Source organism: Mus caroli, unplaced genomic scaffold (genome assembly GCF_978045245.1).
Source record: "Mus caroli unplaced genomic scaffold, Mus_caroli_1 scaffold_7, whole genome shotgun sequence".
Lineage (NCBI taxonomy): Eukaryota > Metazoa > Chordata > Mammalia > Rodentia > Muridae > Mus > Mus caroli.
Genome location: NW_028227262.1, coordinates 4242357 through 4510000, shown reverse-complemented (window position 1 = coordinate 4510000; position 267644 = coordinate 4242357). Strand labels below are relative to the sequence as shown.

Sequence of the window (267644 nt, the reverse complement as noted above, 5' to 3'; positions counted from 1 at the left end):
AGTCTAAAAATAAACACAGAGCATGGGAACCCGAATTTGTAATTCGTGTATTTTAGGAGGCAGAGGCAGGAGGATCAGGAGTTCAGAGTCACCATCAGCTACATAAGCTGTGCTCAAGAGATCTTGCTCAAAAAGTATATAAAGAAGGAAAGAAAGAAGAGGGAGGGAGGGGGAGAGGAGGAGGGAGAAGGGGGGAGGGAGGAAGAGCGGGAACTCAGGCCTAACAGCCGTGACACAAGGCTCAGAGCCACCTGCGACTCCAGCTTCAAGGGCTCTAACGGTTCTTCTGGCCATGGACCCTTGCACAGATGTGGCACAGACGTACATACAAAATTCTTCAAAAATAGAGAAGTCTACCCTGAGGCACATTGACGAGGGAATGATAACCTGCAGACTCTCCATTCTTCATTTCTGCTGGGATTTATGGTTAGCCACCATCCTCTGCTGTTCTGAGAAACCTTCGTGAATGCTCATTTGGAGCAAACAAGAAGTCTGTCTTAACTGTTAGTCAAGCGATATGGTCTAGTGGGTTTAAACTGTTGTGTTTGGTTCTGCCCTGTCTTCCTTTCTGCCTAGGGGTGGGGGGAGGGTGGGGATGGGGACCTCTGGGTGTTACTGGCTTTGGTCTCTGTGGACCAAAAGCAGGTGACAATACTGGATATATGTATGTGTGTGTGTGTATGTGTGTGTGTATATATATATATATATATATATATATATATATATATATTAGTGGCTCAAGTGCTTGCTTGGTGTACATGAAGCACTGGGTTGGATCCCCAGCACTACAAAAACTTGGTGTGGGGGTGCACATCTGTAACCCCAGCACTCAGGAGGATCAGGGGTTCATAAAGTCATTCTTGAGTAGTTTGAGGTCAGCATGGGCTACATGTAGCCCAGGCTACACCATGAGTTCAAAACCAGCCTAGGCTACAGGAGACCCTGCGAAAGACACACACTATGTATGGCCCTTTTCAGTGGGAGGCGCTGTGTGTAATAAAGAGAAACGTCAACCTTATAAGTAAGTCTGCAGATGACAGCAGAGCATCTGTGGGTTTCTTTAAAACTGCAAACTTGAGGCAGCTTCAGGTCCTGAGCTTAGGAGCCCCCACCCCACCCCCCATCCTGGCTTGCTTCCTTGTTGCCTTGGAGTTGGGTTTTGTCACTCACTAGTTTTGAATCTCTCAGCTGAATGTTCTTTTCTTTGAAGGACTGGCAATGGAGGAGCATGCATGCATTTCTTCACTCTGATCACCTACTCAAATCAGCGGCACCCACCCACCTGGCCCCTACTTCCATCAGAGTGTGTGTAGGATGCTGAATAGGGTTCATCACCCCCTCCACGGATGCAGCCTCATTCCTGTCCTAAGCACTTACTGCCTTAGCTGTTATATTTTGCACAATTTATATACCATGTCTTCAAACCAGAAAAGGAAGGGACAGCCTCCTGTATGTTTGTAAAACCACACAGCAGCTCGGATTTGTATTATCTTATAAAATTTCAAAATGGCTTCTACAGCTGTGCCTGTAGCTAGGAATGGTAGACTGCTTGCCCAGTGCACAGCCACGGGTTCAATTCCCAGCACTTCATAAACCATAGTGCATGCACATAATCCCAGCATTCTGCTGCATCATGAATGCGAGGCCAGCCTGGGCTACTACTGTGAGAAGAGAAGAGGAGAAGGGGATCTTTCACACTTCTGACTGAAGTGAGGATGTTCAGGTGAGGTTAACCTGGCAGACAGCATCCACATGGTCGGTCCACTCCCCACCTCCATCCCAACACACATAGAGGTGGACTCATCCATGTGGTCAGTTCACTCACACGCACACACATACACACACACACACAGGCAGACATATCTGCGAGGTTCCATCCCCAACCCATCCCCTCTCCATGCCCTTCCCCTGCCCCCATCCCCACCTGTCAGTGTCTTTCCTTGCCTTGAGCTGGATAAGAACCAAGACAGGTGTGCCTGATCCCACTTTGATTTCACACCACTCCCTGCCAGCAGGTACAACTTAGCATAAATGAGCTCCACTACCCGGTCCATCAGCAGACCTCCACCCTCCCTGGTGCAGATGCAAAAGACAAGACAATGCAAAAGACATGGTTCTTGTCAAGCTGGGAAATTCCAGTGAAAATACAGTGGTGAGACTTCCCCAAGTCAGTGGCTCCACTTCAGCGGGCCCCAGCTGGGAAAGTGCTTCCTCTGAGGGGAACCACCCAAGGTCACCCCCAAACATTATTCTTGCCTCACCCTCAAATTACCTGTGGAAAGGCATTGGCCAGAATCGTCATTGTACACAGTGGAGATGATGGGAAACGTGAGGAAAAGCCGACAAATGAGGAGAAGAGATAAGGAGCAGATGGACAGAAAGTTCTAGAACCATCTTCACTGAGGCACGTACTCAAACACCCTTCTTTTTCTCTCTCCTTCCCTCTCCCTCCCCACCCAATTTCCATCCTTTCTCCCCTTCTTCTTCTGACACAGGCTCTCTCTCTGTAACCCAGGCTAGCCTCCAATCACAGCAATCCTCCTGCCCCACTCCAAGTCCCAAGTGCTGAAATTACAGGCATGATACCACACCTGGCTCTAAAACTGTTTTCAACTTTGAGGTAGGCTTCTGAGGTCTCTTCAGGGGTTCCAAGCCTGGTCCTTTGGAAGGAATGCTCCTTGTCGGAAGCAGGGGTGTGGTTTTATAACCTAAGAAAACAGGGAAGCCCTGGGATTCTTGGAGTTGGGGGTTTATTGTACATTTTCTTCTGGGAGAGAAAATAGACTTGATAAAATAAGGAAAGCCAAGGAGACAGGTGACTCAGGAGCAAAACTGCTGTTTTAGAGATGCCAATGGGTTTGCTATGACACAAATAAAGCTTTAAGTCGACAAAGTTATGTAAGGTGTGTCGTGTGTGTGTGTGTGTGTGTGTGTAGTATAACCAGCAAGTTTGCAGACAACCAACTTCAGGAGTCCAGGACGTGGGGTTTTAAGTTATTTTCAGGACAACTGTTTTCCACCCCATCCTAAGAAAGAAAACAATGTGTTTAACACATGTAGAGCTCACAAGTTTAAAGGGAGCAGGCGGCCCACCCCTGTAACCTGAGCATGTAAACTGAGGCAGTAGGATCTTCAGGAGTTCAGAATGAGGCTCTGTCTCAAAACACCAGCAACAAAACCGTGGGCTAAGTAGAAAGTGCTCTCTGCCCTCCCACCAGACTGGCTCAGAATGGGTCTTCAGGGACTTCCCCAGTGGGCAGGAGTTTCTAGCTTTGTTTTGTTTTGTTTTGTTTGGGTTAGATTGGGTTTTGGTTTTTTAGAGACTGGGTTTCTCTGTAGCCCTGGTTAATTCTGGAACTCCATCTGTAGCTCAGGCTGGCCTCCAACTCAGAGATCCTCCTGTCTCTGTGCTGGGATTAAAAGTGTTCCACCACCCAGCTGCTTCTTGCCTCTTGTTGAAGGTTTTGGCTGTACCTGATCATTGCCTATTCAGAAAGCCCCTTGTTTACCATTTAGCAACACATACCCATTTTAAAGTTTACACGCATCCTGGGGCCTGGGGAGATGGCTCCCATGGTTAAGGGCACTGGCTGTTCTTGCACAGGGTTTGATTCCCAGCACCCACTTGGCATCTCAAAAAAAACCTAGAGCAGCAGTCCCTGGAGATCTTAAGTCCTCTTCCAAATGCCAGAGGCCCTTTCAAATACATGGCACACACACACACTCAGGCTCAGACACACACACACACACACACACACACACACACACACAGAGTTCTTGACACTGATAGTTGAACAAACCGTCTTTATACACACATATTAAGTGAAAAGTGAGATTTCTTATTTCTTTTTAAAGGTTTATTCATTTTTGTTTTATGTGCATGGAAGTTTGCCTGCATATTTCTGTGCGCCGCGTGTGGACCTGGTAGCTAGGGAGGTCACAAGAGGGTGTCAGATCCCCTGGAACTGGAATGACAGACGGCTGTGAGCCACCACATGGGTGCACGGAACTGATGAACTTGGGTCCTCTACAAGAGCAGCTAGTGCTCTGACCCATCCCGCCAGCCCATGGTTTCTTCTCAAGAATGGCTCCAACGGGGCGTAGGGGTGCCTGCCCTTAGTCCTGCACTCAAGCATCGGTTTGAAAGCAGGTGTAGTCTCCATACACAGCACCAGACCTAAATGCCAGGCCTAAATGCTCAGACCGTCTTAAACAGACAGACAAACACTACAACCAAGAAGCAGTTAGTTCTAGTAAAATTCATTCTTCGCACTTTACTTTCTATCAAAACTACAGTTACAGCCTAAAGCAAGTTCTTGAGTCGTTTGTGTTTTCTTTGTTTGGTTTGAACCAGTCTCCTGTGTGTCTTTTTGTTTGTTTGTTTTTTTTTTTTTTTTTTTTTTCGTTTTTCGAGACAGGGTTTTTCTGTGTAGCCCTGGCTGTCCTGGAACTCACTTTGTAGACCAGGCTGGCCTCGAACTCAGAAATCCGCCTGCCTCTGCCTCCCGAGTGCTGGGATTAAAGGCGTGCGCCACCACGCCTGACTTGTCTCCTGTGTTTCTTGCCTTGAGTTGGATACAAAGCCAAGCATAACCTTGAACCTCTGACCTCCCTGACTCCTCCTCCTGAGGGGTAGGACTATGGGCGTCTGTCACCACATCCAGCCTCAAGTTTGTGCTTCTCAGTGGTTTGGAGAATGAAATTAGAACTTTTCTACCTGGACCTAAAGCTAAGAAGACAATCAGGGCCTAAACCACAAAGACAGGACATGTTTCAGGCCATGAGAAGGCTGCTCACACTGTGCAATCTTTATCAATCCATCTCTGACTCCCACCTCGGTCCTGCTAATCCTAGGACTCTTTGTCAGTGTCGGGGAAAGCTGCTCTCTCTGTAAGGACTGGTACATCAGTGCCAGGCAGTAGCCAGCTGAGCCACAGAACTGCAGAAGATGAGGAAGATGGATGGCAAAAGCCAATGGAGTCTCGTCCAGTATTCTACAGACAGGATGTTTCAGATACCAGTGCCTATGGAGTAAGAGTTCTCACCATAGCTTGAACAGACCCCACATCAGTGTTGGGTAGAGCAACAGACAACCGGGGAGTCCAGGGTCTATTTAAGGGTCCCTGTTGGCCTCAGGTCATGTGTGACAGATAGCTGGGGAATCCAGGGTCTGTTCAAGGGTCCCTGTTAGCTTCATGCCAAAACTACCTCAGTTATTTGGCTCTAGAAGAAGGAAACAGCCAACTTAGTTGATGCCACAGCTGAATAGGTGAGCAGTCTCTGACAATACACTTGGAAGCACCTGGACGGTCTAATCCCTTCCTCCTAAGTCACCTTCCTCCCTGCTAAGTCACCCTCCTCCCTCCTAAGTCACCCTCATGGTCATGTGTTCTGTTCACAGGTGACTTCTCACTCCCACTTCACCTTTCTTTCCTCTCAGAATTTCAAGTAAAGATGTCACCTGAAAGTAGCTGGTAATGGGCAGTACCAACAGCTGAGAGAAAGCCTTCTTGGGGCCTGATGATTGCAGGTGTTGGGTGTGGATGTAGGTTACCAATGCTGTCTATAATGTATGGGCTGTTTGTTTGTTTGTTTGTTTTTGTTTTGTTTTGTTTTTTGAGACAGGGTTTCTTTGTATAGCTCTGGCTGTCCTGGAACTCACTTTGTAGACCAGGCTGGCCTCAAACTCAGAAATCTGCCTGCCTCTGGCTCCCGAGTACTGGGATCAAAGGCGTGCGCCACCATGCCTGGCTAGATGTATGGGCTTTTTATAAAAGATGTGTTTCATGGCTTTTGATCTCAAGGATTAAAAGTATCTCTAAGGAAACAGCACAGATGTATCAGAGAAGAAAGCAAAAGTAGTTCTGCTAAGAGATGGCTCAGTGGTCTAGACTGCTTGCTCAATTCCCAGCAGCCACGTTGGGCAGCTCACAACTATCTGTAACTCCAGCTCCAAGGGATCCAATGCTTTTATCTGGCCTCACTGGGCACCTGTGCACACCACAGGTGGATACACATACACACAAGCAAAAATAAATCTTTAAACTTAAGTCTATGACAAAATAGTTGGTAAAATTATAAGTCTCAGAAGAAATCAGAAAAATTGGGGCCCAGTGTCTTCACAATGGTTTTGAATGCAATGGTGTACCTCAGGCTTGGGATCAAAAGATCAGCCTTAGACATGCATGCTCAGAGCTGGCCACTCCCTCTGGTGGTGGCCGTTGTTGGACGCTTCACTGGCCATCAGATTGGGTGACGTTTGAGGTCCTACACTCTGACACCGTCTCCCAAGTCTGTCAGGCATTCTCTGGCTCAAAACCTAGCACAGGACCATTAAGAAGCTACTGACATCTTTGAGTCTCAGTTTCTTTGTAAAGGGGATTTTCCATGTATGCGACAGAACATATATAAAGTCCAGGATCAAACACATACATGTATATACAGAGAACATCTTGTTAAAGATTTCAGTTGATGAGAAGCAGGGCTGGTGTCAGTGTGCAGATGGGAGCTGATGGCACCATTACAGACTATGGCATCATATGATCTCATATATAAATTTAAAATTAGCCAGAGGGTAGTGGTGCACGCCTTTAATCCCAGCATTCAGGAAGCAGAGGCAGGTCATTCTCTGACTTTGAGGCCAGCCTGGTCTACAGAGCAAGTTCTAGGACAGCCAGAGCTACACAGGGAAACACTGTGTCTAAAAATAATAAATAAAAATAAATTAAAAGGTGATGTGGTTAAAAGTCCAGCTCTAGAATCTGCAAGGCCTGGGTTTAAGTGTGGACTCTAGATCTGCTCTTTTCTTTCTCTTTTTAATGCCCAGGCTGGCCTGGATCTTGTCCCTTGGATGTGTAGAACCCAGGGCTCTGGTCTCCAGCCTTCACTTACTGAGAGCTGGCTTTGCAGGTCTGTACACCACACCCAGACTATGCTGTTTGGGGAATCAAACCCAGGGCTTTGCGTATGCCAGGCAAGGACTGTACCAACAGATCCTCAACCTTAGTGCCTCTGGCACTTAAGAGGTGTTGGATGTGTGCTTGATTCTCTTCGTCAGACAATGGAGGCAATAGAAATGCTACTCCAGAATCCTGGTTATCACTGTTGCTGTTTTTTTTTTTTTTTTTTTTTTTTTTTTTTTTTTTTTTTTTGGTTTTTCGAGACAGGGTTTCTCTGTATAGCCCTGGCTGTCCTGGAACTCACTTTGTAGACCAGGCTGGCCTCGAACTCAGAAATCCGCCTGCCTCTGCCTCCCAAGTGCTGGAATTAAAGGCGTGCGCCACCACGCCCGGCTCTGTTGCTGTTTTTAAGGACTTATTTTTATTTATTTTTTAAGACTGTATTTATTTTGTGTATTAGTGTTTTGCTTGCAGGTGTGTCTGTGCACTGCATGTGTGCCTGGTGCCTGAGAGGCCAGAAGAGGGTATCAGATCCTCTTGAAAGTGGAATTTCAGATGGTTGTGAGCCACCTATGGGTGCTAGGAACAGAACCTAGGTTCTCTGTAAGAGCAGGAAGTGCTCTTAGCTGCTGAGACAGTTGGCCAGCCCCTCTCAGAGCACTGATTTAAGAATGAGCTGGTAGTAGCCGGGCGTGGTGGCGCACGCCTTTAATCCCAGCACTCAGGAGGCAGAGGCAGGCGGATTTCTGAGTTCGAGGCCAGCCTGGTCTACAAAGTGAGTGCCAGGACAGCCAGGGCTACACAGAGAAACCCTGTCTCGAAAAACCAAAAAAAAAAAAAAAAAAAAAAAAAAAGAATGAGCTGGTAGGCAGACAGTCCTCAGCTCAGTACCTGCTCAGGGTAAGACTTCATCTACACTGTTGGTAGTCCCTGAAAATTTGAGTTCCCCTGTGATGCACAGGAAATTGTTGAGAGCGGCTGAACACTTGGTGTCCAGTGCCTGCAAAATCAATGTGGGAATAAACAGCTGACAGCTAAGTTATTGTTAGGGCAATGCTGACTACAAGTATAATGTCTGCTCCTGCCTTCGGTTTAGCCACTTCTAACTCATGGGATGGAGTCAGGAAGGAAGGAAGGGAGCCAAGAAGTGTCAGTAGAGAGTGTCTGTGGAAAATCAGAGCCATCCATAATAGAGAGGCCATTTCTAAGATGCAAGTCTGGCAGCTCTGACAGTCCAGAGTCTAAAAACAGAGAAAGCCTTTGGGGAGTTGCTGAGCAAAGTGACTGGTTGCTGTGCTGGGCTCTTGCCTCTCAAGTTCTGAGAGCACACACTCCCTCACTTCCCATCCTGAAACTCTGGCCCCAAGCACCTCCACTACCTGGCAGCAGAGCTCTCCTCAGGAAAGCAGTCACCTAGCTGTTCTGACCAGTTCTGAGAACGACTCACAGTAGGGATCTTGGAGCAACCAGAGTCCTACATCTTTGAAGTCTCTGTGGGACCTCAGGGGATGCTTCCCCTGCAAGGATTTAGCTACAATGCAGACTCTCTCAGTTCCTCAGTTCTTGGCTTGGAGTGCAGCTCTGAGAGAAACACTCCACAGGATTGGGTGGAGAGAAAACTCTCTCTGAATGTCAATGGTAAATAGCCAAGCTTTAAAATACTTGCTCTAGCCAGGGGTGATGGCACAAGCCTTTAACCCAGCTCTCAGAAGACAAAGGCAGGTGGATCTTTTGAGGTTGAGGCTAGCCTGGTCTACACACCAAATTCCAAGGCAGCCAGAACTATAAAAGAGACCCAGTCTCAAAAAATAAAACATTTGCTTCCTATCTGCCTTTTAAAACACCTAAAATAAAGCAACAAGCTCCTAGAGAGCTTGGTCCCCATCCTGGCTTTTTTATGTTTGTTTGTTTGTTTGTTTTTAGTTGGCATACAAAGCAATGGGTTGTCAGAGCAACGCTATATTACACCTTCTTGTTTGTTCCATCCTCCATTTCTTTTTTTTTTTTTTTTTTTTTTTTTTTTTTGGTTTTTTGAGACAGGGTTTCTCTGTCTAGCCCTGGCTGTCCTGGAACTCACTTTGTAGACCAGGCTGGCCTTGAACTCAGAAATCCACCTGCCTCTGCCTCCCGAGTGCTGGGATCAAAGGCGTGCGCCACCATGCCCGGCACACCTCCATTTCATTTTTAAATGTTTTATTTTTTGTACATGGGTGTTTCTCTGGCATATGTATGTTTACCACGTATGTTTGGTGTCCTTGGATTCCAAAAGAGGGGACTGGATGCCCTGGAACTGGGGTTATAGATGTTGGCTACAGATTGTGAGCCATCATGTAGGTGCTGGGAATAAAACCCAAGTCCTCTGTGAGAGCCGCCAGCACTCTAACCACTGAGCAATCTCTCTATTCTGTTCACTTAAAGCGTGGCTTTCTCTCCGCTCCCCCACCCCACCCCTCCACTTTCCTGGAGGTCTTGGGTTCAAACCCAGCACCTGACAGATGAGTTTCATTGCAGGAGCCAAGGAGACATACCAGGAGGAGGTTAACTTGTCAGTCTTAGAAGCAAAAACTCACTGGGGGGGGGGGGGGGGAGCAGGGATAAGCTTTAAAGACTCCATCCTTGTGGTCAAAAGGTTAAAAGGTGCTCAGGGGCTGGAGAGATGGCTTAGCAGTTAAGATCATTGACTGTTCTTCCAGAGGTACTGAGTTCAATTCCCAGCAACCACATGGTGGCTCACAACCATCTGGAATGAGATCTGATGACCTCTTCTGGGGTGTCTGAAGATGGCAACAGTGCACTCATAAAATAAATAAACAAGTCTTTAAAAAAAAGAAAAAAAAAAAGGCGCTCAGAAGCAAAAACTGAGTGGCATGGCACATGGTCTGGCCTTGCAGAAGTGGAATCGTTTGTATGTGTCTGTCTGTCAGTGTCCCTCATGGAGGGCTGTAAAATAAAAGAATTATGCTTAGTATCATCTAGCTCCAATTGAAAATGATGATTTATTTATCAGGCTCTGCACACTTACTGGGGGATTACCCCTAATCTAATCCTCTAACCCTAGACTGGGTGCTTCCCCAGCTGTGGACCCCAAGCTGTTTGAATCTTTCTGAGTTATTTTCCTCCAGCAGGCTGCAGTTCTGGGGAGGCATTTCACTCCGTCCATCATGGCTAGTGGAGAGCTACTGTTCTCTCTGTCTTGTCTTTTCTTCCTCCTCAGCGCCCTTGCCCTTGCCCTTGCCCTCGCCCTCCCTCTCCCCCTCCCCCTCAGGTTCCTACCTTCAAACCCCTCCACCTGGAAACTCCACCTCTCTCTATTCTCCCCAGTAATCGGTTGTAGACATTTTTATTTAACCAACGGTTTTAAATTGGGGAGTAGGGTTTGCACAGTGAAGGCTGGGAATTTGCCCCTCTTGGGACAACCATATCTTGGGATACAGAATTTAGCATTTGAATATATAATAGCATCAGACCCACCCCCGACAGTGGGCACAACCTAATCTGAAAAGAAGTCTAGCTGGTTGGGTCATGGCTGTTTCTTTATTTTGGGACCTACTTAGCCACTGTGTGACTTTCACTCCCTAGGACTGGGCTCAGGAACAAACAGTTCAGGCGTACGAAACTGATTGCCGAATTTAGCTTAAAGACTTTTAATTTTACCTTTTCACTTCTGTCCTTTTTTTTGGGGGGGAGGTAGTTTTTTATAACTTTCCACAGGTTATTTTTAGCACCTAAACACTTCCTGTCCATTGTAAGAATGACACCGTCCTGGGGAGCCCAGGAAGCAAAACCAAGCGGTGGCCCTCACTGTTCTGGGTGGTTTGCTATACACATTTCCGTGGCTGCTTCTGTCAATGTGGCTTTGGGTTGTTTTTTGTTTTTTTTTTTTTTTAACTGCAGAGATGTTTGTTAAGACATACAAAAGTAAAGTGGGTAGCATACCGAACCTTTATACCATGGAGCCAGGGAGACACGTGGTTCAACACACACACACACAGAGGCCCAGTGTCCAAGACTTAACACTCTATTAGCTCCCACATGGTGGAAGAGAGAACCAGTTCCAAAAAGTCGTCTTCTGAGCTCCACCTACCTGATGAAGTGCGTACATGCTCTCTCAAACACACAACCAAATAAATACAATGTAATCTAATTTTTAAAACCTTATATTTGTATGTCTCATTTCTAACTCTTCCCTGTTTTTTTTTTTTTCCTTTGGGGCTAATTCTCAATAGGACATTTCACTCAGATACGTCAGTGCGCATGCCTACAAGTTAACTGATAATTATTTTAAAATTTTTATTACATTTAGTTATCCGTGCTGTATGTGTGTGCAAGCATGCACACATGGAGATCAGAGGACAGTTTGCAGGAGCCTGTGTGCTCCTTCTACTGAGTTGGTAGGACTTCAGCCAGCCCTGTGACAGCTTGACAGGATGGCAAAGGTTAAATGGATTATTTTTAGAATATGGTATATTGGTACCTCATTCATCATAAATGCATGTTTCAGGCCAGTGAGATGTCTCAGAGACCAGCCCTAATAGCCTGAGTTCATCTTGGAACCCAGATAGCTGAAGGAGAGAAACCAGCTCACAAGTTTTCCATTGACCTACACATGCACAGTGTAGCTCATGTGCACCTGCACACATGTGCACAAGCTTACACATGCAAAGTACATAGAATAGAATTTAAAAATGTTCCCCCAAACTCAGGATGGTGTTCTGTTGCCTAGGATACACAAAGCATCCAGGTTTACCCCCTAGCACTACGTAAGTCAGGCGTGGTTACACACACCTGTAGCCCATCTGTTGGTGGGTTGGCCTGATGCTGCTCATATTCTGATGCTAATTTGAGGCCCCCAAACTGGTTACCCAGTGGCAGAGAGTCCCCATGTAGATGCTAGCTGTACCCTTCCCCCAGTTAATTGTGATTGGTGAATAAATATGACAACAGACAATAGCTGGGCAGAAGAGACATGGGTCTTCACGGGCTTGGGTCCTTCCTGTTGACTTCGCAGCCCACATTATTAACCACACACTGTTCTTTGTTTGTGGAAGAACTTAACACAGATGGTCTTAGACGTTTAATTATTCTCCTCCATCTGGGTTAGAACTGCCTTCACTGGAACAGAAATTTGTGTAAGATAAATACTAAAATAAATACTTGCTCATAAAAACGTATCTCCATCATGGGCTTCCAGGATTGTCGGTAGCAAGTTCTGTCAAAATAAAGTTATGAAATTGATTGTAATTCTTTGGGAGATAGTATACATTGTACATAGAAATACAAAAAATAAGGGCTAGATTTCTGAGACAGGATTTTACGTGACCCAGGCTGGCATGAATCTCAGTGTAGACAACTGAGGATGGCTTGAATCTCCTTATCTTTCTCCTTGGTATTGGGAGCACAGACATGTGCCACCATGCCTGGCTTGGAGAATCTTTGAGGCTAGGATAATAAATATTGTGTACATTAACCACATTTATGGTATTGAGGAGGAAACCGGATAAAAAGTTAAGAGCATTTACTCCAGTTCAGATAAACTCCTTGCCTGGCTTTACTTAGAAGGGACAGAGACGCCCCAAGGCTGTCCTCAGCCTTTTCTCACCTCTAGGGAGATGTCTGACTTGATGACCTGTGCCGCAGACCTGCACTCCAACAAGCAGAACCCAGAAGAGGAGAACACTACTCAAATCCTTTGGCAATGCACAGTGCGTGAGTCCAGCCTTGGGGTGTCTAAGCCAAGGTCATGCCGTATCCACCATTATCTAGCTCCTCTCCATCCTGCCAAGCAGAAACTCAATACCCTTCACCAGCAACCCTGTAGTCCATCTCCCCTTCTCTCAGGCCCTGGCAACCACTAACACTCTGCATTTCTCACGTCAGTGGAGTTATAACAACACCTGGCTTCTACTTAGGATCAGGTTTTAAAGGCTTGTTCATATTGTAGAAGATATCACTACTTCCTTCCTTTTTATGGCTGAGTACTATTCCACTGAATGGATATACCACATTCTCTTTATCTATTCTCCAAGTAATGGACTTGTGGGTTATTTGTGCTTCTTGTTTAGTATCAAGAGTAGTGTAATGAACATCTGTGAAATGGTTTTTATGCGTACTTTTATACAGACAGCTTTAAATGTTTTCCGTTCTTCTGGGTATAGGTCTAGCAGTGACATTTCTGGATAACAGAGTAACCAGAGCGAGACAGCTTACATCCTTACCAGAAATACTTGTGAGCTCTTTTCTAATGCTTTCTGTCTCATACAAAACAGTATTGTCTAAGACTCGTGTGTCTATGGTCTTGAAAAAAAAAAAAAAAAAAAAAACAGGCCAAAGGTCAGGTAAATTCTTACTCTGTGCAAAGCCCCATGCTGAAAAATGCTGACTGTGGTTTAAGACCTGCTTCTAGGTAACTGTATCCTAGAGAAGCAATAAAGTACCAAAGAACCACAGAAACTCCAGACAGGGTGTCCCATAAAACACAGACCCCAGGGAAACAATCAGGAAGAGAGTAACAAACTTTATACATAGTTGCATCTCCAAACTAAGAGCTAGGATTACAACTAACAAAGTCCTGGGTTAGATTAGAATAGATTCTAGTTATGATGTGTGTGCGTGTGCACGTGCGTGTGTGCGTGCGTGTGTATGTGTGTGTGTGTGTGTGTGAGAGAGAGAGAGAGAGAGAGAGAGACAGAGAGACAGAGAGACAGACAGAGGTAGAGAGACAGAGAGAGAGCCAGAGAAAAAGAGAGAGGCAGAGACACATACAGACAGAGACATGCCTGCCACGTGCATGCAGTGCTCAAGGAGATGAGGTTAGTCCCCTGAAACTAGAGTTACAGATGGTTCTGAGCTGCCTACCTGGAGCCTGAACTCTAGCCTGGCTGAACAGCCTATGTTTTTGGCAGCCCAGCCATCACCAGCCTCACTTCCTCCATTTTAAATGATCAGTGCAACATTCCGTGCAGAGGTGGAGCTCTGCCATCCCTTGTCTAGGAAGCCTGTCTGGCCAACACTTAGCAAGGAAAAGAAAATGGGGCCCGTGGGACCATCTGAGGATGTGAAGTGCAACAGGATATGCCAAGATGTAGTTTCAGAACACACTGAGCCAGCTTCCTCTCCATGGCTGTTTAGACTGTTTCTCGTGCTTAGATATTCTCAAATACTATAATAGACCTTTTTACCAAATATGTCATTCAGAAACTAGTACCTTCCCTCAAGCACCGGTTTCTAAACTCTGAGGACAGATATGTGTGTCTCATCTTCCATTGCGGCCCCCATATGGGAAATTATTTAAATATCCAGATTGTCACACTGACTAAGTCACATTATTCGCTAACAGGAAAGGAATGTGCTGTCCAGGCAATGAGAGGCTTTCAGGAGACTCTAAATCTTACAGAAGAAGTTATATATCATTCTGTGTGTGCCTCCGCATGATGCATGTCTGTGCATGGATGTGCCCAGGCATGTGACTTTACCCTCTGGCCCAATTCATTGACCTGGGATTCTAATTCCTTTAAATTAAAAAAAAATGATTTAATATTTTTTTATTCTTTGAGATTTTATAATCCATACAGTGTACTTTGATCGTATCTACATTTTACTTCTCACCCCAACTCCCTCCTAAATACAGCCTCAAAGCTGCGTTCTCTGTCTCTTAAAAGAGCCTGCTCCCTGCTCTCTACCCTAGAGTCTGAGGTAGGACTTTGTCTCTATTTTATTTTTTCCTGTTTCCCTCCCACCACGTGTTCCCGCCAACCTCCTTTGCTTCCTAGCACCCTGAGTCGGGTGGATGTGGTATTTTTACTACCTTGGGCACCTGGGTTAGGCTTTTTGTGGTTTTCAGCTTGGGTCCAGAAATGCTCATGGTTTTCCTTCACTTCCCTGATGTTAACTTGGGGTTCACTGGCTGCAGTCCCTGTCCTCACCCTTGCAGTGCCTGGCAAGCTGTCAGGAGAGTCCGTCCGTTACAGGAAGAGCTGGAGGACCTATGGGTTCCCATGGCTGCCTCAGAGGTGCAGAGGACCATGGCCACGGGCTAGAACAAGCTGTTGGTAAGTCATCAGACCGCAAAAGCCTAGCACAAAGGTCACATGACTTAAATTCGAGCATCAAGGGCTTGCCTACCATGCAGAATCATGGGTCAATTCCCAGCACTTTTCATGCTTGCACATATACCTGCATACACACACACACACACACACACACACACACACACACACAGAGGCATAATGTATGTATATAATAAATATAAAAAATTTTTTTAATTGTTTTTCTCCCCAAGATTAAAATTCTTAGCCAGATGTTGACTCATGCCTGCAATCCCAGCACTTAGGAGGTAGAGACTGGTCAGTCAAGGTCACTGTCAGTGATATTGTGAGTTCAAAGCCAGCCTGGACTCCAGAAGACCCCACTGAATTTTTCATAGATGTCTCAGTAGTCATATATGCTGGTCTGTGAAAACCTACCAATTCCTGGGCTATTTCTCAAAGTTGGCAGGTGAATTCATAAATATACCCAAACTCAATTGAATTCTAAATTTCTCAATTGAACTCTAATCTTCTGAGGGCTGAGGCCACAGGAAGTAAGCCCAGGGAGTCGTTTCAGAGCAAAACATGATTTGGCCTATGCCTTTGCCCAAAGGCCAGAGAGGCAGTCATTGTCTTCAGGAAGTCGTAGCATTACACAGACTTTGAACTCCAGCCTACTCTAGCCTGGCTAACACTAAAGGTGGGGCTGGTGAGAGTCATGCTGACTTGTTTGTCACTCTCTGGAAGTCCTGGGGACCCTCACTTTGCAAGATCAGTCATTCATGACTGTCCTACACCAGCAGTTCCTGGGTTTGACACCTGCGGAGTAACAGATGTGGAGATGAACTGGTACCAAGTCCCCTGTGACCAGAAGACTTTGTGAGAGATTCCTGAGGAGGCCTGAGACCTCTGTGCAGTGCCTAACTGTGGGCGTGGCGGCAAGGGCACCTGGGAGATGAAAAAGGAGAGGGGACTACTGTGATAGCTGTGACTCATCCTAGCTAATGCTCCAGGTGGGCCAGCCACTGTCACACTCTGATAGCTTATACAGATCTTTTTTTTTTTTAACTTTTTTTTTTTTTTTTTTTTTGGTTTTTTGAGACAGGGTTTCTCTGTGTAGCCCTGGCTGTCCTGGAACTCACTCTGTAGACCAGGCTGGCCTCGAACTCAGAAATCCGCCTGCCTCTGCCTCCCAAGTGCTGGGATTAAAGGCGTGCGCCACCAATGCCCGGCTGCTTATACAGATCTTTAGTTGTGGCATTGTAATTTTGTTGTTGTTGTTTTGTTTGTTTGTTTTTCGAGACAGGGTTTCTCTGTGTAGTCCTGGCTGTCCTGGAACTCTGTAGACCAGGCTGGCCTCGAACTCAGAAATCTGCCTGCCTCTGCCTCCCAAGTGCTGGGATTAAAGACGTGTGCCACCACGCCCAGCTGTGGCATTGTAATCTTACACTTTAACCTGAAGGTGGCTTTGGCACCCCCACCCCAAGTTGTCTCCTGAAAGCGTGGTTTTAGTTATTTTCAAACAGCAGGGAGTTGCTCTCTGGGGAGCTGGCAACCAAGGCCATCTTTGAAAGGGCAGTTAGGCAAACACTTATTAAATCTGATAAGAGGTTATGTGGCCCCAAGGGTTGGCTTTTAAAGGTGCCATTTCAGCAAGGTTAAATTCTGATGACATCAGAAACCCTCTGTTTCTGTCTAAACTGTCCAGATGAAAGCTGTCAGTAAGCTACCTGTCTTCAGGTTAAGTTTGAGTAATGACTGGCATAGAGTCCTTTACCTTAATTCCTTATCTGTGAAACTGAATAGTTTCTGGGTGAGCTTGTTAGTGACCATGTCACAGCTTGTTATTTTACTTTTTTCTTTCACTGAGAGATGACAAGCCCTGGGGAGTCGCTGCCTGTGTGCTCACCCTGGCTTTGAGGGAACCACTCTAGCTTTCCTGGCTGAAATGCTGGTAGCAGCTTCCTGCATCCTCCAGACACACACACCCCACACACAAAGCTTAACATGGGCACAGTGTCCAATGTCCATTCCTCATATCTGATTCTGTGACATTCACTGTTCTACCAGAAATTTCAGTGTCCTAGACATAGAATTCTAAACCTCTATGTTTTCTAATTTCAAGAGAATTCCTCCACCCCTATCCCACCCCCACCTTACCTTCTCCTTCTTGTTGCGGCCCGCTCACTCCAGCCCATAGGTTTTTGTTTTTGTTTTTAATTGATTTATTTGTTTCTCATTACAGATGGTTGTGAGCCACCATGTGGTTGCTGGGATTTGAACTCATGACCTCCAGAAGAGCCGTCAGTGCTCTTAACTGCTGAGTCATCTTACCAGCCCTCAAGAGAATTTTTAAATATCACTAGTAATCACAGAATTACTAATTTTGTGAGATGTAACTAGAAGTCACTACAGCTGCCTCTACATATATTTTAAATTTTGCTAGAGTCTGGATGGCAAGGTCAAAGGAACTGTGGGTTATGCAGCAAGACCTTGGTTGAGTGGGTGGGTGGATGGGTGGAAAGAGAAGTAGATAGATGGTTGAGTGGGTGGATGCATGGATGAGTAATTGGGTGGGTGGATGGGTAGATGGGTATTGGGGGGTGGATGGTTGGGTAGGTGGGTGGGTAGATAGATGGATGGTTGGGTAGGTGGATTGGTGGATGGGTTGGTAGGTGGTTGGGTACCTTGGTGATCTCTGTGAACTGGCAATCAGCCTGGTCTACATCATGAGTTCCACTGTAACTGGGCCCTAGACCTTAGTAGGTCCCAGATCTTAGCACAAACAACCCCATGATGGAAGTGCCTTTCAGGCCATAAAACTCAGCACATAGACAGCCCCAGTTGCCAAAACCAAAACAAAGACCCAATCCATCAAAGTCTGGGAAAGTCTCTAACTGTACTGACTTTGCTTTCTGGCTTCTGGAGTCCTGCTTCTGGCTAACTATTCTTGATAACTGAAGCATGCCATCCCAGAACATGGTTTTGTGCTTAAAAGCTCACCCTGAGAAAGGTTCAGTGTTACACTGGGATCCCAAATCCCCAGTACAGTCACTGGCAGGCTTTCAATGGGTTTAACCCACGTCTGTGAGCAATCTTCTCTGGTGAATACCCATCCTACTTACTAGTCCAGCCAAGACTACATAGTGAGACCCAGTCTCAAAAGCTAAAAGAAGTCAAAGACTATACAGATCACGGTAATTATCATTTCTGTTTGGACAGTCAGTTTTAGGGCTTGATCCCCATGGCTTAGGTCAATACAGAATGTCAGGACCTTAGACACAGCTGCTTTGTGGTCCCTCCCTCCTCCTGTGGCTTCTGTTTGAATGTTTACTTAGGACAAGGCTGCTCTGCCCTGGTTTGCCTGGAGCTCACTACGTTGACCAGGCTTCCCCAGAACTCATGGGTTTCACCTGCCTCAGCCTCCTAAGTGCTGGGATTAGAGGCATGTGCCACCAGGCCCAAATTCCCCTGTGTTTTTAACCATGATTAAAAAAACATCGTTTGGCTGCCCCATAGTGATTGGTAAAAAAAAAAAAAAAATCCCCAATTTAGGAATCTGTAGTTCTTATAAATTAATTGAGTTATACCTATCCCTGTCTTGCTTCCAAATGAATGAGATTCAGACTGTGATTATTTAACTTTTGTGCAATTGCTGGGGGACTAATTTAATTCTCTAAGGGCTAGACTGGCCACTTCCTCAGAAGTGCTCTCCATACAAACACTTGTTGTTTGTGTCGCCCTGGGTTATCTCTGCTCCACCAGCCTGTCCTCGGGGTCCATTTTGCTTGGGCACATCCTCTTGGTCCATCATATCTAACGAACACCTCCTGTTCCCTCTGTCTTCCTTCACTTTCCTTTTTCCTCCTCGTGGTCCCTATCTGTGACCCATTCATCATGGAGCAACCAGATTTTGGGGTATAGAATTTAGCATTTGAATGCATAGCAGCACTAGACCCAACCCCCAACAAGTCCTACTGTGGTTCACACTCATGCTGTGTGATTTGCTGGCCCATTACTTTTATGCCATTAATCCACTCTTCCTTCCAGAAGAATTTATGCGTAGAAAAACCTAAGTCCAACCTTTATGATATACAGAAACATTATAGAGGTATGTTATACCCTCTCAGCTCACAATGTGGGGCTTGCGATCTGAGTTTTTCTCTAGTCCAGTTTATACAGATTCATGTGTGCATGTGGTTTCAGAATTTATGAGGAGATAAAAACAGCCTGGTCCAGGAGTTACAGCACTTGCAATACAAACTCATTGTGTGAGTAGAGAGACACCCTCCATGTCCCCTCTGAGCCTCCACTCTAGGTGACTGGTCCACTGGTTACGTGCAGGGCTTCCTGTGCCCGTACCTCTTCACTGCCTTGTGTGTGGTATCTCCTGTGCCTCTCTCTACTTCCTCTATGGACCCTTCTTCCTCAGTCAGGTGGGACTAATTCAACAAAATGCCATGGGCTGGGTATCGTCTTCCAATGCTACCAATACCTGGAAGTCTGAGGTCGGAGTGTCATCACTGTTGGTTCTAGTGGTGTGGAGGACAGCCAGTGAGGCGTCAGCTCTGTGGCCTCTTTCTAGAAAGGACGAGTCCTTTGCTCTGATGACCTCTGAGGTCTCTATCTGTACACAGGTCTGTGAACATGGTGCTCTATAGAATTCCATCAGAGCCATTGTGTCTGGCAGGAATTCTGGAGTGATGGTACCTAGGTTTTGAAGTATCCTTTTGTAAATAGTCCGTGATTGTTAACTGAGGTTTATGGAGTTGTACTTCCTGAAGGGTTCATAGAGCCTTTGCCCAACTTAGTCCTGGAGACATACCTGGCAAACCTGAAAGGTTCTTATGGCTCAGCACTGCTTAGGTAACGGTTCCTTCGGAGAACTCCTAGATCGGGTAAGAGGTTGTGGTGGAAACTGGCTTGCTAAAGGGAAAGAGCTTGCAAAAGGCTCCTTAGGAGTCTAGTCCTTCAGAGGCTGACCCTTGTGCTGCTGAGAAGCCAAAACTCATCCTGCAGTCTCTTTCTTTATCCCATGTAACCCAGAACACGGACAGTGCACCATCCTTCCCTTTTTCCAGGCTATGTAATCCTCTCTATAGAGTCACTGTGTGTGTGTGTGTGTGTGTGTGTGTGTGTGTGTGTGTGCGCGCGCGCGCACGCGTGTGTGCGTGCATGTGTATGTGTGTGTGTGTGTATGAAAAGCTAACTTACCAGTTCAGGACCTGCTAGTGAGGCAATGGAATGGAATGCTCACACCAGCATCGCTCATTCCTCAGCTATGGGAGACTGAGGCTCCTCTGCCAAGCTCTGCCTGGTTGTAATGTCATGACTGCACGCCATGTGCTCATAGCTCCTGATCTGAGAAGAAAAGCTGGAAGTCTAGGTTTTCAGTAGAATTTTGACTGAGAACAAATATCCTTAGGTTTCTGTTTCTTAAAACTGCTGTTCCTGACATGCTTGCTGGTGGCCATTTACAGTCACTAGCCTGCAGCTCATGCAGAATAGATTGTTTCTTGTCTCTGTACCATATGTGACAGTTTTGTTGCTGGGGGAAGGAGTTATTTTTGTCTTATAATTTAAAGGTTCGGTCCATGGTTCTTTGTTTGTTGATTCTGAGCCAGCCGTAGCAGAATGTCATGGTGACAGGACTGTGTGGTCGACATTGTGGTTGAGGTTACTCACCTCATGGTGGCCTGGAAGCAGAGGGGTGGGAAAGAAGAATGGGAGAGAGCAGGGGAGTAGGAGAAGGGGGGAATGGGAGGACAAGGGTAGGGAACATGGAGGGTGGGGCTGGAGGGAAGCATAACCTTTGAAGGCATGTCTGCAGTGAGCGGCTTCTCAAGGTTGGCTCTAGAGGTTTTGTAATGTGCCCCAGAATTGAGGGACAAAGCATTGGACACATGAGCTGTGGGGACATCACTGACAGTTAGTGACCTTATCCCTGTTGGAGTCACAGCTAATGGGACCTGACAACAGTGTTTGTTTCTCTCAAGGAACGGAATCTGCGCGCATGCTGAGGACACGGCCTCTGAGGGGGAGAATTCTCTATACCATGCGTTCACTCTCACCAGGACTGCAGAGGTGAAGACAAGAGCTGGAGGGAAAGCCCTACAGAGACCACCAGCTGCACCTCTGCCCGTGTAGACAGGGCTTACTTGTATAGAGGGAGGACCAGTGCTACAATGTATCTCCAGTGTAACCATCGCTTACTCTTGCCAAAGATCTGAACTTGCTGAAAACTAGCCACCGTATTTGGGAGATAGTTCTTGATAGTTTGGATTTTCTTTGGAATTCAAGTTTAAATTCACATAGCTTGGGTGGGTAAATCATTTCTAAACTATACCCAAAAGCCACAGCAAGTCTGAATTCCGTGTGTATGGAAGTGTGTTCTGTAAACTGGGGCTTTGGAAATCCTTAGACTGGTGACGGTAAGGCAGATGCTGTCATGCATTAGCTACACGTTGACGTCATTCATGCAGACACTGTCATGTGTGAACTGTGTTGCGATGCCCATGCAGACGGCACAAGCTGTACTTTACTTTAGTTTTCCTCGGTCTGTGTTTGTTTGTTTGTTTTTTCTGCAGGTTTTTATTTGTTTCGAGACAGGGTTTCAGGTATTTTAGGATAGCCTCACGCTTGTGTAGCTAAGGATGATCTTGAACTCTGACCTTTGTGCCTCTACCTGCAGGGTGCTGAGGTTACAGGTATACACCGCTGTACCCACCCTGGGGATCAAACCCAGGGCTTTGTGTGTGAGAGGCAAGCCCTCTATCAACTGAGCTGCAGTCTCAGTCCCTTGAGTGTTTTCTGTAGGTCTCAAAGTAAATGCATTTTCCTGAAGTGAAGACACCCGTACAACACGGATGTTTTTAACTCAGTGATAGGGATTACCAGAACCTGGACAGAAACTAGCATCTTTAATGTGCAGTACTCGATCTGAAAGTGGCTAGATAAATTCATTACTTCTTAAAGTCTGTGGTTTGTGTGATTTTGCTTTGTCTTTTGACAGACAAGAGTCTTTACAACAGGGGAAGAAACAAAACACTTCTTAGTGATGAAAATATTGTCAGCCTTGCATTTTTGTTTTTTGTGCTTCTTGGCTTTGTGTAGTGTTTTAGGGAACTTTTGGTTTTTGTTTTGTTTTGTTTTGTTTCTGCTTGTTTGTTTGTTTGTTTAACTTACTGATCTCTGATGGTTCCTTCAGTGGCTGGCACTGCATCAGAATGTCTCCAGTAGGCAGCTGTGATCTAACCTTGAATGAGAGCAAAGGCTCCTACCAGGCCTGTGAGAGTGTTTGGCCTAAAGTTTGGCCTAAAGCCTAGATGGCGAGGATCCTTTCACTCTGTTTTGGAAATGCAGCCAAACTGCCAGCTTGGAGGAAGCTGCGTGCAGTTGCCACAGTGTGTGCTTGGTTCTCAGTGCTCTGAGATCATAATGGTGTCAAGCAGCCAGCCTGGAAAGGTGCACACCTCTAAACCGGCTGACCAGCCTGTGGAATTCTGACCTTGAGGGTTTTTCCTGTGAGTTAGGCAGCTTGTCCTTCAACTCAGCATGGAAAAGCCCTTGACTCTTTACAAGCCAGCGTGTGTCTTGTCTCATCATGTATCTTCTGAAACACCTCTAGTGACAGTTGTGAATGGGAGACAAACACACCTGCTCCTAGTGGATGGAGCAAGCACCCATGCAAATACCTGTTTCTCCTGCAGATTTACCTCTCCCAATTTTTACATTGAAACCAGAGTCACAGTTCTGTTCCTAGCATCCACTTGCTAAAATGTTACTGTTTACAGTTGAGTTTTCTTTTTTTTTTTTAATTAGATATTTTCTTAATTTACATTTCAAATGCTATCCTGAAAGTCCCCTATACCCTTCCCCGCTCTGCTCCCCTACCCACCCACTCCCACTTCTTGGCCCTGGCATTCCCCTATACTGGGGCATATAAAGTTTGCTAGACCAAGGGGCCTCTCTTCCCAGTGATGGCCGACTAGGCCATCTTCTGCTACATATGCAGCTAGAGACACGAGCTCTGGGGGTACTGGTGAGTTCATATTGTTGTTCCACCTATAGGGTTGCAGACCCCTTCAGCTCCTTGGGTACTTTCTCTAGCTCCTCCATTGGGGGCCCTGTGTTCCATGCAATGTGTGTCCCAATGCAGCCGCTTTAGAGAGGGGATGTTGTCTTTCTAGGATCCTGTGAGCCTGCTCGGAACCATTTGATGTGGACAGCGGTATCAATCCCTGACTGTGGTTTTCAAAAATCAAAATGATGATCTTTATTAGGATGGCAATTATGTCAGAGCAATGGGCCAGCAGCATAGCACAGGCTGAGCAGCTTGTCATCTCTGGGTGCTGTGACACAGGGATATGGCTTTTCTCAATGGTGTCTGAAGAGAGAGCAGTGACAAAAGCCGGCACCTCACTCCTGTGCTGTAATGCCTCACATAGGAGCCAGTTTGGCTAAGAATCTGTAGATGGCTGCATAAGGGTTTACTGGATGGATCCAAATGTATCTGAGTGTTGTTGAGACTCATAAGAATCCTACTGTGAAGAGATTGATCTTCTAGTTCTGGGCCAATCTTGACTCATAGACAGGTCCTCAAACAGGACAGTGGAGTTGTTTTCTGTGGGCTGTTAATCTCAGTATCACAGGATTCCAGACATGATATTGACTGGACAGTTTCCTTCTCTTGTCTCTTTTCTTTGCCTTTTTCTTTTTCATAATGGCCAGTGTCCACCTCTTTCTTCTTCTCTCTCTTCTTCCCTCCCTCTCCCTCACATGCATGCATGCACACACATATATGCACATCTATATAGGCATGTGCATGCACATTCATACATACATACATACATACATGAACACACACATATATGCACACACACTTGATTTTCTTTTGCTGGACATTCTAGATGGTTAGAAAAGTCAAGCTAATGTCTTCGTGTTTGCATTTCTCGCATCAGAGCCAAGCCTGTGGTGGTTGCATATTATATCATTGGGTGGACAAGAATCCAATGAAGGACAGAAATTATGACTCAGTGAGTAATGTGCTTACTGAGGGCCTAAGAGGGCAGAGACAGGAGCATTGTGGGAACTTGCTGGCCACCAGCATACAGTGAGAGACATTGTCTTAAGAGATTTAGACAAAAGCAATAGAACAGGACACTAATGTCCTCCCCTGGCTTCTGTATGTATTATGCATGGGCTCATCCACTCTCCACCCCTGCACACTTATACATATATGGCATACATGCAACACACATACATGCACACATATATAACATACACAAATAAACAAATGAAATATTTAAATTATAAAAATTGGCTATGCTTGTTTTCTTAGATTTGAAAAGGGAGTTGGGAAGGAATCAGTAGGATTTGTTCTGGAAAATACCTTCACTTAGCATATGGAGAGTGACAGCATGTAAGCACTGCTACATCACAAGGAAACTCGAATTCATCAGAAGCATTGGATAAGGAATTCTACCTAAAGCTTCCTGAATCACCCACGGCACACACTTGCTAGGTTATTTTTAAAAGATATGTTTTTGATATTTTAAAACATTTTATAATGCATTATTTTTAAATAAAATATATATTTTAGACACATGCAAATTTGAGTGTAGTGTCCATAGAGACCAGAGGGAGTAACAGGAGGGAGGGAGGGAGGGAGGGAGGGAGGGAGGGAGGGAGGGAGGGAGGGAGAGAGAGAGAGAGAGAGAGAGAGAGAGAGAGAGAGAGAGAGAGAACAGAGTGACCATTGTGGAAAAGGACCCAGGGTATGGTGGCTTGAATGGAAATGGCCCCCATGGGCTCAAAGGGAGTGACACTATTGGGAGATATGGCCTTGTAGGAGGAAGTGTGTCACCGCTGGTTGGCTTTGAGGTTTCAGAAGCTTATGTCAGGCCCAGGGACTCTCGCTTCCTGTTGCCCGTTGATTCAGATGTAGAACTCTCAGCTACTTCTCCTGTGGGCTGCCGTGCTTCCCGCCAAGATGACAATGGACTAAACCTCTGAACTGTAAGCCAGCCCCATTTAAATGTTTTCCTTTATAAGAGCTGCCTTAGCCTAGGTGTCTCTTTACAGCAGACACAGGGTGTCCTAACTCAGACACAGGGTGGACAGTAACCATAGACAGTGATGTAGACAGACAAGAATAAAGGGAATGATTTATTTAAAACTATAACTTTTTATACACATGTGATCACAGGTGCCCTTGGAGGCCAGAAGAGGGTATCAGGTCCCCTGGAACTGAACACATAAAATAATAACATAATTTAAACAAATATTTTGGGACCCTAGCATTGGAGGGAATATTTCTTGACAATATTGGGATGTTTGCAGCTCCTGCACCTGGGACTAAGTTCAAAACAGAGAAAGCTACATGGAGGCCATACATCCAGTGATTTGACTGTGGGTTTTAACTGTGGATATGGAAAGAGTGAGATACATTTGGGGGTGGGAGGGATGGGTTGTCTATGCTTAGACAGGAAGGAGTGTTTACTGAGGAAGAGGACAAACATCCACTCTCCTGTGTGTGAAACAACCTCCAGTGAGGGAAGGAGGTCTGAGTGCCTTCTGCAGGGGCAGTCCAAGGAGTGATTTCTTTCAGAGGACCTGGTGAGAGAGGCAAGGGTGGCCTGTAAGGCATCCCACATGTGCTGCCTCCAGCTCAGCAGCCTCTATCCTCACAGCTGCTGGGGAACTGCAGGAATCAGGCACAAACAAGGAACAAAAGGCTTATAACTCTCTGGTGACAGAAAGGAAGAAAATTAAATAGGGTGACAGAAAATGGTAAGGAGGAGGCAGGGCACTTTAGTTTGGGAAGGGCAGCCACAGGGGTGCTGCCTGCAGGGGCCTGAGCTGAGGGAGGTGGGGCCATCTGGGGCCATTCTCAGCACAGGAAGTGAAGGCAACAAAGTCTGTAAGGACTTTGCATATTAGAGAAGCAGCTGGGCCACGGCAATTGCAGGGGCGGGTAAGGCTGGGCAGGGAGAGGAGAGGGAGGGAGCCCCTGGAAAGGGACAAGGGGTCAGGTCACCTGCAGCTCTGCAGCCCGCGTTTAGGTTGCGATTTATTCTCAGTGTTGTGGGAAGTTGTTTACGACCAGAGCGACCACTGTAAAGATTTTAAAGATTTTCGGGGTGAAGAGCTGTCCCTAGGGAGCAAGAGCGAAAGCGTCAGGACCAGAGGGAAGAATATTTCAGCAACAAATCGCTTTTTGGAGAGCCTCACGAGTCAATTTAATTGATTGTGACCCGTTTTGGATAAATAAAATGAAGTTTTTAGAGCGTGCAGCATAATAGCAGAAAGCAATACATTTTTTGTCACAGTTATCAGTGTATATATGTGTTGGTTTACAGGTTGAGTTGGAGAATGGTATAGGATTTGCTGCTGACTCACGGAATGTTTAGCAGAGGGCGGGGCATCTCGTTTTGTTTTTTTTTTTTTTTTGTTTTGTTTTGTTTTGTTTTTGGTTTTTCGAGACAGGGTTTCCCTGTGTAGCCCTGGCTGTCCTGGAACTCACTCTGTAGACCAGGCTGGCCTGGAACTCAGAAATCCACCTGCCTCTGCCTCCCAAGTGCTGGGATTAAAGGCGTGCGCCACCAAGCCCAGCGCGGGGCATCTCGTGAGTGGCGTGATAGCTGTAGGGAGAAAGCAGGCACCCTCAAATGAGAGGTTTTCCTCTGCAAGGTAGACAAGGCACTCAGAGAAGCAGATGTGGTTGGGTTAGACACCAGGGTTTAGCATTAAGTCAACCAGAAGAATTGCTGAGATTAGGAATGCAAATTCACAGCTGATATATGTCTACCTTACTTTAAATATATATATTTATTTTATGTATGTGACTACACTGTCACTGTCTTCAGGCACACCAGAAGAGGGCATCGGATCCCATTACAGTTGGTTGTAAACCACCATGTGATTGCTGGGAATTGAACTCAGGACCTCTGGAAGAACAGTTAGTGCTCTTAACCTCTGAGCCAACTCTCCAGCCCAATATATGTGTGCCTTAACATGCTAGTGAAATTTCCTGAGGGAGAAAAATCTTCAAAGATTTAACATCCGTTTCATATCTTTCATGGATGGTACCATGCAAGTCTTGAAGAGCTATTTCAAGGTCTTCTATAATTCATAAAACCCATGAATGTCATTATCTTCTAGATGAATGCACATCAGTCGTGGAGATTTTTATTATTAAATATGAACTTCTGATGGCTTTTAAAGTCCTATTACTTTCTTTCAGACTATGATGGGCACTCTTGAGGTTATTTCTTTTTTTTTTTTTTGATTTTTAATATTTTTATTACATATTTTCCTCAATTACATTTCCAATGCTATCCCAAAAGTCCCCCATAGCGCCCCCCACTTCCCTACCCACCCATTCCCATTCTTTTGGCCCTGGCATTCCCCTATATTGGGGCATATAAAGTTTGCAAGTCCAATGGGCCTCTCTTTCCATTGATGGCCGACTAGGCCATCTTTCGATACATATGCAGCTAGAGACAAGAGCTCCGGGGTTCTGGTTAGTACATCATGTTGTTCCAACAATAGGGTTGCAGATCCCTTTAGCTCCTTGGGTACTTTCTCTAGCTTCTCCATTGGGAGCCCTGTGATACATCCAATAGCTGACTGTGAACATCCACTCCTGTGTTTGCTAGGCCCCGGCATCGTCTCACAAGAGACAGCTATATTTGGGTCCTTTCAGCAAAATCTTGCTAGTGTATGCAATGGTGTCAGCGTCTTGAGGTTATTTCTAAAGCTAATGTCTTTGGGGGGAAAGTATTATGGAGCTTTTGGGGGATACGTGGGAAAGGTGACCTTTAAAGGTGACTTTTTATAGGCAGGTAAGGAAGTGACATTTATATATCCTGCTAGCCTGGTGCTCCTGGCTACAGTTAACAATTGAAGGCACAGTGTACTTACATATAAGAATAAATATAACAATAAATGGCTCTTTGGGCCAGAGCGAGCAGGGCCAGAGCTTGCAAAGGTCCTGAGTTGAATTCCTAGCAACCACGTGATGGCTCACAACCATCTGTACAGCTACAGTGTACTCATATACATAAAGTAAATAAATCTTTTTAAAAATGTCCATACTGATCAAGGTCATTCATGGATTCACTGCAATGCCATCTCAGTGGAGGTTTTATAGAGGTAGCATTTTTTAAAAATTCCTGTGGAACCACAAAACAAACAAACAAACAAACAACCCTGACTAGTTGAAAGCTTGAGAAAGAAAGATGGAGGAATTATCCTTCCTGATTTCAAAAACGGTTACAAAACTGTAGAAACCAAACACAGAACTGTGTAGCCCTGAGACATGCAGGCAGGTGAGCAGAGCAAAGAGTCTAGAAAATAAATAAATAGATAGATAAGTAAGTAAATAAATAAATCCCACACCTGTGTGCACAGCTCATCTCTGACATGACCATGAAGAATTCTCCATGACCATGAAGAAGGCGTCCACAGAGAAGGGAGGTACTAATGGCATCTTTCACTGTGTGCAGAGGTCAACCCTTTGAAAGTCTTAAACACTTACTATATATAAGATCTGCCTGGGCAGTGGTGGCACATGCCTTTAATCCCAGCACTTGGAAGGCAGAGGCAGGTGGATTTCTGAGTTCAAGGCCAGCCTGGTCTACAGAGTGAGTTCCAGGACAGCCAGAGATACACAGAGAAACCCTGTCTCAAACAAAGAAATAAACAAACAAACAACAACAACAACAAACCCAAAAAACAAAAAACAAAAAGATCTGGAACTCTAAGTCACCCAGAAGAAAGCAGAACTGTTTTGACAAGATTTCTTAGGTAAGGCACCAAAAGTCCAGGCACAGGTAAGTGAGACCAGATCAGACACGGAATCTCCTACAAGATTAAGTAAAGCACGGTGTTCAGAGTGGGAGAAATACTGGAGAATCCTATATCAGATATGGACTTAGCATTTTAATATATAAGGAACACTAAGGACTACATTAAAACACACACGCATACACGGGCGCACACACTGGCTTTAAAATGGTCGGGAGAGATGGCCCAGCAGTCAAGAGCAGCAACTGCTCTCACAGAGGACCCAGGTTCAGTTTTCAGCATCCATCCACACGGAGGCTCATAACAGTCCCCATCTCTGATTCCAGAGGATCTGACGCCCTCTCTGGCCTCTGTAGGCAGCAGACATGCATATAGTGTACATACCCACACATGTGGAAAACGGACACAAGTGTACTGTTGCATTTCATAAAAAGCAAGATGCAGAAACAGCCCGGATGTGTGTCTAGATGTGAATGGATGAAGGTAAGGAGGCGGCTAAGACATGGGAGCTTCACAGCAGTCCATTCACAGATGAGTGGATAAAATGTATCAATCTTGAGTAACGATCGTATTTAACCTTAAGGGAGTTCTAGCGCATATGGCAGCATGGGTGAACCCAGAGGATGCTAGGACTGCAGTCATGGAGGATGGGGACTCTGAGACAGCTTAAGCCTCCAAAGGCAGAGAGTAGGGTGGCTACTACTGAGGAGAAGAAGCCAGAGTTACTTTTCATCAGGTGTAAAGCTTAGGCCATTTGTGACAAGTGACTTCCTGACGTCTGCTGCATGACACAGTACCTGTAATTAACAATACCATATCCTACATTTAACCATACTGTACACACTGTACCTAACAGTACTGTATACACTCTGACATTGGCAACACCATACATGATGTAGTTAACAATACCATACACACAAACAGTATGAGCATAGAACTGGGCTGTAGACCCAGTTTGGCTGGCAGCAATGCCAGCTTAGCATGCTCAAAGCCCTTGGTTCAAGTCCAGTCCTTGTACTGAATAAATTAGACTTGGTGGTTGTCTCAGCAAATAGTTAAAATTCTGCTCTATACTCCTGGTGGGTGCGCATTAGCTTTTTGCTCACGTTGGTTTATTTTTAATATACCTTACCTAGATAAATGGCACTTAAACCTCCCTGAAGCTAGCATACACTCCCCTCTGATATTCCTGAGTTAACACTATATATTTTATCTTTGCTGTCCAAGACCCTTCTGGGCAGCCCTTCTGGGGCTGCTTTCCCCCTTGTACCTACATTTCAGCCGGCTCTCCCTCCTGCTCCTTCCCGGCATGGTCTGTCCTATGCCCTTGTCATGGTGGAATCCCTTCTTCCTCCTCCTCCTTACTCTGGAATTCTAAAAGTCCCGCCTCTGTCTCCTTGCCCAGTCATTGGCCACTGGCAACTTTATTTTCCAATCAGAGCCAGCTGGGGGTAGGCTTCCTTTAGCCTACATGCAGGAGGACACTGCAAACAGGTGTTTGGGTAACATAAATTAACATGAGAGCACAAGCTGCTCTAGGTGGTGGATGCATGTAATCCCAACTCTAAGGAGGTAGAGGAAGGAGGACCAGAAGTTCTCAGCTACATAGAAAATTAGAGACCAGCCTGGGGTATATGAGATCCTATCTCAAAAGAGCATTACCTCTTTTAGTAAGTACTATAAATATTTAAGAGCGTAGATTTCAATATACATTGTTCACATTGTTTTAGCGCCATTACAGAGCATAAGGGACTGTAGGTGGTCGTGCGAGCAGCTTTGGGGAATGCCTATGTATACAAAACGATGCTGAAAGGGCCCGTGGTCCTTCTTGCTTCTGATGTTATAAGCAGTGCTGGTTTATGCAGGCACACATTTAGGCTTTAACTGCAAGGAGCCTAGGACTGATGGCTGTTTTCCCTCCCCAGCGCCCCCTCCCCCCCCCCCCCCGCCCCCTTTGATCCTAATTCAAAATGGGTGGGCCCAGTGGGTTAAGGTTTGTACGTAAGCAGTTCCTGGTAACCACTGATTCATCAGTACAGATTAGGCTTGCTGGCTAGCGGAGAGTGGGTGCCAAGTGAGAAGTGCTAAAGGCTCAAGGACATTTGTGGTGGGAGATAAGAGGTAGAGAGTGACCTCTGAGTTCACAGTGGGAATATCCAGTGAGTTTCCAGCTGTGTTGGGGGAGATCCTTCCGGTACTAAAGCTCCGCCTGTTTCCTATGATTGACAGTCCAAAGGAGAAAGGTTAACGTCACGAAACAAAGACGCATTTCCCTTCGCACCCTTTAAATAGCTCGTGTTGGTGTGTAAAAACTAGTCACCCTGCTCCCAATGTAGAACATCCTATTTATGTGCCGCAGGTGTTACAGGGAGCCAGTCATGCCACGTGCTCATCCGAAACAGCCCGAGGAAGCTGTGGGGTTCATCCTGAGCTCTGGGGTTGCTTTACTCAAGAGCCTGTATTTCTAAATGCTTTCGTTTTTTCAGGTCCTCTCTAAAGAAGTTTGAGTTCCTCACAGTTTCTCAGAGTGACTTGTGATTGAAGTGTCACTGAAAGCTCAGGGTGTTTCTGTCCCTCCCTCACCCCCTCTGTTTCCTTTCTTTCTTAAAAATTCAACTTCAGCCAGAAACCATTAGACATTGCTAAGCGGCTGCAAGATGTGCCCACTAGGAAGAAGGTCCACAGCCAGAGAGCACATAGAGCCAGGGGTCCGGAGGCCTTGGCAATATGAAACTCAGGGATATCACCTCAGATGTCCTTAAAATGTGAAGCAAAAATGGAGGAGGGGGAAAAAAGGAACTATTCAATTGTCCCAGGAGGCTGGCCTTTAGCCTGCACAGAGGAAGTGCAGGGCGCAGGGGTGCAGGGGTGCAGGGGTGCAGAGGAGGCGGTGTTAACAGCTTTCTGGTGAAAGAGGGGAGTACAGAAAGCTTAAGTTGCTTCTAGGGACTCTCTGGGGTGGAAGGATCTGGGCCTGCTGCGCCCGCCCTGTGCAAACAGAATTGCAGAAGTTGAGCCTACGCTTATCACTTCCCTGAGAAGAAAAGCATATTTCCAGTTTCCTGTGCCTAAGAGCAAGCACCCAGCGCCCTTCCCGCTGCTCAAACCCAGGCTGACCTGTGCATATGGGTCAGGGGGATCAGGATGGGGCCTGTGCATGAGGCAAGCCTCTGCTACAAGAACTAGAGGAAGCAAGTCCAGAAGAAGATCACAGTCCCCAGCACTATTCAGACTCAGGAGCTGAAGACCAGGGCCGTTCAGTGTAAGTAGCACATTCTACTCCGGCTCATGTCGCCCAGGATGAGGAGGAAGAGCCTCTATCGTTTTCCTGGATCCCAGCTGCTGGGTTAGCCAGTGGAAGCGTTAGCTAGCAGCAATCCCTTGCTCGCTGTAGGACTCCCCGGGGATCTCAGCCTCTGGCCTCTGCACCCCAGGCTGTTGCTAGATTTGTCTATGGCTATCCTTCCGTTTAAAATGAAACAGAGCTGGGGCTTACTTAGCTCAGAGGCAACTTACCCTTGTGTGCAAGAGTGTGTATCAATATTAAACACATGTAAACTTGCTTTAAAATTTTTAATGTGTTCTTAACATAAATGTGTGTGTATATGTATGGATATATATGCACACTTTAGTTTTGTTTTTGAGACAGGGTCTCACTGTGTAGTTCTGACTGATCTAAAACGCTCTGTAGACCATGCTCGCCTCAAACTCACAGAGATCTACCTGCTTCTGCCTCCAGAGTGCTGGGGTTAAACGGTGTGCGTTCCTCTGCTCAAATATACTTTACCTTTGAAACGGGTATTTAGAATTTTGTGTGCCAGCCAAAGGCTTATTATGAGCATTTACCAAGAATAATGTGAGAAGACAAGTGTCAAATTACAAATGTCAGGCTATTTATAAACCTGCTTTATTCTACAAAGATGAAATGGAAATTGTAAAGCTTGTTTGCCTCACCGTTTACCGGACAGCTGCTTTTGTTCAGTGAACTTCTTAATTTAGTAGGACAGATTTTTTTTTCCCAGACATAAGAGTTCATTCATCTCGTGACCCAAGTGGTGCTTGGTCTGGGTTTATTGTGAATTTCTGTGCCTTTTCCACTGTTGGTCTGAGGAAGTGGCTGAGGCGTTTAAGGAATTGCTTCCTTTTAGAATAGCAACATTGTTTTATATTTTATTTTAATATTTTATTGTTACTGTCTTGGTTTGTACAGCTCACTGGTTTTCAATGTTTCAGAAAGCAATAAAAACTGTTCTTTAAATCAGGAAGGATACATGTTGTCATTGCTCAGGAGGCTTTGGAGAAGGGTCTCTTGTGAGAAGAGCTACCCTGTGGAGGCACGGATAAGCAGCTGCGCCCAGTTTGGTGCTTCAGTGCTCATGCTCGGAGCACTAACCCACCAGCCACTTACATCTGTCTTTTGATGAAATTGATATTACATCTCAGTGTTTTGTGAGCAAGTAAGAATTTGGGTCCCCATTCTCAAGGGTTCCCTGTGGCATCTGAGCAGGCGTGTCTACGGCGGTGACACAGCCCAAAGGCCACTGTTGGGTTCCTTGCTGGTTATGGTCCTCCAGCCCAGCCTCCAGAGACAATTGGTTGGAATGGTATTAGAAGCGCTTTTTTTTTTTTTTTTCTTTTCATGTGTGGACTTCCTTCCTCAATGCACCTGCTCTCAAGCTACCAGAATTCATGGAACACATGTCGATGGTTGTATTTTGCCTGCCCAGAGAAGGCACACCTATGGGGTTTTGCTCAAGACCATTTCTTTACATAAAGGTCTCTCTCAACACTTGTGAAAATCAACTTTTGGGCAAAGAGAGCAGTTCACATTTTCACAATGCTCTACATAGTAGGTCGCCTTGGGACAGCAATGAGGGAGGATAGTAGCCATACACATACACACGTCCCCCACCGCCACCCAGGCCTCTCGAGTTCTGAGTCAGCCACTTGAATTATGAGTCGGAAAGAAAGGCATTCAAATGTCCTCAGCTGTTCTGAAACTCTTGAGCTAGGTGAATAAATTAGCAACTGTTCTGACCCATCTCAAATTCGTGTGCCAGCTGTGGCAAGATGGGATTGGTTTTTCCAGATGAGCAGGCCAATGCCCACGACAGAGAATAAGGAAGTGGTAGTCACATTTGATTCGGCATCTGAACAGTATTGAAGAACCCAGTCAGGGTATTATTTGGCAGCAGGTCTGGCTGGCCTGTGAGGTGATTGAGTGCCCACTTGCCTCTAAGGTGGAGTGCACCTTCCTGCTGTTAGCTTGCCTGAGTGGCTACTTATATTTTTTCTTTTAGCATTGTATCTATCCTGAGGCCACCTGCACGTTTGCTTTCTTCCTGGATTGTGTACAAGTATCTTGTGTTGATAGGCAGTAGTGGGTATCTGTATCTGTTACTGTTATTCATTTTATATGTATTGTTATTTTCCCACATATATGTCTGAGCCTCATGTATGTATCTGATACCTGAGGAAGCCAGATGAGGATGTTGGCGCTCCTGGAACTGGGTATATATATGGTTGTAAACTGTTATGTTGTGCTGGAAATCTAACCCATGTCCTCTGGAAGAACAGGTGCTCTTAACTGCTGAGCCATCTCTCTATCCCCTTGTTTGATTTTTTTTTTTTTTTTTTGAGACAGGGTCTTACGTAGTCCAGACTGGCCTGGAAATGGTTATGTAGCCAATATGACCTTAAATTCTCCATCTTCTGTGTCATCCTCCCTGGGTGTAATTGCTAGGATTACAGGTTTGTGCTACCATGGCAATCCTGGGCTATCAGCAGATACTTTGAAAAGGAAATGTCAAAGCATTCTTAGATGGAGGTCAGGCATACAACATAGTCAAGGCTTCTTATCTATAGGAAACACAGATGAGAGCTAATCTGGGCTCTCAGGATGCCACTTGACAGACCACAAGAGGACTCCTTTGGGGGGAATCCTGAGAAGAGCCTGTCTTGTATTTTTTTTTTTTTAACAGTGTCTGCATGTGTATGCCACAGGTGGAGGGAGGCTCTCCCCTAAACTGTTTCCCAGAAACCTCTCTGTGGAGGACGTGAGCAAGTGAGAAGGGACCACCTGAAGACTCTGAGGACAGATGACGGGTGACAATCACATGCCCTGCATCAGCAGAAACTAGAGGGATGTCAAGGAAGGAATAGGCATCTAGGTGACTGAGACACACACAGATAAAAGGCCCTGGGGGCTGAAGGTGATAGTCCATGCCTATGTCCCAGTTCTGAAAGTCATGAAGGGATAACCTGAGCTACATAGAAAGGCATTGTCTCAAAAATAAACAAATAAAAAATGCAAAAGGATGGGTGAATGAGGAAACAAAGACAAGGAGAGTTTGCTCAGCAGTTCTGATGGGGCTGAGGGACAAGCTTTCCCAAATGCAGATACAGATATGGAGCTGATGTAATAGTTCAGGATGCAAAGGCTCTTGCCACCAGGTCCTACACCCTGAGTGTGATTCCTAGAACTAAGATAGCAAAAGAAAAAAAAAAATCCCCACAAGATGTCCTCTGACTTCTACACGCAAGCCGTGACATGTGTGCTCACACACAAATGCACACACATACCACAGGCATGTATGCATCTGCATGCAGAATGAATAAATATAAAGAAAAATGCAGGTGTAGATGAGATGTGCAGATGATGTAGTATGGTGGCTTAAGGACACCGAGCTTAATGTCAAACTAGCCTGTGTTAAGAATCCAAGTCTGCAAGAGCACCTGCCAAAACTAGGCAAGTCACCTGACTTCTCAGAGTCTGTCCTTCATGGAAGGCTGCTTCCGGGAACACGCACTACAGCGACGAGATGCATCCAGAGCTGGTGTGCGTGTTCTGCTGGAGCAGGCTTCCAGAATATGCTCTCCCTCCTTCACAACTGGTGTGTGGAATGACATGCTCTGACGTGGGGAACTCTGTTATCCCACCAGTCTGGCTAACTAGGATTAGGCTGCCAGGGTTTGCAGCAGAAAATCCCTGAAGCCTGTGGCTGCGAAGCAGTCAGCAGAAGCCTTTTCAACTGGCTTTGAGAAAGTCATACATAAATGTCTGTGCCTGGGTCCTCCTCCCAGCCTCTCAGCTCCCCACGGGTTGGGGCAGGGGGACAGATCTGTGTTTACCTCCACAGTCCAGTGCCTCAGAACTCCCCTGCCTCTGCCCTTCCTTGGCACCAGACCAGTGGCACTGACATTTCTGTAACTTTTGAGTGTGTCTGACATCCTTCCAGGCCTTCTGAACAGGCTCGTGTTATCCCCCTGGCTCCTAGCAATTGAGTAGTTTTCTTACTGTGCAGGTGACAGTTGCACACATTTTTAAGTGGTTTCTTCCTAACCCTGAGTAGCTCACAAACCTTGCATTTTCTTTTTGTTTATTATCTATTATATTTATTATTGTTATTTTATTATTTATTTTTTGCATGTGTGTGTATGTGCACATGAATGCAGGAGTCCTTAAAGGCATAGGGGGTGGGTCCTCCTGAAGCTGAAGTTACAGGGTTAAAAGCCTCCTGACTTGTGTGCTGGGAACCCAACTCAGGTCCTCTGAAAGAGCAGCAAGCATTCTCAAGTGATAGACATTATTATTATTATTATATTTTAAGTTCTGAAATAATATAATTACATCATTTCTTCCTTCCTTTCCTCCCTCAAAACCTTCCCATATACTTCCCCTTTCTTACTGTCAAATTCATGACCTCTTTTTTATTAATTGTTGCTACATGTACGTGCATGCATGTGTGCACACATGAATTCAGTTGCTTTCAGAGTCCAGAAGAAGGCTTTGGATCCCCTTGAGCTACAATTACTGGTGTTTGTGTACAACTTGACATGAGTGCTTAGAACTGAACTCATAGAGCAAATATGATCTTAACCACCATGCCTGAGTTATTTTCATTTATATGATTTTCTTTTCTCTCTGTGTCTTTCTCTCTGTTTTCGGTCTTTCTGTCTCTCTCTCTTTTCTGTCCCTGTCTCTGTCTCTCTTTCTGTTTTCTGTCTCTGTCTCCCTATCTTTTTGTCTATCTTTGTCTCTCTCTCTCTCTGTGTTTTGTTTTTTGAGACAGGGTCTTACTATTTGCTCTGACTGTTCTGGAACTCACTCACTCTGTAGTTCAGGTTGGCCTCAAACTCACAGAGATCGGCCTTCCTCTGCCTCCCGAGTGCTGGCATCAAAGGTAGGCACTGTGCCAAGCCCTCATCCATGTGATTTTTCAACTCTCTTCTTCATGCAAACTCATAAAACATTCAGGACTTAAGTGTACTGTTCAGCTAGCTTGAAAATGCACAAGAAACACAGAATTTCTGCCAGTGAGTGCCCGTCCCTGGCCTCACAGCACTCAGCCACCATGGAGTCACCAGGACACGTGGAGCTGGGCTGAGCTGGGCTGGAACCGAGGAAGGCCAGAGGTGTCCTCTGGCATCTGTCCGTCCCTCTCACATGTGTCTGACATTTACTGTGTTTACAAGTAACAAGCTTTGAGTTGTTGGGCTGCATTTTCTCTCTGAATGTCCCATACATTGGTTCTGTCTATTATTAGAAATCTAAAATATTTGCTGTTTTTAGTTATGGATAAAGACACTGTGAGCAATTGTGCACACAGCTCTGAGGGGACAAGTTCACCACAAATAAATACCTATGTGTAGAGCAATAAGCCATAGCTTAGTCTTAACTATAATTAAAAAAAAATTCTACCAAGAAACTGGAGCAATGGATCAGCAGTTAAGAGCACTTATTGATCTTCCCCAGGACCCCAATTTGGTTCCCAGCACCCACACAGTAGCCCACAACCATCTGTAACTTCAGCTTCAGGGGATCTGATGCCATCTTCTGGCCGCCTCAGGTACTGCACTTATAGGGTACACACAGAGACAAAACACTCATACGCATAAAATTAAAATGAGAGACAAATCTCTAATTTCCCACCCTATGGAGTGCTCCAAACTCCTCCAGTGCTGTGTGAGAGTCTGTGCTCCCCGACTTCAGTGTTTGCAGTTTGAACCCCACTGGCACATCGATCTTAACTCATATTTGTAGGTAACTTTCATGTTGAGCAGTTTTCTAACTGGCTACTGTTTTGTTGTTGTTGTTGTTGTTTTCCAAACTATTCATTTATTAATAGATACACAGATCACTAGATCAATAGCGTCTTTGTTAACTTTCATTTAAAATTGCATTTATTTACCTATTTACTTTGGTGTGTGTGTGTGTGTGTGTGTGTTTTGTTTTTGTTTTTGTTTTTTTTTATTACGTATTTTCCTCAATTACATTTCCAATGCTATCCCAAAAGTCCCCCATACCCCCCCACCCACCCTACCCACCCATTCCCATTCTTTTGGCTCTGGCATTCCCCTGTATTGGGGCATATAAAGATTGAAAGTTCAATGGGCCTCTCTTTCCAGTGATGGCCGACTAGGCCATCTTTCGATACATATGCAGCTAGAGACAAGAGCTCCGGGGTACTGGTTAGTTCATCATGTTGTTCCAACTATAGGGTTGTGTGTGTGTGTTTTAAGACAGCGTTTCTCTGTGTAGCCTTGGCTGTCCTGGAACTCACTTTGTAGACCAGGCTGGCCTCAAACCCAGAAATCCATCTGCCTCTTCCTCCCAAGTGCTGGGATTAAAAGTGTGCGCCATGCCCGGCATTTACCTATTTGCAGGATTGAATAGAAACCTAGAACCCCTGTTCAGTTTTGTTTACTTAGTGCTGTTGGTGCTATGGGGTCTCCCAGCTCTGGGCTACCTCCCAGTCTGCCAACCCAGAGCCTTGAGCCTTTGCCGCTGAGATGTACCCACTGCCAACTCCATTGTATAGATTCTTAGTTTATGGCTATGCTCACACTCATGCTGCTGCAAGCCTGTTGGGGTCAGGGGACAATGGGTCACCAAATTGCACAGCAAGTACCAATACTCCCTGAGACCTCACCAGCCCCTCCTCCCCCAACTCTGGTGTCTTTTATTTTATTTTATTTTTTTTGTTTTTTGTTTTTTTCGAGACAGGGTTTCTCTGTATAGTCCTGGCTGTCCTGGAACTCACTTTGTAGACCAGGCTGGCCTCGAACTCAGAAATCCGCCTGCCTCTGCCTCCCGAGTGCTGGGATTAAAGGCGTGCGCCACCACGCCCGGCTTGGTGTCTTTTAATACACAGAACAGGAAGGGCTCTTTTTTCCCTGCAACATGTACTGTGTTGTGACAGCAGGTGTGTGGCATTGTTGATGATGAACCCTGCAGTTCTGATAAGAGCAGCAGGCATTTGATTTTCAGCAGCCCATTGAGTATTAGAACTTTGTCAGTCTGTGCATTGTCATTCAGAAAGCTGCTTTGGTCAGCTTCCCCCATGGCAGGGCATCTGAGACCTCTGAGCTCACAGGCGGCCACAGGAGCTGCACCCACGGGAGGCAGCAGGGCCAGCGGCTCTTGTTTGCCCTGGTTCTTCATGAAGCCTGTACGCCCCGACTCGGCAGCCCCTGCTCTGCAGAAGAATCCAAAGTCCAAGTGCAAACAGGAGGCCATCATTCGGCCTGGCCTGTCATATGGAAAATATGGAAAGCGCTGCTGCTCACTGTGAAATTAAGCTTGCCGTAGCTGGTGTTCTTGCTAGTAGCATGTCTGCAGCATACACTGGGCTAGTAGGGGTGAGGGAATTCTACATTTGTGTTTTGGAGCTGTGTGGCACCCTTTAGAAGCCCCAGACTTCTACAAGTCTACAAGCACCAATCACTTCTACAAGCATCAACCACTGTTTGTAATCTGGGAGGAGCCACCCGTGTGCTTCCTACAATGAGCACAGTTTCACAAATCTAAGGGGTCCCCAGGGCATGGTGGCTCATACTGGTAACCCCAGGACTGGGAAGCTGACCTAAGAGTGTTTTTCATTAGAGGCCATGCTAGGCTACATGGTGTTCCAGGCCAGCCTAAGCTACATAGCATGACTTTGACCCCCAGAAACAAAACAAACACAAACAAGCAAGAGTTCTGGGCTAGAGGAGGCTCAGTAGGTGAAGTGCTTGCTTTGCAAGTAGGAGACCGGAGTTCAGTCCCTGGAACTTCCATGATAAATTCTGGGCATGGCTATGCACATTTGTAATCCAAGCAGATATGGGGAACAAGCCAAAAAGGAAGGATATGAGCTGGAAGAGAAACCTGATGGAGGGCACTGGCTGGGGGACGGAGTCAGAGGAAGGAGGGCACTGGGGGCGGAGTCAGAAGAAGGAGGGCACTGGGGACAGAGTCAGAGGAAGGAGGGCACTGGGGGCGGAGTCAGAGGAAGGAGGGCACTGGGGGCGGAGTCAGAGGAAGGAGGGCACTGGGGGCGAAGGAGGGCACTGGGGGCGGAGTCAGAGGAAGGAGGGCACTGGGGGCGAAGGAGGGCACTGGGGGCGGAGTCAGAGGAAGGAGGGCACTGGGGGCGGAGTCAGAGGAAGGAGGGCACTGGGGGCGGAGTCAGAGGAAGGAGGGCACTGGGGGCGGAGTCAGAGGAAGGAGGGCACTGGGGGCGGAGTCAGAGGAAGGAGGGCACTGGGGGCGGAGTCAGAGGAAGGTACAGAGGTAGAAGGGTTCCATCAGTTTGTATGCTACCTAATATAGCCAAACTGGTGAGCTCCAGGTTCAGTGAGAGGCTGTCTCAAATATTCGGGTAGATAGTGAATCAGGAAGCCTCATGTTGTTGTCCTCTGGTTTCTGGGTATGTGCCCATGTGTTAACTCATGTGGACCCATTTTCCTATTCTTGGCTATGGGCTATCAAATAGCATTTTCCTCCACATAGGCATTATTCCCAATCTCCAACATTTGAGGGATAAGGCTTTAGAAGTCATCGGGAAACAGATTTTAGTTATCTGATATGTAGAGTTTATGCACGAGAAAGATGGCTTTTGTTTTATATTGCTTTTTTAGTTGGGGGGGGTGTCTCCCTATGTAGCCCAGGATGGCCTAGAACTTGTCATCTACCTGCCTCAGGATCCCAAGTGTTGAGATGACAGATGTGCACACTGCTAGATCCAACTCAGAAGGACAATTTTTTATTTACTTATTTATTTGTGTTTTTAATATGTGTGAGTGTTTTGACTGCGTGTATATGTCTGTGTGCCACGTCTGTGCCTGGTCCCTGCAGAGGCAAAAGCGACCATCAGATCTCCTAAAACTGGAGTTACAGGCAGTTGTGAGCAGTCACATGGGTGCAGGAACCAAGCCTGGGTCCTCTGCAAGAGCAGCTAGCGAGTGCTCTTAACCACTACATCTCCAGCCCCGTACAAAGGCAAATGTTTCATTTCAGCGAGTAGCTGAGTTCTTCAGGACAGTGCTCACATCGACATATGTATCTCTGGAATTATATCTGTCTGTAAGGTAAAATTTACCTGTCTAAGTTGGATCACTGCCCAGCAAGCCCCACTGACCCTTCTGTGTCGTCCCCCCCCCCACATGCTCCCCCAGCAATAGGATTGCAGTGTGCACTACCACACACGCCTTTTCCTGTGACGCCAGGCATCTGAACTCAGGCTCTCGGGCTCTGGCTTCCTCCCTCTTTCTTTTCTTTTATTTAGGCTAGACTCTCAAAATGTTCTTTTCTTAAAATATTTATTAATTTTTAATTTTCTTTTCTTTCCTTTCTCTTCTTTCTTTCTTTCTCTCTCTCTTTCTTTCTTTCTTTCTTTCTTTCTTTCTTATTTGTTTGTTTGTTTTCGAGACAGGGTTTCTCTATGTAGCTCTGGCTGTCCTGGAACTCACTCTGTAGACCAGGCTGGCCTCGAACTCAGAAATCTGCCTTCCTCTGCCTCCCAAGTGCTGGCATTAAAGGCGTGCACCACCACACCCGGCTAATTTTCTTTTCTTAATTAAATATTATTCTGAGTGTATGAGTGTTTTGTTGACACGTATGTATGCATACATGTGTGCCTTGTACCTGAGAACCTCAGAAGAGGGTATTGGGTTCCTGAAGTTACAGTTGTACATTGTCATGTAGGTGTCAGGGACTAAAGCAGAGCAGTGGGTATGTCCGACCACTGGAGTTCAAGATTCACTCACTCACTCATTCATTCACTCACTCATTCATTCATTCATTCATTCATTCATATCTGTCTGACAGAGTGCATGTGCATGTGTAAGCACTTGGACGTCAGAAGAGGGTGTTGTATCCCAGAGCTGTCATTACAGGCATCTGTGGGATGTCCAGCTCGCTATGCAGATGCTGGGATCCGACCTCCAGTCCTCAGGCTTACACAGCGAGTTCTCTTAACTGTCCAGCCATCTCTCAGCTCTCCCTTCAACATGACCCTAAAGTAGACTGGATTTGAGTCTCCTCCTCAGTTCATAAATCTGGAGTCTAAAGGACAAGCTGAGCCAGCACAGGACAGAAGAAGGAAAAGGGGTGGCGTTTGCGCATATCTCTTTCCAGGGTCCATAATACAACTAATTATAAACACGATATAGGCCCATTTAATTAAAAAATGACATAAATTAGGTAAAGCACCTAAAACATGTGTACATCTGCGTGTGCGCGTCTGTAGTCCTGAGCTCTGCAGGTGGCACGAGGACCAGGAATTCAAGTCTAGTTCAAGCAGCCCAAGAAAAGCGACATTTTCAGCACTAGTGATGGTTGGTAGACACCATCCTCTTGAGCTAAAGCCATATTTATCTGGAGATATACAATTATATTACATTATACATATTATATACATATAAATATATAATTATATATAATATAATTATGCCATATTAATAAAGAAAATAGTTATATATTATACATAATTTATGTTTAAATTTTTTTCATTTTATTTTTATTTATTCACTTTATATCTCACTCACTGTCCCTCCTCTCGGTCACCCCCTCCAAAATTCCTTTGCCCCTCCCTCCTTGTCTTCTGAGATGGTGGACATCACCCTAGCTACATGTCCAGCCCTGGCACATCAAGTCTCTGTGAGGCTAGACTCATCCTCGCCCACTGAGGCCAGACAAGGCAGCCCAGCTAGAAGAACATATCCCATGAACAGGCAACAACTTGTAGGATAGGCCCCACTCCAGTTGTACAGGACCCACATGAACATCAAGCTCTGCACGTCTGCTATATCTGTGCAGGGCGAGGGGTGGGGTAGGTCCAGCCCATGTATGCTCGTTGGTTGGTGGTTCAGTGTATGTATATATATATATATATATATATATACTTTATAATATATAAATATATTATATAATTATATATATAATTTATTTTATGATTAATTTTTAACATTCTTCTCTCACATATTAATCCCGACTGTAGTTTTCCCTCCATCTTCTCCTCCCAGTGCCCCCCCCACTCCCCCTCTCCCCCAGATCTATTCCTCCTCCGTTTCCCTCAGAAAAGAGCAGCCCCCCAGGGATATTACCAAACGTGGCATATCAAGTTGCAGTAAGACGTGATACCGCCTCTCCTATTAGTGCTAGACAGGGCAACCCAGTAGGAGGGAAAGGGCCCCAAAGGCAGAGACAGCCCCATCCCACTGTTAGGAGTTCCACAAAAAGACCAAGCTACACACCTGTAACACATACGCAGGCCTGGTCAGTCCCATGCAGGCTCCCTAGTTGCTGGTTTGCTGACTATAAATTATTTTAACTTTTAGAAACTTACATTATATGTACGTGTATATGTATGTATATGTATGCATGTGTGTGGAGGGGACCACCTGGGATATTTGTATGTATGTATATATATGCATGTGTGTGGAGGGGACCACCTGGGAGAGTCATTTCTCTCCTCCCATCTGCTGGGTGTCAGGACTCCATACATCAGCTGGGCAGTAAGTTCTTTACCACTGATTTATCTCACCACTGTGGCCTCTGGGAGCTGCGTCTTTACAAACGTCTTTGTTCTCTGCCTCAGGATCTTAGTGCCGATCCACTCAGCTCCCTGTTCAAAGTCTGGCTCTTACTCGCGGGCTAACTAGGGAAATACAGTGAGAATTTTATAGTTGTGAATGTTTTCCCTTGAACAATAGTGATTAAAACTGGTCATTTTCAGCCTCCTCAGGCTGTGGGCTTTCTCTAGGGCCTGTTGTGTCTTGTGCTTTAGATTATTATAGTCTATCTTTCAATCTACGCTGTCACTCTCTCACAACAGGGCTTTTCTGAGTCTCCTCACTATGAGCCCCTGTCTTGCACAGAGAGACACCAACTTCTGCAGGAGAAATTGGTAGGCCTGAGGTTTTTGTTTTTTAAAAAATTACATAGGTAACAACTGTGATTTGGCTATTATAGGAAAACAAAATGGAATTTAAACCAGGCACAGTGGTTGCACCTCTTTAATCCTAGCATTCAGGAGGCAGAAGCAGGCTGATCTCTGTGAGTCTAAGGACAGCCTGATTTATGTAGTGCATTTTAGGCCAGCCAGGGCTACACAGTGAGATGCTGTGTCATTACAAAAACACCCTCAAACCACACAGAAAAGAAAGGATGGACAGGGACTGGAGAGATGATTCAGCGGTTAGAACACTGGCTGCTCTTCCAGAGGATCTGGGTTTGAGTCCCTGTACCCACGTAACCATTCACAACTATCTATACTTCCGTGGGGTCCATTACCCTCGTCTGGTCTCCTCAGGTGCTGTACTCCCATGGTGCATACATATAAAGGCAGGCAAAACACCCATATACAAAATAATAATAATAATAATTTAAAAATTATTCAGTATGTATGAAAAGTCTGAGGAATCTAAACATATTACTTTTCTACAAAAAGATTACCAGATAGGCAATGGATACCTCTTCTTCTTCTTCTTCTTCTTCTTCTTCTTCTTCTTCTTCTTCTTCTTCTTCTTCTTCTTCTTCTTCTTCTTCTTCTTCTTCTTCTTCTTCTTCTTTCCTCTTCCTCTTCCTCTTCCTTCTCCTCCTCTCCCTCCTCCCCCTCTTCTTCCTCTCCTTCTCCTCTTCTTCCTCATCTTCTCATTTCCTCCTACTACTCATTCATTATACCATTTGGTGTAAGAGGTAGAAATCTACCTTTTGATCACAATACCATGAAGAATGAGGTAACCGGCCCTGCCCTTCACTCCTACCCCTTTCCCTAAAGCCTTGTTTCTATCTAGGTGTGAATTGTGTGGACTTGGTGATGTGTGAGCATCCCGTTCACTGCTGCCCAGGGGTATTCTCCCTGGTTTTGTTTGTAGGTGCTTGGGACTGAACCTTGGAACCTCCCAGATGTTGATGAAGGCTGTCCCTGAATCATATCTCCAGCGTTTTAACTTTCTATTTGGAGACAGGGTTGTCCTAAGTTGCCCAGGCTGGCTCTGCACCCACTATGTGGCCCAGGCAAATCTTGAACCTGGATGCTCTTGCCTGATCCCTGGGTATCCTGGCTCTATGCCTCCACCGCCAGGGCAGGCTTGAATAAGAATTTGGATTTGTTCCTGTGCCATGGCCTTGGGAGCAGCTTTGCTCTGTAACAATCCTCACTTGGGACCTATCCCATCCTGGCTACTTTTTTCTTTGAACTTTTATGTGTTTATGTTTATTTTATGTGTGTGGATGTTTCGCCTGCACATATGTCTGTGCACTACATGTGTGCACTGCCCACAGAAGGCAGAAGAGAATGTTGGATCCTCAGGCACTAGAGTTATAGACGGTTGTGACGTGCTGGTGTTGAAAACCACAAACTGGGTCCTCTGTAACAGCACCCAGTGCTCTGTAAAACCTGTCTCCTTTTTAAGAACTATTTTATTAATTGAGAATGTCATACAACATATTTGGCCATATTCACACCCCTCTAAACTCCTGCAGACCCACCCCCACCTCACTGCTCATCTACCTTCATGTTTGTTTGCCCTGTTCCCTCCCCAGTGTGGTTTTTTTTTTTAAGCTGAAGGAATTATCTTGAGAACTTTGGGGTGGAATTTTCCTTTAGACAGCTAATGATGCTGGTTTTCTATTCAGAAGCAGCAAACCATAGCAGAAACAAGAAGGAAGCAGACATCAGGTACCCCTGACCTGGAAACACTCGTTCTAGTGTACACCCCTGCTGAGTGAGTGTGGACACGCCCCTCCCCACTCCTGCCCACACAGAGGTGGGGAGGACTTCCTGGAAAGAGACAATAATTAATAACAATTAATCTGTCCAGGGAGATCTATTGGATATTTGTCTATGGATTCAGTTCATTTAAACCGGAAGATCCACTCTATACCAAGCACCATTATGCATCATTAAGAACAAATCCTAAAATAACAAGACTCAAGTTCAGAAAACTTCCATAGAAGATGGAAGAAGTGAACCAGAAGGGAAAGGGAAATGGCTTTGGGAAGGACTCCAGAGGGTGGGGTGGGAACAGCCAAGCCAGCACTCAGAGAGCAGAGAAGGAAGAACATGTGAGCTTCCGCCTCTGTGGAGTGTGAGCTTACGTGGGATAAAAGGGGTTGCTAAGAACGAGGAGAAAGCAGTGAAGGATGGGACCTGGTGGCCGTTCTATAAAGCCAGGCCAAAGGTCAGAAAACTGCATCCTGTGAATGGCCCAGGGCCAGACACCATCAACCCTGCTTGTGTTTCTTTATCCACGAAAACTCTCAGCTGAGCACCACCCTCACGGTGGAATTATGGCTGCATCCTGTAGTCTCAACGCTCCGGTTAACTTAACTGCACAGTCTGATGGGGGGGGGGGTGTGCCAGTGTGATTCCCATTTACTGGATCTACAGTTGTGGGGCTGGTGACAGAGTATGCCCGATGATGCTCTACCACTTAGCTGCTGCCCTGGCTCCTGGACCATTTTATTTTTCATTGAGAAATATTTTTAGATTATTTTGTCTTATTTTATGTGTGTGATTGTTTTGCCTGAGTGTAAATGGACGCCATGTTTGCCTGGTGCTCACAGAGACCAGAAGAAAGCATCAGACCACCAGACCTGGAGTTATACAAGATTGTAAGCCATCAGGTGCTGAGAACCAAACCGAGGGACTCCGAAAGACCAACAAGTGGGCTTAAGCACCGTGTCCCCTGCCTGTGGTGATCACGTGAAAGATGGAAAAACAGAAGAACATCAAACATAATTTGCCTGAGATCATGTTTCCCTTTACATATAAGTGAATTAGGGCCCTGAGTGGAAACCTTATTTACCTACAATCTCACAACCTGCAAGAGGCCAAGCCAGGATATGAACCAAAATATTGTGATGGATAGAAAAGCTGCATTTCTGGTTTTTTTTTTTTTCAAGACAGGGTTTCTCTATGTAGCCCCGGCTGTCCTGGAACTCACTCTGTAGACCAGGCTGGCCTCGAACTCAGAAATCCGCCTGCCTTTGCCTCCCAAGTGCTGGAGGCTTGCATTTCTTTTTAAAATTAAACCTGGCATCTTCCTGTGCCCCAAAACGCAACAACCATGCTCCCCAAAAGGAGTGCTTTGTCGCTACAGCCCGTTCCCTGCCTGCATGCAACACCTGGTGGTTTCTGGTCACAGTGCCTATAGTTTCCTCCCAAGGAGTCTGCAAAATTGTTCTGGAAGGCTGGGTAGCACATACCTTAGGCTTTTCTAGTCCCATAGTCTCCATGGCAACTCTTGGGTAGCACTGCTGAAACAAACAAGCAGCCACAGCCTGTCCTCAGATGAACAGTCATGGCTATGTTCTAATTCAACTTAACTTATAAAAACAGGCCAGTGTTGTGTGTTGACTGCTGGCTGTGCATTGTGGAGCAGCTAGTGGCTCGGTAGACAAGGGTGGCTCGGTGAACAAGGGTTTCTGTCCTCCAGTAGCCACAGCTCAGTTTGTGGGGTTTTGTTTTGTTGTTCGTTTTTAATAGTTCTACCTCTATGTAGCTAAGCATCTAGGGGTTTTAGAATACAATGTTAATAGAATTGGTTTGCTTTTTATGTTTTCAGACATGGTGCAACCAATCTCTTGGGTGAGAAAAGTTTAATCTTTAAGACAATTTGAATCGGAAGTTCACATCTACTCTCATTCCTTCCTGCTGCAGATGCCTGTGTCTTGACGGCCTCACAGCAATTCCAAGGCTAGAACTGACACCCGTCTCGTGTGCCAGAAATTCAGCCCATGCTCTGTGTAAAAGGTCCCCCAGAGCAGGAAGCAGAAGATGGGGCTTTGGACGTGACAAGAGGGTGCCAGTAAGTGAGGTCACAGCCGCCCGCCTCCTCCAGGGTGTGCGTATCTGCTAATGAGCGCTATTTTATTGACATTATTACTTCTTTGCTATTTTTTGATGGCGCTTCTCCAGCTTTCTGAGGATTCACAGTATAGAATCCAGACATTGCTTTTGAACTTCTTTGAGACAGCTCTGAGGAACACATTACATTTTTACTGCGACATTAACTCCGATGAGTCATGGACGTGGTTCAGACTCCCTATGCCGTAGTCCTCACCTGCCCTTTAAAGCCAAAAGACTGATTTTTACAAACTGTTGATGATCGGTGGAGTTGGCAGGGCTAACCCCTCCCCCACCCCCATCCTCCCAGTGAGAGTCCTTTCTGCTCCTGAGTGGAGGAAACAAGACTTTGAATTGCAAATGTCATATTTTCATTTCTGGTTGGCTTTTCTGTCCTTAGTAACTAACTTCTCTCTGGAGGAAATAGGAACTCTCTTCCTGCTTGGTAAGAAATTGGCTGGTTTGGGGAGGGGTACTGGGAACTCTGGTAGTCCCCTGCTAAGTTTTGCAGAAAGCCACTCTTTCTACCTCTACCACCAGGTGCCCACTCCCCACAGCAGGCTCCATCTTGGGACAGGAGCTTCTAGACTGTACCAGAATGAACGAGGACCAGAGTACAGACGTGAGTACGGACAGAGATCTGTCTTGTTCTCAGGACCACCTTGTTCTGACCCCTTTGAGCGCTGTTCCTCCTTCCTCCCCTTCTTTATAAGAAATAGTATGGGGCATCCTAGGACTCGTGTGTACATAAGAAACATCTAACTTTGAAGCCAGGAAGTTAAATTCAGTAACTTAGGGGCTTTCTATCCCATGCAGAGTGTAAATCTGGGTTACAGGCTGGGAAGTTGGTTCAGTGGTGAAGAGCACAGAACACTTGCTCTCACAGAGGACCTGGCCTCAATTCCCAGCATCCATCTGAGGGCTTACGACCACTCCTAACTCCAGTTCCAAGGAAAATGAGACACTCTTCTGGCCTCTGTGGGCACTGTGTTATGTGGTTCACCTACAAACATGCAGGCAAAAGACCCACACATAAACAAATCTAAAATAAAAATAGAAACAAGTTTTGGGCTGAATGAGTTGGGTGGAGTGGGCTGAACTTGGTGCTGTGTCTTGTTTTCATATTTAAATTTACTAATGGCTGTAATAGATCTCAGATAGCCATGACTTTCTAGGACCTGAGATCAGGGCTAGATAACCTTAAAGGCGTTGGCTTCTTATTAAAGAGTACACATCACCAGAGGCAGGCACCAGTGGTACCCCTCTGCTAAAGAAGACAGTAACATTAACAGACTTCACAGGTCCTAGGGAACTTCTCCAGGCCAGACAGACATTCTGTATGTTCCTTCCTTGGTGTTCAGGATGACCATCGCAAACTGAACAAGTAGTCAACTCTTTTGATGTAGTGACAGATTTGAGAACTGCCATAACATTGGAACACCTCGATTACATCCTCCGCCCCTGGCCCTATACCCATTTAGACCTCTGTCTGTACAACCTATTCCTAGGTGACCAGCAATCTGCTTTCTCTAAAGACTTTCTCTCTTGGAAGTCTTCTACAAATGGAATGAGCCCTCTCTGGTCTCTTGGGCCTGGCTGCTTCTGGTTAGCATTAGGTTTTCAAATGTCATCCTTTCTGGGTCCTCGCTCTGCTGTGTGGTGATCCTTCCCTTCTTCACTGGCTCATGGGCATTGGAGAAGTTCCTGGCCTCCTGGGAACAATGCTTCTGTGAATATCAGTGCATAAGTTTTTGTATAAAATGCTTTAAAATGCTTTCGCATGTAGACCCGTGAGGAGACTCGTGTTTGCTGTGGTGATGAGCTTCAGAACAGATGCCACAGCCTGCTCTGTTTGACTTCGCCACTATCATCAGCCTAGGGCTTTAATTTCTCTACCTCCTCACCAATTCCACTTCACTGTGACCAGCTCAGAAAATGCAAAGTGAGACCCTCGTGGGTTTGGATTTGCATTCCTCTTATGAATAATGGTGTCCGTCATCTCTGCATATGCTTGTTGGCCATTAGCTCTTTCCAGTGAAAATATGCCTTCCTGAGGTCAGCCTCCCACTTTAAAACAAGTTACCCTTCCTCTGCTTATGTTTCTGAGCTGTTCTCATTCTTCCTGTTATGTGCACTCATCAGGTTTTATACATCTGTGATTTTTAACATGTAATTACACATAGCTTTTATATGTAATTACTCATTTATGGTTTCTAGTCATCGGTACCCACCTTACCGAGACACTAAGGACAGGAAATAAAAGGGACTTGAGTGTTTCTTTGCTATTACTTAGCTTTCTTCTAAAGTTCTAATACAGGAAGTTGGCCTTAGCCTCTCACAGGATGTTTGGTTATTAGTAATTTCCTCTTTATCGGGCACCAATTTCACAAAACAAAGAGGGAAGCGGCAGCATGCTTGAGCACCAGGCACGGGTGCGGGAAAGCATTTCCACAAGCCTCGTTAACCCTCTCCCCTGCCAGGGTGGGGGTGGCCTCTGCTTTGGCAAAGGAAGCACCTGGAGTTGAGGGAATTAAATCATTCCTCGAAGATGGCTCTACTAGCAAGTAGCAAACTCAGGGTTCAAATCCAGCTTCCTGTAGCCTCAAAGGTTCTGAGGAGCCTTTCAACATCCCCTCTTAGCACATTGAGCTTAGATCCCTCCCTCATTGCTCTTAGGCATCCGAAGGTGGTCTGATGCCTAAGAGCACTTTGTGCATCTGATGGGAACTGGAGCTCCAATCAGTAGGGTCAGTGGCTGAGTTGTTTTGCCTGTGGTCTTGACATCCATTCAGAAACAGACACCCCAGAGTCACAGTAGAAACATCTCTAGCATGCTGCTGGAAGAATGGCTGGGTCCCCCACTCTACCTTCTTACAGCCCCAGGAAGCTGTCTAGCCTGTCTGCTGTACAGTGGCCTAAACTACCGGTTCTCCATATTGTCACCCCTGGTTTCTGTCCTCCAAACAGGCTCTACAGCCTAAGACTGACATCTCCACCTCTCCCCCACCTTGTCCTCTGAACACATCCCCGAAAGAAAGCACCCCCTCCACTTGCCACCTGCCCCTGAGCATTCCATGGCAAGCTCTGACTCTTAGTGTTCTCGTGAATAATGAGAACAGGGATTAGAATAAGCACAGGATAAATGTGAACAGAACCCATAATCCAAGTTCTCCAGAGCTCCCAGCGATGCCGGCCTTTCCCTGACCCCTGGCTTTCCGCCATGGGTCTCTGTCCATCTCTGCTCCTATGAAGAGCTGCTCGCCTCCTGCCCGAGCTCGTCTGCCACCTCACACCTGCATTTCTACCTTCACCTCCCCAGCATAGCCTTGTGTTATCTCTGTAGCTCAGCCAAACCAGGCAGGGGTAAGTCACGACAAATCCTGTACACCCGTCTGGGCGTTTCCCCGGAACGCTGCTGTTTCTCCAGGTGTCAAAATTCTGTTTGGTTCTTAAGGCCAGTTTCAAAACCCAAGTGCTTCACAAGACCTTTCTGTGGTAACAAAGTGTTGCTGCTCGAAAGCCTCCACTGCTTGGGATAGAGACTTCTAAAGATTGGGGTTCAAGGACTGGTTTCCTGGGCTAGCTTGGATATTCTCCAGAAAAGTCATTTGTGGCCAACATGCCTTCCTCTCTGACTCTTCCCACTTCCTTTAGGGATCCCAGTGACTCTTTTAAAATTGAAATTATTAGATTTTCAAACATTTTGCCCAGGGTGGGGGAGGGTGCATGTTTCACAGCTCAGAAGGGAAGGTCAGAGGTCAGAGGTCAGTTTGCAGGAGTCGGTTCTCTCCTTCTTTCAGGTGGATGGAGGTCAAACTCGGGTCAGGAGGCTAGGCAGTGAGCTTCTTATTCACGGAGCCATCTTGCTAGTTCTAACTAGATAATTTCTGAAAGACTCCCATAGTTCATGCTGCCTGGAGCTCACTGTATAGCCTAAACTATCCAAAGACTTTGATCCTCCTGCCTCAGCCTTGTGAGTACTGGGACTGTAGGTATGCACCAAACCACCAGACTCAAGGCCCCAGTAGCCGTGGTCTCCCTTTCTGGTCACACTGAAGTCATTCACCTTATCTGTTTATCTGTCTCTGTGTGCGCGCACCTGTGAGCACTCCTGTCATGGCGAGTGTATGGAAGTCAGCACGGCTTGCAGGAGTCCGTTCTCTCCTTCTACCGTGTGGTCCCAGGGGCTGCCATCAAGTTCTCAGGCTTGGTAGCAAGCACCTTTACCTGATGAGCTATCTTGCTGGCCCCAGGTTATTTTCGGTCCTATATCAGGCAGTAAACTTGGTGGAGAGAGGGTCAGATGGGGACACAGAAGCAGTTTGTCCTTTAATCAGAGCATGAAAGACAGCAGTTGCTCCGTGGGTTGGCGACCGAGTGCGCAGGCGCAGGGCGTTGGGGGTTTGTTTCCCTTTCTATAGAGCAGAAGAGGGATCTTTGGAGGTGGGCAGTTCTGTCCGCAGATCTGTTCCCCTGCAGACTCTGTTAAAGACACTACTGGAGATTGGTATGTTGACCTTCTTACCAGGAGCGTCCCAGGTCCTACCTGCCTAGAAAATGTCATCAGCGTGTCAGCCTTTCTGTCTGGAGGCTCTCAGCTCGTCAGAGGGTTGGGAGTTATTAGCCCCATAGGCAGGGCCCTTGGGTCACTCATCCGTGTGTCCCCAACAACCTGGGTAGACTGGAAGCCGTGTCACCCCCCGAGCCCCCACTCCCAGTGTCCACTTCACCATCGTTACAAAGAAGGCTCAGCTTGCTCTCTCTCTCTCTCTCTCTCTCTCTCTCTCTCAATGGTGTTCCTAGAGTCTCAGGAGTTATTTCCTCTCTTCCTCTACGGTGTGCCTAAAGTCTCAGGATTTACTTCCTAGTTTCCCCCACACCTACTGAGGAAGCTCCATTTTTTTCATTATCCTAGATCATAATAGGTAACATTGAACACCAGTGTTTGTGAGAGGGTCTCCGAATGGCTGAGGGAGTCAAGGAGAGAGCCGGATGTTCTGTGTGGGATGCTCTAAAGGAAAACAGAGCTCACTTAGGGGCGGAGCAGAGAAGCAGAGAGGCTGCGCTGAAGCCTTTGGATGAAATGAGCTCCCTGGATTTCACAGCAACGAGGGAGGGGTAGAGAAAGAGAGACTGGCTGGAGACCGCGTGATAATTCAGAGAGCTAACCCCACTATCTACTCTTGTTGATTAATTTTAGCCAGATGGAATAAGTTTTGGAACTGAGCAGGCCTGAATGAAGACTGAGCCTGTATTAGCTCTGGGAACTTGTACATAGCTGCACCTGTCTGAATTTGTGTTCTCTGTGAAAGGGGATGTCCTTTTGCAAGGCTTTTTGCATATCTATGTAATGCATGCAAACGCATTCCTTTATGTATATTCCATATGCACCTGCACATAAGCATCTGTATAGCCACCAAGTTCCTGCCCACTGGCCTGGGAGCAAGCCAAGTAGATCCACAGGGAGGGGATGCAATGCATTCTGCATTCCTCTGCTCTACTTGCTGATGAGCAGGAGGCCTCTCATTCCACAGAGCCTCTTCCCAGCATCTCCAGGGTGTCCCTAGAGCTCACAGACGTCTATGAGCCCCAGGTGGACTCAGAGCTTTGCAGCTTGTTGAGTAAGGAGGTTGTTCCTCCACACACCCACACTTCTGTGACATCCTCGCTTGCTGGCCACACGGTCCACAAGCCTGTCCGCATCTCAACCTCTGCCAGTCCTTTTCCTACCTCAGTAACAGACAGTTCCACCCCACACTGCAGGGCTCTCAGAGGATACCCAGGTGGTACAGTGTGAGCGACAGCATGTGAAAGTAACTGTCCACCTTCTGGGATGGGCAGATGGCCCAGCAGTGCTGGGGACAGCGGTCAGGAGCACAGAGTCCAGCACTGTTGTTCCCTCCACAGCGGTGTCCATTTCGCCAGGGTCCTCTCAAGTCACAGAGATTTCCCTGGGACAATGGCTCCTCCTCAGCCTGCCTGCTTCTCCTCAGACATTGCTTTTTCCACTGGCCTAAAGAGCAGCCAGCTGCTCTCCGAGTGCCTTGCAAACCTCGATACATGCTACATGCTTGTTTCTCCCCTGAATGTTCTCAAATTGAGAGTTCTGTGACACAGCTCTCAGGAGGCAGCAGCAGGAAGGGAGGGTTGAGTCTGAGGCCAGCCTGGTCTACGAGGTAAGAACCTGCTTCAGAACAAGACAGAGTAAAACTGGATGTTCTTTCTCTCCCTCCTCTTGTCTCTGATACGATCCTACAATGATACTTGGCAGTGTATGTAAAATTTCTGGTTATATTAAAAGATTTTTAAATTTTTTTTTTATTTTATGTGTATGGCTGCTTTACCTGCAAGTGTGTATGTGTAACACACATATATACAGTGCCCAAAGACAGTATTGGATTCCCTGGGGCTGGAATTACAGACAGCTGTGAGCCACCATGTAGGTGCTGGGAATCAAACCCAGGTCCTCTGCAAGGGCAACCAGTGCTGTTGACCACTGAGCACTCTTTCCAACCTCAGGGTTGATATCTCTCTGTCTCTATCTGTGTGTGTGTGTGTGTGCGCGCGCGCGCACGCTCATTTGTAACACACCATGTATGTGGGTACTGGCAGAAGTTAGAAGCTGGTGTCAGATCCCCTGGATTGAGTTCCAGGCAGCTGTGTGATGCCCAGCCCAGGTACTTGGAACTGAACTCAGGTCCTAACTCTTAACTTCCAAGCCCTCTCTCCAATCCCAACCTGGCTTCACATCAAATGCACACAAATAGTATCTGTGGCTTTGACCCAGAGTCAGAATGGCCAAGGGCATTAAGCGCAAAACCTATCCCCAGAGAGCAGAGGACTGGGAGACGAAAGTCCGCGGTTTTAGTATAAAAGGCCGTCATTGTTTTTCCTCCCTCGGATTCTCCTTCCTGTCCTGACTCGTTTCCAGATGACACAGATGTCACCGGGAGAGCAGAGTCACTGGGGCAAAGGATGGGATGGATAGAAAACTGTCTTGGGGATTTTCTGGGCATTGTCTGTCCTGTCTTCTCAGGCTGTGTGTAGTCACAGCATTAATAACCCTGGAGAATAAATAACATTGCCAACTACAAGATTGACTGATAACTGGTTCTAAAGGAACCTCTCAGTGCTGGGTGTGCCAGCAGGTTCCAGGGTGTGGTGTGCTTTTGGTTACAAATCAAAAGGGGGGGGGATAAGGAAATTGAGTTCTGTTTCTGTCCCAGGTCAGTAGAACACTGTTCCTCTCTTCCGAACATTTAAATGGGCACAGAGTCCAGTTTGAGGTCTGTATAAACTCCGGCTACGTGTTTCTTGTCTTGTTAATTTGACTAGCATTAGCTGTCTAAACTCAGTCCAGTAGTAAAATTATATTGGCGACACCTGTTTATCAGAGGCAGTATTTCCATTTGCAGAGACTGTGGTTAAAGCAGCATTTTATTGAGAACAAGTGTCCCAGGCTACCCAGGCTTACAAATCCCTACAATCTTGACTTTCCCAACTGTTTTTCCTAGTTTTCTTTGTGCACATTGAGATGCCGTTGCTCTGTGTGTGTGTGTGTGTGTGTGTGTGTGTGTGTGCACATGTGTGTGTGTGTGTATGTGTACCTGTGTTTGCTGACCCAGCCCACAGGAGACTGTCACTTTGTTCCATACCTCAACAACCCCACCCTGTGTTAACTCTTACTCACAAGAGCAAGGCTTTTATGTAAATGGGATCAGGTCTCTATTTGAATGGATTGCCATGAGGAAAAAGCTGTCCTCCTCCTGGGGTTTGCTTCGTGGAGTGAGCCAGTCTGCCGCAGTAAGTCTCCCACCCGAATTCGCTTTATTTCTTGACTTTCTTCGCGTTTAAACTATGTTCAAGGGACGTGTTCTCTCTCAGTCTCTCCAGGTCACAAGGTTGGTGGTGGTGGGGTTAAGGTCTTGCATGAGCGTGGGATAAGGGTTTAAACAGTTTAAATTACTCCATATACACAGAGAGTTTGAAGGCCTTCTCTCAACTCTCCTATACTACAACCTGACATTTGAAATGGAATTTGGGAACAAAAGCCCAACCCCTTTCCTCTGGTTATTCTCAGACGGTGGGTAAACGAGTTGCTGGGCCAGGCTTATGACAGGTTAAGCTTGAGTTCTGCTGTGTCGTTCCCTGATTTATAAAGATTCTCGTGACGAGAGTTAAATCTGACTGCTTACCGGGAAACTCTTCAGGGCGTGGGGGGAACGAATGGCCACTCGGTTTGTCAGGTCTCTCCCAGATCACATGGTACATTTGTGCAGTTAATAGGAATCTGATATTTATGAAAACACTTCTGAGCATGGATCAGATCATGAGGTGGGAGCTTTCTACTGTGCAGGCGCTAAGGGGACAGGTTTGGGACAGGAAGGCCGCCGCAGGGCACCCCACAGATGCTACCTGTCTGAGACAGGATAGGGACAACCATGCGTGTTCCCTGCAGTTATATTTTGGCTTTAAATGAGGTAATTAGACTTTTAAAATAGAAGGTTTGCAAAAGAAATTGTTCCCTCTTCTGCCTGCCCCTTCCGGAGACCTGTTTAATGATGCGGGAACACTCTTCTAAGTTCAAGTGTGAGCATCAAGGTGCCAGCCGACAAGCTTGGCGTTACCGCAGCTAGTCAGTGCTGACGTGGCTTGTGTTAAGGCATCATAAATGATTTTAGAGAAATCAATTCTTGATTCTTTTTATTATGTAAAATATTTTTGAAATTTTATTTAATCTTTTTTTTTTACAGTCCAGATTTTTATCCCCCTCCCAGTCTACCCTCTGACTATTCCACATCCCATACCTCCTCTCCCCACCTCCTGCCCCCTCCAATCCCACCCCCACCCCCATCTCCATGAGTATGTCCCCACTCCACCAGAACTCCCCACTCCCTGGGGCCTCTAGTCTCCTTAAGGGTCAGGTGCATCTTCTCTGACTGAGCCCAAACCCAACAGCTCTCTGCTGTATGTGTGTTGGGGGCCACATATCAGCTAGTATATGCTGCCTGGTTGGTGGCCCAGTGTCTGAGAGATCTTGGGGGTCCAGATTGACACTGATGATCCTCCTACAGGGTTGCTCTCCTCAGCTTCTTCCAGCCTTCCCTAATTCAACACAGGGGTCAGCTGCTTCTGTCCATTGGTTGGGTGCAAATATCTGCATCTGACTCTTTCAGCTGCTTGTTGGGTCTTTTGGAAGGCAGTCATGTTAGGCCTCTCAATTCCTGATTTTTATAAACTATGATAGCCAATGAAATGGAACAATATTGAAAACTTCTCCGGTTTATAGATTCTTTCATGTGCATACTGTATATACGTAAAACTGTAATCACTATGTATTTAAATAGTGCATAAGTAGGGCCGGCCCTATTTAGCTTCCTGTAGGTGATACAGAACAGTTCTTCAGCATTTGATAATGACCCCAGCTGGCTACGTGAAACAAAACATCTCCCTATGTGGAGATATCTACAGCTACCAACCGAACATTTTAAAATGCAAAACCAAAAATAAGTAAGAGTTTGAGAAAATTTAATAGAAGCTGAAGCAGTGACACAGAATCTTATTTTTGAAGTTTGAGCTTTTTTTATTTTTCTTTTAGTATTTGAGGGGAACACATGAAAAATTAATATTTAATTTAAAAATATTTTATGTCCATGTGTCCTTGTGAATGAATGCACATGTACATGCAGGTGCTGGCAGGGCTGGGGCCGGAAAAGGGGGTATCAGATCCCCTGGAGAAGAACTTACAGGTTCTACTGAGGTGACATATGAGGGACCAAACTCGGGTCCTCGGCAAATGCTGCAAGCCCTGTCACTGCGTAAATAGTGACTCATTTAAGCACTGATGGGGATACGTGCCTAAAGCGACCTTCCTGGGATGGTCACTGTCAGATCCCTCACCATGTGTCTCCTTGTTCCCTGCAGGAGAATGGTGCTGGCCACTTGTACTCCGAGAGCCCGTCACAGCTCAGGTCTGCCACATTTATGAACTTGGGTGTGTTTTCAGTTGGGCTTTAAGGGAGTTATTTGCCGAGCGTGTTGAAGATATTTCTTGTGTCCGTTTGTCAGGGAGTATCTCACACAGCCATCGTCTGAACAGACTTCATCCTCGGAGAGCACTGTGACGTCAAGTGGTGAGTAGCTCTGCGCGCGAGAGAGGAAAATGGCGCTCTCATTACCAAGCGGCTAAGGTGTGTGCAGAGGAGAGGCGGCGCCCAGGCAAACGCTCCTTTTGCGTAGCTCTCCTGCTGTCCGCCTTTTCCCGTTGGCAGGGTCTGGATCAGACACTTTGCACATGGCTTCTGGTGACCTTGACTGCAAACCTCTCTGTGACAAGGACGAGGAAGCAAGAGCGGCCTCTGCCATGCAAGGTACGATGTCGATGGACTCCAGGGCAACGTGTGAGCAAGCCCCCTAAGTGGGGCCTACAAATTAGAAAAGCCAGTGGGAACAAAAATCGCAATATATTATAGTAGGCCTTACATATTGCCATCTGACAGAAACTGACTGGATTCAGTCAGGTCTGATCAGCTGGTGGGAGAGAGAGAGAGAGCACACCCTTAGAATAATGATGAGAATATCAGGTCAGAATAATGGAACTGTTAGCCCAGGTCCACTAGGAATCCAGGGAGTCAGCCAGGCAGGCTGATCAGGTAGGTCCATATGGTTCCCAAGACAAACTACTTCTCTATGGCCATCTTCAGTGAGACATCATTATGGCTGACAAATTTTAAGATGCTGACTGGCCTAGAACTCACTATGTAGACCAGGCTGGCTTTAAACTCACCACACCTGGCTAAATCCTAAGCCTTTTGATTCCAGAACCTTCAGTTGTAGGTCTAAAATTGGAGGGAAAACTGAAAACTTCCACGGGGAAAAATAATATTTTTCAAAAAAAAGATAACTATTTTGTTATTCTTTCTTTTTTAAAAAAATTATATATATATATATATATATATATATATATATATACACACACACATACTGTCTTCAGACACACTAGAAGAGGGCATCGTATCCTGTTACAGGTGGTTGTAAGTCACCCTGTGGTTGCTGGGAATTGAACTCAAGAACTCTGGAAGGCCAGTTAGTGCTCTTAACCACTGAGCCATCTCTCCAGCCCTTATTATTTCTTAAAGTCTTTTATAACACTGTAGGCTGATTGTTTCTTGAAAAGTGCCACGTGTTAGGTAGTGTTCTCCCAGCATTCTGTGCACTGTGCAAAATGAACAGAACTTACTCAAGCATGACATTGTCCCCAAAGGGTCCCTTTGCCCAGTTTCATGCTCTGAAGCATCCATGCTTGGCAGAATGCCGTGATCATTACAGCCCTGTATATACCACAGGGCTTCTGGCATTAGAAAAAGCCAGCATTAGCCCCAGAAAGGCATAAAGAAACACTCAGTCCTCCGTTTGAAAGGGCGCTCTACAGACTGGGGAACTTTCTGCAGCTCAGCTCCTGCGAAGGCATGGGGGTTGGGGGGCGGGCCTCCGTTTGTGCGAGAGCAGACTGCGTGCTGCGGGGCCTCTGACTGCAGTCACGTGCCAGCCTCTGTCCTTTGCTGGTCTACCCACATCACCACCCTGCTGCTCCTTCCTCTTTTGATTGGTGCATCTCCAGCCTTTCCCTGTGTTTCCTCTTCTTACAGGCGCCAGCCTAGCTCCTGCTGCTTATGGAGACTACACGAGTGTGGGCGTGGCCAAGGCTGCATCCCAGCCGGTGAGGAAACAGTGATTGATAAGCTGTAGGATCCGGCCCTCTGAATTTATGTCACACTCTTTAGAAGTCTCATCATACACATTCAAGATATTAGGAGAAAAATCTGACTTACTAGAATTTAGTTATACAGCCCGGGTATTACTGACTTGGGCAAGGTCACACACTGAGCCGGAGTGTAGACAGCCTTGTTCCACACTGTCATGCGTTCATTCACTCACTCATTAATGCGTCAGACGTCAACCAGAAACAAGTTGATAAGGGCATGACTGCACATGGTTGAGCAAAACAGCAGCTATGAGTGAATGTGTGACAATATGTGTGAGTGTGTGTGCACGTGTGAGAGTGGGTGTGCATGTGTGAAAGTGTGTGTGCGCGGGTGTATATGAGTATGTGAGAGTATGTGTGTGCATGTCATGTGAGTGTGAGTATATGTGTGTGTGCATGTCATGTGAGTGTGTTTGAGAATGTGTGTATGTGAGTGTGTGTGTCTGTAGGATGTCTCAGCAGAAGACTGAAGCCTATGTGTGTGAGTGTGTAAGAGTGTTTGTGTGTGAGTGTGTGTATGTGTTTGTGTGTGTAGGATATCAGCATAAGACTCTGAGGAGGCCTGGGATAGTATGTTTGTGTGTGTGTCTGGTGTGTGTGTGTGCTCACAGCATGCTGATCAGACATCCCAGTGACTGGGATCAGAGCCCAAAAGGTCACAGAGGAAGAGCCATGGGAGTGGCACAGAAGGCAGGGTGAAAGTACTGAGGCTGTGGACTATATTATTATAAGGTGAACACAAAGACCCATAGAAAGCAGGGGAACTCCGTCCATGAGGAAAGACCCACTGAGAGGCTGGAGGCTGCGTTCTAGCTTCATGGATCTCCAAGGCTCTTTATGTTTTGCTCCTTCAAGTGTGTGAGAGTGTGTGTGTATAAGTGTGTGAGAGTGTGTGTGAGTGTGTGTATGAATGTGTGTGAGAGTATCTGAGAGTGTGTGTGAGTGTGTATGAATGTGTGTGAGAGTATCTGAGAGTGTGTGTGAGTGTGTATTTGTATGAATGTGTTTGTGTGAGTGTATATGAGAGTGTGTATGTCTCAAAGGGGACTGATGGGTCTATTATTTGGAATTATCCTTTAGTGTGGGGTGTAGCTAAGATGCCACACTGTCTACTATAGGGGCCTCTGTCTCCTCTTATTAAAAATGGTGGAGGGAAATTCAGGATCTTCAGTTTTTCGTGGGAGCCTCTTCTGGCTGCAGGCAGATTCCTTTGATCTCACATAAGGCAGTCCTGGAGACATCCTAAGGAGAGCAGATTCTAAAAACAGTGATGGAGAGATGGAGCAAGTTCCAGTGCTGTTGTCATAGCTCAGAGGCGGGAGGTGGTGAGGAACACGAGCTCTCAACAGTGAAGTACTGTAAATTACTGATGGGCACAGGCGAAGGCAGGCCCAGGCGCACAGTTTAGCCTGCAAGATGAACGCATGCAAAGGAGGCAGGCGCAGGTTCAGAGCTGACCCTGTAAGAGTAAATGATGAGAGGAGGGAGGGAGGAAAAAGGGTAGAATTTGAGGCAAAATAAAATCAGTGTGACAGACAAGATTTCACAGTGCTGTAAGTCCACCCAAGGAGGAGACTCACATTCCTGTCATCAGAAAAGTGTGTGGGTGAGATCTCCCAAGGACTGGCAGGCAGGCTGAAAGTACTGACTCTGTGGAATATATTATTATCATCTATTAATGCTATTATTTTCGATTTTTTTCTGATAGGATCTTATCATATAGCCCAGGTTAGCCTAGAGCTTGTGATGGTTGTCTCAGCCTCTCGAGTGCTGGGATTACAGGTGTACGTACATAATATACTGACACATTCAAGGGTAATAGAGCCTTGATGGACTGTCTGGGGTCTAAGCAGAGACTGCTGTGTTGAAGGGGGACTGTCGCACGACACTGGGGACTTGTGTAACGGGAAGTGGAGGGAACACTAGTCTTCAGGGAGGAGGGATTTGTGGACCATTTTAGATGTTGCTGTGATCAAGTCAGAAAGAGAGTAAAGATAATTTATATGGTTTGGGAAGTCCTGGGCACAGGTGGGATAGGAGTTGTTGTAAATGGAGGCCATAGCAGCAGGTCCTGGACGCCTGGCTAAGACAGGCAGGAGGCCTAAGGCCCTGAGGTGCATTGAAGGACAGCTTGAGAAATTGAGCACATTTCCCTGTCCTGAGAAGGAGCTGGGCCTGTTACTGCATTTGTCACATTTTATGGAAACCATCTCTCTTTTTAGGCTTATTTTCTTTTATTGAAATTAGATTTTTATAAGCTATTTTCTGATTTGTCTTCCCAACTGTTTATAGTCCCTCTCCATCTCCCCTTCCATCCAGATCCACACCCATTCTGCCCCATGTTAGCAAACAAACAAGCACCCAAGAAATAATAATAAAATAAAATAAGATAAAAACAGGTCAGAACAGGACAAAACAAACAGAAGGAAGAAGCCAAAGGAAGAAGCACAAGAAACGCACACGGACACGGGAAACCTGCAAAAACACAAGAAGGAAGCCACGATGTGTATGCAGAGGGCCTATAATGAAAAAATAAATTAAAAGGCCCTGACATAACAGTTTAAGGCAAAGAACCTGTAAGGATGCCATTGACTTTGCTTTGTGTTGGCCATCTCCTGCTGGTTAGGGGCCACTCCTAAGAGTAGACTAAAGTTTTATTTGTAAGTAGTTTTCAACTGGAGATAGCTTCTGGGTTAGGAATGAGGGCTTGTGTTTCCTTCAACTCTCAGCACCAGGTCTGGTGCTGACCTGTGCAGGCCCTGCGCATGCTCAGAGTCTCTTCATGTGAGTTCATGTGTGCCATGTGTGTGTCATTCATGTGAGTTCACGTGTGTGTCAGTCTTGCCATGTCTAGAAGGCCTTGTATCCTGGGTGTCCTCCATCCTCCCTGGCTCTTACATTGTTTCCACATTTTCTGTAGAATTCCCTAAACCCTGCGGGGGCAGGAGCGGGGCGGTGATAGAGACCGTTTATGGCTGTGTGTTCCAAGGTGACTCTGCACATTGTCCGTCCGTGGGTCTCTGCATTTGTTCCCATCTGCTACAGGAGGAAGCTTTTGATGATGGCTGAGCAAGGCTCTGATCTATGAGTACAGCAGAATGTCATTAGGAGTCACTTTATTGCTCGGTTCCTTTACCACAACAGCATTACCACCTGGTTTTCCTCTACGTTCCTGGTCTATTCTGTCTCAGGTTCTTGGCCACCCACACAGTGTTAGGATGGGTTCCATCTTACAGAGCAAGCCTTAAATCCAATCAGACCTTGGTTGATTACTCTCATTTTTTAACCTGACCAGTGCAAGCAGGTCACCATTGTACAGGGAAGACTTTGTAGCTGGGTTGGTGTTTGCCTTTCTCCTTTGGTAGCGTGCAAAGTTCCTTCAACTACCGTGAGTACTTGTGCATGGGAGTGAGGGTTCCAGGAAGGCAAGAGATTGACTTCTCTGGGTTCCAAGACTTGTGCTGGTGTGGAGACCAACCAGTAGCTTTAGATATAATAGTTTGGGGGATCCCATGGAACCCCTTTGGACAACAACTCAATCAGATGTAACCCCTTCACAGTTCTAGAAGCTTCGTTTGGTGTTAGCAGTGTCCAGCCGGGGGCTCTGTGTCCCCTGTTACCTGTCGATTTCATTTAGGTTTCCTTCTCCCATGGATATATTTTAGGAAGCTTCTAGTGTGTTTGGCTTCCCTGTGACCCCCACTCTCATCCCCAAATGGCCCTTAGTTTTAGCTGTCTCTCCTCATGTTTTCTCTCTCACACACACCCTCTTCCTCCCACTTCCCACTGGATCCTTCATTCCAATCCCCAGCCCTGTTTCTCTCCAGCTATTATTCTGTTTCTCCTTCCTTGGGAGATGCACACCTTGACCATAGTCCTTTCCTGTGCCTCTGTGGTTATACAGATTGTAGCTTCAATGATTGAACAGCTAACACCCACACAGAAGTGAATGCATACCATATTTGTCTTCCTGGCTCTGATTACCTAACTCAGGGTGATTTTATTTTTATTTATTTATTTATTTATTTATTTATTTATTTATTTATTTTTGGTGCTCCATCTAGTTACCTGAAATTTTCATGATTTCATTTTTTAACCTGATTTATATTTAGCCAATATTCCCTTATATAAATGTACCATATTTTTTTCTCCCACTCATCTGTTGATGGACATCAAAGTTGTCTCCAGTTTCTGGCTATTGTTGACTAGAGCATCAGTAAACGTGGTTGAGCAAGTGTGTTTGTGGTAGGATGAAGTGTCCTTTGGGGAGACGCCCAAGAGTGATACAGCTGGATCTTGAGGTAGATAGTTTCCCAGCCTCCCGAGGAACTTTGACACTGATGTCCATAGTGGCTGTACGTGTTAGCACCCCCACCAGAAATGGCTGGCATGAGCTGTTCTTGATTTTGTTGGTCTTGGCCATTCAGACTGGTGTAAAATGCAGCTGTGATTGGCACTTCCCTGATACCTAAGGACTTTGGACATTTCTGTTTTTCTCAATCATTTGAGATTCCTCTTTTAAGAACATTCTGTTTAGATCTGTACCCCTTTTTAATTAGGTTATTTGTCTTCTTGATGCCTAGGATTTTTTTTTTAAGTTCTTTTATATTTTTGTATATTAGATCTCTATTGGATGTGTAATTGGTGAAAATCTTTCCCATTTTGTAGGCTACCATTTTATCTGATTTACAGTGTCCTTTGTCATATAAAAGCTTTTTAGTTTCATGAGGTCCCATTTATTAATTGATGTTAGTGCCTATGCTATTTGTGTTCTGTTCAGGAAATTGTCTCCTGTGCCAATGTGTTCAAGGTTATTTCCCATTTTCTCTTCTATCAGGTTCTACATGTCTGGTTCTACATTAAGGTCTTTGATCCACTTAGACTTGAGTTTTGTGCAGGGTGAAAAATATGGATTTACTTACATTCTTCTGAGTGCAGATAACCAGTTAGACCACCACCATTTATTGAAGATACTTTCTTTTTTCCATTGTGTATTTTGGCTTCTATATTAAAAAAAATCAGGTATCCTTAAATCTAAGTGTGTAGATTTATGTCTTGGCCTTTGACTTAATTCTGTTGATAAACATGTCCATTTTTATGCCAATGCCATACTGCTTTTACTACTATAGTTTTGTAGTATAACTTGAAATCAGGGCGAGTGATGCCTCTTGCAGTTCATTTATCAGTCCAGATTGTTTTGGCTATCCTGGGTTTGTTTGGTTTTTGTTTGTTTGTTTCCTTATGAAGCTGAAAATTTTTCTTTCAAGATCTGTGAAGAATTGTATTGGAATTTTATGAGAATTATATTAAATCAGCCATTTTTACTGTATTAATCCTACTAATATAATCCATGAACTTGGGAACTCCTTGTATCCTTTGGTATCTGCTTCAATTCTATTCCATTGAACAATGTGTCTGGTTTTGTGCCCAAACCATGCTGTTTTTATTACTATAGTTCTGTAGTACAACTTGAGACCAGGGACCATGATGCCATCCTGAGACCAGGGACCGTGATGCCATCCTGATGATGTTTTTGTTTGGTTGGTTTGTTGGTTGGTTTTTTTGTTTGTTTGTTTGTTTAGACTTCTTTTTAAAAATCATTCAGGAGTGTTTCAGGTATCCTGATATTTTGTGTTTCTATATAAAGTTAAATTTTTTTCATTTAAGATCTGTGAGGTATTGTGTTGGAATTTTGATGGGATTACATTGAATCTGTAGAAATGTTCCTTCCATTTCTATTTTGTGGAATAATTTGAGGAGTATTGGTATTTATTATCTTTTGAAAGTCTGGTAGAATTCTGTGCTAAAACTATCTCACCCAGAGCTTTTTGAGATTGAGAGACATTTAATTACTGCTTTTATTTCATTCACTAGGAGTTATAGCTTATCTGCTCTTGATTCAACTCTGGTAGGTGGATAGATATTGAGAGCATCCACTTCTTTTAGATCTCCAGGTTGGTGGAATACAGGAATCATGTGCTCATGAGTCTCTGGACATTTTTGGTGTCTTTTGTTCTGTCTCCATTTTCTTCTCAAATTTTGTAAATTTGGATCTTGTCTCTCTACAGTTTAGTTCATCTGGATAAGGATTTATTGATTCTTGTTGACTTTTTTTCCTCAAAGAACCAATTCTTGGTTTTATAGATTCTTTGTACTGTTCTCTCTGTTTCTATTGTTTTTATTGCCTTTGGCCCTCAGTTTGTTTGCTGCCATCTACCTTTTGGGAGTGTGCTTACTTCTTTTTATTCTAGAGCTTTCAGGTGTGCTGTTCAGCAGTTACTAGGATGAGAACTCTCCATGGGCTTGCCTCTTAGCACGGCCTTCACTGTGTCCCATGAGCTCGTATATGGTGTGTTTTCATTTTCATTCAATTCTAGAATTGAATTTTTCTGTCTTGACCCATTTTTTTTTAATTCAGTAGTGATACTGAGAACCCATGAGTTTGTTGGCTTTCGGTTGTTTCTCTTGTTGATATCCAGCTTTAATCCATGAGGCCAGATAGGATGCAGGATGTTATTTCAATTTTCATGTGTCTGTTGAGGCTTGCTTTGTGTCCAAGTATATGGTCAATTTTGGAGAAAGTTCTATGACTTGCTGAGAAGAGGCTATCTTCTTTTGTGTTTGGATGAAATGTTCCGTAAATATCTGCTGGGTCCATTTGGTTTACAGTGTCAGTTAGCTCCAGCAATTCTCTATTTAGTTTTTGCCTGGAAGATCAGTCTATTGGTGAGAATGGAGTATCCAAGTCACCCACTCTCACTGTGTGAGGTTGATGTGTGATTCAAGCTGTAGTGGTGCTAATTTTGCAATCTTGGATGCCCCCGTATTTATTGCATAGATGGTAAGAACCCCAATGTCCTCTGGGAAGACTTTTCCTTTTATGAGTGTGTAGCATCCTTCCCCATCTCTTCTGATGGATTTTGGTTTGAAGTCTATTTTGTTAGATATTAAAATGGCGATACTACTTTGCATCCTAGGTACATTTGGTTGGAATATCTTTTTCTATCCTTTTATTCTGAGGTGTTTATCTTTAACATCACAGAGCGTTTCTTGGATGCAGCAGAAAGACGGATGCCGTTGTTGTGTCGTATCTGTTAGTCCGTGTCTTTTTATTGAAGAATTGAGATCACTGATGTTGAGAATTATCAATGTACAAGTGTTTGTTGATTCCTGTTATTATGTTATGCCAATGTGGGGTTTTCCTCCTCTGTTAATTTGATGGTGTGGGATTATTTATTCCTTGTGTCTTCTTGGGTGTGGTTAACCTCTTTAGGTTGAAGTTTTCCTTCTAGCACCTTCTGTTGGGCTGAATTTGAGGACAGATACTGCTTGAATTTGGCTTTAAAATGAAGATTTTTCTTTATCCTATTGTAGTTGAGAGTTTTTCCTGGATATCGTAGTCTGAGCTGGCATTTATGGTCTCTTAGAGTTTATAGAACATCTGTCTAGGCTCCTCTGGCTTTTAGAGTCTCTATTAAAATGCCAGGTGCTATTGCCTTTATGTTTACGTTTATATGTTAATTGGTCTTTTCCCCTTGCAGCTTTTAATATTCTTTCTTTGTTCTATATGTTTGGCGTTTTGACTATTATATGTCATGCGTACTTTCTTCTCTGTTCCAATCCAATTGGTGTTCTGTTTCTTCTTGTACCTCGATAGGCATCTCCTTCTTTAGGTTAGAAAGTTTTTCTTCTATGATTTTGTTAAAAAGATTTCCTGGACATTTTGTGCCTAGATTTTTTTTTTAATTTGACATCTTCTTTGGCCAAGTTATTCATTTCTTCTATCTTGTCTTCAATGCCTGAGATTCCCCGTTCCATCTCTGTATTCTGTTGGTGAGGCTTGCTTCTGAGGTTCTTGTTTGAGTTCCTAAGTTTTTCATTTCCAGTTTTCCCTCAGTTTGGGTTTTCTTTAATGATTCTCTTCCCACTTTTATGTCTTAAACTCTTTTCTTCATTTCATCCCACTGCTTCTTTGTGTTTTCGTAGATTTCGATACTGAATTTATTCACCTCCTCTCTAAGGACCTCTATAGTATTCACGAAGTCGGCTTTGAAGTCCTTGTCTTGAGCTTCAGCTCTGTTGCATTTCTGGCTGCTGTGGTAGGGTTGCTGCACTCTAGTGGAGACATTGTCCTGGCTGTTATTGTGTTTTTAATGCTGGCATCTAGGGATCTGTGTCTGGGGTGACTGTAATTCTAGGTGCTGATATCTGGTCATCTTTGTCCGGTGGGTGTTCTTTCCTTGGTTTATCTTATGTCAGGAGAGTGTGGTAGCTGTGGGTTGCCTGGCAGGGAATGCTTTGAGGACCCTGTCAGGTGTGGCCACTGGGTTCCAGGTGGAATGTGTTTCTAGGTATTGGGAGTTGATACTTTGGAGTGAGGATGGGCTAGAAGGAGGAGTACGGTTGAGGTGGTGAACGTGAGAGAGGAAGTTAAGTTATGTCACCAGGATCTGCACAGGTCACTGGGAGTGGGGACAGATGGAAAGAGACGCCTCAGCAAGTGGTCTGCTACATTAGGCTTATTTTGTAATAGAGAATTTAATTTCCTGAGTGTTTCCACTTATCTGACTGTATCTGATAGCCTCACAAAAAAAAAGACAATGTGCACACAGTGATTCCACTAAGTTTTCTAGACCAGTGTAATACAACCTGCTTATACAGTTATACACATGGGTACAAATACACATATGCTTATTATATAACAGTTGATTAATGGCCTCAAAATATATTTGAATGAAACTATCCATTCAGTTATATTTTAATCAAGTAAACCTAGCACTTGACTGCCTTAGGCAGGAGGATCACAAGTTTTAGGCTAGTATGGGCTATATATTGAGATTTTGTGTCGAACAACAACAAAACAACTAAGTAATTCTCTGTGTGTGTGATGTGTGTGTTTATGTAGAATGAAAGTCTTCCATAAAGCCATGTAGGGCACCTGTTTCTGTAGCCTGAGATGACTCTGGTATAGCTCCCTCCACCCTCTGCTATTTTCCCTGGCTGATGAGCCCCTCTATGCTAAAGCCCCTTGGTGTCTCTCTCCTTGTGCATATCCTTTAGCTTCCTTTGTGACAATTCCTGTCACTTTCACATTTTTACATTTATGTCACCTTCTCAACTGGATCCTTGGAGCTAGTCTTGTCTGTGCTGACCTTTCTGGGAGTTCTGCAGAACAGACGTGGGTCAGGCAAGAGCAGGAAGCACAGGGCGCTTTGGATATGCAGAATTTCCATCTCATGCATGCCAATAAATTTCTTCTAATTTTAGGAAGCAGGAGAAGAACTCAGAACCAGAGAAAACGGAGGGAAGGGCAGTGCCCCGGGAGGTAAGGCATGCTCAGGCAACCAGTGTAAGTGCCAGTTCCTGTGATACTCTGAGGGTGAAGCCATGTCTGCCACCTACAGGATGTTCAGCATCCTGGGTTAAGATCAGCCAATGGGATCAAGCCTTGTGGCTCATTGCCTGATTGGCCACGCATGGTTCCAACAGTAGCTATTTGAAGCTAAGAAGGAACTGTGTTACGGAGCTATTGGACACCACTTGGAGGTTTTAGTGCCTTACATAAAAGTAAATATGCCGAGATTCTCAAAACAGCTCCTGCCTTCCTCTGGCAGGACCTCAGCACCGGCCTCATAGACACTGGACTGGGTTTGTCTCTGGTCCTGTGGTCTCAGGAAGGTGCTTAACCTTCTGTTTTCCCTTTTTTGAAATGGAGAGATTGATTTGTTATTATTATTATTATTATTATTATTATTATTATTATACTGGGTTTGAGATGTGGCTCAGTCGATGGGATACTTGCTTAGCATATAAGAGACCTTAGGTTTAATTGCTCATCATCACATCAAATAGGCCTGCTGATTAACATCTCTAATTGGAAACTCCACAAGTGGAGGCAGGAGGGTTCGAAACTCAAGGTCAGCTTCAGGTAGATGGTGTGGCCCTGTCTAAAAAAAAATCAAAACAAGCAAACAAAACCCCCAAACCTTCTTGGGGTTATACTACTATACTCATTGATCATGAGTCATTTCAGCCCCTCCAAAGGCAAGGCAATTAAGTAAACGGTGGTTTCATAGCCTCAGAAAAGCAGTGCAACTATTTGCCACTGAAGGTTTGCTTTGACATCCTCATGTGATTATACAGTTACATAAAATCACATCCTTATCTTGTAGATGGTTTGACAAGGTCTCGGCTTGGTCACAGTCACATGTCTAAAAGCCAAAGCTTGGCTTTAAACTGAATGTTGTCAAATTTAAAGCCAATGTTATTTGCGCTTCAGAGCCGTTGCAGAGAGAACAGTCATAACAGAGAGAATATCACCACAAAGTGGATGTCATGTTTATCAGCACTGTGTGAATCCGTTGCTTTTCTTGGTGCTGTAACAAAATACCCGACACAAGTAACTTATAAGAGGAAAGGTTTGTATCTTAAAGGATACCATCCATCAGGAGGGGGAAGACATGGCAACAGGTGCACCAGGCAGCGAGTCCCCTTGCATCAGGAGACAGGGAGATGGATGCTGGTGCTCAGCTCGACTTCTGTTTATTTAGTCTGGGACCCCAGCCCTTGGCATGGTGCCACCCACATATAGAGGCAGCACCATAGGTGATTTGACCCAACCTAGGAGCTCCCTCACAGATGTTTCCAAGGTGACTCTAAATCCCATCTAGTGAGCACTGCTGTTCTCAAAGTCTTGATCCAAGGCTGAGCCAGCTGCAGACGTGCGCACTGACACAGAGGACAGCAGGGTCCTCTGACTCTGAGCTGTGCTTGGTTTTCACACACCATTGGTACACCAAAGCACAAGTCTGTGTGCTCCTCACGGCTGATCGCGTTCTCTTACTATGTAAGCAAGTGCATTAGCTGCTTGTCAACACAGATACTTATTTTTTTAACGTGAAGCTAGTATCTAACAGCGTGCGGTGAAGACGGGCTTTTGGGAGTTAACTGTTTTACAGATACTTTCCTCGTTCCACAGAGACTGAGATTTCCATGCCCCCCAAAGCATCTGTGAAGCTCGTTAACTTTCAGCAGGGTGAAAAGTAAGGCCCCCCTTCAGCCTTTGCCTTACGCCTTTGTGTCTAAGTTGTCCCTGTTCTGTTGGGTGTGTGCGTGTGAATAAATCCTTTGTCTCCCCCTGCAGCACTTCAGCTCATGAGAAGGAAGTGGAGGTGAGTTTAAAGCCAATGTCTACCTGTCTCCTCCTCCTCTCCTCTTTTCCCTCCCCTTCCCCATATCCTTCTCCTCTCCACTTCTCCTTCCTCTTCCCCTCTTCCTTCTTCCTCGCCTCCTTTCTCCTCTGTCCATCTTCTCTCCTCTCTCCCTCTCCATCCAGCACCCCCCCTGCCCCGCCCCGCCCCTCCACCGTGGCTTTGCATAAGCCAGTCACCAGACTAAGTGTACACAAAGCCTATGTGTGCTGCCTAGGATTCTAGGGGGAAAGGAAGTCCCCTCTAACCACCTCTCCCTGTCCTCACGATGCTGTGGCCACAGGCAGAGTTCCTCAGGTTATCTTTGGGACTTAAGTGTGACTGGTTTACATTGGAGAAGAGGGTGAAGCTCGAAGAGAGGTCCCGGGACCTGGCAGAGGAAAATTTGAAGAAAGAAATCGCAAACTGTTTAAAGCTTTTAGAGGTGAGCAATACTTAGGGACATTGGTCAGATGCTTGTGCCCTCTTCCGGAACTTCCCTTCCTCCCTCCCTCCCTTCTCCCTCCCTTTCCCCTCCCTCCCTTCTTTCCTCCCTCCCTCCCATCCTTCCCTTCCCCCTCCCTTCCTTCTTTCCTCCCTCCCTCCCTTCTTTCCTCCCTCCTTCCCCTTCCCCTCCTTCCCTTCTTCCCTCCCTCCCTCCTCCCCTCCCTCCTCCCCTCCCTCCTCCCCTCCCTCCCTCCCCGTGTTTGTCTTTGCCTTACAGTAATCATCCTGGTTAGCCTGCTACTCAATGTGCATCCCAGGTTGGCTTTGAAATCACAGCAACCCCCTGCCTCTCCCACCCCTCAGGTTCTAGGACTGTAGTTGTGAGTCACCATGACCAGCCGTTTAGTTATTGTCCTTTTATTTGGTTTTGTACGTGGTATAGGAGTCTAGTTCCATACCTGAGCATGAGCATATACACATTTTTCTTAACACTGTTTCTTGAAGGACACAGTCCTTTCTCCGTTGTGTATTTTTGGTTTCCTTCCCAAAGATCATTTGACCACAGATGTGAGGGTTGTTTTCTTGGCCTTCTGTTGTGTTCTGAAAGTCTGTATGCGTTTGTTCCAGTACTATCGCACTGGAATTACTGAAGGTCTGTAGTATGTTCTTTAAAAATTATTTTATTATACTTCTGTAGTGTGTGTGTGTGTGTGTGTGTGTGTGTGTAGGGAGGCACACATGCCGTGGCACATGTACGAAGGCAGAGGACAGTTATTGTTTGTATATATGTGGTGGAAGGGGCATGCACATGCCATGTGGGGGTACATGTGGGGGTACAAGACGGCTGAGGGTGGTTTCTCCTCCCGCCATACGAATCATCAGGGCTGGCACGGTGTGCGTTTGCTCACTGAATCAGCTAGGTCATGTGCTTCAAAGTCCGGAAGTGTGGCTCCTCCAATTCCATCTTCTCACTAAATTGTTTTGGTTCCTCAAGAGCCTACATTTATTTTAGGATAGATTTGAACGTGAAGCACCTGTTCTACCACTGAGCTGCCCCACGCACCCACATCTCTCTTTCTGCTCCCCCCATGACAGTGTTGAGCTTTTGATAAAAATTTTGAAAAGAAAATTGCCACAGTCTTAGCTTGCTTAGGCCGTCGGGACTATCAACCCGTGAATACGAGGGCTGTCGTCGTTATTGATTTCATTTGTGTCTTTATTATTTCGAGGGATAAGTTTTCTACCTCCTGGCTTTGGTTTATTTCTGAGTATTACATTCTCTGTGATACAATTTTAAGTAAATTGTTTACTTAGCTTATTACTTTGAAAATGTGTCAGTACACAGGGTACACAGAATGTAACTGATTCTTTTGAATTTGATAAATTTTTTTCTGAGTTTATTAGTTTGAAAGCCTTGTTCTGCTGCTAGGGTAAGCTGTAAATAGAAATCACACTGTGAACGGAAATAGTTTTTTCCTCTTAGTTTCTATGTGGGATTCTTTAAAAATTATTTTTCATACCTAATTGCTTTGGTTATGGTACTGACATCATCATATTAATGTTGCATAGAAGTGAGGACAAAGGTCCTTGGTTCATTCTTGGTCATGGAGGGAGGGGTCGTCCTCTGCCATCGACTCTGACGTTCACTGTGCGTTTCTGGCCCGTGAGCTCGATGACTTTCTTCCTGTTGGTGTGGTGCTTTGACAGACAGGTTCATCTCTTCAGAAGCCTTCGGATTTTCTTATTCTGGTTCTGCTATAATTGTGTATCTTTTGACTTCCTTAGAATTCCTCTGGATTTTTTTTTTTTTTTTTGGTTTTCCAAGACAGGGTTTCTCTGTGTAGCCCTGGCTGTCCTGGAACTCACTCTGTAGACCAGGCTGGCCTTGAACTCAGAAATCCCCCTGCCTCTGCCTCCCAAGTGGGATTAAAGGCATGCCCCACCACTGCCCGGCCATTCCTCTGGATTCTTGCTTAATATGTTCTTGTAACATTTGTTCAACCATGGTGTAGAGGTAATACATTCTCAGAGAATGGAAATACCCTTTCTTGTTGAGTGTTTGGGAAGGATTTTAAGAGGTTTGGAATGTATGCATTTTTTTAGTATTTGGTGGAATTCCTTAGTGAAATCATTTGTCTTCGGGCTTTTCTTTGTTGAGAACTTTCTTATCACTCATTATGTCTGGTCAAATTATTTCTTCATGTTTCTGCTGTAGTTAGCCACACCCAGTTTGCTTACACCTTACCTCTGCTCTCCCCTTCTCAACTGGAGGCAGTTATTCAAACCACTACCGAAAACTACACATCTGACAATGGCCATCTCTTGTGGCCAACAACCTTGTTACCTGCAACTTCCATTTCTGTATATTTCAAGTGTGGCTGCCTTTCACTGTGCCTGTGTGATAACAAGGGCATAGCATCTGTTACCTGTCATGCTGTAGGATTATTTGAAAGGATATACACAGCAAACCAGAAAGGTCAAAACTTTGCATTTCCAAAATCACTAAGCAATCTACCACTTGTGGTGCCTAATGGTATGATTGGTAGAACTCTCTTATGATATCCACCCAACATGATGGCATCTCTCTCAGGGTTCATAGCAGCACTTAAGATCTGGACACCCTGAGATATTTGACAATCACATAGACAGTGAGAAATAGCTTTGTTTGCTCTCCAGTCTGTTCTTCATTCCAGCTGGGGAGAATGGCCTTGAAAAGGTGTCATCAAGATAAAGGGTGTGTGTGAAGCATAGCAGCATATGTGCCCAGCCAGTCTGGCCACACCTATTTATAAGAGAGGATACTGGTTACTCTTTGTCTACTGCAGCAAAATACCTCACAAAAGAAATTCAGGGAGGAAAGAATTTATTTCTTCTTATATACAAATAAAAATTTGAGATTATGGCTCATTGTGGCCAGAAGGCATGGTGACAAGAACAGTTCAAGCCACCATGGGCACAAGAGGCAGCAGGTCAATAGGATCCAGGCAGGAAGTAGAGAAAGATGAATGCTGGTGTTCTGCTGGTGTCTTAGTCACTGTTTTATTGCTAAGACACCCTGACCGAGGAAACTTACAGGACAAACAATTTGTTGTGGCTTACAGTTTCAAGAGGGTGATTCCATGACTATCATGGCAGGAAGCATGGCAGCAGTCAGTCAGCCATGGCACTAGAGCAGTGACTGAGAGCTCACATCTCATCCTCTAGGACAAGGCAGGGAGAACTAACTGGGAATGTTGTGGGCTTTTGAAACCTGAAAGTCCACCTCAAGTATCTTAGTAAGGATTTTACTGCTGTGAACAGACACCACGACCAAAGCAACTCTTATAAGGACGACATTTAATTGGGCTGGCTTACAGCTTCAGAGGTTCAGTCAAGTATCATCAAGGCGGGAGCATGGCTGCATCCAGGCAGACATGGTGCTGGAGGAGCTGAGAGTTCTCTATCTTTATCTGAAAGCTGCTAGAAGAATACTGACTTCCAGGGAGCTAGGACAAGGGGCTTAAGCCCACACCCACAGTGACACGCCTACTCCAACAAGGCCACACCTCCCAAACAGTGCCAGTCCCTGGCCAAGCACATGCAAACCATCACACCAAGTAACACACCTCCTCCAACAAGGCCACACCTCCTCCTACAAGGCCACACCTCCTCCAACAAGACCACACCTCCTCCAACAAGGTCACACCTCCTCCAACAAGGTCACACCTCCTCCAACAAGGTCACACCTCCTCCAACAAGGTCACACCTCCTCCAACAAGGTCACACCTCCTCCAACAAGGTCACACCTCCTCCAACAAGGTCACACCTCCTCCAACAAGGCCACACCTCCTCCAACAAGGCCACACCTCCTCCAACAAGGTCACACCTCCTCCAACAAGGCCACACCTCCTCCAACAAGGCCACACCTCCTCCAACAAGGTCACACCTCCTCCAACAAGGTCACACCTCCTCCAACAAGGTCACACCTCCTCCAACAAGGTCACACCTCCTCCAACAAGGCCACACCTCCTCAAACAAGGCCACACCTCCTCCAACAAGGTCACACTTCCTCCAACAAGGTCACACCTCCTCCAACAAGGTCACACCTCCTCCAACAAGGTCACACCTCCTCCAACAAGGTCACACCTCCTCCAACAAGGTCACACCTCCTCCAACAAGGTCACACCTCCTCCAACAAGGTCATCCTTCCTAATCCTTCCCAAATAGTTCCACCAATCAAGGACCAAGTATTCAAATGAATGAACCAATGAGGGCCATTCTCAATCAAACCACTGTACCTTGATTCTTCTTTTCCCTCCTGTTATTCGGTCAGGGCCAGGCGTGTGATTGTGTCTTCCCTCCTCTCCAGACACACCCAGTGATGTATCTCCTAGGTGGTTCTAAAACCAGTTTCAGACCAGTTGAAATTATTGTGATTCCCCCTCAAAAGACCACTTTGTCCTCACGTGACACATTCTTCTCATGGATTGTCTGTTCCTGTGCATCCTGTCCTGTGAACCAGGAAGGAAAGCCGTGAGTGCACACAGGGGCTAATAAAGAGAAGGGACAAAGAATGGTGTACCATTACCCAACACAGGTAGTCGTCATCACTGGGCCTTGGTGGTGCTTTTTACCCACCCACCCACCCCCCGTCGGGATGCTTAGATCCAAATGTAGTTCAGTTGTATGGCAAGCACTTGTTGGGCTCTTTCAATGCTTTGGTTTCCACGCAGTCGCTGACTCCCCTGTGTGAAGAGGACAACCAGGCTCAGGAAATCGTTAAGAAGCTGGAAAAGAGTATAATGCTGCTCACCCAGTGCACAGCCCGAGTGGCCAGCAGAGCTGAGATGCTGGGCGCCATCAACCAGGTAATGGTGAACCGCAGAGGATTTGTGCTCCCAGAGGGTGACGTGTCTAAAAATAAGTTTTCAGAACACTTCTGTGCACAGAAAGATGAGGCATCAGCACCTTTCTCCCCTAAGTCACGTAGGCTAGAGTTCTTCTTTAGGGTATTTCTTCCATGTTCCTTTTGAAAAACCCCAAAGCCTCAATGCAAATGAAAGGAGAACGAGCCAGGAGATTGTGAGGGCACAGCCCCTCCGTGTGCACATGAGCGCTGATGAGTACCCTGATATAGTGGGAACAACCTACATGCAGCTTCAAGGATGTCTGGAGATGCGACTGTAGTCTGCGTGGTCATTCCCTGTCTACCCACCTATCTGCTTTCATTTGCACACAGAGTCATAGGAAAGTAGGATTTCAAACGTTCATCATGAGCAGTGCCAACGAGACTTGACTTCTTAAAAGCTAAACAGACAGGCTAAAACATTTCCTTAGGAAGATACTTAATGTGTTGGAGGCTTTCGTCTGACAAGTTGTTATATATTCTAGCTCTCTGTCAAACCCTCAGTGGGGGATGTGCCAGGCTTTACAAACCCAAGTAAACTCTGTCAGCTGCCTCGTCTACCCCTCACCATTCGCTGTGCGTCTGCGCCCACGTTTCTTAGTAACAGACTCACCAGGCCACTTAGTGACGTGTCATCAGTTTTAAACATGATGCGTTGCTTTCTTGCTATGGGGATAAACAAACATGTAGTATTTTCGGCAGTCTCTGCCCTCTCACACCCGTCCCATGTCCCTTACTCTCTCATCTTCTTTCTGGACCAGGCTTTAAACTTTGCAGTCGGATCTTGTGTTCCCTCCCTTGCAGGAATCCACTGCTTTCCACCTTCCATGTTTCAAACCACTTGCCTACCTGCCCAGGTCAGAGTGGTTGATTGTGCACACCTCGCAGGGTTACGCACCCCCTCGTGCATGCCACGCAGGGTTACGCACCCCCTCGTGCACGCCACGCAGGGTTACACACACCCTCGTGCACGCCACGCAGGGTTACAAATACCCTGGCCTGACCGACCTCTTCACTTACACCGGATGCCTCATGTGGGGCCTGGGAGCTTCCTGTCCCTTCTAAGTCAGCTTCACATTTTGTCCTCAAACCACCACCATGTCTTCTCTGGTGTTCTCTGTCAAACGATGACTTTGCTACTGAAAAAACAGGGAAGACACAGAGGGAAGGAGCTGCCCCAGGCTTAACCCTACCATCAGAACCCACATATGCTGCCACCCTACCCAGAGCTAAAGACACCTGCTCTCCTATACTGTCGAAGGGCAGCCATCTTACCTGAGCACAACATCCCATCCTTCTCCAGTTTGCCCAGAAACATGCGCGAGCCTAAATTCTGCCAGCTGAGTCTCTTCCTTTCTACAGTTCTTCCCAGTCTATGAAATCATTCCCACTACTACAGGGATACACTGTTCTTAAGATGGAGGGCATAGAGGTGGTATCAAACAGAGGTCGTATAAAGTCACCTCTTCACCGAAAAAGAATTAATACAAGCAATAGAAACTGGAGCTGAGTGGCCCCGTGTGCATCCCACAGCCTGGGGCAGTAACGCTTAAGATGACTGTGTGCTGAACGTTAGACTGAGCTGCATGGTGACAGATACCGTCTTAAAAATCAAAGGTGCTCTCTCGCTTTCCTCCCCCACCACAAGCCCCTGCTTCCTTTGGCCATCATCTTTTTTCTTCCTTTGTTCTAGAACAAGTCTTTCGATTCTCATGTCTAGTCTTTTCCCTCTAGTATCCTCTTTAACCTCACTAGCCCTATGCTGTGCCTCCACAAACCTGCTTTTATTACGCCCACCGCCGCCTGCACACCCCCAGGACCAGCGTGAGTCTTTGCCTTCCTCAAGCTGCTCTTTAGCTCAGCATCCTTATTCTGCACCCCTGCCTTTCCCCTCTACCCTACGGGCTACTCTGTTGAATGGCCCCACCCCTTCTCTCAGGCCTCACAGGGCCGAAGATCTCCTTCTGTTCACCCTCTCAGCATCTGTACTCAACCCGTGTGCTCACAAGTTCCAAGGGGGCTCCCTGACTTCCGAGCATCACCTCATGCTCTGCCCTGAGGTGCAGATGGAGCTCAGCATGTCTTCGCTGATGCCTGAAATATCCTGTGTTTAGCATCCTCAAAGTCACAGACCCTCTGGATCCTTCCCCACCCACTGTCCCCCTCAGTTCTAGTGGCACAGGTCAGAGCCAGTGTGTGGGGGTGGGGGGGGGAAGCTCTCAACACTCCTGTCTCCTCTGTACCTCATTGTTCTATCTTCAGACCAGCAAGAGAATAGAGCCACAATTTCTGTTGGTGTATCTACCATCTGCACCCAAGTCACCCCGTCTCTCTGCTGTACTAACACAATGGCGCGCGCATGTTGGGCTTGCTTCAGTGCCCGTGTGGAAGCCAGAGGGCAACTTTGAAAGTGCTGACTCTTTACCCCCAAGTGTGGGTGGCACGGATGGGACTGAGGTGGTCAGAGTCACACACAAACACTTTTCTCTTCGCCTGAGCGTTGAGAACGGTGCTGTTAATAGGAGTTGGCTCTCGTAGGAAAGCCGCGTGAGTAGAGCGGTGGAGGTGATGATCCAGCACGTGGAGAACCTGAAGCGGATGTACGCCAAAGAGCACGCCGAGCTGGAGGAGCTGAAGCAAGCACTGCTGCAGAACGACAGGTCTTTTAACTCTCTGCCAGATGAAGGTAACAGCCCTCGAGGTGGCAGTGATGGGCTGGAGAGCTAGCTCAGCAGTCATGAGTGCTTGACGATCATACATGTCCAGTGGCTCACAACTGCCCGAAACTCTAGCTCCAGGGGGTCTGGTGCTCTCTACTGTCTTCCATGGGCACTGCACTCACATGTGTGTGTGTGCAACACACACAGTGTTTTTAGTTTTGGGTTTTTACCTCTTTCTTTTCTTTCTCTCTTTCTTCCTCTCTCTGTCTCTTTTTCTCTCTTTTTTTCACTTATTTATCTTTTGAGACAGGTTCTCTCTATGAGACAGGTTCACCTGCTGTCCTGGAACTCTCTTATGGACCCAGTCTGGCCTTAAACTCAGAGATCTACCTGTCTCTATCTCCTAAATACTGGGATTAAAGTTACGTCCCACTGTGACTGGCCTACATAGACTCGGGGTGGGGGATAATAGTTAGACTTTCCTAACAGTCTCCTCTTTCATGCTCCTGTACTAACTTGCTACATTGTAGAATAAGATCCTTAAGTTAAGGTTATATTAGAAAAATATCTCATTCTTTGGTTCTATATAAAATATTAAGAAAAAAGACAGAAAGGCAGAAAAGATTCTTTGGTAATATTCTCAAAATTTATTAAATTAATTTAGATCACTGAGATGAGACAAGGTGCTTAATCTGACTCATTAAGTAGACTGTTGTGTCTAGCCAGGGTGTGTTACAGTTGACTGTTGTGTCTAGCCAGGTTGTATAACAACAGTTGACTGTAGTGTCTAGCCAGGGTGTGTTACAGTTGACTGTAGTGTCTAGCCAGGGTGTGTTACAGTTGACTGTAGTGTCTAGCCAGGGTGTGTTACAGTTGACTGTAGTGTCTAGCCAGGGTGTGTTACAGTTGACTGTTGTCTAGCCAGGGTGTGTTACAGTTGACTGTAGTGTCTAGCCAGGGTGTGTTACAGTTGACTGTTGTCTAGCCAGGGTGTGTTACAGTTGACTGTGGTGTCTAGCCAGGGTGTGTTACAACTGGTTTCTTCTGCACACATGATGATGTGTGATAAACAAGCTACTCCCACCAACCAAGATTTTAGATTCTTGAAGGAGTGATTGATCCTGGCACAGTAAGCTGTCTGATGAATTGGAAAAGAGAAGTCTTAGTTAGGGTTTCATTGCTGTGAAGGAACACCATGACCAAAGAAACTCTTTATAAGAGTTTGGCCCAGGATGACCTTGAACTCAGCAATCTTCCTGTCTTAGTCTCCTACAGAGGCCTTAGTAAATCCTGTTTGACTTTTACGTGACATAAATGAATGTGATTTTTATAATGGGAAACTGTGGGGGCTGGATAGATGGCTCAGTGGGTAAGAGCACCTGGTGGTTTTCCAGAGATCCCAGCACCCAGACAGTGGCTCACAGATATCCATAACTCTGGTTCCAGGGCATCTGATACGATGCATAGACATACACGCGGGGAAAACATACACATAAAATAATTCTCAAAAACTTTTCATGTGAAAATGTTTTTCCTTTCAGATGACTGTCAGATTAAAAAACGTTCATCTTCTCTAAATTCCAAGGTAATTACTGATTTCATAATTAACCAATGTTGATGAAATGCTCATGAAATGGTATTTGAAGTTATATGCCTTTTACTGTAAATCACAAAGCTGATTTAAATTCACCTGCATGAATATATACATGTGTATCTATACATATATGATTTGTGAGTACAGTGTTCTGTTTGTATGTCAACCAGAAAGGCCCAGCAGCTCGAGGAAGGCCAAAGTAGCACAATCTTGTGTTCTCTAAATCAAAGCTGGGCCAGGCAAGCAGGTAGCATAGAGCAGACAGATTCTCAGGATCCCTACAGGTGCCCCCTGCCTGCACCCCCAAACTCCCTCCCTGTGCCCCATCCCCCCTGCCTGCACCCCTTTCCAACTACTCTCAGTCCTTGAGGCTCATATCTCTACTTCAGAGCCAGGCAGCTTTCTTACTAAAAAGTCCCAAAGCAAGAGAAAAGGCCAACTCATTCCCCTCTGCAAAATTGCCCTGGAAGTCCAGCACAACACCCCGACTTTGTTCTTGAGGGGACACTGAGATAGGGACACACAGCCTGTTTCCTGGGTGCCTCCATGGCCTGTCTAAAAATCAAAAGTCGTGTTGCTGAGTAAGGAGGCAGGATGAAGATGGTGCAGGAGGATAGCCCACGGAGTGGTAGCCACAGTCAGGAGGTCCCTGCAGAGAGACACCCAGCGGTGCCCCTCAGTAATGCCCAATCGGCTGCTTAACGCAACGGAGTTGATGGTGGAAGTTGGCCATTGGAGTCCTTTTAGGTTATTTACTATGCTTAAAATACGTTTTATTCATGAGCGATACTTACTGAAGCTACAAAATACTATATAATACCCCCATGCAAATCTCATGACCAATAAACACATTCGTTTGTTGAAATACAATGTCTCATTTATAATGAAGTCTAAAAACATTGCTCACTCCAAGCCTGAGACAGGGGGACTCCCTCCACTGCACAGTGAGTTCATGCATAGAATGGGGGTTAGCCCAGGCTAAGGGAGACTTGGGGGAGTCCCAAGCCAGGGGTGTTGTTGCTTAGCGGTATGGTAAATAAATAAATAAATAAATAAATAAATAGCTGCAGGGGAGAGGTTTGAAAATGTTTGTGATAGTGTTTGAGGAGAGGTATGTGACTGACTTAGACATCACACCACATAAACGTGTATCAAAGCCTCTAATTTCCCCTTGGTATGTGATATTTTTTTCCTCTGTGTTAGTTAAAACAAATATAGTGCAAGTTCCATGAATCATAAATGAATAGAGAAAATTACAGGAGAAGCTATAAATGTGGCGAATACTGGCTTCCTCTTGAGCTGGAATTTCCTAAGCATGGAAGCGAAGATAACAAAGAGAGACAAAACAAATACATTTGGCTAAATTGCAATACAGATTTTCATATATGAAGACATAATGTGAACATGTTTCTCAGGGCAGACACGCACATTGTGACTCAGCAAGGAATGTGTACAGTGTAAGCTCGAGACAGATAAATGAAAACCCAGACAAGAAACTTCACTCTTGGTTAGCTAAATTATAAATCAGAGGTTGGGGGACATGGGATATGGATGGAAAGGTATTTCTGAAAGGCGATTTTTCCACGTAAGATCCTTGGGTGTCCGCCTGCGTGATGGCACGCGGCATGGCAGAGGATGTTAGGATTTCTCTAACTGCACATTTCTCTCTTGGGTAGCCATCTTCTCTTCGAAGAGTGACCATTGCCTCTTTACCCAGGAATCTTGGAAATGTGGGGCTGGTGAGTACCTGGGGAGGTTCTCGTCTCTGTGACAAAACTGTCATTCCTTCACTGAACACCTGTTTTATGATCTCTCAAACCTCGGAAGGTGTCAGACATGGAAAATAATGACAGATTCAGCCGGCGGTCGAGCAGCTGGTAAGTGTGACTTGTGCCCGCCCGCTGAAAGTTGGTCTCAAGCACATGAGCATTGATAATAACCTTTGATTCGCTCAGAGTCTGGGCAGCAGCACAGATGTGAAAATTGACCGTTGTGCTAGTTGTATCAGGGAATAAGAGTTACTTTGCTGTGCAAAGGAAAAAAAACAAACAAACAGACAAGACAGTGTGGTTTCTGCACTGACTTAGGCAGCGAGGAGGGAGAGCAGTGGTAACAGGTACAGATTGGTTTGACCTATGGCCCTTATCTTTGTATAGGAGAATCCTGGGGACAAAACAGGGTGAGCACCGTCCCTCGCTGCATCGCTTCATCAGCACCTATTCCTGGGCTGACGCTGAGGACGAGAGAAGTGACATGAAGTAGGTGACTCACGGGGTGTCTGTGACATGATGTGAGCTGAGGTGTGTAGAGTGGTGGCCACTTCAGCTTGGTGGAGACAAGGGCATCAACTGGCAAAGCCTCGGCTGTGAACCGCTTTATAAATGTCAGTTGGGGACAGAGTGGCTCCGCCAGCCCTCAGGATGGCAACCTTTCAAGTTAAATAATTCCTTGGGATTTCCCAGACCTAGGCATGCCTATCATCAGAGCCATCGAAGGGAAATCACCACCTCAGAGTGCTAACATGGGGAATGGATACAGAACACATTTTCATGTACAACATATAGCCCTTTGTGATGTGTGTACTCATCTGTCTTGCATAAGGGAGGGCCGTTTGGTTCTCTGCCCAGCAATGTTTGTCTTTTTGATGGATGGGGGCTGCTATGTATCCCTAGCTGGCCTCAAACTAATAGCAGTCTGTCCCGTCTCGGCCTCCTGGATGCTGTGATTACAGGTGTCACCACCATATCTAGCAAGTTTAGTAAGTTAAAATATGCTGCGTGCTTCCATAGTGAAAAGCAGAGCAGGGAAGATGGGTGGTGACGTTTCGCATCACGCTGCCTCCTCGCCCCACCTTGCTTTTCTGTTTTGACACCTGTTAAATCATCTCCCTCAGATCTCTTCTTCTGAGGTGACGTCAAACACATTCACGGAGCGCCTCCAGCATCCTTCCTCAGTCCCGAGCAGCAGGAAGAGACACCATAGGCATCTTGCACATCCCGGGATCCTGTGGCATGTGCTCCCCCTTAGATATAGTGGTGGATCTGTTGTGAGCCACACGGGGAGCGTGCCCAGTGCCTCCTTCAGAGACCGTTTGCTTAAAGCTCCTACCCAGGCTTCGTAGACAGAGACTGAGATCAGGAACTCACCAGAGTGTGCCTCAGGCCCCTCCTTAGACACCGTCCTCTTTGGCAACTGGGAGTGCTGAGCTAAGGATTTCCAAATTCATCTCCAACCAGGAGCCCTCAGTTACAGAAGTAAGCTTGCTTAGGTGGAGGGAGCCCTGCCTAGGTTATGATTTAAAATACACTCTGTGTAGCCTCCTTTGCTTTAACTAGCTTAGCATTCAGAGTATGTTCAGATGCCTTTAGTACATATAGCCTGTATTCCATGTTAGCACTGATCCAAAACACGATCAAAAAGAATCCAAAAGTGGAGGAGCCCGCCTGGGATCCCTGCTCTGAGGAATGGAGACAGGAGAGTCTCCCCAAGTGAGGCCAGCCAGGGCTGACCATGAGACTCTGTCTCAAAACAAAGAAAAATTTCCACTACAAATGCACTCAGCTGCTTGTAGAAGATATTGAAATATGATAATAAACTTCTATTAAGTATTCATCATTTCAAGAAATATGTTATCAACATACTTTTAAAAATGTGGTTACAGATGTGCACATACATCCATTTTATTAAGTATTCATACTTTTAAAAATGTGGTTACAGGTGTGCACATACATCCATTTTATTAAGTATTCATCATTTCAAGAAATGTGTTAACAACATACTTTTACAGATGTGTACATACATCCATGCTATTGGTTAGAGGAGGGTAAGACCGACTTCTGTAATTCTTCCTGAATCCCCCCTTGTGGGTCTCACCTGACCATTATACTACACAGAAGTTATTTTAAATTCCAGTAAGTTTTGTGAGCCAATATTTAGAATGCGATATTTCTGAACACTCTGAGTTATGAGTGAACCTCGGTGGTGTTTGGCACATGTGGCATCTTGTCATTAGCGTCAAAACTTACTTGCAGAGCCAGAGACGCCCCAGAACCAAATGGCGAAGAGGCAGTGGAGAGGACCAGGAAGCCCAGCCTTTCTGAGAGGAGAAGCAGTGCATTGGCCTGGGACAGGGGCACAATGTAAGCTGTGCTTACCGAGGGCGGGGTGGGGGGTGGGGGATGGAGGGCACTGGGCTAAGCTTACTGCTCAGACTGCTTTATAGAAGGACTCCACCTAACCTAACAGTTTTACACCAGGCAGGAACTTGACCTCTGTCCAGGCAGCCTTGGCTTGGAGCCAGGCCTTCCCAGTCTCTGGCTTCAGCAGCTGCTTTAAGGGCAGTGGAGGCTAGGGCCGAGGAAACCTTGGTTTTCTTTCGTTTGAACGGGAGCGCAGAGGGCTACAGACTAGCGGGAAGTACACTAACCCTGCTTTGCTTGACTGAAGGATGAGGTGGATGTATGTTAGGAGTTAGTGCCTACATTATGTTTTTAGGGTTGAGGCAGGCCTAGTTCTTTCCAATAGTTATCCAATAGTGTTGGGGAGCAGGCTGTGCCCCAAGCCAAGAGCTCCATCCTAACATGCAGCTAAGGCAGTGCTATTTGGCACTCAGAGACCAGTGTCCCCTGAACGAAGGAGTCTCTCCAGGCCCCACTCAGTGACCACCCTCTCCATTTGTGCCCTCCCCACAGCTGCAGCTCAGTGGCTTCCTGGGTCACTCACCTGCAGGCGTCCTTCAGAAGAGCCAACAGAGCACTCTGGCTCACGGGGCTCTTCATCATACTGATCGCAGCGCTGATGAGCTACCTCACAGGTCAGCTCTTCCAGACAGCCGTGGAGGCTGCGCCCACACAGGAGGGGGACTCCTGGCTGTCTCTAGAACACATCTTATGGCCATTTACCGGACTCGGGCATGATGGACCGCCGCCAGTGTGACTGACGTGCAGCTCAATGTACCCTTGGATTTTAACGTTTCCCTCTGAGATTTGGAAATTGGTAACTTTTTTAGTAACTATAGTGCAAAGCTAGGGTCCTCGGCAGCTGGGATCTTTTTATTCCCCAACAAAAGCACAGGGGACTACAAAAGGGAGGGGACCCCACCTAGGGTATTTTAATGAGCTTGCCGAGTGAGAGGCATCAGACTTTATTGAGATGTATCCAAATAAAGACCATTCAAATCTTTGTGCAGTGTGGCTGGAATGCCTGGTGCTCTTGGGTCACTTTAGCGGCTGACTGGAAAGATGCCTGATTCCTCTCAGTATAAGGGTCCACCACGCTGTAAGGGCTAAGAATAGCTAGGAATAGCTGAGGACGCGGATAGACAGCAGCATGTAGCACACTGAGTCGATGAACTGGCAGTTCGAATGCCTGACCCTTTCCATTGCCACCGGGGAGGCGAAGTCCTTCATCATGTGGTACAAGGTGGAGTGGAACTCGGTGCCCTCCCTGAGGGCCTCCGAGAACTTGTCGTTCTCTTCCTGCATCTTGAGCATCTGCGCTCTGTCACCACTGAACATGAGGAGCGACCAGGTATGGTGCTCTGTTTCTTCTGACAGTTGTTCCCTCACCTAGAAAGAGAACGTGAATTCTGGGACTGCCAAACACACACAAGGAAGGAAGAAGGAACTGCTGGGCACCCGAATCACCCAGCTTGCAGAAAAGTCTCTCATGAGGTAGACCAGGCTGGCTCAGCCTCCCCAGTGCTGGAAGGAAAGGAGCATGTTGGCAAACATAGCAAAAGGCACTCTGCATGCTGTGGTTCTGAACTGCTTTAAACCATGAAGCATCTAGCAAGCACTGGATGGTACCTGGGTGCCGATGCTGTGCCCAGGTACTGCTCTGGGAGATGAGGGAGCAGCGGGCACCCAACCCAGAGACACTGGTTGCATCAGTGAGACCCAGCTCTCAAGGAGGCTGTTCTCAAGTAGGGAGCAACAAGGAAAGAAATGTGCAGCTTAGCGGGGCGGAGCTCAGGGGCGGAGCTCAGGGGCGGAGCTCAGGGGCGGAGCTCAGGGGCGGAGCTCAGGGGTGGAGCACTTGGTACATAACATGTATGAGACCCTGGCTTCCCACACAGCTCAGAGAGAAACTCAGTCAACCTAGAGCTTGAAAACAGTGTCCTTCCTACTCAAGTTATGCCGAATGCCTGGCCTCCGTAGAGGACCATGAACCACACAGACACTCCCACACACATGGTTTTCCTGTTTGCTCTGGAGTCAACACAGACACAATGTCACGGCATTTGGCACTATAGTGGGTGAAGGTCTGAGAGGCTAGAACTCAGAACTTGAGAACTTGGTTTTGAATGCTCCTTTCACATCTTTGAGAGGTGGAGGGGCCACACCCTCCCTCCCTTCTCGGGTGTTTTCTGGGTTCTGGGTTTGCACACTTTACCCGAATCACAACCCTTGTGGAATTGCAGACCATGTTCCACTTGCTCCAGCCAAACGAGAAGGCAGAGCTCAGCAGGGCCATTTGCCGATAGGCCTTCAACTCCACCTGGGGTACCTGTCCACGGGAGGATATGTACAGTCAGTCTTACAATGTCCAGCAAGCATCATCTCCATCAGACCTCTCTGTAGTCTGTCCTTCACACAGAAGGGTTCATTTCAAGATTGAAATCAGATTCTGTGGCTCTACTCTCAAAATTAGGCATTGGTTTCCCTTTCTGCACACCCCCTAAGGTGAAGAGTGTCCACTAAGGCTGTTGTGAGCTGACCTCTGTGAGCTGACCCCTACCGTTGCATCCTTCCTAGCCTAGTGTAGGCAGAGCAGACCAGACAGAGCGCTGCTCTCCCAGGGTGTGGCTTCAGCTGTGCTTTCCACCTAGAGAGCCTCTTCCCCAATACCCCCTTGAGGCATACCCATCTCACTCTCCAGCTCTGATGGCCACACACCTTGCAGTCCAAGGCTCTACGCAGCACCCTGCTGAGGACTGTGTGTGGTCCTACTTTTCAGGACCATTTCAATTATGTTCCTTTCTCTGGTAGAAGGTTGCTCCCAGGGCAGGGGCAGGAACAGAGCAGTAAGCACAGTTAACTCTCACTGAGTCACTCAAACCTTTTCGACCTATGCATTTATGTCCAGACCCTCAGGACATGATTGACAGGTGGTATGCAATTACTGACAGGCAAAAAGGCCCCAGAAAGTGCAGCGGTGTTCTTGGGTACAGAGCTCTTCCGCCTACAAATCTGAGCACTTGAGTTTCCATTTATCACCACGGGGCTTTACCAGATGCCTGCACTCTGGCTGGGGCCAGGCTGGCTGCTAGAGCCATCTGCAAGCCCTGTTCTCTAGGAGCCCCAAATTCACACAGGAACTCATGAACCAAGTCCCTGGAGCAGCACAGAACAGCACACAGCCATGGGGACATGTTTGTGTGGGCTGGTGGACCCTGCATGAAAACGAAGACAATGCATGGCAGTGATGGTGTGGACAGCAGACCCCCTCACCACACTGTTGATCTTAGCTGAGAGAAACCTGGGTTCCTGGTGTTTTCCCTGACACAGTTGAACTGCAGCAGCGTCCTCGGTTCCCACTACATTAAATTTAGAGAGATACATTCTTGCCTTATTGTTGATGACCACATAAAAATGAGAGTATACAGCAGGGAAGATGTTCAGTCCGGCCTCTTTCAAAGCCAGGATGAAGGGTATAGGAGCCATCCATTTTCCTTTTAGATGAAACTCGCGTCCCTTGCCCCTCAGTTTCACTGAAGTCAACATGCAGAGGTTTTCCTGAGTTTCAAGAAGAGAAAGGAAACCATCATTGCAGCTCTAGTGTTCTTTAGACCACCTCTGAAACCCTAGGCTACTCCACACTAAATAATGCCTCTGGTCTGTCTTGGGACTCATCCGGAAGCTGTGCCACAGGACCCCAGCACTGCCCAGGAAGCTCATGAACTTTCTAGGTTCCCTCTGGGCACTTGAGGGATTAAAAGTGGTGTCTCAGATCTTTCTATCTTATAAGATGTGAACGCACTCTGCTCGTTCTGAATTAAAACAGCCATTGAGGCAACCATGATTGTCCTTCTAAGAAGTATTCTTAACGCATGCTCTAACTGCCCAGTTTTGAAGGGACACAGGGTTGGTATTTATGCACCCTCTCTCTGAACAGTTACTGGCCATTTAACCTAGTATATCTAAGAGATCTCAGGATCTATTAGGTGCAAAAATGGAGTCAAATTTTTTTCATACCAAATGCTCAAAATCTAACACATATCTTACAGTTGCAGCAGACGTCATTTTGGACTAGCTGCATCTTATTTAAGAGCTTAATCATCGCACGCAGGAGGTGAGCTGTAAAACCTGAACTGCAGACACACACTCTACCGGCTACTTTGGGCATTGCATGCAGTTGGTACACATACATGCAGGCAAAAACACAGCATAACAATAAACAAACACTCAGTAGGCGTCAGCCCTGCAGCGTGCCTCCTGGACACAGGGACAGGGTGTTTGGAAGCCTAACCAGGTAATACCCAGTACACTCGAAAGTAAATGTCTCCTAACAGACTGAGGGAAGGCTGCACTGTTTTAGGAGCCTTTGTGACAGTGACAGTCCTGGGATGTCAGCCAATAGCCACCGAGGCTTTCTCTATTTATTTAGTTTGCTGGTTTGATTGCTTGTTTGCTGGCCAGGATCTCACAGAGCTCTGCCTGCCTCTGCCTCTGCCCCGAGTGCTGGGCTTGAAGATGTCGTCCACTATGCCTGTCCTGTGTGTTTGAATCCTGATGGTCTTTCTGCTGTATTCCGATGGAGTTCCTGCCTGTTCTAAAACAGCTGAGCTCTGCACATCACAAAAGTCACCAATGATTCCAAGTACCTTCAGGGTCACACCCTCATCACCAGTCAGCTTTAAAACATCTCCAAGCTGCCAAAGAAAGCCCCTGAGGCTGATATGCAGTGACCCTTCAGCCCTCCCACAGGAACCTGCTTCTCCGGGGCTTCCAAGGCACTGGTCTCACTCAGCAAGATGGGCTTTAGAGGCCAGGGTGCGGATGGTGGATCAAACACTCTGAGTTTCACCCTGGGCAATCATCTGAGATGACTGGCCCATCCCCGGTGACCCAGTGACCCCGGAAACAAGTTGGAGCCTCGCTTTTACACACTGTTGGTTGTTTACTTGATGAACCTCACTTAGAAACCACAGCTCCAGAGACATCTTACATGCCTGCCTGAGGACACACTGCCTAACTATGGGTGGGCCACGGCGCCCCTCACCTTGATGTATATCTGGAGCTCCATGAAAACCGTCTTCACTATTAGAAGGACTTTGTTCGTGCCACAGGGACTCATCTCCCAGGACTGGTAAGGCATGTTCACATGAGCATCCTGAATCAAGGTCACAGGGCCCAAAGTATCCATACTGAAGGTTAGGAGCCTCTCTTCTCGGTTGTAATAGACACTGCTGATGCCGTCTGACCGCCAGAGTTTACCTGCGCAACACAAGACGGGGACATTAGTTTCATATTTTTTCCTATGAAAGTGAATAAGAACATCTAAGTATATATAATGTGCACAAATTGGTTTTCTGTATTAAGACGCGTGAGGAAAAGCTCCCCGCCCCTGGGAGAGCCCTGTCTCCAGGGTTCAAACTCCACATATTCTTCCTGGCACCGGAGGGGACACTGGGCTGGCTGTTTCTGTCCCTTGCTATTTCAGGCACCTGTCTTCAGCTCCTCTCTCCTGACTTCCCAAGCTCTTCCCCACACACGCCTGAGCCCTAGCATCTGCCATCTTCCTAGGTAATTCTCCCCTGTCTCTGTACAGAGGCTCTTTAACTATTTTTTAAGGGGATGGTGGTTGAGACAGGGTTTCTTTTCTCTATGTAGCCCTGGGTGTCGTGGAACTCACTCTGTACTGGAACTCACACAGCTTGGCCTGCCTCTGCCTCCCGAGCGCTGGGATTAAAGGTGTGCATCACCATGCCTGGCTAAAGGGCTATTTTTTTTGTTTAAGATTATACTTTCACGGATCATTTCTAAGTTTGTTACTTATTGTTATGTGTTTTTGCCTGCATCTACTTGTGTCTACCAAACTGCATGCAATGCCCAAAGTCGGCAGCAGAGGGAACCAGCCCCCATGGGATTAGAGTTACAGGGGGCTGTGAAAGGCTATGTGGCTGCCCAGAACAGCCAGGTTCTCTGCAAGAGCAGCCCTCCAGCCCTCCAGCCCTCCAGCCCTCCAGCCCTCCAGCCCTCCAGCCCTCCAGCCCTACAGCCCTACAGCCCTCCAGCCCTACAGCCCTACAGCCCTACAGCCCTACAGCCCTACAGCTGTGTCACTGCTGTTCTAAAGCAGCTGTAAAGCATCTCTGAGCACAGTCTTGCTCTTGGGATGTGGATGCAGCTGGGCTGCCATGGCCCTCATCCAGTGAGGTGACTTTTAAATTCCCTCCCAATGAGACCCCTATGTACAGCCCCTTCAGAGTTCATTTCCAGTCCCATCTCTGGGGCCCTGCCTGTCACCCTTCTCACAGGAGTTCACTCGTGCGTGCAGTAGGCAGCACGCTTCGCCCCTTACAAATCAGTAATGCAGATCCACTTTAGATGTGGGGGAAGAAAAAAGAAGTCACTGAGTCACTGACGTCCCGTCATCTCGGCACTTGGAAGGCAGAGGCCAGAGGGTGTTGAGTTTGAGGTCAGCCCGGGCTATGTGCTTAGCTCAAGGCCAGGCTGGGCCGCAACAAACTAAAATGTGGGAAAATGATTCAAATAAACATTGTATCCAACAGGATGAATGCAATATGTAAACAGATGCCCAGCATTGGCCCTGAGCAAACAGGACACAAAAGCACTCTTCAGGACACTAGACAAATGAGGGAAGCATCAACAGGGGGTGTGATGTGGGTAGAACCTGTCAAATGGTACAGCAGTGGTGAGAAATGGGAGTCTCTCAAGGTGAGACTCACTTGCTACTTGGGAGCAGTAGGGATCAGATGACAACCACAGGTGTTGGTCCCCAGATGCCACCTTACTTGAGCCAGAATCCTTCCACCTCAGCTGTGCAGGCCAGGCAGGCTGCCAGTGAGATTTTGGAGTTCTCTGGTCCCCATCTCCACCTCACTGCAGGAGCACACGGATGCATGCTGCATGCCTGGCTTCCCCCACTGGGCTCTAGAGAAGCAGACCTGGTCTCTAAGCCAGTGGAGCCAGTGCCCTACCCACGATGCTCCTCTCTGGTCTAGTGTGGTCAATGTAGCCAAGAAAAACAGTTAGATGTATTACTCTTAAAGTGACTCTTCTGGGCAGGCATGATCCAGTTGAGTAGAAAAGTGCTTGCTGAGAAGCCTGAAAACCTGAGATTGGATCTCTGAAATCTCATGGGGTGGAAGGAGAGAGCTGAGCCCTGTAAGCCATGACCTGACCTCCAGGAGTGCAGTAGCAGGTACAGCCCCTGCCACCAAAACAAATCAACTAGTATAAATTGAACAAGTTCTGGGCAGAGTTTCAGTGGGCAGAACACCTCCCCAGAATTCCGGGCTCTATCCCAGCCTTTGAGGGGTAGACACAGGGAGATCAGAATTTGGAGCCATCCTTGACTAAACCTTGAGTTTGAGGCTCAAAATCATGAAAGAGAGAGGGAAAGAAAGAAGGAAGGGATGGGGGGAAGGAATGAGGGAGGAAGAGATGAAGGAAGGAGAGATGAGGGACAGAGGGACAGAGGGATGAGGGATGGAGGGATGAGGGAGGGAGAGATGAAGGGAGGAGGGAAGGATGAGGGAGGGAAGAATAAAGAAGGGAGGGATGAATTAGGGAGAGGTGAGGGAGGGATGAGGGAGGGAGGGAGAGATGAAGGATGGAGGGAAGGATAAGGAGGGAGGGATGAGGAAGAGAGGGATGAGGGAGAGAGGGATGAGGGATGGAGGGATGAGGAAGGAAAGATGAAGGATGGAGGGAAGGATGAGGAAGGGAGAGATCAGGGACAAAGGAATAAGGGAGGGAGGGATGAGGGCAGAGGGATGAGGGAGAGATGAGGGGGGAGGGACGAGGGAGGGAGGGATGAGGGGAGGACTACCTACTGCAGTCGTTTGCACTACCCTTCTTGCTGAATGAGTATCAGAGCTGCTGTGGTACAGCTGTACCTTCATTGTCCCACCTGATGACCCTAGGGCGCTCAAAGAAGACGACGCTCTTGTGGATCTCCAGTGTGACCTCTATGGGTGGGAAGGTGACGTCTGGGTCAGGTTCCTCTGTGGTTTCTGGAGGATATATAAACTTCTGCAGTCCTTCCTGGAGTATCTTTTAAGTGACCAGAGTAAGGAAAGTCAGGGGGGGGGTGGCAATGGCCAGACGCACTTGTCACTAAGCCTGTCACTAACAAGCTTCGCTTGTTGCCACCACAGAACGAGTAGGGAATATCACAGCAAATCTCACAGATGAGCGTTTTTAGGACTTAACCATAACCTCAGACCTTCCTGCGGGTCAGGCTCCCGCATGTGTTCTTCAGCGTCTACATCCCAAGCCCCGTGACAAGTCTGTGCTCAGCAGAACTGATAACCAAGGCACCAGAGAGATCGGGAGACCTGCCAAAGACTACAAGACTTGAAGTTCACACTAACCCTCAAGCGCCTCCCAAGGGGTCCAACGTCACTGGGTCTCACATTTCAGTGAAGGACACCCAGCCATAGAAAAAAACCTGCGGATGCCTCTGGAGCGGCACTGGAAGGACTGGGTGAAGGTCTCAAGCGGACAGCAGATTCCCGAGGTAAGGCAGGGCTCCGAACCATTGTAATCGATAGAAAGAAGGCACCAAGGGAAGATGAAAAGCTTACAAAATCCAGAAGAATATTCGCTTGGAATAGATTGAAAATGCTCCACGCTTAAGTGAGCCCACGCTGTCCTCTTAGGAGCCTCAGCCGGATGTGCAGGAGGATTCAGTGGATTCGAGGGGCAAAATTCAAGAATGGATTGTTGGGTGAATTCGTGAAAACTCAGCTTCTTTCCCAGGTATTAAAAATGGGGGGAAATGCTCTTATTTTTAAAGTTTTATTTCTCAGATACAAAATGTTTTCACTTGGGGCTATTTGTAGCTATGATGCAGAGGCTCATAGGCAGGATCAGCTTGTACACACACAATAAAAACAAAATCAAGTTACTAACCATTAAAATAAGTGAGGTAGGACAGTGTGTGCTATGATCTCAGCACTCAGGAGGCTGAGGCAGGAGGATTATCCCTGCCCCGATGCTCTGCTAAGTACACCTGGACTAGTGTACCAGTGGTATGCCCACTCACTTCCCTTCAGAGGTTTTAGGGATGAAGAAGGGGCCTTGGGTTCTCAGTCAACGTGGCCTACCAATGTGAAAATGGTTACCACCCGGCCATTTTATATATATATATATATATATATATATATATATATATATATATATATACATATATATATATATATTTTTTTTTCCAAGCTCTGATGGAGACTGGCCGTATCAAGGGCTGACTGACATGCTGGAGCATTAGGACTGTAGGTTTACAAGTAAGTTAATGGGTAAGAAGTTCTCCTAGGATAGGATTAACATGCATTAGAGGCTGAGGCCATGGGAAATGAAGTAAAAGCGAGGCAATTTCACCTGTAATGGGTCCCAAAGAGTCTCCTACCTCCACTAGCACCCAGCCCTTCACTGGCTTGCACTGAGGGGGCAGCTCCAGAACATCCAGGTGGTACACGCCGCCCAGGGGCGAGAAATGGCACAAGTCCACCTTGTAGGATTCCGAGGCTTCTGGCAATTCCACAATATTCTCTACCAGGCGCAGCTGTGCTAAAAGGAACCACAGCGCAGGCTCAGAAAAGATCATAACATTGTTGCGGTCAAGAAGGATACAAAACAAAATCCCAGTACTGCTAAAGCTTTTTGTCTTTAGCTGCTAGACTTTGTACAAGGTTCTCAAGGTGTCTCACTAGCCAGTCTTGAAGTGGGAGCACAGGGTGTGTGTGTGTGTGTGTGTGTGTGTGTGTGTGTGTGTGTGTGTGTGTGTGTATGTGTGTGTGTGTGTGTGTGTGTGTGTGTGTGTGTTAGGGGTAGGAATAGCTCTGCTAAAACAAACTCTAGCATTGTAGGAGGCTACACACAATAAGCATGCATTACTAATAAACTATATTCCATAAAAGACAAAAAGTTTGATTAATTACTAAGTCCTTAAAACTGGACATTATCAGACCAAAAAAAAAAAAATCAAAAGATAAGTGGGAAGGTCATGGTGGAAAAGTAGATTTAGGGGCCATGTAAAATATGAAAGTTGGTTATTTCAACAAAATTACACCCAGCTCAGGGAAGTGATGGACTGAGAATTTTGTGGGAATTATACAATCTAGTGACAAATGCACAGACAGAAGTGGCACCTACAGTCACCATGGCAAGGAACATTCTCACCTCCACCACCAAGACGAAGTCAGCCACTCAAAAACATCACCCTGAGCAGTGGTCCGACTTTATTCGCGATACGCAGGGTGGCGGGTGTGCTGTACACGGCTAGTCCCAGTTCTCAGGGGGTACAGGCGCGAGGCTCATTACAAGCTTGAGACCTGCTTGGTCCACAGAGTGCTGGGCTGTATAATGTGACCTTGCCTCTCCCCATGAAAGCTGACTAATAATATATCCTGTCCAAGTTTCTTCAACCATAAAATCCACACTGGATTTGCACTGTGTTACAGAGTTTGGGAGGGGAATGAGAGGGTAGGTGCAGAGCGGGCAGCAGGCAGGCAGTGAGACACAGGGATTGGGAGTGGTGTTTACTGTCAGACTGCTCCCATGCAAGAGGTACAGCAGGGCTCTCTGAATGCAACCTCTGGAGATAGGATACTGAAAGTTAACAGAAACAAGCAATAGATACATAGATAGATAGATAGATGATAGATGGACAGACAGATAAGAATTAAATCAAGTTAGGCAACTACTGGTCTCTTGTTGGTGCATGTTTAATAAACTAAACTCTTTAATTTCTAAATGTATTTAATTTATAATTCATTGGCCTAAAAAGAAGCCAGAAATACTACTGTGTCTAAATTTAGAGGGTGAAGACATCTCTGACTTGGGGCTCACCATGTAGGGAGTTGGGGTGTTCGTGACAGAAGTTCCCTAGCCTACTTTATTATCCTAGATCTAGAAACAGAAACCCTTGCCTGGTATAAGCTATAGGAAGGCTCCAAGGACGGGGGAGGGGATGTAGCCTGAAGAGTGGTGCGCTTGCTTAGAATGCAAAGGGCCTTGAGTTTGATCCTTGCACCACATAAAACCTGGCACATGCTTGTGACCTGCACTTGGGGAGGTGGAGCCGGGCAGATCAGAAGTTCAAGATCAACTTCAGCCACATAGAGTTTGAGTCTAGCCTGGGCTACTTGAAACAGTGCCTCAGAATATACAAACAATTGAATAAAAGGGTACAAAGGTTTAAGTATGGCAAATATGCTTAGAATACACAGAACAGGTCACTGAGAAGGAAGAGCAGTGATAGTTGAGAGGACAGACATCATCAGACAGACACCAGACCTGTGAGATCGTGTCCACCTTGGCAGGCTGCGTCCACTGACACCTGCCAGGATGAGACAGTAAAGGGTTCAGGCGTGTGTTCGTCCAGGTGTGTGCTCTCATGAGTGTTCATGGCAACAGTGAGTACAGAGAAGAAATCAGTTATGATCTCACTAGCAACAGAGATTTAAATATTGTTCCCTGGGCTAGAGAGATGGTTCAGCGGTTAAGAGCACTGACTGCTCTTCCAGAGATCCCGAGTTCAAATCCCAGCACCCACATGGTGGCTCACAACCATCTGTAATGGGCATCCAATGCCCTTTTCTGGTGTGTCTGAAGACAGTGACAGTGTGCCCATATACATGAAATAAATAAATATTATTCCCTTGTTTGGGTTGAATTATGAAGCTACTTTAATTGATGAGGCAGGTTACCAATGCATTCTGGGATCAGTGCTGAACGTCATTTGTCTGGAACATATTTTTTCTCTAAGTACATAACTTAATATTGAGTAGAAAAATATGATTATTGATTATTGACAGGGTTTTTTTTTTTGTCTGAGAGGGACTGTGAAGGATTTCTGCTTCAAACATATTCTACTCTACAATGGCCTTGCTTTACTTTTCTGTGAAGGAAGCCTCCATTACACACCGAGGGTGGGGACAGAATACCTGCTAAGACTGCTTCACTCAGCAGCTTCATCTCCAGTTCAAGTTGGGTGGTTTGGGAATCCTCCCCTTCAGAGTCGGAAGTCTGCAATAGACGAATGGCTGGCAGTGAGCATCAGCATCCTCAGAAATTATTCTCTAAGTGCAACAGGAGGATATTGGTCCGTAAAATAGCCTAGAGACCAGGGTGAGGCTCTGTTTCAAAAAGCCAAAACAAAAGGACAACAAAACCAGCAGCAGGAACAGCAGCAGCAGCAGGAATGGCTTTTTTTTTTTAGCACTTAGCCTAAATGCTGTCACTTCAGGGACAGTCTCTGGCCTGTTTATTTGATTTGTGCGTATTTTGTCTCTTGATCACCATATGCAACCTTTTCAGTACACATGCCGGTGTATATCCAGAATATAGTAGGCTGTCATCCCTCTACAAGGCTGCTCATTAGAGACAAGTCAGTAGACTGGGAGGTGGCCCAGCTGGCAAAGTGCCTGCCTAGCATGCAGGAGGACGGGGTTCAAGCCCCCAGCCCTGCATAAGACAGGGGGATGGTTTGTGTCTATGATCCCAGCACTCTGGTGGAGGCAGGAGGATCAAAAGTCCAAGGCCATTCTCAGGTACACAGCCGTTTGAGGCCAGCCTGGGTTACATAAGATGCTGCGTCAAACCCCCTGAATCCAGACAAACAACAACAAAGCAAACAAACAAAGCCCCCAAGATCATTCAATGGTAGAACTCTGAGGCCACATGGAGTCTTAGGTTCACTCTCTAGGACCAAACAGACACAACCAAAGAAAGGCAACATCAGGCTGAGTTTCCTATAGCAGATTTCACCTGAGAGTTAGACAGCGTGTGTGTGTGTGTGTGTGTGTGTGTGTGTAGTATGTGCATGTTTGCGCATGTATGCCTCTGTGTGAATGTCATGTGTGTATACACATTCAGGCATGCACATGTGTGCATGCATGCTCTTGAGTGTACATGTGGAATTTTCTTTTACTCTTATGCATGCTTGTTCAGTTTTTCTTTTGGAAGGACTGGGGATTTGACCCAGGGCCAGTTCAGTCCCTTAATGAGACACTTCGAAACTTAACTTTCAATTCAAAGACCCATGTCCATGTATCTGCTTGTTCCTCAGGGTAGTAAAATATTTTTGAAACTACTATTTTAAATGTTCTACTTTGAATAATTTCTCATAATTATGCTCTACTCAAATTAGCCCTTTCTAAATATGTTGTGCTATAAACAACTTAGAATGTTTATGGTATTTTAAAATATATTAAACATTTAAATATTTTTATTGTTAAATATTTTTTTAAATATTTACAATATTTTTAAAAGCCATTCAAATTAATTAAGAGGCGGTATTAAGAGCCCTCTAGTGGCCAACTTCTTAATAAGCTCATGAAAAAAGAAACCTACATGGTCATTTAATGTCAGAGAATTTTCAATTTACATTACTCTTCACTCTCAACTTGACTAGATCCCACCCTGAACATGGACTTGCGATTCTGTGAGATGATGTCACAACCTAAACAGAAAGAGAAGAGAGAGCTGAACACGGACGTTCACAGTCTCTGCTGTCTGGCTGCAGAAGCCCCGTGTATCGCTACCTCGCGCTCCGGCTGCTCCCGTGATACACTGCATCCCGTCATGCCATGAACCTAAACAATCCCTTCTTTCCCGAAGTTGTCTCTGTCTGCGATTTGCCACATCAGTGAAAAATGAAAGTAACATAGAAAACGCAGTACTGAGGCACAGCGATGTCACTGCGAGCAACCTGGCCACGTGATCATAGCTGTCATCACGAGCATCGTGGCCACGTGATCGTAGCTTTGTCACCGCGAACAACCTGGCCGCATGATCATAGCTGTCACCGAGCAACCTAGCCGCGTGATCACAGCTTTGTCACCATGAGCACCCTGGGCGCGTGACCATAGCTTTGGAACTGATTTGGGGCGAATACGGAAACAGCCTAGAGCTATAGGCCACTGGAGCCCTAGAATTCTGTAAGCAGAGCTCAGTGGCTGTCCGGATGGAAGTTTGGTAGAAGACAATAATGAGAAATCAGTGGAGTGTATGGCTTTTCAGACAGGGTACAGCATGAGGCTTCAGAGTGGAGGAGGAGGAGGAGGAGGAGGAGGAGGAGGAGGAGGAGGAGGAGGAGGAGGAGGAGGAGTCATCGTCCTGGGAACTAGGCTAGAAGCTGATGATGTCATATCCTGGCATAGGATTTCCTAAAAGTCTGAATGAGGCTGGATCCAAAAGTACTGAACTGCATTGGCATTTTAAGACAGAAACAGCCAGGCTGGTTGTGTTCACTGCTCACACTGCTTAGATTCATAGTGAGGGGGTAGAGGGCTTTAGGTAATGTTGGCGAGGAAAGGGGTGAGTCTAAAGGTACAGGTGAGGAGGGTGGCAGCCCCTCTATGCTAAAACTCTCAGAGCCATTAACGGAAAATTGGGACAAGTGGGGGTGAGGGTGGGGTGCAACAGAGAGCAAGACCCCACCCATCAAAGGCTCTAACTCCGATCCTGCCTGGGCACTTCTGCCTCTGTGGAAATCCTACACACATACTCCTTACCATGTCAAGTGCTGTCGGGCTGGAGGTATGACAGCAACAGCACGCATGCCTAAGGTGTTGAGAGGGGGCCTCCTGGAAATGGCCCCTCTCTCATCTTCCCACATTCTCAGTGTAAAGTGTTTCCCGTCCCAACTCCCAGCCCGCCTTCACAAGCTCTGGGAAAGCGTATAAGGCTCCTGGCAACTGCCTGCTTCGGGGTTCTGATTATCTATCTGGGTATGCCACAGGATGCTCTGTCAATCGTCACACCAACTGGAATCTGCCCAGGGCAGCATTCAACGATAATAGAAAGCAGATAGGCATAGTTAGCCACATTCTCTAAGGCCATTAAGACTAAGTCAGGATTAATCTTGGTCCTTCCAAGTTCAGATTGTAAGTCAAACGCCTGCTGGGACAGGTGTGAGACCCTAACACACACAGGTCCTGCCGCTGTTGTTATGAATTCACAGGCTTAAGATTTTAATGTAAAATATGTCCAGGATCCGGGGATTGCTCGGAGCAGGCAAGAGCGCGTGCTGTCCTTCCAGAGGACCTGAGTTGTTTCTCAGAGCCTGAATGAAGCAGCTCAAACTCCTGTGCCTTCAGCCCCAGGGGCTGTTATGCCCTCCCTGGCCTCCCCTGACACTGCACTCATGGACACAACCCCACCAACTAAAACCAACACTGTTTTATGAAAACTGTTTCCTAAGTGACCTACATTAACAGAATGGCAAACTGCAACTCCATGAGGCCACCCTGACTGATCCCTAGATACAAGATGGAATGCTTTAGTTTGCAAATTCAACCGATGGTTCAAATTACAGTTTCTAATTCTAAGTTCTGTCATTTTGCAGTCTTTAAGTTAATGCAATTCTTATGTAAGACACTGGTAGATTTACATCAAATATTAACTATGATCAAGCCACTTGATGCAGAGTGGAGAATCGTCCAACACCCTGACAGGCCAGGAACGCTGCAGAGTCTCTTGTCAGTCAAGTCAGTGATGACGGTTCACTTGCTCTGTTCTGACTGCGACTCCTGTGATGCTCGACGTAAACCCCATTTCCTTTATTGTATTTTAAATTCTTATTTACATTGAGATGACGCTGGTTCAGGGACCACTTCCCCTGGCCTCCTACTCACCCACACACTGCCTCCTCCAGGATGGCTTTCAGGAGCCAGTCTTCTCTTTCCACCATAAACGCCCTGGGGACACATTTAGGTCTGCAGACACCTTTGTCCACTGAGCTGTTCAGGGTCTAATTCACATTTTTATTTCAAATTCACACGGGGTCTATTCCTTAACTCTTTCCACACTTAAAGAAAGTGAACCAATAAAAGCCATGCACCGCTTTGTCTTATGCGCTCCTGCGGAGGCTTTGGGGTTCCCTGAAATCCCCTAGGCTGGGGCAACAAAAGCAGCTTCAAGCTGAGAAAGGACTATCCAAGTCCAAAGCTGTTCTAACATAAAACGCACCCTGAAAATCCTGATGGTTAGAAAATCAGCAGAAGCCACCACAGGCAGGGGCCTGGTTATTTTCAGTGGTGCGTGCACAGGGGCTCGGGTCAGAGGTGGAGTTTGAGTGTCCTGATTCATCGCTCCCTAGGCCCTGTAGACAGGGTTAAGGTATCCAAGTACCTGTGCCTGGTGGTACACACCTTTAACCCAGCGCTTGGGAGGCAGAGCTGTGAGTTTTAGGCTAGCCTGGTCTACAGAGTGAGCTCCCAGTCAGTGAGGGATATACATAGTGAGACCAAGTCTTAGAAAGCCAGTACTGGAGAAACAGCAAAATAATAATAATAATAATAATAATAATAATAATAATAATAATAATAATAATAAATTAATTAAATTAAATTTAAAAATAAAAAAGAACCCCTCCAGTTTGCACAAGCATTTGCTGCAAGTTTGCATTTAAGGGCAAGCTGCCTAGAAGGACATGAGCATCAAGCAGCCATACCCCAGCATCAAGCAGTCATACCCCGGCATCAAGGCTTTGCAGCAACCAATGGACCATGAGACTGCTGAGCCTGAGGCTGAAGCCGCTGCTTCTACAAGCACTACTGAACAGAGGGGAGAGAGACACACTAACAGCCAGGGCACAGACAAGGAAGAGGCTTCTAAATGGTTTCTACTTGCTCAGGAAAAATCTTGAGAATACCTCCAGGGACCTGCCAATGCTTACTGCACAGGGTGGACCAGGAGCTGTTGAGAATATGTCAACCTGGGTAAAGCGAGTCAGGCCAGTCACCGGCCCTTGAAGGGCTGAGGCAAGAGGACTGCTGTAAGTTTGAGGCCAGCTTGGGCTACCTATCCTGGAATGTAGACAGATGACAGACAGACAGACAGACTGACTGACAGAGTATCCTACCCTTTGTAAGACAGTGTTCTCTATAGCTTCATATTTGTTCTCCTCTTGGACCAAGTTGAGCTCTCTTTCCTGTTCAGCCTTGGGCTGCTCATCTTCGTTGGTAACTTTTTCTTCAGTAAAGAGCTTTTCTTCAGTCATGGCCTTTTCTATACTTTCCTTGCCGTTGACTTGCTCTGCTCCCTCGGTGTTCTGTTTTTGCTCAGTGACGGCAATGGGGAACAAGGGTGTGATGTGGTCATAGCGTGTGTGTAGAAGCCGAAGAGCAACATTGCTTGTGGCCAGGATCCTTGGGATTTCAAATCCAATTTGTGTCTCTGAGAACCTCACACTCCGGTGCCTGCCAGAAATCAATAGATGGAAGCCAAGAGGGTGAGCAAGAGGGGCAGCCGAGTCCTCACGCTGGGTCTGAACAGGGTGTTGTTTTTAATGCCCCTCCTTTGGTGTTCGGAGGCATTGGGAGCCAGTGTTTCTCAGGACACTCTTGGCTTCCGACCCACACCTGTCCCCAGCAGAAGCTTCTGTCTCTCCCGAGGGGCCTCTCAGTGCTCCTCCCAGGGGCCTCATCTTTCTGTCTCTACATCTGACTGGTTACAGTTTCAACTGCTGCTCACTTTACCAGGGGTCAGCAGCAGCTTTGGTTTTTTTCTGGCATAATGAAGGGGGAAGAGGCCTCCCTGAATGAACTCTAAGAGGGTCCGAATGACCCTTCCATGTGTGTGACTATGTTTCACGATCAGAAGAATCTGTCACTGAAACTACTGACTTATTCCTGGGGACTCTCCAAATATCCTCTCAGTGTCTGCCATGCTTTGATTTATCATCTAAGTGTAGCCAGCCGGCCACTGAATAACTCCTTGCAATCCTCTCCTGTCTTTATTAGAGTAAAGCCAAACCTGCCTGTCCCTACTGTGGGAGAGCATGCCAGCTTCCTCTCCTGTATAGAGGGATTTCCTTTATGATTCTGTGTGCGGCATTGTCAGCAGCAAAGAAGTTGACACACTGCCTTGAAGTCAATAGAAACCACACTTTGTAGAAAGTACAACTTGGTAAATATTTTGTTCCCTCCTTTTATGGCATATTAAAAATGAAGCTCAGAGCCAGGAGTGATGTCACAGGCCTGGAACCCCAGCACTGGGGAAGCTAAAGCAGGAGGATACAGCAGTTCAAGGCCAGCTGTGGCACAGGTAAGGGTTGGAGGAGGCTTCCTAGGATTCTTTCCTAAGGTTTGTTTTTTTATGCACAGTGGTTTTCCTACATGCGCACCACTTGTGTGAGCAGCAAGCAAAGGCACGCATTTACTGGAGCATGCACGCCTGCTCTAGACACTAGGATTCAGTGCTTTCTACAGGAACTGATGTTCAAACTGCAAGCCAAGCTACTAAATGCGCCAGCCTTGGCATCTATGGAGTGGGGAAGAGGTACCTTGGATTCTTCTTGAGGTTTGCCCACACGTACAGGGTGACATTCTCATCTCTGATGATTTTCTCCATGTTCCCAGTGTCCAGGTCTGCTAAGTTACTAGCTTGCTGTAGGAGAAAACACAACAGAACCTGACAGAGTCTCACAGCTTTGGGAAGGTACACAATCACTGGTATACTGGATTCTTTGTGTTATTAAAAGAATAATCTGGGTAAATGGTGCATGATCTTTCTAGGAAAATAATACTTCAGAGGCCAAGGAGATGGCTCACTGGTTAAAGTGACTGCCATGTGTGAGGACTAAAGTTTGAGTCCCCCAAACATCTGTCAATGCCTGGGGTGGGGGGCTTCCTGTAGTATCAGCCTAATGAGGCAGGGATGGGAATTCCTGGAGGAAGCTGGCTATTGAGAGGTCTGGGTTCAGTTGACTCTGCCTTAGCAATCAAGGTGAACTTTGAGCCTCATATGCACAGGTACCCAAGTGTGCAAATGCACACTTACACAGGAGACAGTAAAAGATCAGCTGCAGTAAGGTAACCCAGCTCGCTCTTTCCTTCTCTGTGCCCAGACCTGGCGTTGGCCATCTTCCCTGTCTTCATATGTCTCCTCTATGTCCTGAATCCCTTTCATTTCTGTGAGGTGCCAAGTGAGCATGCTAGCAAGTACTCTACCCAGCAATGTTTCCCCAGTTCCCCCAGTTTTCCTGATGCACTAAGGGCTGGCTTGTACCAAAGTCTCTACCTCAACCACAACATAATGTATAAAATAAGAAGAAAAATACTGTACTTTCTCTTAGTAAACATCTTAGTCACTGATCAACCCACACACTCCCTTAGTCCGTTTGTCTTACAATACGCACAGCAGATGCAAGAGTGTGGCGGGCCTGTTACAGCAGGAGTGAGCTCAGCACTCTGCAGCACTGTTTAGACTTAGACTGCACCCCAGCGAGGCCGCCCAGCGAGGCCGCCCAGCGAGGCCGCCCAGCGAGGCCGCCCAGGGACGGTTCCAAACCAAAGGAACCCAGGCAAAATGGCTGAACGCAATCTATGCCTGTAGGCCGTGTTCTGAGGATTCTTCAGAAATGCAACAAGATTAAAGTTTATAAAACACATTCATGGGAGAATTAGACTCTGGGCCACGTATCAGGACGTTGACCCTGTGAGTTTTATGGAGCTCGCTGGCTTAGTTATTTGGATGTTTCCATCACTGGTGAGATTTTTGGGGATGAAATGTGTAACACACAAACTTTTGAATGGTGCAAGGAAAGAAAAGAGAGACAAAGAAAATGTTATGATACATTTAAATTTTTGATTTTTCTCTATAAATTATAGCAAAGTTAGAGAGCCCAGATGGGGACTCATGGTACTGTCTTTTAAGTCTCATATTTAAATATAGTACTTTCAAAATAAAAACTGGAGAAAACTAGAATGTCAGTAATTGTGATCTATATCATCAGCTATCTCATATTGGTTTGTAAAGTATTTTTTTCATAATAAATTCAGTGAACTTTGGCAAATATAAGGAAAACGAGCTTTTGGCTGATAATGTTTTGTCTCTTTAGAAAATAAAATATAAACAGTTGTTAAGTCACAGAAGTACGGGTCCTTCATCTCCTTGATTTGTCCTGAATACTGAAAGGTTTTAGAGACCTAAGTGGACCAGGACATACAGTAAGACTGCTGAAGGCAGCCTGTTAAAGTTAGTGCTGTAAGAGAGATACTGCCCGTACTCGAAGAAGTAGTTCTGTGGCCACGTTGATCTTCAGGCTGAGCAGCTCCTGCAGGCGCAGAATTGACCCTTGATGCTGCAGGACAGTCCTGTGGTCCAGCTCATATGTCGGAGTTTCCAGTAAAATTAACTTCACCTTTTCAATCAACTGAAATATAAAGAATATCACATCACGCACCTGGAAAAAGTTAAAGGGACATGGAAAGGGACCGGCCTGTCACTGCAGAACAAGGGAAGGTGTCCTTTCCTTCTTCTGTAACTTAAGATCACAGAGAAAGAAAACATCTATCCCAAAGAATTCCCTCGTATGTGTCCAACCCCACAGGCGCGGAGGTCTCGGCGGCCAGCGCAGAGAGGAGCCGCCGCTTCATCAGCTGAGACCAGCGGGTGTCATGTTAGCTGATCTTCCGTTATTGTTGAACAAGACTGGATTTTCCTCCATGCTGGGATAGAAGAAACTGGTTTTACTTTTCATAATGATCCACCTTAGTTGTGTCTGAGTGAAAGCTAGTGTGGTGGCTCTCTGGAGGACAGGAGGGCGCCTGAGTAGACAGGGGATGGAGGCGCTCACTGCTCCTCAGCCCTGAGGGATGACTTTATCCTGATACATCCTTAAAACTCCCTTAATGATGGGGTTCAGAGACTCTTCCGGTCGGTGAACACAGCAAGCCACTGAGCATGCAAAGCACCCAGAGAACTCGGGAAACCACAGCAACCTTCCTTACACACTGTGCCCTGTGCACGTCTTCATCTGGAGGTTTATACCAAACACAAGTCCCAGTTTTCTCTGTTTGGTGGGCCGTTATAACAGAATGTCTCATCCGCGGAGAGAGTTTAGGGAGTCCTGTTTAGAATTGGTTGCTCGGAGGTACAGGTAACCTGGGGATGCTTGGCAGACATGCAGAGGCTTGCGGGATCAAACCCTTAACACACAGGGGCTTATGCTAACTCTGGGTAGTTAACACTAGCATTAAACTCTACATACCCAGTTGATGTCCAGAAATAGATAATTAGTTGGGGTGTGTGTGTGTGTGTGTGTGTGTGTCAGGGAATTTTGATACATATTAGTGTGTTTGGGGTTCCATACAGATTAGGGTGTATGTGTTTGCTCTCTGTCTGTGTATTTGCATGTGTGCATATGTAAATGTGTGTGTGTATGCCTGGATTGTGTGTGTTTGTGAGTGTATGGGGGTTTTATACACATTAGGTGTGTGTGTAAGCATCAATAGCGTTTTAAGTCTGTATCTTTTTTTTGATTTTGTTGGACATCATGAATTAAGAGAATTTCTATCTGTCAGTTCTGGGTGACTACCAACAGTGCTGCTTTAAACTGCTTCTGCTCACTTCCAATCACCTTTCCACATCCCTGGCTGACCCTCACTGTCATGGGTGGCTGCTCTCTCATCTCTCCACCCCTTGTGCTGCTGTGCGCTCGCGCATCCTTTCAGTGTAACTTCCAACTTGTTTGTGATTAAGAGACCTCGTCGGATATGTACAAGCTAGAAACGATGCAAGTCTGGTGCTCTGCAGAGTGTACCTGCTCCTGTCACTCATAGTCTGAGGTTCTAGGCACTCCAGTGCATTTTGTTCTTACTGCGGCTTTGTTCTGTGCGTGCTTGTAAAGGATTGTGAGCCACTAGCAATCACAGGCAGACTGTAGAGTATCCATCTGCAGTTCCAATGGCTTCCAGAGTTTTCCCATGGCCTAAAGTATTTCACATATTTTTTAATGAGATAATATAGTTAAAGTTACTTATATTTTTTCCCTCAGTATGTTTTCTTACATGAGTCTACCCATCTTATTTGCAGATACAGAAGTTAGAATATTGTGGCCTTTTTTTACCTTCACTAAGAAGGTAAATATGAACAAGACACAGCAACAGGCTTAAAACTGTCACAGGGAGACTTAAAAGGTAATAAAGAGGAGGAGGAGGAGGAGGAGGGAGAAGAGGGGGGGAGAAGAAGAGGAAGAGGAGGAAGAGGAAGAAAAGGAGGGAAGGGCAGAGTAGAGAAGTTCTAACCCTGGGAGGATCCCGACATTCCCTTGCGAACACACTCTAATGAAGCCATTTCCCAATTCCTAAAAATCCCAGCACTCACCAGACAGCAGCACTGGGCCTTAGGGGAACACTTAAAACCCACACCATAGCAACAGAAGTCAGCTGGGAATACAGGTCTCCCACTGAGTAGGAAATGCTCAGCTTTGTAAGGTGAGGAAGCACAGGCAGGCAGGGCTCAGCACAGCCCTGTGTGTTTGTGAACTGGCACTGGGTGTGGAGTCAGGCGGCTCAGGACTTACCGACAGCACCAGTTTGCTTTTCTCCATCACTTGTTCAAAGGCCTGGTTCTTCTCCTCTTCCCACAGGCTAATGAACGTGTTCATTTCCTGGGCAACCCAAGGGTCGGGGCTCCCATCACACTCCGTGTAGTGCTTCCACTGGGGATACAAATTCTTGAGGGTCACAGTCACGAAAACACAACCAAAGAGCAAAGTGGCATTTAAAAGTTGCAGGTTTGACTGGGGAAGGGAACATGTGCACACTACCATGTGCATCTGCAGGTCAGAGAACAACCTGCGGGAGCCATTTCACTCCTTCCACCAAGTGGGTCCTGGGGCTTGAACTCAGGTCACCAGGCTGGGCGGCAAGCACATTTATCCATTGAGCCATCTTGCCAGTCCCTAAATTGTTTTTTGTTTGTTTGTTTTGTTTTGTTTTGTTTGAAATCTGAAGCCTCAACCTAAACACCACAATGTACACAAGCAGTAATGATATAAACTGTATGACCAAAGAAACGAACTCAAATAAGCAGTCTCCCCACTTCCCTCCACACACGCTCTCTCCTTTTGGAAACCGAGTCTAACTCTGCAGTCCTGGATGCCACGGAACACCTGTGTAGACCAGACTGTCCTTGAACTCACATAGACTCCCCTGCATGCTGTGATTAAAGGCATGCACCACATATCTAGCCCGTTAGGGTCCTTTCCATCTAAATACTTTCCAGTCTCCACCATTCACTGGGACACAAATTCTGTGTACTTTCGTGCATTTGTTTTGAGGTTGTGTGAGCAGTTTGCTTTCCAGTTCCCTCTGACTGATGGCTGCCATTGGGCGCTCCCAGAGCCCTCTCGTCATGCTGTCCACGTAAATTCTGCATGTCATCACGCTGTGCTTATTTTAAACTCTTAACGTCATGTCCTGTTCAATGCTGAGTTTCCCACTGGCCTTCTCACAGTTGCATTGTCTCCAAAGTTATGATTTCCGATTAAACTAAACGGCCTGACACACCCTTATATTTTATTTACTACTGTGTGTGTGTATCTATGTCTACATACCGTGGCCAGAAGAGGGCCTTAGAATCATTATCTCCCTCTGCCTTTCTTTTGAGGCAGAGTCTCTCTCTGAACCTCTCGCTCACCCTGTCTAGGTCCGGCTGGAAATCTGGAAACCGTAATGATCGCCTACACCCCATCTCCTCTCTAAGCTGGGATTGCATGTGTTTGCAGAGGATGCTGGCCTCGCAGAGTCCAAGTTTTGGTACTTATGCTTACAGTGCAAGTGCTTCTAAACACTGAACCGTCCTCCAGGCCCTACGCCTATACATTTTAATTCAGGCTCATTACCTCAGAAAACACACACTTCAGAGAGACTGCAGATTCACTTCCAAAATCTGCAGAAGTGAAGCACATGGAATTTTTGGTCTCCAAGCATGTGCTGCACTTATTTACACTGTGATGTGATACTGATCTATAGATACTCATGTACATAAACACACACACACTCAACACTCTCACATACACTCACACACACTCACACACACTTACACACTCACATACACACTCACACACACTCACACACTCTCACATACACACTCATACACACTCACACACATACTCAACACTCACATACACACACACACACTCAACACTCTCACATACACTCACACACACTCACACACACACACACACACTCAACACTCTCACATACACACTCACACACTCACACACACACTCAACACTCTCACATACACACACACACACACTCAACACTCTCACATACACTCACACACACTCACACACACACACACTCAACACTCTCACATACACACACACACACTCAACACTCTCACATACACTCACACACACTCACACACACTTACACACTCACATACACACTCACACACACACACACTCACACACACACACTCAACACTCTCACATACACTCACACACACTCACACACACTTACACACACACACACTCTCACACACACTCACACACACTCACACACACACTCAACACTCACATACACTCACACACACTCAACACTCTCACATACACTCACACACACTCACACACACACTCACACATTCTCACATACACACACTCACACACACACACTCACACTCACACACACACACACACTCACACACACACACTCACACACACTCACACACACACACACACTCAACACTCTCACATACACACACTCACACACTCTCACATACACACTCACACACACTCACACACACACTCAACACTCTCACATACACTCACACACACTCACACTCACACACACACTTACACACACTCACACACACACACACTCACACACATACACACACTCACACACACTCACACACACTCTCACACACACAAACACTTACACACACACACTCACACACACACACTCACACACTCTCTCTCTCACACACACACACACACACACACACACACACTCACACACATGCACACACATGCCACAGCACTCCGGTCGAGTCAGCTTGACAGGCAGTGATGCCTAAAAGCCACTCATGAGGCAAAGAGTTTCAAGGAAGCTCTCCTCCTGGAGTTTTGGCGCTCTCATTCTCATACTCTTTACCCGCGTTAGTCTGGTGTATGGATCTATGAGCTCTCTTTTAATATTTTATTATAAATGCCTCTTAAGATTAATTCTGTATAGTTAGTTTCCCCAGTGTTCCACGCAGACACAGGGACCCAGAGGGTCTGCGGCACACACACACACATACCCCAAAATAAACCTTAACAAGTCATCTCTGCAGCACCAATGCCTTCCGTCTGCTGCGTGTGGTACCGTGTGGGAGCATCTCACCCACTGTCAGGCCACTGTCAAAGCTAGAGTCTCCTCTTCAACATCAATAGCATCTTTGGTAAGGCAATCCAACTGTCCATCCTTCATCTTTATTGGAAGAATCGGGAAAACAAGGCCGGGCCAGGGCCACCGTATTTAACACCTTCAACTGTTTCATTATAAATAAATACATCCCTCTGTCAATAGGAATCTCTCCAGGAATGCTCCCCAATGGAGACACTTCAGAGTAACACTCTCACTGCTGTTATATCCTCAGTCTTCCTGCATGGAAAGCACAGGAGTAGCACTCAAGGAGACTCTTGTCTGATCTCAGCCATCTTCCCCCTGTGTAAAGACAGGGGGCCACTAGGCCAGAGAGACAAGCCACCTACAGTGCTGACCTCTCACCTCATTACACATCACACACCCGATGATGGAAAGTTTTACCCTAGTCTTATGATTACCTTAATGTATTCATTAACATTAGGCCTGCCGCTGAGGGCGTGCAGGAGAGACTCCAAACACCGTGGTGTATTTACAGAAAGCGACTCTACTGTACAAAATATCTGAATGAACTAAGAAAAGACTGGAGCCACGCATGGAGGAGGCCAGGACTTATGAGGCTGAGGCAGGGGCATCACACATTGGAGCAGAGGCAGACAGACAGACCACACACACACACAGGCCAGCCAGCCAGCCAGCCAGCCTGCCCTTCTTGACTGACCTCTCTGATTACTGCCCTAAGCATTAGCTCTGATGCCCGTGTATTCAATTTCATGTCTTATCACCGTCATCTACCAGGGAAGAGGTACAAGGTCTGCTTAAGACCAAATGCTAGTTGAGGCTTGTTACACATGCAGACCTGGGGCTTTCTGCCTTTCCCCTGTATAAACCTCCCATGTCTTACTTCACTGCAGCAGAGAGCAAAGCACCCAAAGGAAGGACTTCTCCACAGCTGTAAATTCCTTTCTCTAGTTAGGGCTCAACAAAACAAGCAGTTTCCCAACACTGCTGTTCTTTTACCCAAGGTGCTGATGACAGGGCCAGAGAGCGTTATGCACTGCTCTGCATTTGAGTTCAACCAAGCCACAAGGTAGACAAAGCCGCCACAGGTCTGAGGGCTCCACTTCTCCAGTGACTCACCCAGCTTCCAAAGCTTGAATGCTAATTTATGACTTGTTTATTCTTAAAATTAATTCTGTATAATTCCCATCAAGCAAGTGATCTTACTCAAGGGATTCTTCCTCATGGCGGCTGCTGTAATCTCAATGTATTTGATCTATTTAAGACTCACCCATTTCTTTAGTCATGAGACTGGGTGGAGTTCCCAGTGGAATTTTAGGTCGAATGCACATCCCAGATTCTGACTAACTCAGGCAGCCAGCACCAACCCCAGCATTTAGGCCCTTCTGTAGCACAGATGGAGTCTTGGTAGGGCCCCAAGGTTATGTCCCATCAGTTCAACTTAAAGGAATCCTAGAAGAGGCACTGAGAGATGGGCTTCCAGGCTTCAGATGGACCCATGATTGCCTGTCATTTAGGAATCTTACCTAAGGTTCATTTTCTCCTGTCTCACCCACTCAAACGCTGGGAACATCTTTACGGGGACATCCCTATTCCCACTCAAGTCAGTGGCGTTTCTGCCTGACACACTCGAACACGTAACACTTCCCTGCTACACTTCTGGACCAAAACATTTGTTCAAACTCAGCTAAAGTCAAACCCAGAGACTTCTAATCCAGAAGAGAATGTCCCCACAATCCCCAGATGCAACAGGGAAACAGAAAAAAAAGCAAACAAAATAAAACAAAACCCGTGGACTTGGGGATAAGCTCTGCCTGGACACCTGATGCTTCTGAGTCTCTGGAGCTCTGCTTCCAGCCTGGCAAACCATCCCCGAGCAGAACGCTGGGAAGGAAACGTCTCTTAGGTTAGGAAGGCCATGCACACCTTATCTATGCAAAGAGCACATCAAACCACGATTCACCAAACTGGACGGTCTCAGAACCACAGCAAGTAGTGGGAACCAAAGCCAGAGCTGTTACTAGACACCATTTGCCAGACTTTTGGGAGGGAGACACAGAGAACAACTTCACTAGCTGCAGTCAGTCAACCAACTAGCCAATGGGTCTTAGCCTTCATCTGCTAACTAGCCCCAGGGCCACAGGAACTAACCCGAGGTGCTCCTGGTTTGCTCGGGCAAGGATGCAGATCAAATCCTCAGCTCCCCACAGATTTTATTTCTAATGCACATGGATTCTTTAAGGACAAGAATTTCTTGAGAAGGCCTCTGCCAGCTTCACACTTTGCTTCTATGGCTTCCTTGCCTCCTGGTCTTCACAGAGATGAAGAACCTGGCTGTCCTCTGGATTAGGCGTTGGCTTAGGGGCAACGGGCTGGCTTTTTCTGGAGTAGGTCTTGGTTTAGACCTTGGGTGGTGGGCTGGCCTGGCCTGCTAGATCTTGGGTAGTGGGCTGGCCTGGCCTGCTAGACCTTGGGTGGTAGGCTAGCCTGGCCTATTAGACCTTGGGTGGTAGGCTAGCCTGGCCTATTAGACCTTGGGTGGTGGGCTGTTATCCTGGTCTTTCTGCCACTTGTTTGCCATGCAGCAGTTGAGTTTCTTCCAGAACACATCTGTAGTCTCTGTGTGGTGAGAGGCCTGGGAGGCCTGGCCTTCAGCCTATCCTGGCTTTGGACTTGGCTTCCTCTCCAGGCTCAGTCATTCCACCTGTGCCTGGAAGTGGGGCTGCGCTGTCACTTGGGTGCTTGGAGGGCATTGGGCCATTCCCCAGGATGACTTCAATGCTTTTATGCCTCAGGGAGTAGGGAGTCTGAGGAGGGAGGAGAGCTGGGCTGTGGGGCAGAGCTATGAAGAGAATCCATACTACTGGTTTCTCACCTTCCAGAGACTCAGGTGATAGTACTCCTAAACAGTGAGAGTAGTAACATCCAAGATTACTACAGAGGGACCAACACACAGGTATGATCATGAATAGCTTGCATACTTGGAAAGTTGCCAAAATACTGCTCAGACATGACGTAAGGCCCTCTTGTAAATGTGGCTCAGACATGACATAAGCCCCTCGTGTAAGTGCTGCTCAGACGTGACGTATGCCCCTCCAGATGAGAAAATGGTGCTGAGAGAGATGCCTGCTCCAGGGTTTCCACACACATTCCCAGTCCATACACACAAAGTGGAATGTACTAGGGCATAATCCAATGGATCATGGAGATTTCCAAGTGAACAGTGGAGGACTGTGAACATTCCAGGTGTCCCTTTACTGACACAAACTTTCTACAACTGCATCCATTTCCCCCCTGAACACATGTGTCATATATGTGCCATATATGTGTCAAATGAGGTATTTTTTGAAGATTTCTTAAAATTTTATTTTTGTATTCCTGAGTGTGCGGTGCCTGCAGAGCCCAGAAGAGGGCATTAGACAACCCCGATAACTGGTGGTAACTGTGGTACCTGGTGGTTGTAATGGATGCTGCGAACTCAGGTTCTCTACAAGAACAGGGCATTCTTTTAACCACTAAGCCATCTCACCAGCCTGGAGCTTTTTCCTTAATAAGATTTCCCAGGATAAAAATTAGTACCAGCCTATAGTTCCCCCGAGATCCCAGAAGTATGAGCTCGAGAGAGGAAAGCAACACCTCACCTGAGCCAGAGCTCGAATTTCCCGCTTCTGTTTCTCTGCTTCAGGAAAACAACCCTCGAGCAGAGCAAGCTCTTCAAGCTCTTGGCTTCTTCGTTCTAGGTCCTGCCACAGAAGGAGGCACATTGATTGCTCTTGCTTGGCTTTCTTGGAAGAAAGTTGTTACTTTGAATAAAACTGCTAATGCTGACTGAAACAGTAGCTTCAGAGTGGGCTCTTCAGATGTTTAAAGGTCCATAATGTGAGAGATACTATTTGCCCTATGGTGCGTGCGAGATAATACAATTCTAGTTGTCTTGGCCTGGATCAGAGCAGTGGTCCCACACTACACTAGTTAGGGTGTGGGACCATGAGCGGTGGTGGTGGCTGCAGGCAAGACCGCCTTGATGAAGAGAGGGCAGAATTAATCCACTGGGTCCTAACCCTAAGTATCACGTGCTCTCACGTTATGCGATAAGACGGAAGAGGCATGAAGTGCTCCTCTATACATCAAAGGCAACAGTGTTCCAAGAAATCATCTGTATAACTGAGTGTTTTGGAAGATGTGCTCTCAAGAGTGTATCAGCTGAACACAGCAGGTCAAGGGGAAACATCAAGACGTTTGTTTGGAACCACAAGGTTCAGCATTCAAGCAAAAAAAAAAAGAAAGAAAAAACCTATCCAATGAACAGCAAATCTTTTTAAAACTTCCGGCTTGATTGGCAATGATACAAATATAGGTGATATTGATTGTTTTTCTTTTTTTCTTTTTCTCCCCCCCCCCCCACCCACAACAGGTTTTCTTTGTGCAGCAGCAGCTCTGTCCTGAAACTTGCTTTGTAGACCAGGTTGCCCTCACACTCACAGAGATCTGCCTGTCCCCGCCTCCCAAATGCTTAAAGATGTACACCTTTATGCTTGGCTACAATATTGCTTTTCTTTGAGATGGGGGTCTCGCTATGTAGGTTTGGCTGAACGTCTATGAAAACAAGTCTACCTCTGCCTCCCAAGGGCTGGAATTAAAGACATTCACCACCATGCCTAATACGTTTGTGATGTTTGACAATGGATAATAAGATAGTTCAGCATTTGGAGGTAAATAAATCACTGACTCAATACTTTCTAAGAAAACAACACTTGTCACATAGCAATGCTTGGTTTGCCGATAGGTATGTACCACTAACAAGGGCATGCGCTCATGAATGTAGCCTCAGATTCCACATCAAGAAGCTCACGTGTTAAGCTTGGGAAGGTGGACGTGCCTGTGGTCGCAGCTACGAAGGAGGCTGAAGCAGGAGGGCCACTTGAGATTGGAGTTTGACTCTAGCTTCAGCAACAAAACACAGTTCTGTCACAAAAAGCAAGAAGCAGCAGCAGTCGCCATGTGCAGTAGCAGTTGCCATGTGTATAGCTTAGGTGCAGTATCCAAGAATACCACAATGATCTGAAAGCTAGGGAGACGCTTTCCCACTTTGTGGATACAAGCACATGTGAACTGTGCGCGTGTGTGTGTGTGTACACATGCACAGTGTATGTGTGTGTGTGTGCATGTACACACACAGGATGTGTGTGTATGTATGTATGTATGTGGGGGTGTGTACACGCAAACACAGGCAATAGCTGACATTAGATGTTCTTCCTTGTTCCTTCTCCTTTATGTTTTGAGGGAGGATCTCTCACTAAAACGGAAGCCGGTCAGTTTGACTAGGCTAGCTGGCCATGCGCTTCAGGGATCCACCTGTCTCAGCCTCTCAGTGTTGGATCTGTAGGCAGCCAGGTCACCTGATTTTCCCATGGAGCTTAGAGCTCGGGCATTTTCCCACCTGAGCCATCTCCCAGCCCCGCGTCATCTTCCCCCCATTTCTGTACGAGGTGAGCTTCCTTTCACGTGCTTCTGCTGAAACAGACAAAATGCTGACCCTGACATAAGGACCCTGGTGTCTTCTGTTAAGCTAGACGCTAAAGAAATCTTTAAAGCCAGTGCAGCCAGGTATGGTGACATGCGCCTTTCATCCCAGCACCTGAGAGGCAGAGGCAGAGGCAGACAGATCTCTATGAGTTTGAGGCCAGCTTGGTCTACACAGAGTTCCAGAACAGCCAGAGCTGCATAGAGAGACCCTGTTTTAAAAAAGAAAAATGCAGGTGGTGGTGGCGCACACCTTTAATTCTAGCACTCAGGAGGCAAAGGCAGGCGGATCTGTGAGTCTGGGGCCAGCCCAATCTACAGAGAGAGTTCCAGGACAATCAGAGCTACCCTTAGAAACCTTGTTTGGAAAAATAAAACAAAAAAACCCCAAGCAAACAGATCAATGATGTTCACTTCTCTAACTGATAACCCGTGTGAAGTCATGCCCCATTGCAGTGAATGCAGGGCCAGGCACAGCTGCAGCTATGACGACGGGGCAAGGCACGGCTGCAGCTCTGCTAGGGCCGGGTGCAGGGAGTGGGTGGCAGCCCCGCTGACACTCATCCTTATTTACTTTCTTTTCCAGCTGACTCCACTTCTCTCTCTCAATCCGCTGTATTTCTAGCCTTTCCTGTTCTTCTTTTTCAAATTTCAGTCGCGCCTCTTCTGAAGAACCAAAAAGAAATCAAGAATCAGCTGCAGGGATTTAAACACAGTGTTTTAAGTTCTTGGAGTTCCTCTTGAGTATTTCTAACACAGAGCAGAACCTTTTATGGAGGTCACAGCCTCTACTGTGTGGCAGAGATGAGAAAACACTCACTTTCCAGCCAAGAAACCTAATGAATCAAACACATTACATCCTTGTCGAAGGCATCCTTTTGAAAACAGTGCTCTGAACAAAGAATATATCCATCAGCTTAAAGGTGAACGTGACTCAGTTTCTGATAATGAGGGGTCCACAGTGGTAACCCCAGCTACAGGAAACCTGCTGCCTTTGCCTTGCCTCCAAGGACACCTCACACACATGGTGTGCAGACATATGTACAGGCAAAACACGCAAACACTTAAGATAAAAATAAATCTAAAGAAAAAAATTACATTGATAGTGGGCTGGCAAGAAGGTGCACTGGGTAAAGGGTTTTGCAACCAAGTCAACCTGAGTTCAATCCTCGAAACCCACACTGTGGAAGGAGAGAACAGCAAGTTCTGCAAGTTGTCCTTTAACCTCCAAAACAGAGAGAGACAGAGAGAATAAAATAAAGCAATAGCAATTCAATAATGATTTTAAGCTGTGTAGCAGTTCCATCATGGCTGATTAAGGGGAAATAAGGTTTTCAAAAGTCTACAGTTGGCATCAATACTGCCAGAAAACCATTACTGTAAGCTTCCCCTGCTCTCACTATTTAAAATAAAATGTGAAGTATCAACTCTATCGAGGTGGCTCAGCAGTTAAGGGCATTGGCTGCAGAGGACTTGGGCTCAATCCCCAGGACTTACACTGCAGCTCACAACTATCTGTAACAGTTTGAGAGGATCCACTGCGCTCTTCTGACCTCCTTGGGCACTGTATGTATGTGGTGCACAGACACAGATGCAGACAAACACTCGTACACATAAAATAAGTATATCCATGTTTATAAGGTCTATGATTAAGAACATGAACCAAGCCCAGGATATTAGACCCTGGTGTGATGGCCAAGGCCCGCGCCCTCCAGTCATCTAATGGCCCACGTTTGCTCCCCAGATCCCACCTGTAAAGAAGAGGACTCACACATGTCTTCTGACTTCTACATGCATGGCAAAGCATGAGTGTCCCTCAATAAAAAAACAACCCTATAAAAGTCGATTAGCAAACAACATAATGTGCTTTATTATTTACAAAAGGCAAATAGACATTAAAAGTCAACGGAGTCCTTAAAACCCCTGAATATAAATCTACAGATACTGAATTCTAATAACTGTAACCTCCAGGGCCACCCAGTCTTTACAAAGCACTTTCTAGTGATGTGATTTGCCGATTCTTTTTATTACTGTTTAATATTAGTGAATGGGATTTCTACTTTAACTAGCAAAGATATATTGTTAAACACTGAGAAACTAGGTTCAGGAAGTTAAAACATGCAGTGTTCTCACAGACGATCCACACAGATTTAGTTCTTAGCACCCACATCGTGTAGTTCACAACTTCCTGTACCCAGATCCAGAGGAGCCCAACGCCTCTGGCCCCCAGGGGCACCTGAACTCACTTGTGCATACCCATGTTCAGACACACAACACACACATAACCAAAAATAAACAGCATAAACCTTTTTTAAAAAAAACAAACAAACCCAGGGTTAAAAAACAAGTCAGGCTGTTGTATTTAGCTTTTGCTAGTGTGTGCTTTTCATCATTAATAAATTTTAGGTTCAGGACACTTACCACACAGTCGGCACCAATGTGCCTGTTTTCATCAGTAGATTATAAACACTTTGAGGTAGGCCAGATAAAATCAGCAGACAAAAACATGGGCTGATCTCCTGAATTTGAATTTCTCAGAAGCAATGATGTTTTTGTTTTTGTTTTTTTTGGCTAATTTAAATACGGCCCAAATATTGTGTGGGGCAAAAAAAAAAAAAAAAAAAAAAAATCAAAAGATCAGCAGAATTGTACTGAGCTCTGAACTCTATCTGGCAGCAGCATGACTTCAGTGCACACTCAGAAGTGGCTGTGTGCACTGGTGGTCTGCTCTAAGTAGTAGGAATCCTTGATAAAATTAAAGCCTGTTGAAATGCCGAGTGGTTGTGTGGGTGTGAACCCGTGGCTAATGCTCTGAGCTATGAGATCCAGCCTGGCACTCAGTACCTTCCTCCTTCAGGCGTCTCTCCTCCTCCTCCTGCATCAGCCGCAGTCGCTCAGCTTTGGTCATCTTTTTCTTACTGGGAGCCTTAACAAAGACCACAACGTTAAAAAGGATGTCAGCGTGCTCCCACGTGACTTAAGAATGCCTCTCCAAACAGCAGTCATGAGCTGCTGGAGAGATGGCTGGGCAGGTGAGAGCACTTACTGCTCTTACCAGGGCCCATGCCAGGCAGCTCACAACCACCTGCAACTCTAGCCCCAGGGGACTCAGTGCCTGCTTCTGGCTTCTTCAGGCCCTCATGGTGGCAGATAAAAATCACACAAGCCTGCACTAGGATACCTACATTTTAAAGATAAATCTTAAAAAATACCAATTACGAAAACAATTATTGATTTTTATGAAACCAAATTCTATGTACAGTAAATTCAATAGACAAGACAGCTAATTCGTGGCAGCACAGACTCTGGGTACTACATGGATTAGTCTGGAAAAAAAAAAAAGAAAGAAAGAAAAAACAATCACACCCAACACTCCACAGCGGAGATGACACTGGCAAGAATGTGTGACTGAAGTAAGCTTTGAGCTTCCAATCTGTAGAAGTCCATAACACAGCCACAATGGCAGACCATCAACATCAAAGACATTTCCGTGACCAACAGGCTTTCAGTTATTTTGCAAGTTTGGAGGGAGGAGAGATTATTTTCAGTTACAGGGATCAAGTCTACAAAGCAACTGGTAGTCCAACTTGTGTTCAAAGACTTTACATTCAGGAGAAGGCATGTAAGAAGAGGGTAATGCGGTCGCAAGTTAGGGAGCTGGAAGAACAGCAAACTCAGGGGGCTCTGGGAAGACTGCACAGAGGAGTCAGGAAGCAGGTGATGGAGTAGAAGGCTGGAGCTCCTGCTGAGGTGGAGAGAGCAAGGCAATGCATCCTAGTAAGGGCCACATGAACACAGACCGCACACAACACACTCATAGAAGCATCTCTTCTGAACTATCAAGAGCCCAAATGGCTTGACTAGAATTCAGGGGCTTCCACACATTTATTCAACAAACATTGATTCAATTTCAATAATAGATCAGGCACTGCACTAAATGTTACGGACACAAAAATAAATGTGATATGGGCTGGAGACTACAACTTAGTGGTAGAGGATTTGCCTGGCGCACACAAGGCCCTAGGTTCAATCCCCAGATGACATGCTCCTGGATAGCTCACAGGCTGAAAGTAAATAACATCAGGCCAGCAAGGTGGCTCAGGAGGTAAAGGCACTTGTTGCCAAGGCTGACAATCTCAGTTCAATCTCCAGGGCTCACAGGGTAGGAAGAAAGAACGGATTCCCGTAAGTAGTCCTCTGGCCAACACGTTGTGTGCCTTGACATGTCTATAAAACTCAAACATGTACATATGCGATATGATCCAAGACTTACAACCAAAGCACATTTGCAGATGTGTTGAGAACCCACAGAGCAGACAGTGACTCCTTAGCATGCCCCAGACACTAGTTACAGGACCCTAGGCAAGGCAAATTCCACATACTCAAATCCATACATAAAGCCACAGTATTTGCAGGCAACCTACATATATCCTCTCTTACACATTAAACTCTACCATTCCGGACCTCGGCAGCAGCCATATTTACTGCTTCAGGAATTGCTTCATGGTAAAGTCTGACATAGTCACTGCAGTTGTGATTTTACAAATCTTTATCACCCAAACATTCCAAAGTGTTTCTTCTGGATTTCCGAGATACACGGGGCATGCTCCGTATTACCACATTTATTTAAAAAATTGTATGTGAATAAGTGTTTGTCTGAATGTATGCCTGGTGCTCACAGAGGTGTTGGATCCCCTGGAACTAGAGGCATACAATCGAGAGCCACCATGTGGATGCTGGGAACCAGGTCCTCTTCAAGAGCAGCAAGTGCTCTTAACCATAGCACCATCTCTCTAACACCCATTATCTTTGTTGTTGTTGTTGAGATAAGGCCACTGTGTAGCTGAGGCTGCATTAGAACTTGTGGTCCTTCTGCCACTGGGATCACAAGAAAGCACCACCATGTCCAGCATTCTGGTCATTCTTCTGAGACAATTCTATGTTTGGTTTAACCCATGGATGCAGAAACCATAGTGTAGGAGGGCTGAATGTAATGATTTTTCAAGAGAGGGTGGTGGGATTTATGGAGAACAGACCACTGAGATTAAAAAATAAATAAAAAGCCTCTGCTGCGGTCGGGGAGGCAACAGAGACCAGGTTCTGACCACAGACAGGACGGTGGAAAGATCAACATGCCTTTTACATTCCTGCAGGTGGCTTCTGCTGAGCTCTACAGACACTGCTTTATAGGACCTCAGGACCAATGTGATTGCTTTCCATATGTCATGACCAGAACAAATCAAATGTCTTTGGTAATTGCTTTTTAATTGTGTTATTACACCTTTGGGAGGGGACTGGACTGGCCATGTATGAGGGGTTTTGTTGTTGTTTTGGGCCCAAGCTAGCCTCAAACTCATGATCTCCCTACTTTAACCTCCTACAAGCTGGGATTACAAGTGTGAGATACTATGGCACACTTAAAGAACTGACATTAAAAAAAAAAAGAAGAAGAAATAAAGAATTTTTTTTCAAGTAAAACATAATCTGTTGGTAGGCTAAATATGGCCTGTAATTAGGAGATTAAAATATCTGCTTTAAAGTTATCAATCTACAAAGCAAAGAGGAGAAAAAGATCTCCCAGACATAAGGGTAGCATCTCCTTTATTCAACCTCAGTTTGTACACTGTACAAACAAAAGCAGAAAACCACAAGTGTGCTAGCTGAAGGTCCTGTTTTAGTCACAGGAGGTCTGTAACTATGGCTTATGTTTATCTGAAATAGATAAAAGGAAGGACTAACCTAACATATTCTACAGTAGAAGAAAAAGGTGAAGCCTCAAAGCCAGACACTGGTCAGCACTAAATGCGATCTATAACGTATGTTTTCAAACTAGAAATATCATCAAATGGGAAACACATCTGTAACTATGAAGAATTATCCAATGATGTAAATAACATTATTATCTAAAAGGTGAGTAGCAAATTCAGTAAACTATAACTAACTAGAAAATTATTATAAAATTCCAAAAGATATTCATTTGTACAGTATGTTCATAAAACTATTTATTTTGAAAACATAATTTCTACATACCTTTTTTGATTTGGGAGCCTAAAAAGTTGGGAAACAAAAGAATTGACACATTTTAAAACAGTATTCAGATACTTTCAACAGAGCATCACAAAGTACATTAATTAGGAGAAGCTAGAGAAGAGCCCAAGGGAATTTCCTTTGTGCCTCCACTGAAACTTTTCTGTGACTCTTTGGCTACCTTAAACTGAAAAGATACTATAAAAAGAAGTCAGAGCTGGGCATGGTGGCGCACGCCTTTAATCCCAGCACTCGGGAGGCAGAGGCAGGTGGATTTCTGAGTTCGAGGCCAGCCTGGTCTACAAAGTGAGTTCCAGGACAGCCAGGGCTACACAGAGAAACCCTGTCTCGAAAAACCAAAAAAAAGAAAAGAAAAAAAGAAAGAAAGAAAGAAAGAAAGAAAGAAAGAAAGAAAGAAAGAAATAAATCAGAGCAAACTGAAAACACAGGCAAAAAAACCCACAAGATTTCTCACGAAGCATCTTTTTTGAGGTAGTCAATACTATTTCCTATATCAAAGAGTCTAATGATAGGAGAGCAAGCTAAAAAAGGACTGGTTGAAAAGATTCCCTAAATCTCCACGCATTACTGACTATTGGTACTATTTCAAATTTGCAGATGTAGCAAATTTGTCTAAAAGAAACCTTTCTATTACATAAGGTTGATAGTTTTGTTTTTTTTTTAAATGGGGAGGGAATCCGTTTCTTCAAGTTTGCCAATTAACGAAGTGAAGGCTGCCCAGCCTCATGTTTTACAGTCAGTCTGCTCTTTTTGGAAAGCTCTGTCCTTCAATACTGATTTACAAGCACAGGTATTTCCGGCGATACTATTCGTAAATTCCTGAGCAGGCCTGTGTGCCCATCAGCTCTCTGGTAAAGAATCTGTAAGAGGCCATGTGAGTATAAATTACACAGTTTACATATCTGAAGAGCTACGCATAGGAAGGGCTGGTTCAAGCCATGGGAACATCATTCTAAAATGCCAGGGCCAAATTTGGCACACAGTAAATGAGATTTAGAACACATCTTCCTGCAAGGTGCACACATTTCAGAGATTTTCTCCACAAATATTCATCAGGGAGAGAGCGACAAGGGAGGCTTTGCTCTCATGTGATTTTTACAAATAGTTTTTATCCTGGCTGTAGTATTCCCTGACACATTGTTAACATATTTCCATCTTGAAACAAATACTGTATGGCAGGTTATGTAAATATCCCTCTCAAATAGCATATCCTAAAGATGATGGGCACATTTTTTATCCCTCACTAGTATTTCTAACATGAAATAGGTGTGGGGAAACTCCTATCTTTATCCTTCACATAAACATAAGAGCCATCAGTAGTAAAACTTTTCAACATTCAAGTGGCAAAGGATGTCCTGACAAGCTTTTTGAGAAAGTTGTCCTCTTGGACTTACAGTATAGTTGCTTCCCTTCCTGCATTGTATACTTCCTTAGATTGAGGTTGAATTATGCATTTTCAAATTCATATACTAAAATCTTAACTTCTTGTGTTAGCGTTTGACCTGCTTATGAAAAGGGTCTGTAATTATTTCACCAAATTAAGAAGAGCTGATACTGGAACTGGACAGGCCTCTGGCTCAATACGGCTGGTACAGGTTACAAAGAGGAATCTTGGATACAGACCCTCATGAAGAAAATAAACATCATATGAAAAAAAAAGAGTTTACACTGCTACACACTAAAGAACTATTTAGAAGTAGAAGAGAGATCTGAATAAATCCCTGCCCCTATGCTGACACCCTGACCCCAGATGTTCAGTCTCCAGAGCGGTGAGGTAAGCAGTTTCTGCTGTTTAAGCAAACATGTTTATGGTACTTTGTTTCCTGGAAGCCCCATGATACAGTTAGGTTTGAAGTTGTGACCTCCTGGAATCTACATTTTAAATAAATGCCCCAAATGGCTTGGAAGTCTTTGAGAAACAGTGCTATGCAGATAGGAAAAAAGAAATTAAGTCTACCTTTCGATGTAGCAAATAAGTGCTTGTTCTTGTAATTTGCCAGCAGTCTTAACTTGGCTTATGACCCATTGGAGGTCTTGCCAGGGGAGGCCTTCACTACCCATTTCTTCCCACCACTTACAGAAAATACATACTTATATCTTTTAAAAGCCTGAAAAGCACCACTCTTTTCTTCTCTCCCACCCTTAATAGCTTGTTTACTCCGCTTTAGATACACCAGCTGTTACCTTGGTAAAGCTTGTGTCTGATACTCTGCTTAACTGACAGAGCAGGAGGGCTGTCATATTCTCCTTTGTGTGTCTCTGGCTTCCAGCCAGCAAACACAAATAATGCACTCTGAATCTCCCCTCAACGAGTGTGATAATAAATGATCTCTTGATGAAGAATGGGAAACAACACACAAAATTAGCTCCATATTGTTCTGCGTTGGAATGAAAACTTTTCTGACAAGTTGCAGTCAGAGCCAAAGTGGGAATGTACATCACCGGAAGCTAGTAAAGTTTGGTCACTGCAAAGATCTGGATCTCGCCACCTCTGGATCGCACTGCGCCTGCCTGCCTGCCCTCCCTCGACAGCGCTGAAGTGGAATCCGCACTTGCCCCTTTCCTGTCTCCCTCACTTTCCTGGCTTACCATGACAGAAGCAGGAACTTTGCCTAGGGAAAAGTGAACTTGGCAGAGCAGGAACGCTCACGGTTGTCAAGACGACAGGCCACGCCCACTCACAACTCACAGTGCTTTGCGAAGGACAGCCTGCGCAATCGCACTGTAGTCTTCCGGTGAGTCCTGCCCAAGTCGTAGACTGGTTACACAAGCCACACTTCCCACATAAGGTACGCCCACATCGCGGCTTTTACCTAATCCTGCCCACTTCCGCCTGATGCCCCGCCCCAGCAAAGAAAGCGGCCTCGAGTCCCATACACTTCTGCCTGTAGTCCCACCCTGAGCCCACCCCCGTCTCTCAGCTCCGCCTACTTCCGGCAGACGGTCGGAGCATTTACGGCCGTGGTGCCGCAAAGCGCTGGAGTGTGGCGGTCTGAGCAAGCTGTCGTCCGGACCCCAGACCTGCTGGTGGTGAAGTATGCCTTAGGCGAGGGCTTCCGGGCGTGGGGAGCGCTGCGTCTCACACTGTAACGCAGGCTGACCTGGAACTCGCGGGCATCCCTCAGCTTCCTCCTGAGAGCTGGGGTCATAGCCGAGGGCCGCCACGGCCAGACTTGTAAAGAGGTTTCTTCCTCGCTTCTTTTGCGTCTGGACGAGCCCTTCCCGGGGGATCTGGGGAAGGAATGGCGCCAGCTCACGACTAGGTGAAGCCATTGGTTCTGGGCGGGTCCCCCAGGGAGTCATCTGGCCACAAAGGCGAGCTCCAAGAGGGTCGCTACCTTGAGATTAAGGTAGTACAGATTCTTCACTGATCGTGGGAGTTTAGTTTCTATGCAAAGCATACGCCCTTCTCAAGAGCTGCTCACACACTAGTTTAAAGTGACCTCTAAGAACCAGCAAGCCATTGTTGTCCCAAGGTCACCGAGTGCTGTACTGTTGTGGCAGCCTGCAGAATTTCAGCCCTTCCCCATAAGAAAAGGCACTTCAGACGTAGAGGAAAGGAGACAGTTCTTTTACCCAACCCCAGCTTCCCAAGATAGAGTACCCACGCTCTGTCCCTTACATAAACTAAATGTTCTGTTCAGTAGAACTGACAGCTAGTTTTTGTGGGTTAAGGTCATTGGTTGCACAACACTTAAGACCATACTGCCCTCCGAACCTTGGTAATGAGATAGAAACTTAACACCTACTGCATATAAATTCAAATTTGTTTTATCTTAGGCTTTGTTTTGAATTATTCAACAAAGCAACTACTAGTGTTCAGTGACAGAAAACCTCAGTCTAAACTAGGATGTGGTGTGGAAGTACAGTAATTAACATGGTGACTCAGGAGGAATGGCCTTACTCAAAATCACTGTGTCATTATCAACTTCTCTCCTAAAAGGAAAACTAATAGAGATGTGTTAGATCCCATGATGCAAGACTCTGTGCATGCTTTTTTGAGTTTTGATGTCCTCTAGTCCCTGGGCAGGATTTGTGAGTAATAAGAGGGCTGCTTTCTGGCATCTCTTCATGTTGACACGGGTTGTACTTTCTCTCCTGTCATGTACCTGTACCATCTAAAGGCATATGACAGTTTCCTCTCTGGTCGCACAACCTCTGGTACGGGGAAATCTGACAGGACAGTTTTCCAGTACAGTCTGAAGGAATACTGAGTCCAGTTCACTAGACCGCTGAAACAATACACTGCCGTCTCCATTTCCTTCAGCTTTTTTTTTGCCACTTGAACATCATGGGGCAGAATAACATCATTGGGCATCAAGCCCTTATTAGAAAATAATAGTGTCCTACTAAAATGACAACGCCATCATTCCTTTCCTCAAAGGCCCCAGGGAGAAAAGACTACCGCTCCTCCTTGCACATAGCCATGTTCCTGGAATAGCCGGTGATTTCGAGCCATGCACTCATCCAACTTTGATAACTTCCAAGACTTCATGCAGGTCTCTGCAGCAATTAAGTTGTTTTCTAGTTTGCAAACTAAAGGTTTTTCCCAGCAGCAAAAATAAACTAAAAATTCCTGAAAATCAACTGTATCATAAATTAACATCAAACTGCATGGGGTAGGGGGTAGGCGAAGCTTTTATTACTCATAATCTGTGGAAAAAGCTATCGGGAAGGAGAACTAAGCCAGGTCTCTAAAAGCTTTCACAAGTTACAAATGCCAAATTTTATCTATATAATAATTTCAAGCCACATAGTTTTAAGTCATTCTTCAACAAGGTACACCATCCTGGTATTGTATTACTCCTCCCCTCTCTCCCTACTCCCACTGTTAATATTATTGGTTAAACACACCTGTTAAATTACCTTTCAGTATTACACTAAATCTTCAGGGGAAAAAACCATGAAATTAAAAGAGAAAAGAGAGAGATGGTTATGGCAGTCTAAGACTCTGGAAGCTGGAGACCACGAGTGACTCTGAGTCAACCCGAGCAAACCTCAGTGGACACTGCCCTTCTCAAGAGGGAGTCAACCCGAGCAAACCTCAGTGGACACTGCCCTTCTCAAGAGGAAGCCAACCCTAGTAAACCTCAGTGGACACTGCCCTTCTCAAGAGGAAGCAAGCAGAATCAACTAGGATCTGTACACTTCGACACTAAATGCAACACCAGTCACAATTCTCAGTATTAGTGACAGGGTGCCACATGTAACTTCAATCAGCTCTCCTTGAACTAAGGGTCTTCCCCTGCCTCAGCTTCCATCCAGCTCAACACAATAATTTTTAGACGAATTTTAAGAATCTCCATTTTCTGCTAGTTAAGTGTAAAATAACCTTTAATTCATCTTTAAAAATAATCTACTTTGAAAATTTGTTTTTCCTGAATAATTCAGCCCAAAAGATATTAGGTGGCTGGCTCTAAGCAAAGGCAGCAGCCATAGGGACAGGATGAAGGGCTGGGAGACCTTAAGAATTCAAAACAAAGGAAACAGGTCTCAGGCAAAAGTGGTTTGTGACAGCAGCCTAGCAGAAGAGGACACTGATTGGGTGGAGAGGGTAGTGGCACAGGTTGTTGGAGGCAGGACAGGGTGAGCTTTCCAGGAAAGAGTGGGATCTGGGAGGGAAGGTACTAGGTGGTGACAGTGGTAAGAATTTGGTTCTAGTAGAAGTGATGATCCAAAAAAGTCAATTATTGAGGCTAGTAGGAACCAGCTTCTTTGCTGTTGGACATGAGTTTTAGAATTACTGACAGGAAGCTAAAATAAAAATAAATTCTGTAATATGGGAACTAGCTATTACCAGATTATAGAAAGGTCACTAAAACCCACACACATGCACACAACACTCAAGTCTATAGGTGCACACCTTTACTAGGTGGCATTTACTGCCAAATGGGCAGTTCCATTTGTAGTGCTTCTACTACTGTATTTCTCAACCCCTGGGTCATGACCCCTTTGGGGTCAAAATGATCCTCACAGGGGTGACCTAAGACCATCTGCTTACCAGATGTTTATGATTTATAACAGTACCAACATTACAGTTACAAAGTAACAGTGAAATGTTATGGTTGGGGAATCACTACACCGTGAGGAACTATATTAAGGGGTCACAGAACTAGGAAGATTGAGAGATACTTTTCGAGTACATCTTACTTCCTAAAATACCCCATCCGTGTGCTGGTTTATAAACCCACTACATGAACGAGGTTTTTGGGAAGAAATAATCTCACAGTGGAGAGTGATAGCAAGTACTGTAATCGGGTGATCAAAGCTACCATCAGCCATACTGGATGGAACACAGTGGGAATCTTTTTTAGGTTTGGTCTAACGAGGCCTCTCCTTCTCCTTGGCACCTAAAGCACTAAGTCAAAAGCATGGCCAGCAGCATGGATGCTGTCTGCTCTGCCTCCCGTGGAACCTTTCCAAGTGCTCCCTTTGCCGCTGCCTCTTACTGTGCATTCTCCTTAAGGACCAACCTTCTTGATCTTGATCTAACAACCCAATTTATTTTAGTTTTAAAATTTCCTCCAAGAATACTCTTCTAGATTTGGACTCTTAGTTTCTTCCAAATAATCAAGCCAAGCCTTGAGAGCAGGGCAGACAGCTTTACTTTTGGTAAGGAAATTAGGCTTAGAAAAGTGATGTTACCCCAGTGCCTCAATAAAACAGCTCTCAGTACAAATAACCATTTGGGGGGATAAGAAGACTTAATGGCAAAGCACTTGCACAAACAAGAGGATCCTGTAGACCTGCAAGTTTGTAATCCCAGTGTACATACAGGGGGATGAGAGGTAGGGGAATCCCTAAGTGAAGGAAGTGCCAGCTGTTTGCAGCAACAACTAAGACCCGTGGAAAGGACTGACATCTGAGGTCATGAGCTCCAAATGCACACTGGCAAGTGCATGTCTGTACACAAAAATGAAAAGCCAGCTCACCAATGGTAAGATCTCTGGTTCTTTAAGATTTGCAATGCAGTTATTTGCAAAAAAAGAAAATCTTCCTTTTCTTTTAGGTATGTCATGTATAAAAGTGGATTAATTCCATGTTAAGCGGAAATGGCCAATTCGTTACGAGGAGAAGTACTGACTCTTTATAAAAATGTAAGTAATTTATGCTGCCAGCTTTATAAATGTTGTTATATAACATGGATGGATTGCTTAGAAACGCATCTCTCTTTTTAAAGCTGCTGTATCTTGGACGGGACTATCCAAAAGGAGCAGACTATTTTAAAAGGCGTTTGAAGAACGTTTTCCTTAAAAACAAGGATGTGAAGGACCCAGAGAAGATCAAAGAACTTATTGCACGAGGAGAATTTGTAATGAAGGAGCTAGAGGCCTTGTACTTCCTTAGGAAATACAGAGCTATGAAGCAACGTTACTATTCCGATACCAAAGTCTGACCCATCATTGCCACCAGTCGAGCTGACAATCAGTCCTGGCTGTTTGCCTGTACCAACTATTAAAAAATAATTCAGTTTAAAAGAGCGAGATACATGTTTTTTTTTTTTAAAAATGAGTTGCCCTACTGTACTGAAATAGGTTTCAACCTTATTGATACTGAGATCTTTGCACATAATCCTTTTATTACTGAAATAGTAACTTTAGTACCTTTCATGATAATATAATTTTGAAAGAAAATATACCTAATTTTTAAACATGTTATAGCCAATTTCTTAGTCCATTTCTTCATTTACTGATGAGATTGTCACTAGCGAATGGTGTCTGACAGGCTTGCCCTTTAGCTTCTGGAGTGTCTTTGGTTTTTATTGTTTTGTTACCCCATCTAGTATACTAAAGTGCATATTCAAGGCTCTCTACAGACACCTCAAAATGATTTAAATGCAGTAAAAAAATAAGACATGTGAAGGTAACTTCTATCTTGAGAAGCTCAGTGGGTGACTAGCATTGTGTAGCTATTATTCCCATTATTCTTTGTGCTGCTGGCCTGCCTTAAGTTCTGAATCACTTCAAGTAGCTTTTATGAGGCGTTGTAATGTTCCTCTATTTCTGCCATTAAAGCTGGGATATTTTCTGTCTACCTGTAACGGAGTCCATGTGGCAGTGGACCTAACCCAGGCAGGACTGTAAGTTTAAGCAAACTCTTAAATGTTTATGTAGTGTTCTTAGCAACATTGTAAATAACATTTCTATCTTAAAAGCTGCAAGAAGTGTTGCTTATAGGATTTTGTATCAGGCTGGAGAGATGGCTCAGTGGTTAAGAGCACTGATTGCTCTTCCAGAGGTCCCGAGTTTAATTCCCAGCAACCATATGGTGGCTTACAACCATCTGTAATGGGGTCTGATGTCCTCTTCTGGTGTGTCTGAACACAGACAGTGTACTCATATAAATAAATAAATAAACGAATAAATCTTAAAATCTTAAAGGATTCTGTATCAACTACCAAGCAGACATTTCCACCAAGAAATACCTATAGCCAGGATGGGGATGAGGCTCAGTGTGAAGTACTTGCCTAATGAACATGTGAGGCTCCAAAATTGAGCCTTAACCACAATTAAAACTACATAATTACACACTTCATAGTCACCATAACTATTTTTATTACATTACAATGATTAGGAGCAGTACGGTTCATGACAAAAATATTACAAATTTCAGATCACGTCACAGCACGTACTCCTATAAACATTTAAAAGTTAATTAAGAGTGGTCACTTTTAAATTTAATGTTTGATATGACCAACATTCCCTAGGTCAGCGCAACCAAAGGATGGAAAACAACTGGATCACACTGCATATGTCCCATAACAAACAAACAAACAAACAAACAAACAAACAAACCAAAACAACAGAAAGAAAAGGAATGGAAGGAAGGCAAGCACAATGTACAAAATGTGCATGTTTCAGTTTACACTATACAAAAATAGTTAAAATACATCCCAGGTAAACATGTTACATTAAGAAATAGCACTAGTAAGAAATTGGCACTCAAATAAAAATGCAGAAGTGTTTCAACATGAAGACATGAAACGGGGTATTGGGGCACTGGAGCTGACACAGCACACAGCCCACTCAGCGGGTTAGGGGTCTGAAGCTGGCAGAACTTTATTTTTCCCAAATTCATCTAAAATGCCCACCACCATCCCAAACAGGCACTCCAAATCATTGAGCTAAACCACAAATCTGAATCTAATAACTGTTCTTTGAAAACTAATGTACTTCTTTAGAAATAATTTTCATGTTTTGACAGAATTTACAGCTATTGGTATTATCTGTTCAATTTTTCAATGCAGAATTCATGCTACCCAGTATTACACATATGAGTATAAATTCACCTTTAAATAACTTTTAGGTTTAAAAGATGACTGCATAATTCTCAAGAAATCACTACTTTTTAACAAATGGAAATTAGTTAAATTTTTACTGCCTACCAAAAAAAAAAAAAAACCCTTCATGTGTGAGTGTGTGTGTGTGTTGCATATATGTATGTTTGAGGAAAATGGAAAATCAGTGGAATACAAAATGAGATGACTCTGTGCAAACTGTAACTTTTGACATGCCTCACAGAACTTGTACGTATGTTAGGACAAAATTGTGCAATGGTGGCAAAGGTCGATAACCTATAAAAGTTAAGATCTAAATTCCTATGCAGTGTGACTCAGTCAGTAGAGCCTAAAATTCACTATTGAAAATATTTACTCAAATTGTATTTGCCTACTATATTCTTCCCATAAACATGTTAATGCCTATGACTGTAACTTAGCATTGCTTTTCAACTTCAACAAGGACTTTAAGGCTGCAGTAACTAGATAGCATATTTGTTTCTAGGATTCTTTCCCCTTTTGTTAACCAAAGTGTAACACAATTCAAATTTACATAGTGGTTATGACCACTTCTTTAACACATTGTCCAGAAACATTAAAAGTATCTGATTATACACTGCAGCTTTTGAAGTACACCTGTTCCTCTGAATAGAAATGATTAGTATTACTAACTGCATTTTAAGACTTAAAATCCACCCAAAGAATGTTCTATGAATATGTACAGTTTAGAACATTTCAAAAAAATAGTTTAGGGTACTTCTGTTCCTTTAGAAAAATGAAATAATTATATAAAGTAGTTTGATTTAAAAGTTGCATTGGATTCACAGCAAACAATTCTTGCTAAACTGAGGGGGAAAAAATGTATAAACCTAAACTCCTCTCTGCAAAACTCAAATCATGTATTTCATTATGTCTAAGTCATATGCTATATGCCTTATTTAGTAGTATTACAGATCACGCTACGTACCACTGGCCAAGGATTGTATCTCTTCTTGAAGACACTGCACCCTGAGTGCCTAGTGTAATTCCCAGAATATGACAAGCACTGAATAAATGTTGAGTAAATAAAATTTTTAAAAAGAGAGCTTTATGATTGAAACTTCAAAGTGTTTTTCATTTTTAGACTGTATTTATTAAAACAATAGAATCTATCACTTACCAGGATGATGGCTAGATGAAGATTAAGCTCACCTTCCACTGGACTGTGTTCTGTCTGTTCACACTAATTTTGAAAATTCCTACTGAGGCACCAGTGGGCTGGGCAGCAGGAATGAAGTCCAAAGGATTGAGATTGAATTGTTGTAGTGGCCCTGAAAACCATCTATTAATTCAAATCCCACTAAGGTGTCTGTTATTTTAAGTCCTGGGGAAGAAAGCCATAGGGCAGCTTTGATGTACCTACCTTAGTGGGCAAAGTTCATGAAGTTGTCCATAGTGGAAACAAAATTTGAAGTGGGGGAAATTATTAAAACTACACTAAGTGATGGGCATGTGGGAGACAGGCTGAAAGCCAGCATAATGTTGGAGGGGAGTCCTGAAATGGGAGAATGGATACTGAAATATAAATTTTACCTCTTGCACAATTTGCCCAAGACTGGCAGTGAAGATGTTAATCCATGTAAAACAGTTACAGATTGTGCTGAGCTTGACAGCTAGGTGTGTCAACATGTAAACTATGTTACACGGCTGGGAGGTTAATGACTTTGAGATGATTCAAAACCAAGCAGACAGTGATTTGCTTAAAGTCAGACTTCTAAAAGACAGATATCCAGTCTCATAGTCCAGTGATATTTCCATCTCATTTCCAATTATGGGAAAGGATGCTTTAAGTGCACTGAAGACATTTTTTTCCTGTTATCTATTCTTAAAGCATTAGATAGATAATTTTAAATACCTATCAGATTTGGGAAGTACTTAGGAAATGTTTGTTCAGCTAGAGTTGAGAGACTAGTCAAACCTGCATTTTCAAACCTTTTTAAAACATTGCTTAAAGATTTACTCTTGTTGTAGCCTCCTACCCCAAAATCTCAACCTTGAAGCGAACATCGAAATTTTTAAAAATTTTTTATTATTATAAACAAAAGAAATTTCTTGATTTGTCAGTAGGACTGTTACATGGTGAGAATGCATTATACTAAGCCATCAAACTCTCCTCATCCCCTATGTTGACCAAACAATGCGTGGCCAACATTGAATGCAGCAGTGCTACAAAACCCAGTAGGCCAACATTGAATGCAGCAGTGCTACAAAACCCAGTAGCGTTCATCACAGGTTCATGTAAGGCCCAACCCTGCAACTCTGGTCTCCTCAACATCTGCCAAGCTATAACTGTCTCAGATCATCTTCAGCTTCACAACCATTAAAACTACTTTCAACAACATAAATTCAAAAAAGACTTGAAAGTTAGGATAAGAACAATCTGACAAAGGGGAATTGTACTTAATTCTTATGAGAACTTTTTATATATGCTAAAGTTGTTTGAATTATTACAAAAATTTAGTAGCATGTAAATATAGCCCAAATGGTTATTACTATTTCATACTGGGTCTGCCTTACCAGGAAAAGCTATTATAGGAATCTTACAGTAATTTAGCTAACATGGAAACTGAATGGATTTCAACATTTTCCATTGCCTTTTTTTTTTCCATTTTTCCCCTTTTCTAGAAAAAATATACTATTTGAGGGAGTGACCAAGATTAATAGCAGTGGAAAGCTAGAGAAAGCCTTTGTGAACAGTCTGCCTACACTTCTGAAGGATGATAAACTCTAGGACATGCTGGACGTGAATCAAAGGGAGGCCTAAGTCTGCGACCCCTCAGTCTCAGGTGAAGCTGCGTGCCTAATGACTCCATTTGGTGAGTAGATGGAGCCCAGAGCAGGCATGGTCAGAAGCTTCATTATTCTGGTTCACATCAGTGCTCACAGTTGGTAAGAGAACTAGCAAGGAATCAACTGCATGCACCAAATCCCAAGACAGAGTCTCAGGTCTTTAGTCTCTTCCACAGGCATTGCTAGTTTAAGTCCAAAACCCAGGGAATACTGGCACTTAGAAAAAAGAAGGTTTCCACTGTTCTTTTAAAATAAGCATTTAAGATAAAAGCTGACAGTTTGCACGAACAGAAGAAGAAAAAAAAAAGATTAGGTAATGCTAAAACAAATGCTAATAATTTAGTGTAATGTACAAAAATCACACTTTCACTTAAGTGTGCCTTAAGAAAGAGTACAAACTATTCACATAACTATACACCTTGTCCTTGACTTCTTCTTCTTCTTCTTCCCATCTTTGCTCATCTTTTCTTTATGTTTTCGAATTTCCCGGACTAATGTATAGAAGGCATCATCAACACCCTGAAATATATAAGAAGAAAGTATATATAAGACATGTTAATACGCGATGGCCTGCCATGCTCAGATGACAGACTTTCACTGTTAATGGACGCTTGAGTACTCAGAGTGTAGTTCTGTTTTATGGTTATATTTTGGCAATCGAATGGGCTTAAGAATTCTTTAGGATATATCTCTTCATGGATAGCTGATGTTTTTAGACTTTTATATTATTATTTAAATTTAGGTATTAAAATATCTAACAAAATGCCTGATATTTAGTAATTTCAAAATAATAATTACTTGTATACTTTCAAGTTACTCTTTCTTTCAAAGCAAACTACCTGACATTTTTAACAACTTTATTTTATGGTATGAGTGTTTTGCCGGCATATATGTCTGCACTATGTGAGTTCAGTACCCAATGGAGGCCGGAACTAGACATTAAATCCCCAGGGACAGGAGTTACTGACAACTGTTAGCTGGGTGCTCCTAACCACTGAGCCATTTCCTGGCTCAGGCGTGCTGATAATTTAAATGGAAGCTCTGACTTTCACAACAGGCAACATAGTAAGCGATGCACAATGTAAGTCTAACAAATGGCTTTTTCCCAAAAGGCCTTGATTCCCACTAATGTTTCTCTACTAGCAAACTTAGCCACTCAGCTCCCCATGCCTGCTCCATGTATGGTAGGTGTCCATACATCTTAATTGTCCCCCAAGTTTCTGGACTTTAGACAGTAAGCCACATTATCTGTAGATATTAGTGCCTTAAAAGCTGTGATGCCCCTGTCCTCTGATGATGAGCGAAATTGTCTGACCAGTGGTGTACTTGACCACCCACCAAAATTGTCTTATTACTGCTTTACCATTTAGCTATTCAAAATGTGTCATTATAAATACCCGTCTTCAAAGAACATTCAACATTAGTCATTAAAGCCTACACCTATGTTTCATTAAAGTAAAATACCTAAATGAGTTGTGACTAAAACTGATTCAGTCAAAGTAATTCCCAACCTCCTAACCCCAGGAGTGATAAGTGCATTCTAGGAGCAGAGCTTCAGGAGCCAGCTTTAGACCTTCAATCCCAAATTCACACTAGCGTCAAAGGAAAGCTGAACAGAACGTGGCCATGCTTCATCTCGTGTGCTCATCCTGTAGGAAGTTCTGAAAGGAATCTTAACCTACCAATGCTTCCAAACCTCGACACTAGAGGGGTCTGGAGAATGAGCACCCAACAGTCTAAGCCACGGTAAAAGCAACGGCATGCTGGGCCTTCACTCCTTTTTTTTTTTTTTTTTTGGTTTTTTCGAGACAGGGTTTCTCTGTGTAGCCCTGGCTGTCCTGGCACTAACTTTGTAGACCAGGCTGGCCTCGAACTCAGAAATCCGCCTGCCTCTGCCTCCCGAGTGCTGGGATTAAAGGCGTGCGCCACCACGCCCGGCTGGGCCTTCACTCTTGTAATCACCTGTTTCAGTATTATAAATTGTGCAAGTAGCATAATATGTATTTAAGCACCCTATGTTAAACACATTATCTTCAAAATAATTGAATGTCTTAAGTGGCAAGATTTTTCCTTTACCATATTACTAAGATATTTTGTAATTTCAAAATAATAACTACTTATATACTTTCTTCCAAGTTACTCTTTCAAGTTTTTATAGTTAACTCATTTTGACACAGATCTCTAATTCAGGAAACATTCACCCAGTACTGTTGAAAATGTACAACATGAAATGAAGCTTGCTCACATTTAACAAACAGAAACTGGATAATGCCAGTATCATCTCTTTGAATATGAGTGGATAAATTTATATTGCCTCTAACCCCAATCTGCACTCATTGGTGCTTTTCACCTCCTGAAATCCATTACTGATACAACAAGCAATACAGTGAAGGCCTAACTAGATTGTGAGGTCCACTCAGACAGATACAGGAGACAGATGTTTCCTTCTGTGCGATCCTTAACACACAGTGGGAAACTCTTCCAATGACATAATAAAAGTGCCTATAATTCAACAGCACTGTACGACTTAGGGACATAAGACACTTGAAATGGGATAGTATCTTTTGTCTACATGTGTGTGTGTGGGTGGGGGGTGGAGTGTTGGGGGGGAGACCAGTACATTTAAGTGGAGGCCAGAGCAGGACACTGGGAATCTGTTCCCTCACTCTCCACCTTCTTCCCATGAGGCAGAGTATTGCAGTGAAACTGGAGCTAGGCTGGTAACCAGCTCACTCCACCAGTTACTTCTGGCCCCTGTCCCAGCACTGGGGGTTACAGGTGTTTTCTGGCTGGTTATTTTCTTGAATTGTAGGGATTTGAACTCAGTGTTCATGTTTGTGCAGCAAGCACGCATATTTTCACTAGCATATTCACTAATGAAAACTATCTCCCAGATACTCCCCCGAAATGGAGTCTTACCTAACTCCCTTATCCATCATCAACTCCCTTGGATCACACATTATGGTATCTACCCTATTTCATCATCTTTAAAAAAAAAATCCATTTATTTTTCTGTTTGTGGTCATGCCATAGCACACATATGAAGATCAGAAGACAACTTAAGGTTCTCTCCTCCCGTCGCATCTGAAGGATCAAACTCAGGTCCTCAGTCTTGACAGCCATCTCATTGCCCCCCCCCCCAAAGTATTTTTACAATGAAGGAAAGTACCAATGATACTAAAACAATGATGCAGAAAATAAAAATCCTGAGAAAGATAGCTGTAAGACAGTTTTTAAGATGGAATAATACACAACCATTTAGGAGACAAGGAAGACAGAATTTGACAGCACTTACCCTCTTGTCAAGTTCTGACAGTATGTGAGTCTCCAGCTATGTTAATTCTAATTAGATGACTCTGATGTTAGAGAAATGTCATAGCTAATGTACAAAGGGCAGTGGACTCCTTGCTCACCTGGGAACTGAGTCTCATAAAGTAGCACCCCATATTTTGCTAATTATTTTGTTTAGACTTATCCCTTTCCTAGGATGAAAAGCTAATTTGTATGTACTTATCACTATCAAATACAAACTTTAAATATTTATCTCACTATAATTTTAAATATAAAATACACTTTTTCTTTATGTAGAAAGTGCTACATGATTAGTGATTCAATTCATAAAACCCACTACTAACAGTTACAGCAGTCAGTGCTACAAACTGCATAACTTGGACATTAAGAGCAGAGTGCTTCAATGTTTGCTTGAATACAATGTAAAGTGTACTACATTCTCTAAATATTGTTCTATTTTAAAGCCATCTAAGAAAGGGGAATAGGGTTAAAATTACCATTTTAATCTGGTCATGGCCATTATCTCAAACCTTTAACTTTTTAAATTGTATTTTAATGTTAAATTGTACCACAGTTTCTAAAACTAAAGTATGGCTTTACCCAGTCACAAAGGTTTTAACAGTTCATAATCCCATTAGAGTCCCTGCAAGTTGACCACTGCTTCTGCATCTAAGTCTCTGAGTCTGAGACACTGGGACTGCTCACGTCCTCAAGGAGCACACACTTCAACATGAGGCTTTATCACCTCACTGAGTGAAGAATGTGCGGAGTTAGACAAAATATAACCTGGGTTGATTCAGATAGCAAAGTCAGAGTCCACTCGATCCTTACTAGGAAATACCTATATCCTAGAATCCCAACATGCAATGGGCACAAAGCTAAAACATAAGGCCCAGCTCTTCAGGATTCTTTTGTTTAATAAAAGAATGATACATAATGCAACAAAGGAAGCCATATAGTTAAAAATAGTATATTGGAAATACACAAAGCCACAATGGCCATTTTAAGGAACTGTAGAGATTCTTATAGACAAGGGAATCACACGTTAGCTGATGAATCAAACTAGGAATACTGGTGATCCAAACAAGAGGCAAGGCTAAATGGAAGGCAGAAGGAACGTGTGTGTACGGACAAATCGGATAAGATGATGTTGTTTTAGATATAAAGTTTCAAAAGACTAGAGAAGAGGGAGAGTGTTAAGGACCACAGTAATGTGTTTAGAGATACTGACAGTGAGCTCACTGTCTAAGTCACTGTCTAAATTTACAAGAAAGAGACTGTGCTATTTACTTGTTGCTGATGTCATATCACTGTACAGGAGAAATCAATAATAACCTAATAATGAGACAAAGCCATAGCACAGGAACCTACAGCTGCTTCTAAATGGGTACAGGAGTATGGCTTGTTAGGCCTTTCCTACTTCTAAGCCATATATATATATATATATATATATATATATATATATATATATATATATATATATATATACTTAAAAATCGCTGGTTATCTTAAAACTTGATTTCCCTCAAAAATAAATTATTAGTTTCAAATATTTAGCTTACTTAAAACTAATGAAGCCAATAAAGCTCATGAGAAATGCAGATCAGTCTACTGTAGCCATCACATGTGTCAATTATATACTCAAACTTAAAATAAATGTACTCACTACAGAAACCAATGACAAGGTTCTATCGTTTAATACCTCAGAGCAGAACCACATCTAAGTGGTTCTGACCGCTTTGTTACCTCTGAAGACATCTGCTTTGTACCAGAATGAATATGCTCAACTTACCAGATTACATTATAACGCATTTTTTAATTTTCACACAGCCAGGAGTCTTTTCTTCTTTGCTGATTTTTTTCAATCTGTACTGTCGGATCTCTCTCACCAATGTATAAAAAGCATCCTCCACTCTCTGCATTGTAAAACACAACTTCTTTAAAGTCTGTTTCATTTGGAAGCGTAATTTACTGGGATAGCCATGTGTAAGACCTTTGAATTATGAGCTTTACAGTTCAGAATTTGTTTTTTGTTTTTTTTAAGCAGACATCAGATTGAATAAAATTGAGATGCAGCGTTAAAACATGAGCTAGAACCTGGTTTGTTCTCAAAAGTGTTTATGTTGTTTGGGATTAAAAGCTTAAATGAAAAGCCTAACTGTATGTGTACGCTTCTCGATACAGTAATTGTAAGTTTGATGAATTGCAGTTGGGAAAAGTTCAGGCTTTCCTCAGATAAAGGGAGACCTGTAATTGCCATACACCACTGATGCCCGCCTTTTACCCAGTGGGATGGCAGAGTGAAAAGACAGACGAGGAACATGAGGCCTTGTTAAAACAAACCCAAAAATCCATGTCCTAACCAAGGTGAGTCCAAATACTTCTATAGGACCCCCAGATTCATCGTCAGTTAGTTTCTAGTCAATTTCCAGGTCCATCAGAGACTGCTACCACAGTGAATGGGAAATTACAATATTTAAATGAGAAGTAAAATGGGCCATTTAGCAAAACAAGAAAGCTTCACAAACCATTTGAAATATATAAAATAGGAGCAATACATGTCTCCTTAACAGCCTGCAGAGCACTGTTCAGACATGCTGCTGTGTGCCTTCCAGTTTCACTTATATGTAGTTTATATGTGCTCTGCCTGCATGTATGCCTGTGCACCTGTGCACACCTGGAGCATTTAAAGGTCATAATGAATCACATCTCCTAGAACTGGAGTTAACAATGGTTGTGAGCCACCATATGGTTCAACTTTCTCAAAGAAAAAATTAGGCAACATCCTAAAAAGTGCAACGTACTTATAACTATAGCACCAATTTCTTAAGTAAAACTCAACAAAGTTTTTATCTAAGAGCAATATCCAGAAACTTCACATATACATAGTACAAATTTAACTTCAGATGTAATACTGATGTCCATGCTCCTAAAAAAAAAAAATAAATACTTATGTGGTAAAATACGCCAGATTTCCTATTTAATTTAAAACATTTCATTTTAATAGTGAATTGCCTATGTAGGTGACTGGTTTATTTTTTATTTTCTACAATCAGTAAAATCAATGTTTCCACTGAACCAAAAATGATAAGGTGCACCTAGGATCTCCAAAGCGAATACACTGAAAACTTGAAGCCAGGCAGGCAGAATCAGGTAACTCAGCACTAAGGGCAATAAGCCAACCACTAGGGCTGAAATCCTGCATGTTTACATCATTTGTAGCCTTTAACAGTTAAGAAGATAGCTCAGTTATTTAAGGCATATTATGTTTTACAAATCTCTAGAGTATATTAAGAACTGAATCAGTGAAATTCAGTAATTTGCCTTTAAAATTCATAAAATTTTATGTCAGCAAAGTAGGCATTTAAATAATGATTCCATATTAAAGTATATACTTCTAGCAAATATTGTGTGTCATCCAGTGAAAAAAATTTTAGTGTATTTTTTATTATTTTCAAATTAATTTTCATAGTTTTTAACTATTTTCTAATAAAAATTATTATAGCCCCAGAAAAAAAAAATCTTCTTTAAAAATTGTGTGTGTGTGTGTGTGTGTGTGTGTGTGTGTACGTACATACACAGGTGCCTTTGGAGGCCAGAAGGCGGCCCCAGATGACCTGGAGCTGTGGTGACTGGTGGGTGTAGGCGGCAGGAGCCACAGCCAGGGCCTCTGCTCTCGAGAGGGACCAGCACTCTCAACCCCAGAGCTATCTCTCTAGCACCCCAACATAGTTTTGTTTTAATGGAATCAATTTATACATATCCTAGCAAGAAAAAAAACATTTTCAATTTGTAAAATCATTAAATGTTGACATTTTAAATAAAACCCCTACTTGTTAATTCTTAGTAGTTTTATCATTCATCCTCAAGACAGAAAAAAGCTTTACTTATTGATTTACTCATCTAGCACAAATGCTCACATTATATAAAGTAAATTATTTAAGACAAATGACTTGCAAAGTATTTAAAGTATAAAGTATGACTGGTCAACTTTTGTTTCATAAATAATTATTCTTTTTTAATTTGAAAGCCAATGAAAAACTTCTCCAAATATTTACGCATTTCTTTATAGAAAGAGGCAAACCAGGCAAAAGCTCATATTTTCTTAAAATCTTAAAGAATGTAAATATACCTTCTTTTTGAAAAAAAAGTTCAATGTCACTGTAAAGGTCAATGTGCTATGAAGGGAGAAAGGAGGGTCTTTGTCCTCTAATTTAACAGAAGCACAGTCTGATTGTAACACACTCCTGAATCAGTTGGCTGTGTCTGTGGCTTCAGTGAAAGAAAGCATCCCGTCACCAACTCAAGACTGTATGATTGTTGTTTCCAGCAATGCAGAGAGAGAATTGGAAGCCAATAATTAAAGAGACAAAGAGACAACTACCCATCACCAGAAATTTAGCATTAGGATCTCAGTAGCCAAGAAAATTAAAACCAAGAAATATTTACTATTGAAAAACTTTCTCTTTCTTAGCTTTATAAATATGAAATTTAAATGAATTTTAAAGTTATTTACCCACATTTTGCATACTTATTCCTTGAAAATAAACTTCAAAGTTACACAGGTATCAAGAGAACTTGAGAACACTGTCATTTATCCTCGCCCTGCCACCAACACTGGCTCTTACTTTTAAATACTACATAAGCTACATCATTATAAATATGGAATACTGATTTATTATTAAAAACTTTGAATTAATTTTTAAAGATAAGGCAATTATGACTACATGTTTAGCCCCTAAAGACACAGTGATATATACTTGAGGATATGACATACCACCACATTTGAACACTTTCAAATGACACTTAGTAAACTCTAAGGGCAAATGAAAATATCTATCTATAATCAAGGATATCCAAGTTTAAGTATGTAACTCCTCTTTGAACAAAAAGATCTAACAATATTTTCAACTCAAAGCAGACTGAGACTATGAAAATAGAGCACCGCTGTAGTGAACTGTTAACAAATAATACTCTTTATCTGTTCTCAGTAAGACTATAATTTATTAAGCATTTTATTCCTTTTGAATTTGTAAAACTTGCTGAAATCTGTGAAGGGGATGAGATATCCATGTAGCATCAACTATGACTCTACACAGATACTAGAACACCAGCCTTGGGGGGGGGGATAGAGAAACTAACCTTGTGTTCTAATTTTTTCCCCAAGAAACTCCATCAAACTATAACCCATCTCAAGAGCTATTGAAGTACAACATAGCAAGTGTTTAATAACTCATAAACTTCAGAATACTCATTTCATTGCACCTAAGGTTTTAAAAATTGTTTTGCTTTCTTAAATAGCTTTATGATAAGCTTTCTTTCAGAAATGCCTTCTATCAACTAGTTTCATATCTCTAGAAAGTAATTACAAGCCAAGAAATTAATCAGTATTGGGTGATTTTTAAGTCTGAAAACTTTCTACACTGCTCAAATTCAGAGCAGCAAATGTAAAAAGGCTGGACCAGTCCTTCTGAAAACCCTGCTTGCCATCACCTGACACAAGCTCATGCTGACTTTTGGTTTTAGGAGCCTGGCAAAAAAACAGCCTTTCCCAAGGTGTCTGTGTTTCAGTTGCAACAGGTTTTCCTAGTGTGCTGTCCAAAGAAACCAGAAAAATCTGTTAATTACTAAGTGTCTTGATAAATGTGAACTAGCACTTTTATATACTAGGAATATCCAGGTCACATACTAGAACACCAGCGAAAATGTATATCCTTTATTCTTTCAAAGGAGTAATAGACTGAAAGAACTAAAAGGCAAAAATCCAGCTCAGCACAGTGCCATACATCTGTAGTCCCAGGGACTGGAAATGAGAGCTGGGGGGGTGGGGGTGGTCACTTGAGCACATGAGCTCCAGAATAGTCTGAGCAACACAGCAAGACCCTGTCTCAACGTGGGCAAAAAGCACACACACACACGCACACGCACGCACACACACAAATCTATTAATCATTATATACTGGCAAGGTACTATGCATTTAAAATTAGCAAGAAATGTACTGATAAAAATACACATGCTGTAACTATATCTTAAAAATAGAATATAACTTCTTTCATTAAATATACAAATTTTGCTTTAAACTAGAAAAATCAGCCTGTGAGTTTTAGGCTGAAGGACTTATTTATCTACTAGCGACTCATCAGTTGCCATCTAGAGAGGTTGAGACTGGCACACTACAACCTACAGGCCAAGTACAGGCAGGGTCAGCCGTTCTGGTATTAGCTGACAGCGAGTTTTAATTTTCAAGGCTTCTTAGGGAAAATAATATATAAGATAGCACATTGCCATCTGGGCCTCTGTAGAAAACAATTGTCATGCCCTGACTTGTATCTCTGAGAACTTCTGAGTGAATACTCAGTTTCTATTACCATAAATACAAGCCTTTTGGTGCTTTTTGGTAAGCTCATGAAAAACAACAAAAATTCAAGCAGAAAACAGGTTCCTGACAAAATACATTAAGGACAGGTATACATAGCTAAAATAACAAATAAACAAATAAAAAAGTAACAAAATACTCCCCAAAAGGAGCTTCAAATCTTCACAAAAATTGGAGAGGTAAAATTTATTAAACTGTACCTCAGCTGGGCAGTGGTGGTGCACACCTTTGATCCCAGCACTTGGGAGGCAGAGGCAGGTGGATCTCTGAGTTTGAGGCCAGCCTGGTCTAAAGAGTGAGTTCCAGGACAGCCAGGGCTATGCAGAGAAACCCTGTCTCGAAAAAGAAAAAAAAAAAAATGTACCTTAGATATTATAAATTACCAAAATTATTTGGAGTAGCTCTTTAGAATCTTCCAAAACTTTATAAATATTAAATTATTTTTAAGAACCATTAATGATTTTTCAAAGCAAATTAATTTCTAAATAAAACAAGTCCAGTGAAAAGTGAGCATCCAAGTTATAGTTAGGCAATATATTGTTATATAAAAAAAATCAAAATACGAATAAACACAAGAAGGGCTAAGCACTGCTTAAGAAGTTTCTGTAATCTTACCTCTATACATGCCAGATGACTCACATTACCTAAAAATCAAATTTAAGTTCTTGTATTTCTATACCATATGCCTTTAAACTATCAGAGTGAACTGGGCATGGTAACATATGCCTGTGATCTCAGCACATGGGCAGTAGAGGCAAGAGTTCAAGGCCAGCCTCTACTACATAGTCAGTTTGAGATTTGCCTGGGCTGTCACTGTCAAAACACCAAAAACTAAACACAAATGAAGAAAGCAAAACATTTTTTAAAGGTGTAGGTAGTTGTGTGTGTGTGTGTGTGTGTGTGTCACAAAACATTGTTAAAGCTAGAAAGCTATTTTAAAAAGAAAGTAGGCAGTGTTCTAATCAATAATGAACCACAGCACACCAAAGTATTAATGTCAAACACAAATCATAAATTAAATGCAGTTATTTAAGGCTCTTACCAAGTGAGAAAGTGGAGTGCAACCCAGAGGTAACCCAGAGACTCCGTTCACTGTGCTCTATGACCTCTACTCAACCTGGGCCCAACTCCCAAGCTAGCACTGCCCAACCATTCCAAGGAATGCACAATCCTGGGCTCCAACACAAGCCCACTGGACTACATCTGGATGTGACTTTGCAAGGTCAGTTGGTTTGTGTGTGTGTTCAAGCGTGAGAAGCGCTTCTGCGTTTACAGCCCAGGCTCAGGCTTTCCCTGTCCTCCGTGAGATGTCAACAGCGATATTTACTAGTATGAAAGGTCCCTTTACAAGCTTAAACAATGGAAAGAGTAAAGTGTGGTGGTAAAAATCTATATAGTATGTTTTCAATAAAATTCCTTACATTGAATTATGTCATAAGAAGTCTTAGGGGAAAGTTACAGATATTATATTTTCTGTACTACTTCTAAAGAAAATCAAGAAGACATGGAAATAGAACATAGAAACAAACCTCTTCCTGTCTTTGGAGTGTGGGATGGACTTGAATAAAATAGCTCCTCTACCATGAAGCCTAGTGATGTACATCAAGTCTCTATAAACTCTAAGTCAACTGTGAACAAACTGGCACACAGGAGATGCCCACATGACCAATCTCACTACAGAAACTCACTTTTTAAGAATGTCTAGTTACTTTCTAAATATTCCCTTATTTTAATCACAACATTCTCCCTAAAGAATAGCTCCACAAAAAATTTCTGCCAAAATGTTATTCTTCAAATACAACAAAATTTAATCTAAAAACAAATCCTTAAAACTGCTTCTAAAATAGAAAACTCAAAACTTTATTCCATCATTCTTTGTCTTTATCATTTCAGTGGAAATTTTTTTTCCACATTTCTTGAACCCTACATGTAAAATGTACTCTAGGCGGAACAAAAAATTTCAATATGAAAAGAAATCAAACTACCAGGCATAGTGAAGTACACCTGTCATCTCAGCACCTGCAAGACAAACTTAGGAAACTGAGAGTTCAACCCCAAGCTGGAGTACACAGAGAGACCATTTCAACACTCCACCCCCCAGCATCCCACAGAGGGGCTGGGGGGGAGGAAAGAGAAAAAAAATCTAAGTAATATTATGGTCCCTGGATAAGAAGTACTGTCCACTCAAGAGAAAACATTTGCCAAATAAACATTATTTTATTTTATTTTCTGTTAGGATAATAAAAAGACTGGAGAATCACATTAGATGATTAACATGTAACAAGAGTTATGGTAGCATGTATACCCTAATGATGCCATCAGGAAATGAAGATCAATGATGAATACCATCTGGAGCACCAAGCAGAGCACAGACTCACGTCTGTCCAGTTGTACTCACCTGTCTTGTCTTTGCTGAGGTCTCAATGAACGGAATCCCGTAACTCCTTGCTAACTCCTGAGCCTGTTTCGTGTCTACTGTTCTAGAAGGCAAATCACACTTATTCCCTACCAGGACCATAGGCACATCTTCAGAGTCCTTTACTCTTTTAATTTGTTCTCTGGGGAAGAAACAAAGTGAAGCAGAAGCATAAGTAACACAAAAATACTTCAAACCTCGCCCTCAACTTCATCTCACAGAGCTTTACTGAGTGGTTTCTTCACATGAATCCTAGTTTCTACCAAATTGTCTTCACTTTCCTTATTTTCCCTCTAAGACAAAAAAAAAATCTTACATATCTGTTCACTTACATATATAAAAATAAGAAATATACAAAGGTTTCAAACATTTTGGTTGAAAATTATCTTAGCAATATGATACATATATGTAAATGTGTATGTATACAATTGAAAATATTTTTATCCAACAGATATGGTGACTCATGCCTTCAATCTCAGCACTAGGGAAGCAGAGGCAGTAGGACCTCTGTGAATTCAGGACAGTCTGGTCTACATAGTGAGTTCCAGGCAAGCCAAAGCTACATAGTAAAACCCTATCTCAAGAAAAAATGTGAGCCGGGCGTGGTGGCGCACGCCTTTAATCCCAGCACTCGGGAGGCAGAGGCAGGCGGATTTCTGAGTTCGAGGCCAGCCTGGTCTACAAAGTGAGTTCCAGGACAGCCAGGGCTATACAGAGAAACCCTGTCTCGAAAAACCAAAAAAAAAAAAAAAAAAAAAAAGAAAAAATGTGTTTGCTTTTACCAAACATGAGTTACCAGCATCAACATAACTGCCATTTCAGGACTCCCTGCCATCTGTGGGTAAACATTCTGAGACTCTTGCATGAGTGCCTGAAACTGGGGATAGCACCAAACTCTTCCTTCATAAACTATCTTCTCCTACAGTACATGTCAATAATTCAGCTTAACTGACAATATAGTAGGAGAATAAAACAAAAAAATATAACAATATGTAATAAAAACTATTCAAAATTTAGAAATCCTTCATTTTTTGAAATTTCCATTTCATATTTTCATACTTAGGTGAGGTGCACATGAGTGAAACATCAGACAACAAAGCTATAGGTAAGGGCTCCTGCATTACTCAGACACAAAGACAATCATGAAAGATTTCAGTTTCCATGTTTAACCACGCATATGTGTGTCTGCGTATAGGTACATGCATGTGAATTCAGGTGCCAGTGCAGGCCAGAAGTATTCAATTCTCTGGAGATGGAGTTCCATGTGGTTGGAGATGCCTTAAATGGACATTCACCTAGAATTAACTTTGGTTTTCTGGAAAAGCAACACAGTCAATAACTGCTGAGCCATTTCTCCAGCCCTGAAAACTGATTTGTTTTTTTTAAGAGCAACACTAAAGGGAATACAATGTGTATTCTGTTCAAAGTCTCTTTTATGTTTTGTTGTCAATGCAACGTATAAATAAATTCTAAATTTGGGGGAAAAACCCCTTATAACCATCTAAACATATTAAGAAAAAAAAAAAAAACCATTTAAGGCCACTGCTTATCCAACCAATGAAATTCTGTAGTTAAATATGATTATTTTGAGGCCATTCGAGTAACACCATCTCAAACCTTTTTTTCCATGTTTGTTTCTGGTTGATACGGCTACCTATCTAAGAATGTAAAAACCTTACTTTTCTAGTGCAGGGTAGGGTAGGTAAGAGTACAAAGGCCCTGGTGTCAGATAGCACCCCTGCTATCTGTACAAACAAGGACAAGTCATGTAACTGCTGTAACCCTAAGAAATGCATTTGTAAAACAGGGATTCTGCATACTTGATACAAATGTTTTCAAATGTAAATAGATCATGCAGGCATAACAATTAGCAAAGAATCAATAAATGTAAGCTATCATTACTTCACATGCCAACTTTCTTATTCAACTTAAACCCACCTATAATGGTGAATATCTTCAAATGATTTAGTATTATTTATGGCAAATACACAAAGAAAGCCCTCCCCAGTTCTCATGTACTGGTCCCTCATTGCACTGTACTCCTCTTGACCTGCTGTGTCGAGAATATCCAAGAGACAGGTTTCTCCATCAATTACTACTTGTTTCCTGTAGGAGTCCTGAGAAGGGAGAAACACAGTCTGGATTATTACAGTGCATCTTTTACAAGGTGATGTAAACAGCTCAGCAATAGAAGACCCCATTCAAAACAGGCAAAGTACGGCAGACAGTCTCCAAAGCAGACAAGTGGCCAATAAGCACTTGAAGAGATCATTAAGAGAACTGCAAATCAAAACCATTAGACACCATTGAGCACCCATTAGGATGGTGATTGGCAAGCACCTTGGGAGAAGGAGGTGGACAAATCTCTGTGAGTTCAAGGTCAGCATGGTCTACATAGTGAGACCTTGTCTTAATGCACTCCTGGCCAAAGAAACAAAAACAAAAACCAGAAAATAACATATTTGAGTATTAAAAGGGATGTGGAAAAACTAATTGCTAGGCAGTGCTACTAGGAATATTAAATGTTACAGGAAAAATAGTTTGGCTTTGGAAGTTAATGTAGGATTACTGTATTATGGTCCAGCAATTCAATTCCTACACACACACACACACACACACACACACACACAGAGAGAGAGAAATGAAAGCAGAGCTTATGTAGCCAAAACATAGAAACAACTTAAGTGTCATAAGGGGGGACAATATTCTGAAAACATGCTACAATGTAGATGAATCTTGAATACATATGCTAAGTATCATAAATCAGACACCAAACATTTTATTATTTCATGTATACTAGATACCTAGAATAGGAAAACTCAGAGAGACAAAACAACAGAAGTTCCTCTAGAGACTAAGAAAAAGATAATTAGAATTGCTGTTTAATGAGTACAGAGCAAAAACTTTCTAAATGCAAACAATGCTAATGGTCACACAACACTGTAAATATAATAATGCCGCTAAACTACACACTTAAAAACAGTCAGGAAAGATGGCTCAGCCATTAAAGGTTAGGTTCACAACTAACCAAACCAAACCAAACCAAACCATAGGAGTGGCAAACCGATTCACACACACACACACACACACACACACACACACGGTATGTGAAGATTAAGACTTGTAATCATATAGATTTAAAATGTATTAAAAATTAATACTACAAAAATGGCGCTCACAACTCTTATTCATGATGACCTGGATATCAGACCAACTAGTTTATAAATCAGCTCAGATCAGCAGGCTAGATGGCTAGAGCCTTTCTGTACCTGCTGAGCCATCTCACCAGCCTTAAGGGTTCATGTCCTTGACAGAGATAATTTCTACAGAGATTCAGCTCTTGCTTGTCTCTCTTTTGTACTGATGCTAAATATATTTTTTGTTTAGCTTTTGCTTTTACTTTCTGAATTTGTTTTCTTCACGCTGAGGATTAAGCCCAGAGTCTCACATCCGCTAAGCATATGGTCTACCACTGAGCTGTAATTAGAGCCCCACAGTTTAGTCTCTTCTACTTCCTAAGCATCAGCATTACAGGTGCCCCTGTACCAACAACTTACAAAACTCTCAGACCTCATTTGACAGCACACACATAAAGTGACAGCTGTCTCTGCAGGTATTTTGTAAGATGTTTCTGTAATGACCGTTCACTCATTCAAATAGACCAAGACACTGGGAAAGTTGTCTCACTGTTCCTTTCCTGATGCGTACTGACAGCAAAATTCTGATCCACATGCAGGTATCATAAAGTGTAATCCACAGCCTACTTATAAGCTATGCTGCTAATTGCAAACAATGAGTTTATGTTAAAAATTCAGTCACTGTGAAGTTATTTGACTACAGCCAGTATTCTCAGAAGCATGTAGTCCCCGTGCTACATGAAAGACAGGGCACTTCAACAAAAACTAAGGGTCAAAAATGCTAAATAACAAAGTGTGATCTGGAAAGAAGCCACAGGTCTGAAAAGAAAGCAAAAAGCAAGCAGAACAAAAAGTGGTATTTAGGGCTGAAGAAATGGCTCAGCAGGTAAAGGTACCTGTCACTAAATCTGCCAGCCTGAGACTGGTCCCAAGATCCAGTGGAAGGAGAGAATCAATACCCACAATTTGTTATTTAACCACTACATACAGCAGAGTATGCACATTTGTACACACACGAAGATTAATAAATTAACTTAAAATGATACATGTACAGTAAATATTTTGTTCCAATTTCAGTGTTATTGACAAAAAGTAGGGAAAAACAAAACAAAACTCTGTATCAATGTAGCATCTAAAACCCAAGAGGTTTTAAAAAAAAGCTTAACACACTTCCCCACAGGCCAAGATCTATCTTGCCCACTGTTTTGTATGCCCCAAGATCAAGACTTTACACACTAAATGATTCTGAAGCCAGCAACTCCGAGACCCTGAAGATGATGTGACAAAGACTCATGTAGCCCTCACAGAAAAACCTGCCAATCCCTGTGGGTAAGCCAGTAAAATAACTTCACAAATTTGAGGTATTCTGAAAACAATGTTTTCCTTTATTAAAAATAATCATATTATCAAAGTACACATTGTCAAAGTTCAACCAATTTAAAAATAGATCCAACTACAAGACTAGTTAATGATGGAACAAAGAAAAACACCAATATTTCACATTTTAAATTAGTGTTATTTCCTGCCTTCGAAGAAGGCACACCAGGTAGTAACTTACTACTGTCCTCAGGAAATCAGGACAAAATAAAGTCACTTAAACTCACTGAGCACAATAAAAGAACAAATAAATAGAAGTTATTCCATATAGGGGAATTATCTTCAGCAAAAGTGACTTTTTTTCCATCTATGAAGTAGTATAAAACTTCTAAATAAAATGTACTCTGCCGGCAATAAGGCACTGGAGGTGGAATAAAATCATTTCTGGTGATGAGGCACAGTCCTTTCAGAAAGCAATTTTGTAGTTATTTAAAGTAATATAAATGTTCATAGCCTTTGACACAATGCCATTTATGATGATTTTAAGAAAGTTAACAGTTTAAAATAACAAGTTATATACTAATGAGGTATCTTAAAATATCTTACAAAAATTACATTAGGTAATCAATAATAACTCACAATATTACACCATTTGTCTATTCTCAAAATATCCCATAAATCCAGGCACCTACCAGCACCACTACCCCATCAGGCATCCCTAGAGCACATGAAGGAAGGTACTGACTCGGACAGGACACTTAGTCCAAGGCACTGTCTACTCGGCAGGCACTGGTGTACTTCCTGGACTCCTAGGATGTGTTCTATTCAAGGAAGCAGAGGACTGTTCTTTAAATGTTGATCATGTCATCTACTTAGTCTCTCAGTTCTATTTCCCTTCTATTTTAAAAGACAAAATCTGAAGAACATTCCTTCTCCAACATTTCCAACGTTGCCTGCCCACCCCCAACATGCTTTGAACTGAAAAGTAGCAGTGCTAAGTCTTAAATATTGCAGGAATCAGTAAATATCTGTTGAATGGATGCATCTATTTAATATAAATACATGCAAATATGAAAAACCTAAATGTAATTTTAATTACAATTATGTTAATACAAACACAACAGAATTTTTAAAAGATTGTACTAAAGACACTGCTCATCTGAAATGAAACCACATTTTTATTTTTATTCATTTTATTAGTTTGCAAGAAGGGTTTTTTTTTGTTTTTTTTTTTTAATTAACAGTTCAGCTTTAAATATTCTTCAGTGTTTTGTTTTTTGGGTTTTTTTTTTTTTTTTTTTTTGGCTTTTCCGAAACAGGGTTTCTCTTTATAGCCCTGGCTGTCCTGGAACTCAGAAATCCGCCTGCCTCTGCCTCCCAAGTGCTGGGATTAAAGGCGTGTGCCGCCGCCACCGCCCGGCTTTCTTCAGTGTTTTAAGTGTCTTCTAAAGCTAAGTATAAGTTTACGATAAAATTTTAAAAGATTTCATAAATTTTAATATGGTAATAGTAATTTTTAATTATAAATTCTAACAAATTTAGTATATTATACTTTCATTCAAATCATATTATACTGACACAATCAGAATAATATAATTATTTTAGAACATATAAGACAGAAAGCTGAGGTTTTTCAAGTATCTTAAGGTTTTCAAGTATCTTAAATTTTAGACCATGAAGAATGACATCAATTGAGGAACAACTGCTAAGATATGACAAAACAGCCCGACTTTGAGACAGACATCTGAAATCCCAGAAGGAGGAGATCAGTCTGAGCTATTTTACAGTGAGTTTAATACTAGCCCCAGCTACCTGAGAAAACTCAATATTAAAAAAAACAAAAGCAAAAGTTGGTGCACACACGCTATGCATTACATCACTTTCCCAAGCAACACTGAGAACACACCCATTCATCACTAACAAAAATTTTTTGTTTCTATTTTGGGAAAATGTTTCCATACAGTACAAATGGTTGTGGTTTTATTTGAGGAATAATATTACTTTTTGAATCTTCATACTTCTGCTATGCCTTGACTCCTTTGTATCTTGTTAACTTGTATGACTTTTTAAAAAGTGTTTGTTTGCCTGCCTTTATGCTTTAATGAACATAAACTTTATCTGTAGAACCATTAAGAGGAATTGGGGTCGAGGTGGGAGATCACTCAGGGAAAGAAAAACTCAGTGACCAGAATAGGTCTGTGGTTTTCTAGTGCAACTCAATTATATTTAGTATGCTCATTTTTTAGAATAATCTAAACTTGGGAAGACAGGCAACAGTGAACAGAAAACTTAAAAGGTAATGAAGCTTTCACTGAAAGGACTCCTATTACTATTAATAGTAATTACAGCAGCTGATGTGTACTGAGCCCTTACTTATATGCAAACAGTGTGATAAGCTTATTACAGGTACTGTCTCGTCCAATCTACCTTCAGGCTGTGCCTTTGTCTTTCATTATGAATAGGGATGCTGAAATATCAGCTCATGCGTTATTTGGGGATTTACTTCTGCAGTGATTTGCTGTTTTCTTAACATGTATTACAAGTACTTTTTACTGTTTAGTAACATCTATGGGAAAAAATTATAAAATTGACTTTCTCTGTTTATGGTCTAGCATGTTATATTATTACCTTTCTAAATATTTAAATCCATTGAAGAATGATGTGTTCCATACCACTGTATATAAAGATTGTACCCTCAGTTCTCAAAGATAGCTAGAAATATGCACAACAGCTGGATATGACTAATACCAGAACACAACAGAATTGAAGAGCCAAGGCTGGGGCTTGGGTGACACATTTTGTAATCCCAGAACTCACTTGGGAGGCTGAGGCATGAGGACCAGTAGTTTGAGGTCAAAGTCTAGTGAATTCAGTATAAGGCCAGCCTAGGATACATGACACTCTTTTAAAAAACACCAACAACTGCAAAAGAGGGGAGAATGTGAAGTACACAAATAGATTTATAAATTCATTCCTACCTACTATGCTATATACTCCAGGAATAGTTACTGCAATCCTAAAGGTCCCATTTTGGGCTACGTATTACAGCTCCTTAATCTAAAACAAAAATGTTCTAAAGTCTAAATTTTTGGATTAGGGATGTTCAACCAGTAAAATTTGCACAAACATTCCAAAATCCTAGGAAATGAAATTTGAAAAATGTTTGGTTCCAAACATTTCATGTAAGATATTCAATTTATATATAGTTTCAAAAAGCAAAAAAATTTGTTTTATCTTTCTTTTTCTTTGTTTTGTTTATCTTTCCCTGAAACATGTAGTCCTGGAAGTTGCTGTGTGTAACAGGGGAATCTAGAACTCAGAGATGACCTACCTCTGCTTCCAAGTGTTGGGATTAAAGGCATGCACTACCATGTCTGCCTGGTGGTTTTTGTTTTTGTTTTCTGAGACACAGTATCACTATGTAGCTCAGACTGTTCTCAAATTCAAAATCCTCCTGCCTCATTCCTCCAAGTGATAGAACTACAGGTGTGTACCACCACAACCAGCTCAATCTGTATATGGAGGAAGCAGATCCAGAGGAAAGGAAATGCATGTAAGCAATGAAGCAAATAGAAATAAATGTTAACACTAAGCTGGACAAAGTGGAATGGTACCATGCAAGAGGTCAACTTTGCCTGTGTGACTTAAAGACGGGAGAGAAGGTCACTCAAGACAGGAGCAGAGAAAACATACAAACATGAAATACCACACTGAGTATTGTAGATTCAAAGAGTTCAGCTCGTCTTAGCTTAGTGAAAATAAAGGTAAATAGCAGAGAGTAACAATGAAGCAAAAACCAGCTTCTGAAACCAGAGTCTGAAACACTGCTCTGAAGAACTGCACTTTACACTGTCCAGTCACCTCTGAAACGTTTCTAGGTAAGAAGGGGCACTCAGACTCCCCAACCTGACTGCAAGCATTGGAACAAACTGTGGAACGGGAGAGCTATTGTTTTGCCCTTCCAGATACTGCTTCAGCTCAGCACACACACTCAGAGGTACCAGCGATAGTTGCAGGTGAAGACTTTGAATTTTTAATTACAATATTCCCCAAATCATCGCTGCAACCCCTGACCATCAGGAGTAGTAGCCACTTCTTGATGTTATATTGTATTTCAGGGTTGTCTTTTCAGTCTTCTCCTACCTAATGAATTCTCCATATGAAGTTCTCAGTGTGGAAGTATCTAGTAGTGCACTGCTGACTCCAGTAACTGTCAAAATCAAAAGGGGGAGAAGGAGGAACTGAGGGAATAATGAAGTCCTTACAAGAAGACAAGCGAATGTTACTAAGGTGGCCAAAGCAGTAGGGATGGAGAACACTTAGCTGGTCTAACTGGCACAGCTGCCCTCACAGGCAGCTAGCAGGAATGTAGACGAAGTACAGTGACTTGGCTCTGTGACTTGGCTCAACAGTGACTTGGCTAGTCCTCAAAAAGTTAAACCTGGCCAATCTCAGAGGTACTAGAAGAGATAGTCACACAAAAAATCTGAACATAAATGCACAACAAAACTGTTATTTAAAAGAGCTCTAAAGAAGAACCCAAATGTCATTAACTGATGAATGGATGAACAAAATATGGAATGTCTACAAGAGAGAACTACCTTCCCATAGAAAGGAATGAAGTGCTAATATTGTAACAAGGACAAACCCTGGAAATATGTAAAAATCAGACACAAGGCCAAGCAGCAGTGGCACACACCTTTAATCCCAGCTCCTGGAAGGCAGAATTCGAGGCCAGCCTGGTCTACAAAGCAAGTTCCAAGACAGTCAGAGCTACAAAGAGAAATCCTGTCATGAGACTAAATAAATAAATATCTGACACAAAAGCTACACTGAATGATACATGATTCCTTTAAATGACATATTAAGACTATGCACATGCAAGCAGATAGTAGTTAGTGGCTGCCAGGGGCTGGAAGGAGAAGGGTTTGGGGACTGACCACTAATGTGTATGGAGCTCCTTTCTGGTGTAATGAAAATATCCTGGAACCAGATAGCAGTGATAGCTGTAACCCTAAGAAATAACTAGTCATCACTGGCTGCGTACGTACTTTAAAATGTTATTTTGTTCTATGTGATTTTCAGCTCAATGTTTTAAAGACAAACAGAGACGAAGTGTAGAGAAGATGAGTGTCATTTTAATTCGCAACCTAAAGGCATCCTGACATGCAGGTCTTGGTACTCAGAAAAGAGATCTAAGCAAGAGACAGGCCTGGAGTCTTTAGCTATTGACAGCTATAGAATTTCCTTCCTTGTGGTATGGACTTATCAAACTACTTCATCTCCCATCTACTCCAAGCCATTGTTCTTTCAGTGATAAAAATGGATATAATCATACACAGGACAAATATCCAGGTGAGGATTAAAAACAACAAAAATCCTTTCATAAGATGGAAAGTATTATACAAATCCATTATAATTCTTTTATACAGTACACCGAGCATTCTACTACTGACCACAAAGTGGGATTCAGACCACTGGCTCTTAGTGACTGCCCAGAAGTACACCTTATCCTTATACAGCCACTAGACATCTGGACTTAAAACGGTCTTTGCAGTTCTCCTTACCATGTCAAAACACAACAGGTCTGGACAAGACCCAAGAAAAACAAGCTAAAACTGACAGTTCAAGATTCCTATTTTGATTGGTGAACAAGGATATTAAAGACTTTGTTCTCATGATAAAATAAGATTATAAAGTTCTTTTAAAGTAGGAATAAAGAAAAACAAAAACTTATTTTACAAATTCTAAGCTCTTGGAATTAGGATAACGAACACTTTGGAGAAAATAAAAATGCACTACTCCTTAAAAGACAAAACTACCATTAGTTCAAAAATCTGAATAAACTCAAAAATTATCAGATTTTTGAAAACAAGGATACTAAAAGGCACATATCAAGCACAAGCAATCAAATTCAGGTTGTACTGCAGCTTTTAGTGCCTTCATCCAACAAGCTCAGCCCAACCAGTGTTCACAAAGGAAATGCACCCTGTGCTCTCCTACACGGCCTTCTTTCCTCTTACATATTAACTGCATAAAAGACTCCCAAGTAAAGTTAGCAGATTTATAAACTGATATAACTACAGGTTGCATCTAAAGGTTAAAAATACAAAAAACAACCTTGAGTTTTCATTGTTATTTATTACAAAAGCAGGTAAATTACCACTAGAGGGCACTCAAAAAAGGAAGATGAGCTGGCCACAGCTTTAGAGGAAAGTTTTCTTCAAACAAAACTGCTTTTAAAAAATAGACTTCTAGTCAAAAAGTTTTAATACAACTTAAGAGTAGGATAACATACTGCACAGTAACATAACAAATCTATGTCATATTTGAAAATCAAAATAAAAGTTATCACTGGGACATAAATTTGGTAATCTGAGCAATAGTTAAAACTGTATGTAGCACAAAAGGCTTTAACTCAGAACTGCTGATATTCTGAGCTAGTTCTTTCTTTGCTATTTCTAGTTGAGCTGTGTGAGGAGTTCATATGATATTGCAATAACCATTTCCCACTAACAAAGTTAACTGAAAAACTAGTGCACTTCAAAAAGGACAAAAATTTCAGAAGTCAAGGTGATTCGCTATCTCCAATATTAACATGTTCTATGGTAGTTTTCTATTATGTATCTGCCATCAAGCAGTCATTAGTAAATTCAAGTTACAGTATACTGATGCACAGACTAGAAGATTATTAAATATTTTCTTAGTTTCAAAGATAGCTACTTTTTCACTTACCGTAGTAGAATTATCACTTGTTTCACAAAGTTTAATAAATTCAGTCTCAAACTAGCTAAATATCTTTAGGCCAAGTTAAAACACCTCACAAGTTTACAGATATAAATCAAAGAAGCAATGACTGCTCTCTTGCACCTCCTAGGATAATATTTTACAAATTTGAAATCACTAAAAAAAATGTAATGGTATTATCACTTAAATTTTTAAAAAGCATCCTGCCATTTTTTTTAATATAAAGATGTAATGGAATCCCAAAGTACAAGCACTTCACCAATGGGCTGGCTATACCCACAGCCCTCCTTTATTCTTCACTCTAAGACAGGGTCTCACTAAGCTGTGCAGGCTGACCTTGCACCTGCTCTGTAACCCAGGCAGATCTTAAACTGGAAATCCTTCCGTAGCGGCTGCCCCTAGGCCCAGCTCCCATGCTCTCATTTTCTCTCTGGCACTTTTCATCAATTGAAACTTTTTGTACTTGTAGGAAGTTGGCATTTTTAGTCAATCAAATCTCTTTCGCTCTTTTGCCCTTCTTACAGCTAAACCACACCAAGAAAGGACCATGCCAGTTTCCTCAGACTCGCCACAGATTGTGAGATAAGGTATAGACTTTTCTCCAGCTGCTAAACTACCTGGGGGAATGTCAAGGTCAAAGTTCACAGGTTATCACTGCTCCCCAGAGTCAAGTCTTCTGGCATGGCAGAAATCATAATCAAGGTTAGAAATTTAAATTTATAAACTTTTCTACCTTCTTCATACTTAATGAATTGTTAGGTGTATATTACATGTTAGCAAATGTGAACTAAAGGCTTCCTAAGCTCTATTTTACCATTGCTCCTACAGCTCTGGCTTCAGGCTGTAGATATTCAGGATGCTTTCTGAACTAACAGGAGGAAGCACAATAGAACCCCTCAGATTTTCAAGGAAAATGAAGGTTACTTCTGCTGAAAGCATCTTCCAAATCCCAGGAAAACTTTCACATTTCACATGCATTCTATTAAAACTTCCTTTTACATGTGATTTAAATGGTATAACATGCCAAGTAACCTTGCGTTTAGAATACCAGTCAAAATGGGTGAACTTTTTGATCTTTCTGGAAGGAAAAAGCAGAACTACATTACAGCACTGAGCTGACCTGTCAAAAAAATCAGTGTATGAAGACTAGTACAGAGGAGCTCTACGTCACTGGTGTAACTTGTTAAACTTGACCAGCAAATAAAAGTCATTTTTATATCTAAGTACCATCTTTTGAAGGGTGGTATACTACTACTAACATTATTTGATACTTCCTAACAATTTTTTAATCAACCTTCAATATTCTAAGTTATATAATCACCTTCCCAAGCTCGCCATTGCCCTCAAAGCCCAACACAGCACACTGTTTCTTCAAGACAGAACAGAGACCCAACCAAGCCAGGGCACTGTGACCTCTTGAGATTTCATAGCTATGGATTCTGAAGCACTACAAAATTCTACACGTCTTTTTTTTTTCTTTTTAAATTGGTACATGAAGTAAGGATATAGCTTGGTGAGTAGAGGATTGCCCAGCAAGTCAGAGAACGTGGATTCGATTCCCCAGCACAGCCTAGAATGAGTATGGAGGCATAAAAGCCTGCAATGGAGCCCTGTTACTCAAGGGGTGGAAGCTGCATGATCAGGATTGCACACTAGGTCTCAGCTACCTGAAGAGCCACCTTGGGATACATTAGAACCTAACAAAGAACTGAAAATGGCACATTAGAACAAAGAGGAAAAGCTAAAGATTGGGATATCACCATACTGCAGTAAAGATGCCTAAAAAATAATCTAACAATAAGGTTATTTCAAAGGCAAAGTAACATTTATTTCACACTTCACTGATATTAAATTTAATATATTTAGACTACACATAAATACGCGAACAATTACCTTGTGAAAAGCCCTTCCTTGGCCGGGCGTGGTGGTGCACACCTTTAATCCCAGCACTTGGGAGGCAGAGGCAGGTGGATTTCTGAGCTCAAGGCCAGCCTGGTCTACAGAGTGAGTTCCAGGACAGCCAGGGCTACACAAAGAAACCCTGTCTCTAAAAAAACAAAAACAAACAAACAAACAAACAAGAAACGAAAAGCCCTTCCTGCTAATCTCGGAGGTTAAATACACTCTTCTTTGGTTAGGAAAACCTAAACCTACTGACAGCAATAGGAGGTACACCAGATTTTTCAAGATCTCTTCCAGGTATCAATTCTATTTCTTAGCAGTTGGTCTTTAATTGGTTAAGATTCTATGAAATGAAAATTGTCTGAAAATAATCCTGAAGATCTTACTCATCAAACTGTATTAAGCTTAAAAATGTCAACCATCGGGGCTAGAGAGATGGCTCAGTGGTTAAGAGCACTGACTGCCCTTCCAGAGGTCCTGAGTTCAATTCCCAGCAACCACATGGTGGCTCAACCTTTCTGGTGTGTCTGAAGAGAACAACAGTGTACTCACTTACATAAAATAAATAAATCTAAAAAAACAAAAAAAACAAACAAACAAACAAAAACCCTTTTGTTTAAAAAACAAAACTCAACCATCAAGTGATTCTATTTTCCTAGTATAGTCAAATTTTCTCATCACATCAACATTCCAAGTAATCCATAACAATAAAGTGTTCTCAAAAGATTAACTTTCACTGTACATGGTGGTGTACATCTTTAATCTCAGCATCTGGGCAGCAGAGGCAGGTAGATGGATCTCTGAGAATTCAGAGCTAGTCTAGTCTACATAGTTGAGTTCTAGGACGGCCAGGGCTGCATAGTAAGACCCTGTCTAAATAAAGGACACCAAACAACAACACAATAACAACAAACCCAAAAAACAACAAACCTTTCAGGAATAGATCAAAGGCAAAGCTATATTCTAAACTCTCACAAAATCATGAAATTTATTTATCAAAATGCATATACAAAGCACAGATGGCACCTTGGACCTTATTCTCTGTGGCGAGCTCTCAAGATAAGTGGAGTTCCTTGCACCTATGGTTCCCTAACACTCAGTTTAAAGCCTTGGGACTAAAGGACATCATATATAACTGAAGTAACTTTCAATATAATTTTCTAATAAATATAAAAATGATATCTTTTTCAAAGAGGATGGCTGCCATCCTTTACAAGCCGTATGTAGAATATAAAGCAACGTTTACCTCTATCGTAGGATCATATTCATCCACAAAGTGATTCTGAATTAGCTGTATCGTCAAGGCACTCTTGCCTACGCCACCAGCTCCAACTACCACAAGTTTATACTCAGTCATTTTCAGCAGGCCTTATAATAAAAATAATAAAATATAACTAAATTAGAACATGTCTCACACAAGATTATCAAATACTTTATCAATATTTTAACACTCACCTTTGTGTGTAAAACTCTAAGGTATTCTGAATTCAGTGACTACAGATGTACAGAGTAACCTATAAGTCACTTACAACTCTTCTCATCAACACTTAATAAAAATACATGGAAACCAGTACTTCCATCTTCTATCATTTAGCTTGTTGATCTAAACAGCCAGGTTACTGTTTTGTAGCAGCTAATGGCTCTCAGAGGAATGTATCATGACTTCACTCAGTACAAATATCCTGCATAGTACGCTATACCCTGTGGACACACCCGCATGAGCTTGTCGACAGCTATCCCAACACCTACCCTTGTAGTATTCTTTGTTGACTGGATATTAAAAGTTAGAAGTTAGGTAGCCTAAGAACATCTTTGTTGGAGCCCAAAATTGCAGAGAACTGTTTTAAAGCCATCAGAGCAGTTCTGCAATGAAGGGCAACAAAATGGGAAGCCGAAGCTGGTGTCAAAACTGCACTGTGGTGAGGAAAGACACATTTAGGCAATGAAGCAAATAAAGATATTATTTGATGGCATTTTAATCTATAAACTATCTGTGGAAAATGGGATTAAATATTTGGGATAGGATCAGATCAATTTTAACATATAATCCTTTGAGTACTAAAAACAGTACCTCTGTACAAGGAAATAAAATTGAATGAAATTTAGAGATAAAGACTATTTTTGGCAAGAAAAAAAAATGTAAAGAATTTAAAGAGTTTCTCAGTAACCTCTGTGACTTCTGCCTTGCTTATAATACACTGCTCTCCCAACAGGTGCACTAAGTGCTGGCAATGTATACAGTTAACAGCCCTAAATACAACACTGTTCTTTCCTAGTCTGCTTTTCCAAACATTTTTGAAATAAAATTAATATATTCACTTTATCTCCTTTCCCTTGTAGATCATATATTACTGCAGATAAAGAGACATATGGATACAAAAGAATGGCACTAAAGTCACAATTTGTTATGGAATAGGTAGTTCCAGGTCAATGTAAGTATATACAGTGTAAACAAACACAAAATACGGTCTACTTATTGACCACCAAGAACTGGTCACACAGGCACCAAGAGGGAAAAATGCACTTGGTTTTTCCAACACACTGTCTTCCTCACCCTGTGCCTGAAGACCTCAGTAACAGGACCACAAGGGCAGAAAACCATTGTTATCAGACCTTCATCCAACTCCTGCCCTACTTTGCCCCACCTATCCTTTCTGGCTGCTTGTCTGGGGCCATCCTGTGAGCCATTACTAACCTAACTTACCTGTTTGCCTTCAAGTTTTGTAACAAATGTAGACCATGGCAAATGGGATAGATGAAAAGAAATCACATGGCAATGTGACCTTTGCCTCTCCCTCCCGCAAACAGTGTGGCTAGCTTACAAGAGCAATTTTGGGTCCCTAAAACTGTGTGGTAGGGAACAGGATTAGGAGGTTAGAACTGTTTTTACAGCAATTGTTTTTTAGCCTTCTTACTATTACAAGGACAGTTGGTTCTCTAGGCCCTGTAATCACAACAAAGAGAATGCAGATGCAGATATGAGATGTAGATAGGAAAGAATACAGTTATGTCCTATGAAGCACAATTAAACAGATTGTTAATGTGTAAAACAAAGCTACTCTAATTCTTTGTTCTAGAAAAGTTTATTTTTTTTTCATTAAAAATGAATTCATGTTACCAACAGGCACTTTATTCCTAGTTCTAAATAAACTGAAAAAAAAATGTTACTTCTAATATAGTAAATATTGGCATGTCCACCCCCAAAGGATTTCTGAGACCCTCAACAATTTGTTTATAGGTGCAAAGGGGTCCCACAGACTAAAATGTTGGCTAATTTAGGGTATACTGTGGACAGATATTGAATCATTTACACCGTAGCTTTTGCTGAAAATAAAATTTATTGTCAGGTTTTTAAAACTTAGTAATATTTAATTAAGTCCACTAGAAAAAAAAGTCTTACTCAAGAAAAACCTTAAGCCTGAAAGGTTCCCCCACCCCCAGTTACAAAAGGTAATAAAGGGGCTCAATTCTAACAAAAGTGGTAAAATTAAATTACTATCCTCCATCTCTTAAAACCAAGGATGCTTGTGAACAGCTACAATTTCAAATTAAATATATGGATACCTAGCGTATCTGATGTCTATTGTCTATCACATGAGGGGTCAGCAATCAGGCCCTCGGTGGAAGAGTGACACTGGTCGTTTGGTGGCAATTTCGAAGTGATTATTATGAGCAGACTTTTTCAACATTTCCTCTCTGATGATTCTTCCACGACAAACACAGCATGCCATTCTGCTTTTAAATCCTTGCCTTGATGATCACCTAGCTTTAACAAGGCTGGCTCTGGACTTGAGCTGCTACATGGGCCTAGGGGGATTTCAGTGGTCGGCCCGGAATGCTACAATGAACTCTGGAGTCTGGAAGGGGCAAGGGACAAACCGCAGGACTGAGGGGAGAGGGCAGCAGGCGATTCAAACTTGACTCTGTGAGCCGAGCTGCCTGCGCTCCACTCGGGGAGAGTCCCCTGCCTCGGTTCTCGCCCTTCGTCCCCCTTGTGTTTTCACCACACAAAGCCACTCAGACTTGCCGCATTAACTTTTCTGCTTCCGTGCGGGTCGCTCGCGGGCTTTCCGCGCAGGGCGTGGGCCACCTGTTCTGCCAGCACCATCCCTACCTCCACCTCCTCCTTTGTGGCCGCGGCAATGTCACAGCCCTTACAGGCGTGGGGGAGGGGAGCGGTCGCGAACTCCGCGGCGGACGCCTTCCCCCCCCCCCCCGAGAACCACGACGCCCTCCGGCCACCGGGTCCGAGCACCTCCCGCCGCGACCTCCCCCGGGGCCCCGCAGCCCGGCCAGGGGAAGCGGCGTCCCCGCACAGCCCGCGCGCCCGACAAGTTGAGCCGGGCGCGGGGCGCCAGGCGCGGATGCCGGGTGCAGCCGAGGCCGGGCGCGGAGGCCGGGCGAGCGCGGAGGGCCGGCCGCGGCCCGGAGGAGGAAGGAAAGCCGCCCCGTCCGGGAAACGGCGGCCGCCCGACCTCGGCGCCCCGCGCCCGCCGCCCCGAGAGCCGGCTTCATTCAGCGCCGCGGCCCCGCCCGGCCGCGCCGAGCTCCGCACCGGGCAGCGGCCCAGGAGCGCCGCCCGCGCCCTACCTCTCTCCGCGCCGCGGAGCCGCCGCGCCTCAGGCTCCCGCCGCCGCCTTCAGGCCCGCGCCGCGCTCGCTCCGGGTCCGAAATGGCGCGGGAGCGGGACTCCGGGCCGAGCCGCCGCCGCCGCCGCCTTCCCCTGCCGTCTCAGCCGCCGCCACAGCGCTGCCGCCTCAGCCGCCGCGGCCGCCGCCTGCCGAATCGAGCCCGGAGTGCGCGATGGGCCCGGCGGGCGGCCGCAGAGCAGGCCGATCGATGCGCTCGGTGTTCCGCGCTGCCTCGGCCGCGCGCGCGGGAGGGAGGGAGGGAGGGAGGGAGCGGCTGCAGCGCTGGGAGCCGAGGAGAGCCAGGGCGGGAAGCGGCGGCCAGGACGGGCCCGGGCGGGGGCGCGCGAGGGTGGTGCCGAGAGGGTGTCGGCCCACGCGGACCCCCGACCCGGGGTTGGCGCTCCCGATAGCCCCGCCTCGCCGCTCGTTCGCACGCGGCCGCCCGCCCCGCTGCTGCTCCTCGGGGCGCGCGCGGCGCCGCCGGGGGCGGACCCCAGCCGCTGGCCTCGCGGTCCCTTGGCCGGACTGTCCGAAGCCTGCAGCCTCCCAACCCGGACCTCCTCTTTTTGTTTTGAGACAGGGTCTCTCTGTGTAGACCAGGCTGGCCTTCTGCCCGGATACCACAAGGAGAGCCGCTCTGTAGGAAGTGCCCTTGCTCCCCAACAGGACAGATCCGAGGAGACTTCTCAGGACGCCAGGTAGAAGACATTCATTCATCAGTTACCACCGCAGAGTTAAACAGGGAGGCAAATAAGCGTGCATTCCTATAGACCGCATCGATGCCCCTTCTAAAAAATGCCATCAGTTGAGGCCTGGAGAGCCAGGGCCCCCGCCCAAAAGACTGCCCACCCACCCACCCACCCACCCACCCACCGCCGTCTGTCCTCACAGCCACATCACCAGCCAGCCACGCGTGCAACTGTTACACTAGCTCTCTGAAGTGATGTCGCTCTTCTTACACCCCTACCTCTCCCTCCCAGCACCAGGTGGGAGGCCCGGGAAACAGGAGGACGACAGGGAAAGAAAGAGCGTGCCTACTCTGTGTCAAGTTAACTGCTAAAATGTTTTTGCACATACCGTATTTAATTATCACAACGCCCCCGCGAGTTAAACATCATCTCGACTATTTTACAGATGAAGGAAGAAATTTACGGAAAGGGAGAAATGGCGTCCACATTACGCTGTTAAGCTGTAGGAAAGATACTGAGTATCTCAGTCTGCCTTGAGCTCCCCCGTGGCTCACAGTCAGTCCAAGAACATAAAGGCAAAATTCTAAAATTCTGCGCTGCCTTTGACCACTTGCTACCTTCCCTTCCCTTCGTGTTTCACCTTGACTCCTGGCAGCTCCGAGAATGGGGAGGCTGGCCTCTTCCTCTGAGACTGTCTGACTCCTAACTACCAATGCCCAGAGCTTCCTATATCATAGGCTTTAAGCCTTGTTTAAATGTCTCATTTCTTAAGTGAGAGCTTTTCCATAAAGAGCGTCTTTGAGACTTCAGTCTCCCCTCAGTCCCCGAACACTGCTCCTAGTTTTCTCCAGGACACTCACCACCATTTAATGCTTTAGTTTAATTATCTTTGGTTTTTGTTTGTTTTGAGAGGGTCTCTATGGAAGAGCAAGCTGGCCTCAAACTCATAGAACTCCTCCTGCTTCTGCCTCTGACTGCTGGGATGAAAGGCTTATCGCACTATGCCTGGCTCTCTTGATTTTCTTAACTCTTCTCTTTTCCCCCAACAAAGAATAAACTCTGTGAGAGTGAGGATTCTGACTTGTTTTGTTGACTGCTAAAGTTCTAGTGCCTGTAACAGTCCTCTCTTACAGGTAAGATATTCAGGGAAGGCATGAAGTGCTGAACGAACAATCCAGGCACCTTCTTTATGAACCCTGAGATTAAATCCTTACTTAGAGTTCTTTAAACCCATCAGTGTCTGCCTTTATCATCTTATGCAACCGGCTTTTATACTCACCAAGGTCATCTTCTGATGAGCCACATGCTAGGTGACTAGAAAACTGCTGAATAATGAGCTCTTTGAATTTGTTAAATTAATTTCTGCTTATTTGAACATTGTTTTGTACCAAACCACAGATTATTCTGTGCTGATTTAAGTCCACAATAAGCATATCTCTCTCTCTCTCTCTCTCTCTCTCTCTCAGCTGCTAGTTCAGTGTCCTCTGCAATTGGTGCTCTGCTAACCATAAAGGGACTGCAGTGCTCTGTAGAGCACTTCGATGCTGATTATAAAAATTCTGGCAGCAGCAGAAATCTAATCCATCCACAGGGTCTCAGTTACCATCTTGGCTCGTGGTTCCCAAAATGAGTTACTGTTCTAGTTTCTTCCTGTGACTTCGAGAAAATCCTCTGACCAAAAGCAACTTAGGGGGAAAGGAGTTCATTTGGCTTATACTTCAAGGTCACAAACCATCACTGAGGGATGTCAGAGCTGCAACTCAGGCAGGAGCTTGAAGCAGAAACCATGGAGGAACACTGCTTGCTGGCTCACTCCCAGGCTGGTACTTAGCTAGGTAGAGCCAAGGGCCAACTGCTTAGGAATGATGTTGCCCCTGGTGGACTGGATCCTTCTCCGTCAATTAACAGTCAAGGAAATTCCCACAACCACAGACATGTCCACTTCCAGTCTGATCTGGGTAATTCTTCAGAGTAGGCTTGCCTCTTAGACAACTCTAGGCTGTTCCAAATTGACAATTAAAGCTAAGTAGGACAGTTCCTTCTGTTGGTCCTATGAACCCTGCTTTCCAGCCTCACCTCAAAGAGGATGTCTCCTTTCATTCCCTCAGAAATTCTTACATAAGCTGTGCCAGGCCTTTCCACCATCCTGATGATGCCCTGGCGCTCTCTCAAGAACAGCCACCTCCCCCAGGATCTTCCCTATTTTTTCTTAACACTACAGGGTCCAAGGTGGGAGGTGGGGGTTGGGGGGGGGGTTCACTTTCCATGGCTCCAGAATCATTTGCCATGCTTACATAATTTAAATTCCTAGCCCCCCACCCCCACCCCACACACACACCAGGTATCCCATATAGTTGGTGTGAGCTAGATCAGAAATCTTTGGGTTCGTTAGCACATTGACAGTTCTTGGCAGCCATTCTTTCTACATCTATCGTCTGGAGAGGAGTTTCCTCAAGTCTAGTAGCTGTTGTACAGAGTCTACCTGTCTGCCTGTTTCCACAGACTTCCTGAGAACATGGACACAGGCAGGTCCTGGGATCACAACAGGAAAGCAAGGAGGAATAACAAACATTAATGGTACTCAGGGCTTGCTGCAAGTTGAACGGGGGCTTCTGCCCGCTCTTGTTAGACTCTTCCGGAAAGGTAGTTACACATGCACACAGCCTTTTGACCTATCTTCTGAGGATCAACTGATCCCTTTCTCTGTGGAGCATCCTCTTCTGCAGATAGAAAAAGAAAAACAAAACAAACAAACAAACAAAACAAAAGAGCTACAAACAACAAAACAAGAGTACCATGTGTGTCTTGGGACTTTAGAAGGTGTGAAATGTTAGGACACTACACCACAAATGTCAGAAATTTATCCTAAAGAAGGACATCTGAAGAAAAAACTCAGCGAGCTTCCTCTTAATCCCAGTGACTGAATGGAAGATTGTGAGACTAAGGCAAGCCTGGGCAACATAGACTCTATACCCAAAACAGCTGAAATAAAAACAAGAATATCTTCAGCCAGAAAATGATAGTTCCGTCCAAGAACAACGGTGCTTTTTGTAGTTCAGTGGTGGGGTCTAGAGCCTCACCCGTCCCTCTTTAGGAGATATCTATTCCCTGAACTCTGGTCATTCTTTTCATGAACAAGCCTGTGTGGGCTTCTTAACATCATTCTATTGCTGTCTAGGCTTCTGGTGTCCACTCTCTATGACACATTTAAAACAATCTGAAAAGGACCTACCTGTACTGTGTCTGCCACTCACTGAACAACAAGAAGAGACTCTGTGGGACTGCTTTGCTGATGGGTATCTGGCTATCTTTATATCTAACTAAAAGACTACTAGCCTTCGTTTGTGTTCCAGTCCTGAGTCCTGACACTTGTGGCCACAGTAACATGACACCAGGACCCGTCTATGTTTCTTTCTCTGGGACAACCTGTTTTGCTCAGGTAGAAAGTATGCACAGGTGAGCAGGGCCTGTCTAGTTCACTTGGTCAGCACATTGTCTCTTCTACACACGATTTCATGAGACTGAATTTCGTTTTGGCTTCTCTATTTTTCTCACTGGGCTACACAATCATCCAGGCCCTATCTACTGAACTCTGGATTCCTGCAAAGCAGCTAGCTCTATGTGTGTTTGCTGAAGTGAGGGAATTATAACAGAACCTCAGCCCTGTCTCCACAGCGCCACTTTGTTTCCCTTGAGCTGGTTGAAGTCTTGTGTGTTGAAGCGTAGTGTAAAATATCCCTCACAGGCTCCTGTGTTTGATCACCTGGTCCCTGGCTGATGGAACTGTTTAGGGAGCTTGTGAAACCTTCAGTAAGTAAGGCCTTCCTCTTGTGTCACTGAGACACCTGCTCTGAGGCCTTAGTTTCTGTTCAAGGTCTCCTGGTCTGCCAAGATGTAACAGACTATATCACAGGCTTCAGACACCATGGACAGAGCCCCAGCTACCACGTGTTCCCTCCATGATGAGTTAGTTGTGTCCCCTTAAAACAGGATGCAGGATAACCTTTCCCTCCCTCAAGTGTGTCTGATGAGAAAAGCAATCAGTACACCATCTAGGGCCAAATTCACCTTAGTCTCCTGAATTAATTCTTTCACTGATTTCTTCTATCTTACCAGACTGGCACCAAGACTCTTTAGAATATTACACACGGAAACTTAACATTTAATGCATTTTCTTATTCAAAGCTCCTTTAATTATATTGTCATATTGTCAAAGGGTTTATTTGTGTGTGTGTGTGTGTGTGTGTGTGTGTGTGTGTGTCCTCGAAGGCCAGAAGAGTACTCGGCTCTCCTGGAGCTAGAATGACAGGCATCCAGCACAGTGCTGAAACCCAAACTTGGCTCCTCTACGAAAGCAGTCTATATTCTTAACACTGGGCCACCTCTCCAGGCCCTAACTTATCATGTCTGCCTCTTCCACATTCTTCCTTATGCATTTCTGGAACATTTTCCTTGCTAACTTCTTGCCTCCTAGATTTATTCTTTTCCATCCAGACCACAGGTTTTTGTTATATCAGTCTTCCTTATGCATACCAATCACCACCACCACCACCACCACCACCGCCATCAGACATTACTGTGTACCTACTCCATAGAGCCCGCACACACATAGGATGTGTAGTTTTTAGTGCAAGGAGTTGCATGCCACGTTCGTAATAACAAACGATGATAATGCCTAAAAAAAATAGAGAGTGAAGTAATTTTTAGTGTCAGCTAAGCCTTCCCTAAGTCTTTGTCCTGCTTGCAAATCTTTAATGACTTCTTACATCCAGCAGAGTCAAGTCCAACGCCTTGGTACCAACTTTGAGGGCATCTATAGTCCAGCATCCTGCGACTTTGTTTTCCAGACTTGCAAAGCAAATGTTCTCCTCTCTTAAAATTATTTTCTCATGTATTCTCATTCTGTCTCTGTCTCTCTCTCTCTCTGTCTCTTTCTCTCTCTCATAAGAAAGCATAGCATGTGTCTTTTTATTTTTTTCTTTCACAGAGCTCCCTCAGCCTCACTGCTAAAATTCTCTTTCCTTCAAGCCCTACCTGGTCCATGGGCTTTGTTAACTTTACTGTCTACCTGAGTTCTCATTCCATCATTTCATGTGTTTTAATAGCATCTGCCCAGGTCAGTTCTCATAAAATCCTAGAGGAAGTAAGGGCTGTATCTCAGGTGTGTAAGCCGCACCCACCAAACCAGACTAGCTTACTCCCGTTGCTCAATAGTTCCATGAATACGTGTGTGTGCTTATCAGCAAGGTAAACATGATGAAAGCGGTGTTTGAGGGAGATTACGATGGCAGCTACAAGCAGAAAGATGGAAAGGGGAAAAGACCTGAGGTAAAGCATTCTGAGGACAGTAACAACATACCTGCTGGTGGTGGGAATGGATATCTAGCTCCATTGACTTGCCCTCAAACAAATCCATGGATGTCTGAAAGCTGCCTGTGTGAGAGGCCATGCCTTGTGGCTGCCTTTATAAAACACCTTTAATGAGGCAAGTCTACCACACCTGTAGAGAGCCTTGTCCCCATCTATCTGTCCCCTTCTTCATGTCTGCCCCTGGAGTTCACCCCATGGTCACCAATCTCTAGAGAGATAACCGGTTGTTCACAGTATCCTTGCTTCTGGCTACAGCTACACACCCCATTCCACGAGGAGAAGTTGGACTGATTCCTACAAGTGCAACATGGGTCACATGTCCAGAGCCAGCACTCCAGTGACTTCTCAAGGGACTGGAAAGGAAACCCCAATTCCAAGCCATTCAACGACTTAGTTTTTGCGAGCACATCATGCATAACTGTAGGCCTCCCTAGGCTCCAATGCTACCAACCCCCTTCCCTTCCCAGTGCACGCCAGGCATACCTACTTAGACATGTGAGCCAGAAAATAAATCGGTCCATGCAATTTGCAAATGACAGGTTTGTCGTTTTCTCCAGGAGGTGTGTGTGTGTGTGTGTGTGTGTGTGTGTGTGTGTGTGTGTGCTCCTGCCAGAGAGCTTGTTTCCCTCTGTCATGGCTCAGCTCACTGCCACCACTTCACGGAGTGACCCCAACACCCTGTCTCAGTCGGCCCCACCCATCCTGTTCCCAAACCCATACCCTGCAACTAAACTGTTAACCCCATGCCTTGCTTTGTCCTTCGGTTCACAGTTTTCACATCTGAAATTACTTTGATCTCTCACTCGCTCGCTTGCTTGCTTGCTTGTCTGCTTCCTCCTGTGAAATGTAAACTTCATGAATCAGAGACCACTGAATTCTCAAGGGCCCGAGAGAAGCTGGCGCACAGAAGTCCCTTCATAAAAATGTATCAACCCTGTACCTGATTGGTAATATATTGTGGTGGCTGGGGTAAGATGTGTGGATCATGTACCTGCTTGGTGACGTGTAGCAGTGGCTGCGATTATTCAGGGCTGTTTGGACTGATGTTGCTCGAGATGTTTTCTTTTCAGGTGATGAGTGAGACAGTGGTGGCACATGTCTTTAATCCCAGCACTTGGGAGCTTGGGAGGCAGAGGCAGGCAGACTTCTGAGTTCAAAACCAGCCTGGTCTACATAGTGAGTTCCAGGACAGCCAGTGCTATACAGAGAAACCCTGTCTCAAAAAAACCAAAATGATGATGATGATGATGTAAAGGTACCACAACAGTGACAGAATTGTGCTGTTTTCTGGGATTTTGTTTTTGACTTTTTTTAAATGGAGCATTCTGGATGTCTCCACAGTTGTGTTCCAATGACTGCAGAACCTGGGAAGCTGTTGCTGCTGCTGCTGCTGCTGCTACTGCAGAATACACTGCTGTTGTTTGCCATGTTGAGGTGGCATGTGGAAATTAACAGACATATTCATCTAGAAACAATTAGACTTAATTTTCTTTCATTTGTACAGGGGTCATGCTCTGTATTAAATATGTAAGGTTTATCTATGTGGGAGTGGTTACAGAAAGTATTAAGATGTTTTCTGACTAATGGAAAGATGTTGAGAAGTGCTACGAGGCAAACGGCCGTGATAACGCCCTCTGAGAGAGGGCTTCGCAAGGTCACTGTGGTGTCTTACTCTCTGCTCAATGTACTCAGGGCAACAATATGTCACCCGGCATCCAAATAATCTTCACAAATATTAGAAATCACCACAAGCGTTGAAAAAGTTGTTTCCTTTTAACTCCCCCAAGGATCCACTGACTGGATCTACCTCATGGGAGCCTGGTTTTTCTGGTTTCTGTGTCTTTTCCCTACCTGTGGTTATCAGGTGAGGGTTGAGGAGTTTCTGTCCCATTCGTGGTACTGAATATTCAAACACAGTCCTGTGTGCATGCGATGTTTTGCTAACAACAGGCTGCATATGTGATGCATGTGCCATAGAGCCTAGCTATACACAGTAAGCTAGCTATACCTAAGCCTGTGCAGGGACATGACGTGACACACTGGCACAGCCCTCAGAATGCAGTCCTATCACTCTACCCCGGACTCTGGGGCTGTCTCCCTGTTCATAAACAGGCACTCATTTACTGTGGACTTGCTCGTGTCCTGGAATATATGGGGAGGCAGAAGACAACGTATGGGACTCAGTTCTTGATGAGGAGCCTGGGATTGAACTCAGGGTCATCGGGCTTGGTGGCAAGCATGTTTGCTAACTGAGTCATCTCAGTGCCCTTTGGAGCTTTCCTCCTCTGCCTCAGTTTACCAGTTAGGGTCCAGCATCATGAACTCATTTAGGACCCATGCATCCTCAGCTGAATGAAGTGAACCTCGTTTTTATTAAATTCTTCTAGGCTCTCTGGAAGATCACTGTGGTTACCAGGTGGTTTCTTCTGTCTGGGGTCTGTTAACGTAGGTAGGGAGGTCTAATTGGAGACAAATAACAATTTCCCTTTATTCTGAATTCTTTCCATAAGCAATTCTAATGCTTGCATGAAATAATCCTGTACAAAGAAAGCCATTGTTTCTGTTGCTAACCTAAAGAGGGAGGAGCATAAGAAAACACCTAACTTAAAATGTTAGTCTCAGCTTTAAAATCCAATAAACTAACATTTGTGCGTGTCGCAGCTAATGTAATCTGAGCAGCATTTGTCCTGTGCTCTTGGCACTGCGATCATTTCATATGTGCCGTGTGCGTTGTCGTGTCCAGTGTACTGGCACACAGCAAGCCAGACAAAACCTCTTCTTTCTTGCGAAGAGATGGACTGCAGGCCTTTTGATTGCTGGGTCTTTTTACATACTTAAAATTGTGTGTTACCATACATGAATTGTTACAAGATAACTACATTTAAAAATAGTGAAAAGTACTGTTAGCTTTAGCTGGTTTTGGGTTTATTTATCTTCAATGTGCATTTGCATAGGTGTGAAGGTCTGTGTGTTTGTGTGTGCATGCAGAGGTGTGGAGGTCAGAGGACAACCTTCAGAAATTATATCTCTCCTTCCACCACATGGGATCCGGGAATTGAACTCGGGCTTGGCAGCAAGGACCTGTACTAGTCAAGTCTTGCCAGCGTCCTTTTTTTTGTTTTTGTTTTTGTTTTTGTTTTTTTTTGTTTTTTGAGACAGAGTTTCTCTGTGTAGTTCTGGCTGTCCTGGAACTCACTCTGTAGACCAGACTGGCCTCGAACTCAGCAATCTGTCTGCCTCTGCCTCCCAAGTGCTGGGATTAAAGGCGTGCGCCACCACTGCCTGGCTGCCAGCCATCCTTTTAAAACAGCTTTACTGAGAATTGCAACATATTCATGTACATAAAGTGAAAACCCAGTGCTTTCCAGTACGCTCACAAGGTTGTATAGCCATCACCACGGTTGATTCTAGGATATTTCATACTCTCCAAAAGAAACTCTGTAGCCATAGATCACCTCTGCTTCTTCCTGTCTCTCCTGGTCCTGCACCACCAACCTCAGGCATTCATCTCTTTTCCGTCTACACACTTGCTTCTTCTGGACATTAGAAAGCATCATTCCTTCTACCTGTACCTACAAGCCCCCTGCCAGCATCTCCCCACACCCTAGCCATCTAACTTCAGATGCCCACCATCCTGCTCTCATGTCATGGCTTCATTGTCTCAGATGACACATTTCAGGTTCTAGGGCGTTTATCTTTCTGTGCCTGGCCAAGCTCAACTTAACATAACATTCTCAGATCTGTCCACAGCATCATGAATGTCGAGACTTCACTTGGTTTTACAACCACCTAGCATTCCATCCTGTACATATGTCACACTTCCTTTGCCTGTCTGCCCATGGGGGCACACTTCGTTGGACTCATGGTCTTTGATCCCCCCCCCCCCATGACACTGGAAAGAAACATGAAACAGCAATTATTTCTTTGAGATGAAGATTTCATTTAATATGACAGCACAATCAACAGTGGGCCTGCCAGATTGTACGGCGGTCCTGTTTTTAATAGTCGGAGCACTTCTGTAATCGTCTTCTCTATAATGGCAGCTCTTACTGAACTCTCCACCTACCAGGGCAAGGAGTTCGGTTTCTCCCCACACTCATCAGGACTTATTCTTTGTCTCTCAGACAGTGTGGCTAACAGGTTGAGCAGGTGCCTCGTGATTTTGAGTTCCTCTTCTGAGTGATTCTGGCTGATTCTCGTGTTCCCGGAGGCCACTCTTCCGTCCTCTTTCACGATCATCAATGTAGGTCTTCTCAAGAAAGACCTTGTTTTACCTTGCTTGCAAATCACCATGCAGTCTTACTTAGTAGAAGAATCTAGGCACCCCCGTGTCTGCCCTACATCGTATCTGTTTAAATATCACCATAGCATCCGGAAAGACTCTTACATGTTCATGAGAAACATGAAAATGGAACGGGAGACTAATACTTCCAAATCCTGATGGGGCCTGTATAGACTTGACTTTGCCAGCCTCTTGCAAAGGTCCTAGAATGTCTAGAGTGCTTATGCCACACTTGGAAAATGGATGTACAAAAGACAGCTGTACTAACCTGTTCACTAGAACAAGAGCCATGCAATAGTGAGCTTTCCTGAACTTCAAAAGGCCTGGACCCTCGTTATATAGCATTTACCGAGAATGGTGATCAGGAAACTCTACCGCTAAGACAAAGCACAAAGGAAAACAGACATGCAAATGACACGATTACATCCTGTCACCGAACCCCCTTGTTTTTAGATCAGTCTTGGAATAATGAGCATCTTGGAGTATTTTACAAGTATTGATTCGGCTTCCCAGACTGATGATAAAATGTTTCCAGATGAAATTGCTGTGCACTTTGAGGACGGTTATAGCTGACAAACCAAGTGGTAGGCAGTGGTCCTCAACCTTCCTAACGCTGCAACCCTTTAATACAGTTCCTCTTGTTGTGGTGACCCCCAGCCATACAATGATTCGGTTGCTACTTTATAGCTGTAATTTTGCTACTGTTATGAATCATATGTAAATATTTGATATGCAGAATATCTGACATGCGACCCCAAAGGGGTTGTGACCCACAGGCTGAGAATCACTGATGGTAGATCATCTTTCCTGGCTTGAAGAAGGGCTCTGCACTAAAACAAGTTGTATTAAGACTGTAAGTGACTCTATGGGCTCCAGGCTTTTGAGTTTACCAGAACCAGGGCGGGCCACAGTGCTGGGCTAGCGTTATTATGGTTACTATCTTCATTATTCTTAACTTTGTTCATGTTTTTAAAATCTTTCCCTCCCCAATGCTTTCTTTCCTCCCTCCCTCCCTCCCTCCCTCCCTCCCTCCCTCCCTCCCTCCCTCCCTTCCTTCCTTCCTTCCTTCCTTCCTTCCTTCCTTTCCTTCTTTCCTTCCTTCTTCCCTCCCTCCTCACCTCCCTCTCTTATTTCCTTTACTCCTTTCTTCCCATCTCCTTTTCAAACCTTTCCTTTGCATTTTCGGAAGTACTAAAACCATGAAACTCCCCAGACTTAATCTGATCCCAAGCCTTGGTCAAGCTCACACACATCTATCTGGCTCTTCAGAGGTGTCTCCCGTGTCCCTTCAGACTTAGATTATATCCCATCCACTGGTGTTTAACATCGTCTCAAGACTTCTCATTCAAAGGCCAAACCATATGAATGGTGAACCAGGGCCCTGCCTCTCCAGCTGTGCCCTCTCCAGCTGTGCGTGCCCTCTCCAGCTGTGCGTGCCCTCTCCAGCTGTGCGTGCCCTCTCCCTTGTGTAAATCCTAGGTACCAGACTGGCCTCCTCCTGAGAGGAGGGGGTGCTTTGCGTAGCTCTGTTCACCTCCTGGAGGGGCCTCTCTCTTCAGAACGCTGCCTCCTTTTTCTCTTCTGTTATCTTTAGCTCTCTGCTAAAATGCTGATTTCTGCTCAAGGTCGTCCCTAACCACCTTAACTGATTTTGTTGTTTTTATTTTAAACTTCACTTCCAGAACTTGGTCTTCCCCATACCTCCCCCACCGTCCACATTTCTTTTTCAAAAGAACCTGTCACCACCTGCCGCCCACCATGTTTCATTTATTTACTTGTCTACAGTCTGTCTTATTTGAACTAGAAATTAATCTGGGATTTTTTTATTCTATTTTTTTAGTCTAGTTCAATCTATTTTATTCAGTGTGGATTTTCCATCACTAGAGCACACAATAGTCACAAAAAAAAGTGTGACATGGAAAAATGTTGAGAAGTCCAAAAATACACTTTGACGTATGTCAGAATGAGTAAGAATGTGGTCAACCAAGAAAGCATGCTTAACTCGATAGTGAATGTGTGTTTCCAGAAAGTCATCCTGAAATAAACTATTCCATTAACGCTGAAGGACAAAATTCTCATTTGGCTGTGGCTGTTAATGGGAAAATGCTTTGATGCGGGGTGATTAAGTGCCCCTGAACCTATTCTGAATATTTTTCTTTCCCGTTAAGATATAGACAAGCTGTTAGTCTGAAGTCATTTTTTAGCAAGGCAAACAAAATTAGCAAACTTTCAATAGCCAACCTAATTTCACATTCCCCTCTCAAGTAGCCTGAGCATTCTTCCTACCAGGTTACATCCCCAGCACCAATATAACTTCCTAAATGAAAATCTGCTGTGTAAGTGCTTATTCAAGGCCCAAGAGCAGAGAGTGTGGTCTCTGTCGTTTTGGAAGTGTTTGGAGTCAGGAAAATCTAAGATATAGAGATTAAAATGAAAAAGAAAAGTAAGAGTTTGTGTCATGTGCTGAATATGTGCACATGAGTGTGAGTACTGGGGTGTGTACACATGAGTGTGAGTACTGGGGTGTGTGCACATGAGTGCGACTACTGGGATATGTATGTGCACATGAGTGTGAGTACTGGGGTATGTATGTGCATATGAATGTGAGTACTGGGGTATGTATGTGCACATGAGTGTGAGTACTGGGGTGTGTGCCCATGAATGTGAGGACTGGGTATGTATGTGCATGTGAGTGTGAATACTGGGGTATGTATGTGCACACAAGTGTGAATACTGGGATGTGTGCACATGAGTGTGAGTACTGGCTTATGTGCACATGAGTGTGAGTACTGGGGTATGTGCACATGAGTGTGAGTACTGGGGTGTGTGCATATGAGTGTGAGTGCTAGGGTAAGTATGTGCATATGAATGTGAGTACTGGGGTATGTATGTGCATATGAATGTGAGTGCTAGGGGTATGTGCACATGAGTGTGAGTACTGGGGTGTGTACACATGAGTATGAGTACTAGGACAGTATGTGCCAAGTATCCCTTGCATACACCAAGCATGTTGGATAGTGACAGCACTAGAGAGTCCAGCAGCCCTCAGCTAGGCAAACTGTTGAGACCATGTTTGGTGGTAAAACTTTAAAAAATATGTTTATGTGTTTTTCTGGCATGTATGTTGTGTGGCACATGCATGCATTGCCCATGTGGGACAGAAGAGAATGTTACGTCCCCTGGGACTGAGATTACAGCCAGGTGTGAACAGCCATATGAGTGCTAGGAGCCAAACCTCTACAAGAGCAGTCAGTGCTCTTAACCACTAAGCTGCCTCTCCAGCCTAGGGTGAAAGGGTTTTCATAAATCACGTGTCACCAATGTTAAAGAACTTCATATTTGCACTGGCTTTGACGTTTCTAATTCATGTTCAAGGCTGACTAGCACAATGCCTCCATGGCTGGCTTGCATATGATAGCGCTCTCGAATGGGAGTTATTCGTCCTTCAGGGGAGTGTATTTGTGAACATGATGTCTTTTAACATTTCAGAGGAGACTGAAAACCGTCTGCTTCCTTTTCTATAAAATAAATACAAAGAAGCCTTTGGTCATCTTCCCAATAAACTGTTGGGCCATCTTTTCCAGGTTTTTCTAAGAGTGAAACACTGGAAAGTCATTCGCCATACGCTGACTGGTTTCAGATCGCCAGACGGGAGCCATGGCAGTATTCATGGCTGACGTGTGAGTTATAAATCCCAAAATGATTCCGTGTAATACTCTAAGACATGAACACAGGCCAGGCGTGGTGGCATATACCTTTAATCCCAGCACTTGGGAGGCAGAGGCAGACAGATTGCTGAGTTTGAGGCCAGCCTGGTCTACAAAGTGAGTTTCAGGACAGCCAGGGCTATACAGAGAATCTCTGTCTCAAAAACCAAAAAAAAAAAAAAAAAAAAAGACATGAACACAGGAAACTCACTGCCCCAAGAGTAGATAGCTTTCAGAATTTTGGTTTGATTTGGTTTGGCTTTGTGCTCTAGGAAATCTCAAAGCTTCTGGGGGAGGGAGGGGATGCATTTCTTGTTAAGAATAGGAGACCTTTCTGGATTCAGCAGCATCTCGACACACAACCGTGAGCAACGTGTGAAGAGGTTTTTTAATTTTCCTTCAGTGCCATGGATGAACCGCTAAAGTCTGTGACTCTTGGGTACCATCTCATGGATGTAAAGTATGTGTGGTGTTGCTGTGGTACTAACTCACCTCCAAGAGCTTCAATAAATTAACACACAATGAAAAGGTGCGGCATAGGGCACCAACACCGATTCTCAGAAGTAATATTGAAAGTGCGGGCAGCTGATATCGGTAGTCACACTCACTACTGACCACGCAGGCTTTTCCACTGGGTTCCTAGCTGACTCCTCTAAACTGTGGTTTTTTTTTTTTTTAATCTCAACTCATACTATGTTCAGATTCACCAGTGTTTCTTCATTGTTTAGAATTTGTAAATGCCTCCAGCACAGATATCTGCATCAAAACGTTCCAGACTAGATCTGCTTTTCCGATCTAATCTCCTTTGCTACCAACACCTCTCAGGTGCCTTGCTTGAAGATAAAGGATCACAGAGTTGGGGCTGGCCTTAGTCTCCTCAAGCCTCAGTTCCCGAGTGTTGCCATTACCTACCCAGGTCCCCACACTGCCTGCAGCTCCTGTTTCCAAATCGGAATCTTCCCTGACCCCGTCAGCATTAGTAAAGCAGATCTTAACAAGGAAGGTGCAGTCTTTACTGTTCTCACTGCTGTGGCAAAGACCTGACCAAATCAACTTAGGGAGAGCTTGTTTGGGCTCACGGTTCTAGGGTGGTACAGTCCACCATGGTGGGGAGCAAGGGCAGGCTTGGCTGCAGAAGTCTGTGGCTGCTGGTCACATTGCACCAACATTGCAGAGAGAGGATGCTGCTGTCTATTTTACTGTCTTTGTTTTATTCAGTTGATGATCTCCTACTTGACGGTTCTGTCCTCCTCCAGGGTGCGTCACCAGTTAAACCTCTTTGGATATGTCATACCCAAAGACTAGTTTCAGGCGATTCTAACTTGTCAGGTTGACAATGAAGGTGAACCATCACAGATTATGGACCTGAGTGTCCTACCTATTTCTTGGGTCTTTGGGGCAAGTTGTCACAATCGTTTGACAACTATGTCACAGTGTTCTCTCTGGCATTTTCAATATGGCTTTTGAAACAGGGCAACATTGTACCTCAAAACAGCTTCCATCTAGTCTCAGAGATTGTTTTGGGGGGGGCTTTCTTCCCTCACTTCCAGTAAGGCACCCTCTTACATGAAAGTCCAGATGACATTGTCTGATAAACATATGTCTGATTTTCTGAGACAGTAACCACCCCTCTCGCCTCACATTCTGCTTGTTCCTGCGTCTGGTGCTGAGACCACCCCCAAGAAAAGAATCCTCTTGCTAATGACATTACACCTTTGTGTGTCTCTTAGGTTTGGAAGGTACTTTCTAGCGTGCAAAAATAGAGGCACACCCAGGCCACTCCCCAATAAAGAGAAGTGTATCAATGTGCTCTGCAGAGAGGCAGAGAAAGAACAAATGGCACTCCAAGTGAACAAAGCCATGTTCTCTGGGACAGCATGGGACTCAGAGGCTCCAGCTGCCTGTTTAGGAGTCGCCCTTGCCTGCCTCCTTGGAAGACATGCCGCCAGATGTTCCTGCTTCTGGTTTGCTGAGATCCTGGCCATATAGCAGCCTTCCATCTCTGCTTCTCAGCTCCATCCATGCCGTCTACAAATTCCCTCTCCTGGAGCTCCCCCTTTAAAGTCTAGACGGTGAACTTCAATGACCTGGCCACCGAGTAGCTTATCATAGGACATCTGTGTTGAGCAGAGCTCATGGCTCTGACGACTCGAAGAGACATATGTATATTCATTTAAAGAAAAGTTGAAGTTATTTTACTTTGAATGGGATCATAAGTATATTAGGTAATCAGAACTCCTTCTTAGACCTAAATCGATTTTATTTACACACTGTGTTCTGCTCCCACTTGACTTTAAGACCTGGAGCAATGATCTTACTCCACTCATCTCTGAGTCCTCCGCAGAGAGTGGAGTAGTGCTGTTACAGTCCAATAAAAATACATTACTGTGTACCTAGATCATATACACCAAATACATCTATCCTACCTGGCAAAGTACTGTGACTTATCATCTAGTATTGGATAATAATCCTCAAAGGAGGATGACCAATGTTCTTAGTAACGTTCATGTTCAGAGAGTTTCAGTCTTTGACTATCCGTTATAGCCAAGCAAGTGCAAGGTCAAAGTCAGACAGAAGCAGAGGTGGGGATCACCTGCCAGTGCCCTTTTCTCTTCACTATAGACTGTGTTATTTTGCCTCCCTGTGCTAAGCAAGTCTCTGTTGCAAAGAGACAAACATCTTTACCCCAAACTTTACATGTGGGTCAGCATTTTCCATCATGAAAATGTAAATAGTCTTAATGGCATAAGTGGCATTCTGGTTTTAACTACCAATGCTCACCAATTATTTGCAGGTCCAACCGTGTCACTGTGAGCATCCACTGACACCCTCAGCAATCAAAGACAATTCAAGAATCTCAATCTCACGCACCATCTGGGCCTTGCTCCTGTAGGGACCCATGGGAGCTGCCAGCTTGCTTAAAGTCAGAGCTATCCTTGGCACAGAGAGTTACTCTAAAACAACTCTCTCCCGTGTTTACTTGGGAATAAGGACTCATAATACTGTGTTAAACAGCACAGATTGCTTTTATTTTAGGAGGTGATTTTCTCTCTTGGAGAATTTATCCTTTGTGGTACTCAAGTGGAGCTTTACAGTGCAACGCTAGTTACTTTACAAGGCATAAAGGAGAAGGCAGAGCTGACAGCCCAGGCTGCTCTTCACTCCTACAGTCAGTGTGGGAAAGATTCAAGAGCTTGGATGGCCGCTCATGTCCTATTTGTTTACTGATAGGGGAATTTCCCTTCAAGTGTGAGCAGTTTCAGAAATTCCATGACCTGTGCAAGAGAGTGAACCACACATACCCTCCCTCCCACAGGTTTGGAGCTCCCAAGATTCTGTGCTGTTACGTTTCCTCTTCTTCTTGATTATCTCACTATAACCGTCGCCCCAAATGGACAATATCCACACCAGTGTTGGGTTTTTCTTTTTTAAGATATTAGATATTTAAATTATCTGTGATAATTTATATCTGGAATTCAATGATAAGAGTCTAACACGGAAATGGCCACTTTAAAGACCAGAAATGCAAAAGTCACAGATCCACACCCACAGCCAACTCCTTCTGACACTATTGGTCTCCTGTGTGGACTGGTATTCCTGGGAGGTACAAATGTGGTTCCTCTACTCTTCCAGCATCATTATAGCCCGGGACAGACCAAAAAAGACCAAGCATTTGTCCTCAGCCTTTGTAAATCACCTCAAGACCGTCCTGCCCCTACTTCATTTAACTCCATGGGAGGACTTACCATCACACAGTCTTGCTTTTAGGTTGCTTTGAGAACAGGGTTTATGTAGCCCAGGATAGCCTAGAATGTACTATGTAGCCAAGACCTCCCTTGAACTTCTGGTCTTCCTACTGCTACTCATCAAGGGATGAGGGTAGAGGTTAGGTCACACTTTCAGCTTATGCAGGATAGGGTTGAACCCAGCACCTCCTGTATACTGAGCAAGCACTCTACATTTCCAGCCACAGAGAGTCATATTTTGTTCATCATTCATTGATTCATTTATTCATTCAACAAATATCAAAAGAATACCTACTGTGTGTATATCAGCCTATAAAGAAAACCTACTATGTGTATATCAGCCTATAAAGAATACCTACTGTGTGTATATCAGCCTATAAAGAATACCTACTGTGTGTATATCAGCCTATAAAGAATACCTACTGTGTATATATCAGCCTATAAAGAATACCTACTGTGTGTATATCAGCCTATAAAGAATACCTACTGTGTGTATATCAGCCTATAAAGAATACCTACTGTGTGTATATCAGCCTATAAAGAATACCTACTGTGTGTATATCAGCCTATAAAGAATACCTACTGTGTGTATATCAGCCTATAAAGAATACCTACTGTGTGTATATCAGCCTATAAAGGATTTAGCAATAACATTTAAAAAAATAAAACAATAAAAATAAAATTCCTGCCCTCACAAAGCTTATCAGCTAGGCGATTGCACACTGTTGCTTTTCTGACTCGCTTGACCATATGTTTCCCCCATGAGGACATCTCTGTGCCCTATGCATTTATTCCCTGACACACAGTCCAGCCTTGTTTAGTGCCTGGTGGTCAGTACATGGCTATAGCACTGAATCAATATTTATCTATGTTTCGTGAAGATGTCCATTTGGCTATAGAGTGTCTCCCAAGGGGTTATGGGCTGGAATCTGAGCCCCTAGTATGGTGGAATTGATACAGTGAACATTTAAAGAGAGATGTAGCTAGCACAAGACAGTCAGGTGATGACGATGTTCTGCTGGTCTCTGGGAGTGAGTTCTTTCACAAAATACCCGTGCATTATAATCAGGGTCACCCCACAGACATGACCCCTTCTACACATAGTTAGAGGGGTCCTCGCCAGAGGCCAGACAGATAAGACCATTTGTTCTAGCTCAATCTCCAGTCTGTGAGCTCAATAAGCCCCTTTATTTATAAGTTTACCCACCACCTACATTCTGTCATAGTAGCAGATAACAGATAGTATCTTATCCCTAAAGTCAGAAAGAACATTGTTGAAGACCCACCCATTCAAGGGTAATGTGGAACATGAAAGGACTCTGACAGCGAGTTGGGTATGGGGAGCAGAAGGCCTGCAGCTTGGTTCCCTAAGCACGGGGATAGCATGTCTACAATGTGCTCAGGATGTTGTCTGAGCAGAGACAGAGATTTCCACAGACCTAGAGAGTCATCTAAGAGGGACCTGAAAGCCCTCTTTCAACGACAGCTAAGTGTGTGAGCCTACAGAAGCTGGCCGGAAGCCACTGTGCCCACAGTAAGCGGGTGGGTCACACAGAGAGATACAGACATGCTTGCAGTGATAGGAAGCAATGTCAGAACTACATCTTCTGGCTAGAGGTGGAGGTAAAGGAAGGACGGGGTAGAGATGAAAATGGATAAGGAGGTATCCCTAAAACATAGAAGCCTAGTCATGACAAACAAACCGAGGGCAGAGCGAAGGGGCTCTGAAGTGGGGCTTCTGGCCATGACAGGCAATGGATGGTGTACAGCTCTTAGGGCCTTTGTTTGGTTACCATGTAGGGTCTCACTCCATGGCCCAAGCTGGCTTCGAACTGTGCCACTACTTGAACCTTCTGAGTGCCGCAGCTACACCGGAGCCACCACATCCAACGTCGCAGCCCTGGTGAAGGGGGTGAGCTGTAGATTGAGAATTGCCAGCTCCAGCAATCAGTTCAAACTTTCTGGCCTGTAAGTGCTACACAGGCTGCTCAGGGAGGAAAGCCATCAGCACCCTTACCCAGATGCGAACTCCAAGAGGTACAGTAACATCTGGTCTACCATGAAATGCTTACGGGTGGAACAGTGCCACATGGGTTGGACTTTCAGATTTGATTGTAAACCCATTTCACAGGAAGACACACACACTTAGGACTGCAAATCTGGCCAAGAACCCAAGGCTGGGAGATTCACAGGCCACAGGGACCAACTTGCTACTGTTGTTTTGCTAAATGGATGTAGAATCAAACTGCCTTCTCTCATGTATCTCTCTCCCTGTAGATAGAGGCAGCTTTGAACTCATCATAGCAGCTTCTCTATGCAGTAAATGGTTCAAGGGCAGAGACTGTCTGTGGAAGGCTCGGGCACAGTGAGACACCCATATCACACCACGCCAAGGCTCAGAGAACTGTCTCCTAATAGAGCACAAGAAAGATTGTTAGAGCCAGCGATTGGGAGGACTCAGTAAGACAGTGTCTTCATGACATGGCAGGATCATCATGTCCATGAACTCGCAGTAGCCGTGACTGCCTGCACAGATCAAGCTAGTCAACATTACAGCATGCGTTGGGGAGGGGCTTGTGGCCCTCCCATTCCATCATGCAGGGGGGAGGGGCTTGTGGCCCTCTCATTCCATCATGCAAGGAGGGAGGGGCTTGTGGCCCTCCCACATGCCTACCTGAGGAACACAGACAGTGAGGGGCTGCTCCTAGAGGAAGATCAGGTTTTGTTAATGGTATGGCCCCCCAGTACACCAATCCTGCGCCAGTGGATGGTCCACACCATGTGTATTTGGTAGCACAAATTGGACTCAGTGAGGTAAAGCATGAAGTTTGGGAGGAGAGAGTGGGAGGTGGATCCTGATGGAGTTAGAGGAAAGGGGGGAGGGTGGTATAATCAAAATACATTTTATGGATGTATGAAATTCTCAAAGAAATAATTTAAAATTATATATTCAAAAACCTAAGCCTTCAGTGTAGCTTAGATGTTTTCTAATAAGACACAGATGTAGCACTATATGCTACAACACAAAACAGACCCTAGAACTTCCTAGTGTATGACATAGTATCAATATTTACAAATGTCATACAGCTACTTAGGATTGTGCTACGAGGATATGACTTTTTCCAGTGCATTGTTAAGTGAAAGTAGATTTCCAAATTCTATGATCCTATTTTTGTAATAGATAAATATTTGCGTATGTACACGGGAAATGTCTAGAAGGCTGTGCCTTGAACTATAGATGATAAACTGTATGAAATGAAGAACTCCTGGTGCTGGGGAGGTGACTCAGTGGCTGAGAGTGTCTGCCGTGCAAACATCAGGACCCATGTTCAAACACCCAGCAACCAGGCAAAGAGTTGGCCATGACTTCTCTTGTCCTGGGGCAGCAGAGACAGGGCTCTCTGGACAAATAGCCTAACTCAAATGGTAAGCTTCCAGTTCAGCGAGAGAGACCCTGTCTCAGCCCAGTGAGACAGAGCAGGAGAGAGGAAGACATCTCAAACACTGCTCCAGCTTTTACATGTGTCGTAGTCATGTACGGCATAGTCAAGGGTGTTTACATACACATACACATATATATATATACACATAGATACATGCACTCATACACACATAGATACACAAACTTATACTTACAGATACACATGCATATGCCCATACACAGACAAGCACACACACACATGCACATACATGCATACACACAGACGCAGATGCATGTACACACACAGACACACATGCATACACACTAAGGGATAAAAACTGCTTATGCTTAAGTTTAATTTCTTTTTACATTTATGACAACACAACCATGCATGGCTTCTAGAAATAGAAATAAAGAGCCAAGGGAATGGAGAATAAACAGGTTCAGGGACCCTCTTTTCTCTCTCTTCAGTGTTTCCTTTTATTCCTACAGTGATTAGAGATAAAATTCTTAAAGAATACTTGGCTTGCTCTTTCAAGTGATGGCTATTCACTAAGCACCCACTTGGAGCAGATCCTGTTAGCTCAAGGTGTGCCCGTGAGTGGAGCAGATGTGGCCTCTACTAGAGCAGAGCCCGGAGAGGAAGAGAAGAACTCTCTTAGCCCTTGGCTATCTAAGCCTGGCTTTGGTTCACACTTTGATAAAGCTACCAAGTGAAGTGCCCAGCAACCTACCACGTCTTCCCACCACTGTCTGGGCTCCCACAGGTCTCAGGTTGTCCTTTAAACCGTCACAGTCCCCCTACGACTGTTCTCTCTCCCCCTTGAATCTAGAAGTGCAGTAAGGACTTTCTCAATTGTCTTGTACAAATAACTTATCCATTTGAAGGAGCAATTTTTGTGGCGCACGTTAGCAGTAGTGCTGGTACACGCAGGGAAGGTTAAAGGGCCGGTGTGTGGGTGTCGGGATGACTCAATATCAATGCTCCTCACCTTGTTCTTCAGTCATGTGACATTCCAGCCCTGGCCTGGAACTGTTAGTCTCTGTGCCATGTGCTACTGAACACGAGAATGCAGACGACAGCTGGCCATCGGTGATGTCTCTTCAACCATCACCCTGGCTGGCTTAACAATCACAGAGGTCATTCATGAGGAACACCTGGGATGTCTGTGAGGCTATGGGTGTCTCCTGAGAGGGTTAAAGGAGACGACTTGCCTGAATGTGGGCATCAGCGACCCACGGGCAGATCCCCAGGCTAAGACAATACCAGGAAGAAAGCCAGAGGAGCCCCAGCATCCACGTCTCTCTGCTTTCTGATCCACCCGGATGTGAACAAGCAGCCCCACCCTCCCACAGCCGTGCCTCCTTCACTGGGATGGACTCTGTCCCCTCACAATTTGAGACCAAAGAAGCTTATCCTCCTATAGTTGCCTCTTGTGAGGTATTTGGTCACATTGATTATAAAAAGCTGCAAGTTATTAGATCTCATCAGCTGACTGATGATATCTACCCATTGTATTCCCCAGAGACCTCCAGGAAAAAGGGGGGCTTCTGGCCATTCATTCAACACGGCCACTGTGCATGCTCTTATCTTGGGTTGAACTGAGGGACAACGAACAAGCAGGCAACGTTGTACTAGAAAATCAGACGATCACATTTACACAATGGTTCCAGTCTTCCCGGTTCCAAGCCTCAGAATGCTAAGGCCACGAAGCACAGGTACTTTGTACTGAGACGGAGACAAAGTGAGTTTGTTTTCCATATTCCTTGTGTGTGTATCATTTCTGTACCCGAGTGTAAGGGTCTTCATGTCTGTGTACTCAGGTGCACACATGCAGAGGCCAGAGTCAGGTGACTACTGTTGTCTACTCCATTGCTTTGGAACATGGTCTCTCACTGAACCCAAACCTCCCTCCCCGTTTTGGCTAGGCTGGCTAGGCAGCACACACCAGGATCCACTTGTCTCTGCCCTGAAATTCTGGAGTTACAGATACACGCAGCCATATCTGTCTTGTTATGTGGGCGCTGGGGACTCTACCTCACTCTTCCCCTCTGAGCCATCTCTCTGGTCTCCACTGAGTTTCTCCCTAGCCTCTGATTTAATTTGATTTTTTACAAACAAGTGTTATGTTTTAGCTCAGTTCTACATTTACATGAAAGCTGTGGAAACTGGCTCAAGAATGTAGCTTGGTGGTAGACTGCTTGATTCTTGTGCATGGGTCCCTGGGCTCAATTCTCACACACTGCAGAGAAAACAGCTAGAGAAATGACTCCGTTCAGTAATCTTTGAACGTGTTCAGCATTGAGCACGTGACTTCGCCTGCTTAGCTTTCAATGTCCTTATCTTCGAGATGAGATCTACAGAGCCGTTTTATGAGTTTGTCATAGTAACTTTTTTAAACCTTCATTCTTGTTGCGCAACAAATGTCAGCCTTGCCCTCAGCTGTGTGACTGGGTTTCTTTAAAGACTGCTTGTCATTCCTGGATGGACAGGCCAGTCATTTATGACTTCGCAGCCTCTGTGTCATCTGTCCCAGCCTCTTGGGTAGTGGCCACACCCCTCCAGGACCCAGATTACTTAAGAGTTGTGTTCCAATTAGAAAAGGAAAGTTCTTATTCTAGGAATTACTGACTATGTCACCGTGAGATTGTAGCCATTTCAAAGAGCTGACACACTTAGAAGGCTGGAAGGAACTAGAACCAAATGCTTCATATTCTCCAGCATGGTTGCTCCCCAGCCGGCTGAATTCACCTAGAAATGCGTAAGATCAACTGACTCTCGCTTGTGTGAGAAGAGTCAGCCATCAGACCGGAGTAAAAGAAGATTTTCAAGACCCTGTCTCCTGTGATGCTTCAGGCTGGGCTGAAAAATGAGCACAGACACATATACTTTTTTTTTTTCCTAAAACCAAACCCCACACCTCTTTGACTTTTATTTGTAAAGAATCTTCCTAGTTTTGAAAATTACTTAGAGTCATTATTATGGGGAACTGTCCATTATTATTTTTTAAGATAATCATTTTTGGATCTTAGCAGTATACCAAGAACCATGCCAAAGGGTGGTATTTTCGAATCAGCCTCATCATGTCCTCTATGCAGATGGCCCTGTTTATGGGCCTGTTTCCAGAACCCGTGTCTTTAGGCCCAACAATGACTGTTAATGAGGCTTTAGCAAATTCTCTGGGACTGACCACAGGTAGGAATACCTTTGCTGGGTATTGGTCTGATGGTCTGATCATGTAGACAATGAGGAATAAGGCAGCTGTGGATCTCCACCCTCACAGAGCAGAGCAGAGGTGAGACAAACTGGGAGCAGTTGTAATAAAATTTGATGAGTCTTATAAAGTCTGGAGTCTCACAGCAGTCAAGTCAAAGCGTAGTTTGATGGTGCCAGTGCGAGGAGCTGACGCTCACTATGAGAAATGTGAGTCGTTGACAATATATGCCATTGAATCCACAAACCTACAGTCCTTTAAGGTCTCCTTTCTGCCCCCACACTTTACCCTCCCCCTCCTTTCTCCTCAACTCTTTTCTTTTTATACCTTTTCCCCTTGGCCCCTTTTCTTTTATACCTAAGTTAAGAACATAGTTTCTTTTTCATTAGTATTAGTATTCAAATTGCTATCTCTTTGTTTTTAACTGGAATTGGGGAGCTTCCTCAGGTCAGAAGGCACTTTCAACAGAAACAAACTAACCAGAAACTGAGTTCAAACACTTAGTGAGCCTCTATACTTGTTAAACAATACAGACTTAGGCAGAAATAAGGATATCGCATTCCCCGAGACCATTTGAACTCTAAGAATTATTTTCTATTATTAAAGTAGTTCACCAGGCAGTGGTGGCACATGCCTTTAATCCCAGCACTTGGGAGGCGGAGGCAGACAGATTTCTAAGTTTGAGGCCAGCCTGGTCTACAGAGTGAGTTCCAGGACAGCGAGGGCTACACAGAGAAACCCTGTCTCGGAAAACCAAAAAAAAAAAAAAAAAAAAAAAAAGTAGTTCACTTGTTTTTGCCCAGCCCAAAATATTGGAAAAATAATTTAAAATATATTCTGAAACTCATATCCCAAGAGGTCTGTCTGTTCTCCAATTTCTTAGAACAGGTGTCTTATTTCCATACCTAAATGTATGCAGTTTGGGGCTTCACCTAGAAGGGTGGGGGGAGCAGACTTTCTTGCAAAATCAAGCAAGCAAACAAAGGAATTCCCCCACCTCCACTCCCCTTGCCCTGCACTTTAAAGCTAGATAGAGAAGTCACCTAACTGAAACTTCAAAACAATGTGGCCTTGGACTTGAGAATCAGTCTGGCGGTTTGGGGTTTGTAGGACCCCCAAGGCCACACACAGCATGTGAAGTGCCTTGTCTGTCCCAGATGACTTCTGCTATTATCGCGTTAATTTGATCCTTTGAAGGTGCAAAGAATTAGAAACAATCACCTGGTCGTCTGTTCCAGGTCTGCTTAAAAGCCAATGGTGTGAAAAAGTAGGTAAAAGTCGAAGGGCCCGTTGTCTGGCTAATGGAGAACTCACTAGCCTGTCTTGGCCATCGGGCGGGCGAGCGAGCTGTGAGGAACAGCACCAGCGAAGGTGCCTCCGCTCCCCTCCCGTGACCAGCACTCAGCTCCCCTCCCGTGACGTCACGGGAGACCTTGGCTCCTTGCCACGCCCATGACTCAGCTCTAGCGTCTGCTTTTCTCCACCTGCTTATTTTCTAATTACTACCACTGACTCCAGCTCACTTTCTCTCTGTCTTGCGGCTTTGCTTACTCATGGCTTCTGTTTCCTGTCTTCCTTCCCTCCACTTCTGCATTTACCCAGGGTTGACCCTCCCGGGATGTTTCCTACGCAAACTCTGCAAGACAGAAGAAAGTTGAGTGCTACATCCCAGGCCAGGAGACTTCAGGTCCCATGCCCTCCCTGACTAATTAGCAAGTCTCAACAACAGCAAGGACATAGCAACACACCTCTAGGGAGCATCTCACCAAGCCACTGTGATGCTTTGCACGGGAGAGCCACAAACTGCTGTAACCAAAGACACTTAGCCTGAAAGACTGCACGGTGTTTATCATTCAATTTTGAAACTAAACAAAGCCTGGTGTTAAGGTATGTTAGTGGTCCTCATCACTGCAGAGCCTACCGAATATGGAAAAGTCTAAAGCTTGGCTGGTAAACCCTGCCTAAAGTGAGCCGCTTTGGCCGAATTGTCTTTGCTTAGGAGAGTGAGTGGGATTGGTATATGCATTGAAGGAAGATTGCTGACTTTAGAAAAAGTAGAGTAGGAAGGGAACATGAAAAGCATCCTTAGTTTCCCACTTCGGGGTGCTACAAGGAAGTGGGAAGGCAGAAACAGGACTAGGATCAAAACCACAAAACCGTCTACTCACCCAGAGCCCAGGCTTTCTGGGTTGGACTTTGTGCACAGGTATATCCTTTTTTTTTTTTTTTTTTTTTTTTTTCTGGAGGAAGATTCCATAGTGTAGCAAAGAGTTTGAAACTCCCAGGGAAGGAGTTACAGAGACAAAGTTCGTAGCTGTGATGAAAGGATGGACCATTTAGAGACTGCCGTATCCAGGGATCCTTCCCATAAGCAGCTTCTAAACGCTGACACCATTGCATACACTAGCAAGATTTTGCTGAAAGGACCCAAATATAGCTGTCTCTTGTGAGACGATGCCGGGGCCTAGCAAACACAGGAGTGGATGTTCACAGTCAGCTATTGGATGTATCACAGGGCTCCCTATGCAGAAGCTAGAGAAAGTACCCAAGGAGCTAAAGGGATCTGCAACCCTATTGTCGGAACAACATGATGTACTAACCAGAACCCCGGAGCTCTTGTCTCTAGCTGCATATGTATCGAAAGATGGCCTAGTCGGCCATCATTGGAAAGAGAGGCCCATTGGACTTGCAAACTTTATATGCCAATATAGGGGAATGCCAGGGCCAAAAGAATGGGAATGGGTGGGTAGGGAAGTGGGGGGCGCTATGGGGGACTTTTGGGATAGCATTGGAAATGTAACTGAGGAAAATATGTAATAAAAATATTAAAAAAAAAAAAAAGAGAATCTCCAACCCCAGCTCCAGGCGCTTATTCTGCCAATAAGATTTCACCATTTCCTCCCTTAAACAATGTGAGTGACAGAAGCTCTGTCGTAGGTTTGACACGTGGAATAAAGAAAGTGCCGCGCGGGCCGCATATCAGGAAGAAGGCTTGCGTTAACTCCTGTCAAATGTTAAGCATGTCCAGTCATGCATTAATCAATCCTTCATGACTGACTGAGAGGGGCAACTTCCATCACACCCATAAATAAAGCTGCAGACTGTGGGGTGTGCACAGTGCTTGGCAGGGAAACATTTATAAGTGATTTGTCATAAGGATATTCATATCTATTACAGACATTGATTTTGTCGTAAAAATCTCATGTTTTGAGCCTCTCTCTCTGTTTTTTTTTTGGCTGTACAATCAAGGGATTAGGAAGAAGATAAGGAGGAGACATTACCTCACAGGCTATCCACACATATTATCTCTGTATAATTTAGTTGTGATTATAATTATAATTCCCTAAAAAGCACTCATGGCTTTTCAAATATGAGGTATTACCATTTTGTAATTATTAATCACTCCAAGCTTCTCTGTATTCTTTCTTAAGAGCATCTGAAAACACCAATTTTATCTGATTGATAAGGTTTTCCTTTCAGATTCTTTCCAACAATGAAATCATGTAAAGTCCAGCTCAATAGATATCAAACCACAGACGTGACTACACATTTCTTTCTGTTCACCCGTGTGTTGGTAATTCTGACTGATGTCACACTAACAAGAACAAATTAGGGCCGAAGGAGTTTATTTTGCCTTCTCTTTCTGGAGGGAGACAGTCTATCACAGAGAGGGAGGCATAGCAGCAGACATCCATGAGCGAAGCCTTAGTGGCAGAAGCAGGAGGCCACTTGGCTATGCTCCATCTACACTCAGAAAGTAGAATTTGAATGAGAAGAGAGACCCAGTTACAAACTTCAAGCCTGCCCCTAAGGATCTCTCCCTTCACCTTCTAAAAGTTCCACAACCTTCTCAAACTTGGAAGGTTCCCAGTTGGGAACAAATAAGCAAATCTATGAGCCCACAGGTAATGTAATTTCTTATTCAAACTACAGCAACCAATCTTTGAGAAGTCAAGATTCGACTACTTGCTTAAATTCTGTATAATTTTAAGTATTATACTTATTTAAGGTACTTATTTAGTAGATGAGGAAATCAGACAGAGGGAAGGTATACAGAATCACACCAGAGATAAAGCTGGGGCCATGAAAACACAGATCTGTGGACTCCATCAGTCCGCCTGCCATCAGGACCAGCAGGCTAACCATGCATACCAGTGACCAGCCACATGGACCAGGGAACTGTACCAGACAATTCCACCAGTGACCAGTCAACTGCATCAGTGGAGTAGCCAGTGCCATCAGTGACCAGCCACTTACACTAGTGGGCCAGACACTGGCACAGTTTGGTGACTCATTGAATGGGAAGTGTAGCTGGACTCAGAAGAGAAGCACAAGAGCTGTAGCAGTGGATCAGCAGTTAAACCACTTGCTGCTCTTCCAGAGGACATGGATTTGGTTCAAGGCACCAACATGGCAGCTCACAACCATCTGGACTGGAAATGGCCAGACAGTTGGCTACGGATCAATTCTCTCATGGGTGTGAGAACACCCAAAGGGTTCATGTGAATTGGAAGACCTGGTTCTAAGGTGGATCATTCACATGGTGACATTGGCACCAGCTGCAGGCACATGGCCTTCGTCACCTCCCATAGGAGCTCCTTCACGGGACTACTTGAGTGTCTTTACGAGATGTCAGGCAGCTACTTCTTTAGAGCAATCAAGAGACAGTGACAGTAGTCACACACCATCAGGTCTGTATGTGTGTGTCAATCATATACTTCCAAACCTTGACTTCCGGGGAAGTACGGCACCTGCATTGCTGATCTGGGCCATTTGCCACCCGAACAAATATCAGATGAAAATGATACAAAGCTTGTAACTTTTAAACTTTGCAAACAGATAAAAGAGGCATCTTTGAAGGAGAGCTTCCCCGCCATCTTAATTCCAACTGGAGAACCTTGGAGGGGAAAACTTGGTCAGACATGTACCGTGTGATCATTCCACTGACCCCTGATTTGGTTGTTCTAACCAGAACCACTTGCTTAGAGCTCAAAGCAAAGAGAGTGTGTGGACATGAGCTCAATGCCCAGCACTCATGTAATAGCAGGGTGGTGCTGCAGGCAGGGTGTGCAGACAGGAGGATCCTGGGCCTTGCTGGTCATCCAAGACTGCTGAATCGATGAGCTCAGCAGTAAGTGAGAGGCTCCTTTAGAAACTGAAGAACAATAGAAAAAGGCACTTGGTATTGACCTCTGACCTCTAGACATATGGGCACATGCACCAACACACACACACACACACACCTATAGTACAATATTAAGATGAATAAATTGATGTTGATATGACCAGCACCTTTAGATCTTCCCACTTATGAGCACGCACCTCTGTGTGCTTGTGTCTGGCTCTGTGTGGTATCCCCACATTACTGAAGAGAAAACAGAGCCCTGTAAGACTAACTTTCCCTTGGTCATTCAGTGTGCGTATGGGGAAAGTATAATCTGGGTGAGTTGCTACCATAGAGTCAGTCAGTGTACTGCTTTATCTTAAGCCCTACTGTGTCTCACTGTAGCCCCCTGCAGTAGCCAGGGCGAGTGGGTAACAAACCTAGAGAAAAATGTGGTCACAAATGCACATAAGGATCAGGAGACTAGGGGAAAAAACACACCAAAAAGTCACAGCCATTGTGCACACCTATGCCTGTGTGAGCAGCTGTGTGCACTCTCCTCGCCTGTCTCCCACGGCCGATGCTTTCCCATCTGCATGCAAACATTCTTGACGCCACCCATGATGAGAATTCAGCTAACCTCACATGCTCTTTGCCTCAGATCCTCTCTAATGACCTCAGATTGCTGTGCACCCTCGGGACAGAATCGTGAAGTTGTCAATGCTCCCTGATGCTCCTCATCTCGTCCTCTTACTTCTCTGTCTGCTGTGGCCAGGTGGATGTGCTATCAGGATAACCTTTTGCTGAGGCCACCAGGTGAGCTCTTCATTCCAAATCTTCACAGCTTAACCTCCTGTCTGTTGTTTATTTGATCCATCTTCCTAGGATTCCTGGACACAGAAGTTCCTCCAGTCTCAGTATCTTCTTCCCTCCCTCCTCCCTCCTTCCCTCTTCCCTCCTCTGTCCCTCTTCCTTCCTTCCTCTCTCTTCCCTCCTTCCTACTTCCCTCTTCCCTCCTTCCTACTTCCCTCTTCCCCCCTCCCTCCTCCCCTCCCTTCTCCCCTCCCTCCTCCCCTCCCTCCTCCCTCCCTCCCCCTCCCTCCTCCCTCCCTCCCCCTTCCCTCCTCTGTCCCTCTTCCTTCCTTCCTCCCTCTTCCCTCCTTCCTGCTTCCCTCCTTCCTTCCTCCTTCCCTCTTCCTCCCTCCCTCCTCTCCTCCCTCTCTCCCTCCTCCCCTCCCTCCTCCCTCCCTCCTTGCTCTTAGTGCCCACATGCAAACCTTCTCTCAGTAAAAGGTACCATCATGCACCCAAGTCAGAAACCACACCCTCCTCCATCCCTACCCAGTTCCCACACACAACTGACCAACAGACATCATTTCCAACACCTTCCCCCCTGAGGGTGTCTAGTCCTCCCCAGCTGCTCTCCCACGCTATCTGTAGACTTGGATAAGTCTCTTTTCACTTGCAAGTAAGGCCCAACCAAACACCTTTTATTGCAACACCCTCTCCCCAAGACCTGCATGCTGGCTCCTGCCTCTGCAAGGTCTTGCTCCCCACTGCTGCCTGTTTCTCATTGCCTTCTATAGCTCTCTCTGTCTAGAATATTTCCCCCCTGGCTTCGCTGACAGAATGGCACTATTCATTTTGGCAAGTGTCAGCTGGAAGAAACTCTCCCAAACGCTCTCTCTGCTAGGCATACTTAATTGTTCAATTACTGTTCCTTCCATATTTGGAGCTTGATTTCAAGCCTGTGCCCTTGGTGTTTAAAACTCTGTCCCCCTCAGTTTCCTAGGGATGTTCTGATTTACCTTTTCTTTCAGTCTTGCGGTCTCTTCCTCATTTCCGACTACCTGAGTAGAAGTGATAATGCTCTGTTCCCCACTGCCCTCTCCTCCTAGTGTGTCCCCACTGCCCTCGCCTCCTAGTGTGTCCCCACTGCCCTCTCCTCCTAGTGTGCCCCCACTGCCCTCTCCTCCTAGTGTGTCCCCACTGCCCTCGCCTCCTAGTGTGTCCCCACTGCCCTCTCCTCCTAGTGTGTCCCCCATTGCCATCTCCTCCTAGTGTGTCCCCCACTGCCCTCTCCTCCTAGTTCTATCTCTGCACCAGTTGGCATTATCTGTGATTATTATTATTTTATATTTTTAACTTTTATGTGTATGTTTGTCTGCATGTGCATATGTGTATCACCTATGTGCCTAGTACCCCTGGAGGTCAGAAGAGGGCATTAGGTGCCCTGGGACCAGATCACAGATGGTTGTGAGCAGTGGAGTGTGCACTGGGAATGGAACCCAGGTTCTCTGCAAGAGCAGCAGGTGCCTTGACATGCTAAGTCATCCTTTAGGCCCTATCCATCTGTGGTTGTTTAATTCATTTATCTATATGGGTGGGTTTCTAAGTTTCCCAGTTAAATATATATATTCTAGCATTCTACTAGTAAACCTGAAATAAACATTTTAATGAATACAAATTTAAAAGTAGCTTAGTGCATATCAGTTACTACCAAGTATCAGATACTCTACTGGGTGAGAATACAGATTTAAAAGTAGCTTAGTGTTTATCACTGGGCATTGGAGACATTTGTTGCTCTTCTAAAACTTCAAAGCTGAACCTGTGACACACATCCCTCAACAAGACCACACCTCTTCCAACAAGGCCACACCTCTTCCAACAAGGCCACATTGCCTAGTCCTTCCCAAACAGTCCCACCAAATGGGGACCAAGTATTCAAGTATATGAGTCTATGGGAGCTCTTCTCATCTAAACCACACGGTTTTATTTCCCTCATGGGGGATTGAACTCAGGTCCTTATGCTTGCATGACAAGTAGTTTGCCAATGGAGCCATCTCCTCAGCCTACAAGAAAGCCCTAGAAACACACACACACACATACACACACAAATTAAAAACAAACAAGCAAACAAACAAGAACCTCATGCAGACACAAAATGCATGTGTTGATTAATAACATTAAAATAATAATCCAGTAAAATTTAAAAAGAAATGAATACCTGGCCATAAGTACAAGAAATACAAATGACTTGCAGCCCAAACTTGCAAAAAGCAAAACATTTATAATTTAGAATTTCTGGACCTTTTACTTTTTTGTGTCACTCTCATAAATATAAAAATTGATAAATACTGGAAACAGAAATGCCACAACGGATCCCCAGATCTTTGTCCACAGGGTGGTTCGTGTTCTCACAAATCACTAAAGCAATCATATGGGAAAAGCAGTTCTTGCCAATAAACGGCTTTGAAAAAAAAACATCTCTCAATATGAGAGAAAATGAATCTCCCTTTCTGCCTCACACAATAGCCAGGAAATAAGTCAGGTAGGATTACAGCGCTAAACATAAAACCTGCCCTCGTTACCTCTGACTATCATCACAACACAGTCACCTAGGAAAGGAGGCTTACCCAAGGGTTTCCCCAGGTCAGACTGACCCAGGGCATGTCTCCATTGCCAAATGATATAGAAGGGTTGGGTCCACCGTGGGCAGAACCATTCCCTAGGAGGATGGCCCTGGACTGTGTGAGAGAGTAAGCGAAGCATGAGCAAGCTAACAGGTCCATTCCTTTAAGGCTTCTGCTTCAAGTTCTAACTTGAATGTCCATGTGAAACCCCTCAGTGACGGATGGTAATCTGACTGTATAAATCAAATAAAATCTCCCTTCCCCTAAATTACTTTGAGTCATAGTGTTTTATCACAGCAGACAGGAAACTAGGGCAGAAGCCAAACCTTCAGGGGGAAAAAGAGTAGCTTTGTGACTTGGAAACAGGCAAGGTCCCCTTGGTAAGATGGGGAAAGCAATAAGCAGGAAAGAAACTTTGTATAATTTAAACATGGCAAAATTTAACATCTCACAAAATTATCAAAAGACAATCAGTAAGCACACCAAAGATGGGTGAAAAAATACTTAATTTTACAGTTTTCAACAAAGAATTATGAAACAGAATTGTAATGAATTCCTATAACAAATAATAAAATTAATAATAATAATAATAATAAAGATTTGAACACCCTGAAAGGAAGGAAACAGATTCCTGATGCCCATGTGACACACAACAGCATTAGCCACCTAGGAGAATTCAAATGAAACCAAGATAGAACTGTATACTGTATAATATATATATATATATATATATATATATGTATATAAATATATATATGTGTGTGTATAGAACTATATATATGTATAGAACTGTATATATATGTATAGAACTGTGTATATATATATATATATAACTGTATATATATAACTGTATATGTATATGTGTATAGAAAGGCTAACATGAGAATTTCTACCGAATTCAGGAGCACCAGAACTCTCACACACAAGAAATATAAACTCTAAGAACAACCTTGGTGTTTATTTATAAAGAGATTTGCATATACACCTACATTAGGACCTTGCAGTTCAACTATTTACCCAAGAAAAATGAAGACATATTTTAAAGAAGACATACACAGAAGAATTCACAACTTTATTACTGACAGCCACACACTGGAAACACCTCAAGTGCCTGTCCTCAGGAGAATGGATAAGCGAATTGTTGTGTTTATACAAAGCACACTTTTCTATAATAGAAGGGAAAGGATCAGTGCTCTTGCCTGTTCTCAAAAACAATATGCTTGTTGACTATGTGCGTATGTGCCTGTGTGTGTAGATATGTGCACATGAGGGAGGTGTGCAAGGAGTCCAGAGGAGCGTGTTAGATGCCCCGAAGCTGGAGTTACAGGGCATATGGGGGATGGGAGCCAAACCTGTATCCTGAGCAGTATGTGTTCTTAACCACAGAGCCATCTCTTCACCCATATGTAAGTTTTTGCCTAAAAGGAAACTCTAGGCCCACAAACACTGATCTGCTCTTGAGCTCAAGTACACGCATGTTGAGTGGAGCAGGGGACAGGCTCCCTGTGACTGCGGTTTACTTTGATACATAAGGGAACTCGCATTTGCTACATTTGTTACATTTCCTTTTCCTTTGATACAAAAGGGAAAGTGTGTTGGCTACTTTTCCTGTTACCCTGACAAAACACTGGACATTAACAAGTTAAGGAAGGAAGGGCGTCCAAGGCTCCTGGTTCCAGGGTTGAGTAGATCATGGTGGGAAGCATGGTGGCAGCAGCCTGATGTGGCAGGTCACACTGTGCTAGCAGCCAGGGAGCAGAGAGGGTTGACCATTGGTGCTCTTCAATTCAGCTTCTTTAGAGACACCTTCAGACCCACTCAGAGCTGTGTCTCCATGGTGATTCTAAATCCTGTCTACTTGACCCTGAAGATTGGCTAACTTTCACTGATAGATAGGTATGATAAATTAAGTGTAATACAATACAAATAAATGCCAGGATACGAATATATGTTTGCTTTCTATAAACATTTAAAAAAATTAGTTTGAATACACTAAGAACCAACTGTAGGGACAGACAGCAGCATGGTGACATTAGGGACATAGGAAATTTCATGTGGCATCTGGTGACTAAAATGTGGTGAAGAGATGACGTGACCAGAAGCTTTGTCGCATGTTATCTGATCGCACTGGAAGCTGAGATTGTGTTACTTTCGGAAAAGGACTTCCTAGTTGTGGTGTAGCTCATGCCTTTAATCCCAAATAATGAAAGCAAAGTTAGTTGATAGAAGGAAGCAGCCATGTTTGAAAGTGATGTCTAATTGAGGGGCAAAGTGAAAAATCAGAGAAGGATTTGACAGAATGAGTCAGAGGTAGGATATGCTCTCACTGGAAGAGACAGGAAGGAGAGGTGACCTGAGAGAGCAGTGCAGAGAAAGAAAGAGGCAGTTTTCCTGAGACAATTATAGAGAGAGACAGGTTGCAGAGAAAGAACAAGCTAGACACAGGTGAAGACAGCATGAGCCAGAGAACGAGAAGGAGCCAGAAGATTAGAACAGATTGCCAGAGTTAGTTTGATGCCAAGCAGAGCAAAGAGTTAGAGGTTGAGAGGAGCCAGATTAAATCAGTCAGCTTGGAGAAGAGTTTGAGTCAGAGCAGCTGAGTTGAACCAGCAGGAAGAGTTCAGAAGGAACTAGAAGGGTGAGCTTTTTCAGCTGTAAGTATCAGAGGCTGAAAACATTCTAGCCTAGATTGGAAGATTGTAGTAAGATTGTATGGAGTCTAGAAGCTTAGGTAGAAGACACAGGCAGTAAGCCTCAGAAATGCCAATTACATCAGGCAAAGGAAGTCCCTTTTACAAAGCCTGGCTGTGGTGAGCCTCAGTTCCCGTGGAAGAGCTCTCTCTCTTTTCATGTTAGGCAGAGATGGTTCTCGACTTTCTCTCCTGTCTCCAGGCTGCTGTCTTCAGTTGTGGTCGAATCATTCTCCCTTGTCTTTTTTCAATGAGTTTACTTAATCAACTTGGACAGAACCGAATCACTGTGAAGACTTCTCTTACATTTCCTGTGGGTTTGCATGGTTTTCCACACTTTGATGTCCTATAACTTTAAGATATTTGCATATAAGTAAAATTTTCTGTTTGAATGCATCTATAGAGGAGAGAGGTTTCAAAGACCTTTGTTTCTAGCCCTTAGGGCATCTACTTTGAAATATTTTCCCCAAATAAGCAAGGGGTTATTACAAATGGACAATAGAGAATGAATTTATTTTATGTTTCTCTGTATAAAACATCCAAGCAAATGTTGTCTATAAAATACTACAGTAAATACCAAGGGCCTTCATAGATGATCTAATTATAAAGATGTGCACGCTCCGGGACTTTGACAGTTCAAATGTTTTCATTTTAAGTTGAAAAGCAAACGCCACTCTTTGAAAGTCTTTTTGTTTGCTAGGAAGGCGAATGTGTTCTGTTCTCTGCTGTCTTGGTTTTTTTCTCCCTTCGTTTTTCTACTCCCATTTGATAATGCGAGAACTATTTGCAAAGGTGTAACAGGCACTGATGTCATGGGCTTGGGAACACTAAGTGTTTACCATGTAGGGAGAAGAAGAAGCAGAGGCCAAGCAAGCCTCCTGTTTCCCAGCAGCTCCCTCCAAAACCCAAAGCTGGTCTCAGGTCTGGTGAGAAGCCTGTGGAAAATAAACATTATCTGTATAGATAAATGAATCGGCAAAAACACAGCCACAATAACCGAGGCTCACCTTTCTATATATTAAATTTAAAGCATATAATCTATTCCTAGATCAGATGAGAAACACATTAACTGTCCATGCATGTAATTAAATGAGCTTTTTTTTTTTTTTTTTTTTTGTGGTAAGTTAAAGGATACGCAATGTATTTTGTCTGCAGATTCTTGCAAAATTCATCTTGGTCTTTTGAGGCCAGATTGGCCTCTGGCTCACTTTGTAGCTCAGTGTGAAGGTTAGATTTTATCAGCTTGATACAAGCTAGGACCACCTAGGTTGAGAGAGACTGGCAGCAGAGGAAATGCCTCCATCCAATTGGCCTGCAGGTCAATCTGTGAGTCGTTCTTTTGACTTATGGTTGACGTGGGGAGGCCCAGCTCACTGTGGTCGGGGCTGCCCTTGGACAGGTGAGCCTGACTTTATAGGAAACCATGCCTCTGCTTCAGTTCCTGCCTCCAGGTTCCTGCCTGGAGTTCCTGCCCTGACTTCCTCACTTTATGGTGGCCTATGAATGAACCATGTGGTCAAATGAACCTCTTCCTTTCCAAGTTGCTTTTGGTCATGGTATCTTATCCTAATACTAGAATGCAAACTAGGATAGCAAGGCTGGCCTCAGACTCACAGCAACTGTCTCCTCAGCCTCCATGGGCTGGCATCCCGGGTGTGGCTTCCATACCTGGGAAGAGCTCATGGCAATTTAGGAGTTTCCCTCTTGTGCAATTCCCAGAGTTCCCATTTCTGCTTCACAAAATGGCCACGCTGTTGGCCTATTCAACAGCTAACTTCTTTGCTTCTTCATCCTAACAGAACTCCGGTTTTATTTGGGTTCCCATTCCCAGGTCTAGGGCTGCCTGACGTATTTACCTCAACAGATCTGGGTCTCGATGTTCTGAGCAGCCATGCTGATGTGCAGCTACAGACTGATTTAGAGCATTGTAACATAGTTCTCCTAAGGTGGGCGTCTGCCTTGGGGCTTTGGGAAATGCCAACACACAGAGAGGACGGTGATGTCACCGTCTGGATCCTCTTGTGCTGCATCTGCAGTTGGCACCTGAGATGGCTGCAGTTTCCTTGTTTTAAGACTGAAGACAGAGCCAGCAGGCAGAGGAAGGCACAAGATAGAGGTGATGGAGGTGTGGCCCTGGCTCTGTGTCTGTAGCTTGTCTTCCTGCCCCATAAACCAAGTGTTATACAAGTTTTCTAATGCCGCTGCTGGGGCTCAGAGATAGGACTACCCTAAATCTTACAATTTGAACATCGACGAATGTCCAGTATAGGAAGAGAATTCACCACAATATTTCAATTTCGCCTATATTTTTGATACTTTTACAAGCATGCATTTGTTTACCTTGTGTAGTCTGTGTGTGGGCATATTGGCGCACCTATGCACATGTGGGCTTGTTTGGAAGTTCTAGCAGGAGAGCACAGCTATGTGCCCTTGACTGAAGACCGCTTCTCCTGTATTCGGGGAATGTTGTCCTCTGGAGTGGTAAGGGGGGGAAGGGAACACTGCCTAGTTAGCCAGATCAGCCAAATCTACCCTGAGCAATGGTCACTGGGGTGACAGATGTGCAGCCAGATCACTCTCACATCGCCCTGTGTGCATGCAGAAGTCAGAGCATTGGCGCTAAATTTCCTGAGGATTCTGGGGACCAAGCTCAAGTTGTCAGACTTGGCAGCAAGCACCTTACCCATTGAGCTATCTTGCCAGCATGTGGCTTTTATGTTTAATATGGTCTGATAGATGATTCATATATACTATATTATATAATATATATTAATATATATTATATACAATTAATAATTTTATATAATATAGAATTAATATATAATATTTTAAGACATTTTATTAGAGAGTTTTTCATTTACATTTGAAATGCTATCCCCAAGACCCCCTATACCTCCCCCTGCCCTGCTCCCCAAGGAGATAGAGAAAGTACCCAAGGAGCTAAAGGGGTCTGCAATCCTATAGGAGGAACAACAATATGAATATACAATATATTATATAATGATATTCTAAATATTATACACACACACATATATGTGTGTGTATATATATGTCCCTGGAGGCTAAAAGTATATTAAGATTTGCTTTTATGAAAAGAAAAGAATTTTTTTTTTTAAACCAGGGAAATCTTGCTCTCCTGTCTTTCATTCTGTGTGGGGTTTTTTGTTTGTTTGTTTGTGTTTGGTTTGGTTTTGGGTTTTTTGAGACAGGGTCTTATGTTGATAGGCTAACTTTCTATTGAGTAAAGAATGTCCTTGAAATTGTAATCCTCCTGTCTCTGCCTCCACACTGCTGGTTTACAGGCAGCACCATGTGTATTTTGTGCACTGCTGGGGACTGAGCCAGGGCTTCACTCTGAAGACAAGCAGTCTGCTAACTGGGCCTCTGTCGGAGCTACGTTCCCAGACCCACAATATGTCTTACATCACATCCTAAGACCAGAGTGCTGTCATAAAGCCTGTTTAAGGGCCCTGGTTATTTCTTTTCTCCTTTCCTTACAAATCTACAAGGTTTCAACTAGCTCAGGAGGGAAATGGCATCACAGCCACACGAGGGGCCCATGAAACCGCAGCCGTTTAACAGGACGGTGGTTCATACTGCTGTCATTGTCCGGGGAAGCTGAACATGTGACAGAGGATGAGTTCCCCATCAGAGACGCCACAACTGAAGGGTCCTTTGACTAAATCAGATTCTTCTGGCAGTACTTTGAAACCCTCAGGTTAAGTGACAGGGATGCTGCTTTTATTAGCATTTATGATAAGGGGGGCTAGTTTAAGAGGCTGAGGGAAAAAAGCTGATCACATTTGTGTAGGAAATTCTAGGAAATTTTCTGTGAGAGAAGACAACTGGGAAGGTCCTTTCCTTTGAGTTAGCTGTGGGGGCTCCTGTCCCAACAGGTATGAGGTGCTAAACACACTACACTGTGACCAGAGCCTGGCTCAATCAGTTGTAGAGGAAGTGGAGGCCATCACACAGAGTAGAGAGGAGAATCTGAAATGGAAGGACCTGTGTTTCCTTTAGAAGCAGCTGTCTGCATCTTTTCTTGTGGCTGTGATGGAGTATGTCAACAGAAGCAACCTAAAGGAGAAGGATTTATTTGGCTCAGAGTTCAAGGTTTCCTTCCATCTCAGATCGGGTTACACCGCACCACAATCAAGGAACAGGGACCAGGGGCTGAATGCAAGCAAGCCAGTGTTCAGCTCACTTACTCACCTTTGTACAGCCCAAGATCCACTGCCCAAGGAAGGGCCCTGCCTTTTCACACATCAGAAAACAAAAGCAAGATAACCCCACCAGCATGCCCAGAGACCCATCTCCCACATGATTCTAGAGTCTGTCAAGTTAACAACCAACACTGACCACAGCAGCCAAATCCTGTTCTCCCAGAAATTTTTTTTATTAGTTAGCTCCTGTGACCTCTATAGTATATAAAAATTATAAAAATATAAGGAAAAAGTGTTCTGTTTTATGGAGCATTGGCTATGTGCTCCATATTATTTACATGTGAAAATCAGTAAAACACATTGGCAGCTGTTGAAAGGTAATGTTAATTACAAAACAATAATCACGATAGAAACAAGGGGGAGAAGGCTGCTCAGAAAGTCAAGTGTTTGCTTTACAATCATAAAGATCCATGTTGGGCCGGGCATGGTGGCGTACGCCTTTAATCCCAGCCCTCGGGTGGCAGAGGCAGGGAGATTTCTGAGTTTGAGGCCAGCCTGGTCTACAAAGTGAGTTCCAGGACAGCCAGGGCTATACAGAGAAACCCTGTCTCAAAAAACTAAAAATACATATGTAAATAAATAAATAAATAAATATCCATGTTTAAACCCCCAGAACCCTCATTTTAAACATCAGATGTGGTGATTCGGACTTGCAATCCCCACACTGATGTGGCTGACACAAGAGGATTCCTGGAGCTCACTGGTCAGCTTGGTTCTGAGCCATTGTTTCTCTGTCTCAAGAAACAATGTAGACAGTGCCTGCACTCAAGGTGGACGGACACCTGGCCCATGTGTGCATGCAATGTACACACAGGTCCCTGTACATACATAAACATGTGCATGTACATAAACACAACATGTTGCGAACATAGTTCATGTCTGCCTACCTGCTACCATGTTCCTTGCTATGATGGTCACGGACTCTAGCGTCTAGAACCAAGAGCCCCAAATTAAAAGCTTGTTTCTGAGCTGCCTTGGTCGTGATTTTTTTTTTTTTGGTTTTTCGAGACAGGGTTTCTCTGTGTAGCCCTGGCTGTCCTGGCACTCACTTTGTAGACCAGGCTGGCCTCGAACTCAGAAATCCGCCTGCCTCTGTCGTGGTTTTTAATCACAGCAAAAGAAAAGTAACAAAGACACAAAGAATCTGAAAACTTTCACTTCTCTTGGTTCTGAAGATCAAGTTCGGAGTTAGCTCGCATGCAGACAAGGGCGCTGGCCATGAGCCCTACCCAGCCCGAACCTGAAGACATTGTCCAGGGGGCTGCTTGGCAGTGGAGAGGAAGAGGGCATTACAATTCATTCTCAGGCCCGGAGTCTAAAAGTCAGCTCAGGGGAACACAAAAACGTCTTCCAGAGAGCTGCCTGGGTCTATTCACGCCACTAAACCATTGAAGAGAGGCCAGCATTAGGAATGACTTTATTAGTTTATAAATAATAGTAGATAACACAATTTAGATGCAGGGCACATGGAATTTAAGACTCTCCATGGAGCCACAAAAGAAAGGACTTAAATATAACAATCTCTGAAACCCAATACATACAATGTTGCTACTGATCAGGTCTTAGGAGCCATCAGTAAGAAACAGCAATTGTTTAAAGGTGTCGCTGCACCACCAGCTTAGGTGTGGCCCTTTAACCCTTTATAGCTAGGCATGCCTGTTTAGCTGCTGCTTCCTTCACAGGGAGCCTCCTTGGGCTTCAATCTTGCCTTGAGTTTTCTGGCTTGATCTTTGCATATTTTGATGCAACGTCCTATCAGTGAGCGCTGCTGGTCAATTTTTTAAAAAAGGAAATAGCTAAGTCATCTGGTTCCACTTTCGGTGCAGAGCCGGTCCAGACAGGACGGGTTGCTTTGTGCAGAGTGTTTTGGCGGGTAGCCACCTGCCCCTGGAGCATGATATTTCAACCGGGGTGTGCGTCTCAAGATTGTCACTGTAAAGAGCAGCCTTTGACCCCTGTAGGTATTTGCCTATTGCTCTTCACAGTAGTAGCAACTACACGGACACTCAGTCCATTATAGTTTTTGAAATCTCTTTATGGCTTTTAGCTGTTTCATAATAAAATGATGGAGATATTGGAATTAGACTCTTTAAAATAAAATCTAAGCCAAGCATGTTGGTTCATGCCTGGATCCCAGAACTTGGGAGACAGAGCCAGGAGACAAGGAGTTCAAGGCCAGCACCTATTACATAGTGAATTTGGCACCAGCCTTGGCTGCATGAGATCCTGTCTTTCAAAATCCAAAAGAGGGGGCCAAGGAGATAGCTCAGGCAATAAACCTCATGCTGCACAAGTGTGAAAGCCGGAGTTCAGATCCTTAGCACACACACAGACAGCAGGTTAGTGCGCCAGCCTGCCTGCAATCCCAGACGGCAGGTTAGTGCGCCAGCCTGCCTGCAATCCCAGTACAGATAGACACAGGGATCCCGGAACAAGCTGGCTAGCTCAGCTAGCCAAATAGGTGAGCTTTGGATTCAAGTGAGAGATTCTGGTGTGTGTGCATGTGTGTGTGTGTGTGTGTGTATGCGTGTATGTGCATATATGTATATACCATATATATATATACCATATATATAGAGATATGTAGATATATAGATATAGATAGATAGATAGATAGATAGATAGATAGATAGATAGATAGATAGAGTATCTTCAATCCAGAAAGCCTAGTCAAGTTCTGCTCCCCCACCCCCCATGCACACATGTGCTGAGCCCATACACATTAAAGAACGTGCATGCACACATGCACACACACCACAGAGTCACACAACAACCCAAAAAAGTAAATAAAATAAAATCGGGCCCTTTTTGTTATGAAGCGCGCAATACACGCACACAATAAGCTGCACAGCACACACATGCACACAATAAGATGCATGACACACACAATAAGGTACATAACACACAGGCAATAATTTACACAACACACACACACAACTTGGGGACATAAGTGTGTGATCACATCTAAGTCGAGCACCAATGCCAGATCCCAAGCGCCCCTGGTGCCCTTTCCAGCTACCACCCTAGCTCTCAGATGACAGCCTAAGTGTGTGCAGCCTAACACGACTGGCTCTCACATTCTTGCTATTGGCTCCTTGAATTGTTAAGTACTGTAGCTTTGCTTGGCTCCTGTTGGGGGTTCCTAGTGTGCCCTGTATATTCATAGGATTTCTAGTTATAGTCCAGGCATTGTCATGAATGTTGAGGAATGTTGAGGAATCTCCTGTGTCAATGTGGTGTCAAGAATGCTTTCCAGTTATCTCTGATTGGTTAATAAAAGGCTGGACAGCCAGTAACTGGGCAGAGGAGACAGAAAGGTTGGTCTGATCCCAGCCGGGGGTCCAGGGGAGATGTGCCAGGTGGGAGTTAGCCAGGTAGAAAGGCCATGAGGTGGATGAAGAAGACAGTCACCATGAGGTTGGGAACAAGAAGTCCCCAAGGGAGTTTGTCATGAGGACACACATGGAGCAGAGCAAGTCAGGGAAATTCAAAGTGCAACTAGCACAGGGCCTGTGGGTGGGATGTAGATAGCTTGCTTAGAGGATTAGGAAAGTTTAGAACTTGCCCAGTCAAGGTGCTTAAAGTTTGCTAATGAACTTAATGCGTCTGTCTCAATTATTTGGGAGCTAGCCAGGTTAGAAAAAAACTGCCGCTTTTAAATTTCGCCCTATAGGCTCCGGTGGATTTAAGACTTGCCCAAGTGTACAGGTTTACTTTGCCTATGCCTTACTGAGATTAACAAGGTTAGTTTTCCATTGGATTCTGTGTACCCCGACCACCTGTCCGGAACTCGGGACTGAACCCAGGATCACACACCAGGATAGTGTGCCACCACTGAGCTACATCTTCAGATCTTCTGTTTCATCTTTTGTTTTCTCCATGATAGAGGTGATGGCTAGCTTTTGTGATTAGTTTGGTTGTATTTGAAATAATGGAATATAATTCAGAGAGGATTATGGGAAGTGAAGAACTGCCCTGAATGTCGGTAGGCTGGGGTCTTGGACAGAATAAAAAGGAGAGGAGAGAGTAGGGGAGGGGAGGGGAGAGAAGAGGGGAGAGAAAGGAAGGAGAGGAGGGGAAGGGGAGAGAGGGTGGAGAGAGAGAGAGAGAGAGAGAGAGAGAGAGAGAGAGAGAGAGAGAGAGAGAGGGAAGGAGGGAGAGGGAAGGAGGGAGAGGGAGAGGGAGAGGGAGAGGGAGAGGGAGAGGGAGAGGGAGAGGGAGAGGGAGAGGGAGAGGGAGAGGGAGAGGGAGAGGGAGAGGGAGAGGGAGAGGGAGAGGGAGAGGGAGAGGGAGAGGGAGAGGGAGAGGGAGAGGGAGAGGGAGAGGGAGAGGGAGAGGGAGAGGGAGAGGGAGAGGGAGAGGGAGAGGGAGAGGGAGAGGGAGAGGGAGAGGGAGAGGGAGAGGGAGAGGGAGAGGGAGAGGGAGAGGGAGAGGGAGAGGGAGAGAGCACACGTGCACTGAGCATCAGCATTTCTCTGCTTCAAGAAAGTCCACTGAGGTGTGACCAAGCATCTTGCTGCACAGCCAAGAGATGGTCCCACCTTGTTGGTCTGTGCCCCTCATCCTGGAAGCTGCAACACGCCCGCTCTCCTTAGCTTGTTTTCTGCCAGCCGTCTTGTCAGAGTAACAGGGAAAAGAAGTAAGGCACTAGGGTCCAGTCAGGACGAGGCAAGCACTGTCTTGTTGAACTACATCCCCAGCCTCTCTGGTTTGCTTTTGTGATGTATCAAGTATGTTTCCATCCAAAATTAATCCCTTTCATCACTGTGGGCCAACTACACCCAGAGAATGCACCACACCGTGTTTATGCATTTACTGTTGGCTGAAGTTTGAATCGAGTCCTACTTTGGTGAACAGAAGGTGAGGGTTTCCATGTCTGCTAATGGATTACAGATTACCACTTACTAGAAAAAAAATAGCTTTAATGTGTTCAGACCTATACACACCACAGCCAAGCATAATCGGACTTGTTTTTTTTTTTTTTCAGGGAGGCCAGAGATAAAAGTCCCCTTGGAGCTAGGGTTAGAGGCAACTATCAGCTGCCCAGTGTGGGCACTGGAAACAGAACCCAGGTCCCCGGGAAGAGCACTGAGTTCTCTCACCGACTGAGCCAGGTCTCCAGTCCTGGACCCTTTCTTCTTCCTCGTGGGTTGGGTTCTACCTCTCTTGAACTTAAAGTGAATTGGATCGTTACCACTAGGATCTTCCCTTTACCTAGCTCACTGGCTCCTTCCATTGGTGTGCTGTGACATAGAAACACCTGCTCACTTGCCTTTTGGGTTGGCTTTTTTTTCCTTTGTTAACTTGTAAGACTTAATATATAAAATTTACATTTTCTCCTGTATTTATTGAGGATATTGAGATATGTGCTCCAGTGCGTGATGCCAGATGACAGCTGGCAGGACACAACTCTCTCCCTCCATCGAGCGGGTTCTGGCGTTAAACCTAGGTTAGCAGGCTCGCCAGCAGAAACCCTAACCCACTAAGCCATCTCGACAGCCCTTAACATATTTTATAAGAGGCATTTATTATTAATTACCTTACTGTTATTTCCCGTAGCTGAGACCTCAGCCTTTGTTCTCTTAGTGATGTCGGCTTTGGATAATTCCTAATTTTAGTTTAGCCCAATTTTCCAGTCCTTTTGTTTTAACTCTTGCTGTTTGTTGTACAGAAACTATTTTCCTTTAAAGACATGAAGCTGTGTCCTCTTAGGGTGAAGAGATGAAGACAGGAAAGAGGGAGTGAGTGTGGAGACTCCATGGGTGAGAGGCTGAGAGGTCCCCACAAGTTCACCCCTCCCCAAATGTCTCAGCCCTCTGCTCGCCTGCCTCGTTAACTATCATTATGTAATGAATTTATTCCATAACTGAGCAGCTCAGAGCTGTCTGCAGGTATGGTTTGGCATGGCTCTGGTCCTGGCCTGAGGTGACAGTCACAACATCAGTGGAACTGACTGTGAGTTTAACACTTTATGATGTCATCCCTGGCCCTCTCCCCATCACTTGTCTACACAAGTTGGAACTGCCCACCAAGGGTACTGAGCAGCAGGAGAACACTCAGAAAGGGCGAAAGAAGAGAAATGGCAGAACCCTTCACTAAGAGGCTGGTCAGCACTGCTCTGCGCTGAGGGGCGGTCCTCCTTGCTCCCACCTGGAGAGGGCTGAGGATAACCCAGCTAGCAGGGCTACCGATCCCCAGAGCTCTTTCCTCTCTCTCCAGTGATGTCCGCAGCTTTTCCTCCTCAAGACTTCTTAGTGTTTAGGGATAAAACAGGAATGAGATTGCCTACCCCTGGCTCTGTCCAAAAAACAGATAGCCATTTCATAATCTCAGTACTTTATTTTATTATTGCCATGTGTATGAAGTGTGGGCAAACATGTCGGGTTGGAGGATAGCTCTGTGGAGCTGGTTTCCTCCTTCCACCTTCACGAGTTCTGGGGATCACACTCAGGTGGCCTGGCATGCCTGGCAAAGTGCTTTACTCCTGATCCATCTCACTGGCACCGGATAACCATTTCTTAACAACCATCTTTGCCCAAGAGGCATGTCAGGGATGCGGAGATTTGGAAATGTTTTTCTTAAACTGCCACCTTGTTCGGTTATTTTAATTTTTGATATGACTTCAGGTCAGTCCAATCCATTGTAAGAGGCTAGAGCGAAGGAAAAGCAAACAGCTAAATTTAAGCAGCCCAGTCCTGAGAAGGTTCACTTGATGTGGTCTCTCCTACAGGATTAGCCTTAATAAAACACCCTTTCAGAAGTTCAGATCCAAGTCCATTTTCTGCCCCTTAGTTTATCTCTCACTTTCTCTCTGTGGTTTTCATGTGCCTGTGGCAGTAGCCTCCAGGGTTTCAGGTAGGGTTGAAGGTTGTGTGTGTGTGCGCGTGCGTGTGTGTGTGTATGTGTATGTGTGTGTGTGATCATGTTATACCTTATGATTATGAGGGGGGAATGTTACATGTAGTTTTAAAAGTCACTACCACCTTTGCCTGGGATCGCAGCCACACTACCAGCCCCTCCCATTTTCTCTTTCGTTCCACCTGCCTCTGCCAGCCCTAACCAGGCAGGCTTCTCTTTCTACCTGCCTTTGCTATGGGGGATAGGAGCGTCTACCCGCCTTTGCTCCAGGAGGGGATGCACTACCAGCTCCCACCTGAGACCCTCGAATTCTCAATAAAAAATACTCATATACAGCTTGCTTTTTAACTTGCCAACTAGGCACAATTGCTGGGCGCAGCTATCTCCTGCCTTGGAAAAGTGTGCCCTTACCAATTCATTATCTCCATCTCTTCTTCCACCCTAAACTTAGTGGCTTGTTCCACCTAGCCCCTGCCAAATATCCTTGGCCACCCACCCGTGGTGGAGGGGGGGCGCAGGCCCTAGCTTTCCCTGAGGCTTACGTGATTGTTGTGTGCTTCTTCCTCCAAAGCATGGCAGAAAAAAAAAAAAACAAAAAACAAAAACAAAAAACACCCCAAACTCTCCTTTCTCACACCTACCTTTTCCTCCTGGGTTTCAGAAATACCCTCTGCCCAGCAATTGGCCCTCGGCCTTTATTGACAAATCAAGGATCAATTGGGGAACAGGGTTTGCATCAGAACCTTCCCTTACAGGAAAACTCCAGGAACCTAAACTTCATCTGTCGTTTAAATCTGTGGGTCACTCACCTACTTTAACTGTACACATATTCTTGCCTCCTTGGTCAGTGTCTTGGTTTGGGTCTCTGTTGCTGTGACAATACACTGTGACCAAAAAAAGCAAGTTGGGGAGGAAAGGGTTTATTCAGTGGGCTGGGCCCTCACCCATTGATTACTAATTTTAAAAATGCCTTACAGCTGGATCTCATGGAGGCATGTTCTCAACTGAGGTTCCTTCCTTTCATATGACTCTAGCTTGTCTCAAGTTAACATAATATTAGCCAGCACAGCTGGTAAGAGCATTTCCGGGATGGAGCCTCCAGTCCTTGAGGGTTGGGTTGCCCCAGGCTGAACAGCCAAGTCTTGTGGGCAAGCCAGTTTCTGCTATTGAGTCTAGATGATCTTGTGTGATTCACATGTCATGAACAGCCTCTGTCTCCCCTAAAACAGTCTGGTGTGGGATTCTGGTCACCCCACGCATCTAGCCTGAAGGTGTAGAAAGTCCAAATCTAAATTCTGAGTTTGTGAGTGTGTGTGTGTGTGTGTGTGTGTGTGTGTGAGAGAGAGAGAGAGAGAGAGAGAGAGAGAGAGAGAGAGAGAGAGGTCAACCATTGGCATCTTCCTCAACAGTTGGCCTCTCTTTGGGGACCAGGGCTTGCCTGCTTGGCTGGGCTAGCTAGTTAGTGAACGAGCACAGAGACGCAAGTGCCTGCTCCTTCCCACAGTGGGAATACAGGTGAACATCAGCAGGCAGGAAGAATACAGATGCAAGTTCCCAAGGCCAGCTTAACGTTTTCTCTTCTTAGACCTCTTTATGGCACGTTTGCATGTAAAGGGGAAATTTTTGAATGACATGACTAACCAGAAACTTAAAAGGGACTATGGACTCGCTACAAGCACCCAAGAGCAAACACTAGGGAGGCACACTCAGAGGAGGACAATGGCTGTTGTTAAAGCACAGAGTGTGAGGGCGGTTGTCTAGGGCACAACCTCCTGACAGGACTTTAAAGAGTAGCACACCAAGTATTTCAGGCATCCGTGAGAACTCGTTCTGGGCGCCCTTGGGAAGAAAAGAGATATTCTTTCCAGCACCCACACAGCCAAAGCCATCCTCCTAACAGTGCCCAGAGTTCACATAATTGGCTTGAGATTTTCAAATGTTTCAGCTTGGTCACGGGAGGAAGAACCTTGCTGTGGCCGGTTCCTCGTGTTCCTCAGTCTGATGTGTTCTTAGCTCGTGGGTTTTACTGGTCTCTGGGTTCGTTTTCCTGCCCTGGCTTCCTAGGCATATACACTGAGTGGAGAATTTCTTAAAGTGTGGAATTCTAAACCGTTCAGTTACACCGTTATTGAAGCCCACTTACGTTTGCTACATTCTTACCTCCAGGCTGTGCGTTTGCAGACAGAGGGGATAAGAGACCAATAAGCGGCTGGAATCTTTGCCCAGGAGAAGGTTTGTGCACAGTATCATTTCCTGTGCTTCTCTGAGAGCAGAGTAGTCACGGATCCTGACTAAGCTTGTAAGCCTGAGAAGGACTTTTAGAAAACTACCATAGAAATGAGTTTATATTTCAAAAATCCAGCAACTGTGCTCTATAGATACATATTATTTCACACTGCCCAAAATGTCTTAAGAAACATTTAAACATACTATTTATGTTAAATTTTCATATTGATTATTAGGGAATTTTACACAATGTACCCTGATTACTCTGACTTCCCAGTCCTCCTAGGTCCTGTCCTATTCCCCTCACACTTTGTGGCCTCCTGCACATAAAAATATTTTAAAAAAAGAAAAGGAAAAAAGAGTCTAATTTGTGTTATCCATATAGTCAGTGGAGCATGGTCAGACTTCTGGCAGCCAGGCCCCTAAGATACATTTTCTGTTCCTACTTTCCAGAACAAATCAGTAGAATCTGAAGATGCTTCTGTTATGGTTCAGCTACAGTGTACCCTCCAAAAGCTGTCTGTGTTGAACTCAGCCCCTATATGGTGGCTCTTTGGGGAAGTGCCCAGATTGGGCTGGTGCTGTTCCGATCAATGGATGAATCTATTAAAGGATTCCTACCTGAATGAATTATTGGGACTTGTTGGATATGGGCAAGAGGGTACCTGACTGGAGGAAGTGAATGGTTTCTTGACTTTTCTTCTGTCTCATTCGTTCCTGCCTACTAGGAAGGAGGTGAGCCTCCCTACCCCCTCCCCCCCCCACCATGTAGTTGAACCTTGCCTCGGACCTAGAGTTAGGAGGGCAGCTTGCCAAGGGCTCCAAATCACGTGATGCATGAGCCAAGCCGACTTCTCCTGTTCAACACTCTCCTCAGGTGTTTTCTGGATACCATGGAAACTTGTGAGATTAGTCACACACCTGGGAGACCAAATAGGAGGAATGGAAACCCTAATTCAAACTCAGATATTTGTGCTTCAAGTTTAGACACGATGCATATCCAAGAAAATTATCAACGTAAACAGCTTTGATATGCAGGAATGCCCTAGCATACAGGAAAATACACATTAATAGCTATTTCCTAAAACTTAAAATTTCTTGAACAAAAAAAAACTTCCCAAGGTGATTATGCAAAGTAGCCCAGTAGTTCCAAAGCTCTATCAAAGAGGGAAAGAAAGACATGTTGCTTTATGGCTGTCTCAGTAGGTAAGGCCCCTGCCACCTAACTCTATGACCTGAGTTCAGGCCCAGGGACCTACAGGCTAGAAAGGGAGAAGAGATACAGGCAAATTGCCCATGACCTCAGCATGTGTGCTGTGGCATGAATCCATCCACATTCACAGACATGTAAACTAAGCAAACAAGGGAAGGGAAGGGAAGGGAAGGGAAAGGAAAGGAAGGGAAGGGAAGGGAAGGGAAGGGAAGGGAAGGGAAGGGAAGGGAAGGGAAGGGAAGGGAAGGGAAGGGAAGGGAAGGGAAGGGAAGGGAAGGGAAGGGAAGGGAAGGGAAGGGAAGGGAAGGGAAGGGAAGGGAAGGGAAGGGAAGGGAAGGGAAGGGAAGGGAAGGGAAGGGAAGGGAAGGGAAGGGAAGGGAAGGGAAGGGAAGGGAAGGGAAGGGAAGGGAAGGGAAGGGAAGGGAAGGGAAGGGAAGGGAAGGGAAGGGAAGGGAAGGGAAGGGAAGGGAAGGGAAGGGAAGGGAAGGGAAGGGAAGGGAAGGGAAGGGAAGGGAAGGGAAGGGAAGGGAAGGGAAGGGAAGGGAAGGGAAGGGAAGGGAAGGGAAGGGAAGGGAAGGGAAGGGAAGGGAAGGGAAGGGAAGGGAAGGGAAGGGAAGGGAAGGGAAGGGAAGGGAAGGGAAGGGAAGGGAAGGGAAGGGAAGGGAAGGGAAGGGAAGGGAAGGGAAGGGAAGGGAAGGGAAGGGAAGGGAAGGGAAGGGAAGGGAAGGGAAGGGAAGGGAAGGGAAGGGAAGGGAAGAAGGGATGGGGAAACAGAGGAAGGAATGTTTGAGTGAGATTGTTCTGACAGCCGCCCTGAGCCATTAAATAGAAACATAGATTACTGGGGGCCCTTGTGCTGTCTGAAATGGTATCAAAAGTCAACAGAGACCATCTCTTGAGGGAGTCTGTAAACACAGTTCTAACTGAAGCTCAGAGAGTACAGTAGTACATCAGGGCATTTCAAGTTTTCTATAATTACATGAGTTCGGAGGAAGTTCAAATCAAGCCTCCCTTTTTTTGTTTTGTAGACTTACTCTATAGCACAGGCTAGCCTGAAATTCACAAATCTTTCTGCCTCAGCTCCTCACATGCCAAGACTGCAGGTGTGCACTCCTTTGCCTGCTTTCTACTTTCTGAAGGTGAAGACGTGTGACAAATATGCTAGAATCCCTAGTTCTGACAATTATAATGCCCCCCCCTCCCCAAAAACCCCGTTGACGGTCAAGTGGCCGTCAAGAGAAAGTGCTCAGACTGGAATCTTGAGTAGAACTCGGCTGGTTGAGCAGGCCCCACCTAGCCTGTACAGCAAGCTTACTGTAGTCAGTGCTGCACAAGACGAGAGTGGGGCTACAGACAAGGGTGAGATGCTTCTTGCAGTTGAGCCCAGCAAGACAGTTTCATTGGCATAAGGGTTGATTTGAAACTTGGCAAGGCAATCTGCAGCTCTAATTGAAACCCCCCAAGGGTCAGTTCTTTCAAGCCTTATCCCTAATCATTCTCAGGCAGCTCTGGGTCCTAAGAAGACTTGCTCAGCTTCTGCAAAAACTCTGGAGAACACCCTGGCAACCAGACATCTGGTGCAAATGCAATATTGAGAAAAAGCCACACAGAAGAGCTCTGTGAGCCCCTCTGTGGAGCACACACACAGAGCTGAGAGCTAAGTCTGGCCAGTGGTGTGTGCACACCTGGAGTAGGGCCAGTGTGTGCACACCTGGAGTGCATGCAGCAGGCAGAGGCAGGGGCCCGAAGTCAGCCTGGTTTATTTGGTGAATTTCATTCTAGCCAGGGCTTCATAGCAAGACCCTGTGTTAAAAAAATAAATGAAGCCTAGGGTGGCAGTGAATACCTTTGATCTCAGCTCTCAGAAAGCAGCGATAGGTGCTTCTCTATGCGTTCCAGGCCACCTGAGGCTACATAGTGAGACCTTGTCTCAAAACAAATGAACAACAACAACAACATCCCATTAAATTAATAACAAAATCAAGGGGTTTGGAGATGGCTCAGTACATAAGGGTGCTTGCTGCCAAACCTGACAACTGGAGCTCAATCCCCAGAGCCCACACAGGTGAAGGAGAGAACTGACTCTTACAAGTTGTCCCTTGACCTCCATATGAAAACTGTGGCGTGAGCATGCTCACACAGTCAATTGATGAGCCACTTAATCAATCAATGCATGCAATTTTAAAAATCCAAACCAACAATGACGACGACTAAACAAACGGAAGAAGCCAGACTGGTCAGTGCCTGGGGCTCACGAGCTGGGTGTGGAGTAGTGAGTGGGCTTTTGGTTTGCTCTGCTTTGTGTGATATGGTTTCACCCTGTAGTCCGAGATGATGACATACTCTGAGTGGTCCCCCTGCCTCAGCCTTCCTGGTGCTGTGAGTATAGGAATCTACTGCCACAGCACTGGATTGTAGTAGTGATTTTAAAGGTTGCAAAGAGCCAGGCAGGAAGTAAGGGAACTTGAGGGTCTCTAGTGAGAAATTTGTCACATACTCTATGTGCCAGGTGCTGTCACAGGATGGTGGCAGCGCGCAAGGCAGAGTTGTAGCTGTTTTTTGTTTGTTTGCTTGCTTGTTTGTTTGTTTTTGTTGTTGTTTTGATGCTTTGGGGGGAGTGGCTTACAGTTAGAGGGGATACAGTCTATGATGGCACAGAAGTCACAGTGGTGGCAGCAGGAATATGGGATGTGTTTGCTTGTTCCCACCTCAACAAATCAGAAAGCAAATGGGGGAAGAGAAAGGAAGGAGGAGGGGGAGGGGAGGAAGAGGATGGTTTCCCTTTGTAATTCTGTCTGGGACCCCAGCCCGTAGACATGTGCCCTCCACATTCAGGGCATTCCTTGCCCACATAAGTTAACCAACCCTCTCTATAAACACCCCTGTGAACACACCCAAAGGCGTGTCTCTCTAATCCCTAGGCATTCTTAATCCTGTTCGGTAGTGTATTTAGTCATCACAGTTGGGTTCCTAGCCTGAGGGCACAACTCTAGATTATTCACAGTAGGGATCACTGTGAAAGCCCAAGCAGGTCTGGGCTTTCTTCACCGATTAAATATTTGAAGAGAAAGGAAAAAAGTTCTGGGCTCCCAGGCGCTCTGCTCCTGCAACTCGGAATCCCATCAGTCTAGAGGAGGAAGTTCTAAGAGGGCAAGCTTCGTTTCACTTTCAGGCAGGACAGGAAGCCAGGATGTGTAACTCCAGACAATTAACAAAACGGAATAAATAAATCCTTCAAAAGAGAGCTGAGACAAAAAGATGGCTGAGCGAGATCTAAAGCATGGCGTGGTGGTGCATGCCGCTCAGAGGTGGATAGGAAACAAACAGGAAGTCAGGTCAGTTTTGGCAAACTAGGAAGTTCAAGTCTAGCCTTGGCTAAGTAGCAAGACCTTATCCCATTCAAAACAGATCAAAACAAAATGAAGGTTTGATAACATCTTAGCCACTTTCTCCCTCCTGTGATAAAACACCTGGAGAGAAGCAGCTTCAAGGAGGATGGGTTGGTGTGGGTTTGCCGTTCCATCCTGGGGGAAGATGTGGTAGCGGCAGGGGAGAAGCTGGCCCCGTCACTTCCACAATAAACAGAGGTGAAAGAATCCACTAGAGTTTAGCTTGCTTCTCCGTTCACGTAGTCCAGGATCCCCGGCCCAGGGAATGGTCCTGTGCACAACGAAGATGAGTCCTATGCGTCAGTTAATGTATTTAAGACTCTCCAACAGGCTCGTTCATAGGCTCATCTCAGCAAGTGACTCCAGAGCCTATCAAGTGGGCACCCAAGGCTCCATCACAGTGACAAAGAGTAGGGCATTAAAACGGGGTTGGGGAAGATGGGGCGTGCAGAGTGAAGGAAGAGTGGCCTTGCAGGGAGGAGATGAAAACCTTAGGGGTGAAGGACAGATAGAGATAAAGGCCATGGAAAAGTCTGGAAAGGATGAAATCGGACTGAATGAAGAAGTTCACCTAGAGAGGAAGTAAGTTCTAAGCCCCCAGAAGTGCAGGGAAATCGGCCCTCGACATTGCACCGGAACCCACGTTGCCTGACGGCTGTTTTCTCCACGGGGAAAGAGGAAGAGAGCAGGAGCAGCCCGGGGGGAGGGGGCCTCCAGCGGGGCATTTCAGAGGCGGGAAGAGAACGTCATCATCGGTGTAATGCTCTTCGGGACTCTGCATCAAGCTGCTGAGTGACTCACCGCGGGCAAACTCCCTTGTCAGCCTCCTGTGAGATGCACAACTCCTCTGGATCTTAGATATCTCCTTTCTCCAGTGTTTTTTTTTTTTTTTTTTAAATACATTTAACATTTCATGAAAAACTGGAGTGCTGGGCTTAAAGACACGCACCACCACCGCCTGGCACTTTTGGGTACTATTCATTTGCCATGCCTCAATTCATGAAGAAACATCGCTTGGAGATAAAATCCCAGCCGGTGGCAGCTGTAATGTAAACACACCTGGATCCCTCAAACTGCGCTTTAAGGACTGAACTTCAGAGAGAGAACACTGGAATTTACAGAGCCCACAAAGCCAGTTCGTCCCCTCCCCCATACTTCGTTTTCTAGAATCCAGTGGAATGGGCAGTGGAATGGTCAGAACATCTTTGCGATATTCTGGGCCAGCTCGCTCCATCCCTCCGGCTCGCAAAGCTGAGCAGAGTGCCATGGCTTCTAGCCAGGCCTTTGCCCTGGGAACCTCAGACAGGAGGCCAGGGGGATGGGCAGCGAAGGCTTCCTGTGTGGTGCGGTTCTGCTGTGCCTCAAAGAACTGATGAGAATAGCACTTCACAGTCCTTTCATCTCGGGAGCGCAGACATTTTTAACCGACTGATAATTCCATTGTGCAGACAGGAGCACGAATCCGGAAGCAACAGAAGTGGGGCCTCAGCCACTCCGTGTGCTTAGCAGGAGCAAGGCTTCGCATTGCTGAGCTCTTCCAAAGTGCCCTCCCTGCACGAGGCCGCTGTTGACTAGGCTTTTATGCTAACAAGCCAGAAAGGCAGCCTGTACTGCCAGCATTGTTTTATAAGGCAGCCCCACTAGAAGACGATATTTTAAAGGTTATACCACAGCATTGATCTTCATAGAGTTGCTCCATCAACTGGGATCTCTAGCATCAAGCAAAAAATAACCTTTAATGGTTTTTAATTACAACTAGGAGATTTTAAATTATAGATTTAGTTCGTCAGTTGTCATTGTGCGCATGTGATATGTGTAGGCATGGTGGAGGTCAGAGGATCACAGTGTGAGTCTGTTCTCTCTGCGTCCGCTTTGTGTGGGTTCTGAGTACTGAACTCAGGTTGCCTGGCTTGCTTGGCTAGCTTAGTGTCTTTGCCGAGGGAGCCATGTCACAGCCTCACAAGACCATTTTTTCCAGGAAGAAGCCTTCACTTGGAATTAATTTATATAATCTTGTGAGAATGAATTAAGAGAATTCATTGTGTCCTCATATACACAAGATTAAAAGCACCAAGTTTATATACAATAGCAGGCAAAGACACTGGCTGCCAATGACCTAAGTTCAATCCCTGGAACCCACGTGGTGGAAAGAGAGATCATCTGAGAGTTAGCCCCTGGGCTCCACCATGGCATACACTCGCGCACACACATACACACACACACACAAGCACACACATGTGTACCTTCTCACAATTATAAATATATTCACACTGTAATATGATGGATATGGACAAATTGCAAATCTACAAGAATAAACGTAATTTTTAAAAATTAAAAAAGCTGTGAGCATTCACGTCTGTATTTGCCAGGCACTGGCATAGCCTCACAAGAGACAGCTATATCAGGGTCCTGTCAGCAAAATCTCAGAGTCATCTATTGGATGGAACACAGGGCCCCCAGTGGAAGAGCTAGAGAAAGTACCCAAGGAGCTTAAGGGGTCTGCAACCCTATTGGAGGAACAACAATATGAACTAACCAGTACCCCCAGAGCTCGTGTCTCTAGTTGCATATGTAGCAGAAGATGGCCTAATCGGCCATCAATGGGAGGAGAGGCCCTTGGTCTTGCAAAGATTATATGCCCCAGTACAGGGGAATGCCAGGGCCAGGAAGCAGGAGTGGGTGGGTTGGGGAGCAGGGCAGGGGGGGAGGGTATAGGGGACTCTCAGGATAGCATTTAAAATGTAAATGAAGAAAATATCTAATAAAAATTGTTTTAAAAAATAAAAAGTCTCCCACTAAGTACACAAATATGAATACAAAATACTTAAGAATACTTAGGATATTTTCTTGGGAAAATTATGCATATTTCTCACCTATGTGGAATTGAGGTTTGTGCACTTGGGTATGTCTTAAGTAGAAAGGGGACTGAGATGGAGGGGGGAATCTTGAGTGGGAGAAAAAGAAGCAGGATGAGACATGTGACATAAAAGCAAAAATGGGTCTATACGGGGATAGGAAGGGGATTGGCACCATCATGGCACAGAGGAGGGGGTTCGGTGAAGCAGAGGTAAGGGCAGGATGGTGTGTGTGTGTGTGTGTGTCTGTGTGTGTGAGCTCATGTGTACATATGCACGTGTGAGTGTGTGTCTGTGCATGTGCATGTAAGTATGTATGTGTGTACAAGTGTGTGTCTGTCCATGTGCATGTGCCTGTGTGTGCACACGTGTCTGTGTGTACATGTATGTACATGTATGTGCATGTGTGAGTGTGTGTCTGTGCACATGTGTGTATATGTGCATGTAAGTATGTATGTGTATACAAGTGTGTGTCTGTCTGTTCATGTGCATGTGCCTGTGTGTGCACACGTGTGTCTGTGTGTACATGTATGTGCATGTGTGAGTGTGTGTCTGTGCACATGTGTGTATATGTGCATATGTATGTATGTGTGTATGTGTGTATGTGTGTATGTGTGTGTGCACATGCACACGTGCATGTACATGTGTGTGTCTGTGTGTGCATGTGTCTGTGTGTGTCTGTATGTGAAACTCCTCAGTGAGGCCTCTCTGCTTTGTGTTAACCTGAAACAATAAATGGAAAAAATTTGAAAAGGTGACGGTTTCTCAAACTTTATGCTTTATGGATTTAAAAGAGAGCTTTTACTAGCAAAAGTCAGATCTGGTAGCAAAGGCCTATAAGTACTTGGGAGACTAAGGTAGGTGACTCTTGAGTTTAAAGTATTTCTGGTTACATAGTAAAAGCCTGTCTCAAACAAAACCAAAAAACAGAGAGGGAGAGCAGCTAAAGTGGTGGTTACATCATCATCATCACCACCACCACCACCATCATCATCATGACGTAAGGTTAAACACTTTAGACCTACCCAAACCGTGAGCCCTAAGTACATTTCTTCATGAAAATATCTAGCTGAAAAAGCATTTCAGGAAGGAAGGTGTGTTTGCAGGTAACAATCTTCCTGCCTGCCCAGTACTTTCACTTCCTCCACGGTCCTTTCTTCCCCTTTTGCCTCTGCGTCCATGGTGCTGGGATTAAAGGTACAAGCCTCTGCACCCGGCTGCAGGTTACTCCTTTTGATATTTGACTATAGTTTATTATTTTGTTCACCAAGAAATATAATGGTGTTGGGCAAAATGTTATCAGGGGAATAACCTCATAGTCTGCTGATGGTGAGGCCCATCAGAAAGGATGTGGACAGACTCGCACAATGCAGGCTTCTGCTCCAGGAAGAGGAGCTGTCACCCAGCCGTCTCCTCGTGGGCTCTAAATCTATACACGCAGCTGAAGCCCGTGATTCAATGCCCCCACCGCTCTCCTCTATTCAAACCCTGGGAAATGCGGCTTGTGTAACAGAGTCTGGTGTCATCGTAAGCAGAAATGCAAACAGGGACAGAAACCGCATGACGTGGCTCAGCTGTCAGCTGCTGAGCCTGCGAGTTTATCGCATGCCTATTTTTATCCTCGGATGTGAATAAATGGTGAAAATTTGTTCTTTGTTTCATTCGTGAGTCTGTGAACATGTGTGTGTGTGTGTGTGTGTGTGTGTGTGTGTGTGTGTGTGTGTGTGCCTGGGGAGGCTAGGGGTCAACCTTAGATGTATCTGTCCTCACTGGCCTGGAGCTTGCTGGGTTAAGCTGGGCTGGCTGGACAGTGAGCCAGGAGGGGCTCCTCACTCCACACTGTCACACCAGCTTTTCTGTGTAGGTTCTGGGAAGTGAACTCAGGTCCTCGGCTTGCTACATTTTACCAGCCAAGCCTTTTCCCAGGCCCCAGTTTGCTTTGTGACGGTCACTCTGGGCGGGCAGCAACAAACGCTGATGAGGATGTGGGGAAAGAGGAACCAATATCTACTGTTGGTGGGAGAAGAAACTGCCGCAACCACTACGGGGTTCAGTATGGAGGTTCCTCACAATACTGAAAATAGACTGTCACATGACCAGCCGCACATGGAGCACATAGCGCAGATCCCTAGGCCGACACGCTACAGAACCATGTGCCCATTCACGGTTATTGCTACAGCATCTGCAAAACTCACAGACTGGAGCCAGCCTAGATATCCATCAGATGAAAGAATAGAGAAGATGGCACCCATACGCACAGTGCAACTTTATATAACCCTCAAAACAACTCGACAGTGCGTTTGCTGAAAATGGATACAACTGAAGATTGTGAAAAGTGAAATAAGCCAGACTTTGGGAGACAAACATTGAGTGAGAATATATATAATGTTATATATATATATAAGGGAAAATATTACTTTATGTCTTAGTTAGGGTTACTACTGCTCTGATGAAACACCATGACCAAAGCAATGCGGGGAGGAAAGGGTTAATCTGACTTCCACTTCCATCTTACAGTTCATCATCAAAGGAAGTCAGGAATTCAAACAAGGCAGGAACCTGGAGGCAGGAGCGGATGCAGAGGCCATGGAGGAATGCTGCTTACTAGCTTGCTCCCCAGGCTTGCTCAGTCTGCTTGCTTACAGAATCCAGGACCACCAGCCCAGCGCAGGGGTGGCACCACTGAGGTTCCTCCTTGTGGTGGTTTGAATATGCTTGGCCCAGGGAGTGGCACTATTTGGAGGTGTGGCCTTGTTGGAGGAAGTGTGTCACTGTGGTGGGGGTGGGCTTTGAAGCCCTGCCCAGTGTGGGAGTCAGTCTTTTCCTAGCAGCCTTCCCTGAAGATGTAGAACTCTCAGCTCCCCCTGCATCATGCCTGCCTGGATGCTGCCATGCTCCCACCTTGATGGTAATGGACTGAACCTCCGAACCTGTAAACCAGTCCCGATTAAATGTTCTCCTAATAAGAGTCGCCTTGGTTATGGTGTCTGCTCACAGCAGTAAAACCCTAACTGAGACAGACACTCCTCTCAGATGACTTTAGCTTGTGTCAAGTTGATAAAAAAAACTAGCAGGCACACCATGGTAGAAGCTTTTGGATCCTAATTAACTTCGTTTTACTGATTTCAAAACGCAGTGTGGTAAAAGCCAGTCTCAACAGAAGTGCACTAAGGGAGCAGACGATGCGTGCGTGTAATAGGAACCACAGGACCTCAAAGGCAACGCTGCCTCAAAAGCCGCCTCGCAAGTTCAGATGCAGATTGGACACTTCAGAGCTCCTCTGTAGTCTCTGAGTTGGATCCGGCCACATTGCCTAGCGCAGAATACCTTACAACTCTCTCTAGGTGTCTGGTGTTTGACTGGGATGCCATCTCTCTTAGCCTCAGTGGCAATTCACAGGCATGATTTTGTTGATAATCCTCAAACCCACAGGGACTAAAGCTCACAATCCTGTCAGAAGCTTTGAGTGTTTGCCACTGAATAAACATGAACACTTACACCATTTGCATGAATAAAATATATGATGGGATATTTTTATCTATAAATACAATAAACAGAGTGGAATTGTGTAAACATGGGATGTAATTCTGGTTCATATTTTTTTCTTCCTCTGGGACTGGATGGTTTGATACATGTTTTTGAAGGGTGTTTTCAGCTCTGAGATTTTATGAGTATTTTTTCTGTTGGAAAAAAGCAGCTGCCTCTTATAGCCCCTCATCTGGAAGATCGAATTGGAGTCTGGCTTTGGGGCCCTAGGCATTCATTGTGTACTGTAATTTTTCAAGAATATGTAGCTTGCTCATAAAAATATGTCTGTGGGATGAATCTTGGCACATGACATTTCAGTAAGAGAATATATTTAGTAATCCGTGAATGTTTAAAAGAGTAATGTGCAGAGAAGCTATTTTTAAAAATCTGGGTGGCAAAAAACCTATTGGTTGTTATTGCCGCCCTACGAATGTGTTTGGCCATAACTAAATATCAACTTTAAAATTTATTTTGTTAGAAAACATTTGAGAAGCAAGGATTTGGGTGAGCCCCTTTGCTGACTCACCCCATCACGGAAAGCAAATAACTCAGGTCCTTCATTTGGAAACCTGGGAACAAGGAGCAAGGCTATTTGAGGGTGTGGTCTTTCTGGGTGTAAGGTGGATCCACTTCCTCTGCTGTGTTGACTCGATTCAATACCGCGCTTGGGCTCTTCGTTCAGATTTTGATGGTTAATGGTGATTTGATCTCAGTCTCATTTAGGTCTCCTTTTCCTCTGTTCACTTAATTTAAGAGACAGGTTGTCCTAATCCTTTAACTTCGGAGAGTCTCGGTTCAGGAATTTTCCATACTAGATTGGCTTGTGCGCATGTCTGTGGGGGGACTGCCTCACTGATAATTGACATAGGTGGACCCGTCCCAACCATTACCTAGGGAGGTGGTAACGGGCTGCATAAGAAAGCCACAAAAGGGAGGCAGAGGCAGGCGGATTTCTGAGTTCGAGGCCAGCCTGGTCTACAAAGTGAGTGCCAGGACAGCCAGGGCTACACAGAGAAACCCTGTCTCGAAAAACCAAAAAAAAAAAAAAAAAAAAAAGAAAGCCACTAAATCATGTGTCTGGGAATAAACCAGCAAGAAATAAACCTCTATGATGTCCTGTAACCTGGAAGGATGAGAGAATTCAGCCCGTTCCTTCCATAAGTAGCTTCCCGTCACGTGTTTGTCACAGCAAAGGAGGGCAACGAACATCCATACCGTGTTTAGCAATCTTAACGTCACTTTTTGCAGATGATATGATAGTATATATAAGTGACCCTAAAAATTCCACCAGAGAACTCCTAAGCCTGATAAACAGCTTCGGTGAAGTAGCTGGATATAAAATTAACTCAAACAAATCAATGGCCTTTCTCTACACAAAGAATAAACAGGCTGAGAAAGAAATTAGGGAAACAACACCCTTCTCAATAGTCACAAATAATATAAAATATCTTGGCGTGACTCTAACTAAGGAAGTGAAAGATCTGTATAATAAAAATTTCAAGTCTCTGAAGAAAGAAATTATAGAAGATCTCAGAAGATGGAAAGATCTCCCATGCTCATGGATTGGCAGGATCAACATTGTAAAAATGGCTATCTTGCCAAAAGCAATCTACAGATTCAATGCAATCCCCATCAAAATTCCAAATCAATTCTTCAACGAATTAGAAAGTGCAATCTGCAAATTCATCTGGAATAACAAAAAACCTAGGATAGCAAAAACTCTTCTCAAGGATAAAAGAACCTCTGGTGGAATCACCATGCCAGACCTAAAGCTCTACTACAGAGCAATTGTGATAAAAACTGCATGGTACTGGTATAGTGACAGACAAATAGACCAATGGAATAGAATTGAAGACCCAGAAATGAACCCACACACCTATGGTCACTTGATCTTCGACAAGGGAGCTAAAAACATCCAGTGGAAGAAAGACAGCATTTTCAACAAATGGTGCTGGCACAACTGGTTGTTAACATGTAGAAGAATGTGAATCGATCCATTCCTATCTCCTTGTACTAAGGTCAAGTCTAAGTGGATCAAGGAACTTCACATAAAACCAGAGACACTGAAACTTATAGAGGAGAAAGTGGGGAAAAGCCTTGAAGATATGGGCACAGGGGAAAAATTCCTGAATAGAACAGTAATGGCTTGTGCTGTAAGATCGAGAATTGACAAGTGGGACCTCATGAAACTACAAAGCTTCTGCAAGGCTAAAGACACCATCAATAAGACAAAAAAACCACCAACAGATTGGGAAAGGATCTTCACCTATCCTAAATCAGATAAGGGACTAATATCCAATATATATAAAGAACTCAAGAAGGTGGACTCCAGAAAGTCAAATAACCCCATTAAAAATGGGGCTCAGAACTGAACAAAGAATTCTCACCTGAGGAATACCGAATGGCAGAGAAACACCTGAAAAAATGTTCAACATCCTTAATCATCAGGGAAATGCAAATCAAAACAACCCTGAGATTCCACCTCACACCAGTCAGAATGGCTAAGATCAAAAATTCAGGTGACAGCAGATGCTGGCGAGGATGTGGAGAAAGAGGAACACTCCTCCATTGTTGGTGGGATTGCAAGCTTGTACAACCACTCTGGAAATCAGTCTGGCGGTTCCTCAGAAAATTGGACATAGTACTACCGGAGGATCCAGCAATACCTCTCCTGGGCATATATCCAGAAGATGTCCCAACCGGAAAAAAGGACACATGTTCCACTATGTTCATAGCAGCCCTATTTATAATAGCCAGAAGCTGGAAAGAACCCAGATGTCCCTCAACAGAGGAATGGATACAGAAATTATGGTACATTTACACAATGGAGTACTACTCAGCTATTAAAAAGAATGAATTTATGAAATTCCTAGCCAAATGGATGGACCTGGAGGGCATCATCTTGAGTGAAGTAACACAATCACAAAAGAACTCACACAATATGTATTCATTGATAAGTGGATATTAGCCCAAAACTTAGGATACCCAAGATATAAGATACAATTTGATAAACGCATGAAACTCAAGAAGAATGAAGACCAAAGTGTGGACACTGTGCACCTTCTTAGAATTGGGAACAAAACACCCAGGGAAGGAGTTACAGAGACAAAGTTCGTAGCTGTGATGAAAGGATGGACCATTTAGAGACTGCTGTATCCAGGGATCCGTCCCATAATCAGCTTCTAAATGCTGACACCATTGCATACACTAGCAAGATTTTGCTGAAAGGACCCAAATATAGCTGTCTCTTGTGAGACGATGCCGGGGCCTAGCAAACACAGGAGTGGACGTTAAGAGTATAAACCACAGCGCATGCGCAGTTGGCAGTCACTATGCTTGTGTGATTGCAACTTAGGAGCGGACCGAACACAAGCAGACAGTGTTAAGATGTTAGTGTTTTACTCATCGCGCGCATCCTTGTTAATACCTCACGAGAGGGAATGAAAATTAACACACAAAGAATAAAAATGGTTGAAGTAGCTTGGTGTAGTAGAAATCTCACTCTCTGGGTCTGAAGCGCTACGACTTGGTTTGATAACCTCATTTAGTCTTAATGTTTTTATTTGCAAAACAGGGATAATTATGGCTCCTTGTAGGGCTGTCCTGGAAATTAGATAGACCCAAAGTTCTCAGAAATGGGGACAACAAAAGGAATGCCACCCTTGAAGTACCATCCCTGGTGTAGTCCCAGGCGAACAAGGCCAATTAGCAGTGTCAGCAAGGGAGGGCAGTGGGGAGTTTTAAGAAAGGTATTGTCCTGGCAGAGGTGGAGTGTATGGGCTGAAGTGTAGACAGTGGTGAAAGATGGGAAAACAAAGACAGACAGCAGGAAACTTGAAACTTCCCCTCCCCCAGTGCTAAAGCCACACGCACCGATTATTAACATAACACCTCCATATTGTTTTAAATAGAAAGTCCAAGTAAGATATAATAATCGTAATGGCTAATCTCATAGTCAACTTTGAGATTCAGTATCCCACCCAGGGGACTTGGGCTATGTTTGTGAGGTGATCCCCCAGAGGTTTAAGTGAGGAGAGAAGATTCACTTTGAATGTGGGTGGTCCCATCGCACAGGCTGGGTTCAGGACGGAATAAGAAATAGACAGTAAGCTGAACACCAGCATTAATTATCCTTCTCTGCGTCCTGTCTTTGATCCAGTGTGACTCGCTGCCTGGTTCTCCCGCGGCCATGCGGACCCTGTCCTGAGGACTCTCTTCTTCTTAGGCTGTGAATCAAAACAAACACTCAGCCCCCCTTAGGTTGCCTTTGTCACAGCCGAGAGTGCAGCAACCTGCACAATCACAGAGATAGAAAGGACTTCTGTCCAGCTGTGAGGGAGGCCACTGGACACCTCAGCACCAAAGGACAGCCGTGACCATCCAGCTACAGAATGCATCGGCACCAGCCACGCTGTCATGCGTGTCTATAATGTTATTGGTGGTGGTGGGGATGTCCTTATTTTAAAAGGATATTTGTGAGATTTGTTTGAGAAGTTATGAAAAAGTAGACAAGTCCTGAGACACAGCCAGAAATCAATGCATCTTTCCGCTTATGTGTAAGATTTGGATGGCTCAAAAACTTAGAAATATATGCAAAGAACACAGGAGTTTGATTGAAAACATTTAAACAGGCGGCTATCCAGTTTTGTCAGCACCACTGGAGGACTATCCTGTCTTGTTTTTAGGTGTGATTTTGATGACTCTGTAGAGATTGAAATTACATCCATTTCTCTCACAGTGCACAAAAATAAATTCAAAATGGATCAGAAATCTCAATTTAAAGTCAGAAATCCTGAAATTGCTAAGAAAAAAAAAACATAGAGAATACACCTCAAAATACAGATCTGGATAAGAACTTTTTGAACAAGATTCTAACAAGGGAATAGCCCCAGGTATCAACAAATGCACTACTCAAAATAAATAAATAATAAATAAATAAATAAATAAATATTAAATGTTTCTACATAGCAAAAGAAACTCTCAGCAGAATCAACAATCAGCTTATAGGATGGGAAGGGAAATTCTTTGCAAGCTCTATTTCAGAAAGGACATTAATATAAGAATGTTTAAATAAAATGCAAAAATTAAATGTCCCTCCACCACCACCCTGCACATGCACACACACATACACACACATACACACGACACATAGACATACACAGAGACACACACACAGAGATAGGGAGAGGGAGATCTGACAGCCCCCACCCTACCCCCAAATGTATGGCCTATATATGTCAACAAGTGTTCAACATTCTTAACCATCACAGAAATAAAAATTAAAACGACTTTGAGATTCCGTCTCACCCCAGACAGAACGAATGGCTGCTGTTAGAAAGAGGTAAGAAAGGCCAGTGAGGAAGGAAATGGGGGAGGGCGCATGCCCATGCTCTGCGGGTGTGAGTGTAACTTAGTGCAGCCATTCTGGGATCCATACAGAGTTTTCTTAGAGAACAACAACAACAAAATCAGACCTAGGACTTCCCTATGGCTCAGTTCTATCTCACCTTGAAATAAAAGCCCAAGGACTCTCTATCGAACTACAGAGATACCTGCACAATTGTGATTACTGTTGGTCCATTTACAGCAGCCAGGGGATGGAAGCAGCCTAGACACCCATCAACAGATAAGGAAAGTGTGGTGCATGCTCAGAATGCAATTTCATTTCATTCCACTGCAAAGAAAGATGAGCTAATGGAACTTAAAAGAAAATAGATGAATCTGGAAAGTATCATACGAAACAAGGTGACTGAGACTCAGAAAAAAAAATCACATTTTCCTCATATGGGGGTCAAGCTCATGGTCTCTATGTTCCTGTGGAAACAGCAGTAGATCTACTACACAGCATGGTTTCAAGAGTGAAATTAAGGGAATAAGATAACTTAACTCAAGGTCTTTGATTAAGTGATCTTTTGTTCAACCGTGAGATCTCTGTTGGCTTGACCTGTATCCCTGGTCTGTATGAAGCTCTAGCAAACTAGAAAAACAATTTGAAAACTTCCCTAGGTGGGCCCCTCTCAAAGCCCCTCTCCTTACACAAAGGATTTATAGCCATTTCTTGGTGACAAAACACATTTAAACCCTTTGAAGACTATGAAAGTTTTCATGGTATTGACATAGACTGTGCCAGGAATTCTGTCTATATTTAGTAATTTTTGTACATTTACAATTTGGACGATTATAGTTTACAAATCAGTCTTTAATTACTAGTTAAAACATGTCGTAGTTAATGGATTTAGACTTGGAGTATAAGTTGAAATTTTACTGAGTTGGCACATGCACTGCAGCAGAGAGTGATCTCCAAGTTAATCGTGCATGCAAATTTATCATGTTTATGATTTATTTAATACCAATAAGGTTTGCTAGGTCAATGATAGTGTTGAAAAAGAGACCAATAATTTCACATTTTGAATGGAATTTAAATAATGTGGTCAAAGGAGTTCAATTATCTGTAAAGAGCCTGAACATTAGTTGAGGATTTAAACAAGATGGTTGTCATTTACTGAAATTCTGACAAATACTAGTTAGTTGAATTTCACACTTCATTACAGAGCTACCATTTACACTTATACTTCAATTAAAATTGGAACAATCTACTTTTACATTTTGTTTATTTGTTCGTCTGAGCCTTACTTTATAGTCACTGTATAACCCAGGCTGGTCATGAGCTCCTGGCAATCCTCCTGCCTCTGTCTCCCTAGTGTTGGTATTATAACAAGGTCTACCATTTATGGCAGAGTAATTAATCTCAGGCACATCAAAAATTCTCCTTCAAGGGCTGGAGAGATGACACAGCAGTTAAGAGCACTGGCTTCTCTCCCAGGGGTCCTGAGTTCAATACCCAGCAACCACATGGCAGCTCACAGCTGTCTATAACTCCAAGATTTGACACTCTCACACTCAGACTTACATGCAGGCAAAATGCCAATGCACATGAAATAAAAATAAATTAATTAATAAAAAATTTTTTCTCCTTCAAAGATCCCAGGAAATTTTACTTATAGCACATGATTAATTCAAAAATCACAATTCTGGAGTTTTACTGTTTTTGAATTTTGACTTAATTTTATTAATAATAATTATGCATGTTTATGGTATATAATATGATCTATGATCCTTTGTACACTGTGGCATTTTAACACTTCTTGTGACAGAATCTCATGATGTAGTCTCGGCTGGGCCACAAACTCTGCAGGATTGCAGGCACCACCACACCTGGCTGTTTTCATTCTCCTCCGCATTGCAGTACTGATGCTACCACCACACCTGGCTGTTTTCGTTCTCCTCTGCATTGCAGTACTGATGCTCGACGTTTTGAAGTCTCTGGGAGATTTCAAATAACTAAGCAGAGTTATCCCTAAATTTCCAACTCTCTCTCTTACTGAATTTTAAATTTGGGGCCTAAGGCAAAAGCTGTGGCGCTTATGAGCCTATTGATTTAATAACGTTACCAGTGAAAACACAAACCACAGGAAGGTTTGGAGAAGAAAATATGAGGTTGCCATGTCTCGAGTGCTGATACAGATGCAAGCTTCACGGAAGGAAGGAAGGAAGGGCTGCTGAGAGACCCACCACAGCGCAGGACATATGGACAGCTGATGGCTTCTGGGGTAGGAGAGTTTTCCATGTGGTCATGGCCCCTGGTAGGTTGACTGTGCTCCAATGGCTGACTCACACCCATAAATAGGATTTGCTAGCGGAGTTGAAACCCAAACAAATAAAATCCCCCAAACAACAAATAAACAACAACAACCCCCAAAACAAAAAGAAAACATGGATTTGGGAAGGGGTGGGGGAGGTCAGGGTAGATCTGGGAGGAGTAGAAAGTGGATACAGCCAAACTACAGGGCATGAAACTCTCAAAGATTAATGCAAATATATTGATATCAAAAAATAAAGACATGCTTCAGATTCCTGAGTATTCAAAAGGAATCTGCTCATTGGAAATTTTCATGTTTCTAGGGGAGAAGGATTGATCCTGGAGTGTAGTCACAACAGTAAGGATGTGGACATCAGGCCTGGGAGCCAGCCAGTAAGCATGTTCCTCCATGGCCTCTGCCTCAGTTCCTGCCTCCATGTTCCTGTCTCGTGTTTCCTCCCTGACAGACTATAAGCTGTAGGATGAAAATAACCCTTTCCTTCCCACACTGTTTTTGGTCTTGGCATTTATCATGGCAGCAGATGGCACACCAGGACACTGGTTAATGGAGACACCTGTTTGGTGGGGCACGACATAGTCGGGGCGGGTGGAAAAGACCAGAGAATGAGCAGCTCTGCCCTAAGTTATGCTCTGGTCCGTGTTAACTGGAGTGGCATGTGGCCATTTAATCCTTCCCAGTTTTCACATACCAGGTCCCAGGTCTCTCTCTCTCTCTCTCTCTCTCTCTCTCTCTCTCTCTCTCTCTCTCTCTCTCTCTCTCTCTCCCTCTCCTCTTTTTCACTGTTCAAGGTTTATTTGGTGTTTTCATCGGCATGACACTTGAGTGATTGGTTCCATCATCCATATGCAGGTCTTACATTTCACATAATATTGCAATGCACACTACTGACACATATAACAATAAAATATCCTGTAGAACATTTATGCAAAGATATGCATAATGGACATACACACTGGAGCCAGGTTATGACTAACTGGGAATTCACTGGCCTAGGCATGTTTGGTGAGGGTACACAGGGCAGCAATGCAGCAGGCTCACAGGGTAATCGAAGCCTGCACAGTTGGCAGTGTGTCTCAGAGACAGCGGGACTGTCACACTAACCAGGTTATCACTACACAAGTACCACTTGGCAGCAGGGCAGAGCTGTGGGCACTGAGATGTTTCTTCACACCACCTCAACACCATTGTACTAACCACAGCTCAGACGAGAAGGGTGTGGTCTGCCTAGAATCCCTGCTGCAGCCTGGACAGTGAAGTGCTAGGACACTGGGAAGACTTTAGAACTGCAGCTCCTTCTGGATTCCCCAAAGGGTGTCTGCACTCTTCTTCAGATGGGCCTCTTCCTCGGGAGTCAGTGTCACCTTCACAACACCTGAGATTCCATTTTGTGCCAGGATACATGAGACACTGAGGAAGACACCATCATTGATTCCATAGAGACCCTTAATCATGGTGGACATGGGATGCACTTGCCTAAACTTCTTCATTATGCTCTCGGCCAAGTCTGCCACAGAGAGGCCAATGGCCCAGGATGTGTAACCTTTCAACTTGATCACCGTGTACGCACTGTCCACCACCTGCCTGTGAACCTCCTTCCACTGCTCCTCGTCTGCATCAGTGCCCAGTTCTGGGTTCAGAGACTTCAGGGAGACGCCGGCAACATTCACACCACTTCACACAGGCACACTAGCGTCGCCATGTTCTCCCAGGACCTAGCCGTGACAGCTCAGCGAGTGAAGCCCCAGCCTTTCTCCCATCAGGTAACGGAACCCTGCTGAATCCAGATGGCAACCACTCCCAATAACTCAGCTTTTGGGAAAGCCATTGATTTCCCAAGCCACGTAGGCCAAATATCCACTGGATTTGAGACAATAAGGAGCTTGCAGTATGGGCTGTACTTCTCAATGTTGCCAATGATAAACTTGAAGATGTTCACGTTTCGCTGGACCAGACTGAGTCGGCTCTCTCCCTCTTGCTGACAGGCCCCGCTGTGATGATGACCGGCTTGGAGTTTGCAGTTACACAATATTCTTTGCTGGAGACAATTTTTGGTGTTTTAAGGAAGAGGCTGCCATGCTGAAGATTCATCATCTTTCCCTTTAGCTTGTCTTCCATGATGTCAACAAGGGCAAGCTTATCCGCTTCGTTAAGACACTGATGATACAAACCATGCCAACAGCACCAACCCCAACAACTGTAATCTTGTTCTGGGGAGCCTGTTCTTCCTTAAGAAGATTCATAATCAGCTGGTCCTTGAGTGTTGCCATCTTGGACTTTGAATCTTTTGAGACTGCTAGTGCACGCTGGGGCGGGGGGCGACAGGGGAGCTGCAGCAGCATGGCCTGGGCTGGGCAACGGTGGCTCCAGCACACGGGGCCTGTCTCTTGAGGCCTTTCCCTCACCGCAATTGCAATAGATGTGGTTCTCATAGGAGGGTTTCAAATTCACTTTTCTTTAGCCCCTTAACATCAGTCAATAAATATCTACCAAGCATCTACTATGTTCTGAATAACCCGTGCGAGTCAAGCATGCAAAAGTCCACACCCCACGGGAGTCTGCTTTCTAGCAAGAGTGAGAAATAAAAATGAAGGAAATAGTGTGTTTCATCCAGTCAAGGCACACAACTCCTGTGATGGTTTGGATATGCTCAGCCCAGGGAGAGGCACTATTAGAAGGTGTGACCTTGTTGGAGTAGGCGTGGCCTTGTTGGCGTGGGCGTGGCCTTGTTGGAGTGGGTGTGACACTGTAGGTGTGGGCATTAAGACCCTCTTCCTAGCTGCCTGGAAGCCAGTATTCTGCTAGTAGCCTTCAGATAAAGATGTAGAACCCTCAGCTTCTCCTGTACCATGCCTGCCTGGATGCTGCCATGCTCCCACCTTGATGATAATGGACTGAACCTCTGACCCTGTAAGCCAGCCCCAATTAAATGTCATCCTTATGAGAGTTGCCTTGTTCATGGTATCTGTTCACAGCAGTAAAATCTAAGACACCACCATTTTACATTGTGATTGGCAGCACATGTTCCTACTACCAAAACAATCTTACCCCTTGTAATCAAAGGCCTATCACATGCAATGGGATATGATTAATTTAAAGAGTGCAGAATTGAAAAATGAAAAAAATAGCAAGGAAGCAGGAAGAGCTGGTGATGCAGGGGAGTTGCTGTTTTAGATGGGAGAACTCCTCGGGCAAGGTAACATTTGTGCACAGACCTAAGAGTGGATGGAAAAATCACCCAGATAACCAGGGAAAGCATCCCCAGGATAGAATTGCCAGTGCAAAGGTCCTGAGGCAGGATATTGCTAAACATATTTGAAAAACAGCCAGGTAGCTGGGCATAGGAATCCCAGCACTGGGGAAACTGAGGCAGGAAGATTGTCATGAGTCTGATGTAAGAACAGCAAGGAAAGTCACTTCATACAACTGAATGAACAAATATGGACATTAGGGTTTATAATCCAGAGAGCCACAGCAGTGCATGTCACAAAGGACACTCAGCTAGTGACTTTCCAGTGATGGGAAGACATTAGGATAAGAAATATCAAGAGGCCAATAAGGGACATGTTTGGAAAGGTTGATGAATCTGCTTATTAGAGCCTGAAACTCAAGAAAGGTTGCAGTTGGAAGCATTAGGTGCAGGGTGCCTGCAGCCAAAGTGTGTATGAATTGTGAGTCATGTGTAAAGAGTTCTGAGGACCAAGCCCTGCAGAGGTCTAGCATGCTCTGTGAGCCACACAGGCCAACTGTGCCTTGGGGTTGATTTACTCTTTCTCCTCTGATAAGAAGACCCTTGGGTTAAAGTTCTCCTAGACCCAGTTACCCAGAGGGCCCAGCAGGAAAGCTGGGCCTCTGCTTGCCCCTCACAGCAGTTGCTTCGACACGAGAGTGTTCCTTAGGTGCAGTGGTCTTTGCTACTTTGTAGGTTCTTCTTTTTCCACTCTTCATCCCCACCATGCTGTCTCCCCCCCCCCCATTTCATCTCCTATCATTAGATAGGAGAGAAAGAAGGATGGGGAGGTGGAGAGGGAGGGGGAAGGAGAGAGGGGGAGAGAGACGACAGGCAGAGATCTGAATCTAATTTCTCTTTGTTTCTTTTTTGATTACAACTACTAATAAACCACAACCAACCCCCCCCCCGAATGATCAACAACCACCCAACAGGGAGATGGGGCCCTAGTCTGTATACACCCTCTTAAAAGTTCCCAGAATTCCAATCATCACACAACTGCAGAAACTGTCCGCAGCTGGCAAAACCATGTCTGTGCTAGAGCATGAGGCAAATCATCGTCAGCTGCTGTCTGAGGCAGGAGCATGGACAGTCCAAAGTATCCCCACAACCCTTCATTCCATGTTATGACATAGCTAATGGGTTTTATCATCCCTTGCCCTGAGGGACAGTAGGGATGATAATGGGAACTGAGGGACAATAAGGACGATAATGGGAAGGCACATATTGACTTCCAGTTCCCAAATAATGACACAGAAACGTCATTTATTTAGACAGAGTGCTAAGAGCTATACGTAATAATTTATTTTACTTGAGTTGGTGTTTGAGTAATACTGAGAAGAAGGGCTAAGCTCTGACTTTAGGAGTCCTGTAATTGTACCATTCCTGCCACCTCACAGAGACTGGGAAATATCTGGATGAAAAGGCATGTAGAGAGAAGCTGTGCTCAGGTCAGAGACAGGTCCATCTTAGAAGACACTGGAGACTGATGACAGCTCAAAACACTGTTCCCCAACTGTGGTGAGAATTCTGGAATTTTGGTTTCTTTAAATATTGTCATTTTAATATGCTATTAAATATGCTATTAAATATCCAATAATTTACTTTTTAGATTTAAATTAAAGGGAAAGTCAGAGGTGGGAAGATTCACCACCCAGACTCAGAGGAAGTCAGATATATAAAACTGAGGATAAGTAACTACCCTGCCCTGTGACAGATATGTAGCATTTATATACCCCCTGGATGGACATAGAAAAGCCCAAATGGCTACAAAACCTTTACTAATGGGAAAATTGAGTTACAAGCAGTTGGGAAGGCAGCCTAAGCTAAGGCCGTGAGCATTGCAACTCCACAGTCGTTCCTTTTTTTTCCAGATGAAGTTTTGAAGAGTCACTCTTTTGAGACAATCTCTTGATATTAGCACAGGCTAGCCTCAAACTCACTAGGTAGTTCAGAATAGCCTTGAGTTTACGTCAATACTCCTGCTTTAGTCTTCTGCATTCTGGACCTATAGATGTGAGATGTACTGCCCGGTTTTTTTTTTTTTTTTTTTTATTAAAGATTTATTTATTATATGTAAGTATACTGTAGCTGTCTTCAGACACTCCAGAAGAGGGCACCAGATCTCATTACGGATGGTTGTGAGCCACCATGTGGTTGCTGGGATTTGAACTCTGGACCTTCAGAAGAGCAGTCGGGTGCTCTTACCCACTGAGCCATCTCACCAGCCCCCGTACTGCCCGGTTTGAAGATATATTTTTCTTAGCCAAAGTTTCAGAAAGTTACTCAATAGCATTGCAGTTATAAAACTATGTGCAGAAGTTTTTCTTGGTATGTCATAAAAAATTAAATGCAAAATGTCTTCCTGGTACTGACGTGTAAGGAGCTAGGACAGAGCTTTGCGAGCGTCACTGACACACATCACAGACTCGATTCCCAGAACCCGTGGTTTTAAAAAGCTGGCTACGGTGGCTCGGGTTTGTAATCACAGTGCTGGAAGGGGAGATCTCTGGGGCACACTGGCCACAATTTGATGAGTCCCAGGATATCCAGTCTCACCAAAAGAAAACAAAACCAGAAACAACGTAAACTTTGTCGGAGGAATGATACCCAAGGTTGTCCTCTGGCATTCACACGCATGTTCAAATTTATACGTGTGCGCACACACACCTGTGCATACATGTTCACCTGCATGCACACACAAACATACATAATAAATTGATCAGTGCATCATGAGAATGAAAAGTAGATCAAAGCAAGTACATTGGATGGAGTAAGTGCAGGGCATTATGGGAAAACAAGGTTTAAGTGAATGGCATTATGGGAAAACAAGGAGTCAGTGCAGGGCATTATGGGAAAACAAGAGGAAGGCATAAGTGCAGGGCATTATGGGAAAGCAAGACTTATCAGGATAGGAATGGCCCGTGCGTGATCTCCACACTGACATTCCAAGACCACATATGAGCAGGCGGTCTCAGACACAGCTCTGAAATGGAATACGTCATTGGCAGCATGAAAGCCTCACTTCCCTTTTATATCGGATCCCATGGGTAAGAATGTGATCCTAACACGTGTGCTGCCTGCCACAGAGAACTCATGTTACAGTCCTGAAAGGCGTGCCGGAACCACAGTTCTCATGAATAAATTATCTCCGAACCGATCTTTGTGGGAAGGTGCAGTTTATAAACGTTCTGTCTAAGGAAAGCCAGCCCTGTGGCCTCTAGGGGATCAAATCTGAAGAAATATTTTTATTTATTTATTTTATTTTATTTTCCGGAGTCTTTATATTCAGTGGCTTCTGGAAGCAAGTCCCCGGCTGGGCAGTGAGCCTGTCCAGCGCATGCAAAAGCCTAGCTCAGATTCCAGGACTGAGAAAGAGAATGACCCAACCAGATTCAGTTAGGCTCGGGTCATTTCTCCGTGGTTATTTTTCTGTAAAATTTCAAGGTGGGCCACCAGTGTCCCTCCACACTTGTGTGTGTGTTCACAGGGGTGTGGCGCTTGATGAACCGAGTCTGCAGCCTCATCCCTTCACTTGTGAATGTTGTGAACTCCCTTTGGTCTCTTGCCCGCCAGCGTCTTTGTGACCTTTGCTCATGACTATTTAACAACGGATACATAAATAAATAAATAAATAAATAAATAAATAAACATACTGTGGGCCAAGCTTCACAGCCTGAGTTCAATCTCTGGGACCCACACGGTGCAAGAAAGAACATCCACCAGTTGTCCTTTGAGCCCCACATACTTGACATAGTATATGCGGAATAGTGGTATGTGCATATCTTCGTACATACACAAAACAAAACACGTTTTTAAATGAGAATGGAAACCCTTAGAATGAGAATTAAAAAAAAAAAAAAGATTTGTGACTCTGGGTCTAGAGTTTTTTTTTTTTTTACCAGTGGTTCTCAACCTGTGGGTCTTGACCCCTCTGGGTACACCAGCTATTTACATTATCATTTGCAACAGTAGCAAGTTTACAGTTATGAAGTAACAACGAAAATAAGGTCACCACGACATGAGAAACTGTATTAAAGGGCCACAGCATAGGAAGGTTGAGAACACAATGCTTTAACACATTAGCATGCCTGGGCAGGATACAGCGGCAGGCAGTTCTCTAAGAATCTGAGGGTTAGCTTAGTCTGTGTGGTCAATTCCAGAACTACCAGGGCTAGATAGAGAGGCCCTGTCTCAAACAAACAAACAATTCCCCAAGCAACACCAACAAAAACAAAGAAAAAATAAAGAAATAGACTTGACTTGGAAACTAACGGTCTAAGCCCATGATCCCAGCTCCCTATGGGAGGCTCAGGTTTGGGCAATTGATTTCAGGAGAGAGAGAGAGAGAGAGAGAGAGAGAGAGGAGTGTATCTCTGTGCTTAACCATGTGCTTAGTACATTGCAATACTTAATAAGAAGCACTACAAAATAAGTAAAATTAATAAAAATAAATAGATAGCGATAGTCCCTAGTCTTTCACACATGGGCCCTAAGCCACAACAGGCAGACATTAGCCAGACCCCAGGACAGCAACACATCCGATGAGCTAAATATTAACAGTGACACTGAGGTTTTTATAGCTGTTTCTTGCTTGATGTTGTGTTTTCTAGTGTCTACAATTAAATAAGCTAATTTGCCACATGTAACCATTTCCAGTGTGAACCGTCTATGTATAGCAAGATTCCCAGAACACTGGGTTCCTGCAGCCAAGTCACTTCTTTGTTCTTAACAGTTGGGCGTGAGTTCTTTCTCACATCTTTACTTATCTGCTTGAAGAAGAAACCGTCTGAGGAAATAATCACGGTGGGTCTGAGTTTAGCTGTCTCCCTAAAGAGAGGGGGAGAGAAAGGAGGGGGAGAGAGGGAGGGAGGGAGGGAGAGAGAGAGAGAGAGAGAGAGAGAGAGAGTCATTTGGAAGCATGTGGAGCCTTCCTTAGGTTCAATCCTTAAAATCACATAAACCAGCATGGGGGTGCATATCTCTAACCCTTGTATTCCAGGGGTGGAGGCAGAAGATGGTAAGTTGGAGGTCATCTTTGGCTGCATAGTGAGTCTGAGGCCAACCTGGGTTACACAAGATCCTGTTTCAAAAGAATGAGCCCCAAGGAGCTGTGTTGCCCCTTTGAGCAGAAGACAGAGTAAGAATGCCTCTGAGACAGAGCAAGAGACTCCCCAGATAGACAGGGCTGGAGAGCACAGGCTGCCATGGAGGGAGCGAGAGCCTGGGCTGTGAGGGTCCCTCAGGAGGAGTTTGTTGCATTCTGGGAGGTTTAGATCGCTGCCCTCCACTACTGTGGTTCTGTGGGACAGCACAGCTTCTTAGAGTGCTGACCACTGGGAAGGTTTGGGAAAATTTCATGGGTGAGGCCACAGGGGCATCTTCAGAACCAGGTGATGCCTGCAGCCCGCTTCCAGTAACTCAGCGCCAGCAGCCAAGTCATCACCAGCTGCCAAAAGTGACACATTTCCACTGTTGCCACTGGTCTCGTGTTCTCCCTACATGTGCTATGCCCTTTAGAAAGCCTGTGCCTTCAACAGCATCTCTCCATCCTTGTCCAAAGGAGGCAGCCTTTTGTAGAGCCCCTCTCCCTCAATAAATCTCCTTCCTGAGGTCTGCTGCAGGATGCGACTTTGTGTCAATCCTTGGCCTGCCCTCAGATTGGTGGGGGAAAATAAAAAGACCTAACACTTTCTTCTTTCTCCCCCTCTTTCCTGGTTTCCTTTTTCTTTTCCCTTTTCTTTTCTTCTCTCTCTCTCTCTTTCTTTCTTTCTTTTTTTTTTTTTTTTTTTTTTTGAGACAAATATCACTGTGTATCTCACAGTGTTAGTTTGGCTTCAAACTAAAAATTCCACACCAGGCAACACATCTTTATCCAAAAACTCCCCCTGTACATGTTGCAGAAAGTAAAATTTTATATTTTGCACGATTGTATGCATAACCCCCTTCCCCTGGAACTATCTTCTCACTCCATCCCTCTTCCACCTTTGTGGTGATATTTGGTGGAGGAAGCCTAGCCACCAAGAACCAACCAACCATCCCTTCTTCACCTCCACTGTCTGCTTGAAGGGATCTGGAAGCTCCTAGGAGACCCAACTCCGGGTATGCTCTATGGGAGTTTGCTGAGGAGTCTTGCTGAGCTGGGAAAACCCACCCTGAGTAGGGTGGTGCTACCCCATGGGCAGGGTCTCCAGTCTGAATAACGAAGAGAAAGTAGCTGCTTCCCAACCTCCAGCGGTCTGTGATTCTGCCCACACGCCTTTCCCACCATGAGGTAGTTAGTATACCCCTTCAAACCTTGAGCCAAAATGAACTCTGTCCTGCTGAAGCTGCTGAATAGAGACTATTTACTACCTTTGTTTCAAAGCCACAGGACTGACAACCCACACGGGGACTGGGGTTATAAAATATACGGCTCGCCTCCTGTTGCTGACTGGAGCACCAGTTGCTAATCCTGCTTCTAGAGCCCAGAGCCCAGAGCCCAGAGCCCAGAGCCCAGAGCCCAGAGCCCAGAGCCCAGAGCCCAGAGCCCAGAGCCCAGAGCCCAGAGCCCAGAGCCAGGCACATCCCCACAAGTCCTACAGCTGGTACATGCAAACTAAACTCAAACAAGAGGGCTAAGATGTGCCACCTCATTGCATATCTGTCTGGGCTCCAAGAACACTGCAACCCCCCAGCCCCTCCCCCAATCAGTGGGAGCAGGCCTATGTTGCGAATTGGACATTGCTTTCAAGTTTATCTTACACTTTGTATCCACCTGATTGGAGAAAGCCAATCAAGAACAACGGTTCGGTAGAAACTTGAAGTTTCTTTCTGAGAAACCTGCAAATCATTCTATAAAACAGACATTTCCAGAATTGTAACTGCTTTTGTGTGTTGCTTGAACATCCCTTCCCTAGGCAGAGTTAGACAATAGCTACCCTCTCCTCACAGTGTTGCAATGACAATCAAAGGTTCATGAGGGGGTGGGGAGGTGGGGGATGGCTTGGGGTGGAGGGAAGACCAATGATTTTTCATAGGCTTCAAAGATTGGGTGTGTGGGTGACCCCAGGGCAGCCCCACTGGGAAGTCTTCACCCAGCATGGATAATGGCTTCCCCTTAGACTCACACCTTGGAGGTCCTCATCAACGAACTGCCCTAGCTCATATACTTTGGCACTTCCAAGGACCATGTGCAATTAAGGCTGATTATGCACAAGCAGCAGGGAGGGGCAGCTGCAATCTCAGGTGTGGCGCCAATGACCCTCCCCCACCCCTCCTTCTAGGGGAATGTCGACTGGCAACAAACTGGAGGTAGAGAGCCTGCTTCCTGCTAACAGGCCGGCACAGCTGTGTTTCCCTTGGTGGACCGAGAGCTCTATGGCAGTATTTGAATGAAGAAAAAAAGAATTAGTGGGTGCAGGGCAAGCTACGTGTAAAACGTAGTAAGAATCCAGCCATGAAGTCACAAGCCACTGTGACGTTTATTAAATGTGTATTCTGGGTCCCACTGCAAGCTTTGCAGCAGGTCAGTTTTGAGAAATACTCTCCTGGACCCTGAGAAACAATATATTACAAACATCCTGAGCACACCCACTTATATTTTACTTATTTTTCAAATTCCCCAGTTTTGAGACTGTCTTATTTTTATATTCAAAGCTACATATCTATTTTCAACAAAAAGAAAGGATTCAAGTTGCTGCCCAAGATGACTAAAAACAGCTACTTAGCATATTTGAGGTTCTAATTGACATGTCTCTGGTCGGTGTGAGCTAGGGCCCATGAGGAAGCCTTTTCTTAGGCACAGGACTTAGGAGAACAAGCTAGCTACTGCAGCCAGACCCACAGGGAATGGCACAGCCTGTGACAAGTGCCTTCACCTCCTCAGCTCTCTTTAGGCACATTCAACAGCCTCGGCTCAAGGTCTGTGAGCTGAAAGAATCCAGTGCTGGCCTGGACATGTGGTCTCAGGATACTTCAAATCTAGTCCTCTCAAGAAAAACTCGCCGGGCGTGGTGGCGCACGCCTTTAATCCCAGCACTCGGGAGGCAGAGGCAGGCGGATTTCTGAGTTCGAGGCCAGCCTGGTCTACAAAGTGAGTGCCAGGACAGCCAGGGCTACACAGAGAAACCCTGTCTCGAAAAACCAAAAAAAAAAAAAAAAAAGAAAGAAAAACTCCACACCACAGGGAGAGGGAAGGTTTCGGGGACATCTAGGAGAAGGACTTTGTTAACACCACGATAGCCTGGTGTTCTGACTAAAGTGAGAGGTGTCACCTTTGACCAGCGCCTAAGAGAGTTCTGAGCTTCTCGGGACAACTCACCCACCTTAGAGGAGATGGGGCTGCTCTCCACCGGAAGGAAGGCATCTAAACCCTGTAGCTTGCTTAGCCAACCAGTGTGAGCAAACCAGGGAGTCTGCACTAGGTCTCTGTTGTTGACTGTCTCCTCCTCCAGAGGTTTAACTCAGGTTACCCCAGTTCAGTAGCCAGCACATTTAATTGCTGAGCCTTCTCCCCCAGCTCCCAAAAGTGGAGATGAGTTTCCAGAAAGCAACAATGATGCAAAGATGCCCGCATAAACCCACAGTCACAACCTGTTAGTTTTAGTGTTATTTTAAAATTCAAACCTGTACTAACTAAAGTGTCAGTTGCTTACTTTGAGTTCTCAGAGAACCTCCTCCTTCTGCCTCCTCAAAGCTAATGGGCACGGCTAAGCATGGGCATGGGAAAGGTTGAGATGGCACTTGGGGGTCTGAGTGAGGCTCCAGGGAGGTGAAGCTCTGCTGTTCTTGGCCAGAGGACCTCAGACAACTCAGGGACAAACAACCAGCATGTGGGGTTTAGGGCATCTGAACCTTGACCTTTCCTTTCCAGTTGTGGGAGGGAGGCATGGCTATTATAACTGCCAGATTGTCTCCCAGAATATTCTACTAATTATTAATTTCCCCAGCATCTATCTTCAAATCCCTCAGCTGTCTCTTTAAACCGTATGCTCATTCAGGAGAGGCTCTCTCCTGACAGAATTACAGAAATACAATTAAACAAACATCAAACCGAATTTCTGCTTGCACCGAGCCTCTCCCACTTCTCTTATGTAACCCACGCAGGCAAGCAGATGGTTCATTGTGATGAAATATGCATATATGTGTCTAAACACAAGTTTAGTTATGCGTGTATTCAAATTAAGGTTAGGAAAGGGAGGTCTAAGAGAGTTACATAGTATAGGTCAAAGGGCAGCCAGGCCATAGGTAGAATAGGGTTGAAGTGTGTGGCTTGTCCTTCTTCCCCACAACACCCCCTACAACACACGCAGGCAAATCTCTAGTGCTTGTTTTATGGGAGACCTTGCCTCCTTGCCCTAGTGGCAGAAGTCACTCAAACGTAGGATTGAGGCAGCTGGTTTGCTACCCACCCCCAGGGACTGATGCAATCTTCTCCATCACCATCTTCACCACTGTTTTGTCTGGCAAGTCCGGCTTGACCAACAGTTCTACGTGAAGGGTTTCCTCAAGAGCTTTGCCTCTGTAGTGTTTTCTATTTGGTTACACCCTTCTCAAGACAGATAGATGGAGCCAGTCCACATCGTTGTTTAAAGCCTCTGGTCTGCGTTTTCACTTAAGTTCCGGGGAAGCACTTGCAGGGACAATCCGTGCAGTGTCCCAGAGGGCAAGGGGAGTTGGTCCCCTGAGAACACAGCCATGCTCTGTACCCCACAGAGGATCTGGAACAAACAAGTATTCAAGGTGCTAAATAATACACCCCTTAAAACCCAACAGCCATTCCGCAGGTCAGGCTCAGCTTATGGAAAAGACCCCTTCTTTGTCACAGTACAGAGAAACTGATTTTAAACTGCCACCATGGCTGTGCTTATAAGCTCATGTAGCTCCCAGCTTGCCCCAGCCCCACCCCAGGCTGTTTTTCAGATGAGCAGTATAATTGTCTTGAATGGGTGGGTTCTGACTAGGAGGAAGGCGCAGACACAGTAGTTTTCCAATGTGGGGGGTGGGGGTGGGGTGGGGGGCGTGTCTCTAGTGCTAGGTAGTTATTTCTAGTTCAGTCACCCAGACTGCCACCCCTTGACACTTCCCTGAGAACTGAATGTGACTCCTCTTCATGTTACTGGAGACAGGAAGCCCTGATCCAAGACAACATGAGATGGTGTTTTGTATTAACAGCAGTCAAACTGCATGCTTTCCAGGGTTGGAGGCTGAAACTTGGTATTACTTCAGGGGAAACCACTTAATATCAACCAAAATATATCTGTACATTTTTTATAACACTCAATATAACATAATGCTAATATAATAGTATACAGTCATGTGTTTGATTTTAATCTCCTTACCATTAGTACCTGTTTGTTATAAAGTATATGAACAAATTCAGATAGGTGCCATCTTGTAATGACATCTTGGTCGACCAAAGCCAGAGTCAGCTGCTCGATCACTATTTTGGAGGCTGGGAAGTTAAACAGGGTCTCGTGGATCCCGGGCTGACTTCAGGCTCACTATGTAGCCAAGGCTAGCCTTGAACTCTGATCAGCCTGTGTCTACCTGCTGAGTACCGAGGTTGCAGGCGTGCAATGCTGGGCCTGGCCTCTCGTTTCTGAAACAATCCCTTCCTTGACTCTAGACAGCGCCTCCAGATGGGAACTACCTGCCCTCTCACAATTCATGGCCACGGGAACTGCTTAAGAACAGACGCTGAGAATCAGTTGGGGTGACAGTAATTGTCCTAGAACTGATGAACGACCCCATGTTTGCCGACTTAAGTTGAGAAAGAATTTTCTTCTCAGACACTGTGATGGTCTGAGGCTAGAACCTGCAGCTGGCAGCCATGTCTACACTGGGATGACATTTTGTTTCTTGACTCCAGTTGTTTTTTAGGCCAGCTTCCTCAGCCCTTGTTACATTTGGATTTGTGACCTAATACCCACTCCATCTTGTCATGTCAGTGCTGAGTTTCTGTCACTCAAATTAAAAAACAAAGCAAAACAAACAACAACAACAACAACAACAAAAACCCAACCCAACCCAAACTAAACCAACAACAATGAATAGCACCATTGTGTGAAGTTGAAGATGAAATGAAGATACTAAAGCAAGGAAGGGGTTGTTGGTGTGTCTTAGGTACTAGAGTCCTGGCCTAGCTAGCAAGCTTGAAGCCCTGGGTTTGATTGCCAGCATCATAGAAATTGGGTCTGGAAGTACACACCTGTAGTGCAAACACTTGGGAGGTAGAGGCAGGAGGATCAGAAAGTCAAAGACTGTTTTTGGCTACATAGTGAGTTCCAGGCCAACTTGGAGACACATGAGACCTTGTCTCAAAGATGATGATGATAATGATGATGATACATTTTTTGAAATGCAAAACACTATTTCCCTAACTCCTTCTCACGAGGTCCTAATTAGGGTATGAACGTATAAATAGCACAAGTCCAATCAGATCCAACTTAAATGGGAGACCCATTCACTCATCCAGTCAAGGCTGGAAGCCGTAATGGTGGGGACCTGGAACTGGGATCTTTGGGGACAAGTGACTCATGACTACCTCGGTTTCCTCTCAACTTTTTTCTGTATCTTAACCCCATCACTTGGTCTGGCTGACTTCCAGTAGGTGTGGCATGGCTGCCAGCAGCTGGAGACGAATCATCATGCTTTCAAATTGTAGCTATCTTCCTCCCCCTCTTAAAAGAAGTCAGTGAATCTCTGAATAACCAGAATTAGTCAGAGAATGTGTTCTGGTTTGACAGGTTTGGGTCAAAGGGTCCTGGCTGAATCAGGTACTTACAACGGCCAGTGGTTCGGCCAGTGGTTCTCGGCAGCAGAACTGAGGTTCCTGTGGCCAGAGTAGCTTCGAGGAAAGGAAGGCAGATCCACAGATAAGGAAGAGGTGCCGTTAGTTATCCAGTGGAGCCCGTGCTTCAAGAAAAAGGCACAGCACAGTGTCTCTGCTTCCCTATTCTGACACTTTCCACACATCCTTCCAGACTTTTTCTATTGTGAGCAAACTTACAAATGTAGGAGCATCCCAGTGGATCTGCTTCTGCAGTGGGAATAGCAGTGAGGGTGTGAGTGGGGGCAGCTCAGAGGCAGGGAGGGCAGACTGTGTGAGGAAGGTCCCGGACTCCATCCCCAGCACCCAGAGAAATGAAGGAAGGAGGAGGAAGGGGGTGAGAGAGAGAGAGAGGGAGAGAAAAAGGGAAGGAGGAGTCAAGAAAAAAAGAAAAAGCACATGTAGGATTTCCAGTTTTCTGTTCTACCAAGTAGCTGTGTGCTGACTTAGGCCCATGAGAAAACCGGAACTTCCCAAAGAAAGCTGGAGGGACCAGCATAGCCCTGGGACTGGGATTGAATTCCATGCCTAACTTTTGACAGAGTACGTCATTCTGAAAAGATCTTACAAAGATCATGGTCTGGGAATCTAGAGAACGCAGCCATTAGTTTTTTGCTGTAAAGGAGCTATATATATATATATATTTATATATATATATAAATATATATATATATATATATCAATAATGCTTTTGTATTTCGTCACCATTAAAGGGAATCCATAAATCCATAAATCTTTATGGTGTAATCGGTGGGAGCCAGTGACCTTCATGTCCATGCCACCCAGTGCTCATGTCTCTGTGTGGCCTGAGTTCACATTAAACCAGAAGAGAAGGACAGAATATGTGTGTGTGTGTGTGTGTGTGTGTGTGTGTGTGTGTGTGTGTATGTGAATGAATGTATATGTGTATGTAAGTGTGTTTGTATATGTATATATATGTATGTATGTGTGTATTTTGTGTGTGTGTGCATATGTATGTATGTGTGTCAGTCCCAGGCCCTTATGCAGCTTACACAAATGCTCCTTCACTGAGCCATGTCCTCAACCCTTAAGACACATGGTTTCTGAAGTAAGAGGAGTTTGCCACAGTCGCCAGGCTTCTTGCTTTTGGGAAAGCTGGATATCACATTATTCTAACCTGTCTATGAAGAGGCAAACGTGGAGGGGAAATGAGGCCTGCCAACAACAACTTGCCACCACGTGTGTGGGATGCTTGTCCCTTCAGTGAAGCAATGACATCAAACTCAAGCCTCTTGAGAAGGAGCTGAGTTTCCAGAGAAGCGACCTGCTCCGGCCTCTGCCCCCTCCCCCTCAGGTCACATCATACATGTCGTCTTAGAGCCACATGTTTCAGGGTCATTGATTATGCAGCCACAGCAACTCACACACATGCTGACAGGAAAAATAAGTTCAACAGCTAAGCCCTTAGCCATGTGGGCTCAGCCTGCAAAGAGCCTTGCAGCACAAGCTTGCTGCCTGAGTTAGAGCTTCAAAAGCCATGTAGGGTAGAGGAAAACCAACTCGACAAAGTTGTCCTCTGACCTCCACGTGTGTACTCTGGCATGTGTGCCCCCCACTGCATCATTCACATACATACACACCAAATGATAATAATAAGAATAATAAGTTTTGAAAAGCTTAACAACTTATTCCTCTGCAATAGTCAATGTTGGGTTGTGAGATTCCATCTCATAAATTCTGAGAAGTACATGATCCCTAGGCACTTTTATTTCTAATAATTAGACATATGAGGACTCTGTTGCAGAGAAAACTAGATATATTGTTTCTTTCCTTTAAGTAAAACTTCAAGCACGGGCTGGTGGGTAAGGTAAGGTTGCCCGTTATCCTGATGCCCTGAGTTTGATCCTGGGACCCACTGTGTGGTAGGGATTTTTACTAGGAGAGAACTGATGTCCTTAAATCATCACGGTTACACCTGTGCTTGCATAAACTCACACACACAACAAACACACACACACACATACACACACAGACTCACACATATGTTCATACATAGATATACACACATACATATGCACTCACACCCATACATACATACATACACACATATACACTCACATGTGTAGTCACACACATATCATACATACACACAGATACATGCACACAGGCACACACATACATCCACACAGGGAGAGGGACAATTAGGCAAGAACTGAGTTCATTTTCCCTCCAAAAGAACCAAAAGCATAGTGAGACGGTCAGCATCTCTCTACCCACCCGCTGGGGTGGCCTTTTAAAAGCCAGACAGACCTAACCCTTTAAAAAGTCACACTGAATAAAAGTGCTGCTGTTGTATGTTTTAGAACTCTGGCTGTTTACTTTCACAAAGTCATTTGTTGGGAAAATTCATGCTACTGAAGTATTTTTAGTTCTGTAAACGCTGTTAATTGCTCTAAAGGAAGGGGTTTGGGAAGAATTTGGGCTAAGATTTGCTTTCCTGAGCTCCAGTGTCCTCAGCTATGGGCTCAGAGGAGTCAAAGTAAGGACTCAATGGAGGAAGAAAGGACTTGGCTTTTCAAAATACCTGTTTTTAGAAAAAGTTAAGTTAGCCTGGGCAGTCTAGGAAGCCGGACAATGAGTTGCCCTCAGTTGATGTCTAAATGGCAGCATTTAACACAAGTGAATTGAGTACAGGCTTCCTTTAGCTACAGGGCCCCAAAACCAAACCAAACCAAACCAAACCAAACCAAACCAAACCAAACCAAACAAAAACAAAACAAAACAAAACAAAACAAACCCTCCTTTGGAAAACAGCAATTGAGCAGGAGGACATCCTTCCAGAAGGCTCAAGGCCTGCTGATGGGACTGTCTCTTCCTGTGCTTGGAAAAGCAAGGGCTGAGAGAAAACTTTTAGATACCCCAAAAATAAATCCTAAAGTTCTAATAAGAAATAGAACCAAGAGGAGGATTTGAGTGGGAAGACGTATGTGACCCCCATGCTCAGACATGGTAGACCTTGAGCTAGTTGTTAGACTTGAACCAAGACAGCTGTGGCGGATCAATGGGCACAAAGGCAAACCTGCTTCGAGGAATGGAAGGCGCCAGGCATGGAGTTTTCCTAGGTGGAGTGAGACCACAGCAAAGTAGGTGGCTTTGCACTTTCATTGTCCAGGGAGCGCAATTTGCTTTCCCTACAGGCTCCCTAATGCGCATGCTTCCTCCTCATCAATAACTTTTTAGGCTAGAGTGTGAGGTAATGTGTTTCATCATGGCACCTTCAGAGCCATGGGTCGTTGTCCTGGACAGTTAATCCCACGTTCTGCTTTCTTATCATGTATTTTACTGGGTTATTCTCACCTCCCTGATCTCTTCCTCCTCTCTCCTGATCCCCTTTCTCTTTCTATGACCTACACACACACACCACATACACTCACACCACACACACACACACATACACATATACACTCACACCACATACGCACACACCACGCATACATATGCACACACACATCTCACATATACACCACACACATATCACACCACACACACACACATATAACTCACACTCACACATATACACCACATATGCACATATACATATACATATCTCACACATGTACCACACATACACCACATACAACTCTCTCTCTCTTTCATACACACACACACCCCACATACACATATACTTACACCACATACACACACACCACGCATACATATGCATACACACATCTCACATAAACACCACACACATATCACACCACACACACATATATAACTCACACACATATACCACATATGCACATACACATATTCATATCTCACACACGTACCACACATACACCACATACAACTCTCTCTCTCTCATACACACACACACACACCACATACACATACACTTACACCACATACACACACACCACGCATACATATGCATACACACATCTCACATAAACACCACACACATATCACACCACACACACATATATAACTCACACACATATACCACATATGCACATACACATATACATATCTCACACATGTACCACACACACACCACATACAACTCTCTCTCATAAACACACACACACACACACACACACACACACACACAGTATGCTTGTGCACATAGCTATGCCTGTTTTTCACAGGGAAGTTTTTGTGTTTCTTCGCTTACTTCAATTAAAACAGTGACTTCCAGTTGTGCCGACTTCCAGAGAATGTCAAAGTTGTGTGTCTCTTTATATCTGTATAAAATAGCACTGTGCACGTGGACCACGTTTCCTTTATCCGTTTGTCTGCTGATGGGCATCTTGGCTGCCTCCATTTCCCAGATACTGGGACTAGAGCAGCAGTGAGCTTGGCGAGCAAATGTCTCTTGATGTCCCAACAATCCCTCCCAAACACACAGATCTGCTTTAGTTGGGTTTTTAGCTTTAACTTTTGAAAAAAAACATCTTTGAATCAGTCTGTGTTGACTGTCTATGTAAATGTTTTGAAGGGAGGAAAGGTTAAATATCGAGGAAGGTAATGATGGGTGCCAAGTGACAGCTCTGTGTTTATAACCGAACAGACCAAACTTTCATTATTAAACAACCTAGAGTCACTTTGCAGTGAAAGGCAATCAAAGTACCTCCCACTGACCTTGAACACACTTTGTAGCCAGAGCCAGTCTTGAACTTGAGATTTTTCTGCCTCCTAGCCTGGCCAAAGACAACATCTGTATGTCTGTGCTGGTACACGTGCCTGTGTATGTGTGTAGTCAGAGGTCAACACTGGGGGTCTTCTGTAATCATTTTCTACCTTATTATTCTTGATGTTTTTGGAAGAAGCCCAGTTGTATTTATCTGTTGAGTATTATCGCCCTGCATGCTGCAGCAGGGCTGGGTCATCAAATGAGCTAGCCTCTTCCACCTTAAGCTTTGAACCTGGGGCTGGCTGCCTGTTTAGTTTAGTTTTGGGTTGGCCACTGAGCCTTGGGAATCGACCTGTCTTTGCCTTCTCAGAGCAGGGATTCAGACACATATCATCCAGTCAGGTCCTCGTGCCATGTGTCAAGCACTCTACTCACAGAGCCATCTCCCCAGCATCCCCCTCCCCCACATCCCTACCAACATTTCTAATGAAAGAAGTTTAAGACAAAAGATTCCCCTCACAATTTCATGAGGCTCACTTTAAAGCCCAAATTGCAGGGACTGAGAAGAGAGAGAGCTTGCCCAGGCCTGACAGTGGGGATGGGGATGGGGATTATAAAGGCCCTGGGGAGCTTTGTAGATGACAAAGTGACAGATGATTAATTTTCATTTCCTCTGTTTAGTTTAGAGTTGCAGTGCTGGGTATTGAACCTAGGACCCTGTGTACACGGAAGGCCAGTGTTCTGAGCCTCCCACCCCACACCACCCCCAAAGACTCTGAATCTTGACCAGGCTTGTCACTGTATAACTGTGCATGGGTCAAAACTCACTGGACTACACGACACAAGAGGGGAAATTCTGCGGCAGACGTAGCTCAGTTAGAAGAGGGCTGGTCTATCACACATGAAGCATGAGTTCAACCCCCAACGCCACGTAAAAGCAGCCCACACCTATAGGAGGTACCCAGCGCTGTGGAGGTGGAGCCAAGAGGAACTGAAATTGAAGACCATTCTCAGCTAGCTATATGGTGGATGTGAGGACAGCCTGAGCTATGAGACACTCTTAGCAATACTCTCAATACTCCTCCCCGACCAAAACAAACAAACAAACAAACAAACAACAACAACAAAAAAACAAAGAAGCAAAGAACACCTGAGAATAAAAAGAACAGCAAAACGAGGAAAATGTCAATATCTTAAAATTATAAATATAATTAAATATGTAAACATTTCATAAATATTAGCTTTAACTATTCAGATCAAACAGTCTGTGGTTCGGGTAACTACATGTTACTAGAAGTGTCCTGTGAGGGGCTGGCTAAGCGGTGTAGAGCACTGCTCTTGCAGAGGACCTGGGTTTGATGTCTAGTGCCCACACAACCAGTGGCTCACAACGATCAGTAGTTTCGGTCCCAGAGGATCTGACACCTTCATCTGACTTTTGTGTGCATTGGGCATGCACATGGTGCACATACATACATCAATACATACATACATACATACATGCACACATACATACAATACATCAATACAAACACTCATAGATAAAATACTTTGAAAACATAATTAATTTACTTCATTAGATTCTTAGAGGAGGAAATTAATTACAGCCTTGTTACTTACTTTGTATGAGGATACGTTACAGGGTATAGGAGAATGAGTACCTGCAGAGAGGAAGCCCATGGGCTGAGGGAAACCTAGGGCAGGCCAGGCCCTGAGAAGAGCTGGGATGTTGTTAGCAGGGTGACAGATACTTGTGACACTGAGGGAGCCTGGAGGCCGGCGTGCACTTTGGCATGCTAATAGGCACCGCAGGTAGCCATTGTCCCCATTGCCTTTCGGAATCTGGAGGATTGGAGTTTCCTTTGGCCCTGACGGGAGTTTGAACTCTTAGAAAAGAATTGTCAAAATGTAAAATATAATGGCAGCGATCTGTTTTGAAGGACATTATCTTCAAAGGACAGTCACAGCCTCCATGACAGGTTTCATGGTACTGTCACTTAAGAGTGCAGCAGGTGTCATGGTGACTATGTCTGTGCTATGGAACTGCTATTTAGAGCGAGCACATGTGGCCCCACCACGTATTAGCTGAAGGCAGCGGGCCAAACTGTAAAGGAACTTGCCTACAAGTGAGGCAGGGTTAGCCAAATCTATGTCACAAACGCATCTAGCCTGGGCTCCCATATTTTACAAAGGATGCTGAGAAAGGTGGAGAGAACCACACAGGGGGAACAGATCAGAGAGAGTGCCTAGAAGGAGGTAGGCAGCTGTGTGGTGGACTTCCCTAAGCACAGTACTGTGTGAGGTACCAGCAGTTGGGTTTCTGTGAGTTCAGGGACAGCCTAGAGTTTCGGACCTGTCTTTTTAAGGAGGCGGTGGAATTAACAGAGCTGAGATATTTTGTTCCAAGAATCACATTCTTTACATGGTGTAGTGTCCTCTGCTATAAAAAGAGAAGAAACAGATCACACCACGCGTCCGTCCTAACGAGCCAGGCTGCACTGGCAGAGGATTAAGTAAATAGGAACAGAAGGTCACAGCGATCGCTTGATAGACAACTGCCTATACCATTTGATTCCAAAATTAGCAGATGAGCTGAGAGACTCTCCTCCGAAGTGTCGCAGCTGGAGGTGAGCCTGGCTCTGGCTGTCACTGGATCCCCTGGATTGCTGCTTGGAGGCTGAGACCTCTCTGTGGGGAAAAAGGACTCCCCTGCCATTCTAGGCCAGTAGCAGCATTTCCAGAGGAGTGGCTCATTCACTGGCTTCTAGCTGGTGATGCAAGTGACCTTGCTGTTGACAGCCCAATCAGCCCACTCAGAGGCTTATCTAGAGTAGCTGTCTCTCTGGAATGAGGGGCAAAGGGGTTGAAATTCAACTCATGGCCCTTGCTTGGCTCTCATTGTCTCTCCAGCCACACCCTTTCACCCCCAGCCTTCTCCGAAGGCGTAGGAAATAACATGCTGCAGTGGATCATGGACCCCAGAGCTTGGGTGTTCAAGACCAGTCAGGGCTACAGGAGACCCTGTCTTAGTAAGCAAAAGCAATAAATAAATAAAGCCCTTCCTTTGGCAAGCCGATTCTCCTTAAAGCGCAGCAGACGGGGCCCGGGAAGATGCTCCCTGGGTAAAGTGTGTGTTGGTCTAGCATTAGGATCTAAGTCGGACTCATGACGAGCTGCCAGTGCTGGGGTGTACCTGTGTCGCCAGTGTTGCTGGAGATTGAGAATGTCCTGGGGCTTTCTGGCTAGTTCATCTCTGAGCTCTACATCCCCTAGGGGCCTTTTGTCCAGGGGACTTAAACATACTTTGTCTGATTCTCTCTCCTAGTCTGTGTGACAAGCACTTCTTGAACATCCGCTGTTTCCCATACTGTGCTGGGCAACTGAGACACAATGGTAAGACAGGCCAGCCCCTTTCCCCTTGAACTTGCAGCCCACTGCGGTGGTCCTCAGCTGTTTCTTCTACCTGGCCACGTTTGAGGGACACACATGGCTTTATGCAAGTCAGGGAATCAGTGTGACCCAAGCTCTTCCAAATAAACCAGAGACTAGCGACTAGAGACACTTAAGTCTCTAGTGTTTAGATGCTGTGATGGTGACTCACTCAGTGCCTTTTGGGCAAAGAGGAGGGACACCCATGGTGGAGGGACACCGACGGTGGAGGGACACCCACGGTGGGAATGGAGTTAGACAAAGTCAGAAAGGAATGACATTCAAAGAAACCTGTAAGAGTAGCGCGTGCTTCATCAGAGGGCATAGGACGGGTATTAAGGTGGGACAGCATTCTAGTCTATTTTAGCATTCAGAGAGAAAGCAAAGTGGTGGACAGGGGAGGGATGCAGGAAGGAGAGCTAAGCGTGGACCCATTTCTGGGAGCATGTGAAGTTTGAGGGTCTGTTAGCAATCTTTCATTGCTGTGACCCTAAGGAAAGAAGGGCTTAATATGGTTTTCGGTTTAAGAAGGTTGTGCCCGCTTCAGTTTAACTGGACTGGGGGAGGGGGCGTGGGGGGAGATGGCAGGGGGAGTTGAAGGTAGTGGCGGATGGATGTGATCGATTTACACAGTATAATTGTTTGAAGCCTTCAAAGAATAAATAATATTTTAAAAAGGTGATACAGTCTGTCATAGTGTGGAAAGGGCTACGGAAGGAGCACAGTGGGTCATGCTTGCCAGCGATCAGGAAGCAAAGAAGCAGACAGGAAGTAGGGCTGGGCTCTACAGCCTCCACTCACCCCTAGAGATTCATCTCCTCTAGTAAAGCTCCACCTCCTCTAGTAAAGCTCCACCTCCTCTAGTAAAAGCTCCACCTCCTCCAGTAAAGCTCCACCTCCTCTAGTAAAGCTCCACCTCCTCCAGTAAAGCTCCACCTCCTCCAGTAAAGCTCCACCTCCTCCAGTAAAGCTCCACCTCCTCTAGTAAAGCTCCACCTCCTCCAGTAAAGCTCCACCTCCTCCAGTAAAGCTCCACCTCCTCTAGTAAAACTCCACCTCCTCTAGTAAAAGCTCCACCTCCTCTAGTAAAGCTCCACCTCCTCTAGTAAAAGCTCCACCTCCTCCAGTAAAGCTCTACCTCCTCTAGTAAAGCTCCACCTCCTTTAGTAAAAGCTCCACCTCCTCCAGTAAAGCTCTACCTCCTCCAGTAAAGCTCCACCTCCTCTAGTAAAAGCTCCACCTCCTCTAGTAAAAGCTCCACCTCCTCTAGTAAAGCTCCACCTCCTCCAGTAAAGCTCCACCTCCTCTAGTAAAAGCTCCACCTCCTCCAGTAAAGCTCCACCTCCTCTAGTAAAGCTCCACCTCCTCTAGTAAAGCTCCACCTCCTCTAGTAAAAGCTCCACCTCCTCTAGTAAAGCTCCACCTCCTCCAGTAAAGCTCCACCTCCTCCAGTAAAGCTCTACCTCCTCCAGTAAAGCTCCACCTCCTCCAGTAAAGCTCCACCTCCTCCAGTAAAGCTCCACCTCCTCCAGTAAAGCTCCACTTCCTCCAGTAAAGCTCCACCTCCTCCAGTAAAGCTCCACCTCCTCTAGTAAAGCTCCACCTCCTCTAGTAAAAGCTCCACCTCCTCCAGTAAAGCTCCACCTCCTCTAGTAAAGCTCCACCTCCTCCAGTAAAGCTCCACCTCCTCCAGTAAAGCTCCACCTCCTCTAGTAAAGCTCCACCTCCTCTAGTAAAGCTCCACCTCCCCCAGTAAAGCTCCACCTCCTCCAGTAAAGCTCCACCTCCTCCAGTAAAGCTCCACCTCCTCCAGTAAAGCTCCACCTCCTAAAGGTTCCATCCCTGCAAAGTCACCCAGTAGCCGGGGACCCACATATGAGCAGGTGGGAACCTTTCACATCCAGACTGTAGCAGTAGGGATGCTGAGTCAGAGATGAGTGGTACCGAAAGCTGCCATTGGGGCAGCAAAGGGTGCGCGGGCAGCCCAAGAGGCTGTGTTAAAACTCTCACATTTAGGAAGGCACCCTAAAAATTCTAGCACGTAAGGGACTGGGGAGAAAGTGGAGGCAGAGACATCAGGCTTGAGGCCACTGGCAGGAGAGACAGGTTAATTTCCAGTCCACAGTTGAGGAAACCAAGCCTCTGGCTTCACAGGGTTGCCTAGGGCCGGCTGTCCAGCTGGGGTTAACCCAATTAGTGTAAACCCAATCAATCAGATGGCCGCCTTCCAGAGCTCTTGTGTCCAGTACTCACAAGTGTGGTCTTACAGTTTCTCATTCAAATATCGGATTCGAATGATAGCCCATCCTCCCAAATGAGGCTAGTCCAGCCTGCTCTTGTCTAACAGCAGATAGAGCAGTCACCTCACAAGGGGATCAGTGCACACCGTCTGACCTTGAAGAAGGTTGTTAGCTCATCTGAGCACTGCTCAGTTTCCTAGGTTCTCTGTGCGATTAGTGAGAAGAGATTCTGCCACTGCCAAGTGGCTGCCCAAAGTTTAATCATTAAGCAACTTTACAGAGCACTTTCACAAATTCAAGACAATTGGAAAATCAGCTTAGTTCACCTTGTTTTCCCAAACCATTTTTTTTTCCTAACTCACGTTAGATACCCCTGACAGCTACCATGTTAAACCAGGATTAGGGTGACTGTAGTTGGTGGAGAGCAGGGACGAACAAAGGCATTACTGTCACAGCCCCTCCTCCCAGAGACAGGTGCAAAGGGCAGCTAAGAGGCTTTGAGAACTGTGTGAACTCTGGCCCGGGCTCACGTCCTACCAGCTGTCGGTCCCAGTGAGTCTGAGAATTGTTTTCTTATCTGTAAATTGGGCTCAGCTCACCCGATACTGTGAGAGTTTAATGGTCTCATGTGTGTCGGAGACCTCCAAATGTTGCCCACAGGACTGTCCTGTGACCAGCTGTAGCAACTGCCTTTGTGTTCAGCCTTGCTCACTGCCATAGGGACTGAGTGTAGAGCCAGTCCAGCTAAGGTGGGAGAAACTTGCAATTGCTGGGGAGCAAGCCCCAAGCAAGGGAGGCAACAGCACAGATTTCCCAGAAGTCAGCTTCACTTCATCCTTGGCTTTGTGCACAGCAACGTTAAATCCTGCACTGGATCTGCTCCGAGTGTGAGACCAACCTGGACTACATAGCTTCAAGTCAGCCTGGTCTGGAGAGATCTATGTCAAGCACACCTTTCTAAGGAAGAACAAAACAAAACAAAAAAACCAAACAGACAGTCAAACAAACAAAAACAAGAAGGGACCAGGCACACCCCAGACCCTTTGGTGGATAACAACCCAATCCTGGCTTACTGAGAACTGTGTTTGTGGAGGTAGCTGGGAAGCCTTTGTGTCCTGCATACTAGTGAGGGTCTCCCCATTCGCCACCTGTTTGTTTGGTTAGGGTGGTAATCATAGCACTTTAGGTTAGCTCCTTTCTACAAACCCATCTAACAGCCTGATTGTCCTTAAATGAATCTGAGGTCTGTGTCATTATACACTCAGGTGAACAGGCACCCAGGCATACTAAACTTGGTCAGTGTCTCCCTGGGGCAGCACCCAGTGCCTGAGCCCACCGTCAAGACCAAATTCTGCTATAAAATAGGAGGTATAGGGGAGGAGGAGAGAGGAAGCCAGCCAGCTTTGCAGACACTGGGTCCTATTCAGGGCTCCTCCGTCTCTGATGTCATGCGCTTCCTGCTTTCGCACTGCAGAGTCTGGAGATCAGTCGACTGAAACGGGATGATCACCGCCACTATCTTGCATCTTATTTTCCATGATCACACTGTCACCTAGCCAACTGCCCCGCCCCCCTAATCCCACGACTCTTGGCTTTCCAGCTCGTATTGTCTTCCCCTCCCCCCCAGGAAGACGGCTTCCAAGCAGCAAGTACCAGGAAACCCCACTACTGGTGGTGACTCCGACTGAGGCTTGGGGTGGGGTCGGAGTGAATCTTCTGCTCTTGCTTGAGAGTCCAAAACCCTAGCTTAATAAATGATTTAAAGTATATAATATACATATATATATGTGTGTGTGTGTAAATTCGTATGTATAGTCAAGATGGGCGTGATGATGCACGCCTGCAACATCGGTCTGCAAACTCAGACTTGAGGCAAGAGTTTCGCTGAGAGTTCGTGGACAGGCCAGCTTGTGTTATACAGTGGTCTACAGTTCAGCTTAGGTTAGAGTAAGATTCTGTCCAAAGAGCTAAATAAAAGAAAGGAAGGAAGAAAAGGGAAAGGAAGAAAAATTAATTGTTCAAGTGACAGAGCTCTCCCTCTGTTGTCCAGGAGCCCAGGCAAGGACCATTAGGAGCGGGGCGAGACCATTGCACCCTGCACTCTCCGTCCGGGCCCAGCCCCCTTCCCCCCCCCCCCCCCCCCCGCCGGACACCCGCCACCACCCGCCACCGCCCAGCTCCACGCCGCCGCCCAGCAAGCCGGAGACTCCCCAGGGCTCTTTAAATACGAGCTATAAATACCACCGGGCTCTGCGAGCACGTCACCGCCCCGCCGGCTTCCGATTGGCCGCTCTGGGTATCTCATTTGCATAGGGGCTGACACAACCGTGCGGCGACCTGGACGGGAGCGCGCCTGCCCCTCCCCGGCAAGACAGTGGGCGGAGTCGCCGGACCTGCAGACCGCCAGGTCTGAAGTAGGGCGGGGTGGGTTGGCATGTGTCCGTCATCCCTGCCTCGCAGAGGCTGAGACAGGAGGATTGCCTCGAGTTCCAGGCTGGCCTGGGCTATGTAAAAATGTCGAGAGAAAACTATACATATATATGAATATATATACACACATACACATTTGTATGTGTGTATATATGTGTGTGCGTGTATACACACACACACACACACACATACATACACATATATACACATGCATATATTTTTAATGAAATAATATGGGGCAGGTGGTGGTCCAGTAGGACGTCCTCCCCCTTCAGGGAACATCAGCTCTGCCCGCCGATTGACACTGGATCTTTTTGCTTTCTACGAAAAGTTTTCAAGGAGACCCGGGAGCAGATGCTGCGGGTGGCTCCTAGCGGCTAAATTTAAACCACGTGAGAGCTGACCCGCCAGGATTCTGTGAGATGACTGGCCACTCGGATACTCAAAACAGACTGCGTGCTGTGGTCGCTGTAAGACGCAGTGAGCTGGAGAAGAAAGCCAGCAGGGCTCGGAGATGCAGGACTTAGGATGTCTCCGGGTTTAGAACCAAATTTAAACTGCATCTGGGTGTGGTGGAGCTGAGGCAGGAGGATTGAAAGCCACACAGTGAGACCCTATTTGCAAACAAACACCCAAGCGGAATTTAAAAAGCAAAAAACCAGTGTCTCCCTCCAGCCGGGGGTTTAAAAAGCCAGGTCCTGAAAGCAGGCGCGGCACATCCAGGCGGGTCTGTCAGGTTGTGCGAAGTAGTCAGACAAAAAGCGCAAGCCACAAACATCTTACTAAATTATATTAATCGACGTTCTCCCGTGACATCTGTGTAGTCCTAAATTACCCAGAGCTCATTCAGCGACTTCATGTAACAGTGAAGACAATGCCTCAAAGCGGACTGCGGACTGCTTCGTAGTTTGCAGGTTTTTTTTTTTTTTCTGAGAGAGAGAAGAAAGAGAGAGAGAGAGAGAGAGAGAGAGAGAGAGAGAGAGAGAGAGAGAGAGAGAGAGAGAGAGAGAGAGAGAGAGAGAGAGAGAGAGAGAGAGAGAGAGAGAGAGAGAGAGAGAGAGAGAGAGAGAGAGAGAGAGAGAGAGAGAGAGAGAGAAGCGCTTTGGATTCTAGCAAAAGAGCTCCCTCTGCTGGCAAATGCTTCACCATCACAGATACCCAAAGACAAAGATGGGGCAGGCTGGTATCAGGACTCTCAAGGCGAGCTGCGAGAGCCTCAGGATGCTGTTAGCTGAAATCACAGATGCCATTTTTTTGGTTACTTTCAAGTAAATGAAATCATACAGTTGTGAATGTTGCTTTATGCTTTTAACCCACACATGTCAATAAAAGCCATTTTTAAAAAAACCTTATAACTAACACTGATTAAATTAAAGCAAGAGACAGATGTGTTGTGCAAACATTATTAACTATGCATATATAGAATATTTGCATCATAGACACCTTCTGATAGTTTAGTATTGTGGAGGGATTTTTGAAAAAGAAGATTTTATTTTTATTTTTAGTTACGTGCTTCCATGTGAATGTCTGTCACCTGTGTGCTGTGTCCACAGAGGTCAGAAAGGGGATGGCTGCTTTCATCTCGGGTGCTGGAAACTGAACTGGGATCTTCTGGAACAGCAGCAAGCATTCAGTTGCTAAGCCATCTCTGTGTAACTGATCCGAATGCACTCTGTACGTCAGGCGTCATTGTTACTGCTTTGTGTGCCTAGTAAATACGAAGGCTTTAAAATGCCCAGAAAGCCCTGCTTTAACAAGACGGAAGCATGCCATGCTGGAAATCTAGCCATTTACCCAGAGCTAGTGGAGCCATGGATCCCGGAGAAGAACTTACAATGGACACTTTACTAAACGGGCACATTCCCTAACTGCATTATGAATATTTGTCGTTATACCCACAGACAAGCGTAGTTCTCACTGCTAATCAAGGGAACTTCTCTTTGCAACAGAGGAAGGGCATTGCCAAAACCCAAAATGAAACAAAACAACAGAAACTGATAAAGAGAATCCCTGGAGCCCAAGGGATCTGTCACAATACGGCTCCTGCACCCGAGGCTCAGGGACCCCTGTAGAACAGGGGGTGGGAAGACTGTAAGAGCCAGAGGAACAGGAAGTGTACTGTGAGATCGCGTCTCTGGAAACACAACTTTGGTTATGCTCATGAAGTTCCCTCATCATGGCTGCCTAAACAAGAACTGGATGACACCACCACCAATGGGCATGCTACCACGGAAGGGGAAGCTCCAGGGGCCTCCACCCTAGAGGAAGAACTATGGGCAACCAGGAAACGCGGAGAGCAGGAGAAATGATCTTCTCCAGGTAGAGTACGTGACTTGGTTATCCAGTGCTAGTGGTCAGTCCTTTAAAGGGTTTAAAGATGTATTTATTTTATGCTGTATATGAGTACACTGTTGCTATCTTCAGACATACCAAAAGATGGCATCAGATCCTGTTTATAGATGGTTCTGAACCTCTATTGTGGTTGCTAGGAATTGAACTCAAGACCTCTGGAAGAATAGCCAGTGCTCTTAAATCATGGAGTCATCTCTCTAGCCCCCAGACCTAAGGTTTAAACGCAGGTAACATTATCAAGACCAAGCAGGCACGCGGGTTGTATTTATGTTTATATGTGGTGGTTTAAATGAGAATGGATCCCAATAGGTTCATATTTTTGGACACTTAGTGTCCAGTTGGTGAACTGTTTAGGAAGGATTAGGAGGTATAGCCTTTTTGGAGGGGTGTGGCCTTGTTGGAGGGGGTGTGGCCTTGTTGGAGGGGTGTGGCCTTGTTGGAGTGGGTGTGGCTGGGGGTTGAAAACACATTTTGGCTGTTACATCCACAGCTCGTCACCTTTGGGAGCTGCTTGTTTGGGGGAGGAAAGATCTATGTTCAGAGTTCACTGTTGATTCTGCTCGGAGTTGTTAGGAGGCCTGAAGCTAACTGAAATCAGCGATGAGGAGATACATAAAGAACCCTTGTGTCTCCGTGGCGACAGCTAAGATGTGCGTTAAGTGTCCCACAGTAAGCGCATTGCCCTCCTCTGTAAAACGCTGTGGATAACGATCACAAATTGCCTGTCATCTCTATTCTCTCAGCTCAGAGGAAGACTTGGAAGTATAAGAAATGATTATAAGAAATTACTTAGAGAAAACTCGAGGGCTGAGGAAAGGACTCACCCTGTGTCAGCCTAGGGTAGGTATCCAGCAGTCTTAAGGCAATGCAAAGTTCTTCGCTGCCCCCTTTCTGTTAGGAGCTGTGTGTCCCCACCTCTCATGTCTGCTGTTAAACTCATCCCAGGATGACTATATATATATATACTTTGTAGGGCGATGACTGTATTTGGATAAAGCTTTCACTAAAACAGAATAAAATGGCATTCTCAGTGTGGGCTCCTGTGCTGTATGGCCTGTGTCTATAGAAAGAGGGTGATAGGACATGGTCATTGGGCCACAGTGAGAACCATCGATTTGGGAGCCTACCTGGGCAGCCTCAGGAGGGATCATGCCTGCTGATGACCTTTGACTTCTAACCTCCAGCGTGGCTGGCTGCATATGCTACATATATATGTGGTTGCTACGTTGTTTCTAAGGTTCTAGGAAGAGAGTAAAGGCTCTTTCCCCTAGGTCAGAAGCCCTGTCTTCTTCACACCTCAAGCTGGTTCTAAAGGCCCCATTTAAATATACCTGCTGGTTGCCTTTTTCTCTGTTATTAAATGGTGACTACACACCATTCAGCCGTAGTTCACATATATAATACGCACACCCAAAAGCTCAGAGGCTGCTTGGCTGTGCAGCAAAAGGCTTTGCCATTGACCCAGCTAGACTGCAGTTAGACGTGAGCTAGCAGGGTCCTGGAGTGACTAGTGAGCCAATAGTTAGGCCAGCAATGAATGTAACTGTTTATATTGCAGATGATGACCCTGAACTCTGATCTTCCTGCCTCTATCTCCTGAGCATCAGGATTACAGATGTGTGCCAAGACTCCCAGTGCTGGGTATGCTTGGTAATTATTCTACCAAATGACCCACATCTCTACCCTGCCAATTTGTAATCAATTGCAGGGCTGACTCTTGAGTCCCATAGACTTAAAAATGACCCTGCCCCTGTCATCCATGCATGCTTAACTCCAGAGCTCTTTCTGTGTTGATACATGACTTGAGTTCTGTATTTTACCAAGTGAGGTATGCTAAGTCCTGGTTATAATATCAAACTATTTTAGGTTTTACAAAAAAACAAACTTAGAAAAAAGTTTTAATTGTCTTAAAAACCCAATTATTCCTTCAACGTTATGCCTTATCCATAATTTCCTTTAGCTAATTTTGCTCTCTAGATCAATACCCCAAAGGACATGCTTAGTTTGAAGAATTACTACGTAATGAAATGCTATGACATCAGGGCCAAGTCAAGGTCTCTTCCAAACCTCACTGCCATATTATGGAAGCACTGTGGGACTTGCTATTTACAAAGAGGGTCCCCAGGGAAGCCACATAACTTGGTCAAAGTCATGGTCAGAACTGTGTCTCAGACTCCGTAGTGGGTCGGTCTGATGCTGCTTGCATTCTAATGCTAAATACTGGCTCTCAAGATGTGGTGTCTCTCTTTCAGATAACTCTGGCTTGTGTCAAGTTGACATAATATTAGTTACCATTCAATCTGACTTCCAGGTTAACTCCTCAGTCAATAGAGAATATTACCAACAGATAAAATCAGACATAGTAACCATCGGCTGAATACTAACTGCTTTTATATTGCATGCAGGGCAATATTTTAGAAATTACATTAAAAAATATCAATTCCACACGATACACGTGAAACAGCATGAAGAAGAGAGAAAGGCCCTGTAACCAAACACATTCTAGAGACGGTGGATCAAATGGAGTTGTTTGTTTAACTGAACAACACTAAGTCTGCGACATTAGAGGGAGCCATTCACAGGTGCAGTCATTATGGATCCTGTTGTCACACAACTTTCAAGAAATAGCAAACACGAGTGAATAGGGGTATATTCTGTTTTGCATGGGGGACTATCTGAGCTGTCCTTGGGCCCAGAGATGGCACAGAAAGAGGCTCTTGACACCCTGGGACACTGTTCTATGCCAAGTATTGCCACCACCACTTTCTGGTATTTTAAAACATGTTGCTTATCTGTCAAAGCAGTTAATTATTTTAGGCGCCTTTAACGCCTTTGGCTATTGTTTATATGTCTAAAAGATACATTTGGAAAGATAAAAGTTTTTCTTGTTAAAAGATTTTTCCAAATATGGTATAAGGATTTGGGTGTGCTCCATGACGGGAGCTGTGAACTGGTGGTACAAGCTAATAAAACCCGAAGTCAGCCTGGCAGCAGCTAATGTGGCCTGGTGCTTCTCACTCCTGGCTCAATCTGAGTTCTAGCCCATCCAGAGCAACACCTGGCCGTCTACAACGTCAAGGTTCAATATTTTCTTTTTGGTTGACCTAAGGCTGGAGAGCAGCTTTAACAGCCCGTGTCACCCAGCAGCGTTCTGTCCCGTCAATAAAAACTAGAAGGAACGAAGTCCGGGGCCTGATTTACTGTTTCTCTGGTGCTTGTGTCAACTTCCAAGGTCCACTTTCCAGCGATACCCTCTGCCTTCCATCCTCCTTCTCACGGCCACTGCCAAGAACCCCAGAGCCTGGCCAGTCTCTATCTGATTCCAATAAATGGTTTCTGAATTTCCTTCTGAGTCTGTTTTTTTTTTATTCTTTTATTAACAGGACAAAGCTAATGGTTGTTATTATAGGAAAGGGACAACACACTCACTGGAGGTTTTTCCTTTAACTTCCTGTTGATTCTTTGTGAGTTTCATACCATGCACCCCTCCCCCACTCGTTTTTCCACCCCATTTCTGCCCTTCACCCTTGCAACCTCCCCCCTCCCCAATAAAACACACAAGCAAGCAAGAGACAATAACAACAAAGCATAGAGAACAGTATGTCACAGTGTGTCCCACAGTGTGTCGCTCTGTGCTCTGTCCACACACCTTCACTTGCAAATGTCCATTGCAATGAGTCACTGGTCTGTTTCGACCAGTGACACCATCAATACTGGATCCTCATCAGGACTCCTCCTGGCTATCCTGTTGTTGCCCTGTGTCATCAGCAGGATTGGCCTTTCACACGTCCCAAATGTTCACAGATGATATAGATTTGGGGGCAGGCCAATTCAGAGCCCTGGATCTGGGCCTGGGTGGTAGCTGAGCTGGTCAGCCCATCTCCAGCTAGGCTATCCAGTGCTGCCATCAGCAGAAGGCAGGGTCAGCGCCCCTGCTCTCGTGCCCCGAGGGATGGCTCAGCCACACCCATGCTTTCAGATCCAGCTCCGCCGTGTCACCCAGTCAAAGTTCAGCGCCCACACTTCCAAGTGCTGCAGCCAGTGAGGGACTGGGCCGGCTCTCCCGCTCTCATGGCCCAGGGCCAGCTCTCCCAGGCTTTTGTCTTCGAGGCCAGCTCACCTGCATCCCTTCCACCAAGGCCAGCTCTACCGTGCTTGCCTAGGTGCGGCCCAACCAGGGTCCATTCTCCCTGCTGTCTCAGGTGAGAGAGGTGATGAGGGGTAGGGCATACCCCGAAACCCACACCACTTCACAGCAGACGAGTGCCAGCCCTTCTGAGCTCACCCCCTTGTGTCTGGCTCACCTGTTCACCTGCCCACCGCCCACCCCCACGCCCTGCACCACTACCAAGATCAGCTTTGCTGTGCTCTTCAGGCCAGGTGTCAGGCCTGCTCTCCCAAATGCTGCAACTGGTGAGGGGCAGGGTTAGCTCTCCAGAGCTCAGGACCTTGTGGCCAGCTTTCTCAACTGCTGGAGTTAACAGAGGGGTGGGGGGAAGGACGGGGGTGGGACACACACACACATCACCTCTGGGCCCATGCCATTCCATAACAGAAAAATAGCAGGGTCAGCTCTCCCACAATGAAGACCTCCAGGCTGAATTACCCTGCCACCAGGACCAGCTCCACTGTGCTGCTTGGTGGAAGCATAGGGCTCACTTTCCCAAATGTTGCTGCCTGTAAGAGATGGGGCCAGCTCTCCCTAGAGCTGCACCCCAGGGGCCAGTTATACACAGCCCCTGGGCATTCATACGGTCCCCAGCAGTTGCCCTGACCGGGGACAGCCCCATATTCTCTATATGAACCGTGGACATCAGCACCTACTCCACCCCCGTGGTCCTCAGTGACGGCTCGTGCTGGGACCTCACCAAGGCCCCAAGTGACAGGGCTGGCCACTCACAGCAGGCTGCTCCTCCTCACCCTGGACTTTCCAGTTCCATCTTCGAATGCTCAAGCCCCACTTCTCTTTCTCTCCCATCTGACCGCCCTACTCACACATCGTGGTGGCTCCCCCTGCAGGCTGGCCACGTGTTTTGCAAGCCCCCAAGTGACATCTTTCATCTGTGCGGTGTAGGTTGGTGACAAGTGGGTATCTATGGCCTGCCTGTGACATGTACTGAAGGGCAGGTCTGTGGGTGACATGGCGGGCTGTACATCTCTGTCGGTCTGCTTTCCCCCTTCTGAGCCTTCTGCCTGGATTAGATTAGATTTGACTTTTAGGAGTCCTAGGTATGAGATAGCTCTGGCTATCAAGTCAGGCATCCAGTTAGGATGAACAAAGAATCACCATGTGTTCTGCCCCTGACTGATATAAGAAAAATACCATCAACAAGACCTTGTTGGAGTAGGTGTGGCCTTGTTGGAGTGGGCGTGGCCTTTTGGAGTAGGTGTGGCCTTGTTGGAGTAGGCGTGGCCTCGTTGGAGTGCTTCTCTTTTTGCCCATTGCCTGGGTGTGGAGGGTGTTCTTGAGATTTTTAAGAAATATGTTAATTAAAAAGTTATTTTTTTTACCCCCAGGGCCATATGATAGACTTAGGGACCTTACAAGAAATGTTGAGACATCAGGGATTATGAACCATGGGGAATTGCTCCCTAGATCTCGGGTGGGAGAGACCACGTCATCATGGTGGGGGAAGGAGGAGTCCTCCAACAACAGGACCTAGCAACAGTCACAGCAGGCAGCTATGTCAGAGCTTGATGCGAGACACCAACACCCACTGAAGCCCGGATGCAGAGAGCAAGGGGCTTGGGTAGGCACTGCAATCCTAAGGCACAGAGCAGGGAGCTCAGATGGAAGTAGGTTTGAAGTAGGGAGCCGAGAACAACAGCTTGCTCCCTATACAGACCAGGTATAAAAGTGGGAATCTAGAGCCAGATTCGTCTCCTTGCTCAGGAAGATCAAAGTAATGTCTAATTGTGGGGGACACCCTGGGAGACAATGGAGATAGCAGGGGGGTTATTTTTAATTTGAATGACAGTGAAAGGTACCTAGATATACAGATAACTCAAGAGTATACGGATCACCCATGTGTCGGCCTATGAGAGTATACGGATCGATCACTCATGTGTATTTGGATCACCCACGCGATTCCATTACAGTATATGGATCGATCACCCGTGTGATCAGGATTTCATTTCTTTTCTTTTCATCAGAAAGTTAAGAATTTGACCGTACACTTCTTGGTGAGTGTCTTATGGGAAATCATTTTTTTTAAACATGTATTTAATTTTGTTTGTGGACACAGAGAGCCACGGCATACATGTGAGTTCCAAGGATAGTTTTCTCCCCCCCCCCCAGCCCCCCATCACATAGGCTCCAGGGATCAAACTCAGGCCATCCCACTTGGTGGCAAGCCTCTTCATCCACTGAGCCATACTCTGTTACCAGAAAACGACTGTGACTTCATTAAAAAGCAACAATTAAAACTAGAACCTAAAGAAGAAGAAGAAAAATAAATAAAGGCAGAGTAACTAACATATGCTTGCTTGTAAGGCTGATGACCTGAGTTTGACCCCTGGAGGGAAGGACTCCCAAAAACTGTCCTCTGACCTGCAATCCACCGTAGATTAAAAACAACTATAAAAAAGATTTAATGATATTTTTTGTGTATTTGTATATGTTGGAATTTTTTAAATTAAACATTTTTGTTTCTTAAAATTAATTAATTTTTTAAACATTTGTATTTCCTGGGAGAGGGCACACACACACACACACACACACACACACAGAGGATTCCCAGGCATTTCTGTGTTCTTAGCCTCCTAATCTG

The 267644-nt window shown here is 44.9% G+C and overlaps 4 protein-coding genes and 1 pseudogene across 14 annotated transcripts; 2 read left to right on the top strand and 3 right to left on the bottom strand.

The window, feature by feature from the left end:
• Positions 1-31667: 31667 nt before the first annotated feature.
• Irag2 (inositol 1,4,5-triphosphate receptor associated 2) lies at positions 31668-85567 on the top strand. 5 transcript variants are annotated; one of them, XM_021164353.2, is made up of 19 exons: positions 31668-31994; positions 47662-47809; positions 48388-48469; positions 57772-57818; positions 57916-57980; positions 58119-58217; positions 59496-59566; positions 68879-68936; positions 70590-70653; positions 70755-70782; positions 71105-71245; positions 75960-76094; positions 78671-78818; positions 80334-80377; positions 82063-82125; positions 82214-82263; positions 82543-82644; positions 84418-84525; positions 85078-85567. In XM_021164353.2, exons 2-19 carry the CDS (start codon positions 47739-47741, stop codon positions 85319-85321), a joined length of 1620 nt encoding a protein of 539 aa, XP_021020012.1. In that variant the 5' UTR covers positions 31668-31994; positions 47662-47738; the 3' UTR covers positions 85322-85567. The 5 variants fall into 5 exon arrangements, with proteins under 5 accessions (XP_021020012.1, XP_029334015.1, XP_029334014.1 ...); XM_029478154.2 differs by lacking the exon at positions 31668-31994 and having other exon boundaries at positions 47723-48292; XM_029478155.1 differs by lacking the exons at positions 47662-47809; positions 48388-48469.
• Dnai7 (dynein axonemal intermediate chain 7) lies at positions 85511-124044 on the bottom strand. Of its 2 annotated transcripts, XM_021164350.3 has the most exons (16): positions 123864-124042; positions 121257-121274; positions 118071-118152; positions 115801-115892; positions 113345-113446; positions 106889-107026; positions 104591-104737; positions 102866-102969; positions 101444-101780; positions 96522-96603; positions 93983-94143; positions 92472-92628; positions 89609-89823; positions 87955-88122; positions 86780-86893; positions 85514-85953 (listed from the first exon to the last, which is right to left on the bottom strand). In XM_021164350.3, the coding sequence occupies exons 1-16, from the start codon at positions 123864-123866 to the stop codon at positions 85681-85683; spliced, it is 2193 nt and encodes a 730-aa protein (XP_021020009.1). In that variant the 5' UTR covers positions 123867-124042; the 3' UTR covers positions 85514-85680. The 2 variants fall into 2 exon arrangements, with proteins under 2 accessions (XP_021020011.1, XP_021020009.1); XM_021164352.3 differs by lacking the exon at positions 106889-107026 and having other exon boundaries at positions 85511-85953; positions 123864-124044.
• Positions 124045-124185: 141 nt separating this feature from the next.
• On the top strand, positions 124186-128752 carry Etfrf1 (electron transfer flavoprotein regulatory factor 1). Of its 4 annotated transcripts, none has more exons than XM_029478157.2 (3): positions 124186-124537; positions 128284-128371; positions 128455-128752. In XM_029478157.2, the coding sequence occupies exons 2-3, from the start codon at positions 128327-128329 to the stop codon at positions 128668-128670; spliced, it is 261 nt and encodes an 86-aa protein (XP_029334017.1). In that variant the 5' UTR covers positions 124186-124537; positions 128284-128326; the 3' UTR covers positions 128671-128752. The 4 variants fall into 4 exon arrangements, with proteins under 4 accessions (XP_029334017.1, XP_021020015.1, XP_085695905.1 ...); XM_021164356.3 differs by having other exon boundaries at positions 124189-124309; XM_085839779.1 differs by having other exon boundaries at positions 124317-124624.
• Positions 128753-129805: 1053 nt separating this feature from the next.
• On the bottom strand, positions 129806-163369 carry Kras (KRas proto-oncogene, GTPase). 3 transcript variants are annotated; one of them, XM_029478156.2, is made up of 7 exons: positions 163158-163369; positions 159814-159935; positions 147403-147581; positions 145447-145606; positions 138472-138587; position 136676; positions 129806-133899 (listed from the first exon to the last, which is right to left on the bottom strand). In XM_029478156.2, exons 2-7 carry the CDS (start codon positions 159922-159924, stop codon positions 133783-133785), a joined length of 684 nt encoding a protein of 227 aa, XP_029334016.1. In that variant the 5' UTR covers positions 159925-159935; positions 163158-163369; the 3' UTR covers positions 129806-133782. The 3 variants fall into 3 exon arrangements, with proteins under 3 accessions (XP_029334016.1, XP_021020441.1, XP_021020442.1); XM_021164782.3 differs by lacking the exon at position 136676 and having other exon boundaries at positions 138464-138587; positions 163158-163368; XM_021164783.2 differs by lacking the exons at position 136676; positions 138472-138587 and having other exon boundaries at positions 163158-163368.
• A 68641-nt stretch (positions 163370-232010) lies between these two features.
• LOC110296680 (L-lactate dehydrogenase A chain pseudogene) lies at positions 232011-233055 on the bottom strand (annotated as a pseudogene).
• Between the last annotated feature and the right edge of the window lie 34589 nt (positions 233056-267644).

Bases quoted from the DNA above. Each gene is read 5' to 3' on its own strand.
- Irag2 (XM_021164353.2), top strand. From the start codon at position 47,739: ATGCTCTGTGTAAAAGGTCCCCCAGAGCAGGAAGCAGAAGATGGGGCT. The intron at 58,218-59,495 runs GTACGATGTCGA...CTCTTCTTACAG, and splicing joins AGCGGCCTCTGCCATGCAAG to GCGCCAGCCTAGCTCCTGCT. The intron at 82,126-82,213 runs GTGAGTACCTGG...AAACCTCGGAAG, and splicing joins ATCTTGGAAATGTGGGGCTG to GTGTCAGACATGGAAAATAA.
- Dnai7 (XM_021164350.3), bottom strand. The intron at 94,144-96,521 runs GTATTCTGTCCC...GGTTCCTTTTAG, and splicing joins GAGTGAAGCAGTCTTAGCAG to CACAGCTGCGCCTGGTAGAG. The intron at 85,954-86,779 runs GTAAAGTGTGCA...TTCTCTTTCTAG, and splicing joins CCACAAGGGTTGTGATTCGG to GTGAGGGAACAACTGTCAGA.
- Etfrf1 (XM_029478157.2), top strand. From the start codon at position 128,327: ATGGCCAATTCGTTACGAGGAGAAGTACTGACTCTTTATAAAAAT. The intron at 128,372-128,454 runs GTAAGTAATTTA...CTCTTTTTAAAG, and splicing joins TACTGACTCTTTATAAAAAT to CTGCTGTATCTTGGACGGGA.
- Kras (XM_029478156.2), bottom strand. From the start codon at position 159,924: ATGACTGAGTATAAACTTGTGGTAGTTGGAGCTGGTGGCGTAGGCAAG. The intron at 145,607-147,402 runs GTGGGTTTAAGT...TTTCTTCCCCAG, and splicing joins GAAGATATTCACCATTATAG to AGAACAAATTAAAAGAGTAA. The intron at 138,588-145,446 runs GTGAGTACAACT...TTTACAATGCAG, and splicing joins CCTCAGCAAAGACAAGACAG to AGAGTGGAGGATGCTTTTTA.